Source organism: Eptesicus fuscus, chromosome 5 (genome assembly GCF_027574615.1).
Source record: "Eptesicus fuscus isolate TK198812 chromosome 5, DD_ASM_mEF_20220401, whole genome shotgun sequence".
Classification (NCBI taxonomy): domain Eukaryota; kingdom Metazoa; phylum Chordata; class Mammalia; order Chiroptera; family Vespertilionidae; genus Eptesicus; species Eptesicus fuscus.
The window spans coordinates 101,222,034-101,510,391 of NC_072477.1; the positions used below are offsets into that span (position 1 = coordinate 101,222,034).

The following is a 288,358-nucleotide window of genomic DNA, read 5'->3' on the forward strand; positions in this document are numbered from 1 at the left end:
TTATTCTGGGCATGCAAGGATGGTACAATATCCACAAATCAATAAATGTGATACATCACATAAACAAACTGAGAGATAAAAATCACATAATCATATCAATCAATGCAGAAAAAACATTTGACAAAATTCAACAACCTTTCTTGATAAAAACTCTCAGCAAAGTGGGAATAGAGGGATCATATCTCAACATAATAAAAGCCTTATATGACAAACCCACAGCCAACATCATACTCAATGGGCAAAAACTAAACTCATTTCCCCTAATTACAAGAACAAGACAGGGATGCCCACTATCACCACTCTTACTCCAGTACATTAGACAATGTAGCAGGATACAAAATCAACAGTCAGAAATCTATGGCCTTTTTATACATCAATAATGAACTCACAGAAAAAGAAACAACAAAAATAATCCCATTTACCATTGCACCAAAAAAATTAAGATACCTAGGAATAAACTTAACTAAGGACGTAAAAGACCTGTACTTGGAAAACTTCAGGACATTGATAAAAGAGATAGAGGAAGACATAAACAAATGGAAGAACATACCATGTTCATGGATTGGGAGAAACTACATCATTAAAATGTCCATACATACTACTCAAAGCAATCTACAGATTCAATGCAATCCCCATTAAAATACCAATGGCATATTTCAAAGATCTAGAACAAACTCTCCAAAAACTCATCTGGAATTAAAAAAGACCCCGAATAGCCACAGCAATCCTAAGAAAGAAGAACAAAGTCTTTATAGACACAGTTCATAGGGCAATGAAGACTAAGGAGAAAATAAACAAATGGGACTACATAAAAATGAAAAGCTTCTGCACAGCAAAAGAAACCATCAACAAAACAAGAAAGCCCACTTCATGGGAGAACGTATTTGCCAATGATATTTCTGATAAGGGTTTAATCTCCAAAATTTACAGAGAACTCATACAACTTAACAAAAGGAAGATTGATGATTCAATAAAAAATGGTCAAAGGATGTAAATAGATACTTTTTAAAAAAATATATATTTTATTGATTTTTTACAGAGAGGAAGAGAGAGAGAGAGAGAGTTAGAAACATCGATAAGAGAGAAACATCGATCAGCTGCCTCCTGCACATCCGCCACTGGGGACGTGCCCGCAACCAAGGTACATGCCCTTGACCGGAATCGAACCTGGGACCCTTCAGTCCGCAGGCCGACGCTCTATCCACTGAGCCAAACCGGTTTTGGCTAAATAGATACTTTTTGAAAGAGGACATACAGAAGGCCAAGAGATATATGAAAACATGCTCAAAGTCACTAATCATCGGAGAGATGCAAATCAAAACAACAATGAGATATCATCTCACACCTGTCAGAATGGCTATTATCAACAAATTAACAAAGGACAAGTGCTGGCAAGGATGTGTAGTAAAAGGAATCCTCGTGCACTGCTGGTGGGAATGCAGACTGGTGCAGCCACTGTGGAAGACAGTATGGAGTTTCCTCAAAAAGTTAAAAATGGAACTGCCATTTGACCCAGTAATCCCACTCCTAGGACTATATCCTAAGAAAGATAAATAGCACATGATCTCACTCATATGTGGGATATAATAATCAACATAATTTAATGAACAAGAATAGGTTGATCTAGAGACAAATGGTAGGGGACGGGGGGTTAGACAGTAACCAAAGGTCTTGTATGCATGCATATTAGCATAACCAATGGACAGAGACACTGGGGCGGTGGGGGCTTGCCTGGGGTGGGAATGGCTTGGGGGGGGGGTGTCAATTGGGAAAAAGGAGACATATGTAAAACTTTAGACAATAAAAAAAAAAAGAAAAAGAAAAAAAGAATTTTATGTAGAGTAGGTTCAATAACGTGCTGTCTGACTGGTTGAAGCACACATATCTGATGTCATAACTCTGTTTGCTTAGGGAACAGGGAAAAGACCTAACTGGAGCCACTCCCAGGATCTCTGCAACCACCCAAACTTAATAATAAACAGGTGAAACTAAATTGAAGGGATGACAGAAAGAGTATTACTCTTATAACTAGTAGGAATTTAGGTGACTTAAATACATATAAAATTAAGCAGTGACCCAAGAAAATATTTTAAGACTCCAAAATATAATGTCCTTTTAGATGGAAGGCTTGAATCAAAGCAGAAGAATTGCAAGAGATCTTACTAAAATAATTGAGTCTGTTTTAGATCATATATTCCAAGTTAAGAAGCAATTTCAACATTATTGAAAACTTTCAGAAGCTGGACAAAATTAGAGAAATGATAGCTCCAATAAACAAGAAACAGCTTCCCAACAGGGTTGCATCAACATGGCCAGTGCCACATTTCTGCAAGATAATGAGATTTTAGGTTGGCCATTTGGAGAAGAGTGCGGAATTAGCTTCTGTCAAAACTGATGGTACGTCTACACTGTGGTAAAAAAGAAGGAATTCTTACCATTTGCAACAGCATGGATGGAATTGGAGAGCATTATGCTAAATGAAATAAGCCAGTCAGAGAAAGATAAATATCACATGATCTCACTCATCTATGGCATATAATGAACAACATAAACTGATGAACAAAAACAGATCCAGAGACAGAGAAGCATTGATCAGATGCTCAAACCTCAGAGGGAAGTTAGGGGAGGGTGGGGGTAAGGGGGAGAGATCAACCAAAGGACTTGTATGCATGCATATAAGCCTAATCAATGGACACAGACAACAGGGGGTGAGGGCATGAGTGAGGGGGGTGGGGAAGCAATGGGGGGGATAAGGATACATATGTAATACCTTAATCAATAAAGAAATTTTTAAAAAAATGATGGAGTGGGGGAGATGTCCAAGTCATTGAAAGGAGCATCACAAGGGACCATGACCTGACAAGTCATCCCATTCAAGCTTTACATGGGCGAGACTCAGTCGCACCTTCACGGACAGCAGGCCCATTAATGCAGTCAGAGCAAGTGACTTTCTAACTCCATTAACAGGTTAGTGATAAAATTAGTTACTGGCTATGAATGTTAGACATTTATTGAACTCCTATATCATAAAAGGTACCATGCCATTCAGATGTGGAGACAATCTTTCTGTACAGAAAAAAACCCTCAGGAGTCCTATTGGAAAATAAAGCTCCATAATCTGACAGTTACTCACTTGTAAAAAGGACCCTCAGGAACAAGATTAGAGGTCATCCAAGGAGGATTAAATAGGGTTTGTGTAGCTTTGCCATCAGGATTTTAACCTTTTCACAAACTGGCCCTCCCCTTCTTTCCCTGACGGCCCTATGAAGTGTAACAGAGTATTTACTGTGCTTCTGTAACCTTTCAAAATTTTTATCCAGAGAAAATATTTCTTCAGCTCCATCTCTTCTCAGAAAAACCCACATTTAGACCCCTCCCAAGTGATCTGGCAGAATGGCCACAAAGTGCTTATGAGTGGGATTTCTAATTTACTAATTTTACTCTGTTTTCCAGGCTGCACTGTGCTCAGACGCTTCTGAAAATTACTTTGTGAAACCTGCAGGGATGTTTTCCAGTCTCTGAGTATCCCATAACCACCATTGGAAGCAAGGCAAACTTGCACAACTGATTCAGTGTAATTGCAGACTATGTAGGTGCTTCTCAAACCTAACTGGATGGGAATACAGATCACCTGGGGATATTGCTCAGCAGAGCTGCAGTTTGGCCCAAGACTACATTTCTAACAGGCATCCAGGTGCTGCTGCTGGTGGTTCTTGATTAGCAAGGCCCTATGTAAGCATCTCACAAGATAATGCAGGGCTGTGGAATGATAGGAGGGTTGGGGGGGGCATGAGATCAGATACATCCTGAACTCTTCACTCAACCTCTCTAAATTTTGGACTGCTCATTGATAAAGTAGGATAATTATAAAAGTTACCTCGCAGAGCTATTCTCGAATTAAAGAAGTTAATACTGCCACTCGAATTACTGCCATTACCATAGGAGAGTCCCATGAATTAGGTTTTTCTCTGAAATGATGGGATCAGTTCATAGGATCTTTATTGCTGACAAATAAATGACATGCGTGGGATAACATGGAGTTCTCATCTGTATCACTTTGCAATGTTTCTTTGTAATATTAAAAGTAAAAGTCAGTTATCCTCCTGGTCTCACATGCTTCTTGGTGCTCAGTTCTACTCAATTTGAGGCTCTCTTCACTCAGGTTTTTCAACCTCCAAGTCAAAAAAGCTGTTTAAGATCCCTTGGTGGACATAGTTTAGGAAGATAGAGCTAATTCTTGGCAAAGCTGCTTTTTAATTCAATACAATAGCTATAATTACAATTTGGAAGTAGAAACATTATGGAGTGTTACAAAATCCATTTGATTTGCAAAAAGATATAGCTCAATTCAGCACAAGTGGCAATTAATAAGCTAGCAGGGAAACAGGAGATGGAACAATAAATAATTTTCATGTTTTAAGTTAAATGCTTCAATCCTCATGACATTTAATTCCTGATTTTGGGAAGTACTGTACATTGATTTAGCTCATTAAACCCACTAAGAAAAGCCTACCTTAGCCACTAATTAGGCATAAGAAAGGTTTAACAAGCTCTATATTTTAGGTCTTCTCAAACAATGAAACAGATATAATATTAATCCACTAGAGGTCCGGAGCATGAAATTCATGCACAGGGTGGGGGGGTCCCTCAGCCTGGCCTGCACCCTCCCCAATCTGGGACATCCCTCTTGCAATCCAGGACCACTGGCTCCTAACCACTCGCCTGTCTGCCTGCCTGATTGTCCCTAACCACTCTGCCTGCTAGCCTGATGTCCCTAACTTCTCCCCTACCAGCCTGATCACCCCCAACTGCCTCTGCCTGCTGGTCTGATTGCCCCCTAACTGTCCTCCCCTGCTGGCCTGATCGCCACTAACCACCTCTGCCTTGGCCCCTGCCACCTTGGCTTTGTCCGGAAGGATGTCTGGTCTAATTAGCATATTACCCTCTCATTAGTATAGATGGCCCTAAGCATTTTTCAAAAAGTATATCTGGATTAATTTTGATAGACTCCTTGCAACTCATCATGTTTTCTGGAGAAACATCTATAAGTGTAAATACAATTTAAATTCCATCTCTGACTCTTCTCTAAGCAGAGAGACCTAAAATTCCATTCAATAGGGAAAATGCCCTATTCTTGTTAGGGGTAAAAGGTATAAACATCCAGAAAAAAGCAGAAATGTGGGTTCACTACCAAGAGCTGTGCAGAGCAGCCCATCTCTCATCGAGTTCCTATGCTCTCAGAAGTAAGTTTTCCTACAACCAGAGGAAGATAAAGAAAGAATTACTTGTCCCAGAATAATGAGGATTAGGGTATGCTAATATTGTAACAAGCTTTCTACAGGGTCCTACTCAGCAATAATTCTATTTTTTGGCTGCTATTATTAGTATTACTATTATTTTGTTCCTAAATGGAATAGAATTTTTCTGAAGAATTACCAAATAGCCAGTAGTAATGCCAGGCTCAACTTTGCCCTATACCACCTAAATTTAGCATGGTGCATGCATAAAGACCATCATATTTATTAGCTGTTTTCTACAAGAACAACACTTGCCAATAGGTATTTCATTGTGAATTTCATTGTAAAAAAAACCCTAAAAGTACTTTGCCAAATGGAACATAGACATTTGACACAAGATTTGGGGTTGAAAATTTTCCACTTATAAATTCACTATTCATTATCTTGATAAGTGTCCAGTTTAGATTGGTATACGACCTTCAGGAAATATCTTCTTAATCTTCTTTCCTTATTAGGATATTATTTTTAAAAGAGAACTTAAAAAAACCCCGCACACCTTGAAAGTTATTTGATGCTGGAATAATACCAATTTCCTTAACAATAGCAAAGCTAATATAATAAAAGCCATCAGGTTTGGGATATTTTATGAAAACGTTTAATTCAACTGTTTCTTTGGAATGTAGTAGTCATAGTTTGGAATTTAAGTTACAGTTCAGTTCTATGCAGTTTTTATACTACTCAGTGTCTGAGAATACAAATGTCAGTTAAAGTTAAGGCTTTGCTGTTCATTTTGAAACAACAATTTACAAGTGTCATACTGTCATAGAAAATAAAAATTTCTGTAAAAAAAACTTGCACAAAATTTTATGATGGTACAAAACACGAAGCAGTAATATACCAATAAAATGAAAACATTTTTCTACAGGAGGTTTTATAGATTTCAATAAAGAAAAAATATGTTATTTTACACCTTTAAAAATTACGAAACAATCTAAAACAATATAAACCGGACATTTCATAACACTGACTTTACAAATTAATAACTCTATAAACATATAATTTTTAAATATATTTATCAGTGCAAGATACTTTAAAATTTAAAGTCTCAGTATCATCTTTCCTTGGCTGAGGACAACTTTAAATTCATTGCCTTAAAAAAAATTTAAGTCTTAGTGCTTTTGTCCTGGTATGATTAAAACAACTGAATGAATGCCTCTGGGGACAAAAATCTATTCTTCTTTCATAGTGATCAATACTTTCCTGGAAACAAAATGCATTCTCAATCCAATTAAGCCAAGATGAATGGACTGTCTCCTCCATGATACAAATGTGATTCCCAGAAATATTTCTGAGTGAGCCCTGTAGCAATGCAGAAAGGGAGGAAGATCTCCAAGTTCTATGTACAATGAGCCATGACCACAAATAGAGTGAAAACAACCAAAGCTTCTTTGGATTAATTCATATGCTGCTTGATAAGATATTACTTCTTTGAGCTGTTAGAAGTATGCCTACCAGTCCCAAGGCAGGCTTTTTCTTTGTGAGCAATTGAAAGTTTCTAGAAGCATTCATTCAAGTCTTTGTTTTCTCTGAGTTACTGCTGAAGGGATTTTTAAAAACATTTGTTTTGACTTTATTCATTTTTATTCCCCTCTCTTCTCTGAAAATACTTCACCACCAGGCATCAGGATTTCTAGCCACTTTCTTAAATTAACTGTTCTTTTTTCACTTTCCTTGTCTTATCCAATACCCAAACAGGAAGGTTTTCATGGATCATTTTTGCATATTTGGATGTAAAAAACCTCAAGGTTTTGGATATTTGAAGAATTGTATCCAGTCCTTCCTTTGGGTCTCACTTGAAAGCCAATTAATATAATTTCTTCTCTCAATTTATCATTATTTCTACTAAATGCAAACATTTCTATCAAATATTATTTTGACTGGAATAGACATATAAATGGCTCAAGGAAAAAAGATACTGTCACTTTAACCAGTTAACAAGAAAACCAAAGTTAGACTTTGGAGGGCAGAATTAGGAATTTCCCTTATTTATTTATTTATGTATTTATTTACTTACTTACTTACTTATTTTTAAGCATAAAGTCCAGTAAAATTCTTTGCCATTACCAGCAGGTTAAAGCTGCAAGTTTCTTTTCTGGACAATGGCAAATGCTTAAATTTTAAGAGAGAAAAGACAAGAGAGATAGGAGAGAAAGAGTTTACATTTGAAAATACATTCCATATGAAAGAACAATAGGAGAGAATATTGCAGCTTTATACAAAAGGATCAAGAGACACGAAATTGAACTACAGAAAAAAACAGAAGAATTAAGCCACGTTGCCAAATCTTCCCAGCCCTTGCTTTACGGGGGTTGGGGGGAAGGGCTGACATCTTACACTAAAATATACTTTCTTTTTAGTCAGTGGGTCACCAGGGTTTGATTCAAGTTGGGCTTTCACCATCAAAGAACAGAGCAGGTCATTAACGGAACACAATGCGAACCAGTACAAACAAAAAGGCACTTGAGAGACATGGATTAGCCAGTGCCGTGGATTTCCCTTGTGGTTGTCGGCAGCACGCCAAATTGCCAGCAGTGTCTGGTGATGGCAGTTTTCTGTATGGAGTTCACAAGCACGAGGTTTAGTACAACACTGGAAACATCTAGGAAATTTGACGGTATTGCTTCATAAACAGAGCTGACACACTATACTGGTACTGAAGCCACAGTACTTTAAAGTAAAACCCTAATCCTTCTTTGCCTATGCACAATGTGGGCAATTACACACAGGTACAACTTCAGGAGTCCACTGAAATGCAGATACTCTAATATACTGTGGGCATGGGCTACAGGTAGCATGTCCGTCAAAAGGGCCCCAGGGAATACACGTGGCACCAGCATCTTGGATTTTGCACAGTTTCAGAAAAGTATCCATGAAAAGAAGAGGAGAGAGGGGGAGGGGGAATAAAAATGAATGATTAAGTCAATCATACTTGGTCTCAACACCAGCATTTGATGATTCAAATTAAACCAACAGAAAAAAGCTGACTATACATGATTCCAATTGTTAATACAGCTAACTTGTTCATGTCTGTCGGCCATACTCATTGAAACTCCTGAGAAAAGCCTGGCTCAGCGTCATCGACGCATTTCCCAGCCTGTACAGTGAAAGATCAACACACTCAAGTTATGTCCTTCACCTCAATTCTCTGTCTTTTCATCTGCCTGCCTTCATGCCTCTGAATAAGTATTCTGTGTGTTCAGTTTGTCTTTTTTCAACTTCATACCATCCACAAGTTCGAAGTTATAGTTCTCCAGGGCAGATAAGTTTCTTTCTGACATCCCATTATGCCAACAAGCACAGTACAGCACGACCCCACAGACAGCACCCAGGAGGACACCCAGGGCGCTCATGGCTATGATGGTGATGAGGATGGGGTCCAAGGTCTTCAGCACATTGCCCCGCTTCCTGGAGATGTTCTCGTCACCTTCTCCCAAGTCCTCATATCCTGGGGTGCTCCCTAGGGAGAAAAACAAAATTGGATCTATGAGCACTGCCAACATATCAGATGGAAGTAGGCAGAAAAATAGAGAAAAGGACAGTAAAAGGAGAAAAATCACATGTTTATTTTGCCTGTGCTCGCCCCAGAGCCTGTGGGAGTTCTCTGAAGTGGGGTTTGGCTCCCTCAATGCTGGGAAACAGCCAGGTTTGTGTTTGACTCATTGTTGGGAATGGAGGTGTGGAAGGCGAGGGAGCTGGGACTCAGTCAGCTAGCCTAGCACATGGAAACAACCAATTCTGAGTAAACAGTGGGGTTTACCTTCTAATGTAATTCAGTTTTCATGCAACCCACCATCTGTGCTAGATTGTAATCTGTGATTTTAGTCCTTGGCCAGATACAGTCATTAAGCTTTGCAAAATGCTTAGTCACACATTTGTCTGGCGGAGGATTTAACCTTTCCCTGTGTATTCGCCTGATCCCCACCCAGAAATGAGGAAACCTCCCAAGCTGCCCTTTCATGGGGTACTGTGTCCAGTGCCTGGAATGGTTTACACAAGTGTTTGTTCTCCCACATGAAGATCTTCAATTCAGGGAAGTTTCTCCCAAGTCTACAGTGATCGCTCTTAAGAAAAAGAGATCTTGCAGAAAAAGGGAATGCTTGCTGTTGACATTAAAAACAGGCCATGGCTCCTATCTAGAGACTGTGTCTGTGCTGTGCTGAATAGAAACCGTAATCAGCATCTTTGCAGCCCTGGGGGTTTCCCTAGAGACAGTCATACTGCCCTGAAGTTCAGTCCCTGGAGAAATGTTTTCTCTAGAGCAAAACATGAGAGATTATGAACATGGGAACTTTGAGCCTAATTACCTGGTACTAGAAATGAGACTAAAATGTTAATGTGCAACATGCAGGGTGTTTACTTAGTGGTGTTTGGATCAACAAAGATCCCAGTCATGTGAGATGCAAGTCCCTAAATAGGGGAAAACAACCCATGGTAAAACATTGGTTTGAAACAACCTTTAGTAATGTTTACATCTCAGAGCAGGCGATGTAGCTAAGCTAAATGAGCCATGTATCTCAGACAAGTTAAGTCTGGCTGTGGTAGGACCACATTGCTAATAGCAACAGATGCTGATGCTAATGGGCAGGGCTGGGACAAGTGTCCAATGACTCACAACTGCTGGCTGAGGTGTAGAAACTTATAGAAATAAAATAACATCAGGCAAGGCCTAACTCTGATCAAATGTCTTAAATTGGATCACCAACCAGTGTCCAAAGAAAACACATTTTCAAGTTAATCTGTCTCAAGTCAGAGGCAACCACCTAAATAGCAGTGCTACTTAAGGCAAGTCACTGCCCTGAATTTCAGTCTCCTCATCGGAAAAATGTACCTCAGAGGAAGAGGGTAGCTGTGAGGAGGAAAGAGATCATCTATGCAATAAGTAAAGTGCTTGGGACATTCTAGCTCCTCAATAAATCCTTGTCATCATCATCATCACAAAATTAGGGTTCCAGTAGATAAGGATTGGAGCATATGCACCAAACTCAACAAATTGTTGCAGACACTGGGCTCCAGCCCTTTAAAGACCATATCAGGATATCAACCAGACTCAAGTATTTGGGTTGGTTTCCAATTACAGTATGAAGATCACTGTAGGTCTTGGGTATATCACAGTCCTCACTAGTTTTCTATTTCCATTGTTATCAAATGAGACTGGTTCTCTAAGTCCTCTTCCAGCTCATAGAGAAAAGGCCATGGCTGGCATTCTTCCCCACAGCTCAACCACTTACACAAGCCAGACTGTCACAGATTTCAGGGCAGCTTAGATTGGATTGTGACAGAAAGTTTCCCTATAAATATAATGACAGTCATAGAAAACTATTTTAAAAATTGGTCAAAAAGACACATTTACCTGTTTCATCAATTTTATTTTCTGGGTTCTTTTTATCCAGATCTGCTTGTCCTGACAAGTCAAACAAAATTAAAAGAGATATTTGAATTGCCAACAAAATACAATCACACAAAGTGCATAAACCTTACACAAACATACACACTCACACACATGCACATACACACACATTCATGGTTCAAACTGGGTTTCTTTTGGATTTTTATTCACTGCTTTTTTTATTTCCCCCAATGTTTTCAACCGACCCTAGCAAATCATTGCCACTTTAGGCATTGTGTATATTCAATATATCATATAATGAAAACTTTGTCAATTGCTGAAGTGACCAAAATCCCAAAAGGCCTCTTTTGTCTTAAGTTCACCAAATAGGGTCATTCCATTTTGTTACAATTAACATCATATGTAATAATATATAACAAAAGTTTAAGTGTAGCAAATGGAGCTTAATACTAATTACTGTGCTGTTACATTACCATTAGTGATGCTATTTATAATTCTATATTAAGAACCAGGGCATATGAATTAGTTTTCTGTCAGATTTTTATCATATATCCTACCTAATAATAGACAAATATGCAAATTGACCGCACCTTCGCTATGCCCAAGCCACGCCCACCAGCCAAGCCATGCCCACCAGCCAATCAGGACGAGTATGCAAATTACCCCAGCCAGGATGGCAGTTAATTTGCATATCAAGACAGTGTATAAAGAAGCCAAGAGCTGCAGAAGGGAGCAAAGCTGCGGAGAAGCAAGCAAGCCGGGAGGAGGAGAAGGGAGGAGCGGAGGCAGGGCAGGGGGAGAAGGAAGGAGAGCAGGCGGGCTGTCGGAGAAGGCGGGGCGGGGTAGAGTGCAGCAGGAAACCCTATTGCAGGATTCTTCCTGCAACGGGAACGCTAATATATATATATATATATATATATATATATATATATATATATATATATATATATTTACCAGACCATAAAAACATAATATATATATTTACCAGACCATAAAAAACATAAACTCTGAAATACTAGGCAAAGTTTCTAAATATAATATATTCTTTTGAATCATTTCAAATATTTTAAGAGTCAGAAATATCTACTTATTTGTAATAAAACAAAGAATTATGGCTTCTCTGATTCATTAACAATGTAATTTTAAATTCACTGTGATCATCATTTTCAAAGGCCTGCTGTTTTGTTTATGCATCCAAATATTTAGAATTATCCAGGTGTCTACTTTTCACCAAAGTGTTTTGGCATGGCACATATATGGCCTGTAAATTGAGAATTTTTTTCTTTATTATTATCTTTGGAATCCACATCATTACATATATAGTTTTATAGTTACCAACCAGACATTCTAAAAACGAAGGGTAGGTAATAGGGTAGCTAAAGGAAAACTACCCTGATTTTTGCCCTGTTGCACTAGATTATTCATTTCACATGATATTCTCATAGCCCACAGTGAAATTCCAGGTCTAGATGAATAAGACAAAGACCATCTCATGCCAAGATCCTACCCTTGGTTTCTATAGAAGTTGTACTTACTTGCACAATCCTCTTGTGAAATGTGGTTGTTAATACTAATGTCATCCACTGCAATCCCACCAAGGTTTCCTTTGCCAATTTCACCCTCAAAAATCACCTAACAAAATGAGAAAATTTCCACAGTATTTAAATATTCAGCCTTAAACAGCAGTGTTTACAAATGCTTGTTCAGCTTAAGCTATAGCACATAAATAAAATTCATGAGATTTCCCATAAGCACATGCTTTGCTCATCAATCCATATTAACTGTCTGGTGATGGCATTAAACTCCTCACACTCTTTTTATAATACAAAACTTAAAACTGAAAAAGGCAGGAAATAAAAGGAATGTTCATTGTTACAGCCCCATTATAAAGTAACATTTTTGTTCCTTTATCAGATAATTGATTCTATTCCTGTAATGTAGGAGACTGAAATATGCTGCTGAGATTATCATCATTGCAGCAATATCTCAAGTTCAGGGAACCCCTGAAATAATTTTGAGAATGATTCCCACATCTCATTTGATAACCTTCAAAATATTAACCCCATGTCCCTAAGCAGCTGCCCTCCCCACCAGGGGAAGGAGTTTACCTGGTAAAGTTTCAGAGACTTGTGGAGCAGGACACGTCCTTCCTTCCAGTGGTCTCCTTGGTGTCCAACGGCCATCCAGACCAGCTGGTCATATTCTTCCGGTTTCTGGTAGCGCAGCTTGACCCTTAGTGTGCCCACATGGGAACCAGACATGTGATACCAGAAGGTCATACAATGGGCGGAGTTCTGGGAATAAACCACAGGGCTCACCAGACGAGCCACTTTGCCTTTCTGATTTTCATCAGCTTGGGAGTAGATGAAGTTGCCATCTCCTGCTATGACAGAAAATTGTGTTAGGGAGAGTGCCCAAATTTATGATTCTTTTGTCTCTTTTGCAACTTCCACCACTCACACCCTTCTCTCCTGAGCTGAGCACCAAGAACCCAAACCTGCTTTGCAGTGGAAAGGGGATGGAGTGCAGTTGTTGGGGACCCAAGGTTCAGCTCTGAGCTGCTAAAAATGGGCATACGATTGGGGGAAGGCTGCAAAGCAACATTTAGATGCTGCTCATTAGGGATGCATTGGCATAGGGACACAGACTGTGACTCAGGGCGCTTCTGCACCATTGCAAGCAGACTGAAAGCACAGGGCAGATCTAGTTTCGTGCAACTTTAAGATTGCTTCAGCAGCACCTGTGTGAACACAAACATTAAATGGAATAATTTAGATGTATTCTTATTTATCACTAGAGGCCCAGTGAACAAAATTCGTACATGGGTAGGGCTCCTAGCGGCTGCCGGCTGTGAGATGCAAGCTGGGGCCTCCCTTTCCCCAACTGCCTGCTGCTGCTGCCAGTAGGGGCTGGGCCAGCCAGGGGGAGGGGCCATGGGCAGTTAGCCGGCCAGCCCCGCTCCCTGGTTGAACTCCCAGTTGAACTCCAGGTTGAGGGGACAATTTGCATATTAGGCTTTTATTATATAGGACTCAAGCAGCAGGACTTCTGGTTGATGATACTTTGGTCACTATAACTGCTTGATAATAAGAAAACTGCATTTTTTTTCCCAAATAATCTAGTGACTTTTTCCCCAAATTCAGATTATTTTCCCCTAGTTTATTTTAATGGCTTATAAATTCCTGAAATAAACCCAAGAGCTTGGGTCTCAACTGTGATCCAGGCTCCTGTATAATGCGAACTTTTGGTTCAAGGAAAGGAAAGGTTGCATTATCGAGGCTTTATTAGAATGTGACATTTTGGCAACATAGACACTTGCGGAGCTGTGAGGACTTACTCTAGGCTTTGCTTTTAATTACCCTCAGTGGGAACATTTCCTTTTGCCACCATCTGGTCTAAACACACACGTCATGTTTCACTGTTTGCTCTGCAAATAGAAATCGCCTCTTTATGCCTCACCTGATGTATGTGTGAATCTGATGCTCGGGCCTCAGTGGGCGGCAGGGTGTTTTGTTTGCTGTCCCAGAGGCTTGTGCACTTGTGAGGTAATTTTCACTGTGCACACAGATTCTTATATCTGCTTGCCTGTGTCAACAGTGTCCGGGGAAGTGAGTAAGGGTAGCTTTCCTCCTTCACTTGGGGGCTTATCTGAGATAGCACTGGAAGGAGCATGTTAATGAAACCCATGGGTGGAATAATAAAAGGAGGGAGCAGATAAAAACCACAGCTCCAGGATTATGTTTATGCTCTCAGTGATTGTGAGGGTCCCCTGTGACCAGCTGACTAAGTCCCTCCTGGGGTTTCTCTTATTTGACTAAATTACCAAGTGGCAGTGGCCGTCTTGAAGACAGTGCCATTTCACTGAGAGGAATAGTGGATCAGTCCACCAAGATGGACAGCAAACAGGTAGACAGCACATCCATCTTGCCTCACCAACCCCGTTTCCCCCTCGGTCTTAGGGAAAAAACCCTGAAGTTGGAAATCTGCAGAGAGGAAAGACATTTATTGATTCCATGGAATTGATCTGGGCAATTCCTAGAATAGGCAGAAAACAGAAGGAGAAAATCTGTCAGGGGTAGAAGGAGGAAGGCTGAGCAATCTGCCTTGGTCTTGGTCTGGCTGCCATTGTAGACTTTGAAAATTTTGCTCATGTCACTTTTCGATTTAAAATGCCTCCCTGGCTCCTCATTGCCTTTAGCCCAGCCCCATATCTAACCGCTTCACGTGGGAATCTGTCCGAAGCACACCACTGGCAATCCACTGAAACAGACCCCACCCCTCCATATCTCTGTACATGTCATTCCTTATTCAAGCCAAGCTTACACCGTCTGTGGGGCAGGCCTGTTTTCTCTGACGCCTCCTGTCTTATCTTTCACCGTCATGATCTCCTTTGGCATAGGGCACCCTCATTCCTCTGCACTGTGATTGTGTCCACCCCTAGCCAGACTATGAGCTCTTCAAGGGCAGGGCCACCCTCCCTTAGATGTGTATTCCAAATGCTCAACACCGCATTTGCCATGTAACAACAGGTCTGTTCAAATTCCATGTGTTCAGTGAACCAGGTAAAGATGCTGGGCTTCAGGAATCCTCTCTGAGGAGGTGTATAGCTTCATTCTTAGAGGTCAGATGCAGAAAAACAAGTGGGATTCCTTTAACTAAATTCAAAAGCGAGCAGTAGGAGGAGACTGTACCTAGATAGTGTTGATTTAGAAACAATCTCCATGTCTGATTTGCAAAGACCCCCATCCTGTGTCATGGCAGTCTGTGTGCATGTGTGCTGTGCAGGGCTCCTTCATCTACATTTTCTCACATGGACAAGCTCCTGCCTTTCAGATGTTAGGCTCACCCATCACTCCCTGCAAATGATTGTTTCTAGTGCTGCGGAGGCTACACAGGACAGGCATGGCACCACAGCCGAGTAAATCTGGGTGTCTGAGAGACCAACAAGCACAGATTCTTCTGAAGAAACCACACTTCTCCGCTGTTAATCTAAGACAAGCCCTCCTGTTCTGATATTTTTCCATTCAGGGGTTTTATCACAGTTCTAGGTCAGGAACTCTGCCATCATTTTCTCAATTAGTGCTTTACTTCTGCAAGCCTTTTAGCTTTTGTCTCTGGCTAACATTGTTTTTAACCTTCGAATGTCAGATCCTACTGAGCCATTTTGCTCTACTTTGCATCAATTTTCCCACCATTACTGCCCTCATTCCAGCTAATTGCATTTGGTTAATTTGATGCCATTTATATGTACAGTCAAAGTATTTTAAGTTTTCTAAAACGGCTTGTCTTAAGATTCAATTGAAAGTATTTCAGAATTGAAGGAGTCCAATTTTATCCAATTTCCTTGTCATTCTCATTAGGCAAAGAGCCAGCTGTGGTGGAAGGAGGCCTATTCAACCTACTTAATCATTACATTCATTGGGGGTGGGGAGGGGTGGCGGGGAGTGAACAACAAAATGGGAAAGGCATGAAGTACCCTCTGCCCATCCATCAGCCCACTGACCTACGCGCCCAAAGCACCAGCTTGGGGGAAACTTTGCTTAATGAGATTCCTCAGCAATAGCAAATGCCCTTCTGGAGAATCTTTGGGAAGCCACTACTTGAGTAAGCAGGCCTATAAGCATTGGAGTAAGGTATATGCTTGTGGGTTGGGTGTTCCTGGTGAGTGTGTGTTTTGTAGGGCACTGCTGGCTCTTTATACCATACCTCCAGGTGGGTGATAAAATTAACACGAAGGAAACAGGTGGTGGTAGACAGAAAAGCTCACTGAGGCTGCTGTCAGTTCCCTTCCTCCTCCAACCAATTAATGTTAGAAGGAAAGTAAGACAGGAGGTGGGGTGGCTTGTGACCAGGGATTTGATGTGGTTTCTACCTCCTCAGATTTAAAATCTTCTCCAAAAGAATAAGAACCCCACCCCACTTAGATCCACTTCCATTTCAAGGATCCAGAGAGAGCAAGCATAAAGCTCACTTATTGTTTATTCAGCTGTGTAAATACACGAGAGGGCAAATATATGTCTGGACTTGTTTCAAAATAGTCCAGAGTCAGGGGTAATAGAGATAAAGTAAGATTCCTATGATTTGATAATTTTTGAAGTTGGATTGTGTACATTTAGAGTTTGTGTTACTATTTCTTTATACTTTTAAATATGTTGAAATTTTCCATCAAAAAGCCCCCAAAAAAGTATTAAAAAGGTACTAATTTACACGATTTTGCTCAGTTTGTTGTTTTTCAGGAGGTCAATCAGTTGCCAAATTTAATCAGCATTTTCTGCTACTAATTGTTTCTCTATTAGGGAAAGAGATCTTGTTAGTTCCAGGAAACAAAAGCATAAGTGAACGCTCTGCAGTATTTTCTGTGCCCCTAGATTAACAGACCCCAAAACTCTCCACAGTAACCCTTAATTCAAAGAAATGAGGCCACAGTGAACTCTCCAGTACCTGTGTGATCCTGGATCGGTCCCGTTTTGCTGGTCAGCACACTCCATTTGAGTTGCACGTGATTGTCGTGTTCCCAGTGACAGAATGTCTTATGAGAGCCCCAGCCAAATTCACAGTTAAAACCATATGTTGGAAACTCTTCAGCGGGTGGAAAGGAAAAATAGAGACAAGCATAGAAAGACAGATATAATCATTTAGATCAGAAAGGCCCTTAATTTGTTCATGGAAAGCACAATTTATACAACTTAACATCTGTTTGAAAACTCTGGGAAAGCCACAAAATCTAAAATTACCAGGAAACTCAAAAGATGCACAGAGATGTCAAAACATTTGCAAAATAACGTTTAGTAACTTTTTAAATCCAGCTTTAAAAAAATGATGGGCTGTCTGTCAAGTTGGCTTTACATGAAATTTCTGGGAAGGTTACTTTCCAAAGCATGTATGTTATATCTGTAGGTAGCATTCTCCCTATTTCTGCAATATTTAATATAAAAGTTTCTTTGTTCTTGAGGATGGATTATATAAATGGATACCCACTAATTAAAAGAATCTTAGATATTGGTCCAGGAACCTCAAGTCTAGAAATGTGGCAGGTGAATGCCTCATCCTGGAGGCTATTTGTATTCTCACCACAGCAGCTAATGCTTCTGGTCTTTAGTGTCCGATCTCTGAAGCACATATTAAGATTTTTTTTTCTTCTGTGCTTTATATCAGGTCAATTAATTTTAAGTGCAGTTTCTGCTTTTTCAGTGAATTTTAAAATTTGCATATAAATTGTTCATCCACTTAAAAACCTCAATAAAAGGTCATGTAAAACCAACGCACATTTAAATAACTACCAGTTTTTTTTTATTTTCTTTAATCCTCACCTGAGAATATGCTTTTTATTTTTTATTAATTTTAGAAAGAGAGGGAGAGAAAAACATCTATCAGTTGCTTCCTCTACCTGCCCCAAGCTGCCCCTACTAGGGATTGAACCTACAACTTGGGCAAGTGACCTGACTGGGAATTGAACCCGCAACCTTTTTGGTGTATGGGATGACACTCTAACCAACTGAACCACATTAGCCAGGAAAGTTTCTAATATTTTGAATCTTCCAAATGCTTCCTTTGGGATCTGAAATTAGAGTATGGGTGGATTCTCAGGAATTATTTCTCTTGTGTGTTCTACAAGGTGCTATAGTGTTTTCTTAAATCTTTTTTTTTTTTTTTACTCCATCCTCCTTTTGAAAGTAACTTGAGTTTTAAGTATGGAAAATAATAAAATCATTGATGCTTAGAATTATTTTGGTAAAACGAATCCTAAAGATAAGATGCTCGTGCTTCTGTCAGTTCCAGGCCTCCCTGTTAAAATGAAAGAAACACAAAGCCGCCTGTTTTCCCTGAGGGTGGGGGCAGGGCTCCTCACTGAGATTAGGCAGTCCACAAGATGGCAGCATTGAAACAGAGAGAAACACGCGAGGGCGACTTGCCCACTGAACTTAAAAATGTCTCAAAACCATCCCTGTGTGCACTAAGGGAAGTGTGGTATTATCCGCTGTTTTAGGGGACAACACATAACAGACTGAGAACATATCTTTCTTGTTTTGCTCTTTTCTTTAATTTTACCGAAGTATTTAATACAAAACATTTTTCTTCTTTGAGCTTGGCTCCATGGCTCCTCCGTAATTTTAACAATGGGAAGAGGAATTTTAATGGAAAGATTTCTTGAATAGATAAGGATGATTTTCGTTGCACTTTTAGTTTCCAAGGAACTTTTTCCAAATGCTAATGTACATTTTTGGAAAACATTCACTATATGAATTGTTAAAACTGAGAAGGATGGAATCACGTTTTCAATGACAATGTGACCTCCCAAAGCTTGCATAGATAGAGCCAGTGTGAAACAGTAAACTAGTAAGTGATGTGCATAACATGAACACTTTCAGTTAGTGCAAAAGGGCTACACTTCACAGCCACAGTGTTATTGGAGAGCTGTATTTCATGTCTAATCTATCAAAACCATGAAATAGGACTTCTAAGAGCATGAGAAACCCTTCCCAAAATGTACCACACTTGTGCAGCAAGGTCAAATCATGCAGATGAAGTAAAGTGAACTGAACAATGACTGAATGAACAATCTTGGATGTCAACCACCACAACCCAGGAATGTATTGTTACATAATCTCATGTTAGAAAATGTTAATATTGGAAAATGTTAATGCGTATATGGATTTGGGTTTTCTCCTTAAATGTAATTTATAAGACAAGAATATATAGGAGGGCAGCAAGCTACTATGGAACACACATTTCTTGTTATATTTACCTGGTTAATACATTAAATTTATTGTATAATACAGAAAACCACATTATTCATTATTTTGGCTCTCAATATTCTGGTGATATCATAAATATATGAACTTGGGTGTTTTTGCAATCACCAGGACACGGGACAGCTTTGCCTGAAAGGATGGTTTAGGCATTTCTCCTGCTGCAGTGAATGGCAGTTCACCTTGATCTTCCAATGTTCTTTCTAGTTCTATGAATCTAACATGATGAATTGCTCTAACATTTTGATTTTACTACTCTTTTATGTTCTTGTCCTGATTATATAGCTTACTTTTGTTAATCTTGATTATTTAAAATAAAGTTTTTGAAAATCTATGCATTTTGTGGGGAAAGGTATAGAGTGAGAGTAGCTCAGCGTTGAAAATTCAAGCCTGGATAGAAAGGCTATTAAACACACAAAATACACATAAACACTTATAGAAATGAAAAAGAAAAAAAAAAAAACAGAGAAAGAAAGACAGAAGAGGAGGAGAAAAGAACTGAGGAAGAGGGAAAAGCAACAGATGAATGAAATAAATGTATAGGACTATTGACCTTTAAATCTTCAAAATATTACCCATTTCTTATTAAATTCATTGGGAATAATCTGGATAAATTCTTTCTTGACTCTTAAAAAAAGCAGGAAACAGTATTCTGAACTTAAAACAAATTTATAGTCACTGTGAGCACGCACCAGTGAATCGACCACAGTGGAATCATTAGCACCATATATGCACAAGGATTTAACTTTTAAAACTAAATTTCTAGTGAGTGTTTTAACTTGCTTACTTATAGACCGGATGTTTGGTACAAACAAGTGGAGAAGCTAAGCCCATGTAATCAGAAGTTATGAATATACTCTGAGCTGCTTTAGAGATGTTTGAAGATCCTCAGAAGGTAAAAGGTTTCACAAGGGGGAGCTGGATTTAAAATGCAGAATTTTCATCAATTCCTGGCAGAGAATTAATAGACTTTTATGCATCTGGTTATAACCCAGACAGCATATAAATATTATATGCCCACTGAGTTTATTATATTGATAAGAATCCTCAAAATGAAATCTTGAGACTCTGTATATTGGCCTCATCAAATTCACATTATAATGAGAGTTTAGGGGTCTGATTTTCTACTGCTTGTAAAGACACCTGAAGAATCTGAAGCCTGCAGAACAATGTGGACCTGACCCCTGGGGACACCTCAGAGTTAGACCTGGCCTCCGACAAACACTCTCAGGTCCTTGTGGAGCATTCTGAACATGCACAGAACTCCTCAAAAACATCAGATATCCATTACCCACAACCAAAGACTTGCAGATTTTTGATTTAGGTAATAGAAAAACAGGAAACCAGGGTGATTTGTAAAGGACTCTGGGCAGACCCTGGAATTCACAACTGGACCCTATCAGTAAACTCTGTGGCTTGACATGAACTTCTAATAATGGTCTACCTGGCTCATCATTTGCACATCTCCTTTCTGACTACAGTAGATCCTGTGATGTGACTGTCTGGCCCTGGAGCTCCTCTGTGAAGCCTTCACACCAATGTCCTTGAGCTCATGCACAAATCAAGTGTGTTCACAAAGTCATTCCTGTTCTGACAATATAAACCTTCCACATTTAGGGAGAATGATCCAATTTGGGGATCTGATATATCTTTCTGTTTTCTTTGCAGTTGTCATTCTCTTTCATTTCGTTAATGATCTCTAGCTCTTTTGATAGGCAAGAGGAGAGATAAAACAGTTAATTGGCAATTTCATAGTGGTTTTAATTCATTCTCTGGCAAGAGAAGAAACTAAAACAACAGTTAAAGTATTTGCTTCATCATTAGAACTTCATTTTTTCACCTCACCCCTCTTCTCTACTATTGAGTCAAAAAGAGCCAACTGGTGGTTGTTCCACAGAAAACCACCTGAAGGGCTAAAGGCTCTCAGGAAAGGAAGGGAGCAAGCAAGAGGCCATGCTTCACTCATGAGGCAGTTTCAGCCATCACAGGTTGCTGCACAACCCATTAAGGCCACATTTTATAACATGAAAAGATGTGGGTAGGACTACAGCTTTTTTCTGGAATTTTTTGGTGAACATATTCTTCTTCTCTTTCATCTTTTGGTATTTGGGTTGTTTGAGCTGCGTGGTAGAAGACTTTTGGCAACCTGAGTACACTACAGGAAACTTGGTGCTAAGTCTAACTGAAGAGAAGTTTATTTTGCAGTTTAATCAGGTCAACAGTGATAGGGACCTTTAGGGAAGCATACTAATTGGAACAATTCTTTATACTCTCTGCCTAGCTGGGTAGTGTCATAGTGCTGAGGAAACATTGATATACACCACATGCCCCATTAATAAATGACTGGAGGCGAAGCCTGAGTGAGCTTCTATAAAGGAAATGGGAGAAACTGGAAAGCTGACCTGCTCACCTTACTCTAATGATTAACTTTAAAGTATTTAAAACCTCTGATTGCTTTATACTGACTGTTTTCCTCTGTGTGGGTCTGTAGGGAAGAATTCTACAGAATACTAACACAATACAAAGGAGAGTGAGAGGAGGCCACCATTTAACTGTGGTTGGCCTTGATAAACAGTAAACTAAGGGCCTTAAAAGTCATTGTGCTTTTCTATTAATAAAAGGATGAGGAGGTGCCGTTCAGAAGGGTGGTCCTCTCCCCACATACAATTGGAACCCTGGCTTCCTGTGCCCCATTTCATGGCACACCCACTGGAAACGCTGTTGTAAAACTGCCAACTCTGTGTCAGGCAAAACTGACAAACTTTGCCTGTCTTGATTTTGTAGAATGGTGATGAAAATAAATAGTCAGGCTACTGCTTGTACGAATTCCTTCTTCTGTAGTTTGCAAACACATTCCATGTCCTAGATGTGCTGTGGTTAAACAAAGTATGTTAGCCCATTTCTTCAGTTGAGAGCTGGGTTGCCACCATTTGGCAATTACTGATAGAGCAGGAAATCTCACTCCCTGTCGCATATACATGTGGATGGAAGGGAGGCAATATTTATGGCTCATATTTAGAGACCAGATGCTGCATGGCATCTCTTTTCTAGGGCTTTAAAAGAAGCTGAACCCAGAAGTACAGCAATGCTCTATTTTAGAAGGGGGTGGGGAGGGAAGACAGGCATATGGGAAATCAACCACATTTTCTATTTTATTTGATACCTGATTGTATGGTGCTGTCTATTATGGTTGGCTTTTCTGTGGTCAGCACAGTGGTACCACCTGAAAAACAAAAGAGTAACATACAAAAGTGAGAAAAATGAAGCATTGTAGAGAATATGCAGTATAGAAATGTTGTATGGTTACATACATTAGATAGAGGCAAACATTTTCCACAGAAAATCCTTCTCTTAATCTCAGCTGTAGTCATTATTTTGTTTAAATTTTGCTCATCACAATGTCAAGTTCAAATAAACTATTATTTTTTACCCAGCACATTTAGTCATAAGACATCCAGGTAGGTGGTAGAGAGAGTTTGATCCTTCATTCCCTGATTCCTAGACTGAACATGGCATGCCATTGAACAGTGAAAACAAGGCCTCCAAGTGTCCTCAACAACTGGGGCATTGAACCTGGCCAAGACCTCTAAGCTCCGAAGAGTTTCCCAAGGTTTCAGATGTGTGCCTTCAGGGGAGTTGCAAGGCTGGTCCTACAATCTCTTTTAAAAACTGAAGGTTTAAACTGGGTGGCAGTCGTTCCTCCCTTTTTTTTTCTACAATAATAGTGGTTTATTTTTCCCCAAGGACAGATATTCTGCCCAGTATGTAGTTTGGAAAAGCTGCAGGAAAATGAGAAGAGGAGAAACATTTCCTCACAGTTCCAAGGAACTGGAGATTGCACAAATAACACCCTGAGCAATGTGAACTTTCAGTCAGTTTGGGTTGACTTTGACATTGCTGGTGAGGGGACCATGTGGACAGTTAGCTGTGTCCTTTTTTTTCTCTCTCAGCTCTCCCACTGTCCACTCTTTATCATTATATTTTTGTCCTAACCTTGCCCAACCAGAAGAATCACCTGAATGTTTGTTGAGATTGCAGTTCCCAATCCATTTACCCTCCTCAGATCTCACTGAAAACCAGACTCTCTGGGGGTCAGCCCTTGAAATATGTAATTCTGAAAACTTCTCAGGTGAGTCTCATACTCAAGTAAGCTTAGGAAACAGTGTTTTGCCATTTATTGCCTATGTGCTTGTTTAGGCATTTCTCCTTAAGAGTGTCTGCACTGCAGACCATGGTCAGAGACTATCTATTTGCTCTCTCAAGAGATAAAGTCCTGGGCAGACTCAGTAAGGAAGGCATGGGGTAGACCCATGACTGTCATGAAGCGTTTTGGAGGTGATTATAGGGTGCCATTGTAGACCTTCCAATAGTATCATTCAATAAAGATCTGTGATCATCTCTATTGTACCCAGCCCTAGTCCTATCCTGCAGCTCCCAAAGATTAAAAATCATCCAGATCATGAATCAGAGCTATGGAATCATGCTCTTGGAATGGTCTGAAGATTTCTGAGCTAACTGGCTGCAGCACCAAGTCATGTTAGCCCTGCTCTCCCAATAAATGTTCCAGCTAAGTGGTCACACATGTTTGTGGCTTCAATGAGGTAGGCACCAGGAAGAAGGAATTATATATATTATGGGTTAGGAAGGTGAATCTATAATGGCAGAATTGGAGGGAGGCCAGAATACATTAGCATTCTCTTCCCAGTGTTCTTATAGGAGAAAAACTCACTTTATAAAGCCAATATGCATTATCCATTTTGTTATAGGTTGAAAGCCAAATTCCACTCTTGGGTACACACAAGTCCAATGTGAAATCTGGCCTCTGAGTGCCTTTGAAGGCAATCTTATTATGTAATGAGTTCAAAGCCATTTGCAAATGAATAACTTGGAGGTGAATTTTCACCTTGGCAAGCAAATACGGGGGAGCAAAACTGCTCATTCCCATGCACTTGGTACATTTCACCTGGAATTCAGTGTTGTTTGTAAGTAATGAGCATTTTACTATAATACTTATCTCTCTCTGTATACAAACAGGTCACCCCAGGAGGAGAAATTAAAGCAACATCTGCTTTAAGGGACTGAACCCTGTTCAAAAGAGCCTTGATCCTAGTCTCCCCCACCTATCAGGGTTAAAGTGAGAAAGCTTTTAATTTGTTTTTCTTGTACTGAACATTCAAGACATTCTGTGCCAGAGTGAGCAAAGAGAATGCAGAGTTGTATGTGAACCTAGGACGTGACTTGTTCACATGTGAAAAGGCACCTGACTTAGGTGATGGTTTGCAAACATTTATATATGAGCGCACCCTTTTTCAGGAAAGGATACCAAATAGCTTCACTAAGCAAACTTGGTTATAATGCAATAAATACATATGAAGCATGAAATGCCTTCTAAAATCCCCTCTTGATGAGGGCGTGAATTGTACATTATGAGCACCCCAGAAGTTCTTAGTATTATGCATATATTTATAGAATTATTGAGACAAATGTGATGGCCTGAGAAAATAACTTTTTTTTGCCATGGTAATATGAACAGGAATGAAATTTTTTTCTATGTACACAAAATATGATTATAAAAGCTGTAGATAAGCCATAACCTTATAGTTTTAAAGTATTGCCAGTTTTCCACTATAAATGACTCATTTTCTGTGGTTAATAATTGTTGCCATACACAATTTTTTCCAGGCTAACATACTTGCTCTATTTCATTCAAAGGTTTTAGTTTCAATTGATTCAGTAATGAACTGATGTAAAAATGAGAAAGTTGGTTGTTCTGATGTGAGGAGTAAATTTGAGGCTTTGTTCTAATCTATATTAACTGACCACTTTAGGGTATATAAAGAAAAGAACCCTCTCCACAAGAGGCTAATTGAAAAGGGTATACTTCAATGATTGCAGCCAATCCTTTTTATGAGGAATTTCACTACGGATGTGTGAAATGGTCTACAAAAAGCCTGAGGTTTGGGGCAGTGCTTACAGGCAACCCTGGGAAGGTTCCATGGGACCTGGTTCATAGAATGGTACTCTGTTTTTAACCTCAGCTGTAGGCTTTTCAGCTTGAACTTGACATCTTGCAAAGAAATCAACTCTGTATTAATTAGAGTAATTTTTGTGGCTTATGGCTACATATATAAGCTTTATTTTCAAATGCACAAAGCAATGTAGCATTTATTGGCCACATGAATGCATTATCCAATAACATTATGCACTGTTATGAAATTACATGATAGTGCCTTCAGTTTCACACATGGAAATTAATTATGTGGGCTCTCTGAGTCCTTTCTAAGTAAAACTACAGACCTACATCCAAGGGTTCAATCTAAAGTGAGAGTCAGATGCTATATGAAACTGCATTTTGACCAGGATAAAGGTCCCATAGTACCTTTTGCAACAATAGGGTGGAAATTGCCTTGGCCAATTTCAAATTGGTGCAATCCCATTTCCCCACTTGCTTAACATTTGCTCTGCCATTCCAATTGGAAGAGAAGGTCACTTGCTAGCTCTGAGGGTTTTAGAATATTATGGAGTAATACTCTAAATTAATTAGTGAGACATTTGGCACACACCAGCCCTGATATACTTGCTAGTCGGTGGTAATGTGTAATGACAATTGATTCTGTTATTGAAACTTTTAATGCAAAATGATTTACCAAATCCAACTTAAAAGTTGCATTTCAAATACAAGCCTAATTTCATCAATTAGTTGGATAAAGGACCCACTCACAAAAAAGTATCCCACTAGAAAAGAAAAATAAACATTCTAAAGTGTGTAGTTATGTACTAGTAATTAATGTGTTAATGGGGTGGAGGATTGAAGATGGGGATCTGTTTAGCACTTTTAGCCATGGAGAAATACTTATTCAATTAAAATAATCCTAGCATCAGCTCTAAAAATGGTTAAAATTATAATTTCAAGTGGCCGTGACTACTAAGAACAAGTTCTTTACATGAAGGAAATAAAGATGCATGTATTCTGGCAAGGCTGCCTTTGTTGAGACAGCTCTGCCACCACCCTCATGACCACCACCACGAGGAGCTACACAAACACAAACAGGCATTAATTAGCTGGTCTCAATGGAAGCATGAACTGAAATGGCATAGCAATGAGATGGAGATGGTTTCTGCACCTGTGAGCTGGAAGTCATCACCTGTTCCACTGTGGCAGTTGGCCTGGTCATCATCACATTCATCCACCAGGTTCCCATTGGGAGTGGTCGGTCCAGCTGTAGGTGCTGAAACAAGATCCAAGGATTAGTACCTCACCTCTGAAATGTATTCTCAAACCTCTGGCTGTTGAATCTACTAACACTTTTGCAGGAAACTCAAATCTGTGGCAAGGAGGCCAGGAGCATGGTTTATCTCTTTCAGGAGCTAAATAGACTTGAATTTTGCAGAATCCACTGGGGACTGCTTTGTTTTGGTATTTGATCCATATCTACAGAATGGAGTTAGATGCCTTAGCATTTTCTATATTGTTAGCTACATAAACATCCTTTTACTGAAAGTTCTTGAATTCTCACTAGTTATTTATTCATGATCCTGGAGTTGAGAACTTTGATTTTACACGTATTGCATGAACTGTTTTTCCTTTCATGTTCAAGGTGCTGGAGAATTCCCTTGCCATGAATTCTTTTATATTCTTAGTACTTACTAAGTTTGCTAAGTCCATATTGTATTTTTTCCCCCAAAGAGATTCCCAACACATTCAGTTTTAGTACAATATTGTTCTTTTTTGTGTTCTTTAAAGAGTAACTCTGTTTCCATCAACTTATGGTCCCTCTCCAGATCAGGTGTCTGGGAGGACTTTTCTGATATATCCTGGGGTCATTTTACCTTAACTCCCAGAGGACTTCATTCCACTGCTGGCAGGTATTCCCATACCTTTGAGTTTGTAGATGAAAGGTATCCAACATTAATCAAAGACCACTTTTAAAGTTCTTTAAATTTAGTTCGATCTACTTTTTTCAGCTTGTTATTCAGTTTTGCAATGTTTACTATTTTACAGTTTTGGGCATACATTTCACTTTATGAGGCTGGAGATAATGTACAGTTCTCTTGATGTTTGAGAAAGACAAGAGAGGGGGCCTATTCTCTAATAGCTTCTAGCCAGTAGGAATGTGCTGCTTTCTCAATAAAAATTTGACATTGTTATCGTGCTTAAATACTGAACAGAGTTATGACCAATATAGAAATGTAGCTAGTTTCAACTTCCTCAACTGTCCAAAAGCACACAGTAACGAGGAAATCAGCATGTACAGATATTGTGCATGCTGTTTAGGCATACAGTCTACACGTTTTAAAAACATTTTTTAAAGTTTTTTAAAAAAATATAATTTATTGATTTTTTACAGAGAGGAAGGGAGAGGGATAGAGAGTTAGAAACATCGATGAGAGAGAAACATTGATCAGCTGCATCCTGCACACTCCCCACTGGGGATGTGCCTGCAACCAAGGTACATGCCCTTGACTGGAATCGAACCTGGGACCCTTGAGTCCACAGGCTGATGCTCTATCCACTGAGCCAAACCGGTTAGGGCTACAGTCTACACTTTGTAAAATGCATACACAAATATTCCAGGCTCTACTTATTTTTTAAATTTTATTTTTAATATATATTTTAATTATAGTCCACATGCAATATTATATGAGTTTCAGGTGTACAGTATAGTGGTTAGATATTTATATAACTTATGAAGTGAGCACCATGATAGTCTAGTGTCCATCTGGAACCACATAGTTATTACAATATTATTTACTAGAGGCCCGGTGCCTGAAAATTCATGCACTGGAGTGGGGGGTCCTTCAGCCCGGCCTGCCCCCTCTCACAGTCTGGGAGCCCTCAGGGGTGGGAGGCAACCTGGTGATCAGGGGAAGGCAACGCCCCATCACACCTCTGCTGCTGCCACTGCCAGCAGTGCAAGTCTCGGCTGGCTCTGGTTACCTGAGCCTTGAGTGGCCCTGGGCGGCTGGGCAGCCACCATCCTAGGCTTGCCTGCACCTTGGGCCAGCCTTTGGTGGCTGGGGGCCTGAGGGGACTGGGGGATTCTGGAGGCAGGTGCACAGCAAGGTTGGGGCCGCAGGTGGGGCTGAGGGAACTGGGTGCCACCATCTTGTGGCTGTGGGTGCCACCATCTTTGAGGGCGTGGCAGTCAATTAGCATATTCCCTGTTTATTAGATAGGATTATATTTCCTATGCTGTATTTACATCCCTGTGACTATTTTGTAACTGCCAATTTGTAAGTTTTAATCCCTTCACCTTTTTCATCCAACCCTTAATGCCCACTCTCACCTGATAACCATCAGTTTGTTCTCTGTATCTCTTTCAGTTTTGTTTGTTCATTTATTTTGTTTTTTAGATTCCATGTATAAGTGAACTCATACGGTATTTGTCTTTCTCTACCTGACTTATTTTACTTAGCAAAATACACTCGCGGTATATCCTTGTGGTTGCAAATAGTTATATTTCATTCCTTTTTATAAATGAGTGATATTCCATTGTATGTATGTACCACATCTTCTTTATCCATTCATCTGATGGACATTTAGGTTGCTTCTATACTTGGCTATTGTAAATAACACTGCAGTGAACAAAGAGATGCATATGTATTTTTGAATTAGTGTTATAATTTCTTCAAATAAATACCCAGAAGTGGAATTGTTGGGTTATAAGGTAGTTTCATTTTTAATTTTTTAAAGGAATATACATACTATTTTAAACAGTGGCTGTACCAATTTGCAATTCTTCTGACAGTGCATGGGGGTTCTGTTTTCTACACATTGTTGCCAGCACTTGTTGTTTGTTGATTTATTGATAATAATCATTCAGATAGGTATGAGGTAATATGTTATTGTGGTTTTGATTTACATTTCTCTGACAATTAGTGACATTGAGCATCATTTCATAAGTCTATTGGCAATCTGTATGTCCTCTTTGGAGAAACATCTGTCAGATCCTCTGTCCATTATTTTTTAATAAATAAAGCCTATTTACTCTTTCAAGTGATAATGATAAAAAAAATTTAACACAGCCATTGCATTTTAAAAAAATTAAATTACCCCATTTTTAAATTGGATTACTTGGTTCTTTTGGTGTTAAGTAGTGTAATTTCTTGATAAATTTTGGATATTAAGACCTAATATAACTTATCTTGGCAAATATCTTGTCCCATTCAGTACGTTGTCTTTCCATTTTGTTGATGGTTTCCTTTGCTGTGCAAAAATATTCAAGTCTGGTGTAGTCCCATTTGTTTATTTTTTTCTTTTGTTTCCCTTGCCTAAGGAGATATATCAAAAAATGTTACAAAGAGCAATATGAAAGAGTTGACTGCCTAAGTTTTATTCTAAGATTCTTATGGTTTTGGGACTTATACTTAATTTTTAAATTCTTTATTGTTTAAAATATTATATATAGTATTACATATGTCTCTTTTTCTCCCATTGGCCTCTCTCCAGGCACCCCCAAGCCCCAGCTCATGCCCTCAACCTGCTAGTGTCTGTGTCCATTGGTTATGCTTATATGTATGCATACAAATCCTTTGGTTTATCTCTTACCTTCCCTGCCTTTCCTCTGAAGTTTGATGGTCTGTTAAAAGCTTCTCTGTCTCTGGATCAATTTTTGTTCATCAGTTTACATTGTTCATTATATTCCACAAGTGAGTGTGATCATGTGATATTTATCATTCTCTGACTGATTTATATATATATTTTTTTAGTTTTTAAATTTTTTATTTTATTTTTTTTTTTTCCATTTTTTATTAAGGTATTACATGTGTACATACCTTACCATTGCCCTCCCCACCCCACTCCCATACATGCCCTGACCCCCCCAAGTTTTGCATCCATTGGTTATGCTTATATGCATGCATACAAGTCCTTTGGTTGATCTCTTATCTCCCCCACCTCTCCCTAACCTTCCTGCTATAATTTGACAGTCTGATTGATGCTTTACTGTCTCTGTGTCTATCTTTTTGTTCATCAGTTTATAATGTTCTTTATTATCCATAAATGAGTGAGATCATGTGGTATTTTTCTTTCATTGACTGGCTTATTTCACTTAGCATAATGTTCTCCAATTCCACCCAGGTTGCTGCAAATGGTAAGAATTCCTTCTCTTTTATGGCAGCATAGTATTCCATTGTGTAGATGTACCATAGTTTTCTGATCCAGTCATCTGCTGATGGTCACCTAGGCTGTTTCCAAATCTTAGCTATTGTAAATTGTGCTGCTATGAACATAGGGGTGCATATATCCTTTCTGATTGGTGTTTCTAGTTTCTTAGGGTATATTCCTAGGATGGGATTACTGGGTCAAATGGGAGTTCCATTTTCAGTTTTTTGAGGAAACTCCATACTGTTCTCCACAGTGGCTGCACCAGTCTACATTCCCACCAGCAGTGCATGAGTGTTCCTTTTTCTCCGCATCCTTGCCAACACTTGTCGTTTGTTGATTTGTTGATGATAGCCATTCTGACAGATGTGAGATGGTACCTCATTGTTGTTTTGATTTGCATCTCTCGGATAATTAGTGACTTTGAGCATGTTTTCATGTGTCTCTTGTCCTTACTTCTGTCTTCTTTTGAAAAGATTCTATTTACGTCTATTGCCCATTTTTTTATTGGGTCATTTATCTTCCTTTTATTAAGTTGTATAAGCTGCCTGTAGATGTTGGAGATTAAACCTTTATCAGTGATAACATTTGCAAATATGTTCTCCCATACAGTGGGCTTTCTTGTTGTTTTGTTGATGGTTTCTTTTGCTGGAAAAAAGCTTTTTATTTTGATGTAGTCCCATTTGTTTATTTTCTCTTTAACTTCCATTGTCCTAGGGGCAGTATCAGTGAAGAAGTTCTTTCTGCCTATGTCTGAGATTTTGCTGCCTATGGATTCCTCTAGTATTTTTATGGTTTCCCGTCTTATGTTTAAGTCCTGTATCCATTTTGAGTTTATTTTTGTGTATGGTGTAAGTTGTTGACCTAGTTTCATTTTTTTGCATGTATCCATCCAATTTTCCCAACACCATTTATTGAAGAGACTGTCTTGACTCCATTGTATGTTCATGCCTCCTTTGTCAAATATTAATTGAGCATAGTGGTTTGGGTCGATATCTGGATTCTCTATTCTGTTCCATTGTCTATATGTCTGTTCTTGTGCCAGTACCATGCTGTTTTGAGAACAGTGGTTTTGTAATACAGCTTGAGGTCTGGTATTGAGATCCCTCCTACTTTATTCTTCTTTCTCAGGATTGCTGTGGCTATTCGGGGTCTTTTTTTATTCCAGATGAATTTTTGGAGAGTTCTTTCTAGGTCTGTGAAATATGCTGTTGGTATTTTAATGGGGAGTGCATTGAATCAATAGATTGCTTTGGGTAGTATGGACATTTTAATGATGTTGATTCTACTAATCCATGAACATGGAATGTTCTTCCATCTGTTTACATCTTCCTCTATCTCTTTTTTCAGTGTCCTATAGTTTTCTGCGTATAGGTCTTTTACCTCCTTAGTTAAGTTTATTCCTAGGTACCTTAATTTTTTTGGTGTGATGGTAAATGGGATTGCTTTTTCAGTCTCTCTTTCTGTAAGTTCACTATTGGTGTATAGAAAGGCCATAGATTTCTTGGCGTTAATTTTGTATCCTGCTACATTGCCGAATTCATTTATTAAGTGTATTAGTTTTTTGATGGAGTCTTTCGGGTTTTTTATGTACAATATCATGTCTTCTGCAAATAAGGACAGCTTTACTTCTTCTTTTCCAATTTGGATGCCTTTTATTTCTTCTTCTTGTCTAATTGCAATGGCTAATACTTCCAGTACTATGTCAAACAGGAGTGGTAAGAGTGGGCATCCCTGTCTTGTTCCTGTTCTTAGGGGAAATGGTTTTAGTTTTTGCCCATTGAGTATGATGTTTGCTGTGGGTTTATCGTATATAGCTTTTATTATGTTGAGGTATGATCCTTCTATTCCCACCTTGTTGAGAGCGTTTATCAGGAAAGGGTGTTGGGTTTTGTCAAATGCTTCTTCTGCATCAATTGATATGACTATGTGATTTTTATCCCTCAATTTGTTTATGTGATGTATCACATTTATTGATTTGAGGATATTGTACCAGCCTTGCATCCCCGGGATAAATCCTACTTGGTCATGGTGTATGATCATTCTGATGTACTGCTGGAGCCAATTTGCTAGAATTTTGTTGAGGATTTTGGCATCTATGTTCATGAGGGATATTGGCCTGTATTTCTCTTTCATTGTGTTGTCTTTATCTTGTTTTGGTATTAGGGTGATGCTGGCTTCATAGAAGAAGCTTGGAAGTGTTCCTTCCTCTTGAATTTTTTGGAATAGTCTGAGGAGGATAGGTTTTAGTTCTTCCTTGAATGTTTGGTAAAACTCTCCTGTGAAGCCGTCTGGCACCGGGATTTTGTTTGCCAGAAGCTTTTCGATGACTGTTTCAATTTCTTCCATAGTTACTGGCCTATTGAGCTGTTTAGATTCTTCCTGATTGAGTTTTGGAAGATTATATTTTTCTAGGAATATGTCCATTTCCTCCAGGTTGTCCAGTTTTTTGGAATAGAGTTGTTCATAGTATTTTTTAACAATCCTTTGTATTTCAGCGGGGTCTGTTGTTATTTCACCTCTTTCATTTCTGATTTTATTTGGGTCCTCTCTCTTTGCTTCTTGGTGAGCCTGGTAGAGGTTCATCAATCTTGTTTATCCTTTCAAAGAACCAGCTCTTGGTTTTGTTGATCTTTTGTATTGTTTCTTTGGTTTCTATGTCATTTATCTCCGCTCTGATCTTTATTATTTCCTTCCTTCTGCTTACACTGGGCTTTTCTTGTTGCTCTCTCTTCTAACTCTTTGAGTTGTAGGGTTAGGTAATTTATTACCATTATTTTTTTTTTTTTGCAGTAGGCTTGTAGAGCTATGAACTTCCCTCTCAAGACTGCTTTCGCTGTGTCCAATAGATTTTGGATTGTTGTGTTTTCATTGTCATTTGTTGCCATGATGTTTTTTATTTCTTCTTTGATCTCTCTGGTAACCCAGTCATTATTTAACAGCATGCTGTTTAGTCTCCATGTGTTTGATTTCTTTGGATTGTTTTTATTGTAGCTGATTTCCAGTTTTATGCCACTGTGATCTGAGAAGATGCTTGATATGATTTCTATCTTCTTGAATTTGAAGAAACTTTGCCTATGTCCCAACATATGGTCTATCTTTGAAAACGACCCATGTGCACTTGAGAAGAATGTATATTCTGTGGATTTGGGGTGAAATGTTCTGAAGATGTCGATGAATTCCATCTGTTCTAGTGAGTCATTTAGGATTGATGTTTCTTTGCTGATTTTTTTTTAGAGGATTTGTCCAATGGTGATAATGGGGTATTAAAGTCTCCTACTATGATTGTATTGTTAATCTCTCCCTTTATATCCTCCAGAAGTTTTTTTTATGTATTTGGGTGCTCCTGAATTGGGTGCGTATATGTTTACCAGAGTTATTTATTCTTGTTGGATTGCTCCCTTTAGTATTATGAAGTGGCCTTCCTTACCTTTTGTTACGGCATTTTCTTTGAGATCTAATTTGTCAGATATAAGTATTGCTACCCCAGCTTTTTTTTCATTTCCATTCGCCTGGAAAACCTTTTCCATCCCTTCACCCTCAGTCTGTGTGCGTCTTTTTTTCTGAGGTGGGTTTCTTGTAGACAGCAGATATATGGGTCTTGTTTTCTTATCCAGACCATTACCCTATGTCTTTTGGTTGGGGCATTTAATCCATTTAACCTTTTGCACTCAGATGTCAAGTGTGACTCGATATGGTTAGCATTAGAATAAAGGAATCGAGAAAAAAGCAAGCGAGTGCAAAGGGTTAAAGTTATTATTGATAGGTACTTATTTGTTGCCATTTTTATTCTATACCCCTGTGTTCCTTCTTCGCTTCCTATTTCTTTTTTTTTTACAGCAGACCCTTTAGCATTTCTTGCATTGCTGGTTTGGTGGTGATAAATTCCCTTAGTCCTTTTTTGTCTGTGAAGCTCCTGATTTCACCTTCAATTTTGATTGGGTAGCCTTGCTGGGTACAGTATTCTTGGATTCAGACCCTTCCTTTGCATGACTTTGTATATTTAATTCCATTCCCTTCTGGCCTGATGAGTTTCTGTTGAGAAATCAGTTGCTAGTGTGATGGGGGGTCCTTTGTATGTAACTTTCTGTCTCTCTCTGGCTGCTTTTAAGATTCTTACTTTGTCATTGGTGTTTGCCAATTTAAGTATAATGTGCCTTGGCGTCAGTCTTTTGGGGTTCATTTTGCTTGGGACTCTGTGAGCTTCTTGGATTTGTGTGGGTTTTTTCTCCCCTATATTGGGGAAGTGTTCTGTCATTATTTCTTCAAACAGGTTTTCTATTCCTTGTTCAGTTTCCTTTCCTTCTGGAACCCCTATTATGCGGATATTGTTTTGTTTTGTGTTGTCCCAAAGTTCCCTTAGGCTCTCCTCCTGCTTTTTAATTTTTTTTCTAGAAGCTGCTCTACTTGGGTATTTTTCTCCATCTTGTCTTCTAGCTCATTGATGCAGTCCTCTGCTTCTTCTAGTCTACTCTTGATGCTTTCTATTGAGTTCTTTACAGCAGCGATGTCATTTTTCATTTCTTCTTGGTTCTTCTTCATTTCCTCTTGGTTCTTACTCATATTGTCGAATGTGTCTTCCATTCTTTTCAGCCATCTTATGACCATTTCTCTGAATTCTTTCTTTGATAGGTTGCTTGCCTCTAATTCATTTACTTCTTTTTCTGGTTATGCATGCTTTTCTTTCATATGCGGGCTGTTTCTTTGTCTCCCCATGGTCTCTCTTCTCAGGATGTCTGGTTATGTAGTTCTCTCTCTCCTGCGTTGATTTAAAGGCACAAAATACAACACAACCAGGTACAACACACAAGGCACTGAACAGAAATGTATTCACGATATTAATAACCTCCAATAAAGGTGACCACCAGAGAAAGGCAAATTAGGGGATAGGAGAGAAAGAAGAGTAAAAAGAAAGAAAAAAAAAAGAGTGTAAAAATGAAATTGGGAAAAGGAAAAAAAAAGTAAGAGAGACAAGAATGACACTAAGAGAGAAGAGGGGAACAAACTATATATTTGGGGAGAAAACTCCAATAGAACAACCACTAATCCCAGCAAATGCCAGCAACAAGTATCTGGATATTAATACAAACTACACCAACTAATATCAAGCGAGACAAGGAAAAACAGAAGTAAAAAACAAACAAAAACAAAGCAAACAAACAAACAAACAAACAAACAAAAAAGAATAAGCAAAACAGTCTCACAAAAAAAAGCATAAAAATTTGATATAATCAACATTCAAGCAAACAACAACAAAAAGACAGAGAGAAAAACAATTTTTTTTTTGATAGTTAAGACAGCAGAGAGAGAGAGGTGTGTATGGATTTGGAGCAGGGGATTGGAAATTAGATATATAAGTAGGGTGAAATTTTAGCAGGGGGTAAACAGAAAGAATAGGGAAAATCTAAAGCAGGAAAGGGTTAAGATAAATAGGACACTAAAAGGGGAAATGTTAGGATGAGAGTGATGACATAAAGGTAGAGTTGAGATAGGGTAAAATGATGCTAAAGAAAGATGAAAATAGAATGTAGAGCACTAATCCCAAAGTAAAATAAAGAGAAAATAAAGTGACACTTTAAAAAAAAAAGGTAAAATAGTAGTAGTAATAATGTTGATTGAAAATAAAAATGTAATAATTAAAAAGGTAAAATCAAGTGAGGGAAAAAGAAAAAAATTAGTTTCTTAAGTAAAAGATGCAAAAAATGAAAATAAAAAAAATTAAAATAAAAAAATTAAAAAAAAAATGTGCAGTAGTGAAGGTCATTCACTTCCTCTATTGTTCTGTTTGGCACGCCTGTTTCACAGTCTGGACAGCATTGCAGTTCCCTGCGTTCCAGTGCTCCTCAGTGTTGTAAGCCAGTCCTGATTTTTAAGCAGGCGGTGTCATAATTTCTCTTATTCCTTTATTTTTGATTACACAAGAGTCAATTTGTGATTCAGCCCCTGGGTGGCAGCGTTTCTGGATTGACTTCCAGTTCTCTATGGCCTCTCTAGCCTTCTTTCCCTGTGGCACTCAATACCGGTTTGTGGAGATGGGCTGCCCCAGAGCTGGCTCTCCGATGGTCGCTCCCCGCTCCGATCCCCAGGTTCCAGAAAAACAACTTCCCCCTGCAGTCTCCCAGGGCGTCCCCAACTGGGTGATCCTTGCTTAGTAATCAGAAGCAAGGAAATGAAGAGGAAAAAGCCCAAATGCACAAGCAATGGGTCCACGTGCAAGTCTAAGCAGCCTGGACACCTTTGAAACTCCTTGGCTATCCCTTCGCGCCAGATCAAAATGGGCTGCTTTTTAGAGATCCCTTCTGTTAGCAGCTCTGAGGACCCCCTTCCACATTCAAGGATCACGCCAGCCCCAACAGCCACGGACTTTCTAGGCACAGACTTCCCCCGCTCCTCCAGCTCCCGCAGTGCACGCATTTCTCTCTCCCGCCGGGACCAGAGACCTCACCTTATCCCTGGCGAAATCTGACCTTTCTGTGGTGGAGTGAAGAGCTCCTTTTCTAACTGACTTAATTTGCTTAGCATAATGCTCTCCAGGTCCATCCATTCTGTTGTGAATGGTAAGAGTTCTTTCTTTTTCACAGCAGCATAGTATTTCATTGTGTAGATGTACCACCATTTTTTAATTCACTCATCTGCTGATGGGCACTTAGGCTGTTTCCAAATATTAGCTATTGTAAATTATGCTGCTATGATCATAGGGGTGCATATATCCTTTCTGATGGGTGTTTCTAGTTTCTTGGGATATATTACTAGAAATGGGATTACTGGGTCAAATGAGAGTTCCATTTTTAATTTTTTGAGGAAACTCCATACTGTTTTCCATAGTGACTGCACCAGTTTGCATTCCTACCAGCAGTGCACAAGGGTTCCCTTTTCTCTACATCCTCGCCATCACTTGTCATTTGTTGATTTGTTGATGAGAGCCATTCTGTTAGGTATGAGATGGTACCTCGTTGTTTTGATTTGCATCTCTGGGATGATTAGTGACTTTGAGCATATTTTCATATGTCTCTTGGCCTTCTGTATGCCCACTTTCGAAAAGTGTCTATTTAGGTCCTTTGCTCATTTGTTAATTGGATTGTTTATCTTCCCTTTGTTAAGATGTATGCATTCCCTATAAATTTTTGAGATTAGGTCCTTATCTGATATAACATTGGCAAATATGTTCTCCCATGCAGAAGACTTTCTTGTTATTTTGTTGATGGTTTCTTTTGCTGTGCAGAAGATTTTTATTTTGATGTAGTCCCATTTGTTTATTTTCTCCTTAGTTTCCATTGCCCTAGGAGCTGTATCGGTAAATATATTGCTTTGGTATCATATGTCTGATATTTTGCTGCCTATGGATTCTTCTAGGATTTTGATGGTTTCCCATCTTACATTTATGTCCTTTATCCATTTTGAGTTTATTTTTCTGTATGGTGTAAGTTGGTGATCTAGTTTAATTTTTTTGCATGTATCTATCCAATTTTTCCAACACCATTTATTGAAGAGACTGTCTTGATTCCCATGGTATGGTCTTGCCTCCTTTGTCAAATATTAATTGAGCAAAGTAGCTTGGGTTGGTTGCTGGGTTCTCTGTTTGGTTCCATTGGTCTATATGTCTGTTCTTGTGCCAGTACCAGGCAGTTTTCAGAACAGTGGCTTTGTAATATAGCTTGATATCTGGTATTGTGATCCCTCCAACTTTATTCTTCTTTCTCAAGGTTGCTGTGGTTATTCGTGGTCTTTTTTTATTCCAGATGAATTTTTGGAGAGTTTATTCTAGGTCTGTGAAATATACCGTTGGTATTTTAATGGAGATTGCATTAAATCTATAGATTGCTTTGGGTAGTATGGATATTTTAATGATGTTGATTCTACCAATCCATGAACACAGGATGTTCTTCCATTTGTTTATGTTTTCCTCTATCTCTTCTTTCAATGTCCTATGGTTCTCTGAGTACAGGTCTTTTACCTCCTTAGTTAAGTTTATTCCTTGGTATCTTAATTTTTTTGGTGTGATGGTAAATGGGATTGTTTTTGTTGTTTCTCTTTCTGTGAGTTCATTATTGGCGTATAAAAAAAGCCATAGATTTCTGGGTGTTAATTTTGTATCCTGCTACATTGCCAAATTCATTTATTAAATCTAGTAGTTTTTTGATGGGGTCTTTAGGGTTTTCTATGTATAGTATCATGTCATCTGTGAATAATGACAGTTTTACTTCTTTTCTAATTTGGATGCCTTTTATTTCTTCTTCTTGTCTAATTGCTATGGCTAACACTCCCAGTAATATGTCTAACAAGATTGTTGTGGCTATTTGAGGTCTTTTGTAGTTCCATATAAATTTTAGAATTATTTGTTCTAATTCTGGAAAAAATTCCATTGGTATTTTGAAAGAGATTGCACTGAATCTATAGATTGCTTTAGGAGTATGGACATTTTAACAATATTGATTCTTCTTATCCATGACATGGTATATGCTGCCATTTATTTGTATCTCCTTCAATTTCTTTACAGTCTTCTGATTTTCCAAGTACAGGTCTTTTATTCCCCTGGTTAAATTTATTCCAAGGTTTTTGTTTTTGGATGCAATTTCACATGGAATTGTTTTCTTACTTTTTCTTTCTGATAGCTTGTTATTGGTGTGTAAAAATACAACCAAGCTCAGCTGGTGTAGCTCAGTGGTTGAGCATCAACTCGTGAACCAGGAGGTCATGGTTTGATTCCTGGTCTGGGTACATGCCTAGGTGTGGGCTCAATTCCCATTGGGGGGCATGCAGAAGGCAGCCAACTGATGTTTCTCTCACATCATTGATGTTTCTCTCTCTCCCTTTCCTTTCCTTTCTCTGCAATCAATTAAAGCATATTAAAAATAAAATAAAAAGCAACCAATTTCTGAATATTAATTTTGTATCTCACTACATTACTGAATTCATTTATCAGTTCTAATAGTTTTTTTGCAGAATTTTTAGGGTATCATGTCATCTGAAATTAGTGATAGTTTTACTTCTTTCTTTCCAATTTAGATAACTTTTATTTATATTTCTTGTCTGATTACTGTGGCTAGGACTTTCAATACCATGTTGAATAAAAGTGGCATTTTATTCAACATAGTGTCTTGTTCCTGATCTTAATGAAAACGTTTTTAGCTTTTCCTCATGGAGAATAAAGGTAGTTGGGGGTTTGTCATATATAGCTTTTATTAGTTGAGGTATGTTTGCTCTATTCCCACTTTTCTGAGACTTGTTCTTTTTTTTCATAAATGGATGCTGGATAATTGTCAAATGCTTTGTCTGCAGTTATTGATATGATGATATGCTTTTTACCTATTATTTTTAAGTGGTGTATCATATTAAATGACTTATGAATAATGAACCAAACTTGCATCCCTAGAATAAATTCCACTTGATCCATCTTTGTAATGTATTGGTGAATTAAGTTTGCTAATATTTTGTTGATGATTTTTGCATCTATATTTATCAGGGATATTGGCCTAAACATTTTCTTTTCTTGTAATGTGTTCATTGGGTTTTGGAACCAGAGTAATATTGGTTCCATAAATAGACTAAGATCTTTCACTCTTCTTAAAATTTTTTGAAATAATTTGAGAAGAATAGTGTTAATTAGTTTTTGAATGTTTGGTAAAATTCACCTGTGAAGCCATCAGTCCTGGACTGTAGTTTATTGGGGGAATTTTTAAATTACTGATTCGATGTTTGTAGTAACTGGTCTGTTCAAATTTTTTACTTCTTCTTGATTTTAATCTGTTTGTTTTTAGGAATTTACCCATTTCTTCCAGATTGTTCAATATGTTGGCATGTAATTGTTTGTAGTATTTTCTTACAATCTTTTGTATTTCTTTGGTATTAGTTTTAACTTCTCTTTCATTTCTGATTTTATTTGTGTTCTTTTTTTTTCTTGATGAGTCTGGTTAAAGGTTTATTAATTTTCTTTATCTTTTAAAAGAATCAGCTCTACGTTTCATTGATCTTTTGAATTGCTTTTTAGACTCCATGATGTTTATCTCTGCTCGGATCTTTATTATTTCCTTCCCTTTATTAACTTTGGGCTTTGTTTGTTATTCCTTTTCTAGTTCCTTTAGTTGTAATGTTAGATAGTTTATTTGAAATGTTTCTTATTTCTTGCAGTTGTCTGTAATACTATGAATTTTCCTCTTTGGCCTGCTTTCACTATCCCATACATTTTGGGTCATAGTGTTTTTATTTTCAATTGTCTCAAGGTATCTTTATATTTATTCCTTGACCTCAATGTCAATCCATCCAATATTTATTGTAAAAGCATATTTAGCTTCCATGTGATTGTGTGTTTTCCAGTTTTTTTCTTGTAACCGATTTCTAGTTTCACACCATTATGGTCAGAGAAGATGATTAATATAAATTCAGTGTTCTTAAATTTATTGAGACTTGTTTTGTGTCCTAACATGTGGTCTATCCTAGAATAAGTTCCATGTGCACTTCAGAAGAATGTATATTCTACTGCTTTGGGCTGAAATGCTCTGAAGAAATTAATTAAATTCCTTTGACCTAGTGTGTCATTTAAGGCTGCTGTTTCTTAGTTGACTTTCTGTCTGGAAGATCTATCCATTGATGTCAACAGGGTGTTAAAATACCCTATTATGACTGATTACTGTCAATCTTTCTCTTTATGTCCATCAAGATTGCTTTGTATATTTAGGTGTTTCTATGTTGGGTGCATAAATGTTCACAAGGGTTATATCCTCTTGTTAGAATGCTCCCTTTATCATTATGCAATGTTCTTCTTTGTCTCTTATTATAGCACTGGAGGCCTGGTGCACGAAATTCATGCACCTGGGGCGTGGGGGGGGGGTTTCCCCAGCCTGGCCTGTGCCCTCTCACAGTGTGGGAGCCCCAAGATTGATCTTCCCAAAGAGATAGGCCCTGCCTACCCCTCTGGGGCTCCTCAATGGATTGCCCCAAAAAGGTAGGCCGGAGCCGAGGGTCCCGCCCCTGGTATCGCCATATGGAGCTGTTGGGACATGCCCCCATGGCTCCATGTGGAGCTGCTGGGACCCACTGCGCATGCCCACCCACGTGCGCTTGTTGCGCACACAGCTTCCTGGTGATGGATTGTTATGGCGTGAGGGCATGAGGGCATCATGGCGTGAGGGCATCACAGTGTGAGGGCATGATGACCACATAGGCTTTTATTAGTATAGATTTCTTTGAAAGTCTATTTTGTCAGATATAAGTATTGGTACCCTAGTTTTTCAAAATTTCAGTTTTCATCCTTCTACTATTAGTCTATGTGTAGCTTTCATTCTGAGGTCTCTTGTAGACTGTAAATATATTGGTCTTATTTTCTTATTCATTCAGCTACCCAATGTCTTTTGATTGGAGCACTGAAGTTATTTACATTTCAAGTGATTATTGATAGGTACATATTTATTGCCATTTTATTCTTTATAACTATGTTTCTCTATTTTTCCCCTCCTCCTTTTTAAAGACCACCCTTTAACATTTGTTGTAATACTGGTTTGGTGGTAATGAACTCCTTTAGCTTTTTCTCATCTGGAAACACTTTATTTCTTCTTCAGTTTTAAATTATAGCCTTACTGGGTAGTGTAGTCTTGGTTATAGGTCTTTCATTTTCATCACTTTGAATATTTCATGCCAACCTTTTCTGGCCTGAAATGCTTTTGTTGATAAATCAGCTGATATTCATGTTGGAATTCCCTTGTAGGTAACTATCTTTCTTTTGCTGTTTTTAAGATTCTCTCTTTATCCTTAACCTTTGCCATTTTAATTATGATGTGTCTTTGTATGGGCCTCTTTGGGTCTTTTTCCTTCACCAGGTTAGGAAAGTTTTTATCCATTATTTCTTCAAATAGGTTCTCGATCTCTTAATCTTTGTTTTCCTTCTGGTAGCCTTATGAAGTGGTGTTGTTACATTTCATGTTATCTCAAAGGTCCTTTAAACTATCCTCATTTTTAAATAATTCCTTTTTCTTTTTGCTGCTCTGATTGGATGTTTTCTGCTACCTTGTCTTCCAAATCACTGATTTTATCCTCTGCTTCTGTTTATTCCTTTGTAGTATATTCTTCATTTGAGATATTATGCTCTTCATTTAGCTGTTCTTTTTCATGCTGTTGAAGTTCTTAATATGTTCCTTGAAGTTATTATTAAGTTCCTTGGACATTGTTAAAACCATTATTATTTTTTTTTGTGTTATTTTTTCCTTCTTTTTAATTGTTTAAAGTATTGCATATGTCTCTTTTTCCCAATTGACCCCTCTCCAGTCATTCCCAGCCCCCAGGACAAGCCCCTACCACCCCAGTGTCCGTGTCCATTGGTTATGCTAATATGCATGCATACAAGTCCTTTGTTTGATTTCTTATCCCTCTTTCCTCCACGGCCTTTTTGTTCATCAGTTTATGTTGTTCATTATATCTCCCATATGAGTGAGATCATGTGATATTTATCTTTCTATGACTGGCTTATTTCACTTAGCATAATGCTCTCCAGTTCCATCCATGTTGTTGCAAATGGTAAAAGTTCTTTCTTTTTTACAGCAGCATAGTATTCCATTGTGTAGATGTACCACAGTTTTTTAATCCACTCATCTGCTGATGGGCACTTGAGATGTTTCCAAATCTTAGCTATTGTAAATTGTGCTGCTATGAACATAGGGGAAAATAATTATTCTTGAACTCTATATCTGGTACATTGCTTTCCTCCTTTTTATTTAGCTCCTTTTTCTGGAGATTTCTCCTGTTCTTTCATTTGGGGTATGTTTCTTTTTCTCCCCATTTTGACTGCTTCTCTGTGTTTGTTTCTATGGATTAGATAGATTTGCTATGATTTCCAGTCTTGGTAGTGTGGACTTATGTAGTAGGTGTCCTCTGGGACCCAGTGCTGCAGTCTCCTTGATCATTTGAGCTGGGTGGATTATGTGGGATCTCCTGTTGTATTGGAGTTTTGATTCCTATTGGCCCATTTGTGTATGGGGTCAACCTTAAACTGGCTAACTGTGAGTATAGACCCTGACCATAGTGCATGAGGTGCTGTGCAGGTGTTGACCACATGAAGCAAAATTTGCCTCAGCAGGGTCTGGTGCCTACCAAGCTCTCCCTTTGGATATTCTACTTGTGAAGGTTATCAGATCCTGCTCTGATGTCTGAAGCTGGCCACCAGGTGTGTTGATTTTGGGGCCTCTTGGGGGGGACTTTGGTGGAGCTCAATGTCAGATGTTGCCAGTGACTTGCCCTGTGAAACCTGTTTGAAGCTACAAAGCATTCCGCAGTTTATAACTGCCTCTGTTGGCTTGGTATGCATTGGAAGGATCAAGCTGTGCAACAAGGATGGCTTCCAACAACACTGATCCCAGGGGCAGTTCAGTAGAAGACCCAAGGCATCACAAGATCTGCCTCTGCCTGCTTCTGCCTATTGGCTGCCTCTTAGGCTCAGTCACTGAAATAGCCTCTGGTGGTAATTCAAGTTGCATGAAGTAGGTTCTCAGTGAGTCACCAGGTAGGAGCAAGTGGAGTTCATTAGATTGATTCAGGTTCAAACTAGGTGCCCGTGTTGGGTCTGAGGCCACTCAGCAAAAGCCCCAGGGTATACCAAGTCTAGCTATTCCCCACTGAGTGCCTGCAATTCTCTGTGGTGGGGTAGGGGTCTCAGGAACTCATCAGGGCAAAGCCAAGCAGAGTTTATCAGGCCCAAATAGACCAAGATTTTGACGTGTGAAGGAAAAGCTCTGCATTGGTCTGGTATGTGAGAGAAAAAAATGGACTCTTTCCTAGAGCCACACAACTCAGTCTGTCTCGGATTCTATCTAGATCACCTAGCATGTATGTGTTTGGCAGGGTGGGGCCACCAGGAGTCAGGAGGCTGGGCCTGCTGTCTGGTGGAAGCTCAGAGGGTGAGACTAGCAAATACTCTATGAGGCAGAGCCACCAGTCTTTAAAAGTAAATAAATAAATAAAAATAGGGGGAACGGCTCCCATCCCAAAGCAACACAACTGAGTCTGCCCAGACCTCTACACTCCAGCCTAGGAAGCTGACTCCTCAGCAAGGCATGAGCTGTGCATTGTGGGGCAACAAAGAGTTCAGAAGGTGGGGCTATTGCATTCCTCAGGCTGATGCTGTAAAGGGGAGAGTGCTCCACCCAAGAAAAATGACGTATGCAGCATGGGAGAGGGACTCAGCAGCAGTTATTCTGGCAGCTGTCCCTTTGGCTCTCTTCCCAGAGCCCAAAGCCCCAGTCTCTCCTTTCAGGCTCTATTCCACTCCACTCTTCCTCTGCAGAAGCCCAGGGTGAGTTGGCTGTGATGAGATTTTGTGCATTGGCCCTTTAAGACCTGTGTTTCTAGAAGACTCCTGTCTCTCCCTGGAAGACAGAATCCCAACTGATTTTTACAGCCATATGCTATGTGGCTGCCTTTTCTCAACTATGGTGCTCATGGCTGGGGAGCCTGGTGTGGGGTTGAAACCTCATATTCTTGAGGGAACCTTTGCAGTTGAAATGACCCTCCATATTCTAAGCTGGGGCATGTAGGAACATCTCTGAACTTTCTACCAGTCTGGATGTGCTTCTTCTGTAAATCCTTGTTTATAAGACTTTTGTTCAGATGGTCTCAGTTGGTTATTCAGGTTGATTATTCTGTATTTTAGTTGTAATTCCAATTTGATCTTGGGAGGAGGTTAGTGTACCTTTCACCTACTCTGCTTTCCTCTCTCCTTCAACTTTAAATGATAGTCTTGGTTGTAGGTCCTTGTTTTTCATTATTTTGAATATTTTGTGTCAATATCTGTAGCATGCAAAGTTTCTGTTGAAAAATCAGTCTTATGAAAATTCCCTTGTAGGTAACTAACTGTCTTTCTCTTGCTGCTTTTAGGATTCTGTTTGTCTTTAAATTTTGCCATTTTAAGTATGATGTGTCTTGGTTTGGGCTCTTTGGGTTCATCTTGTTTGAGATTCTCTGCACTTTTTTGACTTGTATGTCCATTTTCTTTGCCAGGTTAGGGAAGTTTTCAGTCATTCTTTCTTCAAACAGGTTTTTAATCTTTTTTTCTCTCTCTCTTCTCCTTCTGGTACCCCATGATGTATTGTTATGGTAAGTGTGGTTCAAGAGTCCCTTAAAATATCCTCTTTTTAAAAACTTTTTTTTTTTTGCTTGTTCAAATTGGATGTTTTCTGCTACCCTGTCTTCCAAATTACTGATTTAATCTTCTGCTTCATCTAATCTGCTGTTGATTCCTTGCAGTGTAGTCTTCATTTCAGCATTGTTTTTTTATTTCTTACTGGTTACTTTTTATCTTTTATATATATCCTTTTTTTATGCTTACTATTTCTTTGTGTGGCATTCTCACTGTGTTCCTCTATTCTTCCCTTGAGTTCCTTGAGCATCCTTATAAGCATTGTTTTGAACTCTGTACCTGGTAGATTGCTTGCCTCCATTTAGTTTCATTCTTTTTCTAGGGTTTCTCCTATTTTTTTGAGACATGTTTCATTGTCTCCTCTCTGTGTCTGCTTATATATGTTAGGTAGATCTTCTATGTCTCCCAGTGTTGGCTGGGTGGCTTTATGTTGTAGGTGTCTTCTGGGACCAGTAGCACAGTCTCCCTGATCCCCTGAGCTGGGTGTTCCAGGAATGTACCTTGTATCAATTGTGTGTGCAACCTAGATTGCTATTGACATGTTGGTGAGTTGGGTTAACCCTCAGACAGACTAGTTATAAGGATTGGCCTTGACCACAGAATACAAGCTGCTGTGTTAGGGTCACTCCATGGAGCAGGATTTGCCACAGTGAGGCTCTGTTGCCCACTGAGACCACCTATTTGGTTTGCCATTTGTAGAGCTAATTGGGTGGTACTCTCTTGTGATCTGATGCCAGATACTAGGTGTGTTGGTTCTGGGGCTTCTTAGGAGAGACTAGTTCAGACCAATGTCAGACTCTGCTTATGACTGACCTGAGGGGACCTGGAATAAACTACAAAGCTACCTTTCATTGTTAGATACCTGTGCTATATTGGAGGTGTGTAGAAGAGGCCATGCTGCAAACCAAACTGAGGCTGGCTGCCCCCAGTAAATTACCTGGGGCCACTCAGCAATAGACACAGCTTATCCCAAGAATATCTGCAGCCTCCCAGATGCCCGTCATGCACAGCTGCTGAAAGATCCTCATGCAATTAGTGAGATGGATGGGGTGAGTGGTATTCACCAGGTTAATGCAGATTCATATTGGTGCCAGTGTAGAGTCTGGGGCCACTCATCAAGAGGTATAGGGCACTACAGCCCAGCTGCCACCTGCTTTAGGCCTCACATTTGAGAATTTTTAAGAAATACTAAAGTACAAGCCAGCTGCCTGCCACTGAAAGAGTCCCTGGTGGTGTAGGGAGTTGGGTGCGGTCTGAGGAAATCATCAGAGTGGAGTGAGGGGCATTCACCAGTTAATGCAGATTCAGATTTTGAGCCAGTATCAAGCCTTGGTCCACTCATCAAAAGGCACAGTGCACATGGAGGCCAGCATACCTCGTTCCTGTGGCCTGCATACCTTTGAGGGTTTTTAAGAATGACTGGAGTATAGGCCAAGGCTGGCTGCCTGTGGCTGAAAGAGCTCCTGCTAATGCTCTGGCTGAGTCCAGCTGCCAGCTCCTGAAAGCACTGTGGCAGCGTAAGAGTTGTGTGGGACAGGGTCTCAGGGAATCACCATGGTGGGGTGAGTGGTGTTCACTAGGTTAATTTGGATTCAGATTTAGTGCCCACCTTTGCCCACAGGCCGTGTGGGGGGAGGGCTCAACACAGGATAGATAGTACTGGCTGGTTTACTGTGTGAGAGGGGCAATTGTGGCTGTCTCTTCATCTCTCTCCCCAAAGCCACACAATTCAGCCTCTACCCATACATCTCTTTTGCACCTCCCACCACTCTCCCTTTGCTGGACCTCAGAGTGAGTGCCTATGAGTGAGGGAGTCTGTACATGACCCCTTTAAGAGGACACCTGTGTTTCCAGAAGCTTTCTGTCTCACCCAGACAGATGAAATTATCCCTGATTTTCACAGCCAGATGTTATGAGGGCTCCTTCTCCTGGCACTAGTGTTCTGGGCTCAGGAGTCCAGTGTGGGACTGGGACTCTTTACTCCTCAGAGGGAATCTCTGCAGCAAATAAATCCCTCTTGATTCTTAACTGCCACACATGGGTGTAGAACCAGCGTATTTTGTGTCTCCACCTCTCCTACTGGTGTCAATGTGACTTCTTCTTTACATCCCTCGTTATAGGACTTCTGTTCAGTTAGTCTTTAAGTGGCTCTCCAGGTTGATTGTTCTATAATTTAGTTGTAATTTTGATGTGGTCATGGGAGGAGGTAAGCACAGCACCTCCTTACTCCACCATCTGGACCTGAGGCCCCCAGGGTCTACTTATTATTCTCACTGAATTAATAGCATCCTTTCTGGCAATCCAGATGCTTGTCTTTGCTAAGATCTCCTTGCCTTTGATAATGTGCTACTTTTAAGTATTCAAAACTGTTTTTTATTTTTCAGTTTTCTGTTTTTTTGTTTTTTTTGTTTTTGTGTGTGTGTGTGTGTGTGTGTGTGTGTGTGTGTGTGTGTGTTTTGCATTCCTTACAGTTTTTACAAAGGAGGTATTCTACATTGGTGGTGGCCCAGAATAGTACCAAGATTAAATTGAAAAAAAAAAAAAAAAAGCAGAAAGCAAATGATCTCCATGTCCTAATTTGAATACTTTAAAATATTTTATCTTTGTGGTTCTCTAATTTTTCTCAAATGTGTTAGTCCAAATAGGGTGGATATTCACGGAAGGCTGAGATGTACCATATCCTCTTTCTGTATATCTCTAAATATCTCCAGTAGAACAAGGCACAAAGTAGATATTTAATAAAATATCTGTTAATCAATTTAAAGAAGAAAAAAAGCACTCCCTTTTACAAATCGTGTTTAAAGCTTTGACGTTACTTTCCCTAACATTGGTTTCTCACATGGCTAGGGGCAACTTCCACACTTCTGTGAGAGCTTGGAAATATCTGCAGCAAATTCCTTCAGTAACTTCTACCTCACTACAGAGTTGACACTGGCAAACTGCCACTAGGTTCAGTCTTTTTAACCATCCATTCATTCTACCTCCTAAATCAGTGTGATTCCCTGGATCAGAATCCAGGCTAAAGATCTGTCTGAAAGCAGCAGACTCCCTTTTTTAGATGACCACATTTTCTCAGTAAATTGAATGAATGAGTCTGCAGTTCGCTCAATGTGCCCATCCTTCTTTTTCTTGGCATGTTTGCTAGAGACCTGGCACATGGTCTTTTTTGGGCTGTGTTATAGTGACTGGATAATTCAGAGGTCTGGGACATGATTACAGATGTGGAAACATCTACACAATAAAGAATGAGAGATAATAGCTTGTTTTAAAATAAACACATAGAAAAGTAGCTATGAATTATTCACTAGTATAGTGATTCATAGCTTAAGATCTGTAGTGCATTAGAAAATTTTTATGATATTTAATGTGCTCAGAAATGTAATTACATTTGGGTAGCTGAAAACACACATTATTTTGAAACTACAGAAGGTAATAGTAAGAATTCTTCAAAACAACTGTGAGCACATGCTGTATTGATTAAGATCTGTGTATCAGCAACAGTCATTCTTTGAGCTAACCTAGAGAAAGGCCTCTACAGAGATGAAAAAGTTGGTATAAGATTACTCATTGATGCCTAAATGTAAGGCAGTGGAAATTATAATGTACAAAATAAAAATCATTAAGTGGTATAATAAGCAACTATCATATCAAATTTTCAAACATTGATTTCATATATTATGTGATAAAAATGCAGAGGAGAGAACTGTTCTGAGGTCCATGTGGGGACTGAATTTGTCCTTGATCTGTCCTTCAAATGATAACATAAGTTTATGCAGTAACAACCTTAAATAGACCTCACTGTATATTCACATACATTACCTCATGTAAAGTTTTGTGTCCCTGCAGCAGCCTAAGAAATTCATGAAAGAGAATGTGTTGATGTTGCAGTCTACCAAATGCTGCTTCCTGCTGGTATGCAATGCTAGTCAACACCGCATACAGAAACCTAGATTAGTCAAAGACTTCTAAACAACACTAAAAGCATCAAAGGGATTGGTGGTTGCCAGGGGTTAGGGGAGATGAAAGCAAGGCAAACTGTTTAATGGATAAGGGGTTTTACTCTGGAGTGATGAAAATGTTTTGGAACTAGATGGAGATAGTAGTAGCACAAATAATTGTGAATGTACTAAATTGTTTATTTTTAAATGGTGTATTTTATGTTATGTAAATTTTACTTTAATAAATTATTTTTTTAAGAAGTCAAAAGAGACAACCCCACTGAATCTGAGGAAGTTGTGTAAGCAACCAAGACAAAAATAGGATTGTGGAGGCACTGATTTGCAGATTAGAATGTTCCAGAGAATGTGCTAAAATGTTGAGTTTAGCAGGCACAGAGAGGACCGCCTAGGGAAAAATACTGCAATTTGTAAGGGGAAAATACTACAATTTGTAAGTCTTTGGGGTATAAATGCATGAAAAAAGAAAATTTTTTAAAAACTGGGAAAGTTATAAATGGTAGGAGATCCTTTTTACAGCAGTGTAGTATTTCATTGTGTAGATGTACAACAGTTTTTTAATCCACTCATCTGCTGATGGGCATTTAGGCTGTTTCCAAATCTTAGCTATTGTAAATTGTGCTGCTATGAACATAGGGGTGCATATATCCTTTCTGATTGGTGTTTCTAGTTTCTTGGGATATATTCCTAGAAATGGGATTACTGGGTCAAATGGGAGTTCAATTTTTAGTTTTTTTTTTGAGGAAACTCCATACTATTCACCACAGTGGCTGACACCAATCTGCATTCCCACCAGCAATGCACAAAGGTTCCTTTTTCTCTGCATCTTTGCCAGCACTTGTTGTTTGTTGATTTGTTGATGATAGCCATTCTGACAGGTGTGAGATGGTACCTCATTGTTGTTTTGATTTGAATCTCTGGGATGATTAGTGACTTTGAGCATGTTTTCATATGTCTCTTGGAGCTGGAGAGCATTATGCTAAGTGAAATAAGTCAGTCAGAGAAATATAAATATCACATGATCTGACTCATTTGTGGATTATAATGAACAACATAAACTCATGAACAAAAACAGATTCAGAGACTGAGAAGCATTGAGCAGATGCTCAAACCTCAGAGGGAAGATAGGGGAGGGTGGAGGGAAGGGGGAGAGATCGACCAAAGGACTTGTATGCATGCATATAAGCATAAACCAATGGTCACAGACATTAGGGGGTGAGGGTATGAGTGCGGGGATGGGGGGCACTGGGAGGATAAGGACACATATGTAATACCTTAATCAATAATAAAAAAACTTGGAAAGTTAAAGGGACTTGGAAATTGTAATTACCTTCCACTTCACAGCCCAGCAGCTCCATTCTTAGCCCTAGTCCACCATGAGTCCCTCTCTCAGGGTAGATCCTGATGAATCGTGTGGAAAGAGGTTGAAAAGTTCGTAGCTCAGGTGTATCATAGTTGCTGTTGCCTTCAAAAGACTGTGAAGTATGAAAAATACCAGTTATTAATAAAACCTCCCATTCAGCAGAAGTCTCTTCTGCAGTCTTTTAATAGAACATAGAAATAGGGATCATTCTACCACTTTGTAAATGCCTGACATTCCTTTCATAAATGAGAAAGGAAAAAACAATTTGACTTCTTTAAGAAGTGATAGATGTCATTTCTCAGAAACTAGAGTATACCCTGAGGTTTTACCAGAAGCAGTCATGAGACATGTTTTTAAATGATATGTTGATGTGCCTCAGAGAAGCGACACTTTTACCACTTCCTTGAGGTGGAGGACTATGATCCAGGAAGAGAACTTGCCACTTTTCAGAGCTTATAATAATCACCACATTTTCAATAACTACTCTTGTTACATTCTCTTAAATGAGTGGGTCCTCTAGAAGAGGGATGAATTAATTTGCTGAAGAAAGAAATAGTAAATTTAATGCAGTGCAAATGCTGTTTACTCAAGAACTTGTGTTATTCCAATGCCTGAAAATTCTATTTACATAAGGTGTTCCAGCATTTAGGGGTATCTATATATATAAAAAGGCAGTGACCGTGACGACCAAAATGACTATTTGACTGGTCACCATGCAGGACTAGTATAGATGCAGAGACACAGGTAAAGTCTATGAGAGAACTAATAATGAACGAGACAAATGCTTGCCTTCATGGAGCTCGCACTATAAGAAGGTTAGGTCAGGGATGAGAATTCAAAATTGCCACCAGCACAGACCTGAGGTGTTGCTTCTCAGAGTGGCCAGAGATACACCCAGTAGCGGACTGGGGGCATGACTGAAGGGCTGGTGCTGATGTGAAGGCAGGGCCATTCTGGATTTCCCAGAGGAGCCAATGGCTGCCTAGGAGGCAGAGCTTTTGACACTGACTGGCATAGAAACTGACCAATCAGAACCAAATCTGGGTGAACTGCGAGGAGCCAATGGCTGGCTAAGAGGCGGAGCTTTTGACGCTGACTGGCATAGAAACCGACCAATCAGAACCAAATCTGGGTGAACTGCGAGGAGCCAATGGCTGCCTGGGTGGTGGAGCTTTTGATGCTGACTGCATAGAAACCGACCAATCAGAACCTAATCTGGGTAAACTGCAAAGGCAGAGCCTAAGATAGGGGTTGAGGAGGGGTTTTAAGGGCAACAGCTGTTTGATGTAAGGTGTAAGAAAGCAGTTCAATTTTTTAATAACCAGTTTGACAGTATAGTGCATATGGTTAGCTATCAGTCCAGATATAGGGCTTATGTACTTTTGTCTGACAAGAGCATCTCCTCCTGCTGAAAAAGGCTTTCCCCTCCCATTTAAGCAATCCTATCCTATATAATCTATCTATACTAATAAAAAGGGTAATATGCTAATTAGACTGAGTCAACCAGCCATCTTCCGGATGTCCAACTTCTTTCCGGACAAAGCCATGGTGGTGGGGGCCAAGGCAGAGGCAGTTAGGGGCGATCAGGCTGGCAGGGGAGCAGTTAGGGGCAAAATTAGGCTGTCAGGGGAGGGAAATTGGGGGCAATCAGACTGGCCAAGGAGGCAGTTGGGGGTGAACTGGCCTGCAGGGGAGGGCCATTGGGGGTGACAAGGTCAGCAGGGGAGGGCAGTTGAGGATATTAGGCAGGCAGGCAGGTGAGTGGTTAGGAGCCAGTGGTCCTGGCTTGTGAGAGGGATGTCTGACTGCCCCCGAGGGGTCCCTGATTGGAGAGTGTGCAGGCCAGGCTGAGGGACACCTGCCCCCATGCATGAATTTCATGCACTGGGCCTCTAGTTTGTAGATAAAAGACCTCCTTTTCTCAGGAAGGGAACAAGAGCCCTGTCTGTTAAGTGATGTTCTGATGCGTGGGTAGAATTGCACCTCTTTGTCAAGCGCATTTCTAACTTGAAGTCAGTGACATATTTTCAGGAGCTAGGTTATCCATTGCCAGTGCTACTGCTGAATTATTTTTTTTCCTTTTTTTACATTGACAGGAAGGTCAAAATCCTTGAGTGGAATCATAAGCAAATTGAGCAATAACTAGGCTTCTTTTCTTTTTTAGAAATGGATAAGCCTCACTTTATATCCTCTTCTTACACCATTTTTAATCCAGTCCAGAATGGGAGAAGGGGAGAGAGACAAGTTTAGAAAAATCAAATTACTTTATCATTAGGAGTGGCCTTTTATATATCAAACAACCTAAGATGTTTACTGGTGAAAGGTATTGTTTAAAGTGCTTAAAATATATTAATTCATTTAATCCTTAAGACAACTCCACAAAGTAGCTTCTATTATTACCCTTGTTTTACAGGTGAACCACAGAGAGGTTAAGCAACTTTCTCATGGCCATATGGTAAGTGATAGAGCTAAGATTCAAGCATGGGCAGTCTGAAGTGGGGCTCTTCACTCTCATACTGCTGTGATGCTTCTGCCCTTGGAAATAATCTAGTCAAATGTCATAATTTCAACAGATGAAAACATTGAGGATCAAGGAATTGAGTTCTTTGCCCAAGTCCACACACTTAGTTTCATTGTTTTCTTTAAATTATCTCATTCTAAGCTACTAAACCTGGTAGATCAGACTGAGTGCATGGCCAGCCCCAGGCCCTGTCAGCAGGAGTGGGAACCATACCTAAGAGTTGTCATAAAGCAGCCAAAGAAGCTATCTTTCAATGGTGGAAATGTCATGACAAAACAGGAGACACATGTAGGAGGAGACAGACAGATTGGGTAGGTTGTGACATAACCAGGGCTTTTCCGAGTTCTAGAAGTAAATTAATTGGTCCTTTCTGACTCAGAAAAACCTCCAGGAATGTCAAAGTACATTACTAACATAGACCCACTTCTATCAATTAAGGTTTCCTTCTATTATTTCCAAGAGTAAACTCCCCATTGGCTGGGGTTCTGCATTCTTGATAGAATTACAGTTGCTGTCAGTAATTGAGAATCTGACATATGTTATTGTTAGGCTCAATTAAGTATTATCAATTAAGAGTAATCTATAATAATAAAAGCATAATATGCTAATTAGACCGGACATACTTCCAGACGTCCTTCCGTCCTTCCGGATGAAGCCAGGGCTGCAAGGGAAGCCCGGGTCTCGGGTGCCTGCCTGGGTGCCTGCCAGCGGCTGGAGGGAGGGAAGCCTGGGTCCCGGGTGCCAGAGGGAAGCTGGTGCCAGCAGCTGAAGGAAGGAAGGCCTACTCTTGCACAAATTTCATGTATTGGGCCTCTAGTATACTAATAACATAGCTTCAACAATCATAGGAGAAAAGCACTCTTTTAACTTGTGGTTTCTAAAATATTTTCAGAGTTTTTATCATATGTGTGTAGATATTTTCTTTCTTGTGTCCCAGACTCTTCTCCTAATTTTCACTTGAGCAAAGAATTAACACAATGTAAATGTATTATAAAAGCTGTCAGTGATGAACTGGGAAGAATATTAGCAATGAAGAGCCATATAGAACAGTGCTAATTTTTAAAAAAATATACATGTTTTTATTGATTTTTAGAGAGATAGAAAGGGAGAGAGAGATAGACACATCAGTTGCCTCCTGCATGGCACCCATTGGGGATTGAGCCTGCAACCTGGGCATATGCCCTGACTAGGAATGGAACCAGTGACCTCCTGGTGCATGGGTCAACGTTCAACCACTGAGCACACTGGCTGGGCAGAACTGGGTTAAGTTCACTAAATGAGATCATTTATAAAAAATCTGTGTCCTTTTACTAATCATGTTTTAGAAGAGGGCTTTGTGTATTTAGATCTTCTATCTGCTCCTGAAAAGTCTAGTTAATACAAAGACAGATATATCTTGTCTATCATTTGAGAGTAGGAAGCAAGTAGAGGGCATAGAAGATTTTAAATCCATTAAAGTGCTGTTTCATTTCACAAAATAGTACTCATTTTACTGTTTACTGTACATGGCATCCTAAAGAGGTAACCTTCATTTGTAAGTTTAAATATAGTATGTTTTAAATATCTTTATATAATTTATAAATATGTACTACTTCTAAGTTGAAGGTTTTACCAGTTTCTTTTCTCATATAAATATTTTATTTCTTGGAAAGGGCATTTAGGGGTAACTTATTAAGCTCTATATAAACAACATAGAAGCTTTCATGGTTTTAAATACCATAGAAAAATGATAATAATTAATAATCATATTTTAGGGATAAAATTAAACACATTCAACCAATCTTGAATGGTTTGTGTTTGTTTTTTTTTTTTTTGTTAAAATTGAAAACTGTGTGTTGCCTTCTTGAGGAATTCTATATGCAATGTACTACAAGAGAGTGATAGCTTTAGACTTGATAGCAGACATGTGCATGGACAACACAGGGAAACATGGTGCATCCTTCCAGAGGTTACGGTAATTTGTTATCTTTCTGTCTTAGAACCCTAGTATTGAAGAACAAGTCACTACAGCACACACTGCCATGTGATAGCAGCTCCAGGAAGTTGTTGATTTCCAGCAACACTTTGTGATAGTCACAAGGCTCACTACTCCTCCAGAGATTGACTCTTAGGGAGAATTGCAGTTTTTTATTTTACTTTTTCTTTCACCAAAACAAGAGGGGCAGAGATAAAATGGAAAAGAAATGGACACAAGAAATAAAATATCTACGCACAGATGACAACAACTCTGACAAAGTTTTAGAAATCACAAGTTAATGAGAGTTGAGATGGGAGTGAAATTCTTTCACTTCTGACAGCATCATCCCTGTCACTGGCTAACCTGCAGCCAGTGAGGGAAAGGAAGTCTCTGCATAACCCCATGTCTGACAGAGTGGAGCTGACTGCACTGCCTGACTTTTGCTTTCCTGCCTTTAATGCCTTTGCTTGAGTCATATATTAAGCCACATTCCCACACTTGCTTAGAATGGGACCGAAGACAATATTCCCTCCAATTAGCTAGAATTTTCTTTTCACAAAAGGGCAAAGTGGGGTTGGGAAGGATGGAACCAAAAGACCAATTGTTTTGGGTGTGAGAAGTTTCATTAGCCGAATACAAATCCCTCACCACAGATAGCACCGAATATCTGTGGTTCGTTACTTAATTTAGTCTCAAACCAGATTCTGGGTCACCCAACACACTCCTTTCCTAGTTGGTATTGTGTGCTCAGGAAATTAAAATACATTTAATAATCACCCTAAAAGTAAAACATAATCACTAAAGAACATCTGTTTGGTTAAAAAAATATCACACCACATGTTCTGTTGAATATTGGAATGGATAATCTTGAAGACATTATGCTAAGTGACAAATACAGGGTGAGGCAAAAGTAGGTTTATAGTTGTTCATATGGAAAATAATACAATAATCAATGAATGATAGTACAAAAATAAACTGTGTTTTGCATACTCACAACTGTAAACCTGCTTTTGTCCTACCTTGTATTATATGATTGCACCTGTATGAAGCAGCTAGAATTGTCAAATCCATAGAGACTGAAAGTAGAAAGGTGGTTTCCAGGGACTGGGGGAGATGAGAAATGGGAGCTATTGCTTAATGGACACAAACTTTCAGTTTTGCAAGATGGGGAAATTCTGGAGATTGGTTGCTGAACAATATAAATATACTTAACATTACTGAACTGCACACCTACAAAGGTTAAGAAAGTAAATTTTGTGTTATGTATATTTTATCATAATTAAAAAAATTTTAAAAATACACTTAAAGGAAGGAAGAAGATCGAAAGGGAAGGGAAGGAATGAACTGATAAATTAGTCTGCTGAGAGATTTTAAGTTTCTGCCCAGTTGCTGGTGGCAACCGCCTGGTTCCCACTCTCATGGTTACCCTGTCTCCTGTCTGTGTCCAACTACCTGCCGACCCTAAGGGAGGGAAAGGTGGACAGCATTGCAGTTCTTTTCCATGTTGATCTCAGACATCACTTTCTATACCTCAGTCCTGTCTGTCCTAGAATTGGGGGTCACTGACCTCAGGAATGAAAGGAAATAGGAAGTCTTTCTTCCTCAGGAAAGGGCAAAGGTCCTTGAGCTAAGTCAAGGATGTGAGGAAGGACTTCCTCCTGGCAGTCCATTTGCTCCCTGTCCCTGGATCTTACCTTAGCCTTGCGCTTGCTGTCATCCATGATCATTTTCCAGTCGGAGCCATTGTTGCTGTATCCGATCTTGAACTTCCTCATGGAAACTTTGTTCTCCCGGTGCTTTCCCCCCTGAATGATGATGCCCCTCACAATCTTCTCCTCCCCTAAGTCCACTTGGAGCCACTCGTTTATGTACGGATGAGGTGCAGGTGGCAGTACCCAGCCAGAGCGACTAGTCACAAGGCGAATGTTTTCAGGCATCCAATTCCTGTCCCCTTGGTTTGAGGCTGTAATCTGGGAGTCAGAAATAAGTCCAGACACCATGCCCAACATTCCAGAGCAAGGATAATCTAGAGGGTGAAATGAAATAATGTAAAATGATTTTATGCTTAGAAAGACTATGACATATTGAGTAAAACATTTTCTGTACCCATGCCTATAAATGTTTAAGTCTCTGTATCATTTAAAATTAAACTTTCCTCCTTATACCACATTCCAATAAAGAAAAAATTCAATAAGAACATACATTTCCCTCCTTTCTGAGTTTTTCCAAGACAATTAATAACATCATAGATCTTTTTATATCTTCTATAGCAACCCATGTAGCTTTTGAGAATAATGAGAGTATCAATCATTCATTAATTGACTGGGAGCTTAAAAACAAAATGTTCAACATTTCAATTATTTTCCTTTCAAAATTATACATCTCAAACAAAGACATGCATAGGAATAATAACCTATTTTTCTTTGAAACAACTCAATTCTGCATAATATAATCAAAAGTTAGTCTCAAGATATAATCATCTTAGGAGGCATATATCTAACTAGTGACCCGGTGCATGAAATTCCTGCACATTAAAAGGGAATTAGAGGAAATATTTTAATATTGCTATTTGCCCTTTCTCTATAATAGAAGTGTCAGAGATGAAAGAAAATTAGTAAAATGTATATGAAAATCTTTCTCCTGTCAGAGTCTGGGGCATGCCGCAGGACCCAGAGTCAAGTCCCCATCCACCGGTGTTTGCCTCAAAATTGCACAAAACCGAGCCGGCCCCACCCCCATTGGGCAAGATCCAGACCTGGCTGGCCCCACCCCTGTCAAGCCCCGCCGGGCGGGGGGCGCAGCCTCAGGTCCCCTGGCCTGGTGGCAGGCAGGGGATGCAGCCTCCGGTCCCCCATCATGCCCCACCAGATGGGGGGCATAGCCTGAGGTCAACCATCAAGCCCTGCTGGGTGGGGGGGGGCACAGCCTGAGGTCCCCCAGCCTGGGGCAAAGGGCATGGCCTTAAGACCCCCTGCCCAGCACCAGCGCGGGGGGCACACCTTGAGGTCCCCTGTCAAGCCCTGCCGGGTTGGGGGGGGGGCACGGCCTGAGGTACCCTGTCAAGCCCTGCCAGGAGCGGGGCATGGCCTCAGGTCCCCTGCTAATTGTTCATTACAGAAACCCTGCCTCTGCTGTGGGCGCTGCCAACTTGTGACAGCATGAGGGTTAATTTGCATATTATCTCTTTATTATATAGGATACAATAAAACTATGTCCATGTTATCAGTTGAACCTTAAGAATTAACTACTGAGATACATTCCAGATCATGGACTGATTTACAGTATAGATCATGTCATTTTTTTTTTTACAGTTTGTGCCTACCCTCATAGCAATTATGCATACACTTTCTTTTTTTTTTTTTTCTTTATTGATTAAGGTATTATATATGTGTCCTTATCCCCCCCATGGCTCCCATCCTCCCACTCATGCCCTCACCCCCCTGGTGTCTGTCTCCATTGGTTAGGCTTACTAGTATATATGCATGCGTACAAGTCCTTTGGTTGATCTCTCCCCTTTACCCCCACTCTCCCCTACCTTCCCACTGAGGTTTGACAGTCTGATCGATGCTCCTCTGTCTCTGGATCTGTTTTTGTTAATCAGTTTATGCTGTTTGTTATATTCCACAAATGAGTGAGATCATGTGATATTTATGCATGCACTTTCAACCAAGGATGCCAGGCCTTCCATTGGATGTCCTTGCATAGCCGCTTCTCATTTACCCCTTACATAGAGGCAACTGAAATGAAGAACTTCTTCACCAGGGGTGTGGGGTACAGGGAGGCTTTCTCTCATTCTGTTCCTTCCATCTTGCCCTTCCCACTATCGGACCAGTTAAAATCTTGACCCATTTTCAAATGCCATGTCAGTTATTCTCATCTCTTCAACTGGGGGTGGTTTCCTTCTCTGGAGGTCTTCTCATATATCAACGGCCACATTCAGTTCCTTGGATGACTGCTATTTGCCTCCCCACATTTTAAGTTCTCTTGATAGAAGAACCAAGTCATATTTAAAATTTTTCTATGACTTCTTGTGCCTTGCTTTATAAATAGTATTTGCTCAACCAATATTCATTGAATGAATCAACTTATTAACACAATAAAAGGCAGCTGTCCATTTTCAAAGCACCTTTTCCTAGATGGGATCAGGAAACTATCAATAAATTCAATGGGGCGTATGAAAAGATTTACAAAAACTACTTTACTGGGGGGGCTATACAATTATAGCATTAAAAATAGAAGTCACATTTTTAGTCAGTGTGGTCACACCTGCTTGATTCAAAACCAACTTTTATAAAGAAAATGTTTAGCTGGTAATGAGGACCAGATGTTACCATTTGGAGAAAAACACAATTAACTTGAATATTGTAACAAGAGCAGAACCTTTACCAAAGTAATGTCCTTTCTCTAATGCAGAGCTGGATAGGGCGCAGTTTACAACCCACAAACCTAGCATGCCCAACCCCTATTGGGCCAACGAATACATTGGAGGACAGACTGCCATTCCTTCTGTCTGTCTGTCTCATCCAAAAACAACGAAGAACAGTAAAAGGGAACCTTGATTGGCCTTTGACCGAAAACTTTGAGAATCTTTCAGCAATGCTTGGGAGAAAAAAATAATTAACAATTCAAGGTGTAAATGAGATGGAGGGATTTAATTTCATTTTCCATAGTAGTAGGCTGGGTCAGATGTACTTCAGCCTGGCTGCATGTCAAATCCTTTGGAAATAATATTGCCAGATTTAGCAAATAAGCGATCAGATAAAAACAAAACAAACAAAGAAAAAACAAGAAACATGATGCCAAGCTAAATTAGAATTTCAGACAAATAAGGAATAATTTTTTAGTATAAGCATGTCCCAAATATGGCATGGAGCATACTTATACTAAAAAATTATCTGTCATTTATCTGCATAAGACTTAAATGGACATTTTATATTTTACCTGGTAACCCTGTTTGCAAAGCTTAAAACCAGTCCTAGATGAAGAGATGAGTCTGTGATGGTGAATTGAGGTGGTTGTTTTCACTAACATTATTTTATAATAAAATCTTTGTACTTGAATGGGAAAACTGAGATATACTGATAAGTCAAATACTCAGTTAACCAATCTTCAAAGAATGAGAAGGTAATAACTTCAGTTGATGGAAGAACCTGAGTGAGCATAATTAAATCTTCCCCTGATGACTCAGAAGGTATCTTTGGATGCTGTGGTGCCTGAGATTATCACTGAGAAGTTCTGATTAACATAGGAACATACTAATGTGTGCAGAAGCACTACTTAATACATGCCTGGGTAACAAATACAAGTTAATAGAGTTTGTAGTGTGTTCTCATACATTAAGCAGTTAACCTACAAGATTAATTTTACCAATTTCCATCTTTGCGAAAATGATAAAACCTGCTTTGTCAATCACTTATAAAGTAGAATGGTTTGTTATATTCTTGTTTGTATCTCTATAGGATGACACATCATTGTATACTCTGGATTATCCAAGATCAAAAATTTCAAAAAAGTATTTTTTGAATACTTTAAATCTACAAAAATTAGATTAAAATGGGGGTTCTTGAGAGTTTGGAAGTCAAGTGCTGCATTCACATGGTAACTTTTAATTCAATCGTTTTTAAAAATTCAGTTGAGTTAAGACCTGCCTCCTCAAGAGGATCTCAAATTTTGAGATCCATCACTTGTTTCTCAGAAGGCATCAATAAAACTGTAATTCATTCATTCACTCATTCATTCAAAAATCAGCATGTGGAACACATTATGTTCCAGGCATATAAGACACAACAAAAAAATCAGTCCGCCAGGGCCACTTCTTTCATCAGCCTCCACTATGAGGGGAACATGGCCTCTAAAAGAAAATTTTTTCACTAGAGTGTCTGCTTGCTGGGGCTTATTGTAGGGTCAATTTATTGTCTACTATGCACTGTCTAGTTACTGGGTACCATTTAGTAAGCACTTACTCTAAACGAGGTATGTTACGTATATTCTTTTGCTGAATCCTTATTATGGCTGAATTAAGTTTAATCTTTTTAAAAATATTTTTTATTGATTTCATAGAGGAAAGGAGGAGAGAGAAATAAATACCCTAAATATGTATATTACTATAACGTTAAAAGATAGTGCCTCCTGCACTCCCCCCACTGGAGATCAAGATTACAACCCAGGCATGTGCCCTGACCAAAATAGAACCATGACCTCCTGATTCAACCACTGAGGCACACTGGCCAGGCTGAAATAAGGTTAATCTTACTGACCAGGAAATGAAGGTCAGAGGGACTAAATGTCTTGCTCATGATCACACATTCACTAATGGATAGTTCAGAGGCAAGCCTGGATGTCTGTGTACCTTCTGTCCATGTGACCATCATTATAACATGCTAGCCTCTTTTAAAAAAGCCTGCCTTGATCAATTATTTGGAGATTGTAGCTGTCTTACTAGAGAGAAAATATCTAAAATAAAGTAAGGGTCACAAATAACAAACTAGCCCTATGAGCCTAAAGGCAGTATCTTATTTGGAAAAACAAAACAAAACCTCAGGCTATATGCTATAGTTGTAAAGTAGAATATGCTATTTCAGATATCTGGTTAAATAACTAAGTCATTTAATCATTTTAAAAAGTATGGATACATTATTTGCCTCTTTACATGAGAAGACTCACACATTCTTATAATTAACTCTCAGGAAACTCCTTATGAAAATGAAAACAAAGCATTCAGGGTTAAATAAGTATTTTATTTAACTAAAAGGAGAGCCTGGAAATTCAGAGTTCAGAGGAACACATTTGGAGTTTTTATAAAGTTTACCCCCCCTTTTTTTTTTTTTGGTACAGTGACATGAAATTAAGATGGAGTAATAAGCCATAAATTTCCACCTTGACTTAAAATGGCCTTGTCTCTGTAAATTTATGGGTATCTCTTAAATTTGTAATGCTCTGAAAATGACCTAGAACTTTCCCTTATATAACTTCTGAGAAAAAATAAAGCCAAGGTTATATCTTACTTTTCAATGTCCTTTCCTCCTCCAAACCCTCCCACCCAATTCCTGCCTCCAAGGCCTTGACCTTTCTAAGTCTTAGGTCCTAAAACAATAAACATGTCTGTCTCTATGATGGAAATAAATAACATTTTGGTAAGAAATCAGATGTCAGCTTTTACTTTCTAAAATGGGCTCTACTGTAAACAGTGTAGTTTTATTTTTCCCACTTAGTTTGTTCTTTTCTAAATTGCTTACAATTTCATGGAAAATTGCCTGGGTGACTTTTTTTTTTTTCCCTTCAAAAAAATCAGTATTTTCCTTATCTAAAAATAATTATACTAAAGAGGATAAAAATAAAAACAATAGAGTTGGCCTTCATGGAATGAGAAATTAAATACCCTAAATATGTATACTAATATAACATTAAAAGATAGTTCACAGACTGTTTACTTTTCATTACTTTTGGTGAATCAGTTATTGATTCTGTTTTGAATTTTTAAACTTACTCTAAAGGTTACATTGTACTGCTCTTTTAAAAATGAAAACATTGCATTATATTTATTTAAATGAAAGGGAACTCTGATGTGACTGCTATTTTCTTCAGAAAGCCCAGTGGACAAATCATAACAGTTCTGATAGCCATAGCAATACAGTGAGAATAACAGCAGGACCATTCTTTTCCTTCTAGCTCTGTCCTGACCTGGCCACTTTTTATTTTAGCTACTTAGTCTCTTAGAACTACACCTTCTTCATCTCTTAAATAACCCACCTACTTGTAGCAAATTTAACAGACTTTAAAGTCTTATTAATGCCAAAATAAGCAAATTAAAAAACTAGAAGTATTGCCCAATTTATTTCTAAAATTAGTATTTTATTCAACAAAAGATAGCTATTGAGACAACAGCTAAGAGAAAGTTGCCAAGGTAGTTAGCGAGTAAGAGGAGAAATTCTTGCAATTTAAACTCCTTAACTGTAGTTTATGAGGCCACCTCTAGAATTCAAAATTAAAAAGATAAAGCAGGAGGAGAACATTCCATGCAATATGCAAATAGACCAAATGGTGGAACAACCAAACAACCGGTCGCTATTACGTGCGCTGACCACCAGGGTGCACGCACGGAACATGGCAGGCGTCGGCAGCAGGCAGCAGAGCACGAAACATGGTGGGCATCGGCTGTGGCGGGATGGTGGAGCAGGTGAGCAGGGGCGCCAGACCAAGGTGGGGTGCTGGTCGCTGTCATCAGGGTAAGCCTCTGATGGTTACTGAAAATTCTTTGCTCCCGCACACTGGGGTGCTGCCGGGCACTCGCACCTGCTGTTGGCACCAGAGCCGCTGCAGGCACCCACTGCTGGTGCCTGGCACCAGTCCTGATCGCTTTGGCGCCATCTCTTTCAACTCCCCTGAGGGCTTCTCTACCTCCTCTTGCTCTTGAGGGGCGATTGGGGGCAGCAGCCATCGCTTGCACCCACTGACAGCACCGGCCCCGCTCACACCCGCTGCTGGTGCGGACCCCAATCGCTCCATGCCATCAGCGGGTGCAAGCGGGGCCAGCGTTGTCAACACATGGGAGCGGCGGCGGGAGCGGGGTTGTGGGCAGACAGGGGACTGGGGGCAATGGTGGGAGGGGCCAGACGGGAGCGTTGAGGATGGGCCAAGACCTGCCCCTGTGCCCACACAGCCTTGCTGCCCACAGTTTCTTTCAAGGTGCACACATTCGTGCACTGTGGCCCTAGTTTACTATAAATCTACTAAGTACTTGTCAGTGTGCCCAGCACTTAAGAGACAGAGATAAAAGGCATGGCACTTGCCTTCATGGAGCTTACGGTTTAGTGGAAAGGCACCAGTTCACAAATACAAACCACATGCCAGCTGTGTTAAGTGCTTTATATCCACGAGCTAATCCATTATCAGAAGAGCCCTGAATGGTGTATGTGAGTACGACTGTTTCCAGGTGAGAGAACTAAGGCTTTGAAAGGTACTAAATTGCCCAAAGAAATAAGCTAGTGAATACAACAAGTAGAACTGAAACTCAGGTTTGTCTAAATCCAAATGAAAATGACCAAATATATACAAAATGACTCTTCCTGAATTTAAAAGTTTATATAAATCATATCTAGGCAATCTTTAAGCTGGAGCTTACCTGTTATCTTGCAGCCATATACTTCAAACCTCATAGATATACCATTTTCCCAAGTCAGAGGTTTAATCCGGACAAATCGAGTTATCAGTGGTTTGGGGAAAACTCCAAACACAACATCTGTGGGGTTGGTGTTTCCCTGAAAGATCTATTTGAAAAAAGAAAGGGCCCTTTAATAATAGGCTTTTGGGATTGAAAACAAATCCAAAATAGGTTTTCACAAATGCTTGTAAAAATTATTTACAATTTCAACATTGTCTATCCAGGTTGAGGTGGTGTTAATAACTTATCATGTGTTGTGTTGTTGTTTTCTAATGATGGCAATCAGAAAGAATCATGTCTAATATAGAACTAGAGGCCTGGTGCATGAAAATTCATGCTCTGGAGTGGTGGGTCCCTCATCCTGGCCTGCCCCCTCTCACAGTCTGGGAGCCCTCAGGGGCAGGAGGTGACCTGGAAATCAGGAGAAGGTGACGCCCCATCACACCTCTGCTGCTGCCACTGCTGGCAGTGCAAGCCTCAGCCGGCCCTGGTTACCTGAGCCTCGGGCGGCCCTGGGTGGCTGTGCAGCTGCCATCCAAGGCTTGCTTGCACCTCGGGCCGGCCCTGGGCGGCTGGGGAGCTGAAGGGACTGGGAGCCACCATCTTGTGGCTGTGGGAGCTGCCATCTTTGAGGGTGTGGCATTCAATTAGCATAATCCCTCCTTATTGGCTGTGGGCACCACCATCTTTGAGGGTGTGGCAGTCAATTAACATATTCCCTCCTTATTGGCTGTGGGTGCCACCATCTTTGAGGGCAGGACAGCCAATTAGCATATTCCCTCCTTATTGGCTGTGGGTATCACCATCTTTGTGATGGTGTGAGGTCAATTAGCATATTCCCTCTTTATTAGATAGTTTTGTCCTAACCACCCATTCAATTTTCAGAGTGGCTAAAGCCTCCACAACACTGTTACAAGGGTAATATTTATTTAAAAATGCACACTATTAATTAAAAAGTGGGCAGTTATTAACTTTATCTTATGGACCTACAAAATGCTAAGGACATTTGATGGGAACTCTCCTTATTTTACTTTCCCAGGAACTCCCAGAAGGTCTGCTTTTTTAATTCAGTATAAGGCCTGGCATTTTGAAATTCTATGTTCCCTGCTATAGCACAAGGTCAAGTGGCTTTCTCTCTTTCACTCCCATTTCTTGATGGAAGATCTTTTCTCTGACATTCATTAATTACTTTAAACTTTCTTAGTTATTGGCAAAATTTTGTTTTAGTGGTCAAAATAAAAACTTAGTTATAAATAATGTATAATTAGAACTCAGGTTTTCCAGGGCTTCTGTCTAGTTTTAAAAGGAGTCATTTTATTCTAACCACAGGTGTAATGATTGCCTGTCACAAACCAATTTCCCACAAGTATTTGTCAGGGCCACAGTGCCAGGCCTGGTGCCACAGTCATATTCTCCAAGCAGTGGAGACTGTTTGCCTTTGTGGAACATTCTGGCAGTAGACCCACCTCAGGTGAAACCGAAAGCTTCCACTTTCCTGGATTTTACTTGGCCCTGGATTGGGGATGGCCTGTATGAAAGTGGCTGTCTCAGTTACATGCTGTGGGTGACAAGCACAGCCAGGCCAGACTCCTCTTCTCAGGTGGTGTAACTCAAGTTTACTGGGCTCATCAGAGGCATGAGTTTCCTCGCCACCTTCCCAAATAAGTTCATAGAGGAGAACCACAGTTTCCCAAGGTTTGCTCTTCTCCTGGGAGAAAGGGCTTGTAAAAGTCAAGATGGTGTTTTTACTTCATTTAGCTTAAGTGGCCTGCACAATTGAAGGGGGTCAATGCTTTCCAAAGTTGGCTGTTAGCCTGATCCCTCCCCAGAGAAAATTTAATATCATAATTTATCCTAGCCTGTGATGGACTTCAGATGCCTATCTTACTTCAGCATCTCTCTCTGGGAAACAATCTGTGTGGGAGCATTTTTGTGTGACAAAGAATAATGGGTAGCTGCCAGAAAGAGTAGAGTCCCAAACTATGGTGCTTAAAGTGTCAACAAGTCCACTTCAGGGAAGCCCAGCAGTCTCTTAGGAGCACTGCATGCGCCAATGCTCAGCTCACACTGAGGGATTTTTTTTTTTCTTTCTGAAAACAACCTAAGGACATGCATTCTATTCAACATGGAGAGGACTGCTGAGGTTGTGATGGTCCCAGGCCGCTCCTGCTGAGGTACAGCCAGCTCTCCCTGAGGAAAGTAGAAAAGAGGGTAGAGGGCAGTGGCTGAAAGGCCCCAATGTATGGAGAAAGGCAGGTAGCCAACAATAACTAGACTCTAGTGGAAGCTCAGATTTCATTAGGTTCAATAAAAGTGCTCAGACAGATGCCAGGTCTTTATCTTTGTTGAACCTTTCTATATTCTTTCTGCCTCCCACTCTGAAAGCTCTTATGTGTGCCAGGGTGTTCTGATAGTGGACATCTATTAAGAGCTGTGTGCATTGCCAGATATCCCCTGAGGACTTGTGTGTGCTTCCTGACACCCCTCTGAGCCCTGTGGACAGCCGATAGGCAATAGCTTCAGAGAAGGTCTTGGAGATGTAGCACTATTTTAATTTATTTTATTATATATATAAAACTAGTGGCCCGGTGCACGAAATTTGTGCACAGGGGTGTGTGTGTGTGTGTGTGTGTGTGTGTGTGTCCCTCAGCCTGGTCTGCACCCTCTCCAATCTGGGACCCCTTGGAGGATTTCTGTGTGATCGGGCCTGAACCGGCAGTCGGACATCCCTCTCGCAATCCGGGTCCACTGGCTCCTAACCGCTCACCTGCCTGCCTGCCTGATCACCCCTAACCACTATAACTGCTGGCCTGATTGCCCCCAACTGCACCCCACTTGCAGTCTGATCACCCCTAAATGCCCCCCCTTATGCCTGCTCACTCCCAACTGGCCCCCCTGCCAGCCTAATCACCCCCAACTGCCCCCCCCTGCAGGCCTGCTCACCCCAACTGCCCACCCTGCCAGCCTGATCACCCCCAACTGCCCTCCCTGCCAGCCTTCTCACCTCCAGCTGCCCTCCCCCACCAGCCTGATTGCCCCCAACTGTCCCCCACCGCCAGCCTGCTCACCCCAACTGCCCCCCCCCCCGCACTGACCTTCTCACCCCCAACTTCCCCACCTTTCTGACTTTCTCACCCCCCAACTGCCCCCCTTGCCGGCCTTATAGCCCCCAGCTGCCACCCCTGCCGGCCTGCTCACCTCCAACTGCCCCCTGCATTGGCCTTCTCACACCCAACTGTCCGCCCTGCCAGACTGCTCACCCCCAAGTGCCCCCCACATCAGCCTGCTCACCTCAACTGCCCCCCCTGCCAGCCTGCTCTCCTCCAACTGACCCCCTGCCAACCTGCTTGCCCCCAACTGCCCCCCCACCAGCCTGCTTGCCCCCAACTTCTCCCCCTGCTGGCCTGCTCACCTCCAACTGCCCCCCTGCCAGCCTGCTCGCCCCCAACTGCTCCCCCTGTCAGCTTGCTCACCCCCAACTGCCCCCCCCCATGCTGGCCTGCTCGCCTGCTGGCCCTCAACTGCTCCCCCTGCCAGCCTGCTCACCCCCAGCTGCCCCCCCCTTGCCAGCCTTATTGCCCCCAACTGCCCCCCCCTGCCAGCCTGCTCTTCCCCAACTGCCCCCTCTGTCAGCCTGATCATCCCCAACTGCCCTCCCCTCCTGGCCTGATCACCCTAACCGCCTCTGCCTCGGCCCTGCCACCATGTCTTTGTCTTGAAGGATGCCAGGAAGGTCTCCCAGTCTAATTAGCATATTACCCTTTTATTAGTATAGATATTATATTATATATATAATCAATATATATATATTATTGATTTCAGTGAGGAAGGGAGAGGGAGAGAGATATAGAAACATCACTGATGGGAGAGAATCATTGATCAGCTGCGTCTTGCATGCCCCCTACTGGGGATGGTGCCCACAACCCAAGTATGTGCCCTTGACCAGAATTGAACCTGGGACCCTTCAGTTTGCAGGCCGACACTCTATCCACTGAGCCAAACTAGCTAGGGCAGCACTCATTTTTTAAAGAAATGTCCTGAAGGTCAGAGGCCAGATCTCCCATGCTCTCTGTTTTTAAAATATGTTTTTATTAATTTCAGAGAGAGGAAGGGGAGAGAGAGAGAGAGAGAGAGAGAGAGAGAGAGAGAGATAAAAACATCAATGATGAGAGAGAATCATTGATCAATTGTCTCTGGCAAGCCCCCCACTAGGGATTGAGACAGCAACCCGGGCATGTGCCCTGACCAGGAATCAAATCTCAGACCTCCTGGTTCATGGGTCAACACTCAACCACTGAGTCATATTGGTAGGGCTCTCTGGATTCTCTTGCTTGTGGTGTGTCCTTGGCATTAGTGTGTCCCCCACCCCTCTACCCCCCCACCCCCAATCTATTTGTCTGAAATTAAAGCATGTCTGCCAAAAATTACTCCAAAACAAGAATAAGCCATGAAACTCAGGGTAGAATTTACTTGCTTAATTGCCACGAATGTTGACTATGACGGTTTTTCTTTCCCAGATGGAGGATTGATTTCGCGTCCTCACCAGCTAGACAGTGGCCTTGAACTTGCCTGACCACAGAGCAGCTGCATATCTATATCCCCTTCAATCTTGTCTCCCCTAAACAAGAGTGAGGGCTTTGCAGCTAATCAAAGGGAATTACTAGTTCTCTCACTTCACACTGGGAGGCCTTTCTCAGTGTAGGGCCAGGAGGAAGTCAAGGCCATGAATGCTCCAGAGAGAAACCAGGACATGGTAACTGACCTCTCCTCAAATCCAGAATTTCAAGGTACTGTACCTGGATCTTTGCTGCTATCATTATCAATTCCCTACATTTTACTCAGCCTCGGGCAAGCTTTCAATTTTGGAGAAACAGCAAGTGTGAGTTCTCAGAAATCTTTTGATTGTTAAATCAGAGCTAGCATAACTTCAAGTAAACAGGCAGGCTGAGGAAAAAAACACTTCAGTTCCAAATTATTTAGGGCAGAGCTCCCGGGGACAGGGGTTTTCCTCCTTGGTGAAAGCAGTGAGGAGGTGGCATGTATGTGATCTTAGGGAACATGATGGACTAACTTGGTTCTATTTACAGTGTATTCTCACAGAAGCAGCCAAACACACTTGCAAATTAGCTTGTGAGCCACAGAGGATAGATGAAAAGGACTTTTCTGAAACCAGCCTGTTACAGAGAGGAAGAAAGAATGAATCCATGAAAGAGAGTGGAGAAACACAGGGAAAACAAAACAAAACAATACAAAACAGCTCCTATGATTCTAAGAGGACAGTATTCATCTTATGCATAGTCCTTGTCCTTGTGGAATGTATAAAGTGACTCTTGAGTCTGACAATTTGGCTGGTATTGACTTTTCTTGGACACATCCGTATAATTTGCTTTTGGCTGCTGGATCTGGGAACATGACACCCCTTTGGTCAGCTTTAAACCTCGAATTGCTCTTTTCATTTTAAATCAATTAAAAAATGAACCAGACCAGACTGAAAGCTCCCAAACAAGTAAAATTGATTGTCCATTTCAAAGACTAAATTGGTTGAAGGGATGGCAGCCAAACTTACAACAGGCTTGTTTCCTTCTTTAATGGTGATCCAGTCGTCCCCATTGGAGCTAATGTCTATTTTGTAAGTGTTGACGTAGTATTTCTTCTTGGTTTCCTTTGAAATAGCTCCCTGTGTCCCAACAGCAGTGACAAAGCGCAGAAGGCCCAAGTCCACCTGCAAGACAATACACATGTGGTCAGCTGGCTGCCCATCCCTGCACTGCCATCACCTGGAGCATATTCCCCTGTGGGCTCCATAGTGTAGTTTCTACCAACCTGGGATCAATAGACCCTAATTCCTTCTGGCATCAACAACCCCCGAATTTCCCCTCCCATTCCTCTAACAAAAGGCACAAATAGGAGAAGACACCAATTGCCCTAGGTAGGCAATTGCCAGGAAAGACCTTTCTCATTGCTGCAACCATGGTTGTTTAATCCCTGGTACAAAAGAGAAAACGGGGCTCAATATGATGTTGCTATATTTTCTGAGAGTTTAAAAATCTTTTCCAAACAGCACGTCAATATATGCCATTTTATAAATAGAAAATCAAGGCAAACAAGATAATTTCACATATAGGAGACTTGAGAGGCCTGGATTAGAACTCAAGTCTAACATGGTCCTATTTTCCATCACTATTTAGCATTCTACCTCCTTCCAAATAGAATGCAGATCAGAACAATACTGACTTTGAAAGCACTGTGAGTGTTGTGGTTTGGGAAATGGGCCCTAGATGTGTAATCTGGAATGGAGTAGAGATGAAGAGTGCAGAGTAAGAATTTTTGTTTCTTAGATTTGAATTTCAGATAAACAACAAATATTTTTAGTATAAATGTGTCCCATGTAATATTTGGGACATACTACAACTAGGTCATGGCTTAGTTGAAATACAAATTTAACTGGGTGTTTTTATATGTTATCTGGGAACACTAAATCTAACTAAATTCCAGACAAATAATCAGGTGATTTTAAGTTGTTTTAAAAACTCTCTGATTTCCTAATGTTGCAATCTGAAAGTTAATGGGTACTCTGGACAATGGTTGCACTAAACAGCTTCAAATACTCTCAGAACACTTAATGTTTTACTCACTATCCATTGAGTCATATCCAATGCCACATCCACTTTCAAGCTGAAGGGCCCTTCAAATCTCGATGTCCAAGGGTGCATGAAGCAGAGCTATTTAAATAAACTCTTCCTGTCAAACTTACAAATGGCCCTTCAGTTTGGAAATGATTAAACTTCCAAGAGTGCATAGGTAGATTTGAAATAACTCTAGAACTTTATTCCCTGACTGCCTTATTCCTGCTTTTCAAATTTTGTTTCTAGGATACAATTTAGTTGCCAGGTAGAAAAGAAGTTAACTGGTGGTTAACTAGAAAAATCCTAAGTATTAATAATAGCTGACTTAAAGGAAGAAGCAATTGATTGGAATTTAGGTACCCAACACAGGAAGCATCCAAGGTCTCAGATAGAAAAGCCCCAGAGGCATATGCATGATCTGTCACAAAAAAAAGTTTTATTTTTTCAATGACAATGAAATACATTGGCAACCTCCCCATGTAATTGCATAAAATTTCCTGCTGTGCTATAACACTGCAGATTCTCTTATTTACCACACTGGGATACTTGACATTTCATTTAATTTTTCTTTCTAACATCACTGCCACTGGGTTTAGTATGGATGAGTGACAACCTCACAAAATGATTAAAGCTGGGACTCAATGAAATTAAAATCAGAAGGTACCCAGAACTCTAACAAAACATCCTCCCCAGCACTATGAGAACTCTCACTGCCAAAGTTGCAGAAGTTCTTTTAAGTACTATCTCCCTTAGTATCTATAGGGAATGCCCGAACAGAGACCCTCCCATACCTGATGATTGGAAGGAGATACATAGCCTTCTGTCTCAGAAGCATCACTGCTCAGTGTTGGTGTCTGTGTCCGGAGACTCAGAAGGACTTCGTGTCTGTATGTACACCTTTCTGACAGGTGAGGCCTGCTCAGTTAATAATGACATTGTCCTTGATCTATCTTTTTAGTCTCACCTGCTGTATCTATCTCCCAGACCCATTAAAATATTTGTTATTCTGAACACAAGTCTTTTTTACCTGCATGCCTCAATGTGTAAATTTCTCTTGACTTAATCATTTCCTTTGTTGTTGTTGTTGTTGTTTTTAAACTAGCGACTTTTATTTTACTTTAAGGCCTGGTAGGCAGAGTAAGTCACTTGTCACCCTAGAATATTAAGTGTGTAGTTAATGTCTCCACCGCTGAATCCATCCTGTTGTATTTTTGTTCTATCTCCATCCAGACTTTTATGATTTCTTTTTGGGAGTATCTATGTTTCTATATATAAAATAGATGCCTATTGAAAATTCATAAGATGCAGAAAAGGTTAGAGAAGAAAATAAAATCTCCATAAGACCACCATTAGGAAATAACTACTAATAGCTTCCCAGAGTTTTTTTTTTTTTTCTTATTCTAAATGAATGTGAATATGGTGTGCGTGTTTTGTTATTATAAAAATGTGGTCATATTACTTCTATGTTTGATGAGCTTCCTTTTGTTTAGTTCTACGGCTATATTTCCAAGTCAAGATATTTTTCTACCACATCATTTTCAGTGGCTTTATGATATTCCATGGTAAGGTTGTAGCATAATCTATTTAATCAGCATGCTACCTGTGAACACTGTTATTCAACCTGATTGACATTCATTCAGTGGATAATACTGCTCATCTGCCAAGTTCTGCATTAAGTGGTAAGGATATCAAGAGCAGTAAGAGTGTGGGAAGCACAAACACATGACTACAGAATGGGGCAATGTGCAGAAAGTGTGATGCAGCACAGAGGAAGGAATGAGCCCTTTACCAGAGAATTGGAGCTAGAGGTACTATAGACATTTCACAGATGGCTATGATGTCTATTATATGAAAAATACACAATAGAAGCATGCAAGTGGACACAAAGGGAAAATGTGTTCCAGGAAGAAGGAGGAGCAGGAAGTGCAGAGGCAAGGAGAAGGAAATGAATGAATGAAATGACAGACACTGAACAATCTACCATTGTGGTACGCAGTTAAACAGACATGAGCAGAGCAAGGACAATGAGCCAGGTACAGAAGGTCACCAGGTGCATAGCAAAAGACAATTGTAAGGTGGTACCTCACCCCCAGGGTGATCTTTCAACTCCTAGCATATCTATGGGCATGAAGTTTGGACCCCCTGACCTTTCCTCCCTAGAGATATATAGGCCTCAGTTACATTTCAGCTCCAGGCCCAGAAAAGCAACAAAATCAGATCAGTGACCCCAAGACTGACCTCAGGACCACTCCTGCCCTGTCACCAACCAATCAATCAGTGAGACTGCAATCTTGAAAGGACACACCTGGAAAGCTGCTGAATATTCTATTAAGATCTTCCCATGGGACTTCTCCTAAAATCTCCACCCTTAAACCCTTAGGGCAAGGATCCAGTGTGCTCTCCCTCCTAGAAGCATGTCGTAGCCTTTCGCTTCCCCTTCCCGAGACCCGACCCCCCACCCCCACCCCCCTCTGCATTACTATTACTTTCCTCACTCCCAAGCTCTCAGGGTCTTTCCTTTACCTCTATAACTTGTTTCCTAAGCCTATTTCTTCTATGAATTATTTCTTCCACCTCTATGACTTGATAAATAAATGTTCTCTTATGGTTGAAGTCTTGGCTCTGAATTCTTCCCTAGCCAGAACTCAAGTACTGAGGTTGCTGAACCCAGGTCCGGTCTGACCCAATGCATCTAACACCTGGTGCCATTCCTGCCCACCTACAACACCAGGTTTCCCTCACCACTATAGACATTTCTCAAGAAATATATTCATCTCTGGCCATCTTAAAGCCAAAATAATCAATTGTCATGAAAACCATTCAAGATCAGCCATGACCATCCTCTTGGTGATTTAGCTTTCTGAATTATATTGAACTCTTAGCAACCTCACATTCTAAGAGATAAGATTGATGACTCAAAAAAGGCAGCTGGAAAGACAAAGATACAATCCAGAGGAGTTCTAAATATAGCCACCCTCTGGGTTTGAGAGTTCATTGTCCTAACAATAATTCCTTTCTTTCCATAAAAATTCACAAACACAATAACCATAATTAAATAACCTGCTTTTCTTCAATTCAATCAGCTGTGGTCCAATCACTGTTTTCTTATTTTGAAAAATATCATTATTTCACAGCTGCCTTATTTTTAATTAGAAGATGGATGTGATTTCACATCTGAGTTTACTGTACTTCTGTTTAATATTAAGGGTGCTGGTGAGGGGATGTGAAGATGGGAGGGGGTATGTACACAGCTGAACATCAAGTGCATTTGCTGAAATTGTTGAATGTGTCACTCCTTGTGTGTGACAAACATAAACATCTGGCACTTATCTGATGGTATGTAAATTATTTTACAGAAATTCATCAAAATCCTTTTTAAAAAAATATATTTTTTATTGATTTCAGAGAGGAAGGGAGAGATAGAGATAGAAACATCAATGATGAGAGAGAGTCATCGATCAGCTGCATCCTGCACACCCCACACTGGAGATTGAGCCCACCACTTGGGCATATGCCCTGACAGGGAATTAAACCGTGACCTCTTGGTTCATAGGTCGATGTTCAACCACTGAGCCATGCTAGCTAGGCTCAAAATCCTTTTGAGTTCTAGTGACCACCCTTTGAATTAACTTATGTAGCATTATCATCAGAAGTGACTCAATCTGGCATCTTATTTCCAATCCTATATAATAAAAGCCTAATTTGCTAAGTGTCTGGTCATCCAGTCATTCGTTCAACCAATCAATGAGTAATATGCTAATGATATGCTAAGGCTGCTCAACTGCTTGCTATGACGTGCACTGACCACCAGGGGGCAGACAGTCGACTGGTCAACCAGTTGCTATGATGTGCACTGACCACCAGAAGGAAGATGCTCCAACCAGTAGGTTAGCTTGTTGCTGGGGTCCAGCCAATTGGGACTGAGCAAGATGGGCTGGACACGCTTTGGAGCCCTCCCATGGTCTTTCCCTGGCTGGCCAACCTCCCACTTCTCTCCCAGGCCCCGATAGTGCACCAGTGGGGTCCCTTGGCCTGGCCTGTGCCCTCTCACAATCTGGGACCCCTCGGGGGATTTCGGAGAGCTGGTTTTGGCCCGATTCCGCAGGCCAGGCCCAGGGACCCTACTGGTGCATGAATTCGTGCACTGGGCTGTAGTATAAATATAAAATTCTAATACTGCTCGTAGAATCTCTAACCACATCTTACTTTCACTGTGCTCCACACACAAAGAGAAGATATTGCTAGACAACAGATACAAAAGAGAAAGACTCAACTTTTATTTGGGGAGAGTGCACTAATAAAAGAAAACAGCTGTCCTCATTCACTTCTAGGGGCAGGAGATGGTGTCCTAGCAGCTTCTTGGAGTGAGGGGCCCCAAGGTGTGGGTTTTAACCACGTTTCTGACTAATTCTTTGTTGTAAAATGTCTACAGGTATAATCCACATGTGCTTTATGACCATGGTATTGTCTTAGTAATGACAGGAAACACATTCCCCAGATAAAGAGAAGCCAGAAGAGGCACACATTTTACTGGAAACCACTTGAGGACAAAGAATTAATTTCAGCATTATGTAGTAAATCACGTAGCAAACCTTTGCAAACTGTTAGTTAAATACCAGCATGCAGCCTTTGAGCCATGAAATGAATATCCTTGCTTCCTATAATAATGTATAACCAGCTATTGGTAATGTCACTATGTAGCCTAGTCTAATTTCTAAAATGAAAATCTGTCTTGCTCAATAAAATACTGCCCATTGATCTGGATTGGCAAGGGAGCATTTACCAGCTTTTAACATTCCCAAGGCAGGTCAATGAAAAAGCCTGAAAAAATAAAGAACAAAGAATTGAAGTCTGATTTAAAAACAGGAAGAGCACTTGTCGGTAGGGAGTGTGTGTCAGATTTTTTTTAGAGCATCTTTGATGACTCAAAGAGCTGTTTAATTAATCACTAGACTCTACAAGCTAAAGAAAATATTTTTGAGCTATTGCTCATTTCCTTAGATAACACATGTGTAGAGCCTGAGCATTTAAACATCAGTGCTATTATAGGGTCCGGGGGCTTAATTCACAGTACCTGATCATTATGTTACTTAGATGTTGAACTTCTTTTCTTCAATTTTATTTTTCACTTATAGTTTACATTCAATATTATTTTGTAGGCATTTTGATCTTGAACTTTTTATAGTTACCAATGAAAATATACTCACTTTATATTCAGTGACATAATTATCTTTTTATGTATTTTTTTCATCATTTCTGTATTACATAGAAAAATACTGATGGCTAAAACTACTCTTATTAGTAGAAAATTCATGAAGCAACACGTCTGTGTCAGGCATTTTATTAAGGGCTAAATTTACATACACTATCTCTTTCAATTCTCACAATAATCATACAGGGAAGGTTTTATGGATAAGAATTGAAGAAGAAAGTGATGTGTGTACCTCTCTTAGTCACAGAACTTATCAGGACTTACCCCAGATCAGATCTGTGGCCCACGCATGAGCCTCTACAACCCATGCTATTCCCCAATTCATATTGCAAAAACCATAATTATAGAAAAATAACTTAGGATTTCTTAGTAATTAACAATTAAATCTTATAGTTACCCTATGTGGAAATTAAATATTTTGCATAATTATACAGAATATGAAACCATTTATGATTACTTTGGCTATTTGTTTAAAGTTTACACTGGCTACTGGAAAGCAAAACTTTACAAATGATTCAGTTATGCTGTAGAAAAACAAGATGGTAGTGATAACACATTTTTAGCAAAAGACAGTGAGAAAACATTTACAATGCTGATAAATAATTAAAATATTCAAGTACAAGAAAAGCGCAATGTAGAAAGAACGTCACTCATTTTCTTTTCTAGTCTTAATTGCCTGGTTTAATATATTTTTCCATATTTCTATGAAAGAAAAGCATTTTCCTGGGTGGAAACAAACTCCTGGTTGCAACACAGCCTATGCTGATAGTAAAACAATCCCAAGTGAATGAACAGATGAATTTTCCTATCAGAAGATGTGAGCCAACCAGCCAGAATAACATCAGATAAGGCTGTAACAAATGCAGTCGAAAGGCTGGCTTCCCTGACTGCCACTGTACTCACAGCAAAAGAACCACAAGGAAAGGGGCAAGGAAAATGAAGTCCCCAAATGAGGGCTGACCTTTGTCTTTTTGGGTGGTAAATGGAGATGCTGTTTGTGTGGGCTTAGCTGTGTCTGGATGTATAGCACATTCTCTCACTCTCATGCTATTTTTTTTTTTTGCATAAATCAGAAGCAACTAATTAAAAAAGAAATATTTAATTCTGATATGTTCTTTGAACTGGAGTTCCGTCTGGTTCTGTTTGAAAAGCAAAATCTGCTGTAGTTGTTAAAATTGGTAAGTGGCATTGGCAGAAAGAAACAAAAGGGACTTCTATAGCGCAGGTTAATACTACAGCATTTCAACTAGAGACATTTCCAGAATCCAAGCTACTCAAATCACTCCAATATAGAAACCATAAAGATTGAAAGTGAAGGAGAACGCTGCTCTAGGGTGGAGACACCACCTCTGGCCTCCATTGGCTTGGTGTGACACACACAGAATTAGGCTTGAGAACAGTGCATGGAGCTGTGACATCCCCTGAAAATGTTCAGCTTAATTTATGAAATATATTTAAGACAAACATGAGCAGAGTGTCTTCACATATTCTATGCAAAACCCGAGGGTTTTTTCCTTCTATATTTTCTAGATCAGATATAATTGTGCTCAGAAAAATTAGATAAATATTCCATTTCAATTCCTCTCTTATAAGAAACTTGCACAATGTAGACCTCAAGACACACAATATTCTGATGACATAAGGGGAGAAAACGAAATCGTATTGGGATTCCTATAAACTCTGGGATACAGGAAATTAGTATCTCAGGCAATTTAAAAGTGCTATGTGGAGTTAAAGGGAAAGGCTGATTAAATCCCTGTGCTTTAGAAGATATTGTTTTACATCTTTAAGATATACACTTAACTGTGAACTCATTTCTTCTTCTTTTTTTAAATTTCTTTATTGATTAAGGTGTTACATATGTGCCCTTATTCCCCCATTACCCCCCTCCCCCCCCACTCACGCCCTCACCCCCCTGTTGTCTGTGTCCATTGGTTAGGCTTATATGCATGCATACAAGTCCTTTGGTTGATCTCTCCCTCTTACCCCCACCCGCCCCTACCTTCCCTCTGAGGCTTAATGGTCTGATCGATGTTTCTCTGTCTCTGGATCTGTTTTTGTTCATCAGTCCATGTTGTTCATTATATTCCGTAAATGAGTGAGATCATGTGATATTTATCTTTCTCTGACTGGCTTATTTCACTTAGCATAATGCTCTCCAGTTCCATCCATGCTGCTGCAAATGGTAAGAACTCCTTCTTTTTACTGCAGTGTAGTATTCCATTGTGTAGATGTACCACAGTTTTTTAATCCACTCATCTGCTGATGCTCATTTCTTCTTTAAAATAAAGTCTTTTGCTTCAATACCATATTAATGTGCAGATGGGTACCTCAGAACCTTTAATAGCTTGGTAGAAGATGACATTTAAATTGCCCCCTCTTCCAACTAGAATATTCAGGAGCTATTGCTGGGCAGTAAAAGACACAGGGCTTAAAACTTTTTTTTATTTTAATCCTCACTGGAGGATATTTTTTCCATTAAATTTTAGAGAGAGTGAAAGAAACAGGGAGAGGCAGAGAGAGAGAAACATCTATGTGAGAGAAATACATTGATTGGTTGCCTCCTGCACATGCCCTGACCGGGGCCAGGGATGGAGCCTACAACTGAGGTACATGCTTTGACCAGAATCAAACCTAAGACCCTTCAGTCTGTGGGCTGATGCTCTAACCACTGAACTGACCAACTAGGGCAGGGACTTAATACTTTTATTTAACACTAGAGGCCTGGTGCATGAAATTCATGCATGGGGGGGATGTCCCTCAGCCAGGCCTGCACCCTTTCCAATCTGGGACCCCTCAGGGGATGTTACCCTGCCAGTTTAAACTGGCAGTCAGACATCCCTTTCACAATCCGGGACTGCTGGCTTCTAACTGCTTGCCTGCCTGCTTACCTGATTGCCCCTAATTGCTTCTCCCTGCCAGCCTGATTGCCCCCTAACCATTCCCCTGCCAGCCTGATTGACGCCTAACTGCTCCCCTGCCAGCATGATCACCCCCAACTGATCTCCCCTGCAAGCCTGATCTTGCCCCAAACTGCCCTCCCCTGCTGGCCTGATGGCCCCCAACTGCCCTCCCCTGCTGGCCTGGTCACCCCTAACTGCCCTCCCCTGCAGGCCTGGTCCCCCCTAACTGCCCTCCTCTGCTGGCCTGATCTCACCTCAAATGCCCTCCCCAGCAGGCCTGGTTGCCCCCAACTGCCCTCCCCTGCCAGCCTGATCACCCACAACCGCCCTCTCCTGCAGGCCATCTTGTGCTGGCCATCTTGTGACTATGTCATGTGAGAGATGCCATCTAGGCTTTTATTATATAGGATTTTTTTAATTCTTATTTCTAAGTTGCATTACATTTAAAACCTGAGCCTAATTCTTTGATCTGGAAAGAGAACAAGTACTCAGAACAGACCAAACTTAATCCCTAGAAGCTTGGTTAAGAATTTAACTTAAAAACTCTGTAGTAAATATTGCTTAATTGGAAGTTCTTAAGAGAGAAAAATAAGTATGCTATAGTTTTAAAACAATTTGTAACCACTTCAAATATAATAGATCTCATCATCAAATGCCTCATAGGAGAGAGTTAGCATGTGCTTTTGTGAGATGGGTTTTCTCAGCAAAGAATTAGTGAGCTTCTCTTCCATGGAGGGTACAGGCTGGCACAGGATGGCCTTCCATAGCTCTTGCTTCCATCCACTACTTGTTTATGTGCAATACCTGTGAAAAGTAGAAAAGTGTTCTCCTAGTCTAGGACCTAAAGGTTAGGAATTGCATGGGGTCTGTGGGCATGTGCAAGTTGATCGGTAAAGTGATAGTGTCCCAGTTGACTGTAGGGATGTGATCCCAGACATCCCGTAAAAGCAAGCAGATGTGTATACAGATCTCTGGCTCCTGACTTTTGTCTCTGCCAAAACAAAGAGGGTCCAATAATAGAAGAATGGATAAAGGATGGTCTTGATTACAACCACTTTATACCTAATAGCAGAATGTATTATCTCTGCACATAATTTCAGTAGGACAGTAGTACATACATAAAGCATTTATTATTGTTGTTATTGTTATTAAAAACATTTGGGGGCAAACTGTAAACTAATATATTGAGTCAGGGTGCATTCTCACACTGATGTGTCTTAAAGTCCATATGTTGCTTCACAAATTGTAGGTGCTTAAACTGAGAGTGTGAAATTAAACTGGAGGATGATAAGTGTTTAGATAAAAAACATTTAATCCATTAAATTCAACACACATTTATTGGGAGCAAGTAGGCCTATGTGAAATAATGATATTATGAGACTGAAAGTAAAAAGTGCCACCATGCCAATAAGTGAGGCATTTTGGGATTCAGAAGAAGGAACAACTACTTGTGGAAAGGAAAGAAAAGGCTCTATGGAAAAAAGATCATTTGAATCATTCAAACTGGATGTCATAGGATAAGATAAGACTTTGCTGGGGAAGGGACCAGGGTTGATTAGCTAAAGGCAGATGGAACAGGGGGAAAAAACACCCAACACAACTGCCTACATTTCAAAATAAGTGATATGACAAACACTTTCCTTCTAATATCTGTTGGTAAAATTCCCTTAGAGAGTAAGGATAAGTGTCCTCTGTACCCCCACCTGCCTGAGGCTAAAGCCAACAGCAGTTAGCATATTAATGCAAAAAGAATCATTGGAAGGCCAATGGACTTTTCAGCAGGGCTGAAAATAAGCATAATATTGCCCTGCTATGGGTTCAATGGCTCAAGGCAATTCCTTAACCTGATAATCCTTTTACTGTTTACCAAACTTTACCTTGGATATGCCTGTATGCATTGCTAAAGGGAAAATGTGTATTACAGTAAATAAAAAGTGGACTGGCCAGAGGTCAGTGCGCTCTTCACAAAAGAGGCTCCACCTGGCCCCCGATGCCTTCTAAATTCATATTTCTTGTATAGCATTTTCATTTGTGCGGCAGCCCCCGCCCCACCCCCGCTTCAGATCCTGAACCCCAGCCTGCAGATTGAGGCACCCACACCAACACACATCATCCTTTATGTGGGCCTTCATGTGGTCCACAAGTCCAGTCCAGGAAGTGCTTGGTTAGTGACAGAGACAATGGAATCACACTGTTAATTAAACTTAAAGCTCATGACTCTGCACTGCACTACCGAGTAATTCTGCTGAAACGTGTACTTTTGCTGACTCTGGAATCAAGCTTTTCTGGGAATGAGACCTAAACCTCATTCTGCACGAGTCAGAGACTTCTCTATTGAGCCTAATGTCACACTCTGCAGTGCCATCCCATGTTTATATCCTCATTAAAAAAAAAAAATTCAGTGAAATGGCATAAAAACTGGGTGATGTTTTCTTTAGGGATTCACACTGCTATTGAAATCATACCATTTGCTCCTCAAACATTTAATGAGAGGTCAATGGGTTTAGAACATGAGCTTAGAATGGTGGGTATTTTTGTTTCTAATATCCGTTGCACTGTGAAGGGAAGTTGGTGACTGGCAATTATTCATTTATAACACAAAAAAGTGCCAGATACTTGGGTGAAAGAAAGCGAAGGTACCGGATCCCTGCCCTCAAATAAGTGAGGGAATAAGTCAAGTCAACAATAAATCTCAGTACAGACTTCTTAAAAATACTCTGTGAATTCTAGGACTACAGGGGGAAAAACTGGGGTGATGCAGGCTGCATTTGATGACAAAAAAAGCAAAATCCCCAGGACTACCTCTGAACCTTTGACATTAAAAAGTGACCTGGACAATGTTAAACAAGTTAATTTAGCCATTCTAAGCTTTAGGCTCCTCCACTCTCCAACAAAATACCAATGTTTAGCCGATTTGTTACTTCTCATGGTTATTATGACCATAATGAGGTATTTGTATACAAATTCACTATAAGAATGTGACCCTAATATTTTCTCCCTTAGTCATTTTGGGTAATTGGTGTGTGTGTGTGTGTGTGTGTGTGTGTGTGTGTGTGTGTATTTCTGTCTGTAGTTCCTAGATTACAACTCCTTTGGAAGAGAGACAGTCTTTTTTTAACTTTAAATTCACCTAGCCCCACATACTAGCCCATAATTCTTAGCAGATGCTCAATGTTTGTTGCATTTAAATTTAATGCTGGGTCAGTCCAGCATTGCTGGCAAGATCTGAAACTTCTTTCTTCCGAACAAAAGCCAAATACCCATCATTAAAGTCTATGTTAAAGTATTTGGACAAATAACATACTCTAATGCTAAGAATGTAATTATTCTTATCTTGGTGTTTATAACTGCAAATATTATAACTACTCATAAAATTTCCAATCCTTTGAAAAGTTCATTGCTTAGAGCTCGAGTCAGCAAAATGATGAGCTTCATTGGCTAAGTCTACGCCATGTGAAACACTTTTTTATTTATTTCTCAAATGACCTCTTATTAACTTAGTAAGTGTCCCTCCTCCCAGAAGTTACCCCAAAGGTGGCAGGGCTTAAATCATTTTCACTATATATCATGCTTTTAACCCTTTGCACTCGCTTGCTTTTTTCTTGATTCCTTTATTCTAATGCTAACCGTGTCAAGTCACACTCGACATCCGAGTGCAAAAGGTTAAATATCTCACTCAAACCTCTTTCAACCTTTTTATTTTAAAGCTAAATAATTTGCAAGTGTGATGTCCATCCTCAGGATGTTTATGTACTGGAGGTTTACATATCTGGTATCTTAGATTATTTCCATGCCCTTCCTGTACTTCTGAAAAAAAATTGCAATATCAAAATTTCACTGTATAGCTATAGATTTCTATGGTCTTACTTAATCCACATGTGATCTCTATTAGATGTTGGAATGATAGCTTTGTGTGGCTAGGAAATGAATGCAAATTTCAGTCCCTTTGCGATCTTTGTGTTTATCTCCTGGTCTCTGAGAAGCAGCCTCACAAGGAGCCCTGGAGCTAGCTCTGCACTGAGAGGCAGCGACCTCAGCTATGGACACACATATTTCCAATCTATCAGCAGTTTAAAGAGGTTTACAAACCGAAAAGACCAAGAACATATTAAAAAGCATTTCCAGTAAGGTATATTTCTGTTGCAAAATCTGTGGTTCTATGCAATCCCATAAAGTTTTACCTGTATTATTAGGGAGATTCATAAATGACTCAAAATAAACACACATGTGTACTCAAACAGGATTTGTCTATTCCAGCACAAAGGAAATGATTTGTTTATTATTAGCTTTGCAGTAAGTCATGCCTTTAATTTTCCTTCTTCTCCTAAAAACTTAGTTTCAAAAACAAACACAAGGATGAATTTCTGGAAACTGAAGAGTTGCAGATGGGGTGATGGTCTCAATCAGTCTCTTGGACTATAAACTCTGACAGCATCTTCACACCGATTTTCCATGTATATCTCAATGATCTAGGTGGGCCTCTTATGGTAATGAGAGTTTCATGTGCTAATGGAGAGTCTGGGAGTGCAGGTGTCCAATAAAACCCTTCTACTTAGGGCAAAAAAAGCCTGCAAGGAGCTGATGGGATTACTGAGATTATAAAGACTGCTTGCTGTCCAGGAGACAGAAAGAAGAGAAAAAACAGGCTACCTTGGTACAACTGCTCATCAGAAATTGTGTGTAAACAGTTAGTCTCTGAAGAAATGCCAATCATTGCTGAGAACAGATGAAATGAACTTAGAGATTTAATATTTGGTCAACGGTATTTTTCTTGTTAGAAGCTAACCTATTCAAACTGAAAGTGTATACTGATTCTTTTTAAAGGATCACTTACTTATATAGGAGGCAGGGACAGCCTTGAAATAAAGGATTTGCAAAATATTGCTTCCTAAGAGAAAGGAAATTGGTAATTTCACATTGGTAATTTCAATTCACAACTGATGTTATATAGTTTTGGACTGAGCAAAGGCCAGCCTGTGGCAGGAGAAAAGCTAGAAAGTTGGAAACTCCGTGGATGTGGATGAAACATGAAAATGAGGAAGGTAAAATATTCTACAATGATCAGTGACTCCCATGCTCCTTCGAGAAGAAAGCGACAAGGCTGGTGCTCTAAAGACATGTTGCTTTGCCATCCAAATGCAGTCAGTGGACAGAACTGCAAATTCTTTCCATGTCCTGAAAAAATAATCTAGCTACATTAATGTCATGCACTTCAGCCTGGGTTGCACAATGGGAAAAATAGATCTGCATGACCACTTTAAACTACAGCAGAACAAGCACAGATGTTACACTGAATACATAGCGTTTTCCCTCCCCAGCACTACCCAAAGTCCCTAACATAATGGAAGCTATGACTTGCATTTCTCCACATGGTTAGGCACATCTCTTTCAACCACATACTTGGAAGTGATAAGAGGTGAAATGTGTTCCTGTCTAACATGGCACGCCTGGATGTGTGGTGTTTTGGGGGTGGGGGTGCGGGGGAGGGAGTGAGGGAGGAGGTGAGATTATCCACAGAAAGAAATAGGGCTAAGGAACATATTTGGGAATGCTGACAGAAACATTCTTTTCAAACAACCAAAGCAGTAAGCTTTTCAGTTAGTAAGAATCCTAACACATTGTCACTGTAATTTTAGATGCAAAGTTAAGAATGAGAACACAGCATTTGGTATGGTTTCAATAAAACTGCAAGTATTTAAAAAGGAATGGGAGTGAATCGATTCTTAATTTTTTAAAATTACTTTCGATAAAAGATTTTAATTGAGATGAAATTTATGTGAAATCTACAAAATATTCTAAATGTAGATAAATAAATAGATGTTCACATAAACTCCTCTGGAGTTCTTGTTCTTCGACTAAGGCAGTGGTCGACAAACCGCAGCTCGCGAGCCACATGTGGCTCTTTGGCCCCTTGAGTGTGGCTCGGCGTTAGAACCACTTCTTCAAAATAGACTCGCCCAGGCTGAAAACTGACTTCTGCGCATGGGCCACGAAGTTTCAATTGCACTGTACGTGCACGCCCGCACGTGGTATTTTGTGGAAGAGCCACACTCAAGGGGCCAAAGAGCCACATGTGGCTTGCGAGCCACGGTTTGCCGACCACTGGACTAAGGGAACTCAATTACTGTATTATAGAAGCTGATAATCAGAGATAAATTTCAGCATATACAGGTTGAACTCCCAAATTACCTATTTCTATCTCTTTTCCTTTTTGTTCTACTCCCTCAAAGGTACAGGAATGTCCAGATAGTGATAATGTAAGATGCTTTCATTTGTCACAATAAATGAAATTCATTTACTTATTAATGGTTGATTTAGGGGAAGTGTCATGTTAAATGAACACATGCATTAACTGATATTTCTTTACATGGTAAATGGTTGCTAAAATAATGAATTCTTGCCATTTTGGTATTGGAGCTTTCTAAATAAACTAGAGGCCTGATGCATGAAAATTCATGCAAGAGTAGGCCTTCCTTCCCCCAGCTGCCTGCACCAGCTTCCCTCCGGCACCTGGGACCTGGGCTGATTCCCTCCTACAGCTGCCTGCAAGTACCTGGGACCTGGGCTGCTTCCTTATCGGGCCGCCCGCAGGCACCGGGGACCTGGGCTGGCTTCCCTCGGACCTCCCGCAGGCACCCAGGCGTCCCTCTGGCCCTGGCTTCATCAGGAAGGACGACCGGAATGATGTCTGGAAGATGTCAGGTCTAATTAGTATATTACCCTTTTATAATTATAGATAACAACATCCTTATAAATGAATCCAGTATTATTTAGAAACATAAGCTAAAGCTAAGGAAATAGTATAATGTATGTGCTATAGAATATTTTGATCGACAGTCACAATGACTAATCTGAATTTTTTAAATAATGTTTTTTTTTAAAGGCCAGTAAAATTCTGCATGTTATACTAGTATCTTCATTTTTTAAGATTGAGAACTTAAAGTTCTTTTCTCCATCTGTGCTCTGTGTACCTCTTGAAATATCAAAAACATTTTCTTCAGTGTTTTACATAATTTGCTAATGTCTTTTCTTTACTATGAGTATTTCCCTACAGAAAGTTTATACTTCATTTCCAGATCCTCAATCTGAAGGCTCTGTCCAATTTCTTGGACCTGTATAGCCATTAGCCTGTGCCACCACCTGGATTGTGATCTTGGTCTTTCTCTTCTGAAATGAGCTCTGGCTGTATCAGCTGTAGTCCTAAATAAACATACCAAGTCTTCGAGGTGAAAGACAACTGTGAGGACTTCCTTCATGCAGCTGGCTCCCTGGGGCTGCTTCGCCCCGCCCACTTTTTTGAATTAGTATATGGCCTACAACATGCTCAGAATTAACATGGTATTATTATTCCTAAAGAAAGAAAAACGAGCAGGTGTTGGCAGGATTTCAAGGTGGGAAGTCTGTAATGGTGGGTATGCCCATGCCTTACAGATATTTCCTTCAAAGACTGGAGAGACTTGAAAGATGAATGGTCTAGGCCTCACCTTATCTCCCTTCATGGACTGCACTTCCCAGTCACCAGGACAAAGGAACCAAGGGAAACAGGCTCACCAGTGAAGCTTCTGTGTGAAATTCTCAGACAAGCTTCATGGTGACCTAAACAATTACTTAATCTAAGAAAATCTTTTCAATTATTACTTTTTTTTGCTATATGCTGCCTCACATGATTATCAGTAGTATTTAAAATGAATTCCAGCTAGCCCTAGTCAGTTTGGCTCAGTGGATAGAGGGTCCCTGGTTCGATTCTGGTCAAATGTACATGCCCTGGTTGCAGGCTCGATCCCCAGTATGGGGCGTGCAGGAGGCAGCTGATCAATGATTCTCTCTCACCATTGATGTTTCTATCTCTCAGTTCCTCTCTCTTCCTCTCAGAAATCAATTAAAAAAATGAATTCCAGCTATACTCCATAAATTTATATTTTCATGTAGGCAAGCCCAAGGCACCAGCTGTAAGAGTAAATTCATTTTCAATAGAATCACAGAATCTTAAATGTTTGGAAAGACTTCACAACTATCTGGGCCAATCACCTGTCCCCTGAGGAATTCTCTCTATAGCCCTCTCAGGCTTGCTAAAAGAATGAGGGAGCTGATTTAATTCTTTACTAAACCAAGAAAATATAGTTAGAAGTTTAAAGCATTAGTTGTAAGAAAAAGACTTCATTTTTCCGAAAGAAGGCAATTAGAAGAATGCCATAAATGCACTTTTAACCGCTTGAGAGCTGAAAAATAAAACTGCACAAGTCACTTATACAAGTACATAAGTGATTATTCTGACTCATAATGTGTAATTAGTCTCAAGTGCTTACTCTGTTCAATAGTTGGAAATATAAAAGCATGATGCATTTTATTACTATTGGAATTTACAGAGCATTTTTTATTTAATCTACTTTCCTATATCTGAATAGAGAATGGAATGAAATTTGAAGGCTGGGGAGTGAGATGGAGAAAGGAAATGTGTGTGTGTGTGTGTGTGTGTGTGTGTGTGTGTGTGTGTGTGTGTGTGTTTCAGGTCAGCATCCAAAATTGCTATTTTGATGTAGATAAAAATTGTCATTTTGATGTGGAGCTTTCAAATGGTACATTAAGTGAGGAATATATAAGGGCATGGAATACCAAACATATCTTGCTTCAGAATTTCCAGGGGGCGCCTTTTTCACCTTTGGAGAGATTGCTGTGGATGCTAGAAAAGTTTCAAACTGTGGTGTTTGCCAATTCTGTAGAACAAGCATTTTTTGCTCTGGGGCTTTCAAATTATGATATGAAAGTTATTTAAAGCTTAGGAGTTTGTGTTACATTACATGCTGCATAAACATAGCCATTGCTCCTAAATGTGAACATTAATGCACTCTGTAAAGGTACAATTATAACCGCCCGGACAGAAATCAACAAACCTCACCAAAGGAATTTCTTAAAACTGCTATCATAAAATCTGTGCATGTTATGGATTTCATTAACATTTTACTTCCCGAGGATTCCCAATTGTACAATAACAGAAGTTCTTTAAATTTTAAATACCACAGACAGGAACTGCCTTTTACCCAAAGCAGATGTGAAATCATCAAACTTGCCCTTTTATTGGTCCATGGATATGAGACTGGTTGGTAATTGGTAGCCCTTAATGTGTTGTTTAGAAGTCAGAATTAGAAACTTAATAGTATTTTCCCATGAAAATATAAGTTAATAAGCAATAGACAGGCTTTTCAAACACAGTTCCTTACTCTTGACTATACTTGAAGTTAAAAAATTAAAATACAAACCACTTTGATTCGCATACTTTAAGAAAACTAAAATAGACAAAGGCCAGTGACACACAATGCCCAGGTGAAGGGGAGCTCTTTTCAGTCATATTTTTTCTAAATCTTGTCAATAATGACTTGTGATTTTTGTCCTTGTGTTTCCTTTTCTTAATCTGATCTTTATCAGTGCATTTTGAGACCTGAGTGTGCAGTATTCTAAAATAACATCTGTATTTATTTAGCTAAAAACAGTTCACTTTTAAAAGCTAAAAATATTGAACCATAAGATAAATAAGCAATGAGGTTATGAGGCTATTTTCCTGCATAAGATAAACAGATGAATCTGTATTTTTGGAAAACAAAAGACCTATGGTTCTGTTAAAAAAAAAAAAAAAAAAAAAAACAATGATAAGCAGTTGAAAAGGGAGAAAAAACAGCCAAACAACCAGTTACTTTTTCTTTCAAATTGCTGACTAAACTGACTATTTTTTAAAATGACTCGATTAGGATTTGGGGAATTTACACCCCTGGTTTTGATTAGGGGGTAATTTTACCCTCAATAGGACAACCAATTTTCCCCTCCATCATGACAACCAAAAATCTCTCCAGACTCTGAAGAAGTTTTTAGTTGTCATGATGGAAACGTGTGTGTGTGTGTGTGTGTGTGTGTGTGTGTGTGTGTGTGTGTGAAAGAGAGAGAGAGACTGGCTCCTAGTACAGGCCAGGACACTACTAAATATCCTACAATGCACAGGAAGACCCCCAACAAATAATTATAGTTCAAAGTGTCAGTTGTCAGTATTGTCCAGGCTGAGAAACCCTGCTTTAGGCATAGTCCAATCATTTGTTTAAATCTTCTGCAGTGACTGTTCAATTTAATAGACATCATTTACAATAAGCAACTAAATAGAACTGTGCTGGGTTTAGAAATGCTTGCTTGGTCTTCAGGGCATCATCTTCAAAAAGGATCCAAATTCATTTGCACATCTTGTTGCAATTAAGTGCCAGCAAAGAAGTAGAAGAAAGGACACTAAGATACTAATTCAGGTTCTGTCACTAACTCACTACGTGAACTTGTACATCACTTGACCTCTAACATATACAAAATAAGAAATTTGCACAAAATGACGTTTATATCTGCTTTTAGTCTTACACTTAAAGTTGATACATCTTAGAAAATATTATTCTAGAATATTACTATGAATGGTGGCTACAAATAGACACTGGCATAAAACATTAAGAAACTCAAACTATATGCAAAATGGAATGTACATGCTACGTAAATTAATTTATTTTTAAGTGTAATTCTTCCTAAAATGTGGTTATTTTAATATTGCTTTTTTCCAATAATGCTTCATTATAAAAATTTGAGAGGTTTCTTTAAATATTATACACTAGAGGCCTGGTGAACAAAATTCGTGCATGAGGGAGGGTGGGTCCCCTCAGCTCAGCCTGCACCCTCTCCAATCCAGGACCCCTCGGAAGATGTCTGAATGCCGGTTTAGGCCCGATCCCCTAAACTGGCAGTCCGACATCCCTCTCACAATCCGGGACCACTGGCTCCTAACTGCTCACCTGCCTGCCTGCCTGCCTGATCACCCCTAACTGCCCCCCCCTGCTGGCCTGTTCACCCCAACTGCCCCCCTGCCGGCCGAGTCACCCCCAACTTCCCTCCCCCCACCCCCGCTGGCCTGGTTGCCCCTAACTGCTCCCCCCTGCCAGCCTGGTCAACCCTTACTCCCCCCTCAGCCTGGTCACCCCAACTCCCTCCTCCCCCCCCCCCGCTGGCCTGGTTGCCCTTTACTGCCCCCTTGCTGGCCTGGTTGCCCCTTAATGATCCCCATGCCAGCTTGGTCGCTGCCAACTGCCTCCCCCCATCACCAGCCTGGTCACCCCTCACTGCCCCCCACCTCTGCCAGCCTGGTTGCCCCTCATTGCTCCCCTCGCTGGCCTGGTCAACCCCAACTGCCCCCCCCTGCAGGCCTGGTCACTCCATGCAGCCTGCTGCTCAGTCATTTGGTCACCCCTCACTAACCCCCTTGCTGGCCTAGTTGCCCCACACAGCCTGTTCGGTCATCCGTTCAGTTGCAATGGTTGCTTAGGCTTTTATTTATATAGATTTTCCTTATGGTGTACTGACATAAAATACTGATTAGCAAAATCACTTGACTGATTTACAAAACTGAGTTAAGTGGTCAAATTGACCAAAATATTTAAAATAATCTTGGTATTTTCTTGGTATGAGAAAATAACCAGTTATAAATATTTAAATAATTATGTGACATGCACATTGTTTTCCTGAAATAATATCCTCTTTTAAAAAAACTCCCTCTGAGTTTAATCTGTTCCTATATTTCTTATACATATATTTCCTTTGAATCACTTCCTATAATATGAAAAACCAAGGTACCAAAGAAAGCACTAGGAAAAGCTCTTCAGGAGGCAGTAATTTTGGGAACATGGACTTCCTGGTTGGAAAGCTAGCCATAGAAAAGAAACCTGTGATGCAGAAAGGGTAGGATGTAAAGCATTCACTGTATGCAGGAAACAGAAGTCAGTTCAGAATAAAGGCAAGAGAACCAAAGGCTTACCTGGAAGATATTTTTAAAGCAAATCATCTCTCTTCCAGATCAATGTTTTAGCTAAAATAGCATGTTAGTATTAGTTGCAATAAACACCCCTGTATGTGCATGTGTGCACGTGCACACACACACACACACACACACACACACACACAGAATACCTGGGTAAACATTCAATTGAATACCTGTATTGTCCCTAAGTCTGCCAACATTATATATTTTTACTAATTATATAGGTTTCAGGTATACAATTCTATAATACATCATCTGTATACTGTATTGTGTGCTCACCATCCCAAGTCAAGTCTCCTTCCTTCACCATTTATTTCCCCCTTTAGTGTCTTCTATCTCCCCCATCCCTTTTTCCTATGGTACTCATCAGGAAGTTGTCTGACTATTAGTTGTTGTTTTTTTCTTAATTCCTTTACCTTTTTCATCTAGCACCCCCCCAACTCCTCCCATCCAACATTATATTTTAGCACCCCCCCCAACTCCTCCCATCCAACATTATATTTTACACTCATCATTCCATATTTGGATAACCCAGTGCACTATTTTTGTCAGTTCTCTAGTCACACATTTATAAATTACCATTTTATTGCAATATCAGCAATTTACTAATGCCATGAATGAGATAATGCACACACTACAGTGACTAGCTTACAAGCATAGAGAGTTTACAATCAGGAAGACCTGGTTCAATACGTCTGGATTAGTCAATTTAACAGGAGGAACCAATTTTGAATACAGCACTACAGATTATAAACCTGCTAGAAAGTAGAAATTGTATGAAAAACCAAAAACCACTTTATAGGAGATAACTGTTTCACACCCAACACATTAACATAAGAGAATGAAAGATTTGTCCACAAGGTTTAGAAGAAAAGAAAATTATATATGAAACTTATTAAAATAAATGACATTCTAAAGCTTTAAGATAAATTACTTGTTTCTTCTTTCAATTTTAGACAACTTACTTTAAAGATAAAAACAAGTGTTTGAAATACATTCTTCTAATTGAATAAGCAGCACTCAGTTCTCCAACTAAAATTTGCTAAAAATGTGTATTGATACTCTGTCAGAGGGAATATTTCCATGAATTCATTAATTATTTCATTCCATTTGGCACTTAAAGGACATCCAGTTAGCCCTTTTTTAGTTCCTGAAATCAAACCAATGCCTTTAAATTATCTTTTGTCTTCGTTCTCAGCAGGTAACAACTGACAATTCATTTCTGAATCATGAAGAAGCCACTTAGAAGTTGTTGTTAGTAACAACTCACAGCCCTAGATGGATGCTGGGGGACCACCTGGACTAATGAAACGACCCTGCATTGGAGGTTAGGAATCTCGCTGTTTGGACAGTCTCCTCTGTGACCTGTGAGGCCCAAAGACCTCACCTGGCTTTGTCGCTTTTCTGTGTATAGTTGGCATGAGAATATCTACACAGTTTATTTCACATGATACAGCATGAGGTGAAAAAGCTCAATTTGAGTGGCCAAAGAGCTGTGCAAACTCCAGCTGCACCCTGGGCCTATGTCAGACTAACCACAGGGGTGATTCACCAGTTGCTGTCTGTCTTCAGGTCGCAGTGCCTACTGCCTCCCTTCCCAAGTCTGCGGAATGATGTCCACTTTAATTGTGTAAGACTGATCATTCCCACAAGTTTCACCTTTTCACCAAACTGGGATTCTGTGAACCATTTAACCTCTCTGGGTCTCATGAAGATGCAAATAAAAACCTCTCATCTACTTAATTTATATTCTAAAACTAAAATGGGAAGTATTTGCAAAGATGCTCTAAAAGGAAAAGTGCTATAAAAAATTAGGTTTTGTCATTAGAACATGTCTTACAATTAATTTGAAAATCCACCAAGCAACTAAAGGCCGCGGATTTGACCAGTTGTGCATGTTGAACTTTAATGAAGTCACCTACTCTCTTTGAAACTCCAGTGAACAGGACTAAGTGTGTGTGTATGTGTTGTTGTGGATGTGTTTTGTTCAGCTCAGCCTACCTCCTTATCACACTAGGCCTTTTGTTACTGGTGTCTGCTTTCAGAAGTCCTTCAGTTAGAAAATATAGAAATATTATGCAAGAGAAATACATCTGAGGCAAAAGGAAAACCTGGAAACAAGCTTCCTGACAAGGTTAGCACTAGTGCCTGTCTTCTGGAACCTTTCTTCTCCTCACACCTCAGAAGGAACATTTGCACGGGTGCCTTGCTTCAGGGGCTGATGGATGCTGATAGCTACCGACTGCCATCTTTGAGGGCTCCTCCTTCTGTGTGATTAATTCATAATGGGGCTGACTTCTCAAAGGAAGCAGGATTTAGCTTAGAAACCAACTTGCTGTCTGCTCTTCTGGAATAATTGAAGGCATAAATAATCTAATACCCAAATTTTCCCCACAAAATACAATGCCTTCAAATTTGTAGAAGAGTAGAGCCCAGCTTGAAGTGGTTTGTCAAGTAATTCTCTGTCTAAAGTCACTGGAGGATGTGGTAATTCATGAGTCCCTGGTGCCATTTTTATTTCTTTGGAATAACAAAGCTCATATCCCTTCCAGGCATGATCTCTCTTGCCTTTTTTTCTTCTTGTCTTCTGGCATTTTAACCATGGAAAAGTCACAGTTGTTTTGAGGAAAGCACTCCCAAGAGCTTTAATTAACGCTAGAAAAATAAATCTGTTTACAGTGTGGTGGACACTATCATTAATAAAACATTGAAATAATTAATGAATTAAATTCTGCTTTGTGTGAATGGCTATACTTAGGATCTATGAGAACATGTCTTCTGAACAAACAGGTTTGTTATGCACTTAGTTTGCAGAAATGAAGAAAAAGAACTGAGAATGCATTTCTCTGAGATTCATCCTATATAATAAAGATGTAATATGCAAATGTTCGTTACGCTGTGAAGCATAACGACTGGATCACGGATCAGCAGGAGGGTGGGGCAGTGAGGTACAAGCGGGCAGTGGAGAGCTACAGGAGGGGGGCAGGGCAGCAAGCTATGAGGGGGGTCGGGGTTTGGAGGGAGCTACAGGAGGGCGGCAGCGAGCTATTGGCGAGCAGGGCTACTGGTAGTATCATAAACTGCTAGAGCTTGAATGGAGAAGGTCACATAAATTACCTCAATTTTATAGGAAAAAGAACTCAGTTTCAGTAAGGTTAATGGCTTGGGCTCTAATGATGTACTTGTAAATTAAGGTGTGTTTTTTTTTTTTTTAAATAGCACCATTGATACCCTGAGTCTACACTTTGAATTTTTGATTGTTTAGCAAGAAACAAAAGCAAGAGAAGATTAAATTAATAATAAGATAAGCAGCTCTAGGACACAGAACAGAATGAAATACTTCAAAAAAAAAAAAAAAAGGAAAATTTCACGTTGTGACTTAACTCTGCCATTGACCATAAAGAGGTTTTAGTTGCTCAGAATATGAAGTGGCCCTTTGAGCAGGATATGACCATGTGCAGACTTCTGAGTTGAGACTTCCCTTCGTGCTCCTTCTCACTAAGCTGCCTCTTGTTTTTAAGCTTTCTGGCAGACAACAGATCTCACAGGAAGCACCATTGTGAACACTCATGTGGATGGTTAATGGTGCATTGTTGTTTTTTTTATGTCACTTAGTACTTTTCCAGAGAAAACAATGGGAACCGAAGAGTGTTCCTATCTTGAAGGAAAGTCAGTTTGCAATATTGTTTTATTAATTTAACACATGCAAGTGTTTGTCCTTGTTGCTACAGCAACATGTTTGTAGGGTATATTTGATGCGAAATGTGGAAAAGCTGAAAAAGAAAACAAATACCATCTGCATATTGATGTGATGGGGTAAGTGACTCTTGCCTCTCAGTCCAATTATGCTGTATTTGGGTAATTTGTAAAGCATTTAGCTAATAAAAACAAGGAGCTAACCACTTCCAGGTAGTTTCTGAAAAGCTGGAAATGGATGAGATTGCTCGTAATTAGGTGTTGGGTGGATGTTAGGCACTCCCACCATGTATACAGACACAACTAACGTGTAAATGAGCCCACTAAGCTCCCCAAGGAGAAAAAGCTCATTTTACCTCAAGGTGAGCAGACTCTAAGCTTCTCTGACATTCATCTTCTAGAGAGGCCTGGGGAGCAAAGGGCCCTGCATGCCAGGCTTAGAAGCAGTTAGCACCCAGGTCATCTTGGTGTGAGCCTTCTCAGTGGGAGGAAAGTCTAACGGGAGGTGAGTGATTGAATTTCTAGGGGTGGTAATGAATGATAAAGATGCAGCACACTGTGTAAAGAAGCAGGTGCTGGGGTCCCACAGACCCCGGTTGCCAAACTCAGTCACTAACTGTGACCTAAGGCATTTACAAATTTCTCTGAACCTCAGTGTTTTAAAATGAGGATAATTGTACCTCTTCCACAGGATTGCTCGGAGAATTAAAATAAAAATATGTCAGAGATTCAGTGAGGTCAGGCCCGCTTAGTAAGTACTCAATAAATGGTAACTATTTTATGAATGGCACAATTGTCAACTATTTCTAGCTCTCTTCCTGTTAGCACATTTTGAATTGCTGCCTCTCAGACGTTTAGTGTGGCTGTGGGATTTGCTTTGGCAAAAAAAAAAAAAAATGTGGGTGGAAGTGCTTGTTTTGAGGGAATTAAAGAGCCAGTATGCTCTGCCACACTCTCTTTCTCCCTCTACCTTGGTGACAGGCTGCGTTTCAGATGATGGCTGCTCCCCCTCCGTGTGGGCCCTGGTTGAGAAAATGTGGAGCAGCCGCTCAGTGACTCAGAGACGGAAAGTAGCACAAGAAAGAAATAAACCTTGTTTTGGTTACTTTGCTTCTCCTGACCATCCTTTCATAGAAAGAGTTGGAACATTTGAGATATTTTTTTCTTCTAGGGCAATCTCAAATTGTGTCTAACTCCTGAGAATGATGTAAATCCTGTCCTGTTGAAAATTACTTTTCGGGACCTATTTTGTTTCCATGTTTCTACTGACTTGCCTTACACAGAAGAATTGCTGCAGTTGCAATTTCAGACCTCTTGCAGGACCACTTCCCCTAAATTATTGAGCGCTTTCCACATTACCAAGAATGGGACTACATTACCATGCAAACACGCTTAGCACTGCAAAATGTAAGCTTTCCTCTAGAGGCACATCTGTCAATCACACACAATTGCTTGTTGGTTTGGGGATGTGGAAAAACAAGTTACCAAGAGCTTTTTTGATATAGGCAAATGCATTTCATTTCTGACTTAATATAGAACTGGATTCAGTAGTCTCAAGGTAGAAGTCTCATCTTTTCTCACCCTTTAGATATTTCTCAGCATTAGTTCAGTTTCCTGTAAGAGGTTAGCATGAATTCGTCTCCTGTAATAGGCCATTTCACATTGTGTATGTTAAACTAATATAGACCTTTCCAAAGTAAAACAAAATCTGATATTTTGTTCTCAAAAGACTGAAGCAGCATTGGATGTTGAAAATAGAGCGCTAATCACCTTGTTTTTTTTCTTACTTAGAAACTCTTTCTCTGGGAATTAGTCATTTTTATATATCTAGCAATGAATGCAAGGTTCTGCCTACTGTCCTCAAAAGGAAGCCTGGATCCTTCAGCAAATCACTTTGTATAATTTGCCCACAGGTTAGCCTACTCAGCCAGATATGTGTGTTTCATTTTACAGTGGGTGAAAAAGTCAAGAATGTGAGCATCAGGCTTTGTCTGGGAGTATCCAGATATCAAGGTTGGGCAAGTTGAGGACTGGATATGGTGTTAGGATCAAGACCAGAGATGAGTGAGGGGTGGGGATACTGCTGTGGGGAAGAGGGTCTGTGGGGAATATAAGGGTCATGGGAGAGAAGGGAATGCCAGAGCAAAGTGAGGAAAGCAGAAACAATTTCCCTAATGAGAATATGAATATATGCATTTCAAACATGGATGTGTAAACATGATCCACAGAGACCAGTGCCCTCAAATAAACCACCTGTGCTATATTACCCTACATGGAAAAGTGAACCTCAATCTGCTTCTTCCCTTTGTCTACCTGAACAAATAAATGAAAAACCCTATACTTGGAAACAAGTATTTCACTCAAGTCTACAAGTAGGTTTAACCTTTTGCACTCGGATGTCGAGTGTGACTCGACACGGTTAGCATCGGTAGCAGCTCTTTTTATACTCTTTGAATGCATCAATAATTTGAAATATAAAAAAATCCAAATAAATAAGTTTGTATGAAAAGAAACTCCAGTTTTTTATTCTACTGCCGCGCTTTGTAAAATCTGAGGTATTTAAAAACTTAAATCCTGAGTAGAATAAAGGAATCGAGAAAAAAGCAAGCGAGTGCAAAGGGTTAATATATTTCATCCAGGAAATAAACATCTGTTGAAATAGGAAGCATATGAATAAAAAATGTGTAGTTTTGGGGGAAAATCAGATCTTTCAGTGTTACCAAAGTGAGACATCTTTGCTCAAATTCTGTGAAGAGTCCTATGTAAGTATTTGAGAAGATGCATGGATTTTCAGAGATGCCATCTGGGCCTGCTTTTTTTTTTTTTGATGGTGTGCCATCATGACATAGTTCCACAGAATGCCCATTAGCCTTCTCTTCTCATCTGAACACACTTGTCAGGCACTGCTTATTTTCAACAACCTTTCTAAATGACTAAAATAATCTTCAACCCTAAATGTGCCAGGTCTTAAGCGACCTACCTGAATCCACTCTCTGTAGGAATCTTCTCCAGGAGTCCATCCATTCTCAGGGTAATTCAGGCGGGAGCGTTCTGAAGACCAGTTGGTGCTATACTGGGAAGAAGCTGTGATTTGGTCAGAATGAATTTCTCCCGATTCCATGCCCAGAGCTTCCATACATTTGAAATCTGAAAGGAGGAAAAAAAATGGCTCAAAGTCATCAAAACATAAGGCACCTATGTTTCTTCTTCTTTTTTGTTTAATCTGACATACTAAAATTTTCATATTGTGTTCAAAGTTTTACAAAAGGTGACAGTAAATAACTTATTGGAAAGTAGGACTCATACATGCATTTCGTGGCAATAATTTTTGTTTCTGTTTTGTTTGCCCATTTATTTTGTTTTATAGATTCTACATATAAGTGGAGTCATATGGTGTTTGTCTTTCTCTGTCTGACTTATTTCACTTAGTATAATACCTTCTAGGTCCATCCATTTTGTCACCAATGGTAAGATTTCATTCTTGTTATATATATATATAAAATCTCACATGTTCTCTTTGATTTATCTATTGATGGACACAGGTTCCTGGAAATAATTTTTTTTAATTCTCACCTGAGGATATATTCCTATTGATTTTTTTTTTTTTTTAGCGAGAGTAAGGGGGAAAGAGAGAGAGAGAGAGAGAGAGAGAGAGAGAGAGAGAGAGAGAGAGAGAGAGAGAGAGAGAATCGTCGATGTGAGAGAGAAGAGAGAAAAACATAGATTGGTTGCCTCCTATACGCACCACATCTGGGAATCAAAACCAAAATCTAGGTATGTGCCCTGACCCAGAATCGAACCCGTAATCTTTTGGTGTATGGGATGACAGTCCAACCAACTGAGCCACCCAGCCAGGCCATGGTAATAATCACTTAAAGCAAAGCTATGATGACCTCATAGTGATTAAGTATTTTTCCAACTGGACCTAGGTTAACAGGAATACTATTAGAAATTTGCTAGGAAATGATGGAAATTCTGATTTCTTTTCAAAGTTGAATGTATGTAAACCTGTCACATAGGCACATTCCAAAAATTTTACTATTGAATTATTTCTTACAGTATTTAATAAAGATGAAAATGACTCTATGTCCATTTACAATCCATAGTCAGTGGACACTAGACCTTAATTCTGTCTTTCAGAATCCTTGCAATTGGCACCCAAGCCACCGCTTCTGAGTCTTTTAGTTCTCATGCTGCCTGCTCCTGGCCTAGTCATGATTATTAACAAAACCAGTTTATTTTATTAAAACACAAAAGTATTTGTCAGGGGTAAAATGCAGTATCATATGATCCCAAAGAGCTCAACAGTTTAAGAGTTTTAGAGCATAAAATAATAATGCTAACAATGATGACCATGTGTTCCACTAGGTCTCATACACTCAGTGAAAAAATAAAATATGAAATTGATATGACACATGATATTTAGAAAATGAATAATACATTTTAGGAAAATGTGAATCTAAGGTACTAAAGTGAAAAAAGCTTTAAAAATGAACCATCCAGAAAATCTCAACTAACCAAAATTTTACATTTTTTGAATTTTCTATCACAATAGATAAGGTTTTAAGGCATTAAAGGTTTTCATTCACTGGTTTCATACTTTTAAGGTTAGGTTTGTTATTGGTAATATAAAAATATTTATAGCACAAAAATAAGTTTGTATGAAAAGAAACTCCAGTTTTTTATTCTACTGCCGTGGATTAATTAATCAAAATTAATTAAATTAATTAATCAAATACATTTTTTGGAGTTTAATTGGCCTTTTTATTTTCCAGTAAGATCTGGTAGAAAAGGTCTCCAAACACCCAGTCTTCTCCATATCCTACTTTACAACCTGAAAGCTAGAACTGATGGAACAATTTATTCATTGTCCTTCAGGGTTTGTTTTTTTTCCCATTGGGCCCTTAAAAGCTGAAGAACACATAAACTTTGAGGAAGGGCAGAGTTAGTTGAGTATTTTAATAATATATAAACAGATATTCCTTTTTCTTTCTTTTATGCAAAGTTGTAACAGAAATTACATGCTTCTTTTATATGAATATCTACTTTCATTCACATAAGAAAGAACAACATAAAGGTTTCCACAGACCAAATCATGGCACACCATCCATTCTATATGGCTGCCCTGTCAATGAACTCCACAGATTCGTCCATAATGCATGCTTGTCCTTTTAGGAATTTCAGCCCAATACATATTTGAAGGTGCCAGGTAGGTGGCTTGGCATATTTCATTGTTTCAAAGCACTGTTTTTCCATTTCCCACTTTCTCCCATAATTTCAGAGGCTTATAAGCAACCATCTCATGTATAATTTTATTAAGAAAGCACACCAGATAATTCTTCCTATTGATATTCAGAAAACCCACTTAAAAGAGAAAAATAAACACTTGGCAATCCAATTCACGAAACATTTCCTTAATGTTTTTTGCTACCCCTGGTGTGTGAGGAGGAATAACAAGGAGAATTTCCCACAGGCTTTGCAAGGTGAATGAACACTGACCTTCTGAGAGGCTGCTCTGCAGGACGCTGTAGTTTGCTGAGAAGCCTTCTTTTGCTATCGCACTGTCAGTATAAAAAACCATCGATAGAATGCCAGAGGAGGAACGAACTCGACCTGGTGTTTTCTGTCCGCAGTAACGTCCAATGTGAGGGCCAACTGGAAAGGGAGAAATGCAGAAAACACTAAAATATATTTTCTTCTAAAGCAGATGCAAGAAACCCTATTTGCAAACATGGGTTCCAGTGGAACCCAGTGTTTTCCTACACAAAGCATCTTCCCTGGCTAATTGCTTTGCATTGAATATACGATCAGGTTTGTGGAGAGAATTTCCAAGTGTACTCAGAAGGGCAGTAACAGATATCACCACATTCCCTGGGAAGCAAGTTGTATTCAGTAACAGAATCAAAATGCTTTCTTCACTTTCAAAGAATGAGATTCAGGCTGTTAAGTGGAACCTTGGAATTCATCTCCAGGACCAATTTGGTGCTGTGGTGAACAAGTCTCTTAGAGTTGCCTGTCCTCACTGCCCTTCCCTAGAAGGAGATCCTAGGGAAGGCCTATGTCCTGGGACCCTGTCTGGAACCAGGGCAATACCCAGGGTATGACCCAATACTGTGTAACCCTGATTTCCTTCCTCATTCCATATTTTAATCCTGGAGCCTTATTACGACAAATATCACTGACTTGGATAAAGGATCCTGTCCAACTCAGAACTGAATCTGAAGACTAATTTACAATTGTGACAATTTAAAAATTTAGAAACTGTAGATACCAATCATTTATACATGATAGTAAGTTGTAATCAAAATGAAAGAAAAATACATCTTTCTGACTTCTGTCCCAGTTTTTTCTCTCCTGAACCTGAGAGGGGTGACTGCATTGCACTGGTGTCCAGCGGCCAAGAGCTGGTTCCAGCAGCCATTTGACTGTGTACGCCAGGAAGAAAGTAATCCCTGAGGCAGTGAAAGTTTGGGAATGCTGACTGATTTGTGATAAAGTTAAATTGCTATTTGGCTTACACTGGCCACACCCTTGTTGAAGTGCTTTCAGACAAATCTTGGCAATTAATAATTATAAATTGCCTTATGGATGGTGCACAGCCATCTGGGTTTGGAGAATCTTTCCATTTCCCTGTCCAGATCAATAGCAAGACACACACACAAAGTCCCATTTTCTCTAGTTTTTTTCTTTGCACATATGGTAAAAACACACCAGATGGTTTGGACTTAGAAAGACAATCTGATGTGGACCATTTTACCCTTCAAGAAACCCATGGTTCTGTGCATTTCAACTAAAAGTTATTGCTTTGTTCAAGAAAACACAGTAGGTGGACCTATCCCTGGCAGGATGAGCCTTCAACAGGGAGGAGGTGTTCCTAGGCCTATATGTGCAGCTTGGATGCAGAAGGCTGTGGACGAGGGCTCAGAGAAACTCCAATGTGATTGAAAAAGTGAACCCCACAGAATTGATCAGCCTGGAGTCCCACATATCAGCTGAGTTATTAGGTTGGCAACTAATCTGAGAACCCTTCTTTTTAGAGTGTTCAGATTCTTGGCTAACAGGTTTTTAGTTCTTAGCCAATCCTCTTGAAAAGAGAACAAAAAACACAAAGAAAAACAAAAACAAAACCTAACCCCACGTAGTTTATATATCTGAGTTGGTACAAAACGGTTACTTTGAATATCTGAGAACTTCTTCATGCATTCAAAGCAATTGATTTGACAGAATTCCAAAGGAACAGACTAATAGCTGTCAGAGGGGAGAGGGTGGAGGGCTGGGTGAGAAGGGTGAAGGGATTAAACAAAGAGAAAAAAGAAAGACTCACGTGGACATAGACAACAGTATGATGATTTCCAGAGGGAAGGGGAGTGGAGGATGTAGAAGAGGGTAAAGAGGGTATAAATGGTGATGGAAGGAGACTTGACTTGGAGTGGTAAACACACAATATAATATACAGATGATGTATTGTAGAATTGTATGCCTGAAACCTGTATAATTTTATTAACCAATGTCACCCCAATAAGTTCAATGAAGAACACACCAAGAGTTTTCTGTCTACTGTAACCCCTCACTCTTCAGCAACCAAACGTTGTGTGTATGTTTATATTGCTTTCTTATGAAGGAAACAAGAAGGCTGACCCATTTAGGGGAATTGATAAAGATTATCTAGAGTGCATCACATGGTCATGGGCAGTGGCTTTGCATTATGGGAAGAACATTTTGTTACATTCCAAGTTGGCAGAAGAGAGCATCTCAGAAGATGAAACTTTTGCTGTTTTTGTTTGTTTGTTTTTTCCAGCTTTAATCCTGGCCTCGGATTCTTCTATAAGTGCTAGTACTTTGCCAGATTTTCCTCCTTCCGAATGTGGCCCTACCACAATCCAATACTTTTTTCCTTCAGTATGGAATGTAAAGTTGCCCATAACATATGCATGAAAATATCCAGCTAGAGTATAAACTCAAGTATTTTCTTTCCACAAAAAAAAATCCCATTTCTGGCCTTCAATCTTAATGGGAGGCTTAGAGTCCATTCATCCTCCCTCATTTAAATTCCATTATTGTGGTTTCATAACTTTCTTTTTCTTTAGTTTGTGGGCAAACTTTTACAGCCCTAATCGTTGGGGTCCTTCTCTGATCACCATGGCCACTGACCTTAGCAAGAATATAGGGCACAAGGGAAGTTGTAGTCACCCCCTTCAGCTCTGGTTGCTGATCCTCCCCCACCACTGTTATCCAGTTCCTCTGGAGGGAGTGGGGGCAGGGGGAGTCTTTTTGAAGGAGCAAACAGAAGAGAACTTGTCTAGTGCAGACTCATAATTTAGAGTCTCCATGACTCACTGGTTTATAATGTGTATGACATGCTGTGTAAATCTGCCTTCTGTCCTTCAGAACATTGCCCCAGACAGCAGCATGCAACTCTCTACAGGAGCCCTCAAGATATGAGAGTGAAAGGCTTTTTCGACTATAATACAAAGAAGTATTGAATTTTCCTGAACAACGGCGAGACCTTAGCCTAGCAAACTAATGCAATATTGATCTGAGGGAGAGTGGGTGAAGTACTCTTGTCAATCTCAAGTTTGTGCGCATTTGTGTATTTACATGAACACAGAGACTAGTTTTCCTTCTTCCATTCTTTTGGACCCAAGGCCAAGGAGAAGAAAATTGTCACAAAAATGGAAGTATCGTTCAAAAATGGAATTGTTGAAGAATTTAAGCAAGCAATATGGACTAAGCTATCTCTTGAGGGAGAGTAGGACTACATTGATATCTTCTCAGGTGTAAAACCAATGTAGTACTTGTGTGATTTAAAAGATATCCCTGGAACTGGGAATGGCAGTACCTCATTCTTTGTATTTTCCCATTAATCTCTCCAATAATTACCACCCTACTTCAGAGTCAGACACTTTGGCTTTCTTCCACCTTTTTACATGAAAAAAAGGGCAATGATCTAATCTTAAGAGGTCATTTTAAAATGAGGTATTTTTAATGAATGAATAAAAATAAATAAATAAATAAATAAATAAATAAATAAGGGAATCATTTCAGAAAGGTGCAAGATAGGCTATGTATATTAGTCTTACAATAATTAACCTTTTTGGTGGAGAATATCTGGACTTTGCAACTTTTCCCCAGAAAAACACTAGCATACTTATATCATTTATATTTTGGAATGTTTATATTTATGTGACTTATATTTTATATTTGTAGTTTAGAAGGTTAATTTTAATATAAAAGTAATTTTTTAAAAACAGAACTCTAGCTTTTATGAAAGGTATTTCTAACATCATCAATAATGCTTAGGATATAGGTAACTAGGGTAGTCCCAGCTTCTTCCCCCAGCCCAGAAGGGGGCTGACTTCATCTGCATCCATGTGGTGTGAGCTAAGCATTCATACTTGGCTCCATGATTCAGCACAAGCATTTGTGGCATCAACCAGACAGCATGCTTAGCTCATGACTCTCAAACTATATGTTTAAACTTCCTCAATTACTTCAGAGTTGCTACTTGTGAATCCACAGAGCTTCAGAGAGCACGATAGATGGAGATATGTGGTTCACAATATGCATGCCTCGGATTTCCAGTTTTGGAGTGAACTGTTTTTCTTCAAAGTCTATTTGAATCAATGGGTAGCTTTGAATTACTTAGTCATCTAATTTAATGTTTGTGATAAAATGCAACATAAAATCACTTGGTGGTTAAAAGCCTTCAGCGCCTTCTGGTTGTTGTTTTTGGAAAGAATATCAAAGCCTAAAAGCAATTTTGCTGGCAGAGAAACTGTATGTATTGAACTACTATGAAAACATGTTTCTAGTGCCACTGACAGCAACTCAGGAGCACGAGAGTGAGCTCCTACGTTGGCGCAGGATGGACAAGGCCAGGTAAACATTAACAAATATACAAACACATTTTTTTCCATTCCAAAGCCAGTTGTCTCTGGGATCAAGTCAAATTCACCATAGTTCAGAACATGGGTGAATTGCAAGGCTAACAATTGTTCTTCGCTTCAACTCAGTGATTTTCCAAAGCCAGAAAATTACTACTTTGAAAAACCCTTGACACTAATAACAATGTGCTTCTTTCTGAAAGTATTCTAAATAAGGTGGTTGATTGGATCTCTTTTTCAGATGTTAATTTAAATGTAAGTTCTAGAAAGGAAGGCTGCAAATTTGGGTTGTGAAAAAAACAAAAAACCTGTTATTAAATGTTCTATTATTACAGTACTATTATAATATTGTTTTCCTAATTATTGGATTAAATACTTGGAAATCAATCAGTACTCTGTTTGGCAAAATCTCATTACTTAATGAAGGAGTTTCCTTAAGATCATCATAACCCTTTTATACGGTAAAAGACTAAAGAATCAGCTAAACTAATGTTAACTTATCCATGTAGTCCAATGACAATATAAGCTTTCTTTAAACCCAGTTCTTCTCCTTTACTGTCTAGGAACAGGAATATATCTAAATTAAATTACTCTGATAATTTTAATGTCATTTCAAAGACAAAGGCAATTTCTTTTACATCATACTTGCCATCCATCTATAATTTATTTAAATACTGTTTCCTTCAAATTGATAATCTATACTAATAAAAGCTTAGGTGGCCCTCGCACCCTTGCGCCCTCATGTCATCACAAGATAGCTGCCACAAGATGGCCTGCAGGGGAGGGCAGTTGTGGGCGATCAGGCCAGCAGGGAATGGCAGTTGGGAGTGATCAAGCCTGCAGGGGAGGGCAGTTAGGGGAAACCAGGCCAGCAGGGGAGCAGTTAGACATCAATCAGGCTGGCAGGGGGTGATCGGGCTGGCAGGCAGAAGCGGTTAGGGACATCAGGTAGGCAGGCAGGTGAGTGGTTAGGAGCCAGCAGTCCCAGATTGTGAGTGGGATGTCCGACTGACAGTTTAGGGCCGATCCCGGGATTGGGCCTAAACCAGCTGTCGGACATCCCCCAAGGGGTCCCAGATTGGAGAGGGAGCAGGCTGGGCTGCGGGAAACCCCCTCCCCAGTGCATGAATTTCATGCACCAGGCCTCTAGTAATATCTAGTAATATCATAAAATAATATTTTATAGATGGTTATACATGTCTAACTGCATGATTTGTAAGAACTTCCAAATTGCCCTTTCTGATTTGTGTAGTGTATTCTCTAGAAAAATCTTAATATTAAACCAGATTAAACACAAGACAAGCTATGCAATGCAGCTGCAGAAAATTATTTGATATTCTCTCTCACTGTTCAGAATTGGGTGTGTATTTTTATCATTCTTCTTCTAATTCACAAGGATTGAAATAGAAAACTTTCCTTTAGGAGTCCACAGGGCTACCTCCCTGACTTCCCTCAAATCTTAGCTCAAATATCACTTTCTGTAGAAGGCCTAGCCTGACCATCCTATTTAAAATTTATCCCACACATCCCTCTCCCCTAATATGAGCACTTTTCATACCTTTATACTGCTCTACTTTTTCTTTCTTTCACTTTTTTCTTGTTTATAGAACTTCTCACCTTCTAACATTCCATACACATAATTAATTTATTTGTACTATGCTTTGTTTATTGTCTTATCCTCCCCGCCCCCCGACCCAAAATCTAAGTTCCACAAGGATAGTCATCTTTGATTGTTTTATTTACCAAGTGGCTAGAATAGTGCCTGGGACAGGGCAGGTGCTCAATCAATATTTTAAAAGTGTATAATGAATTTAGATGATAGGAACAATGAATATAAAGAATATATTGAGGTGATCAAGTTGCCAAAGATAAAAATTCACTAGAGAGTGGGCAAGGTCTGTCTAAATTAGAAATGTCCAAACATTCTCATTCCTCTTCTAAATTTTTCAGTAGCATAATGGATGCTTATTTCACCCCTAAACTTTTACTAGTACTTAACTTCTCTTAGGCTCAGCATTGGTAAAATTAGTGGTTTGATTTAATTTATCTCTTAAGATCTTCTCCTCTGACAGTCTATGAATTAATGACCAGTAGACAGGTCAATAAAATGAACAAAATACTTTAGTCAGGAAAACTATGTATTGTTTTTTAATTCTATCACAAAAAAAAAGGTATGAGGTCTTGCATGATCATTCAGGGTCTCAGTTTCCTTGTCTACAAAATGAAGGAGTTGAACTAATTACTAAGGCTGTTTCAGCTCAAGGCTGCTCTGCATAGAATTATTGATTTCTTTCCTCCTTCTGAGCTATTTTTAAAAAATGATGCATGTATCATGACATGTGTGAAAGGATCCCATTGGCCGTCCCTCAGGTCTTTCCCTTTTGGGGATTCTTCTTGCCCTTCTTACCATCAGGGAATCCATCCCAGATTTCTAGCCGGTCATAGCGACAGAACATGCCCCCAGGAGGATTTGAGTCAAGCTCTAGGTCAAAGCTTTCAAATTCCAGGATAATCTCTGACATCTTTGGTGCGAAGATAATATAAGTGCATTCAAGGCTGTTGGGATATTTTTCAGGGAATCCAGGGGATTTTATCACTCCACTAGGGCTTGTGTAGTTCTGGGAACATTCAGGACCTATGAACAAAAGAGAAAAAGGAGCAAAGTGAAAATCCCTTTAAATGACTTCATTAAGAAATAACCTGGGCAAATACCACATATCTTTCTAATAAAAGCTGATCATTGCAATCACTGTCCAAATCACTCAGCCTTCTCATAGTACTACTAGGTATGAAAAATCAAGTTCAGATTTATTGTGTTCACCTTAGTTTTCCATTTGTGTGGAGCAATTAAAAAACTTCTGCTGTTTAGAGAGAGAAAAATGACAAATATAAAATCATGTGGGAACAATGAATGAGTAAGCTACAGAAATCTCTTGACAGAGCCCTAGAGAAATAATTATAGCCCCTTCAAGCTTAAATCCTTAAATCTTGAGACTGACAGCCCTTTATTGGTGAAATGGAACATTTACAAAGGCGAGAGGGAGAATTCAATGGAGAGAGTTTGGGTTTCAGATTCCTACACCAGTGACTCAGTAACTTTGCCAGATGTGACCTCTACCTTTTTGACAAACTAAATGTGAAAGGTAATTCGTACATGTACCCAGGGTGAGTGACTCATTCCGAGCGGTGTTGACACAGGTGTGCTGGTAAAGTGTGGCTGCTAGTGAGGGCCTCATAACTGTGATTACAGGCCATGCTGTTAGAAGTCACCTGATATCAAGGTTGACATCTTAACCTTCCTCAAAGTATCAGAGACAGTACTGTCTGCCATTCTAAAATTATTTGTGTATGTGTGTGTGTGTATGTGTATATACTGTATGTGTGTGTGTGTGTATATATATATATATATATATATATATATATATATATACTGTGTGTGTGTATATATATATATATATATATATATATATATATACACACTGTATGTGTATGTGTGTGTGTGTGTGTATATATATATATATATATATATATACACTCTGTGTGTGTGTGTTTTAGAGTGTAATGTATATATTTGTAATGTGTGATTTTTAAGGACTATTCATTGATCAATAATACTTTACAAATTATGGTGATTTGTAATTTAAATTAACCAAGCATATTCAGACATATATTAAGCTGACCTTATGACTATACAAATGACACAATTTCAATTCATGACATCCAGCACTAAATAGGGTAGTCTCAAAAATGTATACACATACTTTGAATAATTATAAAGGCAGTGTTCACTAAAATGCATTTCATTTTCAAAATTGAGCTATCAGTTGTTAAAGTGTGTATACATTTTGGGAGACTATGATATTGGGAATCCTTTAGAATTTTATTTCCAAGATGTAGGAACAGTGACCCTGGAGACTTCCAATTTCCTCCCTGGGGCAAACAATATTTTGGCTAGTTCCTTGTAAGGCAAAGCAAAAGCAGGATTTGATGCCGGTACTGATATTTCCTCTGTCTTAGATAAAACTATCCAGGTGAGATTAAGATTAGTGAGAGAGAGAAAAAAATGACAGAAATAAGGGCATACAATTAAAATCAAATATATTTCAGTGCTTTCACTGTGTCCTTGTCCTGTCAGATACCTTTGGAAGCTAGCTCAGGTTTTCTAAAGTATTTGACAAAAGCTGGGAAAATTCCATGTGATGATGGAAGAGAACTTGATTAAGGACCAGAAGATCTGAGTTCCAGTCCTGCCTTTACCACAAACCTGCCTTATAGCCTCAGTGGTCTCCTAACCTTTCTGATCCTCAGAATCTGTGCATAGCAAATGGGAGGTAGACTTTGAGATTTGAAAAAATAAAATCCCTTTAAACTTAAAAGATTCTATAATTTCCTCCTTCCTCCATCATACATATTTGTTTTAATATTTTCCTTATTCACAATTGCATAAATTTGCCACAGTTGAGCAAGTACATCCCCAGAAAGGAGGTGGCAGGAGTGTGTTAAGGAATTCTGCGGTGAGTATACAAGCAAAGAACAGGAGGGAAGGCAAGCAGCCCCCTATGCCTAGGAGCAAATGAGCTGCTGATACAAGGTGCACGCCCAGCACTGGAGCCAGTGAACACCATGCTTCTGACATTATCTGTAAAACGGAGAGTACTCTGTGTAGCTCTAAGAGTGACCTTTCATTGTTAATGGCAATAAAAATGGATAATAATAATAGCTAAGATAATGTCTTTGGAATAATTATTAAATACTAGAGGCCCAGTGCACGAAAATCGTGCACGGGAGTGTGTGTCCTCAGCCCAGCCTGCACCCTCTCCAATTTGGGACCCCTCAAGGGATGTCCAACTGTCCGTTTAGGCCCGATCCAGTGGGACTGGGCCTAAACGGGCAGTCGAAAATACCTCTCACAATCCAGGACTGCTGGCTCCCAACGGCTTGCCTACCTGCCTGCCTGATTGCCCCTGCCAGCCTGATCACCCCCTAACCACTCCCCTGCCAGCCTGATCGATGCCTAACTGCTCCCCTGCCAGCCCGATTGCCCCTAACTACCCTACCCTGCCAGCCTGGTCACCCTTAACTGTCCTCCCATGCAGGCCTGGTCTCCCCCAGCTGCCCTCCCCTGCTGGCTCAGTCACCCCTAACTGCCTTCCCTTGCCAGCCTAGTCACCCCTAACTGCCCTCCCCTGTTTGCCTGGTCGCCCACAACTGCCCTCCTCTGCAGGCCTGGTCCCTCCCAACTGCCCTCCCCTGCAGGCCTGATCCCCCCCCCCAACTGCTCTCTCTTGTGGGCCTGGGTCCCCCCAACTGCCCTCCCCTGAAAACCTGTTCCCCCCAACTGCCCTCCCCTGCAGGCTTGGACCCCCCAACTGCCCACCCCTGCAGGCCATCTTGTGGTGGCCATCTTGTGTCCACATGGGAGCAGCCATCTTGTGTGTTGGAGTGATGGTCAATTTGCATACTACCTCTTTATTATATAGGATATAAACTTTTAATCAAATGACTTACACAGTGACCCATCCTCCTCTTAGTAAATGCACCCCTCTCCTGCACTGAGACCCATAGAAAACGACTACAGCTTTTTCCCTGCTTTGGGCCTGGGTGACCCAAGCCAAGGGAAGGAAGGGAAGAGTGATAGTGGGTTGGCTTGGGTTTCCCAGAGAAACTTCTTTAGGTGAATGGGAATAATTTTAGGGCTGGTGGCTGAAGGTTTCAGCACCTAGGAAGAGGTGTAGAAGGGAAATGTGGGGTGCCTAGGGAGAGAAATTGGGTTCCAGGATGGTTCTAGGAGGCATAGTGAGGGGACAATGTCTTCTTTGAATTTTTTAGCAATAACAATGTAGTTGGGAAATGAAACATGCATGCATTAAAAAATTTGAAAATATTCTTTTTAGAAATTTGAAAATATTAAGAAACATTGGTAAGTGAAACATATTTGTGTGTGTATGAATACATTATGTATATATGTGTATGTATTTATATGTAGGAGATAAGTTGGGTATATGTATAGGAAACAAAGTAGATTAATTAGGAAGAGCTTCCTGAGAAAAATTCATTTAGACAGAGTTAGCTGCTTATATAAGTTAAGGGACATAAACCGAAGAGAGCAAGGGCTATGAAACTTGAAGGCACCAGGTCAATCCATAATCATTGCAACAATGAGTTCTTACTGGCCACATCTTCAGTGCCAGGCAGTGGCTGCATGTTTTCCATTTCAACTGATCTTTATAATAAGCTTGTGCTAGATACTATTATCCAGTTTTCAGATGTGGAATTGGAGGCTCAGAACATTCACAGATAGTAAGCAGCAGAATTAAAATTCACAGTCAGGTCTGCTGGGCTTTACCCAGTGCACTATCCTGAGGCAGAAAGCCAGCTTGTGATCTGTGAGAGTAGGAGCTGGAAAAGGTCCCGAACAGGTGATGTTGAGCTTTGCACTTGACCCAACAGGACAATGAGGCTTGACTATGGCCAATGGGAACTGCCATAGTCACTTTGAAGACTATGGCTTGAGGACTGTTTGAGAAGCTGTATGTAGAATAAGAGAGGGTGGGGAGAACCACAGACTGGGCCTGTTTAGTTAATGGCAATGGGCATGGAAAGGAAGTGTGACTCTGACATCTTCGGGTAAAAATTCCAAAGAACTAGAAGCCATATAGGATGTAGGGAGGCAAGAAGAAAAAATCAAATAAGACTTCCAGTTTTAAGGACGGTGCTGGAGAGCAGGACAGGGAAATTATGGTACACCTGAGACCAAGAGAGTGAAGGGAATAGAATTATTTTGGAAGAAGATGAATAATTCTTAATGACATAGTAATAGATCTCTCTCTTTCCTCTTTCAACCATTTTCAGATCTTTGAGAAAGACTGAAATGGCTGTTCTCAGCCCCTTTGTTGGTACCATTTTTCTTTGATAGTGCCATGTGCAGTAGAGCAAATGTAGATATGTGTGTGTGCATATGTGTACAAAATGATTTAACACATCAAACAGCTTTCAACACAAGAAAATATGTACATATGTAATCATCTGTACATACTGATGTCATATTCATACTAAAGAGTTTCCAAGTATGTACTTAAATAAATGTCTGAAGTAAGTTCTCTTCATCTATCCACATTTCTATGGGGCAGTGTAGATTTCTTTGAAATTTTAAGAAGTTGTATCAATGTTCCCAGAAACTCCTAATGACTCCTTTTCACTATTCTCAGTTGTTGCTGACTCAGAAGACCTTAGGCATTTGCCATTGGTATGGCTAGATTTGTTCTATTTTAAAAAGTTCTTTTGCCTATATTCTAGGACAATATATTCAAATCTTGAGCCTCTGTCTCTAAATAGGTCCACCACACATTAATGTCAATGGAATAATTAAATATAATAAATATAAGTGAAGTATGAATTTAATGCATCAAAGGATTCTATAGGCTGTTGGAAAAAAACAGTGATATGTAGATAAAGCTATATTGTTTATAAATTCACTGATACATGTCTTTAATTCTTCAGGCTGGGAGACCTGATTTATCAGATTCTATCTCATCTCAATATATATCATTGTAATAGAAGATTAGTAAATAATTATATTGGAGGGGCGACTGACATGCAATCCCTAAGGGGAATGCCATTGAAAGTGTTACTGCTTTATTTTTTCCAAGAGGTCTTTCCCCAACAATCCCCCCATTAATAGAAATCCCCCAATAGCTTTAGACACTCTACAGATAGCAGACTGCTTTGCTTTTCCTGGGAACCACCAGGTTTAAATTTTAGGATAAAATAAAGGGAACAGGATATACATGACTTTACTAGTAAGACAATAGGACTGCATTTTTAATGGGGGGAAAATTAAACTTCAACAGCAGATAAAACATATTTTAAGAAGAAATGACCTTAAAAGAGTTTAATGGAGTATATGCCTTATAAATGGCGGTTAACACATTAGAATCATGCAATTTTGATTTCTGAAGCATTTAAAAAATTTTTAAATATACTTCCTCCATATAGTGGATACTTTTCCTTTGTTTACATTATTGCTAACATTTCTGTAATGAGAATACATGATTTTTTTCAAAAGGATAATAGCATTTACTCCTTGTCTTTCACTTTGTCTTTCATGAATCAAAAAATGTTAATAAGCATTTAATTGTATTTGTTTTACTCTAGGTTACTCACCTCTCTTGAAAATTTCATAACGTATGGAAAATCCTGCACCATGTGTCTCATAGTCAGAGACAAATTTGATGAAAAGAAATGGCCCTGAAGACACTATAGGAGAAGGCGCAATCTTTCCACAGAACTTTCCCCATAAACGTCCATTTTCGTTTTCTCCATCAATGACTTCCACATAGTCATACCTGACACAGAAACATAGAAGGAACCATTAGGTTAGCAAGAAATAACCCTTTTAATTTCAAAAATTTAGAAACCAGCATAGTCAGTCAGGGGAAAAAGTCCTATCTGCATTCACCACTGTATTACAGGGAGGGGAGAATCTAGCAAAATGAAATAATTAAAATGGACTACATGAGGTCTGTATACCTCATCTGGCAATAGAGAACTATTAAAAATAATGGTGTCCATTATACTTGCAGACAATGTAGTCAAAGTAACTAATTAACAAGAAAAAGAGAAATCTCATGAGCACTATTCTTTTTTATTAAATTGTGTTCCTTTGTCTCTGGTGGTGCGGTATCAATACATAATGCTATGCATTCTTTTCAAACTATGCAGTTCTTTTATGAATTCAAAATGTCTCCTTAGCTGGAGCTTTCCATGAACAATACTTTCTGTGAGCGACCCTCTAAACATATGGCCATAGAATAATAAACAGATTCTTTACTGTTTAACCCAATTCCACCAAATGCCAGACTTCTTAGGAAAACTCTGGTTCAAACACAGATCATCTTCTTCCAAAACTACACTTGAATTGCAGAATGTAATTTCTCCAAAGAAAAAATGTTTATTTAAAAATAGCAAGTAACTTTGTTTATACCCATAAGCCTGAATATTTAAAAGAATATTGTTGTTTAAAAAGGAAACATAACACATTTGGAAATACCAAAATGATGTGATGTTTAAAAATTCAGGCTTAATGATACACTAAGGAGACAAATGATAAAGGAAGTGGCAATAAAATATTATACTCTAAATATTGCACTAAGATAACAGATATACTTGGACATTCTTTCTCTCTAAAAGGTCTGAAAAACTATCTCCAATAAACAAGAGTCCCCAGGGAAACAGTAAGATTTTCATTTGTTTGGAATTTTATATTTCTTAGTGTCTTGCTCTTTCCTTTCTTATTATTTACCAAGTCACCTAGGAAAGAGATAATCTGATTTGTCTTCCTTTTTTTTTTTTTTTCTTCAAGAACTGACATGAAAACATTACAATCCTTTCATTTCAAACATTTATTTCTGTGTTTAACTTGGTTCAAAAGTCTTGGGATATATTAATTTCAGTAATGGCTAAAATATGGCAGTAGCATAAATTGTATTTGGAAATTTAAAAGAGATCAAAGTGGGGGAAATCTTCATGATGACCAATGCCATCTTTAACATCCCTTTCAAACTGTCTAGGACACATTACTTATGTTTATATAAAGTCTCAGGAGACAACTGCAAAGATAATATCACTAGTTACAGAGGACAGTTGAATGCTCTCTAAATTAAAAATGACACTACTCATCAGTTATAGATGTGTGCCAGTTTTGTGTTTGCTGAGGAGAAAATCAAGCTGACATTGATGGAACTAAACATTAGCATGTGAATTATTGCATTAACTGCATTTCCTCTACTGCATCCCATGTATCCAGTAGCCATTACTGGCCTGCCAGCATCACTGTGCCTTTGCAAAACTAGGAAAATACCCAGAGGAATTGTTCCTTTCTCAATACTTTGGGAGATGCTGTGCATTTTAAAAGAAGATGTAAAAGGGGAAGTAAAAGTGGAGAACGAAGAGGAGGATGAAGAAAGCTTTATGTTCAAAATCCTAACTAGCTTTATACAGTCAATGGGGGTAAGGATGGGGGTACAGCTGGAAAGAATGGCAACTCTGCATTCAGTGAAACCTCACAAGTTGGCATTTATGTAGCAATTCCTTTTATCTCCACTGTTTCATTGACTAGACAGGTCTGCATGTTTTGCCCACACTTGTGTATAATTGAACTGTGATTTGAACTGTTGATTGTGTTTGTCCTGGTGACTGTGCATCCAGCTCTGCAATATAGGCTTTTTACTTGAATCCTGACATGATGTGAATACTAAGTGGCTAAATCCTAGTGCATTTTGCCTTCCAGGCACAAATAAGAAAGGTGGGTCAGGCTCTTGGCAGAACTAAGGGGCCTTTCTGTGAGAACACCTTTCTGCCAGGTGTGAGAGGGCTTGCTAGCACCGTGCTAGGGAATTGAACAGGGAAAGAAGCTAGCGCTTTAATTGACATATGTATCTTCTAACAGGAAATAGGAGGCTCTCCTCTTGGCAACAGTAAAAAGCTATTTTTAAAAGGGAGAGAGGGACTACAAACTCTTCCCAGCAAGAGATGTCATTATTAAATGCCAATTTTAGGAAATTGAATTATTCATGGATACAATAGTTACATGTATAAACTGGACCGGTGCTCTCATTTTAGCACTTCCTTTCAATGTACCATCCAACAGGGCTCCTAAGAGCCGTATCACAAATAGCAGTTTATGTAACTATTCAGGAGGGTGTATTCGCACAAGTTGTAAAGGGTAGTGTTGCCAAAGAAGTTAGGAAAGCAGCTTGCCTCTCCCTCTGGAGTTGATACCAGTTCTATTCCCTAAGTTTCTTGCTGACAAACGTGGTGCCAGGAATGTGGCTAGCGTGCCAAGATCCCTCTGAGAGACTAAATGTGTCACCACAGCAACGCACTAAGTCTTCCTTGGCCTGAGGCCCATAATCCTGAGTTTGCAAATTTTACTCCTGCACCGAGGCCCGTCCCATCCCCCCTCCCCCCCACCTCCGTCCCCCAATCCCCCAGCACACCGCTCTATTACTGCTGTCCCTTGGCAACCACTGCGTTTCTTGGAATGTCAAGCTCCCCCTTCGCAAAGGCAGAGACCTACAAAGGTGAAAATGGAGACACTTTTCGGCCCTCCTTAGGAACCGATATGCTCCAGCAGTTGGAGTGGGAAGTGGAAACTATGTCTTGGGCATGTAATTCCTAAAAGCTAGAGGAGGGCTTGGAAAATTGACTTGTCTCTTCCTTTGGAGCTCTGCTCCTGAAGAAGAATGCTCTAGGTGGCAAGGAAATCGGGTCTGTCTCAAGCGCACTGCGCCGGCCCTCCCTGCTCTCAGTGTAAGCATGAGTCCCAGCTAGAAAAGCCCTTGGGCAAACCTCATCCTCCCCATTACTGGAATGCAAACATCATGTGGATTTTTAAAACATTCAGAGGCTCCTCTCCTCCTTTAGCCATCCTTCCATTTCTTTTCTTAAGCCTTCTACCTTAAAGCTTTTCCTTTCTGCACTAATAATGGTCAAGCAGCCAGTATTTACCAGGAAGTAATGAAAAGATCTCTCAGCCCTTTTACAATGAATAACCCTTTTACAATGAATTAAGCGCCACTTTTCCATGTTCTCTGTCTTGAGGTGTGGAACGCTGGTGGCTTATCTCTGAAGTATCCCTAGCTTTAGAATGGAAGCTCCTGAAGCTACAGGCCTTTTTGCTTACATGTCCCCCCACCCTCACCTTCCTTGAGGGTGATGAAAACACTGCATCCTAAGAGTAACCATGAGTTAGGTTTCCCATCCTATATAATAAAAGGGTAATATGCTAATTGACCATAACGGCGGAATGATCAGAACGACTGCTCAACCAGTCTCAGAGGTGCACTGACTATCTCTTGGTCCCTTTCCCCAGCTGGCAGGCTCAGATTGCCCAGTGGCGAATGGGGAACTGAGGGTGGGTCGCGGGGGATGTGGGTGGTGCCAGGCCAAGTCCCCTGCCCCACCAGTAACCCCCCACACACACGGCAACCCACAGCGGGAGCGGGGCCAGCTATAACGGCCAACCTTTCGGTTCCTCCCCCCCGGCCAGCAGGCTCTGATCACCTGATGGCGAATGGGGAACGGGGTGGGTGGTAGCGGGGGGCAGGGCCGGCTGTGGGCAGCCCAGGAAGATGGCCCTGATCGCAGGTCAGGCCTAGGGACTGTACCCATGCATGAATTTCGTGCACCAGGACTCTAGTAGGAATTATAAAGGAATAAAGATTTCCTTCTCAGAATTCTTGAAAGGATTATCCAGAGATTATGTTTTCTTTTGGAAAGTTTGAATATGGTATTAGGAAAATGGCCTGGTAGAGGGAAAAGTGATGGAAATTGAGAAATGTATTCAGTCACCAAAGAGTGGTTTCTGAGGCTCTCTAGGTAGGCAGTGCTGAACATACAAACATCACGCTTTACTGAAGTGGGAGTTTCTCTCCTGGGTGTCAGTGACCCCGAACTCTCCACAGTGAAGCCTGTTAACAGGAGGAAAGCTCGTGCTCTGCAAGGTGTTGTCTGTGCTGTGTGCCACTGTACCGGGCCCCTCACAGCTTCTGAGGGGCCTCAGATTATTAGGAAGGGGAATTTTAGGCGGTGGTGTATTTTTAATCTCCTTCCAAGAGACTCTATCCCCACGTGCATATATACATTAATAATGGAGAAATTAGATCCCTGACATCATAAACCAGAGTGAGAAATAATGTTGGCTAACATATCTTCACCTGCAAAAATGTGTTTCTTTGGATGTTTGGTTTATTCTGCACAAGGCATTAATAGCTATCCCAATTGAACAATCTGTAAGGATTACTATGCTGCTGTCTAAGAATCACCTTACATATTCCCCAGAGAAGAACAGGTTTTCTCTCAGACCTTTAGGAAAAGGATTTAGAAAGAAAATCACGACGACGGAGCTAGGAGGAGCCAATTAGTTTACATCTGTGTTTTAGAGTGATTTTATATCGGATTCACCCCTAACAGTTCTGTTTTGCTTGTGTTTTAAGCAAGATATATGAAAAGACTTACAAAGTTCATAGCCTCTTGTTCAGCAAAAGCATTTTTTTAGAAATATATTCTAAGGAAAAAATTCTAAGGAATAATGTCAAATATTTTTGCAAAAAACTATTGCTTAATGCTTTATTTAATAATGGGAGAAATAGAAATAAGGCAAACAGGAAGGAAACAAAGAAAATTTATGTAAATTCAAATCATGGAATATTATTCAGCCATTGAAAAGCATGCTCAATAAAAAATGTTTTATAACAGGAAAAATGCATATGCTATAAGTGAAAAATCAGAACATAAAATGCTATGTGCAGTACATTCTCAACTCATTCATATGTAGAGAAAGAACTGAAAGGGAAAAGGCTCAGCTTTTAGAAAGTGCTAATAAGCTTTTAATAATATCAGGGTAATGAAATTATGTTCATCAGATATTTCTGAGTTTTTCAAAATTTTTATAATGGACAAGTGCTCCTTTCTAATCAGATAAAAGTTATTTTGAAAAGCATTAACTACCTATATATAAAGTAGAAAATCAGCACCTATTGCCTAGCTAACAATTTTATATTTCTTGGTCAGAAAACACTATCTTTTATGATGTTTTATTTGGAAGTAAATAAAAGGCTTTGCCTTTTTTTTTTTCTGAGCAACTGAATCAAAGAGACTGTGTAATTTTTTTTTAAGTAATATAAAGTTAAAATAAATCAGATTTGATCTCATATTTTCTGAAATGCTGGCAATAATACTTGCCATTTGTTCAGTAATTTTCATGTTACAAAGTGCTCTCAGCTGTATTATCTGACAGTCTTTACAGCAAGCGTGTCAAACTCAAAGTCTAACATGGGCCAAATAAACAAGGTTTAAAGTTTATGTGGGCCGCAAAAAAACAAAAGCTTCAATTTTCATAGAAACATAGGTTTATTTCGATAGAGACATGCTGAATACAAAGGGCTGAAATAAATGAGTAATCGTTAACATAAAATAAAAGAACATTTTAATAAAAATTAATATTTTTTTCTTGAACATTAACTTATAAGACACTGAATAACTGCACAAATTAATAAGCATAACGCAAATAAACCTATTTTTCTTGTTCTCCCAAAGCGAAATATGTCCTGTTGGGCACACCAAACAAGTCAGTCCAAGACTAATGATGTGGCAATCGGCTGCTAAAATATTCGCTGCTAGTATTAGTGGAGAGAAATGGTACGCCTGCACGTAAGGCTTGTAAGGGAAATGAATGCAACACGATTATAGAAATCAGTCATTAGCAAACATTGTAGTTCGTTATTAACAATTATGTGTAACAGGATATTGTAAAAATTAACTTATAACATTTTTATTAAAATGTTTCTTATATACCTTTATATTGGCTGGGCCACAAAAATATTTGTTGTGGGCCACATGTGGCCCGCGGGCCGTAAGTTTCACACGTTTGCTTTACAGGGATCCAGGAAGGAAGTTATCAAGTGGTACCAGCCCAAAAGCCCAGACCTGGGGAAGCACTGGGTCAGAGACACACATGCAGGAAATAACTTGCATCCTTTCAACATTGCCTACTTTAGGCAAATTTGATTCCAATATTTGTTCTTGTTACTCCCTTCATACATATTTTTGGCAGATGAGGAATGGGTATGGCCTTATTATTTTACTAGTAACCCGTTTGCACGAAGATTCGTGCAATAGACCTTCATTCACCTGGCTGCCTACACCAGTTTTCTGCCAGCACCTGGGACCCAGGCCTTGGCTGTGGCCACCGCCTTCTGCCTTCTTTCAGGGTCCGGGCTTGGCCCTGGGCGGTGGCCTTGGGCTCGGCTGCACCCAGCGTCCCTGCGACCGATCGCAGGAGCCGACCCCCAGTGGTCTCCTGCGATCGGCGCTGGCGCCCAAGGCCGGGAAAGCCTCGGGCGGCTTTCCCAGCCTTGGGCTCCACCACACCCCAACGTCCCTGCAACGGTTTCCTGGTGGGCGTGGTTGATGGGCGTGGCTTGGTTGGTGGGCGTGGCTTGGGCGTAGCGAAGGTGCGGTCAATTTGCATATTTGTCTATTATAAGGTAAGATAACTATTCATTAACAACTCCTAATTAATTTTCAAACTGGTCATTGTTGCTAGAAAAATGGCATATCAACTAACATTTCATTCATTTTTCTTAACAGTGTGCTTACAGTTATATAAACAAACTTCTTAGGTGTGCAAAGGTATACTTGCATGTGTGTAAGAGAGAAAGAGGGAGAGGGCAGTGGGTGTGAGCGGTGGCTCTGGCACCAGCTGCAGTGCGAGTGGGGCTGGCGCTGGCAGTGGGTGCGAGACGCAGCTCCAGTGCTGGCAGTGGGTGTGAGCGGGGCTGTGGCCAGCAGCGGGTGCAAGAGGCCACTGCCAGCCCCGATTGCCCCTCAGGAGTAGGGGGAGGTAGAGAAGCCTTGAGGGGCGATCGGGGCCAGCAGCCACCACTTGCACCCTCTGATGATGCCGAGTGATTGAGGCCGGCACCAGGTGCTGGCAGTGGGTGTGAGTGCTGGGTGGGACTATGATGCACGGGAGCAAAGAATTTTCAGTAACCACCAGAGGCTTGCCCTGATGATAGTGACTGGTGCCCTGCTTTGGTCTGGCGTCCCCGCTAACCTGCGCCACCATCCCGCCATGCTGACACCCACCATGTTCCACGCTCTGCAGCCTACTGCCGATGCCCACCATGTTCCGCGCACACCCCCTGGTGGTTAGCACTCATCATAGCGACCAGTTGTTGGGTTGTTTGGTTCTTCCACCATTCGGTCTATTTGCATATTAGCTTTTTATTATATAGGATGGTTATAAGTGAAGTCTGACATGGCATGGCATGGCATGGCATGGCTGAGATTTTCTGCTCAGGGTATCCTAAGACTGAAGTCAAGGTATCAACAGGGCTCTCTTACAGTGAATTCTTCTCATGTTTTATAACTCTTTAAGAAAAGCTCAGTCCCTTTTAAGGGTTCACCTAATTAGGTCAGGCTCACCCAGGGCAATGTTTCTTTTTTGAGGTCAACTGACTTGGCAACTTAATTCTGCAAAATCCCAACCAAGATTAATGGTTGATTGAATAACTGGGAGAAGGTGTGTGTACACCAAGGACCATGGATCTTGGGGGCACTTCTCCGGATTCTGCCCACCACACAGATGAAGCTCTGGTAGAACACATGAAGCTTCGAAGCTGCAATAGAAACCGAAGGCAGGCGAGACCATCCACTTATATCACCTGATAGAGCAAAGACTAGTAGGATCCAGGGTAAAACTAAGGACAGGATTGGGTATGCAAAGCAATGGTTGAAATTATTTCAATGTTCTCATGTCATATTGGTTGTTGGTTTAGGAGCCCTGAGCCACAGGCAGTGCTTGCAGTGAAAGGGAAGGCAGGGTTCTGGAGTGAGCCACACTCTCCTGATTGAAGCAAAACAGAAATGTCAAGATTGTCCTACACATATGTCTTGAGACAGAAAAGTAGTAGTAGCTTAATTAAAAATTAATATATAAAAGAATTCAAGACATGGTGTAAAATAATGGTCAAATGTATAATTTTATTAGAAAATGTTTAGAGTTTGAATTTTTCATTTCTGAGGAATCTGACTCCATAATTAAGATTTATTGGCATGGGAGATTAAAAAATCCTTCAGAGGGGAAATATTTCTATGATTTAACTCAGATTATGAAATCCAAAGTGTCATTTTAAATTGAAAGAAAGAATGCCTCCCTTAAAAAAATAAGCTCCAGAAGTGATGGAGTCTTCCAGTGTCAAACTTGCAAAGTTCAGTATTTATAGAAAAATTCACATGCCTTTAATTACAATAACTTCAGTCCCTAAGCAAAACTATGCCATCTGGAAGATATTAACATCATTTACAACTTGTTTGCCTCCCTATTTCATAGAAAATTTTACTTCTTGCCAGCTTTCCACTGTTCTCAGGAAAAAAAATAATTACCTTTATGAATTGTTTTAAGATGGGTTTATATAGCAAGTAAAGACATCAAGAAGTGACAGTGGGAACATTTTAGACATATTTACTTTCTTATTTGCTTTAAATCCTTATATCTTTATTTTAAGATGCTTTTCCTTATATAGTATATTGTCTTCTCTCTGCTCCTCTCTTCTCAGCCTTCCAAAGAGAAATATATATATATATATATATATATATATATATATATATATATATATATATATATATCATCCTATCTAATAAAAGAGTAATATGCAAATTGACCATACCTCCGCTACACCCACAAGCCATGCCCACCAGCCAATCAGGAACGAGTATGCAAATTAAGCCAACCAAGATGGCTGCAGCCAAGGAGCGAGCAGGAGGCTTGGGTTTCCCCGGCAATGGAGGAAGCCAAGCTTCCTGCACACCCTGGCCGGCCTAGGCCTCCGCTCAAGGCTACAAAGTTTTAATTATAGAAGATAAATAAATCCCAACAAAAATGGCTGAGGCCACGGAGCAAGCAGGAGGCTTGGGTTTCCCCAGTGATGAAGGAAGCCAAGTTCCTGGCCTGCCCTGGCCTCCGCTCAAGGCTACAAAGTTTCAATTATAGAAGATAAATAAATCCCAGATACCAGGGCCTCCACTTGGGTCGCCAGGGGGCATGGCCGGCCTGCAAACCACCACACGCCCCTCGCCCAGGCACCCCATGCCCCAAGGGAACCCCCACCCTGATCCGGGACACCCTTCAGGGCAAACCAGCTGGCCCCCACCCGTGCACTAGGCCTCTATCCTATCTAATAAAAGAGTAATATGCAAATTGACCATCACTCCAACACACAAGATGGCTGCCCCCATGTGGACAAAATATGGCCACCACAAGATGGCCAGCAGGGCAGGGCAGTTGGGAGGGATCAGGCCAGCAGGAGAGGGCAGTTAGGAGGAACCAGGCCTGCAAGGGAGGGCAGTTGGGGGTGATCAAGCCTGTAGGGGAGGGCAGTTAGGAGTGACCAGGCTGGCAGAGGAGGGAAGTTGGGAGCGACCGGGCCTGCAGGGGAGGGCAGTAAGGGACAATCAGGCTGCAGGGGAGCAGTTAGGCATCAATCAGGCTGGCAAGGGATTGGTTAGGGGGTGACAAGGCTGGCAGGCAGAAGTGGTTAGGGGCAATCAGGAAGGCAGGCAGGTGAGCAGTTGGGAGCCAGAAGTCCTGGATTGTGATAGGGATGTCCGACTGCCCGTTAAGGCCTAATCCTACCGGGATTAGGCCTAAACGGGCAGTCGGACATCCCTCGAGGGGTCCCAGATTGGAGAGGATGCAGGCTGGGCTGAGGGACACACACCCCCTGTGCACGAATTTCGTGCACCGGGCCTCTTTAAGAAATTCGTGCACAGGGGGTGTGTGTCCCTCAGCCCAGCCTGCATCCTCTCCAATATATATATATGTATATATATATATATATATATATATATATATATATATATATATATGTATATTTAATGAACTGAGTCTCTTTTAACATGATCCTGTGGAGAAAGAGAGCTGGGGCAGGAAGTACTGGGTCCTCAGGAGCCACTCCTGCACCTTTGATCAAGAAGTGTCACCATCTTTGGCCTCCCATAAAGTGTCAAAGAGGACAGTAAGGCAAAGAGTTCACACCAGGCAAATTAGCCAAAATGGGACAACTGTGATTCGAGTCCTCACACTCTGCCACTGATCAGTGCCTTGGGTAGGTCACTAACTAACCTCTGTGAGCCTTAGTTGCTCACTTATAAAATGGACAAGATAATTAACTTATAGGATGACAGGAGCATTAGATGAAATAATTATGCAATGTTGAGGGGGCTTGAGGTCTCTTTCCAACTGAGATTGGAATGCAGAAGGAAAGAGACAATTACATAGAAAGCTGAATGGAGCAGTTGTGTTTGACAAAATGTATACAACTCAGTTCAAAGCAGACTGCAGTTAGTGCAGGACATTTAGCTATTGTTATCTCTCAGGGGTATTGATCAGTCAGAACATGACTAACTCAGAATATGACCATAATCAGATATTCTGAAAAATACTAGTTGCAATGACAGTAGGTCTTGCTCCAGTACTGCCAACAAAACTCAGTCAATTAAAGCCATTGTCCATAATGGAGTTAAAGAAGTCAATTTATATGTACCATAATGTGTGTGTGTGTGTGTGTGTATTTAATCACTAAATCCATTAAGTATTTTCATTGATGGCACAACTGATTTAATGATCTGCAGTTGGATTAATGCTACGAGCATGCAGTGCTGAATTTGCTCAGAAAGGCCCCTTAATTGGTATGGTGGGAGTACCAGGGTGCAACGTCCAGCTCTGGAAAGGCAGTGACTCTGGCTTACACCATCCTGAAATCTTGATCCTCAAGTTGTCTTTTTAATCTTTGGAAAAGGGAATAAAGCAATAATTCTGTTTTACACTATGGGATCTAATATGTTAATTTTAAGATAAAAAAAAATCCTCCTAATTTATTACTAACTAGAGGCCCGGTGCACAAAATTCGTGCACAGGAGGGGGGTGTCCTTCAGCCCAGCCTGCACCCTATCCAATCTTGGACCCCTCGGGGGATGTCCAACTGCGGGATTGGGCCTAAACTGGCAGTTGGACATCCCTCTCAGAATCTGGGACTGCTGGCTCGTAACCGCTTGCCTGCCTGCATGCCTGATCACGCCTAACTGCCACTGCCTGCCGGCCTGATCGCCCCCTAACTGCTCCCCTGCCAGCCTGATCGCCCCCAACTGCCCTCCCCTGCCTGCCTGAAAACCCCTAACCACCTCTGCCTGCCGGCCTGATCGCCCCCTAATTGCTCTCCCCTGCCAGCCTGATCACGCCCCTAACTGCTTGCTCCCCTGCTGCCTGATAGCCCCTACTTGCTCCCCCACGCCAGCCTGATCTCACCCCTAAATGCTTGCTCTCCCACGCCAGCCTGATCTCGCCCCTAACTGCTTGCTCCCCTGCTGGCCTGATAACCCCCAACTGCCCTCCCTGCTGGCCTCATTGCCCTCTAACTGCTTGCTCCCCCATGCCAGCTTGATCTTGCCCCTAACTGCTTGCTCCCCTGTCCCAGCCTGATCTCGCTTCCAACTGCTTGCTCCCCCACTGGCCTGATCGCCCCTAACTGCTTGCTCCCTGCGCCAGCCTGATCTCTCCCCTAACTGCTTGCTCCCCTGTGCTGGCCTGATCTTGCTCACCCCTAAATGATCACCCCTAACCACCTCTGCCTTGGCCCCTGCCACCATGGCTTTCTCCAGAAGGAAGTCAGATGTCTGGAAGATATCTGGTTGACCCAGTCTAATTAGCATATTACCCTTTTATTAGTATAGATTATTCAGTGGGGATCTAGGTAGTGGGCTAATCAGAGCTGCAGGATTTGGCAAATATTTCTTTCTTTTTTTTCTGTGCAGTAATTACAGTAGAGCTTTTCCAGCATCAGGTAGGTAAGATGGTTCCTTCTGGAGTGGGGAAGAAGTCTCTTACACTGAAATGACCACTTTTTTTTTTTTTTTTTTCCGGAAAAAGTGGAAAGCAAGAAATCCTAAAATAAAAGGGTCCAGTGATACAGATTAGGTGTCTCTTCTTTTAGTGACATCAGTAGAGAAAGAAAGGGTGAGCTGAATTTTAGCATTGGGCAGTGGGTACTGACCCAAGTCGAAATTGCACTCTTCTGTGCAGTTTACTTAAGGACAGACCACTAAATTAACCAAAGCCAAGAAACATTAATCTTTTAGGTACAAGCCTAATGCATTTATGATACTAGAATAAAATGCACATGAGAAAAATTGATCATGTCATAGAGATATTTTGTTTTCTTTATTCACTAATATTTATAGAAAGCAACAAACTATTTGCTACAAGTCATCTTTACAGTCTGATGCATTCATGCTTAGAATAGTCTTTTTAATTATTTAAAATTTTTCTATATCAAAAGGCAAGTGTATTAGCTGCAGATGACTGGGCTACTAGTAGTTTTACTAACCTGGCACCCAAAGTCAATCTGTAACACAGGGAATAATTTATATAATGAGAAATATATCTGTGGACACAAAATAACTGCAAATATCAACTAGGGGCTTTTCTATTTTACAACATGCAAAATGGTTATAAAAACCAACATATTCAGAGAATCATTGGTTATTGGCCTATACTTTAGTTGACATGAATTTTTTTTTCTTATATAGAACAAGACTTTAACTACCTCTGTATTAGAAACAAGCTCATGGAGAGAAGAGGGGGATTCATGAACTAGGCGGCGTCATGATTTATTCAGACCTTAAAGAGTAATTGTGTGTTTAGAAAAAGGGAGAGTAGTGACCATAAATATTGGCAGTAGCCTAAGAGCAGGAGCACCATCTTGCTAAGTTTAACTACCTGACCACAAAAGGGGTCACCTTGCCAACATGGCTCTGTGGTTGGAAATTGGATTTAACTCAATCAGGCAATCATATAACCCCAACCCTACCATCTAAAGTACTCCCCAACCCCAAGACATTGTAATGGGAAGTTTAACAGAAAGGAAAAGGAAATATGGTCAAGATAGATAAAATGAAATGTAGCATAAGGGAGCATTTCCAAATGCACTCTTCTCTAAGCAGAACACAAGCTAGAGAAAGGTATAAAAAGTTCCCCTTGATAATACTAAAGTTTCAGCTGTAATAACAAGACAGTTAGGCAAAAGGAGGGAAAAGGTTATGCTATACCTTCATTACTTTAATTATTCCATAAGGAGAGACAATTTTCCCCCACTAAAATCCAGAATTTATAAAATGATTTAACATTTCATTACATTTAAACAATCTAATTTCCTTGAATGCTCTTAATGTAGAGAGTAAAGTTTATTGCACTTTATTAATAAAAGTTTATTTAGAGAATTGATAGTGTAAAGGCACAGGGAAAGATAGGAACAAAGCAGTTTTTCAGAATTTTAGTTCTTGAATTATTAGAGGGCGAATAAATGCTTACTTACAAATGCACAATAAAACAAGCCCTTTGAGAATCCTTTTGGGGGAAACATTTAAAATATTGCAGGTCCTCGAAATTGTTGCATTACTTTTAAAGTACTCCATATTTCAGGTATTTAATTAATTCTGATTGCTTTTTCCTCTAGTAATGGCACATTACCTAGATGATATTATTATTTTTTCATCACTTTCCAATCTGTTGTGTTTAATCCCTTTTTTTTTTTTTTTTTAAGTAGGAAGCAGAAATGGGAGAGACTGGTCCTAAAAGGTGTTCCCCAGAAATGCTTCAAGAGAAAATATGTTTTCTTCCCTCTGCCCCCAACTCATTGGGGAATGCTTGAGATAATGTTCCATTATAAATATTCACCATTTATGTCAGTATATTACAGGCTCTGAGAAGTTCCAGGGGTATGAAACCTTGATTTAACTTGGTTTAACCCAACATATATAAATCTCATTGATCATAGACCCATCCTATCTAATAAAGGGGGAATATGCAAATTGACCATCACACCATCACAAAGATGGTGGCACCCAGTCCCCTCAGCCCCGCCGAAGTCCCCAGTCCTTTTGGTGTATGGGACAATGCTCCAACCAACTGAGCCACCCCACCAGGGCTATCCCCCAGTCCTTTCAACCCTGCTGGGGGAGGGGTGGCGGCAGGCTCATGGTGCAGCCGGACCCACCCTCAGCCCCCAAGCCACCCAGGGCCAACCTGAGGTGCAGGCAAGCCTCAGATGTCAGCTGCCCAGTTGCCCAGGGCTGGCCCGAGGCACAGGCAAGCCTCGGATGGTGGCTGCCCAGCCACCCAGGGCCACCCAAGGCTCAGGTAACCAGGGCTGACCAAGGCTTGTGCTGCCAGCAGTGGCAGCAGCAGAGGTGTGATGGGGACGTCGCCTTCCCCTGATTGTCGGGTCGCCTCCCGCCCCTGAGGGTTCCCAGGCTGTGAGAGGGGGCAGGCCAGGCTGAGGGACCCCCGCTCCAGTGCATGAATTTTCATGTACCGGGCCTCTAGTCTATAATAATAAAAGCATAATATGCAAATTGACTGAATGATCAAACAGCAGAACGACTGTCCGGATGACCTTCTGGACGACCATGCTATGACATACACTAGCACCAGGCCAGCCAAGGCAGGTGTGATGTGATTGGTTGGAGGGCCTCGCCATCACCCCACAATTGCCCCAAAGAGGGAGGCACAGGCTACCTGGTCGGTGGCACTGCAGCAGATAGACAATGCTTCCCTCTGCATGGCAATCAATCATGGAGCCCTGGCTGGGTGGGGCCTCCCTAGGCTGGGTGATCGATAGCAGAGCCCCGCAATCAATTGCCCCAAACAGGGAGGCCCAGGCTACCTCGCCAGCAGTGCTTCAGTGGGTAGGTGGGGCCTCCCGGCTGGTGGCACTGCAATGGGTGGGCAGGGCCTCCCTCTGCAGGGCAATTGATCTGGGGGCCTCATGATCAATTGCCCCACCGAGGGAGGCCCAGGCCACTGGCCAACAATGCTATGATGGGTGTGTGCGGCTGGCAAGCAATCGCCCTGCAGAGGGAGGCCCAGGCCAGCCAAGCAATCACACCCCATGCCTGTCACCCACAGAGGGAGGTGACTGGTGGCGGGGGGTGGGGGAACAGCGCTGCACAGATGGCAAGCAGTGGCAGTGGTGGGGGCGGGGCCAGCTGCTGGCAGCCCGGGGAAGGAAAGCCCTGATAGGCCCTGATCACCAGCCAGGCCTAGGAACCCTGCCTGAGGAGTCCTGAATTGTGAGAGGATGCAGGCCAGGCTGAAGGACAACTCCCCATGCATGAATTTTGTGCACCGGGCTTCTAGTCCTATGTACTAAAACCCTAATATGAAAATCAACCAAACAGAGGAATGACGGGTCACTATGATGCACACTGACCACCAGAGGGCAGACACTCAATGCAGGAGCTGCCCCCTTGTGGTCAGTGCGCTCCCATAGGGGGAGCGCAGCTCAGCCAGAAGCTGAGCTTGCAGCGGCAGTGGCGGGAGCCTCTCCCACCTCTGCAGCAGCGTTAAGGACCCCTCAGGGGATGTCTGCCTGCCAGGTTAGGCCTGGTCCCGCTTAAGCCAGCAGGCAGACATCCCCTGAGGGGTCCTGGACTGCACGTGGGCACAGGCCGGGCTGAGGGACACCCCCCCACACACACACACAGTGCACAAATGTCGTGCACCAGGCCTCTGGTTTATTATATAATACCTGTGGAACCAGTGTTCATCACAAAGTATTTCTTATGTGCTATTTTGTAAAGTCACATTATTTATATTAGTCCCAGTTCAGAAATAATAAAAATATTCCAGGAGGGACAACTTTGTAAATGATGACACAAATTTGAGATGAAGATACATTGGGCAACCTTCTAGTCTGCCTTAATAAATGTTAGGAATTTAATTTTAATCAGAGATTGGTAAGGCTGTTTTAGTAACTGTCTTGGGCTAAGAAAGTAGGATGCTACTACCTAAGCCTGTGCCCATACTTGGTCAAAGAGGCTTCAACCTAAGTTAACAAATGCATTTGGCATGGATAATTCTAGTTTGTCTCTCTGAGAGCAGGAATCAGGAATGCTCTGGATTTACTAACTAGTTAACATAAAGGTGGTCACCATGAATAGAACTGGCAAAGTTTTACAGTGGGGAAAGAAAGATCTAAGCGAAAAGAGACGATATTGCATTTTATAAATTATAAGACCAAAGCCCAGAACACTTAAGGGACTGTAATAATATTTCAAATCTAGTTAGTAGAAGAGCTAGAACTGTCCACTGCATTATGATGAAAAACAAACTGTTCATTATATCTTGTTTTTTGGGTGATAAAGAAAAGGGTCTTTATAATCATCATTTAACTTCTAACTTAAAATTCCTACCAAGGGATTGCTGCGCCTTGCTCAGAAACCTATAGGAAAAAGAAAGGGACCACACAGGGAGCTCATCCCATCTCTGACTCCTTAGGGACTATCTCCTCACCCTTGTTTTGCCCCGTAATTGTTCTCTCAACAAATATTCTCCATTATTTAATAGAGTTTCCATTCATTGATCCTAAGAACACATCTATTTTTTATTTTATTTTACTTTTTATTGAATTTATTGGGATGACATTGGTTAATAAAATTTTATAGGTTTCAGGTGTACAATTCTATAATAGATCATCTCTATATTGTATTGTGTGTTCACCATCCCAAGTTAAGTCTCCTTCCATCTCTATTTATCCCCTCTTTTACCCTTCCACCCCCCTTTTCCTTCTGGTAATCACCATATTATTGTCTATGTCTATGAGTTGTGTTTTTTTGTTTAATTTCTTCACCTTTTTCACCCAGCCCCGCAACATGCCTCCCCTCTGACAGCTATCAGTTTGTTCTTTGTATTTATGAGTCTGTTTCTACTTTGTTTGTTAGTTTATATTCATAGATTCCACATATGAGTTAAATTATATGGTATTTGTCTTTCTCTGACTGACTTATTTCACTTAGCATAGTGCTCTCCAGGTCCATCCATGCTGTCGCAAAAGATAAGAATGCCTTCTTTTTTATGACAGAGTAGTATTCCATTGTGTAAATGTACCAAAGCTTTTTATCCACTCATCTACTGATGGACACTTGGGTTGCTTCCAAATTCTGGCTATTGTAAATAATGCTGCAATGAATATAGGGATACATATAGTCTTTCAAATTAGTGTTTTGGGTTTCTTCAGATAAATTCCCAAAAGTGGGATCACTGGGTCATAGCAGTTCCATTTTTAAGTTTTTGAGGTAACTCCATCCTGTTTTCCACAGTGGCTGCATAGTCTGCATTCCCACCAGCAGCGTATTAGGGTTCCCTTCTCTGCATATCCTTGCCAACACTTGTTTGTTGATTTATTGATGGTAATCATTCTGACAAGTGTGAAGTAATATGTCATTGTGTTTTTAATTTGTGTCTCTCTGGTGGTTTATGAGATTGAGCATTTTTTCATCTGTCTATTGGCCATCTGTATGTCCTCTTTGGAGGAATGTATAATCAGGTCCCTTGGCCTATTTTTTTTATTGTTTATTTTTTTAGTGTTGAGTTGTATAAGTTCTTCATAAATTTTAAATATTAATCCCTTATCAGATGTATCATTAGCAAATATGTTCTCCTATTCAGTGGATTGTCTTTTCATTTTGTTGATGGTTTCCTTTTCTGTGCAAAAGCTTTTAGTTTGATGTAATCACATTATTTTTTTCTTTTGTGTTCCTTGCCCAAGGTGATATATCAGAAAAAATATTGCTACAAGAAATGTCTGAGATTCTACTGCCTATGTTTTCTTCTATGATTTTTATGGTTTCAAGTTAAGATCACATTCAATCCCCTTTCATAAAAGAGCTCTTTAGGTAACCATAGAAAGGGAAACTTTATGCCCCTAAAGTTTCTAACTTTTTTTGGTATTATAAGAAGAGATAATTTAAAGAAATCATTTATTAGACTGACTAAAAGAAATGCAAGTAGAGAAATCACTTCTCTTCTTGCTCAAAAGTTATGGAGATATGATTATTTTAGCAATTACAGAGAGGGTGAGCACTTTGAAGAGACTGCATGCATTTCAAAGGCTCTCTCACTGTGTTTTGGGCACCTGAGACTGTGTCTGTGCCGCAAAGGCAGGATGGGTGACTAGGCTTCTGTTATCCACTCTTCTAAACCTCTGTGCATTCCTCCTCCCTCCATTCCCACAGGCCCAGCCTCTGCCCTTCTTATGGATTCAGGAGTAGGCAATCTAGAGCTAGGGTCTTATCATGGAAATAAAAAATTGGCTCTGTAGAGCTGGATCCAGGAAATGGAGAGAGGGCAAGGCAGGGGAAGCATGGGTCCAGGTCTGCCCTGAGATGGAGCCAGAGAGCAAACGAAATGTCTGGGTGACAATTTAACACAAACATTTTTCACATCTACTTTGAAGGTTGGCTTTCTGATGCCAAAGAAATACTTTAATTTATTCTGCTTATTTTTCTTTTATAAACCACCCATGCCAGCCAAAAACTCCAAATTTTAGATAGAGAACATTCCTATTTTTGAAACTGTTAAATTTTTATGTTGAATTTGATCTTATATTCCCTCCCTCCTCACTACTATGTAATTTCATGCCAACTGATATTTCCTTTAATATTTTTGTATAATATAGTAAGATAATTGCTGCACTATAAAAGTACCATTGACTAAGATTACTTTTCTTAATGACTCAGATTGTAATAATTTTCCTTCCCAGATATAGGCAAAATACCAATTTTCACTAATTAAACTCACACATAGGCCTTATAATTTTTTAACCTTAAAATAGGCTTTTGTAAATTTAGAAGTCAAATGGCATTTATATCAATTAGTACTGAATTCCTTCCTATTTATTCACTCAGGAACACAGGTTAGCAGTTCAAATACTTCTGAGACAGAAATAATGTTGGATTCGGCAGTCATTAAAAACAATGACTTCAACTTGATGTTCTGTAATTTTTCTTATTTAAAGTCCAATGTCTTAAAAATACTTTCCCATTAATGTGTGACAGACATATTAAACACAGTCTGTGCAAATGTTTGAACAGTAATAATATCGATCTCTTCAATGGCAATTTTCTGTACAAATGGTAGAGGACTATTAGCAAAAGCTTTAAAATTTTTGGTGAAAAAAGTGGTACTGGCTTTAATTTATTTATGTGGCACTCTTTTCTGAAAAGCTGAGAAAGGAGAGAGGGAACAGTGGTATATTTTACAGGCTTGAAAGGAGAGTGAACAAGTGGTATATCCTGTGACATGTGAGGATGTCTTTACTGCAGCTGTGTGCACCTCACTACTAGAGCAGCTAGTCAATTTTGATAAACCACTAGTTTCCTTGTTGGTTCTTTACTGAATCAACTGAATTATGTCCTGGATTGTTCAACCCGGGTTGTACAGAAGTGCCTGACTGGAGTCAAGAGTATGAGCAGTAGTACAGACAGAGCTGACTCCTCAGACTTGGGTCTGGATCTTGAAGTCAGTGAGTAGGAAGTGAACCGCCAGCATGTGTGCTAGAGAGAAGAGAAAAGAAACAGAAGCTGTGCCAGTCGAAGATCATGCGAGAGCGTTTCTATAGCAGCACGTTTGCCACAGCCTCCTTCTTCCTTCCCCTCCCCCAGCGTGTCTGCTCATTCACAAGTTCAGAAATGTCTCAAGACAGGGATGTAAGTTTGTAGTCCTATAATGTCTCTGGGACTACAAACAACATGGTGCATTTCATTCTTTCTCTAACCCAGACTTTTTAAAATCAGTGTTTAAATCTGGTTGAAATGAATTTTGGTCAGGGCCTTAAAAAAGAAAAAAGATCAATCCTAGGAGATAAATGACAAGTTAAAAAGAAAACGAGAAATGGTGATTTGGAGGTCAAATGCATGTCCAGGAATTAGCTGCAGAGTTTTCATTTTAAGGCAAACACTTGAATAGAACCATCCCTTGACTAGTCCTGTGGCCTCTGCTCCAAGTCTCCGCCCAGGTACCACCCATGGAATAGCATTAGCTCTTCTGAAGGTCAGGGACAACCGCCCAATGTCCCTTATCTGAGGATAACTGCACAGAATTGCTTTGACATCTCTTTCCTAGAAGTTTCTCTTTTCTTATGTTTGAGTATCCAATTCCATTTTTACAAAGCCCAATTCAAGCTTGATTTGTTCTGTGAAGCTTTTCTTATATTCAATCACCTGTAAATGTTTCCTTCTTAGCCAGTATGAACCAAGCAATCATAAATTTGCCCATTGTTGCATTGGAATTATTTTTTTAGGTATCAGTATGCCTTATTTCCTTGATAAGATTATACTTTTTTTTAGGTAGAAAAACATTTATCTTGGATTTTTCTGAGAAACAGAAACAAAACTATTTCCTTGGAAATAAGTTCATGTTTATTGAGAACATGAATAAGCAAGAAAAACTAGAACAAACATCACATAACCCAGGTAGTCCAACTATTTTATATTCATATCTTAACAACGTTTGAATTGAAACTTCTAAATTGCTTAGTAAATAGTTCTGAAAGAAAACATTTTACACTTTCAGAAGATTTTTTCTAAATATCACTTACATCACTTCTGGGAAAAGTCGAGCCACTGGGTGTTCTGCCTTTGTTCCAGTTACATTAAACCTGATTAAAATAGCCACCATGACAACAACGTCTCTTCAGAAGAACACTTAGGGGCATAGTCTCATCTAGACACCCTGGGATTTAGGTACCAGCTCCTATTAGTGATAATAAGTATTACGTCTATAAATCCCAAGGCCCTTATGTCAATCTGATCTCTTTCGGTTTCCACAGGTGGATGTCTTAATTTAGAAAAATAAAATGTTTAGATCTCTACTTTTCTGCCATCACTGGTGGTGTTATGGAGAAGGGTGACATTTAGGCTTTTTGAATTGTATGTTGAAGAGCTTGAATTCATTATTTTTTAAAGAAATTTGCTCTGCATAAAGTCTCAATCCAAATGACATCAGTGTGTGTTAGAAACACACATGGTAAGTTTTGCTTAATGAAGCTGTTAATTATTTTCTCCCTGTATGTCCCCTCCCTGCACCATCACGCTCCTCCACTTCCTTCAACTAGAGGACAAGCATCAAAAGGTTTCATAGGCTTTATCTCATCACCAATCTGCGGAGTGCACTACACACAATTCATTCTCTCTTGTTCAGTGTTTGAACAAAAAAAGTCAGCGCCATTTGTGCTTATGGTCAGTGTGTGTGGAAGCCAACATTTTAGACTCTTTTTTTCATCATTTGAATTGTAAATTCTTATCTTCAAATGCTTTAAATCCAGAACTGAGAACAGCATACCCTCCTCCAATAATCTTTATCTGTTGTATAGCTTAGATTTGTAAGTTAAAGATTCTGTTCTTTTATATTTTCTTTTTAGTATTTAACTTGCATTAAAATAGAATATGAGTCCAGTAGGCACTTTGCAAGTGAGGATGTATGTAATGCCTTTATGGGATATGTTGATATGTACTTACATTCACGTAAGTGTGAGCACAAATACAAAATATTACATCTTATCTGTCTAAGGAGGACTAATTTACAAAATAAGAAGATTCTCAATCTGTACCAGTTTACACAAAATGTTGAATTGGAAGTTGATTTTGTGCACTTCTTTACCAGGGAGAGGAGGGCTGACCTGGTTAACCCAAACCACAGCACTGACAAATGATTAACTCCGGTCACCAGATGATTAGCTCTAGTCCTTGGGTCACAACCTTGCCTGTCAGTAACTTGCACCCAAATTCCTTCAGGGAAGGTAAGGAAACTTGAACAAACCTTTTTGTGTTTTTTTTTTTTTTTTAAGTCAAACTTGGTTCAATTGCAGCAGACCTGCATTCTGTGCACGCCTTCTCAGAGGAGTCCAATTTCCAGTTTTTGTTAAATTAGTTTCATATCAGTCAATACTTGTTTAAAAACTTGTCACAAGTCTCTGTGACCTCTGCATGCTTCAATTACCTCTGATTATTACATCAAGATTCACAAATGAGATACCGATACTGAAAAATGCTATTGAAACTAACTGAAATTCAATTTCAGAACAGTTTCAATAACCCATCAAAACAGAGCAAGTGGAGAGGAAGCTGGGCCTTGAGGTATGCTGGGCCATTCATTGTTAAATGCAAGACAGCATCGCACCTAATAATTTAAACATGGTCTTGTAGCCTGACACTTTTAATGCTTTCTTGATCTCTTTCTTCTGGCCCTGTGCGCTTTGCCACTGTAGGGTGCATTGCATAGCAGGTTATAGATTAAATACCAAGCCCTCTTCTGCCAATAGCACTTTCCGGAGCTGGATATTTGTATAAACAGTCATGCTGTAGGTGTCCACAGAAAGCAACATTTATTCAGGGCTTTTAAAAGCTGCCAGCTTTTTAGATACAAAACAATCCATAAAACTGCTAAGTTCATTCAGTTATTTTCTGGGCAATAAGAATCAGGTAGCTTGGTAGGCTGGTTTGACATTTTTGTTGGCACAAATTAAGATCTGAGGCTTAACTAATGCAATCTGCTTCTAAAAATTAATTTAACTCACACAATCCCCCTGATACGCAGCCCATGGTTCACATTTACTCTGTGATTTATTGAATTTGGATTAAAGGAGAGGGTTAAGAATGTTATGCTTGAGGCAGCTCTGACTCTCAAGAACAGAAACATACACATATTTCTTCCATCATGTGTTACTTCAGGGCAAGAAAAAAGAAAGCCACTGTAATTTGGAGATAAGACTTCGCCAGACATCTATGAACAACAGCCACAGCGTGTCACCAAACAGACCTGTGTTGTGGAAAGCCAGAGTGCAGTAAAAAATTAGTGGGAGGTCATAATATAGATACAAATATATAATTTTCTAAAGAGAAAATGTTGGCATGAATCCTACAAAAAGTCAAAGACCTTAAAAAATCATTTATAATAAACATTTAAAACACGGGTTAGAAAGTGTTTCTGGAAGCAGAGAATCAATTAAATGAGGACAAAATTTAGAAGAATTATATATTACAATTATCTGTTATTATAGGGAGTCCCAAAATGTATACATGCACTGAATAATTATAAAGGCAGTGTTTATTAAAATACATTTCATTTTCAAAATTGAGCTATCAGCTGTTAAAGTGTGTATACATTTTTTTGGGACAGCCTGCATATACACAACAATTTATATATATAAATAGATAGAGAAGTATCTTCCACTATATCAGTTAAGAAAGCAAACGTTTTTATAAATTTACTTCTTTCCTGATTTTTCTGGAAGAACAGAAATCTACAATTGCAGGCCCTCATATTTCTAGCATATTTTTGAACTCTAAGCAAAATTATTTTTAAAATCCTCACTTAAAAAATATGCATTTTCATGTATTCTGATGGGCTCAGTCAATGCCTCATTACAAATAAAAGTAGAGCGGAAGGTAAGTTTTCTGTGTGCCCTTCTTCTGACTTTGATACTGATCTTCAAGCGGCGTCTCAGCATTTTAGTGGGAATCATGACATCAAAGGACTTGACCAGGGTCTTTGAGTTGATTAGTGCAACCTAATCCAGGTCAGCCAATGAGTAGAGGTGTATATGTCCTGCTTTTCAAACCTACCAAAGAGAGAAATTCCACAGCTTCCGGAGTAACTTGTTCCTGTATTCCATAACCACTACTTTAAAGAAAATTTTAGAAGATGTGCCAAAATCTGCCTTATTTCAATTTCAGACCATTCCTTCTATTTTCTCCAATTTATTTAAATGTACACATGCACATATACTTAAATAACAATCTATTTTTATCCCAGAATATGCAAATTCTCCATTTCTTTTCAGACAAGAAAAGAAACATTTATAAAATCTTAACTTTAACACAGTAATCTGGACAGGGACTTTTCCCAGGCTTTTTCTTCCTTGAAATATTTTTGGCCCAATAAGCTTTACTTCTAACATCTTTAGCAGCTATCTTGGCACCAAGTGCAGAGGAAAATAGAAACAGGCTGCTTCCTTAGAATTTCATAACCTGCTTGGACCATCACATCTTTATAATGGTGATAGTGTATTTAATCACATGCAATTCATTTCATTGTGCTAGAAACAAGGAAAACCACCATTAACCAGGATTGCAGAAGGGAATTTGGAGGGTATCTTCTCTGACCCCTAAATGTTGCCGGTAAGGAAACAGAGCCTCTAGTAAGTGAGGTGGACTGCCACAGGTCACACCACCAACAGTCTGCAGCACAGTCAATATTGGACTCTCGATTCCCTCTTCCAAATTCAGTGCTTCTTTTATTAAATCACTAGGGGCCCAGTGCATGAATTCATGCACCGTGAAAGGAACTTTGGCCTGCAAGGCTGTGGTGGGCACTGGGGTGGGTCTCGACCCATCCTCCGACCCATCCTCCGTGCCTCCGCCCGGCCCTTCCTGCCATTGCCTTTGGCCCCTCTCTGCCAAAAGTCCCGCCCCCACTGCCACTGCTCCCACATACTGACAGCGCTGGCCCCGCTCACACCTGCTGATGGTAGGGAGCAATTGGGGCTGGCGCCAGCAGCTGGTGCAAGCAGTAGCTCCGGAGCTGGCTGCGGGTGTGAGAGGCAGCTGCAGCCCCTGATCACCTGTCAGGAGCAGGTGGTCAGGAGCAGGTGGTGGAGAAGCCCTGAGGGGCGCCGGGCGCTGGCAGTGGGTGTGAGCACCGGGTGCAACTGCAGCTTACGTGAGCTAAGCATTTTTAGTAACCACCAGAGGCTCATCCCTATGACAGCGACAGGTACCACACCTTGGTCTGGCACCCCTGCTCACCTGCTCCACCATCTCGCCACAACCAACACCTGCCATGTTCCGCGCATGCCCCCTGGTGGTTAGTGCACATCATAGCGACTGGTTGTTTAGTTGTTCTGTTGTTCTGCCTTTCGGTCTATTTGCATATTAGGATTTTATATATATAGATACTCAGCATCCACAAAGTGGAGGGGACAGAAAACATTTTACTATCTTTGAAGGAAGAATGCTTGACACTGCTCACATCACACACACACTCAAAATCTACAAAAGTCCCTTAAAACAGCTGGGAATGTGATACTATTATCACATATACTGTGGACCTATCAAGTTTTGCATACCTATGTAAATGAATCCATTTCACTCAGCCATATGCAATGTGCATTCTTTTATCCATCATAGTCACAGCATGAATAATGTTCTTTCTTCAAATAACCCAAAGAAGTTGCTAAAGTTAATTAAATATAATCTTTATTCTATGTTACCATTGAACAATACTATGTATGAGCAAATTCTACCAAGTAGAACTTGTTTATATAAAATAAGAGTGGGTTTTGCAAACTCAAGTTAAAATCAATGTATTTTTATCAGTGAGCACTTACTGATTTGTACGTATGCACGTAGTTTTATATAGTGGTGAGATTTCTACATATTTCAAATGCTTTGGTGAGTGTTGGGATTTGGGAGTAAGCCCCTGGAATGTAGCAAAAGTTTAACGCATCTGACTTCCTACTAATGTGTAATCACTCCTTTTCCTGAGACTTGGGTTTCTTACAGAATAATGCTTCAGCAAAAGCCATTTCTAGTAACTGAGCTGGGAGATAGAAGGAGCCAGAGGAGGAAGTGTTTGAAAGTTAATGAGGAAGGAAAGAAGTACTATGCCAATCTTGTGAAATCCTGAAGGGCTCACCCTATATGCATGAAGCTGTGAGAGAGCCAATCTCCAATATGTATCTGAGCAATAATAACTTGAAACAACTGAGTGCCATAGCTACCAATCTGCTACGCTACTAGAGCGAACCACCCAGATGAAGCAGGCAGCTGGCACAAGGACAGCCATGGCTAAGAAACCAGGAGGGCCGAGTTCTAAATCGGACTCTGCTGCTCAACAGTTAGTTGGATAAGGCTGGGCAAGTCACTTACCTCTCTGGGCCTTTGTCTGCAACCAAGGAGGATTGCCCAAAATCTCTAAGACCCATTCCATTAACAGCACATCTGGTGCAAAAACAGTCAAGTTGTCCTCTGCTTTCATCATAGCCTCTCATCATAGCCCAGAGCCTCTGACTGGCCCTGATACCACTCTAATACGTTAGATGTGGGTGGTGCATCTCAAGCTGGTCATTATTCAAGTGTCAAACAGTTATAAAAATTTTAAATTTTTAGGTTTTCGTTTTTAAGATTAGCCTTTAAAAAATGCAATGCAGGCATATCCTGTGTCACCTAGATAGCCACCATATGAGGAACACTGCCATGTCTTTTTGTAACCACAAATGTATTTGTGTTTCTGATTAAGTGAGTGCCAAGAGCAGACCACCTGAAAGCATGGCTCCCTGTGTGAACAAATGCTTCCCAGTCATTCAAACAGACACAAGTAATGAGAGAGGTGGAATTACCTGAGAACATGCAGTAACATAGAATTGAACTCTAAGGAACTGGCATCCTGGCAGTTGGCACTATGGTCTAGTCATTGGGAAACTAAAGGAGGCGTTCACTTAGTAGCAACTCTAGACATAAGTAAACAGTGAAGAACTTTGCATTAAAAGGATTTTTTCAACATAATATTTTGGGATACAACATTAAATTAATTTAAGCCATCAGTGGCTAAAACCAATTAAATAATTTTAAAAAGTAAGCCAGTAAAGATTGTGATAATGTCTAAAAGAGTTTTCCATCATGCTGAAACTCAAGGAAATTAAGTTAATATCAATAAAAGCATACAATTGCAAACATATCCTGCTATTATGTTACCTGATAACAGGAATTTTGTTTCTACCAAATGCCATCATTCATCACATCAAATTGATGCTGTTACTGGAGTGTTTTGGTTTTGTAGTTATGCTGGCACTGATGTGTGCACTTGCATTGATTGATTTATTCTATGGGAACAATAAGCATCAATAAGGTATGAATGATTTTTGGTACCTATGGAATAAATAAAATTATAATAGGAATAAATTTTGAACACTAAAGGTCCATGGGAATAATTTTCTTTAAAAAAAGAGTATATTCATTAGGCTTGAGAAACATTTTTCTTTTCTTTCAGCCCCATCCTCAGGCCTTTCAGAGAGGACAGGACCCACAGCAAGACAGGAGGATCTGCTTGAAGGCAGGCTGCCTCCAGATTCACTGACCTGTCTAGTAAGTCTGATTGTTCTGGAACTCTTTAGTGTCCTTTTAGTTGCTTTAAGTGGAGTTGTGAAAAAGGACTCTTTTTATCTTAATACTGCTTCCTATGCCCAAGCCAGCTTGAAATATCTGAAAATGATACTTCTGGTCCCTCCAGGTTGGCCTAGACGCTAACAGGAGAGCTATGCAGAGTTGATCTGGAGCAATAACTGCCCCGAGATTGGCACAAGGGCCAGTTCTTACTCTAGAGCTGGAAGTGTGGGAAGCGAACAGATGACTTGGCAGCTGAGTGTCTCAGGGCTGACACAAGGGTTTAGGCAAGTCACTGAATTCCCTGGAAGGCACCAGGCCACCAGAGCCCAGCTAGGATTACCATTTTAGTCCTAATAATTCAATTTAAACAGAAAATCTTTCATTCAGTACAACTTCAAATACTGTACAAATTGATTATAAAACACAAATTGGAAGTTCACACAATTTGTAATACCAATAAAACAACAAAGCCAGTGATGGACATAATTTATGGCAAATCTAGTCCGTGTCTTATTAAAAGGAGCAGAACATGTTCAAGGGGTAAGTATTTCATTTGTAAACTATGAGTTAACAGGTTTTTTTTAAGAATGTTCCTAGAGGTCACTTACTATGAATTTCTCAGTTTACTTAGATCTAATTGGAATATAAATAAGGATTCTGGATTATTGCTGGGGCCTCTGCAAATTTTACTTCCTATCTTATATCCCATGTGGTCCAAGTACATCTTTTTCCAAGGAACCTACTTTTTCTTTAAACATTTTGGGGTTTAAAAGTAGGATTAACTCTCCTAAATGATGCAGGCCTTGAGGGCACAGGGAGGGGAAGGAAAAACAAAATTGGGATTTCTGGTGATTTCCTGGGATCCTACAGTTAGATAGCATATGGCCTCTTGGCCATAGAAAATCAGACTCTTGAATGCTACTCTAAAAAGGAATTCCTAGGAATTCCATTATGCTCAGAAAAGGAGCACCACATTTTCCTGTTAATAATTTACTTATCAACTTCAGTTCACAGGTGAAATTAAGTTATCCTGTTAACCTTGATCATTTTGGCAAACATTAAAATACACATTTTTATGAAGTCAAGCAGGCTTTCAAGATCTTGGGATCCCCTAATATTTTTTCAGTTGGAGAAAGAGAACTTGCCAGAGAGCAGCATGTGAGAGTCACGGGTCCCAGGAACAGCATGTGAGAGTCACGTTAGCTTACTAGTATGTCTACTCTGGGTGAACAGGGACGCATCGGCTCGGTAGTGAGAGGTGCAGGCAGGCCTCTGCTTCACTGGACCTGAGAGAGCTGCCCGCACACAGCCAGCTCTCACTCTTCTGAGCAGACCTGGTCATTTCTTCACAGGTCCTCATTACCCTGAGAAATGATTCATGAGTTTTCCACCTCAACATTGAAGGGCCCATTTAATGCCCTCGTCTACATAGTGCAGGCGTCCTCAAACTACGGCCCACGGGCCACATGCAGGTGTTTTTGCCGTTTTGTTTTTTTTACTTCAAAATAAGATATGTGCAGTGTGCATAGGAATTTGTTCATAGTTTTTTTTAAACTATAGTCTGGCCCTCTAATGGTCTGAGGGACAGTGAACTGGCCCCCTGTTTAAAAGTTTGAGGACCCCTGCCCTGATTCTGCAAAATCCCAAGTGCTTTTCATTTACTGCCCAGGAAATAACCACAATAGTATAGTACCAATTATGCAGACAGGAACTCTGGGATCTCCATTTCCCTGACCAGGGACACAAGGTCCCATAGTTGAGTATCTGCTGGGCATCATTGGGACTGTGTCGTAGCTTTGGCATCAGAAGGAACTGGCTTCAAACCCGTTTTATCTCTTCAAGTTCTGTGTTCCTAGGGAGACTTTTTCACCTTGTTATACTTATTTTCCTCTTTTGTAAAGTGGGGATAATAATATTTTGCAATGTACTTGTGAGGATTAAAGATTATATATACACATACACCACCAGCACACAGCAGACACCATATGAATTGTTGCTGTTATTATCATAGGCCTAAGCTGGAATGTTTCCTGAACTTAAATTCCATATTCTACCCACTAATCAAAGTGCTACCACCACCACCATTGCTATTATTACTTCACTAGAGGCCCAGTGCATGAATTCGTGCATGGGGGGAGGGGAAGGACCATGGGAGGTTGGTTGGAAGGCCCCGATCTAGTTGTGTAGATGTGCTAAAGTAACAGCAAGCAAAGACAGAGCGCCCCAAAACGGCCTGAACACCAGCTTCACTGTGAGGTGGAAATACAGCTCTACTTCACTGCCCACACTTGGGCCACCTCACTCTCCCCAGGGCAAAGTTGCTGACAGACAGACAGGTTGTCTCTACTACCTCAGCTGCACATTTTCTCAGGGCTCCTCCCCCAAGCATGATAGGTAGCTGACTTCGGCCAATGGTGGCACACCGCTGTAGGAGCGTTAGCCAATCAGTGGTTGGGAGCCCGGAAAGGCACAGGGCCAAGCTAAAAGTGGCTGATGGGGGCAGAAGAGCAAGTGGCACAGGGCGGTGGCAGAGGTAAGATGGCAGTGGTGCTTACTTTATGTCTTTGGAATTAGGCTGCTGCCTTGCCCTTTCTGGCCCTCTGAGATGCTACTCTGTCTTGATCAGTGTTGAGGTTGCTCTCCTCCTACAGGCTTCCCAGACCAAGATTCTTCAGTGCCATGGAACCTTAGCCAGAGGGAGAGACCAGCTGGGGGAGAAGTGCCACGGGAGGTTGGCTGTGGGAGCACACTGACCACCAGGGGGGCAGCTCCTGTGTTGAGTGTCTGCTCCCTGGTGGTCAGTACGCATCATAGCAATCAGGCATTCCGGTCATCGGTTGTAATGGTTGTTAGGCTTTTATATATACCAGAGGCCCGGTGCACAAAATTCGTGCATGGTGGGTGTGTGTCCCTCAGCTCATCCTGCACCCTCTCCAATCTGGGACCCCTCAAGGGATGTCCGACTGCCCCCTTAGGCCCGATAAATGGGCAGTTGGACATCCCTCTCACAATCCAGGACTGCTGGCTCCCAACTGCTCGCTTGCCTGCCTGCCTGCCTGATTGCCCCTAACCACTCTGCCTGCTGGCCTGATCACCCCCTAACCATTCCCCTGCAAGCCTGATCGATGCCTAACTGCTCCCCTGCCAGCCTGATTGCCCCCAACTTCCCTCCACTGCAGGCCTGGTCACCCCAAACTGCCCTCTCCTGCTGACCTGGTCACCCCTAATTACCATCCTTTGCCATCTTGGTAGCCCCTAACTGCCCTCCCCTGCCAGCCTGGTCGCCTCTAATTGTCCTCCCCTGCAGGCCTTATCACCCCCAACTGCCCTCCCCTGCTGGCCCAGTCACCCCTAAATGCCTTTCCTTACCAGCCTAACTGCCTTCCCCTGCTGGCCCGATTGCCCCTAACTGCCCTCTCCTGCCGACCTGGTCACCCCTAACTGTCCTTCCCTGTAGGCCTGGTCCCCCACAATTGCTCTCCCCTGCTGGCCAGGTCACCACCCACTGCCCCACCCACCAGCCTGGACACCCCAAATACCCTCCCCTGCATGCCTGGTCCCTCCCAACTGCCCTCCCCTGCAGGCCTGGGTCCCCTGCAACTGTCCTCCCCTGTAGGCCTGGTTGCCCCCAGCTGCCCTCCTATGCCGGCCCAGTCACCCCTAACTGCCCTTCCCAGCTTGCCTGATCACCCACAACTGCCCTCCCCTGCTGGCCATCTTGTGTCCACATGGGGGCAGCCATCTTGTGTATTGGAGTGATGGTCAATTTGCATATTACCTCTTTATTATATAGGAGGATGAGCATTTACCTATGCCGTGGAATTTACTAGGCACTTTCTCTGCATAATCCCAATTTGTACTGTAATAACCCACAAAGTACTATTTTTAGGTCCACTTTGTATTTGGGAGAAATGAAGCTTAATGATGTTTTATTGCCCAAGGACACAGTATAAGTGGCTGGCCCTGGATTTGCCTGACTCTGCTATACTTTTTCTAAAGGATGAGACATGCACTCCTGCTCCCCCAAATTAGAGCTGTGCCCCCAATCGGAACCACACTTCCTCCTGCCCATTAGCTTCTGAGCAGGGGTACATCAGCCTGCAGCCCTGGCTTAGGACACTAACCTAGGGGTCAGAGGCATGGGTGCTAAGACAGGGCTCTCCGTCCATTCTGTTCACCAGAATTGGCTCTGCTCCTTGTCTGAGCACCATTCCTAGGGTCTTAATTCAGGCAGTAATAGTGTGGGGTTTATTATTATTATTATTATTATTATTACTAGGGGCCCGGTGCATGAAATTTGTGCACTGTGGGGGTGGGGGGGTGTCTCCTCAGCCCAGCCTGCCCCCTCTCACATACTGGGAGCCCTCAGGGATGTCCTACTGATGGCTTAGGCCCGCTCCCCATAAGCCGCAGTCTGGCTTCCCTTTGTGAGAGACAACCAGGCTGATCAGGGAAAGGCACCAGCCCCATCACCCTGCTGCTGGAGCCACTGCAAGTCACCGCAGCCACCAAGGTGTTTTCATCAACATGGACTCCAGTCCCTTCACCAAGAAAAAATGACAACTTTCTTTAGGCATTTTCAAGATGTGTCTTTCATAGAATATGACATTTCTTTCTTTCTTTTTTTTTTTTATCCTCACCTGAGTATATGTTTCCATTGACTTTTAGAGAATGTGAAAGAGAAAGGGAAAGACAGAGAGAAACATCAAAGTGAGAGGAATACTTAGATTGCTTGCCTCCTTCATGAGCCCTGACCTGGGCCCCAGCCAGGGAGGAGCCTGCAACTTAGGTACATGCCCTTGATCAGAATCTAACCTGGACTCTGTGGTTGGCAAACCTAGGCATTATCCACTGAGCCAAACCGTGTAGGGCAGGTTATGACATTTCTTAGCCCTCCAGCAGCGGACCTTCGTTTTTTTCTCCAGAAGTGTGGCGGAAAAGCCCTAGATCACCTTTTTGGATTCTTATACCCAAGTTACTAAGAATATTACCAGTGGCATACAGGGAGCTTAGCCAATGAGTGGTCAGAAAAGGTATTTCCTCTATAGTTCACAGCTATCTCCTGTGATCTCCGGCTCCAAACCTGCCAAGGCCTAAATCCTCCAGCCCTTGGCAGGGGAACCCCAGCTGGCTTGATCGCCAGGCTCTGCCCCTGGCCAAGGCCGCAAGCCTCTGTTTGAGGCTTGGGCCCTGGGTAGGGACCCCCAGCTGGCTCTATCGCCCAGCTCCATCCAAGGCTAAGGCCGCAAGCCTCTGGCCGAGGCTTGGTCTCTGGGCAGGGACCCCCAGCTGGCTCTATCGCCCAGCTCCATCCAAGGCTAAGGCCGCAAGCCTCTGGCCGAGGCTTGGGCTCTGGGCAGGGACCCCCAGCTGTCTCCCATCGCGGGGCTCCACCCCCAGCCAAGGCTGCAAGCCTCTGGCTGAGGCTTGGGCCCTGGTCAGGGACCCCCAGCTGGCTCCAATCATGGCAGGGGACCCCAGCTGGTTCCAATGGCACAGCTCCGCCCCCAGCCAATGCCGCAAGCCTCTGGCTGAGGCTTGGGCTCTGGGCAGGGACCCCCAGCTGGCTCTGATCACCTGCAGGGGACCCCAGCTGGCTCTGATCACCTGTGGGGGACCCCCGCTGGCTCTGATCTTCCCCTCTGATCTTCGGCTCCAATATCCCAGTTCCAACAACCGCCGCTCTCAGAGGCTGCAGACATCTTGGTTAGGTGTATTTGCATATTCGCTTTCTAATTGGCTGGTGGGCGTGGCTGGTGGGCGTGGCTTGTGAGTGTAGTGGAGTGATGATTTGCATATTACTGTTTTATTAGATAGGATTATTGCTGCAGGCAATTGATTTTGAGTGGTGTGTTTGGTTGAGAACCACTTAGAGACCTTGGTTGCCTTGAGAGCATTTGTGGACATTTAGGGGACTCACTGGGCCTGATAGTTTTCCACATATAAACCCTGCGTCATTAAATGCTCTCTACTGACCTAAAGAGAATTGGTGAAAGGGGAAAAGGTCACCCATATAACTTGAAAAAAATCACTTAAAAAAGTTTATTCTGATGTCTCCTATTTCCTACCAAATCAACATGAAAGCCTTTGCTTAACTTTCAAGACATCTAGAACCTTAACAGTCCTCTGGGTTCCTGTGCAGCCTGCCCCTGTCCTTTCTTCAGTGCTGTGGAGACATCCTGTGTCCATTTTAGCCTGGATTTCCTTCAAACCTGTGGTTTTGAAATGCTTTTAATGACCAAATCATGTCACTTCTTTAAAATAACTTTCAAAAGGACAAGAAAACATCTTCCTCCTGACTTCATTGTCCGAACAGTGATTCCTACATGCTTCGCATGTCCATGTGGAAGGAGGATCATAAAGTCAAGTACGTTGATGTCCAGAACAAAGTGCCTCTGTCGGGAAGAACTACTCTCAGGTTCAAGACTGTCACTGCCTCAGGTGGGAACTCTGATGCTCCACTTTGGATGAGTCCAGGAGAGGATTTCAGAAGTGCTCCTCCCTGGTGGTCTGGGCCAGCTCAGTCCAGAGCATCCCACAGTGGTGTGTGCCCATAGCCTGACCCCTGTTCTCTCTTCAGGTGAGCTGAATAAAATCCAAAGCAGGCAGACATTTCCATATAAAAGAACATGAATGATGCCTCATTCGAACAGGAAAGAGATGCTACCCCTTTCTCGTTTGGGTAACCCTAAAGTTGGGATAAGTTGAGCAGCATGTCAAGGAAACATGGCATTTGATGGGTTTGTTTAGCTACTCTGTCCTGAGATTGGATTCAGGAGTTTTCCTTCTGCCTAAAATTAGGGAGGTAGGCAGAACAAGGCTGACTTTTGGAGTAGGGTTTTCATAAAATAAATAAACTTGATGACAGTGCATAAAAGTTACAAACCTCTTTAGAAGCCCATATGTGAGCAACTTGTGAACAGTCCATAAATATCACCTGTTGGGGCCGGTCATGGGGCTGATGCAGAATTCTGTCCTAGTACATTTTCTGTAACACAGAGCCATCTGGTAATGACAATGTATTCTCTAGTTGGTACAGGACTGTAATTATAGAACATGCTCACTACTGACTACTGACTTCTGTCTGGAAAGATGATCATGCTCACCCAGCAGGGTGGATGTAGTGGGTGGGTGTGGCTCAGCAGTCACATGCAGGCTTGGCAGTCCCAGCAGAGGGATTGAGGAATTAGAGGGGCTTTGTTGAGATTCCCCATTCCACTAGTGAGATTTTTAGCCACCACCACTCACAAAGTTTTGAAGAAAAATTCTTCCTTTCATAGAAATGCCTAATTTTTCAGCCACTTTTAAAAAGATTCACAAACATCGGAGTCTTTCTTGGAGAATAGAGTATAAAAAGCATAGTGAATAGCAACTTCACCCTTTATATATGGCTCCTATTTCTAATCTCCTAATTATTATCTCTAGGATAACTAATTCTACTAAGGATAACCAGGTCTTTCCCAGGTTTTCTTTCACATAGAGAATCCTATATAATAAAAGCCTAATATGCTAAGTGTCCAGTCAGCCTGTCGGCCAATCAATCAATCAATCAAAGGGACTGCTAATGATATGCTAAGGCCGCTCAACAGCTGCTTATGATGTGCACTGACCACCAGGGAGCAGACACTCCAACTGGTAGGTTAGCTTGCTGCTGGGGTACAGCGGATCGGGACTGAGAGAAATGGGCCAGACACATCCTGGAGCCCTCCTTTGGTCCCTCCCCAGCTGGCCAATCTTCCTCCTCCCTCCCTGACCCCCATTGTGCACTGGTGGGGTTCCTTGGCCTGGCCTGCACCTTCTTGCAAACCGGGACCCCTCGGGGGATGTTGGAGGGCTGGTTTCAGCTTGATCCCTCAGGCCAGGCCAAGGGACCCCACTGGTGCATGACTTCATGCACCGGGCCTCTAGTGATAATAATAAAAGAATGAAGTTTACCTTTTCTACCAAATAGACTTAGCGCAGCGTCTTTTGTATAGAAAAAATATTCCAGATTTCTCTAAAGTGAAAAATAACACTACAGGAAAACATAACTGAAGAAAAGGCCAGCTAATAGCTTTAGTGTTACAAATCTATACTAATAATAGACAAATATGTAAATTGACCGTACCTCCGTTGCGCCCACAACCAATCAGGAGTGAGTATGCAAATTAACCTGACAAAGATGGCGGGCCTGTGGGCAGTGCACACATGTGCAGGTGCCAAGTGGTCAGGAGCGTCCCTGCCCCTGGCCACTCGGGGCCTATGCGCACAGGTGCCAAGAGGCCTGGGGCAGGGTGGGCGTCCCCAGGACCCCACCCACTTTGAGCCTGTGAGCAGCATGCACGCATGCCGGCGCCGAGTGGCCAGGGTCCCGGGGATGCCACTGGAGTGTCCGGTCCTGTCATCCCAGCCTGGGGGCGGCTGGAGTTTGCAGTCCTTTTCGTTTCTGCAGCCCCTGGACCAGAAGCAGAAACCAAGAGCGTGGGAAGCACCAGGAATTCTGGGAATCATAGTTCTGGTGGCAGACACATTGCGGGATCTCTTAGACACTAGAGCAAAGTGAGCCTGGAGCAAGTTACTGTTGCGGGTTGGGGATGGAGGGAAAGCAAAGATGAGAGACATAAGTAAAGTCACAGTGTTGAGGAAAAATTAAAGGGAAGATATCCTGCAACTTCTAGAAAATCTCCACCAATGGAGCAAAGAAAAAAAAAAGACCTCTGTTATTCTGTGAGCACCAAACCAAACTGGGTTGGGGTCTCAGACAATTCATTCATATGATTGCAAAGACAGACAGAAATTCCCTCATTGGAGAGGGTTCCCCTGAGGGCTCACAGATTGGAGAGGGTGCAGGTCAGACTGAGGGACCCACCCTCTCCCCTGTGCACGAATCTTCGTGCACCAGGACCCTAGTATATAAATAAAAACTATGTATGTTTTAATAATATTATTCCCTATCCACCCTGCACAAACTTTTCCAGTTATACTTTTAATCAAGAATTCTTTCTTGTATTGTTACTTCCTGCCCTCTGAGTTCCTATGATATGCAGTTTCCATCCTGGCCTCATCCTGTTTGGCCCTTTTTTAAATACTAAGGATCCTGGCCCACAGAGCCTGCCAAGGCTTTTCAAAGCCCCAGAAGTCCGTAAACAGGAAAGGTTTCCTCTGAGGCGAAGGACCCCTTCTTGATCAAAAGATGGCTCTTGTATAAGGATTTCCCCTAAATTGGCATCCATTGGCACTTTCCAGATCAGACGCTCTCTTGGAGGGCACATTGCTAGCCATCCATGACACAGGTGGTAGGCCTCTTGCCAAAAGTCCAAGGGCCACACAGAATTGGCAGGAAGAATAAATCCCAGCTGCCCTTCTATTGACAACAAGAAACATAAGGATACCTTCTGAGCAATAGCCCAGGCTTGGAGCCCCTTCTGGTTAACAGCCAGGGAGGGCAAGTTGATCAGGCTCGAGGTCAGAGAATGAAGTGGGACAGGAGAGCTGTGTAAGGGACTCTGCAACCTTGGGGACCCCAAAGTTGGGAAAAAAGAATAACAAGTCTAAACAAGATTGCTTTTATTTCCTTGGTTAGTAAGTACCCTGAGTCTACTTCAAAACTGTTTTTCAGAAATGGGAGTATACTTGACGACTTATTAATTGGAGACATAATTTCATATAAAAGTTCTGGTTATGGTTGTTTTTAGAGTAAACTTTAGTACTTTACAGTCACAGCTCATATTTTCAAAGTTGAGTACATCTTTGCCCAAGTCAGCTAATCTTTCCCATGTAATTTCATTATAACCTATTAAATTTGGTCCAAATCTCCCTCAGCAGTCACAGTTAACTAGAAAGTTAATCACAGCTGTGAGCTTCAGTGTGTAAGAGTGAAGTGAGAGAGCAATCAAGGTTACCCAGTTGTCTTTTTTGTCAGTTGGGCAAATAGATCAAAATATATCAAAACAAACAAATGTTTTAAAAAGACCTTCTTTCTGCCCTAGCTGGTTTGGCTCAGTGGATAGAGTGTTGGCCTGCAGACTGAAAGGTCCCTGGTTCAATTCTGGTCAAGGGCACATGTCTGGGTTGTGGGCTCCATCCCCAGTAAGGGGCATGCAGGAGGCAGCTGGTCAGTGATTCTCTCATTGATGTTTCTATCTCTCCCTCTCCCTTCATCTCTGAAATCAATAAAAATATATTTAATAAAAATAAATAAAAAGACTTTCTTTCTTGTATTGGTCTTACCTACAGAACTCATTCTTCTTTTCAATTACCTGAGCCTCCCCCTCCCAAAAAAAAGTGCTTTAAATTCTTATCACACATTTCTCTGTAGCATTCAGCAGGACCACCTTGTTTCATTTGCTACCTCTTATCAGATAAACTTCATCTTCAGAAAGAGATTAGAAACTTTTAAATCCAGGGCATCCTATATAATAAAAGCCTAATATGCTAAGTGTCCGGTTGACTGGTCGGCCATCCAGCCAATCTAAGAGTAATATGCTAATGATATGCTAAGGTCCCTCAACTGCTCACTATGATGTGCACTGACCACCAGGGGGCAGTCGCTCTGACTGGTAGGTTAGCTTGCTGCTGGGGTCCAGCCGATTGGCATTGAGCAAGATGGACCAGACACATCCTGGAACCCTCGCGCAGTCCCTCTCCAGCTGGCCAACTTCCTGCGTCCCTCCCCAGCCCTGATTATGCACCAATGGGGTCCTTCAGCCTGACCTGCACCCTCTCGCAATCCGGGAACCCTTGGGGGATGTTGGAGAGCTGGTTTTGGCCCGATCCCACAGGCCAGGCTGAGGGACCCTGGCTTGTAAACAGAGATCTTAGGTTTGAGATGGTAAATGCTTTAGCACTCAGGAACACCAGAACTCTAGCACACAATGATTGTCCCTTAGCAACCATTCCAATGCCACTATCCAATTCAAACTTAGCTTTGAGATGAGCTGTGCCATTCATTTATGTTCTCCAGGGAATGAAATGAAAGTGACTTTTAAAACAGTGGTCATGTGGTGGGCACTCAATCTATTCATCTCCATTTATTTGTGGACCCAATTCAGTCTAGGTCTGAATTTTTACAGAAATGCAGGACACTCCTCAGAGATGTCATCAGGCACTGATTGAAAGCTTCTGGGAGAAAGGAGCTTCCAGAATAGAGAATAGAAATCCATATGCCTTGAATCTAAACAGTGAAATCCCCAAAAAGCAAAAGCATCCATACAGCCAGATTTATTTAAAGTAATGTAAATAATTAAATCAATTATTTGTAATTAAACAGTGATTTGCCATGGAACAATGTGCACCATGATGGTGTGTTCCACCAGGCTACCTATAAGCATAGTAATGTTACAATTTCCCAATCCACAACATAGGTAGAGTAGTGGGAATTGATGGTTTTAGATGACTTCACTAGTAACATCATTCTGAAGATCGGCTGTCATATATTTAGATGGATAACAACTACTATAATGTGTTGAATTGCATTTGTACAAACACATATAATGTACTAAAACCAATCAGAAAGAATATATGCACCCTTATGTTCATAGTAGCACAATTTACAATAGATAAGATCTGGAAACAGCCCAAGTGCCCATCAGTAGATGAGTGGATATAAAAAGCTGTGGTACATTTACACCATGGAATACTATGCAGCTATAGAAAAGAAGGATCTCTTACTCTTTGAGACAGCATAGAGGAACCTGGAGAGTATTATGCTAAGCAAGATAAACCAGTCAATGAAAAAACAAGTGTCACGTGATCTCACTCATATTTGGGATCTAAAGAACACGATAAACTGATGAACAAAGTAGATCCAGAGACACAGAAACATGTAACAGACTATTGAATCTCAGAGGGAAGGCAGCTGGGAAGAGATTAACCAAAGAACTTACATGCACATATGCATAATTTATGGACACAGACAATAGTGTGGTGAAGACCTAGGGCAGGAGGCAGGTGCAGGCTAGATAGGGTCAATGGTGGGAAAAAGGGAACACTGTATTACTTTCAACAATAAAGGTATAATTTTTTAAATAGCTCAAGATTGAACCTGAAAATGCCCGGAAAATCATATTTTATGAACGTTAGAAGGATTGTTATGGTGTGTTAGGATAATTTCTACCCATTGGTCCTTATTCTACCCTTCAAGATGAAACAGAGTGAGTTCTGAACCCCTGATGGACTAGCTACAAAAGGGGTATATGTACCCCAAAGCACTGTGTCCTGAATACGTACCACCTGGAACAGATAAGAAATATGAAAGACAGATTGCTGAAGAGGAGCTATGAATAGGTGATCAGGTCATTGTCCTGGAAGCCAGGAGAACCAAGTTTACACCATAGACCCACTGACTGGGCCAGTCATTGTCAAAACTCTAGTTTCTTTATTCATCAAATAGAAGGGTCAGAATATGAAATCTGATTGTCTTCTCAGCTAGCTGCCACACAATATATGTGTGTTTATAACATTCTATACAGTTTTTTAAATATATATTTTTATTGATTTAAGAGAGGAAGGGAGAAAGATAAAATGTCAATGATGAGAGAGAATCATTTATCAGATGCTTCCTGCATGCCCCACACTGGGCATGTGCCCTGAATGGAACTTTGACCTCCTGGTTGAAGCTCAACCACTAAGCTATGCCGGTTGGGCTGCATATATTTTAAAATATTTGTATTATGCCTAAAAGCTTATGATGGGAATACAACTTGGGGCCTTTAAGTAAAAATGCATTTTGAACCAAAATTTTAATTGCAGCTGCTCCACGTGTGTGTGTGTGTGTGTGTGTGTGTGTGTGTGTGTGTGTGTGTGTGTGTAGCAAAGTTATTGCTTGTATTAATTTGTTAAGGTCAAATCCATTTTCCCCTCAACTCTTTGTTTCTTGCTTGGGCTTGCCAGCAAACACACTTCTATTATTGGCAGAGAGCTATGGACGTTTCGTTCCCATTGTTTCTCAAGCATAAATAAAAGAGACAGAAACAATGAGTAGCAAACCACTGCTGGACTCAGAAATGTGTTTATCAAGGCAGCTACTTTTGTTTTTTTGAGGGTCAGAAGGCTGTGTGTGTGTGTGTGTGTGTGTGTGTGTGTGTGTGTTTGTGTTTGTGTTTGTGTGTACGTACATGCACAAGAGGACACCTATGTAAGATCCCACAGTCACTGAAAGCAACCTCCTTCATCCTCTACCATAAAGACCCTGAATTCAAAGACCTTTGACAGGGAGTTAGACAACCACTAAAATAATATGATAAAACATATTTTATTTCTGTGATCAGTTTACAAACTTCCTTGACAGATAATTGCAAATTATCTATGACATAGTAGCATTATTTAGGAGATTACACTTGGTTTATTCTCTTTGTGTTTTATATATTTTTAAAAGATAATCAGTGATGTGTTTTAACTACTCTAAATAGGGTCACCTGAGGAAAAGCAATTGCATGCTTAACATCTGGGAAAAATATTCTCTGTTGGGTAGGTTTCATGAGAACAAAGCTATTTCTCAGAAGAGTATTTTCCCTTCCAGCTTCAGCTTTGTTTTCTCAGGAATTGTGTAGTAATGCTGAAATTAATGAGTGACAGAGCTCCTGATTGAATCAATATTGAGTGAAAATAGTTTGTATACATAGATGTGATCACTTTTGTGAGAGTCAGAGTGAATTTCCCAAGAAAGCACACTGAGAAAAGATATAGGGCAGAGGTCCAGCTGCCCGACTGAGGCAAACAGAAGTTTGACTTTACAGACTTCTCCATACATATGTTGAAACAACAGGTTGATTCATAGCTTCCTTGCTTAGTTCCAAATTGTTTTGCCACAAAAGCAGATTTACTCCCTTCTTTATCCTATGTCTGGTATTCACGAGCCTGCAAGCTCCAGTCTTCATAAAGGAAACCCTGCAAAGCATAGCTCCCAATTCTTGATAACCACAAATTCACAGAACAGCAGAATTTTCAAATAAGACAGGGGTTGGAAAACTATGGCTTGCAGACCAAATATGTTTAACTGCCTGTTTTAGTAAATAAAGTTTTATTGAAACACAGACATGCTCATCCATTTACCTACTGTCTCTGGATGCTTTCACACTATAATAGAAGAATTAAGCAGTTAAGATTGAGAATGTCTTGCCAAGGAGGCCTGATATTTACCATCTGGTCCTTTTTAGAAAATGTGCCAATTCATGATTTAAAATATTGATTTATGTCATAAAAATATCAATTTCTTTGTTGTGGTTTTAAAGTAAATGTCATCAACCTTCCTATCCCCAAGAATTGCCCTCTCAAGCAAGCTGGCAATTTGTATAGAGTTTAAATATGTTACTTATTATTCATTTCAGGAACCACATTTCTAGAAGTCTCTTCTAAAGAAACTCTCATAGATACATAAAGGCATGCATACAGATTTTTATTTCAGCATTATTTATAATTACTTATAATTTTGAATATTTGAAAACAATTTCAATATCCCAAGCAGTTTGTATAAAATTATTATTTTGAAAGATAACATGATTTGTAAAAATCATCTTTTAAAAACTATTTAAGGGCCTAAATAATGCTTTAAATGTAATTTTAAGAGAAAATGGTATGATAGTGTCTATAGAAATCATCTAAATTTTTAAAGATATTTATATTTCTAAATGTTAAGAACAAAGGCTGTAAAAAGATATATGTAAATATAGATGGTATTATCTGTGATAGGATTATGGGTTACTTATTTTCTTGTTTTTTTTTTTTTCAAATATTTATTTAAGGGAAAACTATGTACCATGGTTCCATCGTACCCATGCAACTTCAGTGTGTACGTCTCCACAAAAGGCCTATTGTGCAAAACAGAATATGGAATTGGCCAAACCACAGAAGAAAGTTTTATTTAAAACTATAAAAATGATAATACTTTTTAGAAATCTGCAAACATTGGATTTCTTAAAAGTGACTATAGAATACATACATAAGACTTTACTTAATACAAAGAAATTACTTTAAAAATTGTTATTGGACTTACATAACAATTAGGTCTTAAATTTTACTTCTGATAACTGTGCTCAAGAAAAATAAATATGCCTGCTTTTGAATTTAATTAACAAAAATGTTTGTTCTAAATAAAACTCTTCTCTACACTTCTATGGTTAGCCTATTTCCAAAAGAGGCTGCACATGCTTATGGGTTAAAGATGGCAGATTTGTAGCCCTTGTGCCACCACTTATTTCTGAAGTCCATGGCAGGCGTCGCAGTCTATGACATCACCCCTCCCCAAGCAGTTTTCTCAAGTGCACTACAGAAGGCACTACTAATCTATCAGAGGTATCAGGTGATATCTACCATATTTGCCATCCTTGACATGGCTACAAAACAGGTTTGACAAGTTAACTCTAGTTTTCTCCTTCCCTTAAGACTAAGTGGTCAAACCCATTTTTATAGCATTGAACTTGATCATCTTACTTCAAAAGCAACAGAATGTTGTGTGTATATTTCAAAAGCATCTCAAGATGTCTGAAATGGAACCTACTGATTTTTTTTTTTTACTATTTATATTACTGATACTACTGTTTTTTTCACACCTGAAGATAGAGGCTGTTTATTAATAATTAACATGCCAGTCTCCATCTCCCCTCAAATCCTAGCACTGGTCAAGTTCTGTCCATGTCTCCTTAAGGATGTCTCTTTTTTTCTGCTTCGAGTACCATAGTCACGTTCAGGAAGTGCATAGGGTCCTTTTATGGAAAGAGATGAGGATGAAATGGTAACGTTTATTTAGTAATAAATATTTTTATTGAAGAGCTATTATTTTTATACCCTGGCTAGGAATATGAGGTAGAAAAGATTTCTACAGTTTCTTTCTATCCTTTCTTTCTGTTTAATTTGCATCACTTGAAGAGCCAGTACGATGGCTGCTGGGATAATAAAAACAACTCCAAAAAGACATGGCAGAGTGTGCTTAGTTTTAGTTCCCCATGGAGAGATCTGCATATATGAATCACCCAGAGACTATCCACAGCTATCCTGCTGAGCTGGCTTCTGGCAAACATATACTTTAAAGCAACCCCAGCCCATCCTGGGATGCTTCACAAGCCACATATTCCCTCTGTCGATGCCTACTGTTTCCTGAAGCCAATCACTCATGACCTGTTGCAGAGTGAAAGGAGGTTGACCTATAATAATAGGCCAAAAGACAATACCTAAAGTCAGAACAAGATGGTGAGTACCAGCTGTGCAGAATAACACACACTAGTAAAGTATTCAGGGCTGGAGATTGAGTGACATAGGGAAACAAGAGTAGCTCAGCTGAGGGCTGAATCATAGAGTCTGGAACCCCAACAGAGGGTTATAAGCAGAGAGCAGTGGCAACCAGGAACAGACTTGATGCTCAGCCAACAATCACCTCAGCCAGACTATTTTTATATGCATCTTGTCTAAAGCAAGAGAACCTGCCTTAGAACCTGGAGGTGAAGGTAATAAGGATGGGCAAGCTGGAAGGCACAGAGAGAGCACAAAAATCATTCCAGATGTAGCAGATCTCTCATGTTTATCACTATCTTTCTAGGATATAAGTACCATGTGGGCAGGGCATGATGTCTATTTTGTTTACTGCTTATCACTAAATAGTAATTGGCATATTCTGGGTGGTCAATAAATACTTGTTAAGTGAATAAATGAACAAACAAATGAAGGAATGAATGAATGAGGTGGAAGGCAACAGCTAATGTATTCAGAGGAAAAACTGTTGTGTCCAAATAAACAATATTTTGGAAAGGTGCCTGAATTTACTCCAAGTTCCAAGTTGTGAGTTCTGAATTTATCACCATGTATATTTTTTTCTAAGTTTATGTTGTAATGAATGTTTAACAGTGAATTTATGCTCATCATTAATCTCAGGGCCTATATAATCAATATATAAACCAAACCTTAAATCATTGATAAGAAACATGAATAGTTTAAACCTCAAGGTCAAGATGTAATGACAACAATAATGGGGGGTTGACAGCTCAAGTTCTTTTTTACTGTTGTGTTTAGAAATACTAGAAATTTCTCAATTAATACTGGGAATAAGCTAAATAACTTTAGATATTAGTCCACCCATTGATCATTTGCTTTAACAAAACAACAACAAAAACAACCCATAGCTCTGGAGGACAAAACAGGAAAAAAATACAATTAATATGATCATTTATTTCAAGTCCTGTTTATATTTGAATCTTGAATGACTTATACTTGTTTTTGAAACCAAGTTTTCTGTCTGTAATAGAATCATTAATAGAGCTCTTTAATCTTTATTGGTAACACATCAGATGTTCGAAGGAAAAGACATGTATAGATGAACGCCAAGTGTTAATCACATCTCTGTCCCTGCTTAACCTTTGTCAAGTTGGTTTATCTTTATACATTTTGGTGATTTCATTCTAAAATGGGTCAGGTACAGATAAATAATTTCCCAAAGATTTGTGAATTAACCAGTGGTTATAAAGAGCTTAGAAATGATGACATGCTATCAATGCTAAGTCAAACTATGAAACTGCACCTTTGCAAAAATGCTATTGTGGGAATAAATGAATCTCAACATTGTATTTACAGTGTGATTTTCTTTTGAAATAGAATATTCATAATGGGCCTCAGCAGGTGACAACAAAGTACCATCTTATCTCCTGTCGATAGACCACAATTTCAGAAAATTATTTTTACAATGGCATCTGAATAAGCGTCTTAATTTAAGACTGTTTTACAAACAGATTTATAGCTAATTACATAGTTTACACTGCCTTTGAGACATAAAGAGTGGGATTTATATACAAAATCACTGTTGTCATTCCTTTGTATTTTTTCCAATGTAATTTCTATTCTTTACAATCTAATTTTAACAATCTATGTTGAACAAAGAGATGAGGTAAAAGCTACTTTTATGTTATTGATCAAATCTGAGTTTAGGTTAAGACCCAGGTTATCAACTGCTGTTAAATTACACCTTGAACTAAGCTTGTGACTCTTCAAGTTTCAAGAAAAAACAACTCATTCCTACACAGAATTTCCACTGCCTGCAAGTCTTATTCTCAAAAACAGCAGAACAATAAAGTATTTCTGAGGACCACATTCCCAGTTCTTCTAAATTACTAATTAGATAAAACATATGTATCAGTAGGTAAGATTAAGGTCTAGGTGAAAAAGTGAATAACTCCTTAGAATAAGTGCTGCCAAACTAGAGTCTAAAATGTCATATAATTTAAGGGTGTACCAGTAAAACTGACATAACATATGTTTCTTGAAGAAAAAAATAGTAGAAAGAGAGGAGGGCTGTGTTACAAAAGGCAGGAGAGTCTGGGCTAAGCTGAAGTAACTTAGATTCAGGAAAGAAGAAAATAGGGGCTGGGTAGTTGTCTTGTCAAAGCCAGAGAAAGGTCCTGAATCAGGGTCAGGCTGAATGATCAGAAAAGGTATCTTTGGAAATTCCTTTTATGGCAACAGGATTCCCCTGCACAAATAGAATCCTGTTATATTGAAGGCAAAGATATTTAAAGTGCAGAGCCACCCCTCTCATTTCACAGATGAGGAAATGAAGGCCCAAAGAGACTCAGCTACTTAGAGGCTGAGTTGCTTCTAGAACTCAGGATAAGGATGGGTTCCTGGAGGCATCACCTGTGAAGGCAAGTCTCCTGGGGAAACTATGGTCAACACAGGCTTAGCAAAAAGTAGAATAAATTGAGGGCTTGAACAGTAGCACTTTTGCCTCTACCAAGCAAGGCTTTTACCCACCGGAAACACAAGAGTTGATCAAGTAAGTTGCTTGTGCTCTCTGGTTGCAAACAAACTATAGAGATGTGAGAATGAATGAGTGCTATGGGATTCTAGATTAAAAAGATAAAAGAAACACTTAGAAATATTCCAGATAACTCCATACAAAGGAGTGACACTAGGGACTAGTGAGAAATATAAAAACTCGGGGCAGCCGCTCCCCTGCTACTACTTTGTCTCTTCCTCTTGCGTTGATACTAGCTCTTGTGACACAGAGTTTTAAGATATGCTTAGAAAACGTTGCTATGGTGACAAAGATGTGAGCCAAGGGAGCAGCTGAAGCCCCTGATTATCCATTTCAGAAAATGCCCCACCGCAGCGACCCTGGGCTGGCTCATCTAGCACCTCTCTGAGGTAATGTGTTAATGTGGTTGAACTGAGACCCAGGGCCTGATATTTACCGAGTGATACGGACTAACATATTTATACCCTTCTTCAGGGCTACATCCCATGTTAACTTCTCTAATGAAGAAGTTCCTTTTATCCAATTTCCCCAACAAGCCTGCTGTGACGTTCACATGTGCATTTAATCGGGTTGCCAGCTCGAACAGAAAAAGACTCTAAATGATTTCTGTTAAACTTATTTAATGGTGGTTTGGATATAAGCCTAGACATGAACATACAATAGGTAAAGTTTACAGAGTTGTGACACAAACTCTTAAGAGTTGAGGGGATGTCAGAAAATACTCAGCAATCAGAACATATGCCTACAATGTTAATACATTTTATGCCTCTAACTCCAATGCATAATGTGAAGAGGAATGTAAAACAGAAAGCAAAGCTTTGAGTAAAGTAGCACCTCTGCATATTTTTTAAGATTTAGCTGAAATTACTTACATGTAGGAATCTAGGTTTTAAAGGGAGAGATTTTTAGAAGAAAAAAATGTAAGTTTTACTCCATTACTCAGGAAAATGAAGGGTATACCATGTAAATGAGAAGTTTATGTGTGCATTGTTGTTGTCTGATTAAGTTACAACTTTTCCTAAAAAGCTGATTTGATACTTCTGTGCTAGATGAACACGCTGGAGAAGACCTGTTAAATATCAGTGGGTCAGTTCAAATTAGCAAATATTAATTAAGCACCTACTTTGGGCAAAGCACTTTGATCAGCTCTGCAAGTGTTAGCAAACCATATCAGTCTCTGTTCTTAAGAACTTGAGGAACTAGTAGGGTGAGCACCAATGATTACAACGTAATTCAGAATATTATAAGGAGCATGAATGATGCATAGACACAGTTCTTGAGGGTGTCAGAAGACAGAGAACAAGAGACCACATTAATTGGTAGTTGGTTGTCAGGAATGGCTTTATGAAGGAAGCACAACTTCAGAAAAAAACACACAAGGATGATGTGCAATGTTTTGACAGGGAAACACCCTTCAACTAGGCATGAAGTAGGAGAGCAAGGATGAGTCTGAGGAACCACAAGGTGAGCATTTTGGTAGAATATATAGGGGATAAGGCAGAGAACAGGTGGGAACTACATGGAGGAAGGTTGAGAAGAACAGGGAGAAGCAAGTAAAAAAGGGGGAACTTTCAATGTTTTTAAGCAGAGAGGAGAAATGAGGGAAGGTAGTTGAGGCTAATGCAATTGCACCAAGGATAGGTTACAAAGTCAGAATTTGAGTGGTAGCAATAGAAATCTAACAGAAAAGATAGATGTAAGGGACATTACAGATATGTAATTTAGAGACCGTTAAGCCAACAAGATTTGGAGGACAGAAAGGAATCAGGAGCCCTGCCAGCATAGCTCGGTGATTGAGCATAGATCTATGAACCAAGAGGTCATGGTTTGATTCCCGGTCAGGGCACATGCCTGGATTGTAGGCTCCATGCCTAGTGTGGGTGTGCAGGAGGCAGCCAGTCAATGATTATCTCTCATCATTGATGTTTCTATCTCTCTCTCCCCCTCCCTACCTCTCTGAAATCAACATATGTATATATATATATATATTCATATATATATGAATCAGGAGGTGATCCAGAATTTCAAGTTTAAATAAATAGAAAAGGAAGCAATCAACAATAAAAATAATAAATGCAGAAGTCATTTTAAAGGGAGGAATGCAATTTGATTTTTCATTCATGACAATGGTTTATTACCCAGGAAGTCAACATCATTCAGAAAGAATTTAGAAGTTTGAGTCCAATGCTTAGGTCAAATCTAGGGCTGGACAGAATTGTGGGTTAAGCTAACTGGCTAAGATCTAAAATTTAATTCAGGGAGAAGACACTTAGGGTAAAGCAAAACATTATCAAATGCCTGTGTTTGAGGGTAGGAGGAGAAAGAGAAACTAGCCAAAAACACAAGTAGTCAGAGAACTGGGGAGGATATCAAGATGGCACAAGATGATAAGATGCAGGAAAGAGTAAAGCTCCCATGAGTGGAGAGTAGCCAATTGTGTATGACTTGTATAAAGGCTGAAGAAGTTAGGGCCAATGGTTTGGGAGCTTAGAAGGGTGATTGGAGTATAACACTGGAGCAAGCAGTTTCAGTCAACTGGAGGAGGCAAAAAGTTGTGCTGAAAAGAGGTTAGCAAGAAAGTTCTAGAATGTAGACACCATGTTCAATACCCTTGATAGAAAAGAGAAAGAGAGAGAGAGATGAAAACTTTTTGATGGATAACAATGTCCAAGGAGGAATTCTTACACTTTCCCATGAGTGGGAAAGTCCTGCAGAGCCTATTTGATCCCGAGAGGTCCACCATGGTCCCACAAGAAGGAAAAGCTAACCCCTTCTTCAGGAGCTCCCAGCCACACACACCTAAAGACATTTAAAATGAAAATAGAGCTGAGAGTACTTTGAGAGGCTGCAGATACAACTGTATCATAAAGGTGAGGTTGGAGAAGGGATTAAAAAAGTAGCCTCTTCTTTGTTTAATTAGAGGGGCAATAAATGCTGTAGCCCAAGACTGAGGAATCTGCTATAAAATCATTTTTGCATATTAATAAACTTCCATGGATTTAAGTAGAAGTTAAAAAAAAAAAAAGTAATCTCTTCTCTGCCACTGTCCTGAGGGCCTTCCTGTGGACAAGCTCTTTGCAGCCACTGAGAATCCCCTCACTAGCAGGAAATCTGTCACAAACAGAAAGGAGGGAAGGAGACACAAGGGTTAAAAGACCCAGGGCAACTAGAGACAGAAGAAAAGGGATAAGATTGGGATGGAACATCAATTTAAAAACATTTATTTTCGCAGCTGCTTTTCTCTATGAATTTATACTACAAAATCCACATAATTTCCTCTTTCTTGAACATTAATATAATGGAACTATTTGGCTTAAATTATTGGGAAGGACTGACATCCTTGCTGTATTAACTACCATGGTATTGGTTTTAGCCTTAAAGTACTGGCTGGTTTAGTGTCTGAATGTACTGAATATATTTATAAGTTCTCAAGCACACTTAGGAAAATAATGATTTTTTTGAAGCCATCAATGCTATTATCAAGTTTGTGAGACTGAGACAGCCTCTTTCCTGGGATTTTCCAGAAACTCCATCATATAGATTTTTACAAGACTGCAATTATAACATACTTAACCAGGCAACTAACTATATAAGACATTTAGAAATTCTTGTTGGTTGAATACATGCTGAGCATTAAATACCATCTCTGTCCTGGATATGTGCTGTGCTTTGAGGTATTTATCAGTGGCTTCTCTTAAGGATGCAGATATTATTGTTTACTGTCCGAACTTATTTTAAGGAACAAAACCTGCTGATGCACTTCCTGTTATAGTGATACGTAGGCTTTATTTAACATGTTGCTCTTGTAGTCATAAGATGCTTCCCTACATTATTTCATCAACACTGTCATTGAGATAGGTAGAGGAAAGAAAGCTTTTATTTTTTCTTCAGAAAGAGAAGCATAAAAGATGAATTAAAGCTGTATTTAGGTCATATTCCTCCATCAGACCCTTATGTTGTTACATCTTAATGAGACGCACTGGTTAACATGGTCAAAACCATGGTGTTAATGGTGCCATAATCAAGCCATTCATAGATTGCAACCCAACCCATACAACCTGTGTCTCATCTCAAAAATGTGAATGAATGGCCGAAATGCAATTATAACCCATGTCCCTAATTCTCACCAGAACGCTTTTTCACATGGAGCTTCTAGCACAGTCTCCAGACAATCAGAAATCCCCAGCTCCCGTTAATGAAGTCAAACACACATCAGGTATGATGCTACAAGAGCCAAAGAGGAAAATGAGGATGTGTCTTAAAGGACTAAACCAATATATCCTAACCATTATTCAGTAGTGTCCCTATCCAGGGACAAAGAAATTGGCACTGGAATAAAGAATAAGGGAAATGCAAAACATTATCACTCGGGGGAAAAAAAGAGAAATTCTAATTAGTGCTAAATTCCAAATTCCCTTCATCTAGTGCCAACAACCTTCATTGAAAAATAAAACTATGTGCTACCTCTCATAAAGTGAAGAAGTTGCTAGGACAGTTTTGGTTCCAATAAAGGCCAGGCTGAAATCCGTTCCAAACATGCACAGTGGAGGGAGGACAGGCGATTTGTGTGGCAGAGCCTACTCCCCCTGCTCTGTCACTCACCAGCCGATCTATGATCCTTGCCTGTGCCCCTGATAATCAGAGACTCCAAAATTCCAGTTCTGATGCCTCTGACCAGGTGACTGGGGACTGGGGAATGTCCATATCCAGGCTGTCAGAAGTCCCTGCTGAAAGGACTTGAGTAGTTATCTAAATTGCCCCATTCACTGTCCCTTCACCTAATTTTGCTATGCATTCTCCAGGTTGCTGACTCTGAACCATAGACCTTACTCAGGGAAATACTATTCCCCCACTTCTATTCTTCATCATCAGATTTCAAGTTCAATAAAATTGTCAGCTGTGCAGTTCAATTAAACTGGTGTCTATTATATTTAAAGCATTCTTTTGAATTGTGGATGGTAGACATTTGTAAGATATGGTTTCTATCTTCCTAGAGTTTGCCACCCAATGGGGAGACAAACCCTTACTATACCATTAGAAGGAAGAATCTAAACACACGGGTATTAAAACAGAGGTGCAAATAGCGTCAATTAATGAAGATTTGTTATTTGTATTGGCTCCCATTTTTTCAAAAAAGTGGATTGATCCAGAAATTAAAAATGAAATCTTATTTTCCATGTCCAAATTTGTTAACAAATAATGTCCACTTTCTCAAGTTATTAAGAATGAACTGATAAGTATTCACCAAGATAAAAGGTCAAAAAGTGGCCTAATTGAGCCAGGTGTCACTACATCTAAAAAATAACATAATCAATCCTAAATCAGACAAAATCAACCTGTACTACCAAGTATGTGGGGCTTTGTGTCCTTTATTTTCTTTGAGTCAAAGTGTGTTCTCCTTTTCTTTAATTTGGGAATTTTGTGTTTTTAATTTTGTTAAAGTCATATCTATGACTCAGATTTGGACCACATCTTACTTTTTCCCATACCATTTCATTAATACCTTACATCTTATACAATAGCTGCCCTGCTAGAAGCATCCATTGGTTGGGGAGTCTAATAAGGAGTTGGAATCGTGACCATACTGATTGGCATTTGCCACTTCTGCCTATTCTAGAGAAATTTAAGAACTTGAAAAAGGAGACATTTTAGATCCTATTTCATCCCAGGACTGGCTGATCTCTCTATGACATGCCAGACATCACAGAAGCAACAAGCCATTACATCCAACTTAGCTGACTGATTATACAAGAATGTGACCAGATAAAAACAAAATACTCTGAAGCATCTGTTTCTTCTCAAAAAACACTCTTCTATTTCTCACAGGAACCCAGTGCCTGAGCAAACATTTTCTCTTTAACCCTTACTTACTGAGTCACCAGTGGCAAATACAAGGGCTGTATCAACATGTTCCAAATAGGGGAACTGGGGAAGAGAGCAACTTTGGGGCTATTTGCCTGAGCATGACCTAGAAGAGACTAGTTCCAGGCCAGTGAGGAAGCACTGGATGCAGCTGGGATCTCACATATCCCTTGGATTGTATGAGTCCAGCCCTTATGCTGCCTCGTTATTGTATTTATATGTGCTTTGTGCTTTCATACTCCACCGACAAAAAGGACCAGAATTCAGGTATTTTCCCCTAGGATGCCATTTCTAAATTAAGGCAAATTTCGACAGAGTGGAAACCACCCATTCTTTGGGAGTTTCCATGCACAATTTTTACCAGAGCTTACTTAATTTGAACTGAGCACTTAAAAATTAAATCCTTACTCAGAATTAGTTGGTGTATATTTAAAGTTTTGTGTGAGATTTTTGATAGAAGAAAATGGCTGCCTGAATAAAAAGTTAGTTGACAGTATTTCATAAAAATTTTCTCATTCAAAAGACATAACCCAAGCCCTTTCAGTCACAAAAGTGGAAAGATATTTGGTGCAGCAGCTGAGCATTTGGGCTCAGTTAATAGACTCTTTCTAAGCCTCAATGCTGCCATCTGTAAGATGGGGATGATAGGAAGAATAAGTAAGACCATGTACTAGTACATAGTGCTTAGCCAATGACGTGGTAACAAATAGTGAGGACCTGACAGAACCAGCTGCAATCACTCTGTTCTAAACTTTCCCTAGATTATTTAAGTTAAAGGAGATAAAACATGCTGACCAAGAAAATATAAGATATGTGCACAATAGACCTGGGCTTGATGAGGAGAAAAACCACATTACAAAGCAACTGAGTGGACAGTAGCCAAATATGTTTTTCTCTCCCTGCTCTTCTGCAGAATTTAGCAGAGTTCTGAATGAATGTAGTTCACTTCCTAAGCTCTCTGCAAAGACTAAATGATGCGAACAAAAGTAGGCATGTGTGTGGCATGCTTCACAGTCAGCCTGAGAGTAATACCATCATGCCATTCCTAAATGACATAGATACAGTTCAGTCAATCAGAGACTAGTAGGAAAATCTTCTTTTGAGGTGCTATGTTATACCAAGTCACTGACTACTGCAATCAGGATTGATTACAAACACCCAATTATGAGGCATTTGGAACCTGATCTGAACACTAATCTTGTGTCTTGTTCTTCTTCAGGCTTAATCATCAGCCTTGATGAATACTACAACGGCAATTAGTTAAGTTTATTTTGTAGCCTCTTTTACACACACGCACATATGTCAGCATGCAGGCAACTATCACATTTTATGCTGGAAAGAAAGGAGCTGAGAATATGCATGCTGGCTGAAGCATATGTCTCACTTGGATCAAATTTTAAGTGCCTACTCCCCCAAAAAAATCTGGAAATGCCATGCACATGTTGATTCAATCTGATAAGATTTGAACTAACCTTCCTTTTAGCTTCTCATAAAGGTTGCTTTTTGTCTTTTGAATGATAGGAACGCTGAACACAAAAACAACCTTACAATACTCATTTCATTATGATCAAATGTGATTGCCTATAGTAAAAAATAATAAAAAATAGTAATTTTATTAAACACATGGGGTTCTGTCCAAATAAAATCAGTGCTAATGGGGGAAAATTAAAAGGAAAAAAGTAGATAATTACCTGCCTGAGTAGTAACTAAGGATGCTGCAGGCGGGTCAGCAGTTGTTCTGAGAAGGGTTCAATCTTACCCATTCAATAGTTTTATAATTGAATTGAGCTTGGTGGTGGTAGTGCCGCTCACATTGCCCATATTGGGAAGTTACTTGAAATCAAAACCAGCAAGAAAGAGATGAGAAAAAATAAAGCAAAAAATATTTTTCAGAATTTGCCTTGCGTATAAAGTAGGCTCCAGACTGAAAATTTTGTCTTCATTTTTACAAACCATAATATATGCAACAAATACAAAATATTTCTACAGTAGTCACTGAAAAAATTGGAAAATGCTCAGTAGGACTCTGGTTGTTGTTTTATTATTATTATTATTAGGTAGGGAACAGTGCACATTTTTAATCTGAATTCCACAGAATTTCACTATAGTGAAAGAGTAGTATATATAGACTGTTTTGTCTGATTTTGAAATTTATAAAAATGGAATTGTACAAGTCAGGAGAGCAGATGCCCTTGAGGCCAAAGGTTAGTGACTTGAAAGTGAACATAGGGGCTTTTTCTAGCAAATTGGGAATTTTTACTCTGGATTGGTTATATGAATATGGTAGCACTGAAAATTTTACCAAATTTTATACTTATTTTGTATATTTTTCTAGATATAGATTATACTGTAATTAAAAGTACATATACTTCTATGTTACATATAGAAAATGGAGAGGTATTTTTAGCATAAAATATCACTCTTTTCCATAAAACAAGGTCTTTGTTTTGGTCTAAGTGATGCTCCAAAACACAAGACTGGGACTAGAGTGAGGCACTTGCCTTAGATACAAAAAGCCAAAGAACTCACAAATCAAGTTAAATAATATTTTAATGAATCTTTTAAAAACCAAAACTATTGTAACAATCCATGCTAAACAAAGTGAATAAAGCCAAAACAGAAAATATTACTTAGGGAAGCCATAAATAGAACCTATATTTCCCAAATTGCCAACAAATGAATAATATGCCATTATATAATGAAATTTGTAGAAATAATCAGATTCAAGAAATAAAGGGCAGATTGATTTTTATTCAGTGAGTTTATAGTCTATTATAATAAATGAAATGAGCAGTGTTTCAAAGTTTATAATAATGTAGGTACTTTTAAAAGTATCATTAAAGAAACAATTAATGATATAAACAATTCCTAAACTTGAAATTCATCTATTTAATTATAAGTTTATTATAATTAAACTTTATATGAATTTACTAGAGTGAAATCTTCCTTTGGTTGTATTAAGTTAGAAAAAAGACACATATTATAGGTTATACAAAGAAGAGATTTAAATTCTAGACAGAACTCAGCAAATTGTTTATCTATGCATGCTAGCCTTGTGTCCTAGTGAAAATCCCACAAAACAGCACTGACAGTCACTAAAGTCAGGAACTTGTGAGTAAGAAGACCACTAACGGGCTGTCTCCCCCAGCACTGTCACCTTTTAGACTCTTTTCTGGAGCGTCACATTAATTTTCTTAATGTTTTTAACCCAATGCCTGTGAAATTTTTATTGCTCCCCAGATGACGACATTGGATCTGAATGTAACCACACACCTCTTTACTCAGCAGTATTTGTCACAACCATTATAAATTATCATGCTGATAGGTTGCCTTGCTGGGAAACTGGAAAAGTTCCATAAATTCTATCGTATCAATGACATTCTTGTTTATTATGCAGATATAAAGTTTTATGAGATTCAAGATGTCTGTGGTACCACACTTCACAACATGGAGCATTCTCTGGTGCCAAAAAGAGAACTCATCGTTCCTTCCATTTCTTTAACACCTTCTCCTCTCAAAACATTCTCTAGCCCACTCAACATCAACATAACAATAAAAGCAGGCGGTATATCTAGCCAGAACTCCTAGCACAAAGTTAGCCTTGCAGGCATATGTTCTACTTCCGCTCTGCTGAATGATTGATCAATACCCCTTGTTCAATAAAAGAATTCAGCAAGTTATAATACTGTATTCTGTGTTTTTACTGCTTATTTGTAATGAAAACTGATTCAGTGGTGGCATAAACATAGACTGTTGCATTTTAAAACTAATAAGCACAACTTGCACACTAATTTTCCCTAAGGAAACAGAATTCCCCTTACCCTCCCCCGCCCTAATATGCACTTTTGTATTGGGTCAGTCTTGGTGTTATACACATGAAAAGTTGTGATAAATAAATCATACATTATATTGTTAAAATTATGAAGTAGTTTATTTAAATACAAATAAAACAGTAAAATTTAAATGAAAATTTGGTTTACCATAACTAATCTGTTTTATTACTTATCCACCTCTATACCTTACAGAAAAATAATTGTTTACTTGGCTCTCAAGGATGTTTCTCAATAAGCAAATGCGCTCAGGAATTTATTTCTTGAGCTTTCTTTCGCATGGTGAAAGTTGACTATACAAATACTGACAGTATCAAGAGAAAATGTGGCGTGTATTACATGATCATCCCATTACTGGATCAATATACTCAGTTAGACATATGCTTAATTTTATATTTCCAAATGTTCTAACAATCACCAAGTTGTAAAGATATTGTAAAAAATGGTAATGTCTTCCCTTGCTGGTTTGGCTCAGTGGATAGAGGGTCAGCCTGTAGAATAAAGGGTCCCTGGTTCAATTCTGGTCAAGGGCACATGCCTGGGTTTTGGGCTTGATCTGCAGTGGGGAGTGGGGAACGCAGGAGGCAGCCGATCAATGATTCTCTCTCATCATTGATGTTTCTATATATCTCTCCCTCTCCCTTCCTCTCTGAAATCAATAAAAAAAATATTTTTAAATGATAACTTCTTTTGAGGGGAGCTTTTAACTTTTCAAAGGGCTCTCATATCTACTATCTCATTATCCACTATAGTAACCTTATGACAGTGGTACAAGCACATTTAGTATAGCTGAGAAAGGGAATGATTAAATATCTCAAGACAACAGTTTTCTCTTACCAAGAATATTGACCAAAAGACCTCTGAATGTGATTTATTATAACTAGTTTTATACCATTTCAAATACAATTTTGGAAGTAGCCTAATATAAATTTAAAAAAACAAAAACAAAACCCACCAGAACCAAAAGCTATGTTTTTGTGCATCTAATATAAACTTTTGAAGTCTATGAATTTGTTGTTCTAAGAGTTTCTGGTAGTTTCCACGTTTTGTAGGAAATTCTACTGCCTTCCCCTCCCCCCCACAAAATTTAAAGCTGTTGATTCTTCTCATAGCCTTTTCAAAAGGAGGTAAGAATTCTGCCTCATTTGTAGAATTTCAACTATGACCTTCAACAATAACTAGTAATCATGTGGAGCAACCTGGAGACATAGTAACTACAATGTCTTAAGTTGGTCTTTCAATATTGTTTTTTGATTTTTCACTGATAAAATGATCAGATAACAATACTTCAGAACACAGCACAAAGATACTTTCCATGCCACAATGTTCACTGACTTCATCAGGCTAAAAATAGACTTTCAAGACTGGCTAAGAGATGGCACCTTCACGAAGAACAAACTTTCAGTTATTATAATTAAGAAATAACCTTACTCTAGCATTAAAAAATATCACCATCATAATTACAGAAACAATATTCTTGGCTACATCAGTTCATTGAACTACCTTACTAACATCACTAAAATTGTCTCTCCCTAGAAAATACAATTACCCATTTTCCTCTCATCTTAAAAAAAGAAAACTAAAATCCCACCATATCCTACCCCATACCATGTTATGGCAAATATTTATTTAAGGCTTACTGTGTACCAGACACTGCTGTAAGCACTTTATGTATATTAACACACTCAACTGGCTTCCCTTTCTTACATTTCCACTCCAGTTGTGTCCTGGAGCTGGCTTGCACCAGCTCACAAGAACCAACTATACATCTCTTTGCAGCTCTGTGCAGAGTGACATCATAAGGGTAGTTTAAAATTGGCCATGGAGGGAGTATTTATACTACAGAAATTGTCAAACATTTAACAGCACACCACTGCTAATAACCACTGACTATTCTGAATTCTTTAACTACTATATTACACGTATACATGGTCATGATTTTCAGATTAGGAATTAGTAAATGTGAGTTTATTAAAATTTAATAGCACCTTATTTTGGGGAATAATTTCATTTCTTGAATATGTTTTATCAGAGTTTCTTAAAAACATGTCCTATAGCAGTTTAAGTATTGTCAAAAAACAAAAATAAAATAGAAACAAGTCTCTAGGCTATCTAGGTGACTGACAATGTAAAACCCACCATACATAATACTGACTCCCTCCCAAAACACAATAGACTCTGTTTCTGAGCAGTCACTGTAATACTCTACTAATGACAACTTTCACACAAGATTTAAAAAATCAATTTAATATCCTGAAGCACTTCTGAATCACAGGACAAAGATTAAATTAGAATCAGTATAATTCTATTGTACTGTAGTGTATGCTGATTACTTGGAAATTGATCAACAGTATATGAATTGCTAATTCTGTATGCTAGAATATTGAGTTAACACTCTAGTTAAGCAGATGAAGTCGATACCCTGTCCATGAAAAATTAGTTTACCCCACCAACTTAACATGCTGTTGAGGACTTACTACAGGGGGGAATATTTTAATATTATTTTGTTCTTTCCTAAAAGGGTTATGTGTTTTCAGATAGAATAGTTTTAATAATGAGAATGCCTACATAATAATGTTGATATCCAGTGAAAGAAGTAATCTATATACATTGTACACAATGATATCAAACTGACCCATTTTAAAACTTGGGAAACATATCTCTGAGAGACACTTTAGAATTCAGATTTAACTAGATTGTTTTCCTTTGTTCAAACTATTTATATGTCTAAACTTCATTAAAAATTGATATTCAGGTTCAAATCTCTGGAGAATACGCCATGAGCAGTAGGGCAGAGTGGGATGATGTGGACAAAACAGAGACGGGGGTCTGTTGGCTGTCCAGAGAGAAGAGCAAATCTGGATCTTTGCGGACTGCTGCCTGCAATGTCAATACTTCCCTTCCATACTGTGGAAAACTGAACTCCAGCTTGTTCACATAAAGTGGGGAAATATAATTTAGACTCTCTCCATAGTGTGGATGTTTTCATAATAATGAAATCTGGCATAATAACTTAACAATGCTTAGTAACTTAATAATAATAGAAGGAGATAGCAAAACTAAAGCAGATGGATGAAATACTGACTCATATTTGAGTCTCCTTTTACTCATTGTGCATTAATAATTATTTTACTCATCTTCAATAAGAGACTTGCAATCGTTTATCTACCATAAAAATTCCCTTATCCAACTTACCCTATATTCCTTTTATTTTCAATGACAATTTTCTTTTGTCATGCCAATAAGATAGAGTTCTTAAATTACAAAATGTGCTACAGATTTGTTACAAAAATATCCAATATTACTGTCTTTCAAGGCCACAAATGTTAGTAACTCCCAATATTTAATAAAAACTCAAATGAAAGTTTGGGTTTCTAGTTCTCCTTTTCGAGTGGGGATTGAGGGAAGACACATGTATATACATTTCTTAAAAGCGTTTCAAAACCAAAAGTGTTAACAGGAAAAATAATACGAGTGATTGCACATTTAAATATAATCTTCCTAGTTTGGGGAACTCAGAAATCACTTAACATAATTTAATTTCCATACCCACTGACATGTCATCTGGCCTAGACTGGAATGCCCCCTGGATCCATTTATATCCCAGATTGTACACACAGACTGCCCCCGTTAGACATCGCGACCACTAGATGGTGCTGTGGTGCCCTGTTCAAATAACGTTCTCACTTACTTGCAGTCTCGGTCCTCCAAATCAAAGTGAGGGTTGAAGTTGATCATAATTCTCTGGTATGGTTCTGGAGCCTGAATCAACCATTCACATTTTTCACTTGGGTGATAAGAATGAGGATAGCCAGGAGATGTAAGGTACCCGGGGTTTTCAATTTTTATAGTATTGCCACATTTATCTGTAATGAAAATAACATTTTAGTAGATCTTTCCCTGACAACCAGGTTAGGTATTCTAGCATTGTATGTAAATTACCAGCTATTGAGCATCCCATAACCTTGTATGGAGAACTCTGACAGGTCCCTGCAGGTCCTTCAGGTGGCGCATATACAGATAGTAACATCCCATCAAGGAATGCTCTTTGATCCCAAGGAAGGTTGGATCAGGAAGAAAGTGAACTGAGATCTAAAATGACTGGATGCCCATCCCCCACAAACTTCTGTCCCAAGAAAAAAGTCTTGTAGCATTAAAAAAAAAAATGAAGTCCCCTCAATGGATGTTAACAGGGTCCCCAGGGAGCTTCTGCTAGACTTAATTACCCCCAAGAAGTGTAATCGAATTAAGTAGCAAGTTCTAAGTGGAAGGTGACTACATAATGCTGTTGGGACCCTTGTGTAGCTTTTGATGATAAGCTTGGTCTGTGTCATTGGTCAGTGGGGATTGGCTTCCAAGACAAACCTTTTCTGTTGTTCTATCTGCCCATAAATCTAAGTGATTGTGTGTTATCTCTGCTCCATTCAGATTAACACAGAACAAAGTCTATTTGGTGAAGCAGAAATAATTCTACTCTATTTCTCCAAGTAAAGTTGCTGGGGCTGGGAGACCAGATCAAAATAATAGGGCAGAAGAAAAACAATTCCAATTATCTACATGTTGAAAAAATCCACCACACTAAGATCTGTCTGATAATACATATGGTAAGCCCCATTCTCACATTCTGGGAAAGGTGAGCTAACTCTTTTTGAGACTTCCTTGCAAAAAAACAAAAACAAAAACAAAAACAAAAAAACCCAAATGCTGAAGTGATTCATTAATTAAATAAACCAGTCTCCAGGCTGATTTCTTGTTCAGCATAGATTCTCATTGTCACTTTTTATGATGGATTTCATATTCAGCCTGAAATGCAGCCGCATTTATTGATGCTTAATTTTGAGCAATAAAAATTCAGTGAAAGAGGAACAGGTATGAAAGCAGTGAAACATATAAGCCTATCAATCACAAATTTTCAATAATGGTATATATAGATTTTAATATTGCATCTAATAGATTGTTTCCCTGTGGAAAGAGAATAGCATTCTTTGCTCTCAGCATGAATTTACAAGTCTACAGAATTTTATTACAGGAAAACCAGGTCAAATGGAAATGAAAGATGAAGTGCACATCAAAAATGCATAAAGCTACATGCATTACAGAAATTATTTCCCATAAATTAAAAAGAAGACAATATAAATTATATTGTTTTTCTCAATTGCTAGATGTTTCTATGTTTCTTAGACTAGGAATGGCACACTGGTTTCCTCTGCCTTAGCTTTTAAAAGCTTAAGATTTGCCCAGAAGAAATGATGTTGCAACTGGAGTTCAGAATCTCAGCTAATGATCATATTGGACGTTGTTGTGTGATTCTACTCGGTCTCTTGCTTTATTTTAAATGTGCAAAAAAAAAAAACTTGGAAAGTGACCCCATCTCATTAGTGTCCTCCAGCTCTGTGTGGATATCATGGCACAGTCTGGTATCTGTTACAGGAATGAAATAAAACAGCACTGCTTCTAGTCACTCGACAGAGTCACTGCAGAAGACACTTAGGTGGCCTCAGTACCACAGCAGAGCTCTTTAATCTGTGACTTCTGAGAAAGTGACAGTGTAATAAGATAATGTGGACTGCTAGACTCCCTGGCTCTGTTCAATCTCTCTAGCAGTTGATTAAGAAAGAGCAATTTCTAATGACTCTGGACCATTAGTCCTAAATAAGGTTAATGAATTAATTTAGCAGACACTGGGACTCACAGGAGGTGGACATGGCTTTAAGAGGTCTGCTGAGCTACTGAAGTTGTGGTCACTACAAGCACAGCAACATGGCATTAATTTATCAAGCTCACCAACTCAAGCTCAGGTTCTTAACATCCCCCAGATTTCTGCTAAGAAAAAAAGTGTATATATATATATATATATATACACACACACACACACACACACACACACACACACACATACACACACACACACATTTATAACATATATAGGGTATCCCAAAATGTATGCACAGATTTTGAATAATTATGAAGGCAGTGCTTATTAAAATACATTTCATTTTCAAAATTGAACTATCAGCTGTTAAAGTGTGTGTACATTTGGGGGGACACCCTGGAGAGAGAGAGAGAGAGGTCACAACCTCAAGTCTGAAAGCTATTTGCATTAGGTTTCAAATCCATCCTGTGAACATCACTACTGATTTAATCTCAGGAGTTGGGAAGGGTGAGTTTCTGTAATTTCTAAAGTCTAACCACCTGAGCTCCTTCAATTGGAGGAGAATGTTATTTCATCCCCTACCAAATTATAAAAATATGCCACGACCCCAGGTTCAGTACTAAACTGAACTCTGCACTTGCAGTTGTGTGTGTGTGCATGTTTTGTTTCCAAGCCTATCTTTCAGAACACTGCTTAGCTGTGGGGATGGAATTTATAGCTTCAATCACAAAACCTCCAAAAAGCATATTAGAAAGATTAACTTGCATCATAAAGATGGGATTTAAATCCCTCCTGGTCTGAACACCCTCCACTTGTGGTCTCTTATTAAAACAATATACCACAGTAAGTAATGGATGGGCTTTTCTTCTAATTACTTTGATTGAAATCTAAACCAAACACGAGTAAATATATATATTTTTATAAATCTTTATTGTTGAAAGTATTACATATGTTCCTTTTTTCCCCCCATTGCCCTCTTCCCCTCCCCCCTCTCCAAGCCTTCACCACCCAAGGAGTAAATATTTAATAATTAGTTAATAATAATTGCTGAAGACTCACTGTAAAGATAATTTCATATCTTTAACTTCACAGGGTAAATGAAACATGCCTACAACTAGTTCATAAATTAAAACACATTATTTAGGTTACAGGATACCGTTTATAACGCAGCACAGCGTTCCATTCACTGAACAGTGAGTCCTTGTGAAGCTCAGTGGAAGCTGCAGCGAGGTTAGGGATTTTCAGATATCCCGGTGCCTTACACTGTACACGTCAGATTCCTGTATTGACACTGTAACTTTTATTCATGCTCCAGACGGATTAGGGACGATTTACAAAGGCGGGAGAAGGAGTTCCATCAACCAACCAACCGCTATCTCTCAGAGGCACCCACCAGAGGAAACAGTCTAGGGGAGCTGAAGAGAACTAGGGAGTGCTGGTAAAGCCTTCATTCACTTTCAACAGCCATTAGATTTTTGAAAGCGTGTCTCATCTAATTGCCTCTGGGAGGAAACATTATTAAGGTAATTGGTGTGTTGATCTGGGAAGGTAGGCAGAGCTGCCTTGTAGCGGAGAGAGGGAAACCCCCGTAGCCAGACCACAAACTTCAGGAGGGAGCCAGAGGGCTGAAAATATGCCTGCCCTAAACCGACCGATCTGATTTCTCTATTTCTCAGCCTGGATAAAAGTTTCCTTCGCCCAGGAGGTGGCTACCCCGGGTTCATTCCAACAGCGAGCGCCGCAGGAATCGTAGCTGGGCGGGAAAGCGAGCCGGGCCGGGGCGGGCGGCCCTGAGCCCGGGGCGGGCGCGGTCTCCGGCGCCTCCGCCTGTCACTTACCGTTGCGAAAAGCGCTGGCCGGGGCGAGGGCGAGGGTGAGCGCGGCGCCGAGGAGCAGCAGCCCCCGCTCCATTCTCCCTGAGCCGGATCCCCAGGCAGGTTCGGGAGAACAAGGACGGGCGGGGAACACAGAGCAAAAGGGGGAATCTCAACAATCCAAAGCTCTCAAATCCGCCTGGAGCTGTAAAATCCTCAGTCCCTCCCGGAGAAAGGAAAGCAGGGAGGCAGCGACTTCTTCCGAGAGCAACGCTTCTCTTCTTGTGTCTCAAGTCTCCTGCATCCTGTCATTTAGCTTCGGTTTCCTCTCTCTTTTCCCACACTTGTTCCTCTTCCAGGAGCCACTGCCCGGGCCATGTCTCAGAAGGGGGAGGAGCGGGGGGGGGGGGGGGGTGCGTGGGAGGGAAGCACACACCGAGGCCAATTTCCAGAAAGGAAAAATAAATCCGGCTTGTCTCTGGACCCGTTGGAGCCCCGGAGCTGGCGCCCAGGGGAGGTCCGGGTGTCTGCGTGAAGGAGAGGAGCAAGCAATGGGAAGAACGGAGGCAGCGGAGTTTCACCAACTGCAGCCTCCTCCCTTCCCCCTCCCCTCCCCTCCCCTCCACTTCCTCCCCTCCCTTCCCCGAGCCCTTCCCCCACTCCCTCCCGCCCCCTCCCCGCACAGGCTGGCCAGTCTGTATCTGCGGGGAGACGGGAGGAACAAGTTTCCTCGCGAGTGCGTTCCTCGTCCTTCGGTCAGTCCCGGAGGCCCTGCAGGGATCTCCAAGGTGGGGGAGGCGCTAGGTCTGCACTCAGGGCCTGTGTGTTTGGGGAGGGGGGGCATCAAGGTGGGCCGGCGATGGGGTCGGGCCTGCGGATCTCGGCGCACTCGCTCGCGACCCCCGGGGATACAGCGAGCAGCTCTCGAAGGACCTACGGGATCCCGCCGCCTGGAGCGCGGAGCGCCAGGGAGGCGGCGGCTGCCTCTCACAACTCGGAACCCCGCACGGCGTCTGCGGGGCGAGGAGCGGGGAGCCAGTCCCTGCCACTCCCCGTGGTGCCACCCGGAGACCTGTGGCCGGGAGCTGAAGGGCGACCCTAGACGCCCCGGGCCAGGGCTGCAGGGACCGGGAGAGAGCGAAGCTGAAGTCACCCGAGCGCCGGGCGGGGGTCCAGCCGCGCCAGACCGCCGCCTCCCTGCCCCGCTGCTGGTGCGCACTGGTGCCGGTCGCACCTGGCTGCCCGGAGATTTGGGGTCCTCCCCCCTGGGTCAGCGGGAGTGCCGGAGGCCGGGCGGTGCTGCTCGCTGGGGGGGCGGGGGGAGCTGTCTCCCGCCCGCGCCCACCCTCACGTCTCGGAGCCCAGGCGCTCGGGGATTGGAAAGAAGAGGTCCGGCGGCCCCGGTTTCGGTGCATCCTCCCGCGGGAGGGGAAGCAGTGGCAGCGGGGAAGGGTTTGCTCTTGTCGGGGTCCTAACGGCGCCCTTTCCAGGACTCGGGCCTTGGTTACCCCGCGTGGCCCGCTAGCTCCCGCCCACTCTCACTGCCCCTGGCCGCCTCTCGTTCCCTCACCGAGGCTTTCCCAGAATCGCAGCAGAAGGCCTCTGAGGGTATGAATGGCAAGGATATTTCAGGGAATAAACTGGCTTTGGCCACCGATTAGGCCCTTGAGTGGGGTAAATGCCCGCGGACCCCTCCGAAGGAGCTCCTGGGGAAGGTGTAGCGGTCACTCATCTTAGGGGAACTGGCGTTTATGGACCCGCGCGAAGGCAGAGCCTTATTCCTAACCTGGGGCAACGAGCTGGCAAAGGTGATTTAGGAATGTTGGCAAGCAGACTCTGGCCAAGGTTTTGGAGGAAGGACTAGGGCCGGGACAGGAGAAAGGGAGCCCCAGACTCGTGGGCCTCGGGCTGGGACTTGGCGCTCCGGAGAGTCCAGGCTGGGCGGGGTGACGCGTGTCCCCAGGGGTGCACCCGACTCTCTCTCTCTCTCTCTCTCTCTCTCTCTCTCTCTCTCTCTCTGTCTCTTCCTCCCCATCCTATCCCAGGGTCTAGCTTTCCTTCCTTATCCCCTAGGCCTGCCTGCCAGCTCCTCCAGTTCACCGGGTTCCTCCTTCTCAGCCCTTGGACCCTGGCGCGGGGAGAAGGTGGCAGTAGGAGGCTGGGAGTCCAATGCCTGGGCGGAGCGGAGCGTCAGACGCCGGGTGCAGACCCGCCTCCGGCCCCGGAGTGCGGAGGGCGGAGGGCGGGCGGGAGGTGAGGAGGGGGCGCCAGCCGCGCCCAGCGCAGTCCCCCGGGAGGAAGTGCTGCAGAGGGAACCCTGGTGCCTGTCCTTAAACCTCTACGGCGGAGTGCACCCCACCAGTACCAGTCCTCAGCTGTGCCAGGCGAGTGGCACAAGCATATTTGAGGTGCCTCCGATCTGCTCAGCCCAAGGCCGGGAGGCAGGGGCACCAATCAAAAACTGGTAGGTTGGTAGAGTGGAGGAACCAGGCGGTGCAGCGGCCAGGGCGTCCTGGAGTCACAGGACTCGGTGGCCCGCTTGTTCCAGGAGCACCGTGCCTCGGCGGGGTGAGCGAGGGGACACAAGCCCAAGACTTGAGCTGTGTTGTGTTAGAAAACTACCGCAACCAAAGGAGTTGTATGCACACATATTAGCATAACCAATGGACACAAACATTGGGGCGGGGCGGTGGGGGCTTGCCCGGGGTGGGAATGGTTGCGGGCGAGGGGGGGGGGTCAATCGGGGGAAAAAGGGAGACATATGTAAAACTTTAGACAATTAGAAAGAAAGGAAGAAAGGAAGGAAGGAAGGAAGGAAGGAAGGAAGGAAGGAAGGAAGGAAGGAAGGAAGGAAGGAAGGAAGGAAGAGAGAGAGAGAGAGAGAGAGAGAGAAAGAAAGAAAGAAAGACAGAAAGAAAGAAAGAAAGAAAGAAAGAAAGAAAGAAAGAAAGAAAGAAAGAAAGAAAGAAAGAAAGAAAAAAGAAAACTACCGTTAATCTTTCTTCCCCTTTCCCTACTGAGTGTGCATTTCCCAGACTGGACCCAATAGGTTAACAAATAAAGCCAACAGGTCCTGCATTCAAACAGGGCCTGTCCCCACTCCGAAACCGATCCTCCGGCTCCCTCCCACCTGCCTCTTGAAAGGCGCCTCCAGCGGGTCCCTGGGCAGAAAATATCTGTCTTCTTTCTTGCTCACCAGCTGAACACTTTACCAGGCTTTCTCCAACCAATAAAACATGCACTATGTTCTCTGGGGGAAATATTATATTTAAGTTCTGCCTCAGATTTTTCTGGTCTTGGCTGATCTGAGGCGTTTCTAGAGTCCTTAGTTTCCACACAGCACTGGGTAATGGAGCCCTACCGCACTGATTGTTAATTGCCAGCTAGTGGGTTGGTAGAGGGCAAATTGTCCTTGCTAACAACCTCTTTCCTCTGCTAGTGGACTGCAATAATTGCTGAAAGGGTCAGTGTTGTAGTTCTGCAATTCTTCAGCAAGGGAGACAGACCAACCTTTATAGGAGAGTAAGTGACAGAGGAAAATTTTGTCAGTGTTTTGAAGAAAATTAGTAAAAGTAATTTTAAAAATATAAAATAAAGATAAAAAACACAGTTAAGAATTGTATAATGTATCCTAAGAGAATTTTATTTTGTTTTGTATTTTTATTAGATGACTGACTGCTACATGGAGAATGGGTTATTATCTGCAAGGGAAGAAGTGAAAAGACTAGTTACAAAGTAACTGTAGGAGAATCTAAATAAGAGTGTGAAAAGGATCATAGCAGTAGAGATTGGGGAAAAAATGTATCCCACCTGCATTTAGAAGATATGATTAACAGGAGAGATGTAGAAATATGCCAGTGAAGAAGAAGGTGTTGTCAAGGATGACCCTTAAGATTCTAGTTTAGTTTCCGTAACTGTATGGGTGGTATGACAGCGAGTCAAGGAAGACTAGAAGACTAGTGTGGAAGGAAGACCAGGAGTGTGATCTGGTGTAGGTTTAATTTTTTGTCCCTTTGAGACATCAAATGAGTTAGGAATACAGAGGAGTGGTTTTGGGTTAGAGATATAAATGTGTGTAGTGATATAGTAATATAGTAGGTATAATAATATTATAATTGAGGTGAAAGGAATGGATGAAATTGCCGGGAATTTGGAAAGTTGCTGGGATTGGAAAAGGAGGCCAAGACAGAACACTGAGGAACATTTTAAAGCTGGATTGTCAGCATAAGACAACAAAAGACCTAGAGAATGAGCAGCTGGAGAGAGAGGAGGAAACCGGGGAGATTGTGTTGTCATAAAAGTCAAATCGAAGGAAGATTTCTAAAGGGGAAATTCCAGGGAATGAATGGAAGGTAAAGGAAGTAGGGACAAGGAGCAAAGGTAAACCTTGAGAGGATTACTGAAGAAGAGGAAACAATAGCTGTGGAAGGAAGAGGTATGGAGGGAGTTTGCTTTTTTCCCCTTTTTTCTTTGTTTTTCAGATGGGGTACTCTTGAACATTCTTAACCATTCACTGATGGTTAACATATTAGAGATGTTAAGAAAAAAAAAAAAAAGAACAGAAAAGATCATCAGAGTGTACATTGCCTAAGAAGGCAGGAGAGGATACAATCCAGAGCCCAGAAGGACAAACTTAACCTAGATTGTTAAAGCTGTGTAGGAAAAGAGGAGCTGATGGGGGTAATTGCAGGTAAGTTTGTCATTCTGGTAGGGGGCGGTTTCCCTCTGCTCCTACTTTCTCCTGTCAGAGAGGGAGAGGAACTAAAAGTATAGGGAGAGGAGTGCAATTTGAGTGAAGACCAGGCAGTAGATCACAGAAGCTGCTGTAGTTGTTGCTGTTGTTTTGTTAATTTCCTAGGTTGAACATTTGGCCTGGGAGCACATTTTCCTAGAAAAATTGGCGAGTCTTTCATAAGACTCACAAAAATCTGCTTAACTGCTACTGAAGTAATAATAGAATTTTAATGATATTATTTCAGTTTTAGCGACTCAAAGTAGGCGCTCAGTTAATTTAAAAAGGGGGAATTTTTCTAACTTTTTTTTTTTTTTTTTTTACAACAAACTAATGATTATTTCTATTGATGTACAGGAAAGTATCACTCTAAATGACTCTTTGCAATAATGTCTTCCCCGTAACTATTTTCCTCTTTGTTCTTTATTCTCCTAGAGATGGCCAAAAAGGAATTTTAGATGTTTATTTCCACCTGTACCAGATGTCCACAGACTGGCTTATTTGAATAATTTATGTAAAACACAATCAACATGTTTCTTTAGTTTTGTAAAGTCAAGACCAACCACAATATTACACACATTTTTTACAGATATTTATGTGATTTTTTTTTTTTTTTTTTTTGCTTGCTTTTAGTTATACAATTTTCTGTTTCAATAGTTCAGTCAAATATATTGGGTGGGCTATGTCAGAGCAAGCAGCAGCACTGCTCAGCACTGCTGCTCTAAGTTGTTCTGAGTTCATATATTCTTCTAAATTCTCCCATTTGACTATGCCAAGCACAGGGCAAGTTCCTTCTCAAATCCTTCCCACTGTACTAACTGTTGGGAACTTAGTCCAAGTTCCTCCTTTATCCTCTGCTCACTAGACAGCAGGTCACTTCTCTGTGGCGGGGCAGACAGAGAAGCCATGAGAGGTTATGGATTTATAAGAATGAGTCTTTATTTAAGAAGCCAGTGGCCACATAGCCATCAGACAAGAACAGTCCTCACAGCAAAGTCCATACAGGCAGACAGTTGGACACCAGCTGATGAATACATATCCTATCTAATAAAAGAGAAACATGCAAATTGACCGTACCTCCGCTACACCCACCAGCCAATCAGGAGTGAGTATGCAAATTAACTCAACAAATATGGCAGCGGCCACAGAACTGGAGAGAGCAGGAGGCTTGGGTTGCCCCTGGCGATGGAGGAAGCCAAGCTTTCTGCCCGCCCTGGCCTGCCCTGGCCTCCGCTCAAGGCTACAAAGTTTCAATTATAGAAGATAAATAAATCCCAGATACCAGGGCCTCTGCTTGGGTCGCTGGGGGGAGTGGCCAGCCTGAAAACCACCATAGGCTCCTTGCCCAGGCCACCCCACGCCCCAAGGGAATCCCCACCCTGATCCGGGACACCCTTCAGGGTAAACCAGCCGGCCCCCACCCGTGCACCAGGCCTCTATCCTATCTAATAAAAGAGTAATATGAAAATTGACCTCATTCCAACACACAAGATGGCTGCTCCCATGTGGACACAAAATGGCTGCCACAGGGGAGGGCAGTTGGGGGTGACCAGGCCTGCAAGGGAGGGCAGTTGGGGGTGATCAAGCCTGCAGGGGAGGGCAGTTAGGGGTGACCAGGCCAGCAGAGAAGGGAAGTTGGGGGTGACTGGGCCTGCAGGGAAGGGCAGCTGGGGGGGACCCAGGCCTGCAGGGGAGGGCAGTTAGGGGTGACTAGGCCTGCAGGGAAGGGCAGTTAGGATGACCAGGCCTGCAGAGGAGGGCAGATAGGGGCAATCAGGCTGGCAGGGGAGCAGTTAGGCATCAATCAGGCTGGCAGGGGAGTTGTTAGGGGGTGATCAGTCTGGCAGGCAGAAGTGGTTAGGGGCAATCAGGAAGGCAGGCAGGTGAGCAGTTGGGAGCCAGCAATCCTGGATTGTGAGAGGGATGTCCGACTGCCCATTTAGGCCCGATCCTACCAGGATCGGGCCTAAATGGGCAGTCGGACATCCCTCGAGGGGTCTCAGATTGGAGAGGGTGCAGGCTGAGCTGAGGGACACACACCCCCATGCACGAATTTCATGCACCGGGCCTCTAGTCTTTTCTATAAAGCAGCATCAGTCTCTGTACCCACAGTATCATTTGAGCAGCCGCACACTTCCCCTTAGGCTTAATGCCTCATATCATAGCTAAGCTCTCTGGCTCAGTAGCTTCTCCTATATCCCCTGCCCAGCTGATCTGGCTGGTTAACATGATAGCTATATCTGAGCTTTCCCTGAGCTCTTAGCCTTATATTGTAGCAGTATCAGCTCTCAGCTCCATCTGAGCTCCCCTTTCTCCTACACACATAGGAGCTACATTCTCTGTGCCTATCACTTCTGCTTCTCTGAGCTCTCTCTAGCTCTGCTTTGTTCAGCTGCTCTTTCTAGTGGACTTCTTCACCCACTCCAGCCAACTAGCTGGTCCTTCCTTCTAGGTTGTGATCACAGAGAAAGGATTCAAAGGTAGGGTGCTTTCCTCCCCAGGGTAGCTAATTATCTTTAATAAACTCCAGATTGGCTCCACTTGGATTATTTGCCTACTCCTGGTCCAATCAGTTGTCAAAGGAGATGAGTGGCTCCTGTTAGCCAGCCTGGGACACTTGCCCACCCTCACTGTAAGCATGACGGCACATGATGGCCAGAAGACAGAGAGGCAATTTCCAAGAGAAAGGGAGGCCCTCTGTATTCTATGAAGAAAGGGGAAAGAATGCCAGGTTATCAGAAGCCACACGTGTCCACTATTCAGCAGACCACTCTGCTTATTGTTTGTTGGTTTCAAGTGAGAGTGATGAAACTTTCAGTTCTTCATTTTGCACTACTGTAGAGGTGTTGTATTTGCTTTGCTTTTAGGTTTTTATCTAAATATACACCTGTGGCAGATAGCATGAATCCATAGTTTTTATTTCATACTCTGAGGCTAGTACTTCATTAAGGATTTGCTGTCAGTAAAACTATAAAGCAGGAGAAGAAGTTTAACTCCATCTCCTTTTCATGGAATGCCCTGCATTTTTAAAAAAAATATGTTTTTGTTGATTTCAGAGAGGAGGAGAGATGGAGAGAGAAATAGAAACATCGATGATGAGAGAGAATCATTAATTGGCTTCTTCCTGCACACCCCCTACTGCCAATGGAGCCCGAAACCCAGGCTTGTGCCCTGACCGGGTCCTGGTTCATAGGTTGACACTCAACCACTGAGCCACACCAGCTGGGCTATGTCCAATATTTTATTTTCTTCTCTGTGCCCCCTCACAAAAACCTTTAAAGAAATATTTCACTTTATATAATAGCATCATACTTAATTCCTAAAAGGTGAGATTTCAGGGCCATGTTATCCAAGTGGGAAAGGTTTTAGAGGCAAGGAACCTTCAGGATTTCCTTATAAGAATACTGAATAAGTTATCTATGCACACTGGTATCAGAATACACCACTGGGTTGCAGAAATTTTGAACTGCCTTTGAAAGGGGAATAAAGACATATTTAATCTGGAAGATTTCCATGAAGACACAGCCTAAGAATCACTTATAAAATAATTCATTCTTTTCAATAAATGCAAAGGGTTTTGGGGTGACATGATTGGTGGACTCCAGGTATGAACAGCATCCCATCATAAAAGGAGCTCAGAACAGTATGTTTTCCTGCAAATCTTGTGAGGTATGTTTTCCTGATGCATGCTAAATCTCATGGAACATAAGAATTACTTGACTATATTGAGATGTTTTTGAAATAGACACATACACATCTGATCTGTAGTGCCAGTTTGTTTATTTTTACACAATGTTACCCTTTAAAAATTTTAAAGTACATGCTTAAATAGAGATGAAACAATGTCAGGAAGAGTCTGACTTATGAAAGTATATAACAGAAAGCACAACAGATTCTGAATACTGTGCTGAGAGTCAAGTCCCTCTAGCACCACTCTGCAATTCAGAACATAATGCTTCATCCTGAGAGGCTGCCAGTGTTTTCATTTGTAAAAGACAGGTATTGAATTGAGTCATCTTTTAGGACCTTATCAGTTGTATAATTTAATGATTGTACTGTTTTGTGAGCAGTCTTTTGTTTTTAATAAATTTTTGTTTCTTCTTTAAAGATTTTTAAATAGGTTTTTAGAGAGAGAGAAAGGAAAAGGGAAACCTCAAGATGAAACATCCATGTGCTGCCCCCTGCATGTCCCCCACCTGGAACTGCAACCCAGCATGCTCTGGGACCTGGAATCCAACCTACAACCCTTTGGTGCTCAGACCACGCCCAACCAACTGAGCCACACTGGCCAGGGCTTGTGAGAAGTTTTTGAAAACTTTAGAGTGGGTGTGTCATCATCCAATATTATGTGAGGCTTTGAATGTATGGAGTGCTGTACCCAGATGTCACATGCCTCACTCTGACTGACTCCTTTGTACTTCTGATATTTGAAACCTTCTCAGTATATTTCCTTTCTGAATTGTGTTACTATCATGGACCATCAAGCTCTGAAGTGGACATAAAGACCCCTAATGTACTATCAGAGCAATGACAGAGAATGACCAAAGCCAGAAGAGAAAGTCAAACAAAAAAACCACAAAACTCAGAGACAGATACCTCTCACCAAATCTCTTCTCTGCCTGATCTCTCTTGCATATGGAGTCAGTAGTTCTATTCAGCTTGGAACAAAAGTACTTATTTTATAAAGGACTTGTGAGTTAAATAAATCAAAACTTTAAGGAAAAGATTTCTTGAGAAAATATGGGTTAAAGCCTGTCTGTTCTTCTTTATGATTCTCTGATCATGTGCTCTTGTGCTCCTGCAAATGGTCTGCCTTTCTAGATAAACCCATCAATGGAAGCAGAATGTAAGCTGGGTTTCTGCTCCTCTATCCCACTTCCAATCAGGAGAGCAATAACAGAGCATCGCTGGTGTTAGGTCAAGTTGAAGACAAATAAGGACAAATTGGGTTGTGGCTCTAGCTTTATATTGTCTCTAGCTTCTATGCCAGGGTATATTATATTTTGGAGTATTTTTTAGTTGAATCATGCTTAAGTGCAGACTTGCTCATGAGGTTGGGCACTCTACTGAGAACCATGCTTTTGACAGATAAGTTTTCTGAAGCAATTTTTGATTCTTTTTAGAAATAGTCAGTTTATACTGATTCAGCTATGGCTGAGTGCAGCATATATTCTCAATATCATGGAGTCTGGGAAGTAGGTTTTGTTGCTAACATAAAACTATCCCTCCGTGTTATGCTGGCCCAAAGCGTGAGAGGGTCAGAGGAGCTTCTTCATCCAACAAACAGAGCATACCTTTGCTGCGATTTTGACGACCACATTTCTTAGTAAAAACTGTCCTTAAAAAATAGCATAAATAAAATGAAGTTTGACAAAGACTTCCAAAACATTTCACCTTTTCTCCTGAGGCTATAATGTCTCCTGATTTTAAAATCCATTTTCTTGTTCCTCCTGAGTTTTCCCATTTCATGCTCCCTGTAAGTTTCTCTATAAAATAAGCCTGTATAAAATGGGTAATGAGGAAAGCATTGCCTTAATTGAAGGTCATATCTACAAAGACCCAGGTAGGTGTACTCTGGCTGATGGAAAAATCCCTCAGAGTGGCATCCTGCTGCACTAAAAGAGTGGCTTCATTGTGATTTGTCAGAACCATGTTGGCCCTGCTTGGCATCTAACACATTGTTTTTCTTAATCTCACAACCAGGTAATTTCCATTACTAAGGACTCCCCACACTTAAAGGGGAAAAGGAAGGGTCCCCACAGGCTTCCATTATTAAGCACAAACACTTTTACAGTATTAAGTGCAAGTTCTCAAATCTCTTGGTGTTGAGCTCATGCACTCTACACAATGGTGACCTTTAGTTTGTCCCTACCAGGTCCTTGTTATTTTTCCCCCTAGTCTTTTAATTTATGTTTATTTGTTATTTTAAATTGATTTTTAGAGAGGAAGGAAGAGGGAGAGAGAGAGAGAGAGAGAGAGAGAGAGAGAGAGAGAGAGAGAGAGAAACATCAATGTGAGCAAAACATTGATCAGCTGCCTCCTGCATCCTGCACACCCCCTACCAGGGATTGAGCCAGAAACCTGGGCATGTGCCTTGACTGGGATTGGACCAGCAACCGTTTGTGCATGGTACACCACCCAACCAACTGAGCCAGACTGGCCAGGGCCCTAGTGTTTTTATTTTAAAAGAATAACAGAATGATTTTTTTGTTTATTTATTTGTTTTCTTTTCTTTTTGGTTATTTTTAATGTCTTTGATGTTAACACACTTTTTGTCTAAAGCAGAAAGAACATTCTAATGCCATAGATACTATGCTTTTAATAACTTGATTTCCTGAACCGCTGGAGGTTTCTGGAGTTTGTTAGACTGCAGTGGAAGCATTTTATAGGGGCTCCCATGACAGCTTTATTAGCTAGTAGTTTCACCTAAAAAAGCGTTCTTAATTTGCTGCCTTTTTTTGTGTGTGTGCCAATTTACTGTTTGTTTCTATAGCTACAACTATTAAATATAAATTCCCAATATCTTAGTTCCTCTTCTTTCCCTAGTGGAATATTTTCAATTGTGTAATTTCAGCGCCTGCTGTGTATTTTGGATGATTATTATTATGTGTGGTTCCTAGTCTAGGAATGGATTATATTCTAGATATCTGTTTCAAAATTAGTTGGTTAAAATCCTGCGTGGTTCCCCACAGAAACAATGTCATAAAAGATAGGCCACAGGCCAGTCCACCAAGACATTTTAAACTCACACATTGCTGAATTTTCATTATTGATAACCCTGAGCTGTGAGACCATTATGACACTAGACCTGGTTATTTTTAAGAGGGGTAAGGATACTAAGTCAACAGGGTACAAATGAAGAAGGCTCACAAAAGATAGCTGGGTTTCTATCCTGAAATTGCAAGGGGATTTCCTAAAGCAATGCTTGGTTGGGATCCTAACAGTACTTATATTTCTGGAAGTAAGAGCTCTAACAACTGAGAACATCAATGTGAAGACGAGAGTCAGAAGGAACAGATATCATCAGTGAGGGGAGCCGGATGTCTTTGTGGTCTAGAGCAGTGGTTCTCAGCCTTTCTAATGCCGCGACCTTTAATACAGTTCCTCATGTTGTGGTGACCCCCAACCATAAAATTATTTTCGTTGCTACTTCATAACTGTAATTTTGCTACTGTTATGAATCGTAATGTAAATATCTGTGTTTTCCAATGGTCTTAGGCTCTACAGCAGCTGTTCTCAACCTGTGGGTCGTGACCCACAGGTTGAGAACTGCCAGCAGGGTCAATTTGTATATTACCCTTTTATTATATGGGATAGAGGCCTGGTGCACAGGTGGGGGCCGACTGGCCTGCCCTGAAGGGGGCCCCAGATCAGGGTGGCGAGTCCCTGCTGGGGGCAGGGCTGGCCTGGGCTTGGGGCCACCGGGGGTTTGCAGGCCGGCCACACTCCCAGCTTTGTCAGAAGGATGTCCAGAATGACATCCAGAAGACATTTGGTCTACCGGTTTAATTAGCATATTACCCTTTTGTTAGTACAGATGACTTATTTGGGAGTTAGGAGCATAGTCAATGTAGGTACAATTATAATTTTAAAAGTAACCATATTTCATGATTATAGGATCATTTGAAACTTTCATAGATTTGAGATCACTTTTCAAAGACTGTGATTACTTTTCTCTAAATCCAAAGACATTTAGTTCTCTTTCCACAAATCATGTCTTTATGTTTTTGCTATTGGATGAAAATGGTTATGTACAATGTACTCTTTCTAAATTTTCAATAGTAGATTTGGAGGATTATTATCATTATCCTAAACTCTTCCTTTCATGACTCAGTGATAGTTTTTGCAGTTTTATTTAGCCTTTTAAAAGTAGAATAATGTATCTAAGTATAAAGTTAATTGCAAAGTGACCCCAGTAGCTTTTGCTTCATAATTACTATATTATGCTATTTATAACACCAATTGCTGTTGTTGGGGGCCAAATGATCATTTCAAAATGATTCCAATAATCCAGAGAGACATTTAAGAAACATTATCCCTGCCGAAACCAGTTTAGCTCAGTGGATAGAGCGTGGGCCTGCGGACTCAAGGGTCCCAGGTTCGATTCCGGTCAAGGGCATGTACCTTGGTTGCGGGCACATCCCCAGTAGGGGGTGTACAGGAGGCAGCTGATCGATGTTTCTAACTCTCTATCTCTCTCCCTTCCTCTCTGTAAAAAAATCAATAAAATACATTTTTAAAAAAAGAAACATTATCCCATCTTGTTATAATTTTTCAGATGTGTTCTTTTTCTGACAATAGTTTTGTAAAATCTTTATGATTGCTCCTTTTGTCTTGAATGTTATAGTGTAGACATATTTAGACAGTTTGCTTTGATGTCTGATATATCCTTTAGGTCATCAGAAAGGCTAGCTCCTCTCCCTAACACCCGTTTTCTGTCTCATATGTCTAAGGTGGAGTTTAGAAGACCTGAGAGATGTGATCAATAAGCCATTTTGAGAATTGCTCAGAACTCCATTTTATTTTATTTTTATAAAAACAACCTTTAAAATCAGAAACCCTGGCATAGCACTCTCCAACTGTGTCACAGAAGGACAGAAGTATGTTGGTGCTTTTTTCTGTCTATTTTTGTCTCCTACCAAATCCTAGCCCTGGAAGGGAGCTTTAGAAGTCATCAATCTGTTCATTTTCAACATCATAGAGAAGATACAATCAACTCTGTTCTAAAAGGCTAGTCACCAGAAAGTATTTCAAAATTAAACAACAAATATTTGCGCTTACTATGTATATAGAACAGCATGGAGACAAACACCAAAAAATATAATACACCCCAAGAAGTTTTCATTTTGTTTGGAGGGGATAGGTACATATGTGTACATTAAACAGCCTTTAGAATCTCCTGAATTTGGAGTAGATATATCTTCTTGGTCATTGCAAATATGTCCTCTTGAAACCACTGCCTTTGATCCTGTCAGTTCATCACTGGGGAATTACAATTACTAATAAATTTTACCCATTTCTAAATTCTAAGGGCTTTAACATATGATAATTAAGTCTATAGAGAATAAATGACTATTCTAAAAATAGCCTGAATATACATTTTGGCTTTATTAATTATTAACAGTGTGACCTTGGAAAAATTACTTTATGTTTTTCCTTTTAATAGCACATTTACAAAACAGGAAAAAAATAAACACTACCTCATAGGATTAGGAGAGTTGCATGTTTAATTTTCAGAATAGTACCTGATATAGGGTAAGAGACCATCATATTAAATGGTGTTTGCATGACAGTCATTTAAATATTTGACTATACCTTAAATGAAACCTCTCCATTTGTATGATTAATAATATAACTTTATTCAATTGTTGATCATAGAATGCAAATTAATAACTGAATGAGTATTCCATGTTGGTTATTGATGTCACTTTTACTCCCAATATGGTATAAATAGAAAGAGTAAGTCAATTATGATGTTCTAAATAATATATTCTTAACATTTTATACTAAGTTTGCAAAAGTGTTTTAGCAAAAAATGGTAAACAAAACAAAATTTCTTTCCTTAAGGATTTTAATGTCTTAATGTCTAGTAAGAATGGCAGGCAAAGAAACAATGTGCTTGTTTCCTCTTTCTTTTTTGTTGCTGTTTATTCTCACCAAAGGATATTTTCCATTGATTTTTAGAGAGAATGTAAGGGAGGGAGAGAGATACAGAGATATAAACTTGGATGTAGGAGAGACACATTGATTGGTTGCCTTTTGCATGTGCCCCGATGGGGCCTTGGGATCAAGCCTGCTAGTAAGATACAAACCCTTGACCAGAATTGAATCCGAGACCTTTCAGTCTGAGGACTGATGCTCTAACCACTGAGAAAAACCATCTAGGACTTATTTCCTCATTCTTTAATGTGAAGGGCCAACCATGATCACCAAGCATCTGAGAAAAGCCTGCAGCTTGAAAGTGAAACACCAGAAAAGAAAAACAACCCCAAAGGAAAGAGAGAGATTTCAGGGAGAAAAAAAGATAACCGGAAACTATGACTAGTATGCTCAGAAAGACTTGGGAAGATATTGCACCTCAGGATGAGGCAAGGAACATGTGAGAGGAACACAAGATGAGTATCAAGAGGTCACTGAAATCAGATAACAGGGGCCTTAAATTCATTTTATTGATAGTGTTTTTTAAAAGCTTAAGTTTGTTCTGGACTTTCGCTTCCATTTTTGTGAAATGCTTGAATTGGTCTGTGACCAAGTTACCATTGTTCCAATCCCATGTATATAGTCTTTCCCAAACCAAGTTCATTGGTGAAGGCCTAGTGTTAGCACATTAATTTCTTTGGAAGATATCCAGTTTCATTCCTTGATGGATAATTATTCATGTATATATATTTGTGTGTATGCCCAGCATTATGGTTTTGTTTTCTGCTCTGTTTTAGACACTCCTATCTTTTTAGCTGTATATATACTGCAGCATGTAGGATCAAATGATTTTAGGGCTTGAGAACTTAAATATTTCCTCATTTTGCAAATGAGGAAACTGAGTTTCCAAACTGAAACTCAGAGATGTTTCCATAGGTCACACAGTAATTTAGGGGCCCAGTTCAGTTCTATTGGTCTCTGATCTGATAAATATTAAATAAAAACTATAGAAGGTGTAGAAAGGCAGAATGGACTTTAGTGGGAAAGGGACTTGAGCTGATCCTTAAAGGATGTATAGGAATGACATAACAGTTTCTTTTCATGTCTAAGTGTAGGCTAGAGAGAATTAGATAACTATAGAAAAACTGTTAGAGGCATAAATGTGTAAGATTTGTTTGATGACAGTGAGTAAACGAGAGAGAAGGTTCATGTAATAAAGAGAACATGAGGTTGTAGCTTGCATATGAAGGATTGCTAATGCCAAAGAAAAGGATTTTATACTTTATCCTGTAAGCAATTAAAAGTAATTAAAAGTTCACTGAATAGAAAAGTAGCATGTTTAGTAGAGTCTCAGGAAAATGTATCTGTGTCATTAAACAGGATTGATTATATTACACAAAGAGTGGACACTAAATGGCGTCATGGAGATCATCTAAGAATAAGGAAAACTAATATTCTCTTCAGAAAAAATTTTCTATTTGGAGCCATTACATAATAAGACATGGAGAGGGAAAAAAACACAGATAAGCACTTCACCTTGTTTTCTAAATGGCTTTTAAGATGTATAGACATACATATGGAAAATATATACTAAATTATAGATATAGATCTTAAGGAAGAAAAAAGTATATATGGAAAAAATATACACTTTAATGCCTAATTTTTTTTGAGGTTTCTGCTTAAAGTACAATTGCACAGTTGATCTTTTCTGGCTTTCTCCATTGACTTTCTAGACATTCTTTTTCCCCTTGTTCTTTTCCATCTGTACTATAGATATCACTCATTTCTTTTTTTTCTTACTACATTTCACACTGTGATCCCTGTAAATCCACTCTTAGACCTCTCTTCTTCACACTTCAAATATTTCTGGTTCAATTCAGTAATATTTCTGGCTTTAGCTCTCACCTATAATCTATGATTCCTTAAATCCATCATGATTTCTCTACTGAACTTAAACCTGTATTTTCATCTGCTCAGCCCACTGCCAATTCAAATCCAAGGGGTCCCAAATAATTTTATCTCAATCCACTTCTCCAAATGTTTCCACTTTTGGACTCCTCCTCTTGGTTATAGTTTCCATCAAGATATCAAAACTGGGAACTAGGAGCTCTCTGAGGATCTTGGAGCCCTGCTCTGGTTCTCCAATCCAACTTATTGTACCACTGTTTAAAAGATCACATCTGCTTGAACAGTTTTTGTGGTTCCTCCTCATGTATAGGATAAAATTCACACTCACAGTAGGATAGATGTGTTCCTTAACTAGTCTCATACTCCACCCTATTCACCATCTTGCTTTAGCAACTCCCACTTTTATGCCTCTGAAATTTGCTCACACATTTACCTCCTCATTCTTCAAAGCTTAATTATAATACCAGCTCTCCTGATATTTGCCCAGGTCACTAACTAGGATTAGTTCCCACTCTGTGCCCCTGTTATTTTGTTAGCTCTTCTTACTTGATGTTCTGGTTGCCAATGTGGTTTCTGCCTCATTTAATAAGTTACAGAAACCTTGAGAAGAGGAGACTTACTTTATTCATTTTTGTGTCTTAGGGCCTAAGAAGTTACCATATAATATTCTGTTAAATTGTATAAAGAAAAGGTTTATATGGGGGATATTTTCTTTCTGATGTTATCATTCTAATTATTAGAAGACATGGAAGGCCTAGGAGGAAAACTGACATATAATGAGCATCTATTTGGTGCCATATACTACAAAATGTGGTTTATATATTCTTTCATCTGATCTTCACAGGGACTTGTTAAAATTAGTGTTAATATCCCAGTTACATATAAGCAAAATGAACTGCAGAGTTTGTGTCACTGTCAGACTCTAATTTGTAAATTCCAGGTCTTGGAACCCAGTGAAAACTAGGACAAGGACTCAAATGTTACCTTGATGTTACCCCAAATCCATAGACATATTAAATGACTCAGAAAAACATAAAGTGGTTTGAGTTCTATAGAAAAAAGCTACATAAATATGATAACGCCATTTTATTATTCAAAAACCTTTCAATTGCATTGTTTTTGCAGACAAATTAAATTCCAATTCTTCAGGCTAGCATTTAAGAACCTCAAAACTAGATTGTGACATTTATTTCTGCTCTTCACTCCCATTAATTCCACATAAACGCTCTGTCCTGCTGGAATAAACATCCTGGACATATGCATCTTACTACCTTTCTACCTTTGCTCAGTCTTTCTCCAACCTGGAATGGACTTTGTCAGGAATATACTTGCAATATTAATTATCTTCCTTGGTCTTATTATAATTAAATATATGGTTTCTTTAAACTTTTGGAAAAATAAAATTATTAATGATTCTTTCTCCTTGCAAACTGTGGTGGTTCAGGAATGTCAGGCTAGAAAAATTATCCTAAAGAAAAACACATTCACCTCAATAAATTAAAAAGGAAAAAAAGAAGGTTGATACTTTCATCAACATGATAAAACATTGATAAATGTTGTAATAGAAACATTGTTTGTAACATGGAGAGATTATAAAAATTTAAGGATATATAAAGTTTTTAAACAACCAACCTAAGAAATCATTCTGAATAAACTTGACATACTCATAAACTTATTAATTTAAATTTTCATCACTATTTTTTCACTCTATCCCAGGTCAGTTATCTATAGCCCTGGCCTTGGCAAAATATTAGGATTGTCCCATTCAACTGTCTGCTGGATTTGGTTCAGGATTAGCCACAACTCTGTACAACTGTCCATTTTTAGTCTATCTCTGGGCCAGCATGTATAGTACAGTAATTACACAGTTACACAATAGAGCATAATATATATTTCCCAGCACATTCAACTCTGTTTTTTTCTATTACAATTCACTAACAGAATAGGGGGTGAGACTGAGCATTTCTAAGGATGATTGAAGCACAGCTGTTGAGTGAATCCTTCTTACAAATGTAAATGGGAGGATAGGAGCTGACTTCAGAGCCACTCCAGAGCTGGCACACTCTGGGATCATTCCCCCACTCCTCCTTGTCCCCAGAAGCACATCTACTTTTGTTCAAATAAATTTTTAAAAAATATGTTTTTGTTGATTTTGGAGAGAGAGAGGAAGGGAGAGGGAGAGAGAGAAACATTGATGGGCTGCATCCTGCACGCCTCCTACTGGGGATTGAGCTCTGCAACCCATGCCATGTGCCCTGACCTGGAATCAAACTTGCACCCTCTCAGTGCATGGGATGATGTTCAACCAGCTGAGCCACATCAGCCAGGCCACATTTTTTATAAGTTAAGTTACTCATGGGTTGTATGTGAAACCGTTTTTCTAGTTAAGCAATGGCAAATGTGTGATATCAGAGAAATAGCACTTTAAATTATGCCTGTTTGAGCATCATGACTGTCTTCCTCAGGGGGTATATAAAGTCTCTTGGAGAAAAAGAGAAAAGAAAAGAAAAGAAAAAATCAAATGACTTTGGGCACAGAGGGTTATTGTAGTCATAATCTGTTATCTGAATTCCAAACTCAAATAGCTCTGAAACCTTTTAAAAAATTTATTGGCTACTCATTTGAGGCCAAATCTGACCAGATCTGAACTGACTTGGCAAGATGACCTAATCTGATTTGTTTTTAGGCTATTAATAGTCCTTATTTATCCCACTTCATATGAAGGATAATAGTTTTGCTACAGAAATATTAATGTTTTTGATTAAAGAATGCCACCTCTATCCCATTGGGATATGACATGTATACCATATTTTCTACAATTTGAAAAATTCTGAATAGTGAATATATTTGGCTATCAGAACTTTCAATAAAGCCAAATAACCTATAATAAAAGAAAAATTATCTTGATTTTAAACATTTCTCTTTTGACACAGCACAATGATCCCTCTAACTTACATGCTCTTGGGTCTCACACCAGTGATTCTTAAATGTTAGCAAGATCTCAAATCTATGGATCTCCCTTCATTCCTTCCTTCCTCACACAACCTAATATCCATAGCCCATCATTACAATCACTTCCTTCCTTTTTTCTGCCCCTCATTCCCTTAATTGAACTTGTGAGGCATATCTTCATTCTTGTTTCAACCAAATGCCCAACTACTCTGTCCTTTACCAAAATAGCTGAACATTGGGAAAAAACTACATGATAGTACTGACTGGTCAAACTTAAGTTGATAAACACAATCTCTATCAGACACTGTTGGACAGGTCTGCTTTACTTCCTTGGTAGTTTTTCTTGTCTGCTTGTATATATGACTATGTCATACCTTCTTATCTCCTTGTAAAATATTTACATTTAATTATCCATGCCAGTCAGCTGATTACTTTAACTCATATTTCATTGAAAAGTATAAGCAGAAAACAAAAATTATTTGATCTTTCCTCCAACAATCTACCAACCTAAATACTATCTGTACCTGTCTAACCTAACCTAACCTAACCTAACCTAACCTAACCTAACCTAACCTAACCTAACCACCCTAACCCATACCTATGTAATATTCCTTATTTCCTACTTTAATAGAAGAACTATCCCTGTTTCCATCTAAAGCCATCTCCTCCATCTACTTCTCTGACTTTCTCAAGGACTTTGGTCCTGCTCGCTTGCTCCCTCCTCTCCCTGCATCATCAATTTATTCACTGACTTTTTATCACTTGTACTCAAATAAGCCATAGTATTTCCTATATCCCCTCCACTCCATTACTCTGGTTTTCATCACAAGACAATTTAAGACAGAAGTCATTGACATCATCCCTCTGCTTTCTCCCCTCACCACAATTCCACATAGCTATCCCTGCCACCATACTGTTGACATCACTCTTGTCAGGGTCACAATGACCTGCAGGTGGCCATATGCAGTGGTCACTTCTCTATCCTTACCCTAATCTTTTATTTGTCCCACATTTTACCTTTCTTTTTTAGAACTGCTATCTTCTTTCAGCTTCTACTAACAACACAATCTTCTAATTTTTCTTTCTTTCTTTCTCTTTCTCTTTCTCTTTCTCTCTCTCTCTCTCTCTCTCTCTCTCTCTCTCTCTCTCTCTCTCTCTTTCTCTCTCTCTCTCTCTCTCTCTCTCTCTCTCTTTGTAATTTCTTCCATATCCTTTGATGCCTGCCCAACCTCTACAAGTTGAAATGTCTCAGAACTCAGTATAGTGCTCCTTTCTCTTTCTTATTTCACTTAATGATCTTATACACTCCCATGGCTTTTGTGGGAACCATGCCAGAGTCCCCAGATAGTCAAGGTTAATTAGAGTGTGGAGGCCTTGTTGATAGTATGCTGGACAGCCAAGGCCACTCTGAACATGGGAATCTTAATCAAATGTTCAAAGCTAAGATACCATAAGCAGCTGTAAGGCCACAGTGATCTCATGGTACGCTGTGCAATTCTATAACCCAAATAATTGATGTCACTGTTGGCAACTAGCCTCTTTTGTGTAAGTAATATTAAAAATATATTAAAAATGCTAGAGAGCTCTGATGAAGCTGAGAATTGGTACTGCTACGATATAACTCTAAGAGCTCATAGAGAGCTCAGATATAGCTACCATGTTAACCAGCTAGTTTGCTGGAATATGTGAAGAAGTGTGCTGAAGTGTACTACACAGAGGTCTAAGGCTACAGAGACCAGTCAGTGTGCTGGGCAGAGGAGTGTGCTGGAGAGAGGGGAGAGGCCAGGGAGGCTGGGAGAAGCTGCTAAGGCAGAGTGCTCAGATACCGCTACGATGTGAGGCAGTGAGTCTAGAGGCAGCTTGTGGCTGCTCAGAAGCCTCTGTAGGCAGAGAGGCTAATACTGCTGATGTGTATCTGTTTATTAGCAGGTGTGTGGCTACTTGTAAAAGACTTTGCTGTAAGGAACTGTTTTGTCTAACGGCTTATGGTCACTGACTCCTGCAATAAAGACTCGTTCTTATATACCAACAACTTCTCATGGCTTCTCCATCTAAGACCTGATGTCCCAGGAGGTCCAGCCCCAGGCAGAGGGGCTCAGATCCAACAGTTAGTACAGTAGGGAGGGTAGGAGAAGGAACCTACCCTGTGCTTGGCGTAGTCAAATGGGAGAATTTAGAAGAATATATGGACTCAATGCAACTCAGAGCAGCAGTGCTGAGCAGTGCTCTTGCTGTCTCTGTCAGCTTTACTTAAGGCCCCACACTTGACACCCCAAGTAGCCCTGGTCCTGAGCCTTGCTTTGATCCACATATCTAATTGTCAGTGTAACTCTCCACTGGGAAGTCTATTGGGCACCTTAAACAACACTCAATCACAGAATCCTTCCCACCTGAGCGGTAATTTCCCAGTATCCCCCCCATTGGAACCATTCATCTGCTGTTCAAGCCAAAATCTAAATCCCTCATTTTCTTAACTGCTAAATACAATCCATTCGCAAGTCCTACCATATTCACACCTAAAATGTGTCTCGATTCCATTCTCTCCTCTCCATTTTCCTACTTTAAACTCCAATATATCACACCTAAACTTTTATAGTAACCTTTGTATGTCTTCCTAGTGTACTCTCACTTCTTTATAATCAATTATGTACATAGTAGCTAAAACAATTTCTAAACATATACATGCATATATCTGTCCTGTCTCAAACTCTCCATTTCACTCAGAATAATTCTGAATTCTTAGCCTTGACCCACAAGGCTGTGATGTCTTGGGAGGGCCCTGTATCCCAGGCCCCTTTTCTGCCTTTCTCCACAGTCTATCTCTCTCACTGACCCGAGCTGTGCTGCCTTCTCCCTCTTCTCCACACACATCAAGCTTTCCCCCACATCACTTGCTCTTGCCGCTGCCTGCAATTTTGCCTCCATTATCTCTACCTTTCTGGTTATTTTTCTTATCACTCAGCTTTCATTTAAAAGTCACCCTCCTATCACTCTGTAACATCCCTCTGCATGACAGAAATCAGAGTCCTTGCTGAAACTTCTCCCTTAACCCTCATTGATTCAGCTAACCAATGATTTTATTTTATTTATTTTTATATATTTTTATTGATTTCAGAGAGGAAAGGAGAGGGAGAGAGAGATAGAAACATCAATGATGAGAGAGATCATTGATTGGTTGCCTCCTGCACACACCCTACTGGGGATCGAGCCCGCAACCTGGGCATGTGCCCTTGAATGGAATTGAACCTGGGACCCTTTAGTCCAGAGGCTGACGCTCTACCCACTGAGCCAAACCAGCTAAGGCTGATTTTTATTTTATTTCTTCAATCTTAATAAAGTCAATTCATTTTGTTCTCTTTCCACTGCCAAAATCCCAATATAAGCAACATTTCTCTCTTGTCTGTACTATCGCAGTAGCCTACCAGTCACCACACACATTTGTACTTGTATCCTTCTAATCTGTGTATATCAATCACACAGTTGCCTTACATAGACAACTTCAGTTGGCTTCCCATTGCTCTTAGGATGGATTTCAGAATTCTCCCTAGGATCTCTTAGTCTTTGATCTTGACCCAGCATTTCTCTTCAGCTGTACCTTTTCATACATAAGCATTCTTTCTGTTCTTTAAATATTTCACACCCACTTCCAACTAAGCGCATGTCTTTTCCTTGACTTGTAACACCACTTTACCCTTTCCCTTTGCTTTTTTTAAAAATATATTTTATTGATTTTTTACAGAGAGGAAGAGAGAGGGATAGAGAGTTAGAAACATCGACGAGAGAGAAACATTGATCAGCTGCCTCCTGCACACCCCCTACTGGGGATGTGCCCCCAACCAAGGTACATGCCCTTGACCGGAATCGAACCTGGGACCCTCGAGTCCACAGGCCGACGCTCTATCCACTGAGCCAAACTGGTTTCGGCTCCCTTTGCTTTTTTAATTCCTGCTCATCCTTCAAGTCTTAGCTTAGAAATCCTTTTCACAAAAAAGCCTTCCCTGAGCACCCTCCAAAAACTAGATTTGCTCTTCCTGTCATATAGTATCAGAGCATCCTACACTTCTCATTCATAGTACAGGTGAGGTTGTATTTAATTCATTCCTCTTTACTGTCCACCTCTTTTTCTAGAATATGTTTCATCACCTATAGAAGCATGGTAAATGGCCTGAGCTCTGGGGCTACCTTGCCAGGGCTCTAAATTCGGGTTTATCTTCTTTCTAGCTTTGTCACCTGCAGCGGATTACTTAGACTTTCTTGATAAAAAATTAAGGTAATTACAGTACCTCCCATATAAACTTGTTTGAGGTTTAAAAGAGTTAACAAATGTAAAACACTAATTAAATCATCATGATTGTCATTATCATGAGGGCTGGATTAGGTCTGCATCATTCATCATGGCACATCCAATGAGTATTTATCAAATGCAAATTGACCGCACCTTCGCTACACCCAAGCCACGCCCACCAACCAAGCCACGCCCACCAGGAAACCGTTGCAGGGAAGCTGGGGTGTGGCGGAGCCCAAGGCCGGGGAAAGCCGCCCTAGGGCGCCAGCGGGGTGCCTGCTCTGATCGCAGGAGCAAGCCGACATGGGGGGTTGGCTCGCTCCTGAGATCGGGTCGCTGGGACGCTGGGGTGCAGCCGAGCCCAAGGCCGGGGAAAGCCGCCCTAGGCTTTCCCAGCCTTGATCGGGTAGCAGGGACGCTGGGTGCAGCCAAGCCCAAGGCCACCGCCCAGGGCCAAGCCCCGACCCTGAAAGAAGGCAGAAGGCGGTGGCCACAGCCAAGGCCTGGGTCCCTGGTGCCGGTAGAAAACTGGTGCAGGCAGCCAGGTGAATGGAGGTCTATTGCACGAATCTTCATGCAAACGGGCTGCTAGTATATATTTTTCATGAGTCAATGAAGATCAGAAGTAACTTTATTGAATGTGTAAATATGTGCTAGGCAATTTTGGGGATATAGAGGTTGAGAGTCAAGGAGTTTTTACAATCAATGAGTTTTAAACTCAGTCAATGAGAATGAGACACAAAAACGAGGTGTCCTCCATGGAAGGGCTGCTGCTGACACATCTTTATATTCTAGGCATTTTTCCTAGAGACTAGCTCATAGGTTGCACTCAGTGTTTGCACCCTGAGCAAGCATCCACCCTGCTGTCCCACAGAGTCTCAACATGGGGAAAACAGAGGCTTCTCAGAGAAATTAGCAGGAATTTTGCCTTGAAGGACAGGTAGGGTTTTGATAAGTATAGCTCAGAGGATAGAGTGGGGAGTGGCAGGAGGTGAAGGGCATCACAGGAGAAGAAAAACAAAGGCATGGACCTGAGAAAGGGAATGCAGAACGCAATAGTCTGGATGTGGAGCAGGGGTTCTTCAGTGGTCCTGGAACCAGCACTATCAACATCATCTAAGAATTTGTTGAGACACAAATTGTTGGACCTCCCTACATTTACTGAGTCAGAGAATTCTGGGGGTGGGAACCAACAATCTGTATTTTAACAATTCTTCCATTTGATTCTGACACTCACTAAAGTTTGAGAACCTCAAAATTTAAGACCAATGGGTGTAAACCAATGGTTCTAACTGGTAGCATGTGAACACCCAGAGTTTGCAAAGGTGTAAGTTGTAGCGATAGCAGCATAATTTAAAGCCCCCATACATAACCTAATAGGCACATAGGTTAGTACATAGATGTGACTTGTTCAAACATCACTGGTTTCAACCATCATATCATTTAAAAAATATTTTTAAACCACATTTTGGGGATGAAAAAGGGGACTGTAGCTTAAGAAATAAAGTAAGAAATGCTGATGTTAGAGTATAATTTATTAAGAAGAACATAATATTTATGTAGATTTGCCTCAAGATTATCTTTACCAGATCCAGAAGTCATATATAAAAATCCTTGTAAAGCTCATCAAAATGTTTGAAATACGTAATAAATAAACAAAAAAGAGGAAAAACATATCTAGTTATCATATCTAGTTTGGTTTTTATCTAATATAAAATGTGTCATTTGGAAAGTGCTTGCAAATAACAGCCTAAAAACTCCTTTCAGATCATCATTACAACTTAACAATTATATAATGAACCAGTTGATTTTTAAATTATGAAATGCAGGAGTTCTAAACAGCTGCGAAAGTCAATTCCTGATGGTGTAGCAAGTAATTAAATTTTAATTTACATTTTAATCTGCATCAGTCCCCAAACCACATACAGTGCCATTTTATTTTATTTATTTATTTAAAAATTTAAATTAATTTCAGAGAGGAATGGAGAGGGAGAGAGAGAAAAACATCAATGATGAGAATCATTAAGTAGCTGCTTCCTGCACACCCCACACTGAGAATCGAGCCTGCAACCCAGGCATTGGGAATCAAACCATGACCTCCTGGTTCCCAGGTCAACACTCACTCATTAAGCCACGCCGGCCAAGCCCATACAGTACCATTTTAAAATGTTACTAACCCATCCCTTTTTCTTACATAATTAAAGTAAAACAAACAGTATGTGCCACATTACAAATAAAAAAAAGTTAAAAAAAATTATACATAGTATTAATATTATGAAGACTATACTAAATAAAATTTATAGTATAAATTTTAATAGAAATGGATCTAAAAAAATAACTTAAAATTAATTTATTTTATACCAGGAAAAAATTTAAGAGAGATGATTTGTAAGATTGTGATAAGAGTTTCTGAGTCACAAGAGGCTGGGAAATTTGGAAGGAGGACACAGGGTAGGTGGATTGTCTGGGTGCTGGTGGAGGGAAAGGCAGGGCCAGGAGGTAATGAAGTCTACAAATCTAAGAGCTCTTCAGGTTGTGAGGGCTTTTCAAATTCTAAGCACAAGTAGAAGGCTTAGTTTTAGAATACAGATAATTTCTTCTTCTGAGATAAAGGGGAAAGGGTACATTTAAAAAAATATTGTGCCTATTGAAGGTCAAAATGCTCATTAAATTATCTAAGTCCTGTCTAATGATTCTGGAACCATTGGTCTGTCACCTGTGTTCTGTGATCTGTGCTCTGGATTCCATCACCTTTAGTGTCCTCTGGGACCTTGTTCAGTTAGTTACTACACCTCTCCGGGACAGCCATCTTTTCCTTTTGATTCACCTTTCATTAGCATAGGGAAACATGGTTTAAACCTCTATTGGTCCACTTGGGCTATCAAAACAAAATACCATAGGCTGGGTAGCTTAAGCAACAGGAATTTATTTTCTCACAGTTCTGGAGGCTAGAAGTCCAAGATCAAGGTGCTGTTGGGGTTGGTTTCTGGTGAAGCCTCTCTTCCTGACTTGTGGACTATAGGCTTCTAAGTACTAGCAGCAAGATGTCTGGTGTCTTCCTCTTCAGCATCACTAGAATATCATCACTATTGGAATAGGGCCCACTCTTAGGACCTTATTTAACTAACCTTAATTACCTCCCTACAGGCCCTATCTCCAAATATAGTCACCTTGGGAGTTAGGCCCTCAACATACAAATTTTGGGAAAATAGAATTTAGTCCATAACAAAATCCTTTCATTTGTATATATTTTCACCTTCTGTTTTTCTTCCATAATCCTGACATGGCTGCATTCAGAGTGGGGCAAGAGTAGATTTATCGTGGTGAATAAGCAAAATCCAGAGTTTATTCTTATAATATTACTTATTAATTATTGTATTAGTTTCCTTACAAACAACTGTAAACCTACTTAAAAACAACTGTAAACCTGTATTCTTAAAGTGTTGTTAAAGCATACTATATCTGGTTTTGATACTATTTTTTGATAGATTTTTTTGTACACATGTGACACCGGTCGCCACCTTCTCCTTAAACCGTGTGAAGACCAGAGATCAAGATAAGACTTGTTTCAAAGAGAATTGTGATAAATCTGTCTTTTACTTGTTTCATCTTATATAGATTAAACTCTCAAGCTATTATTGAGAGTAATTATATTTTAAATACACCCAATTTTTAGTCACTAAAGAAGTTGAATTTGATATCCAAACCCCATTCTATTTCCCACCTTTATTACTTTTCTCAGGTTCTTTATAGAATTGGAAGGTCAGATGGTCCACATCTGCATATTGATATGAAGGTGGACCTGTTGCTCAGTGTATAAAAGAAAGGGAAGGGGGCAAGTTAGATAATTAGTCTCCAATCCTCATTTTTGTTCTGGGGACTCAGGCACCAAATAACATAGTTCTTCACATTAGGCAAATATAGATATACTGGATTGAATTTATTTTTCTATATGCATTACGATTATTCAAACACTTCTGTATCAGTTAGTGCACAGAAAATAAACATTACTCATTTGTACAACAAGAGAAGGAACCTTTTTCAGGGCTTTAAAGATTCTTGATAAGGGAGATTTTAAATGTAAAATGTTACACTTCATTGAAAATTAAGATTTTTGCAAAGGAAACATTTGTGTATGTATGTATGTATTACACTTTATATTTTAGGTTAGATAGTAACAATATATTTAAATCTGTTCATATTATTTTTCATTTTAAATACTCAGTATACTATTTAAATATCTTTCTAAAATTTTCATATAAAGGCAAACTAGCCTGATGAAACTAAGGTAGAACTTTTGTTTTTAACTTAATAGGTATCGGTATCAATCTTTTTCAAATTATTTTAATAATAAGGTGCATAGTTTCATAAAGGAAAACAGAAGAGAGAATGGGAGAAAAGAGAGAGAAAGGGAAGAGAGAGAGAAAGCAGCCAACAGTGCCAGTATGTCTGTATATTTCATACTTTAACTTGACAAAGTAGGCTGATTATAGAAGGTCATTGGTAAAGGTGGGATTTATTCCAGAGATGCAAGGATGGTACAATATCGGCAAATCAATAAATGTGATACATCACATAAACAAATTGAGAGATAAAAATCACATAATAATATCAATTGATGCAGAAAAGGCATTTGACAAAATCTAACACCCTTTTTTGATAAAAACTCTCAGCGAAGTGGGAATAGAGGGATCATACTTCAACATAATAAAAGCCTTATATGACAGACCTACAACCAACATCATACTCAATGGGCAAAAACTAAAACCATTTCTCCTAAGAACAGGAATAAGACAGGGATGCCCACTCTCACCACTCCTGTTCAACATAGTACTGGAAGTGCTAGCCATAGCCATCAGACAAGAAGAAGAAATAAAAGGCATCTAAATTGGAAAAGAAGTAAAACTGTCCTTATTCTCAGATGACATGATATTGTACATAGAAAACCCTAAAGACTCCATTAAAAATTACCAGATTTAATAAATGAATTTGGCAATGTGGCATGATACAAAATTAACATCCAGAAATCTATGGCTTTTTTATACACCAACAATGAGCTCACAGAAAGAGAAACTAAACAAATAAACAAAACAAAACAATCCCATTTATCATTGCAACAAAAAAAAATTAAGATACCTAGGAATAAATTTAACTAAGGAGGTAAAAGACTTGTACTCAGAAAACTACAGGACATTGAAAAAAGATATAGAGGAAGACATAAACAAATGGAATAATATACTGTGTTCATGGATTTGTAGAATCAATATCATTAAAATGTCCATACTACCCAAAGCAATCTATAGATTTAATGCAATCCCCATTGAAATACCAACAGCATATTTCACAGACATAGAATGAACTCTCCAAAAATTCATCTGGAATAAAAAAAGACCCCAACTAACCACAGCAATCCTGTGAAAAAAGAACAAAGTCAGAGGGATCACAATACCAGATATCAAGCTGTATTACAAAGCCACTGTTCTCAAAACTGCCTGGTACTGGCATAAGAACAGACATATAGACCAATGGAACAGAACAGAGAACCCAGAAATTGACCCAAGCCATTATGCTAAATTTGATATTTGACAAAGGAGGCAAGAGCATACAATGGAGTCAAGATAGTTTCTTCAATAAGTGGTGTTAGGAAAATTGGACAGATACATGAAAAAAAAAATGAAACTAGACCACCAACTTACAGCACACACAAAAATAAACTCAAAATGGATAAAGGACTTAAATGTAAGATGGGAAACCATAAAAATCTTAGAGGAATCCACAGGCAGCAAAATATCAGACATATGTCATAACAATATCTTTACTGATACAGCTCCTAGGGCAATGGAAACTAAAGAGAAAATGAACAAATGGGACTACATCAAAATAAAAAGCTTCTGCACAGCAAAAGAAACCATAAGCAAAACAAGAAAACCCACTGCATGGGAGAACATATTTGCCAGTATTATATCCGATAAGGGCCTAATCTCCTAAATTTATAGGGAACTCATACTTCTTAACAAAAGAAAGATAAACAATCCAATCAAATAATGGGCAAAGGACTTAAATAGACACTTTTCGAAAGTGGACATACAGAAGGCCAAGATACATATGAAAACATGCTCAAAGTCACTAATCATCCCAGAGATGCAAATCAAAACAAAAATGAAATACTATCTCACACCTATCAGAATGGCAATCATCAACAAATCGACAAATGACAAATGCTGGCGAGGTTGTGGAGAAAAAGGAACCCTCATGCACTGCTTGTGGGAATGCAGACTGGTGCAGCTGTTGTGGAAAATTGATGGAGTTGCCTCAAAATATTAAAAATGGAACTCCCATTTGACCCAGTAATCTCACTTCTAGGAATATATCCCAAGAAATCAGAAATACCAATCAGAAAGGACATATGCACCCCTATGTTCATAACAGCACAATTTACAATAGCTACTAGTAAGAACTGGAAACAGCCTAAGTGCCCATCAGCAGATGAGTGGATTAAAAAATGGTGGTAAATCTACACAATGGAATACTATGCTGGTGTAAAAAAGGAAGAACTTTTACCATTTGCAACAGCATGGATGGACCTGGAGAGCATTATACTAAACGAAATAAGCCAGTCAGAGAAAGATAAATATCACATGATCTTACTTATTTGTGGAATATAATGAACAACATAAACTAATGAACAAAAATAGAGCCAGAGACATAGAACCATGGAATTTCAGAGGGAAGGCAGGGGAGGTTGGGGTGCGGGGTAAGAGATCAACCAAATGAGTTATATGCATGCATATAAGCATAACCCATAGACACAGACACTAGGGGCGTGAGGTCATATGCTGAGGGGTGGGGGTGGCCGGGGAGAGGTCAATGGGGAAAAAAGAAGACATATGTAATACTTTAACCCTTTGTACTCACTTGCTTTTTTCTCGATTCCTTTATTCTAATGCTAACCGTGTCGAGTCACACTCAACATCCACGTGCAAAAGGTTAAACAATAAAAAATAAAGAAGGTCATTGGTAAAATGAAATAAATGACTTGAAAAAAATGCTCTTAAGGGAAAATTGTTTTGAACAATTAAATCTTCATAATAATAATTTAAACCACTTTGCAACTAGTCTTTTTATGAATATCTACAACTCCAGAATGATTTTTACAAAAATAAGTCTTGGCAACCAACTGATGCTTGATCTAATCTAATTTATTTGATTTTATTGAGGACAGAGAAAGCTGAAGAAGATTCCTGGAAATTATAGCCTTTTAATATATTCACACACAATAATATTTTTCATAATAATATTTTTGGAAAAGCATATTAATAAATGTTTACTATAAATATTATTTCTTTTCTTCTGAATTCTTCCTTCTCATCTGAATACATTACACTAACTTTGAAGTCGTATGCTTTTTATGCCACCTGGTAAATCTGTATAACACAGACACATGCTACACACACTGAGGCTTATAATTTTTTCCTTTTTAATATATTTTTACTGATTTCAGAGAGAAAGAGAAAGGGAGAGATAGAAACATCAATGAGAATTGTTGATTGGCTGCCTCCTATGGGCCCCCTACTGGGGACCAAGCCAGACACTCAGGCATGTACCCTGATTAGGAATCAAACCGTGACCTCCTGGTTCATTTGTCAGTGCTCAACCATTGAGCCACACCAGCCAGGTTTCATTTATTTAAAAAGAACAATTTTTAGTAATTATTGCTAACTTTATTTATAAAAAATGTGACACCAACTGCATTCTAATGATTACATTTATAACAGACTTATTGTTACATTAAATACAAAAGCATCCTCTTATTCAAATATACACTTAAATATATTTTTGTAAGCATAGCAATAAGAATGAAGTTGTAATAAAAGTGGCTATTAGTAATATTTGCTCAGCCAAATCTTCCTCTCTCTTTCTTTCTTCCTCTAATGACTATAAAGCTAAGAAATAAAATTTCATGTGTCATTTAGGAAATGTCTTATTACATGGAGATAACTGGCTTTTGTGAGCTTATACAACTATATGTGACATTTTATATTTTAATTTTACTTTTTATAAAATATATTACACATAAATATATACCGTATATCCTATATAATAAAGAGGTAATATGCAAATTAACCCTCACACCCTCACAAGATGGCTGCCTACAACCAGGCCAGCAGGGGGGTTAGTGAGGGACAATCAAATGACTAAACAGTAGGCTGCGTGGGGCGACCAGGCTGGTGGGAGGGCATGAGGGGCGACAAGGCTGGCGGGGGGCAGTTGGGGGCAACCAGGTCAGCAGGGGGGCAGTTGGGGATGACTAGGCCAGCAGGGGGCGCAGTTGGGGGCAATTAGGCTGGCAGGGGGGCAGTGAGGGATGACTAGGCCAGTGGGGGAGGAAATTGGGGGTGACCAGACTGGCAGGGGGGTCAGTTAGAGGCGACCAGGCCAGCAGGGAGGGAGCAGTTGGGGATGACCTGGCCAGCAGTGGGGGACAGTTAGGGGTGACCAGGCCAGCAGGGGGGGAAGTGAGGGGTGATCAGGCAGGCAGGCAGGTGAGTGATTAGGAGACAGCGGTCCAGGATCACGAGAGGGATGTCCGGCAATCAAACATCCCATGAGGGATCCTGGATTAGAGGGGGTACAGGCTGGGCTGAGGGGACACCCTGGCCCCATGCATGAATTTTGTGCACTGGGCCTCTAGAGTGTGTGTGTGTGTGTGTGTGTGTGTGTGTGTATAGCATGTGTGTGTGTGTGTGTGCATGTGTGTGTGTGTGTGTGTGTGTATATTGTATATTATTGACTTTAAAGGGAGAGGGATAGAGGGAAACATTGATGAGCGAGAACCATTGATCAGCTGCCTCCTGCACACCTTCTACTGGGGATCCAGTCTGCAACCTGAGCATCTGCCTTGACCAGAAATCAAACCCACCACTTTTTGCTATATGGGACAGCACTTCAACCAACTGAGCCACACTGGCCAGGACTCTTTTATATTTGTTAATAAAGATCCTTGTTATGATTCATTAAAAACAAGATGATAATTTAAATCAAAATATACACCCTTGTTATTTATTTTACTTAACACTTTTGAGAAAGATGACAGTAATAAAACAAATTAATGGGTAACTCAATATGTAATTAAAATACTCAACAATTGTAATTTATTATTAAAATGGTATCTGTGACCAAGAGCTTAGTAATAGAGTTTTATGGACATGACAATGTCCCTAAAGGAGGCAGAGTACCAAATACTCAAAATTGCATTGCCCAAGACTTTCAAGGGCTTGTGATTAGAAACAAAATAAAAACAAAAGCGAATCAAACAAGAAGGTCTTATGGATACATTTGCAAAACATAGAAAACAACTGAAAGGTTTGCTAATTTTTTCAGCTCTCTTCATCTTCTCACTTCATTTGTTGGGAGGCAGAGTAAGAAAATTAAAGTGGGAAAATCAAGAAAAGGAAGGAGCAAGAAGAGGAAAGGGAAATCAGAGAAACTGGGCAAAATTAAAATAGAGGGGCTATTTTAGCTGACATTCCACATGCTCTTTGGAAAAAAGACACAGCCTCTTTTTTCTGCTTTTCCCTTGCTGCCACTCTGCCCACCCTCCTGTGGCACCAGGCCACCACCAACGTCTTCTTGTAGAGGTTTGTGCAGAATAGAATGACAGAGGAACACTTTCATATAGTATTGCCCCAGGAGCCTGCGTAAAACTCCTTCAGTTGTTTGCGATATTGGGGAAGCACATGAGCCTCTGTTTTCTCTTTGCTAAAATGGAAAAAACTGCCTATTTTGAAAAGCGTTTTGGAGGAACAACAAAAATAACACACATATCCATCCGTGCATACATTTTCCCTTCACCTGAGCTCGGCCTTACAGAATCTAAGAGATGATAGATAGGTGATGATAGATAGATAGATAGATAGATAGATAGATAGATAGATAGATAGATAGATAGATGATGATGATAGATAGATAGATAGATAGATAGATAGATAGGTAGATCCCACATCCCCAAATCATAGATGCTCTTGATTACCCAAGTGAAGATAGACACTCTGTAAAAATTTAAATAGTAGGTAACTTAAAATAGTTACCTCATAGTTTTTGGTATATTCTTTCAGAGTTTTTCTTCAATGATTATACATACATATAATTTTATTCCAAAACACATTTTACATATTATTCCTCAACTTGCTTCTTGAGTGTGGAAGCACAATTTAGAAATCTTTTCATGTCAATACGCACAGATTAATCTTGCGTATTAATCTTTTATATGGCAATTTATATTAATTTGGCATATAAAATTATGCCAATTTTTTGGCAATTATGGCCAAATTATGGCGATAAGTTATGGCAATTTATATTAAATTAATTAATTTATTTATAATTAATTATATTAATACACACAGATTAATCTTGTGTATTGTCATTTATATGGCAATATTATACTTTATCATAATGAATCCTCTTGAAGATTTGAGTAGATTTCCTTTTTTGACTAATGCAAGCAAGGTTAATGTCTTTGTATATGTGTATGTGTGTGTGTGTGTGTGTTTGTGTGTGTGTGTGTCTGTGTGTATAGTAGTGTCCATTTTTCTATAGTGTTAATTTCTAGAGTAGAATATTTGTGAGAGAAGTAAGCTCCACTTTAAATTTTTATAGATAACATCTAGTTGCCCTCCTAAACAGTTATATCTTATTTTCAATAATAGATTTGCAACTTTAAGTCAGACAACTTATAACAAAACCAATTTTACCGCAAGCTAATTTATATAAACAATAATAAACTTCCTATGACATCTCATCAACATTACAGCAAAAGGGCATTGAACTAAATGACATTATTCGAGGACTTGCTGTATTTTTAATTCCAGTTTTCTGAGCTGGAAACCTCAGGGTCATCACCACATTTCTTCCTTCATTTTCTAGCCTCCTTCCAAACTGTCTCCACATTCTGTGATTATAGCTCATTTCAGAAATGTCCCCTAATCCCATTCCCCCATCTTTATCCTCTTTGATGCTTTCTCAACTCATGCCTTATAGTAGAAACTTCCAGTAGTTCTCCAAAATCTATTCTGTCTTCTTGGGTACTTCCAGGAATTGATGGTTTTTCCAGGCTCCATGTCTGGCTATGCCCTTGGAAAGAGATCAGAAATGGCATGTGCCCTGCTAGCTTGTCACTAAGAACCTGCTGATGATGATTTTACATTCTCCTTTATTTTCTGCAGTTGAATGGCCTGGGGCAGGAGTGGCATGGGAGTAGAGCCATAGATGGCAGAGCCTGGGCCTCTGAAGAACTGTGTGGAGGGAATATTCTTGTCTGATCTGCTATCTGGAGCAATGCCTCCTATGGACTGTGGCATGTTTGGGTCTCTTGTACAACAGTGAGTCTATGAGCAGATGAAGATAGGTGTCCTCATTGGTAACTCACACTGTTGTGGCAGCCTTCTTGCTGGCCTCCTTGCCACTTGCTTCTTCCCCCTTCAGTAGCCCTGACACTAGGATGGTCCTCCTCTGTACCACACTGATCAGTAACTCCCGACTTTAAAGCATTCAAGAAATCAAGATCCTTTTATAATGGTAGTAGCCTTCTGAAGGGGGCTGTCTACTGTGCCGACCCAGCTCCAGTTCTGCAATTTCCCACATGCAGTGCATAGATGCAGAATGAACCAATGCATAATGTTTGTTTTAGAAACAAATAGCAACATTTAAGAGGCAATTTCATAAAAATCTACTTGTTTCATAAGACTATTATTTGTGCTTAATAATTGGTAAAAAAAATAGTGATTTCAGCCTTTACCTCTTAAGATGCAGTCAAATGGGATATTTCTGGTATTACTGATTTAAACCCATAACTTCTAAGCTTGAAAGGGCCTTAGAACTTAGTAAAATTTCCTTATCTTGTGGGAAAAGCCCTGCAATTGATACAGCAGAATGAAGTTGATTCAGGGCATGTAGCCAGTGGAATAGGCTGTAAGGCAACTTCCAGGCAGGTCAATCCCCAGGTCATAGGTCTGCCTTTTCTGACACCAGGCTTTCTCTAAGGATAGGAAACACAGAAATCAAGTGTTATCTGCTGGCTACCATATGCTCAGATTCAACACTCTCCTGAGCTAAAATACAGGCTTGCTTTATTTATTTATTTATTTATTGATTTATTTATTTATTTATTTATTTATTGTATTATTAATTTTTTAATCTTCATTGTTGAAAGTATTACATAAGTCCCTATTTATCCACATTAACCTCTTCCAGCCTGATTCTAAGGCCCACCCCAACCCCTCACTTCCCATTGTATCCATGAGTTATGCATATATGCATATAAGTTCATTGGTTCATCTCTTCAGACCCACCCTCCCATGCCTTCCCTCTGAGGTTCGACAGTTTGTTCCATGATTTTATATCTCTGGGTCTATTTTTTGTCATCAGTTCATGTTCTACTTTCTCTGACTGGCTTATTTCACTTAGCATAATACTCTCCAGTTCCAAATGGTAAGAATTCTTTCTTTTTCACAGCCACATAGTATTCCATTGTGTAGATGTACTACAGTTTTTTTTTGTCCACTCATCTGCTGATGGGCACTTAGGCTGTTTCCAAATCTTAGCTATTGTAAATCACACTGCTATGAACATAGGGGTGCATATGTTCTTCCTGATTAGTGTTTCTGGTTTCTTAGGCTATATTCCTAGAAGAGGGATCACTGGCTTTGATGGCAGTTCCATACTTAAGTTTTTGAGGAAACTCCATACTGTTTTCCATAATAGCTACACCAGTGTGCATTCCCACCAGCAATGTACGAGGGTTCCTGTTTCTCCACATCCTGCCAACAATTGGCCTTTGTTGATTTGTTGATGATAGCCATTTTGAGAGCTGTGAAGTGATACCTCATTGTCATTTTGATTTGAATTTCTCAGATGACTAGCGATTTTGAGCATTTTTAAATATGCCTCTTGGCGTTCTGTATGTCTACTTAGGAGAAATGTCTATTTAAGTCCTTTGCCCCTTTTTTAATTGGATTGTTTATCTTCCTTTTGTTATGTTGTATGAGTTCCCTATACATTTTGGAGATTAGGCCCTTATGGGATGTATCATTGTCGAATATGTTCTCCCATGCAGTGGGCTCTCTTGTTATTTTGTTGATGGTTTCCTTTGCTGTGCAGAAGCTTTTTATTTTTATGTAGTCCCATTTGTTTATTTTCTCATTAGTTTCCATTGCCCTAGGAGTTGTATCAGTAAAGATATTGCTATGACATATGTCTGATATTTTGTTGCCTATGGATTCTTCTAAGATTTTTATGGTTTCCCATCTTACATTTAAGTCCTTTATTTATTTTGTGTTTATTTTTGTGTGTGGTTTAAGTTGGTGGTCTAGTTTCATTTTTTTTGCATGTATCTGTCCAATTTTCCTACCACTTATTGAAGAAACTGTCTTGACTCCATTGTATGCTCTTGTCTCCTTTGTCAAATATCAAATTGATCATAATGACTTGGGTCAATTTCTGGGTTCTCTGTTCTGTTCCATTGGTCTATATGCCTGTTCTTGTGCCAATAGCAGGCATTTTTGAGTATAGTAGCTTTGTAGTATAAGTTGACGTCTGGTATTGTGATTCCTCCAACTTTGTTCTTCTTTCTAAAGACTGTTGTGGCTAGGCGGGGTCTTTTTTGGTTCCATATAAATTTTTGGAGTGTTTGTTCTAGGGCTGTGAAATATGCTGTTGGTATTTTAATAAGGATTGCATTGAATCTGTAGATTGCTTTGGGTAGTATGAACATTATAATGATGTTGATACTACCAATCTATGAACATAGTATATTTTTCCACTTGTTTATATATTCTTCTATCTCTTTTTCCAACAACCTGTAGTTTTTTGAGTATGGGTCTTTTACCTCCTTGGTTAAGTTTATTCCTAGGTATCTTAACTTTTTTGTTGCAATGGTTAATGGGATTTTTTTAAATTTCTCTTTCTGAGATTGTTTTATATATATTATAAAAGGTCAGGGGCCATCATGACCTAAACAACCACACGGGCGACCAGTCATGAGGAAGTGCATGGAGCACCTCTAGGCCCCTCCCCCATGGCCCACAGGCTCCTATCACAGAAAGGCTGGTAGCCAGCTAGTAGGTGGGGCAGTGGGGGAGTAAGCGGGGCACAGTGAGGTTGTTAGCCTCTGGCCCTGGGCCAGGTCGGAAACCTAAAGACCTTGCCACTGCAGCGGCAGCTGCAGATCAGGCCCGGAGGCAGGACCTGATCAGCAGTGACCATGGCTGCTGGCAAAGGCCTGGAGAGAGAGAGAGGGAGGACTTGATCAGCAGCTGCCACAGAGGCTGCGGATCAGGCCCAGAGATAGGACCAGAGATAGGCCTGGAGACACTGACTGGCATAGAAACTGACAAATCAGAACCAAATCTGGGTGAACTGTGAGGAGCCAATGGCTGCCTAGGAGGCAGAGCTTTTGATGCTGACTGGTATAGAAACTGACCAATCAGTACCTAATCTGGGTGAACTTCGAAGGCAGAACCTAAGGTGGGGGCTGAGGAGGGGTTTTAAGGACAAGAGCTTTTTGCTGTAAGGTATAAGAAAGTTGTTCAATTTTTTAATAACTGGTTTGGCAATATAGTGCATATGGCTGGCTATCAGTCCAGCTATAGGGATTATTTTTGTCTGCCAAAAGCATCTCCTCCTGCTGAAAAAGGCTTTTCCCTCCCATTTAAGCAATCCTATCCTATATAATCTATTCTATACTAATAAAAGGGTAATATGCTAATTAGACTGGGTCAACCAGCCATCTCCTGGACGTCTGACTTCCTTCCGGACAAAGCCATGGTGGTGGGGGCCAAGTCAGAGGCAGTTAGGGGTGGGTGATCAGGTCAGCAAGAGAGGGCAGTTGTGGGCAAGATCAGGCTGGCAGGGGAGGGCAGTTGGGGGATGGGATCAGGCTGGCAGGGGAGGGCAGTTGGGGGGTGAGATCAGGCCTGCAGGGGAGCAGTTAGGGGTGATCAGGCAGGAAGGCAGAGGGATTAGGGGCAATCAGGCAGGCAGGCAGGCAGAGGGTTAGGGGTGATCAGGCAGGAAGGCAGAGAGGTTAGGGGCAATCAGGCAGGCAGGCAGGTGAGCAGTTAGGAGCCAGCGGTCCCATATTGCAAGAAGGATATCTGACTGCCCTGTGGGATTGGGTCTAAACCAGCAGTCAGACATCCCCCAAGGGGTCCCTCATTGGAAATGGTGCAGGCTGGGCTGAGGGAACCCCCCTCCCGTGCGCGAATTTTGTGCACCAGCCCTCTAGTTGGTGTATAAAAATACCATTCATTACTGGGTGTTAATTTTGTATCTTGCTATGTTGCCAAATTTGTTTATTAAATCTAGTAGTTTGTGTGCGTGTGTGTTTTTTAATGGAATCTTTAGGGTTTTCTATGTACAATATCATGTCATCTAGGAATGAGAGTTTTACTCCCTCCTTTCCAATTTTAATGCTTTTCATTTCTTCCTCTTGTCTGATTGCTATGGCTAGAACTTCCAGTACTATTTTGAACATGAGTGGTGAAAGAGGGCATCCCTGTCTTGTTCCTGTTCTTACAGGAAATGGTTTTAGTTTTGCCCATTGAGTATGATATTCCCTGTAGGTTTGTCATTTAAGGCTTTTATTATGTTGAGGTATGATCTCTCTATTACCACTTTTCTGAGAGCTTTTATTTTAAAAAAGGGTATTGGACTTTATTGAGTGTTTTTTTCTGCATCAATTGATATGATCATGTGATTTTTGTCTTGCAATCTGTTTATGTGCTGTGTCACATTTATTGATATAAGAATATTGTATCAGCCTTGCATCCCTGGAATAAATCCCACTTTGTCATGGTGTATGATCTTTGTAATATATTTTTGGGTCTAATTTGCTAATTTTTGTTGAGGATTTTAGCATCTATGTTCATCCAAAATATTGGCCTGTAATTCTTTTACTTTTAGTGTCTTTATCTGGTTTTTGAATTAGGATAATGCTGGCCTCATAAAAAGAGCTTGGAAGTGTTACTTCCTCTTGACATTTTTAGAGTATTTGTGTTAGTTCTTCTTTGAATGTTTGGTAAAGCTGCCCTGTGAAGCCATCCGGACCACGGTTTTTGTTTGCTGTAAGTTTTTTTATTTTATTTTTTATTAGTGCTTCAATTTCACCAGTAGTTATTGGCCTATTCAGGTTTTCTGATTCTTCCTGATTTCATTTTGGAAGGTTTTTTTTTTTTTTTTTTTTGTAAGAATGTGTTTATTTCTACCAGGTTGTCCAGTTTGTTGGAATAAAGTCATTGATAGTATTGTTTATGAGGCTTTGTATTTCTGTGGGGTGAGTTGTTACTTAACCTCTTTCATTTCTGATTTGTTTATTTGGGTCCTCTCTGTTTCCCAGCAAGTCTGGCTAGAGGTTCATCAATCTTGTTTATTCTTTCAAAGACCCACCTCTTGGTTTATTGATGTGTTTTATTTTTTTGTTTTTGTATGTTTGTTCAACTTTTTGTATCTATGTCATTTATTTCCACTCTGATCTTTATTATTTCCTTATTTCCACTTACTCTGGGTTTTTCTTGTGGTTCTCTTTCTAATTCTTTAAGTTGTAAGGTTAGATAAGTTACAAATTTTTCTTATTTTTTGAGGTAGGCTTGTAGAGCTATGAATTTTCCTCTCAGGACTGCTTTCACTTGTCCCATAGATTTTGGATTACTGTGTGTTAATTTTCATTTGTTTACAGGATGTCTTTTATTTCTATTTTGAGCTCTTTGATAACCCATTCATTGTTTAATAACATGCTATTTAGCCTCTCTGTGATTGTTTTGGGGTGTTTTTATTGTAGCTGATTTCTAATTTCATGCTATTGTGAGCTGAGAAGATCCTTGATGTGATTTCAATTTTCTTGAATTTGTAGAGACTTAGCTTGTATCCTAACATGTGGTCTATCTTTGCAAATGTTCCATTTGCACTTGAAAAGGATGTATATTCCATAGCTTTGGGATGAAATGTTCTGAAGATGTCTATTAGTGCCATCTGATCTAGTGTGACATTTAGGATTGCTGTTTCCTTGTTGATTTTTAAAAATATATATTGATTTTTTATAGAGAGGAGAGCAATGGAGAGTTAGAAACATTTATGAGAGAGGAACATTGATCAGCTGCCTCCTGCACACCCCTTAATGTGGATGTGCCCACAACCAAGGTACATGCTCTTGACTGGAATCAAACCTGGGACCCTTCAGTCTGCAGGCTGATGCTCTATCCACTTAGCCAAAATGGTCAGGGTATCCTTGCTGATTTTTTTTGTCTAGAAGATTTACCCAGTGATGTCAATGGGGTATTAAAGTCTCCTACAATAATTGTATTGCTGTCAATCTCTTCCTTGATATCGTCCAGAAGTTTCTTTATATATTTAGATGCTCCTTTATGAGTGCATATATGTTTACCAGAGCTATATCCTCTGGTTGTATCAATCCCTTCAGTACTAAGAAGAGATCTTCATTATCTTTTGTGATGGACTTCACTTTGAGGTCTATTTTATCAGATATAAGTATTGCTACCCCAACATTTTTTCTTTTCCATTTGCCTGAAAAAATTTTTTCATCCCCTTCACTTTCAGTTTGTGTGAGTCCTTTGTTCGAAGGTGGGTCTCCTGTAAATAGCATATATATGGGTCATGTTTTCTTATCCATTCAGCTACCTTATGTTTTTTGATTGGAGCATTCAATCCATTTACATTTAAGGTTATTATTAATAGGTACTAGTTTGTTGCCATTTTTATTCTTTATACTTGTGTTCCTCCCTCCCTTTCTACTTTTTTTTTCAATTAAAAAATTGTTTTACAACAGTCCCTTTAGCATTTCTTGCATTGCTGGTTTGCTGGTAATAAACTCCTTAAGTCTTTTTTTTTTTTGGTCTGGGAAGCTCCTGATTTCACCTTTAATTTTGAATGATAGCCTTGTTGGATAGAATATTCTTGGTTTCAGTCCCTTGCTTTGCATCACTTTGTATATTTCATGCCACTCTCTTCTGGCCTGATGTGTTTCTATTGAGAAAACAGTTGATAGTCTAATGGGAGATCCCTTGTAGGTATATTTCTGTCTCTTTCTTGCAGCCTTTAAGATTCTTTCTTTGTCTTTTATGTTTGCCATTTTAATTATGATGTGTCTCGGTGTGGGTCTTTTTAGGTTCATCTTGATTGGGACTCTCTGTGCTTCCTGTATTTGTGTGACTTCTTTCTTCCCCACGTCAGGGTAGTTTTCTGGCATTATTTTGTCAAACAGGTTTTCTATTCCTTCCTCAGGTTCTTCCCCTTTTGGTACCCCTATTATGCAGATATTGTTTCATTTCATGTTATCCCAAAGCTCCCTTAAACTCTCCAGCTTTTTTTTCTTCCAGTTGCTGCTCTGCTTGGGTTTTTTTTTTTTTCTACCTTATTTTCTAGCTCATAAGTTTGGTCCTTAGCTTCTAGTCTACTGTTGAAATCTACTAGGGTGTTCTTTATTGCAACTATGTCATTCTTCATTTCCTCTTGATTCTCATTAATATTTGTGAATTTCTCTTTCAGCTCTTTACAATTCTCATTGACTTGCTTTTAATTCTCAATCAGATGTTTGAGCATCCACATAAACATTACTTTGAATTCTTTATCTGACAAATTACTTGCCTCCATTTCCTTTAGTTCTTTATCTGGCTATTTCTCCATTTCTTTCATTTGGGGTTGCTTCTTTGTCTCCCCATTTTTGTTGTCTTTTTGTATTTGTTTCTATATATTAGATAAAACTGCTATGTCACCCAGATCTTTTGGGTTGCTCTTAGGTAATAGGTGTTCTGTGGGACCTAGTGGTCTCTCAGATCTCCTGGGCAGTGTGTTCTAGAAAGGCCCTCCACTTGAGTTATTTGGGTTCACCTGTTGTAGTTGGGTCTTGAATGTTATTGTCCCATTCATGGATGGAGTCTTCTCTCAGGATGTCTGATTATGTGGCTCACCACCAACCACATTGTGCAAGCTGTTGTGGAGGTGCTGACTGAACAGAACAAAATACAACAAGACAAAACATGTCACGGAAGAAATAAAACAAGAACATACACAAGATCCCTATAGCCCCAACAAAAGTGACTACCAGAAAAGACAATTAGGAAAGAGAAAAGAGAGCAAGAATGATAGAAAAAAAGAAAGAAAAATATGTGGAGAAAACATAACAGAACAAACAAACAAATAAACAAAAAAGCACAAACAAAAAACACCAAGAAAAGGGGGTGGCAGAAGCTGTAGATGCAGAGTTTAAATAAAGAAAATAAGAATAAAAATTACCCCGCCCCAGTGTCCCAGAGCAAAGATCTTCTCATGACTTCATAGTGACATCTTGGGTTCCCTTAGATCACTTCTGCATAGTATTAAGATTTCTTTAAAATGTTGTTTTTTTTCCTTGTTGCTATTCTGGTTGAGAATCCAAAGGTGGTGTGAATCTATTCTATGTTCATAGAAGATTAGTCTGAAAGAAAGATTATAAAATATTATGCTATTATTTTGAAAAGGAAATACATAAAGATGGTAGTTGCTCATAAAACACTCTCTTATTTTCCTACAGGTGAGATTAATTTAGTAATAGATGTCAACTGGTATATAAATTTTGAATAAGATATTTGAATACTTTCACTCTTATTCCTTTTTGCTTTAGTGTATGGAGGATCAGATTCGATGGAAAAAATAAGACTAGGCCAGTGGGCACTACCAGTAGGTGTCAGAGGAAGAGTTGCTACTTTGAATACATAGCCTTAGGGACCATAGCTTGTTTGAAGTAATTTCACTTTTCTGCAATGAACTGAGATAAATGGAAGGTCTGTGAGCAGAGCCTAATGAGCCTTCAACACAATTTAGTTGTTCTTCATATTTTTAGCTTTTTAGGTTTCTTTTTGAAGCTTGAAACCATTCTTTCTTTATATTTGACAGAAATTAAGCTAATTTCTATGCAGTCTGCTGAAGGAGTTTTTGTATTGATTTTATTTACCTCTGTCTTTATTGAGTGCACAGCTGGTATTTTTTATTTAATGGATATTCAAAGTTTAGTGTTCAGGGAAGTAGAGGAAGCAAAGGGTCTTAGAGCAAAGAGCCAGGGTAAAAGGGGTTGTGTCCAAGGGTGGAGGAGGCTTACTGATAGAGGAATCCCCTCAACGAAATAGGCCTCTCTCCTTATCACCCTGAGATCATTGAGGGCAGAAACCTATGACAGTGTTCTTTATTACATATTTACTATATGGCAGGTTTGAAGTGCTTTATAAGCATTATAAAGCATTATATCCTAAGGTAATATCATACCCTGAGTTTCATGGTTCTATGAGATTCTTTTCTAAGTGCCTCATGGGTTTTTAGGAGAGTGTTTTGTCATAGATTCTATTCAAATTTGCCAATTCATGGAAAAGTTTTGATCTACATTTTTTAAAGGTTTACTTGCGTTGTATTTTTATATTTTAAATAGCTAGACAATATCTAGTGCTAAAGTTTACATGTTACACTAAGATATAGTCTTAAAGTCCAAGTTTAGGATTTCAATTTCTCACTTATCTCATCTCCGATGTACTTGTTATTTTATTTATATTTTGCATAGGGAAACAGTGCAGGATGACAGTCATTAAAGGTCTAAATTGGTTGTTGGGTTACCGTTGATGGTGACATGGTGACATGGTCCTTTCAGTGGCCTAGCTTTCCTCTTTTTATGATGAGAGGGAAGACTAGCACTGCTGAGCTCTGCTCAAGGTGAGCTGTGGAGGTGGGGAGGCAAGATGGGTGTGTATCCTGTAATTTTTGCATCTGAGATTAAGTCTCCCATCTTTGAACCTCTTTTGGGGGGCAGGAGTTATCACTTATTATAGCCAGACAGCAGTACCAGTTCCTTATTGATAAAAACCCAACACTGAGCACAGATAAGGTTCTAGCTTTGTCCAGATAAAGAGATCATTTCCACAGATTGCTCTCAGTTTGGATCATCTGTCCAAGCCACAGTTAATCTTGGCCCAGAAATCAGAATTGGTTCCCTTCTATGTTGAACTTGTCTCTACAAATGTCAATCTTTTTTAACATCTTCCTCTTTCTACACAATCCAACCCAGATATTGCCTGGTTCTTTTGTCTTCCTAATTCTTCCATTTAGACCTATTTATTCTTGCTTTGGGAGGACAGAGATATCTCCTTTTTTTTTTTTAATTTAAAACTTAGTTAACAAAATGATTACAAGATTGTAAACTTCTTGAGGACAGGGATTATAGATTATTTATCATTGTGACTTTCTTAGTGCTTAAACACTGAGCAAATATTTGTCTTTTAAATAAGATATATGCAACCAAAGAAGATCAAAGAAAATTCAACATATATTATGTTTTAAAAAAGAAACTGGATTTCCTGATGTTTCCAGTATAATAATTGTGTCTTTCTGTCCTTTTCATCCTCTTTTGAAATAACTCCAAGCAAACTTCTAGATTATATACCTATTAATGTCAAAGACTGTGATTTATATACATATATTTCCATGTCTCCCATGGTGCTAAACACAATGCTTGACATACCCAAGGCACCCAGTATAAATTCCTTAAGTGAATGAATAGGATTCTTTAATCCAAGTTAGTTTTTTATTTTTCAGAAGAATAGAGTTTTAGTGAATTAAGATTTTATGATTTATGCTAATCCTTTATACAGATCAGTTGAGAAAACAACTATAATTTATGCTTCACAGACCTTCTGTCTACATTTGAAAATTTATGTTCAGTGCCTGCACCAATTTGAATGAAATAATCACCACCCCCAAACTAGAGTTGAATATTTTTTGAGATTTAGAACTGTAATAATTATATTTCTTTCTTTATTTCCTGTTTCTCCTCCTAAATTAAAATGCAAGATTAACAGTTTGGTGAATTATAAGGATATTTTGTACTAGTTTTAGACTATCAGAGTAATTACTGGAAATTCTAAATGAAAATTATCTAAAAACATCAGGTTCAAGTTACGTTGAACAGAAGCTTAGTTATTTCATTTTTACTAATAATTTATCAAATGTAACTGGCTGTTGTGAATTATATTGAAAAATCATCCTGCTTTGAAAGATTGAGATCAAGAAGGGAACCTTAGAAGATTCGGATTTTCTGGCTGTAGTGGAGCAGTGCTGTACTAGTATGTAGAAGTTTTGAGCTCTCTGTCCTGGGTTTGATACTTGTGCCAGCCTTCCTGGAAGTAAAGTCACTGAACCCCATGGATCCCTAGGAGTGTGCACCGAAGCTCTTCCCCAAAGCCTTGCCTCTATGTCTCTGAGATTCTCTTCTCTGAATAAATGTCTCTGAGATCCCATAGGAAACTATGGAAAGAAAAGAGAGGAAGAGAGAGAACTGAAAGCTTCTTCATTGGGCCTGATTAATTATTTTAAAAAGAACTTGCAAAAGAAAAGAAACGAAGAGGCAAATAAATATAAGTCAATGCCTGCTTTCTTTCACCCCTCATATCACTATCCATATTGATTATGAGGACAAGAAATGACATTTTCAGTGTTTGATCATATGAGAATCAAATAGCTTCCTGAGGAGGAAAACACTATATTTTTACACAGCCCATGGGTCAGTAATGTGATCAGATGACCATACACTAATACATAGGCCGGTTTTTAATGCTTCATCCAAAATCTATGTGAGAGACAGCTGGATTTTGGGTCAGGACACTGAAATTGTCACTGACTAAATGACCTTGGGCAAGTCATTTTATCTCAGTAATGTAGGCAGCATCAGTGACCACCCACCTGTCATGACTGATGGATTTTGAACTGGTAGAATAAAAAGCAGGTACACAAGTTTGACACCAAAATCAGTGACTAAGCATGTGAATATTATGGGGTCTTATCTGTACTATAAGAGGTATTAGTCTGAACACTTTGGAAAGCAAAGATCAAGTTTATTAGGATAAGTTTGAGAGTGCCTAGAAGCCAAACATAGCAATGTGTCAATTTATCACCAAAAGTGGAAAAGAATGAACACAAACCAAGAAAATAACCCATAGAGTCTACTCATGCCAAAAGCAGTTGTGCTTGGCTACTGGTGAATTCCATTGTTTGGTTTTTGCTTCCCTCTGACATTTCACAAGCAGTCCAAACTCATGAGAGGCTTTTACCCTGTAACCCCCAACACTGCCCGTGTCTCAGGATGGTTCCCAGGATCAAACCAGATTGACTCCTAGCTCTTCAGAGATATTAGTCAGGGCTGTCATGGAGGACATTCTTAGTTGTCTTATTTTAAACATATTTTTCAAAAGTCAGTTTTTTTTCAGGTAGCCTTTCAAGTTCAGCTTGAGACAGGATTAAAATATCATGGATTTTTGAGTAAGAAAGTCCTCCAATTAGAATAATTTTTCTGTTATTTATGATTTGCTGAGTTGAGGTACTTACTTTTCTAAGCCTCTATTTCCTCATCTTTAAGTAAAACTATTATAACTATCACTAAAAAGTGCTGCAAAGTAGTAATAAAAATAGCAAAAACAATAATAATAGTCACCTAAATGTGAATAATTCCACTATTACTTTATGGCAAAGATTTATTATTGGCAAACACTTTGATCTATATTACTTCCTTTGATCGTCATAGAGCATTGGGAAAGATCCTACTCCTTTGAACAGCCTGTGCCACCGTGAAAGCCAGCCTGATAGAAAGGTGGTATGAAAGAAACAAGGTGTTCAGTTTCCTGCATTCATGAAGACTGCAACTAATAAGTGTCTGAGAGCCTTTGGGATGATTTCATCCCAAGGTTTTTAAAGTCAGCTTCTAAGAAACCAGTGAATGCAGCAAAGACAAGAAGATGGTCATTCTAGTCCTCCACAACATCCATCATGCATTTTTTCTGTGTTACTGATTGGGTTTTCACATAAGATTTCAATTGAAGAAAGTTTCTAACCAAACACTTTCATTTTACTAATGGCCCACAAACCTCTGGGGATTTAAAAAAAGACAGAGAGGGAAACTCAAAATTAAAATAAAAAAATCATTCATTATTTCAAACTACTGAAACAGTTTCTTTATTAAACAATATTTTTGAAAGTTTACTATATACAAATCACTGTCTAGGCACAATCAAAGATACCATAAAAATATGAGTCCATACACTGAGTATTTCACATTGAATAGATGGCCTAAACTTATGAGAAAGTATTTTTATAATGCCAAATAAGTGTGACCAACTTAAAGGAGAAATTACTAAAAAATGTAAGGGAAATTGTTTTTTGTTTTGTTTTGTTTTTTAATAGAAGTTGGGTTTTAACTGGTCCATGACAAATGGATAACATTGAAACAGAGGACAAAAGACAATACATTCTAAGTGTGGAATATCTTTAGTAAAGTCATACATCTTGGAAATGTCAAACCTCCTGCAGGGGGGATGATAGCAAAATCAGTTTGCCTGGAGCTAAAGGTTTATGACAGGAAGTTAGTAAGAATAGTCTTGAGTTGCTAAGCATTAACTAGTGGATCACCTGATGACAGCTGAGGCTACTCTTCATATTATAGAAGAGGGATAGATGTTCCAGTAGCCAACTCTATGGTCTAATTCTGGTATAAGAACAGTCCTTCATTCCCTGTCCTCTCATGCCATCTCCCTTATCCAACTCTTCCCTCACTCTATTAAACTCAGAGATTAAGATTTAAGAAATCATTTCTAACAACTCTCCCTTGCCACGACTATGCACCAAGTTTTCAATAAATTGGAAAATAAATTATATAGAAAGCAGGAAATAATAGAAAAGTTTGGACAGGAGCATAATGTCTTTGAAAGATAAATTTAATGTCTTTGAAAGATAAATTTGGTAGTGGGCAAGTTTAAACTGGAAGAACCCATTGGCAATTTGCAGGCAGGGATAGTGTGTAAAAATCCATTTATATGAATATTTCTTAAGTTACTATGAGATATGTGTTATATATAGATTTTCTAATTTAATTTTATGTAGTTGATAATAATATTCCAATTTTATAAATAGGGAAACTGAGGTACAAATACATTTAAGTAATTTTCCCAGTATTAATCCACCAACAAATAGAAACTCAAACCTTGATAATGTTAAAGTTTACCCCATTTCTTATTCTTCATTTTGAAGTAAAATCAGATGGTTCAGTTAACCATTCTCCTCAGATCAAGGCACATTATCATCTTTTGATCTGTACAAGGCCTCTTTCTAATTTTATTTACTTATTTTTATTCTTTTCAAAAATACCTATATCCTGTTTCCATAACTCTTTCTCCACAGTCAAACATTTCAGTGTTTGATGTGTGCTCAGTGTGTTTTTCTGTATGTATTCTTTAGAATGAGTATTATTATTTTGTATGCACATATTTTAATTCATGTAAATTATATATCTTCTTTTCCTTATTTTTTTTATTAAAGACTATATTTTAAAGATTCATCCATATTCCTATGGATGCTTCTAATTCATTGATTCTAACTGTGGAACTTCTTCCCTCTTAATTACATTAAAATAATTCTCTAAAGCAAAGGCAGACTTGGGAGCAACATTCATAAATATTAACTAATCAATTAGCATATTAAAAGCAATTCAGTAAACAAAACATTCGTTGAGTACTTACTACCAGACATTGTGTTCAATGTTGGGAATACTGAGATGAATAAAATCCAAAACTTATCCTTAAGAGATCAGGGACCCAATCATGCAAATAAATAATTACAGTTTAGTGACTTATGTGCAGTTATAGATAAGAACTAAAGAAAGATTAACAGCACAAATCAGGATGTAATTGTTTATGCCCAAGACTCTGAGCAAAATGAGCAAAATGTGGAACAAAAGAGTGACCCTTTCTGGGTTTCAAAGAATAAGTAGGAGGAGTGTTCTGAGTGGATTGGTGGGGAAAGTGTATTCTAGGAAACAGCACTTTTGACAAGAATTGTTTCATTGTCTGTCTTCCCCTTGGCCCCTTCTAAAAACCTGCAATACCCACAGTCTCTCAGAACAATAGCAGTATTTACCCCTCCCACATCCAGAGCAGGCTGATTGTCTAAGGGTGGGCACCTGGGACCAGATACAAATGCCTCCTACCAGTCATCCAGCAACCAAACACATGTGTTGTCATGGTTAAGCTGCTCCTTGAAATTTGAATGAAGAGGCTACAGGTGGTGAAAGAAAGTGGAACTTGTAGGTCATGATGCCTGGTGGTCATTTGGTCATTTGCGTGTGGATGAATAAACAAAGAGAGTTTTGACCTTTAAGCAAAGCAAGGGAATGAAGCACCTCTTGGGTAAAGAGAAATGCTGCTTCAGTTTCGGCACCTTTTCTGTCCTCAGCTCGAGTCTGTGGACTGGATTTTGCTTCCTCCCTGGAATTCTATAAAGTTTCTCTAAATCTTTACAATCAATATCCCTTTATTGAGAACTATTTTGAGTTTATATTGTTAATTACCTAATGAAAAAAAGCACATACTTCAAGGCATGTAGACCAGAGAGACTGTGGTCTGTTTACAGAGCTATAGTTTGTTTTCTATTGCCACATATAAAATATGGGAGTAGGTTTGAGGGAAAATCTGAGGGAAGATCCAAAAGGGCTTGATGATTGATTGGCTATGGGACATAAGGATAACAAGTTCTGAATTTCCAAGCTTGGAAGTCCCTGGAAGAATGGTGATAACATTCATATTAAGCTAAGAAAATAAAGGAAAATGGGAGAATAATTCAATTTTAGATATGTGAGGAGACTTTGAGAAGCATATATATATATATATATATATATATATATATATATATATATATATGCTGAGGGGCCTATAGTATAATATTAGACAAAGAAAGGAAGTATTCAGTGAAGAGGGGTCATGAATGGGACCAAGAATAGTCCAAGATGAGAGTTATGTAAACCAAAGGAGAAAAAATTTAAAGGCACATAAAATAGTAACAGTAAAAGTAATTACCAATAATAGTAGTGATAATAATTAATAGTATAATGGTAATACTATAGAAAACACAGCTAAGACATATAAATGAGGATTAGAGAAAAGCAAACTACAAGTGCAATGGCCCAATAAATCCTCCCACTTCAGACAAATTTCCAGTGCCCTTAATATCCTTCCACAGATCTGGCTTAACACAAATGTTATTTTGGATAGTAAAATCTGAGTTCATGGAACCTATTCTGTTGAAAGTTGCTTTATTTGATACTCAATACAATGTCATATGTACTTATCATTTTTTTATTAATAAGATGAATAAGGTTTCTGTGTTAAAGTTATTCTAATAGTCTTAAAATGAGAGAGCAGTGATCTTGGCATCCATGGCTGTGGGAAGGGACATTGAAGCTGCCATGTTTAGGAATGACCTATAATGAAGACTGATCTCCGTGCATCCTTCAAGAAGTAAAGGCTAATTTGGATCTGAAGTTTTAAGGGAATTTAAATTTGGGGATTTCCTGTGTGAAGCAGTGTTTGCAATCACGTACTCAGCTAAAATGCTCCTTTTCTAGGAACACTCATACCAGTGACACGCTGTTGGAAAGAGAATGAAGGATAAATGTAGCCATTCTCCCTGTTCTGCCGACTTAACCAATTAATTAAATCCACTTTGCTTTCTGGGCTTATGGTGACTTCCTGTAATTCAGACTGAAATCTTGTCACATCCAGAAGATCTGTCTTTGTCCAGGTTACCATGGCAGCTAATTTCTTCCCTTTTTGTAAAATTATCCCAGCCCTTGGCTTCAGTTAATCGCATAAGCTGGTGTATTATTAGCTTAATGAAGGGACCCTTTCTGCAGGCTTCTCCCAGCGCTGTCAGGTAGCTGTCCAACTAGTGCAATGTTGCTAAGCTCAGCATCCATCTGGAGCTCTCTCACACAGCCAGTAGGTTGTATGCCAGAGAACATCCTGCTGCTTCTGAAGAAAATTCATCTCCTTCCTCCTTAAATGTGACCCATGACATCACATGACACCCCCCCCAACCCCATTCTGATCTTCATACTATGAGGGGAGGCCTTGTCACCATCTAAGCATTCATAGCTATTATCTGTGCAAAGATTTATTTTTCCCATCTAAAGCTATAATGCAACATACTCTGGGATCAGTTTCAAACTCTAATGATTAACACATGTTTATTCATTCCAAATGGAGCTGTGGCTGCAGTCCCTGCTGCACACATATTATTGGGTTTGGGTTTTTGTTGTTGTTGTTGTTGTTATTATTTTTCCTCCCTTGTTTGATACTTCACATGGATCAGAAGAAGCAACCAACAATTAGCTCTGGAAATCTTTGTCCTCTGCCTTGGAAATACCTTTCTGCGCTTATCACTTGCACACAGGTATGTACCCAGGTCACTTTCTGGCCACGTGCAATAGTCATTAAAGTTCAGCTTTGTGCCTGGAATTAAGCTTCATCCCGTATGTATGTTCCCACAGCATAATGACAGCCAACTAAAGGCAAATTTACCCCACAGTCGAGTCAATAATGCACAACAGAGAAATACAGATGGGGAAAATCAGTCTTTGATTAAATATATAATATGGTAGGTGAACATTTAATGACCCAATGCAGTTAGAAAAATTAGGGACATCTTTTTTGTTAACTAAGAGAAGTCAAACATAGGGTTGCCATTCAGCTGCAATGGTGCTCTAACTTCCCTGGGAGGTGTCCTAGTGAGGTACGGTCAAGTTTGGGGGCAGAGATTGAAAAATACTCACCATCACCCTCAGAATGACAGCACTGTCAGTTCTACTCAGTGACCACAAGAGCTGCATTAACCAATATGCAAAAGCACAGATAATTTGTAGCAAATTGTGATTCATTGAGGAGTTACTTTTGGTTAAGATGATTTTTCCTCTTCTCTAAACTCCATCGCAAGCCAGCTCTCTGATCTAACTTGAAGTTTCTTCAAATGCATACTACTAGTATAAGTTAAAGAGCCACTGTGAAATTTATTTCAGCCCTGAATTTACAACTTTGTTAAGCAAAACTATATAAAAACCATAAAATGAAAGAGACTAAAAATAAAAAGGGGAACCAATAACAAACAAGTTGTTCCAGCCAACTATTTTCTTGCTCAAAATGAAATGATGAAAGTAAGCGTGACACATAATAACCATTTGCTAACTTTAACATTTTGTAAAGGATAACAGAGAAGGGATATGTGGATTTCCTTTTTTTCCTGACCTAAACATTTCTCTCTTGACATTCACCTTTTCTGAACCTGAGGTCTCTCTGATAGGACAGTTTTAAATCTTGAAAGAGAGTTAAACAATGATTGTAATTTTAAAAATAGTACCTAACACACAAGGAATGTGGAGTAAATGCCAAGCTGTAATCATTTAAATGTCCTCTTTTACTTATTCTGTTTCTTACGTTCTGTGTTGGATTGAAGACTCCAGGAACTTGTTGTTTTCACAGGACATATCTAATCACCTGATGCCAGGTGGTCCCAGCCTGAGGACAAGCATTGCCATCTGCAGGTTTTCTGCCACTGGAATCATCCTCTCCATGCGTTTCTGATCGTCTCTAAATAGCATCACTTGTGAGGACTGTTGAAATACTTTATTGCTACAATTATAATGACATTTCTAGCATGTTATAATCATATAAAACTGTAAAAATAGAATGATGCTATTTTGGAGTTTGGGTTATTTTTCCAATTCAGTTTGTGTTTCATGGAAGGGAAGAAGAGATTAGGAATGCTAGCTGTATAGAGAAGGAGTCAAGCCGATAATAAAAGAGAAAACAATGTATGGAAATCAAGAGCAATTCCTTAAAAAGAAAGGTAGCTAGATACTTTGAAATTGACTTGGTTTTATTAAAAATATATATTCAAAGTACAATTCCATACATAAAAGTGAAGTGAAGACATGTGATGACATTATTCCAGCTGAGGGCCTTAGCCAAACCAAGTGACTAAATTTTTCATAGGCTTTTACATTTTTTATGACAACATCTTAGTAGAAGAGTCACAGATGCTTGAAAAAGAAATATTTAAGATAGTTGTACTAAAAATTTCTTTGAAAAAGACAGTATTTTGAGTTGATAAAATATTCCTATTGTTTTCAAATGTTCAGTCACCATCAGTTAAAAAAATAAAGATCTATTGAGGAAATGCTATTTGTGGGTGGGTGAACAATCACATGTCTGGCCACTGGGCCACATTTATGGGTGTTCTTAAACTATGACCCATTATTCTAAAATGTTGTGTGTTATCCACATAAGCAATATTGATTGATTGTGAATAAGTGCCAAATATTTTTATTTTATTTGTTTATTTATTTATTGAGCTTTATTGAGGTATAATTGACAAATCCTATATAACAAAGATGTAATATGCAAATTGACCCTCATGTCCTCGTACAAGATGGCCGCCCCCATGTGGTCAAAGATGGCCACCACAAGATGACCAGCAGAGGAGGGCAGTTAGGGGTGACCAGGCTGGCAGAGGAAGGCAGTTAGGGGCAACCAGGCCGACAGGGGAAGGCAGTTGGGGGGGGACCAGGCCTGCAGGGGAGGGCAGTTGGGGGGGACCAGGTCAGCAGGGGAAGGCAGTTAGGGGTGACCAGGCCAGCAGAGGAGGGCAGTTAGGGGCAACCAGGCTGGCAGGGGAGGGCAGTTGGGGGTTACCAGGCCAGCAGGGGAGGGCAGTTGGGGGTGACCAGGCCGGCAGGGGAAGGCAGTTAGGGGTGACCAGGTCAGCAGGGGAGGGCAGTTAGGGGCAATCAGGCTGTCAGGGGAGGGCAGTTGGGGGTTACCAGGCCAGCAGAGGAGGGCAGTTGGGGGCAATTGGGCCAGCATGGGAGCAGTTAGGCATTGTTCAGGCTGGCAGAGGAGTGGTTAGGAGGTGATCAGGCTGGCAGGCAGGCGAGCAGTTGGGAGCCAGAAGTCCCAGATTGTGAGAGGGTGTGGGCTGGGCTGGGCTGAGGGACACCTGCACAAATTTTGTGCACCGGGCCTCTAGTAAATTATAATACATTTAAAATATTACAATGTGGAGTGGAAGTTGGCTGCCAACGGGAAGGCAGACTGCAAGATAGTGTGTGAGTGACAGAACGAAAGGAGAGTGTGTGAGTTGAGGGACAGCTATACTCCAAGGGACTGTTGGGGATTGCCACTGGGTTCCCCTCACCAGGCAGCCCCCACTGCTGCTGAAATCCCTCCTGGAGCAACCAGCTCTGACGCGGAGACTGTGCCATCTTGAAGGGGAGAGTGGATGTTATCGGAAGCCTGAAAATCCTGGGGATCTACAACAACAACACCCAGCGAACAGCTGCGAACCCAGGAACACCGCCGGTCCCCAAGCAGCGCAAACACGTGGATTCGGAGGAGCTCTGCACCTACTCATAGAAAGGTCAGAATACGCTCAGGATAAGATGAGGTCTGTGATCCAGGCAGGAGAGAGAAATGCACACAAGGGGAGCTAGAGGATCCAGGGAAGTCTGCGCCCAAAAAAGTCCACAGCCATTGGGGCTAGTGTGATCCACGAATGGGGAAGGGGATCTGCAGGGCTGCTAACAGAAGGGAACTTTATAAAGCAACCCATAGCTGAACTGGGTGCAGAAGGGCAGCCTAAAAATTTTAACATTGTGCCTGCTGATTAGAGCCAAGGGGAATAAAGACTGCACAGACTTGCGCGCAGTGCTGAAGTTCGCGCACTTACTCTGGCTCTTTTTTTTTTTTTTTTTCTTCTTTTCTTTTCTTTTTTTTTTTCTCTTTAAATCCTTGCTTTTGATTACTAAGCCCAATACATAAGATCACCCAATTGGGGACACTCTAAGAGACTGCAGGGGAAAATTGTTTTTGTGGAACCTGGGGATCAGAAAATGGAATAACGATCAGAGAACCAGCTCTGGGGCAGCCCATTCTCCAAAACTAGTATTAAGTGCCACAGGGAAAACAAAATCTAAGCACTAGCTAGAGAGGACCTATAGACCCAGAGGTCAATCCAGAAACACTGCCACCCAGGGGTTGAATCACAAATTGACTCTTGTGAAAACACAAATAAAGGAGTATAAGAAACAAAGAAGTACTGCCTGCTTGAAAATCAGGACTGTGGCTTACAACACTGAGGAGCAGTGGAACGCAGGGAACTTCAATACTGTCCTGACTAGGAAACAGGCGTGCCAAACAGAACAGTAGAGGAAGTGAATGACCTTCACTATTGCACTTTTTTTTTTTCATCTTTAACTTAAGAAACTAAATTTGTTTTCTTTTTTCCTCACTTCATTTTACCTTTTTAATTATTATATTTTTATTTTTAATCAGCATTATTACTACTACTATTTTACCTTTTTTTTAAAAGTGTCATTTTATTTTCTCTTTATTTTATTTTGGGATTAGTGTTCTACATTCTATTTTCATCTTTTCTTTAGCATCATTTTACTCTATCTCAACTTTACCTTTATGCCAATACTCTCTTCCTCACTTTTCCCCTTTTGTTGACCTGTTTCTCTTACCCTATTCTGGCTTTAGATTTTCCCTAAAAAAACATCATGGCAACAAACGAGAATGAAAACACAACAATCCAATATCTATGGGACACAGCGAAAGCAGTCTTGAGAGGGAAGTTCATAGCTCTACAGCCTACTGCAAAAAAACAAGAAACAATGGTAATAAATTACCTAACACTACAACTCAAAGAGTTAGAAAGAGAGCAACAATAAAAGCCCAGTGTAAGCAGAAGGAAGGAAATAGTAAAGATCAGAGCAGAGATAAACGACATAGAGACCAAAAAAAACAATACAAAAGAGCAACAAAACCAAGAGCTGGTTCTTTGAAAGGATTAACAAGATTGATGAACCTCTAGCCAGGCTCACCAAGAAGCAAAGAGAGAGGACCCAAATAAACAAAATCAGAAGTGAAAGAGGAGAAATAACAACAGACCCCACAGAAATACAAAGGATTATTAAAAAAAAAATACTATTAACAACTCTATTCCAACAAACTGGACAACCTGGAGGAAATGGACATATTCCTAGAAAAATACAACCTTCCAAAACTCAAACAGGAAGAATCTAAACATCTCAATAGGCCAACAACTATGGAAGAAATTGAAGCAGTCATCCAAAAGCTTCCAGCAAAAAAAAGCCCAGGGCCAGATGACTTCACAGGGGAGTTTTACCAAACATTCAAGAAAGAACTAAAACCTATCCTCCTCAGACTATTCCAAAAAATTCAAGAGGAAGGAACACTTCCAAGCTCCTTCTATGAAGTCAGCATCACCCTAATACCAAAACCAGATAAAGACAACACAATGAAAGAGAATTACAGGCCAATATCCCTCATGAACATAGATGCCAAAATCCTCAATAAAATTCTAGCAAATTGGATCCAGCAGTACGTCAGAAAGATCATACACCATGACCAAGTAGGATTTATCCTAGGGATGCAAGGATGGTACAATATCTGCAAATCAACAAACATGATACATCACATAAACAAATTGAGAGATACAAACTTCATAGTCATATCAATTGATGCAGAAAAAGCATTTGACAAAACCCAACACCCTTTCTTGATAAAAACTCTCAGCAAAGTGGGAATAGAAGGATCATACCTCAACATAATAAAAGCCATATATGACAAACCCACAGCCAACATCATACTCAGTGGGCAAAAACTAAAACCATTTCCCCTAAGAACAGGAACAAGACAGGGATGCCCATTCTCACCACTCCTGTTCGACATAGTACTGGAAGTATTAGCCATTGCGATTAGACAAGAAGAAGAAATAAAAGGCATCCAAATTGGAAAAGAGGAAATAAAACCATCCTTATTCACAGATGACATGATGTTGTACATAAAAAACCCTAAAGACTCCATCAAAAAACTAATAGACTTAATAAATGAATTCAGCAATGTAGCAGGGTACAAAATTAATGCCAAGAAATCTATGGCATTTCTATACACCAATAGTGAACTTACAGAAAGAAAGACTAAAAAAGCAATCCCATTTACCATCGTACCAAAAATATTAAGATACCTAGGAATAAACTTAACTAAGAAGGTAAAAGACATATACGCAGAAAACTACAGCACACTGAAAAAAGATATAGAGGAAGACATAAACAGATGGAAGAACATACCATGTTCATGGATTGGTAGAATCAACATCATTAAAATGTCCATACTACCCAAAGCAATCTATACATTCAATGCACTCCCCATTAAAATACCAATGGCATATTTCACAGACCTAGAAAGAACTCTCCAAAAATTCATCTGGAATAAAAAAAAAAGACCCCGAATAGCTGCAGCAAACCTGAGAAAGAAGAACAAAGTAGGAGGGATCTCAATACCAGATATCAAGCTGTATTACAAAGCCACTGTTCTCAAAATAGCCTGGTACTGGCACAAGAACAGACATATAGACCAATGGAATAGAATAGAGAACCCTGAAATTGACCCAAACCACTATGCTCAATTAATATTAGACAAAGGAGGCATGAACATACAATGGAGTCAAGACAGTCTCTGCAATAAATGGTGTTGGGAAAATTGAACAGATACATGCAAAAAAAAAAAAATGAAACTGGACCACCAACTTACACCATATACAAAAATAAACTCAAAATGGATAAAGGACTTAAACATAAGACAGGTAAACCATAAAAATACTAGATGAATCCACAGGCAGAGAAATCTCAGACATATGCCGAAGCAATTTCTTCATCGATACTGCTCCTAGGGCAATGGAAACTAAAGAGAAAATAAACAAATGGAACTACATCAAAATAAAAAGCTTTTGCACAGCAAAAGAAACCACCAACAAAACAACAAGAAAGCCCACTCTATGGTAGAACATATTTGCCAATGTTATCACCGATAAAGGTTTAATCTTCAACATTTACAGGGAACTCATACAACTTAAGAAAAGGAAGATAAATGATCCAATAAAAAAAAATGGGCAACGGACCTAAATAGATACTTTTCAAAAGAAGACAGAAGGAAGGCCAAGAGACATATGAAAACATGCTCAAAGTCACTAATTATCTGAGAGATGCAAATCAAAAGGACAATGCGGTACCATCTCACACCTGTCAGAATGGCTATCATCAACAAATCAACAAATGACAAGTGCTGGCAAGGTTGGGGAGAAAAAGGAACCCTTGTGCACTGCTGGTGGGAATGCAGACTGGTGCAGTCACTGTAGAGAACAGTATGGAGTTTTCTCAAAAAACTAAAAATGGAACTCCCATTTGACCCAGTAATCTCACTTCTAGAAATATATCCCAAGAAACTAGAAACACCAATCAAAAAGGATATATGCACCCCTATGTTCATAGCAGCACAATTCACCATAGCTAAGATTTGGAAACAGCCTAAATGCCCATCAGCAGATGAGTGGATTAGAAAACTATGGTATATCTACCCAATGGAATACTAAGCTGCTATAAAAAAGAAGGAATTCTTACCATTTGCAGCAGCATGGATGGAACTGGAGAGCAATATGCTAAGTGAAATAAGCCAGGAAATGAATGAAAAAAAAAACACACATGATCTCACTCATTTATGGAAAATAAAGAACAATATAACCTGATGAACAAAAAGATAGATACAGAGGCAGAGAAGCATTCAACAGACAAAATTACAATGGGAAGGCTGGAGAGTGTTGGGGACAGGGGAAAGAGATCAACCAAAGGACTTGTATGCATGCATATAAGCACAACCAATGGACACAGGACACTGGGGGTGGGGTGGGATGAGGGCATGCAACAGAGGTTAGGGGAGGCTGGGGGACGGTCAATGGGGAAAAAAAAGGAGACATATGTACTACTATTTGTAATACTTTAAACAATACAATAAAATTTAAAAAATAATATATTATAATGTGATGATTTGATATGTGTATACATTGTAAAAGGATTCAAACAATTGAGTTAACATATTCATAACATAACATAATATAACATCACCTCACATATTTACTTTTAGGGGGTGAGTGAGAACCCTTAAATTCTAGTTTCTTAGCAAATTTCAATTACACAATGCAATGTTATCAACTATTGTTACCACGTTGTACATTAGATCCTCATACCTTATCTTCTTAAAACCTGAAGTTTGTGCCCTTTCACTAACCTCTCCCTTATTCCTTACTGTTAGCCCCTGGCAACCACTATTCTACTTTCTGTTTCTATGAATAAGGTTGTTTTCTTAGATTCCACATATAAATGATACCATGCAATATTTGTCTTCTCCTGTCTGACTTTTTTCACTCAGCATAATGTTCTCCAGATTCATCTAAAGGCTGAATGATATTTCATTGTATACATACCACATCTTCTTTATCCATCCATCCATTGACAGACACTTAGGTTGTTTCTGTACTATGGCTACTGTGAATAATGCTGCAGTGAATATGGGAGCACAGTTATCTTTTCAAGATAACGATTTCATCTCCTTTGGATATAGACCCAGAAGTAGAATTGCCAGATCATATGGTAGTTCTAGTTTTAATTTCTTAAGGAAACTTCATACCGTTTTTTATGGTGGCTACACCAATTTACCTTCCCACCAGCAGTGCACTAGGGCTCCCTTTTCTTCATATTTTCACCAACATTTGTTATCTCTTGTCTTTTTCATGATAGCCATTCTAACAGATGTGAGGTGCTACCTCATTGTGGTTTTGATTTGCATTTCCTTAATGATTAGTGATGTTAAGCACCTTTTCTTGTACCTGTTGACCATTTGCATGTCTTCTTTGGAAAAATGCCCATTCAGTGTTTTTTCCCCCCATTTTAAAATTGGATTGTTTGTTAACTATTGAGTTGTATGAGTTTGTTGTATATTTTGAATATTATCCCATTAATATGTGATTTGCAAATATTGCCACCCATTTCATAGGTTGCCTTTTCATTTTGTTATTGATTTCTTTTCTGTGTAAAGTTTTTTTTTTTTTTATGTAGTCCTATTTTTAATTTTTGCTTTTCATCATCACTAAGAACAGTGTCAAGGAGTTTATCTGCCATGTTTTCTTCTAAGGGTTTTATAGTTGCAGGTCTTATGTTCAAGGCTTTTATCTGTTTTGAGTTGATTTTTGTCAATGGTATAATATAGGAGTCCAGTTTCACTCTTTTGTATGTTGATATTCAATTTCTCAACACCCTTTTTTGAAGAGATTGTCTTTTGCACATTGGGTATTCTTGGTGTCCTTGTCAAAAAATTAAATGACCACATCTTCATTGGTCTATTTCTAAATTCTGTGTTCCATTCCATTGATCTATGTGTCTGTTTTTATGTCATATCATTCCATTTTGATTAATATAGTTTTGATACCATTGTACTTAGCTAGTCTATAATAATAAAAGCATAATATATTAATTAGACTGGACAGCCAAAAGACCTTCCGGACATCCTTCTGAAAAACCTTCCAGATGAAGCTGGAGCTGCGAGGGCCAAGGCAAGCTGCCGTGGCTGTGAGGGCTGAGCTACTAGCAAGAATTTCATGCATCGGGCCTCTAGTTATTAATAATAGGAAAGGAGCAAAGGGAAGGCCAGATATTATAGGCATGTTCCCTGCAAAACACTGGGGGAAGAAACCGCATAGGGAAGATAGAAAGATGCCCAGTAAAGTTGAGATGACAAAGGGAAGATACTTGCCTGTCAGTGACACTGGGGGACAGAGATGGTTGGCCAGAATGGGCACAGCCACTGCAAGCTCCAGGAAATTTGGGATATATAATCCCCTGAACAAAGAAGTTCACTCTCTTGATTCCTTTTGGCATGCTTGGCTCATGGCTCATACTTGGCTTCCTGGCATTCTCCCGTGTGTCCCAGGGCCCTAGGGACCCCCACACATAATGGACTCATGGACTGTAGCTAGCCTAATGCTGAACTGAACCCTGATGGAACATAGAACGGAAACTCTCTACTATGCCTCTGATTATAGCCCTACTGAAATCCCAGCTACACTTCTTCTATGACTGGTCTAAGGCAGTGGTTGGCAAACTCATTAGTCAACAGAGTCAAATATCAACAGTACAACGATTGAAATTTCTTTTGAGAGCCAAATTTTTTAAACTTAAACTTCTTCTAATGCCACTTCTTCAAAATAGACTCGCCCAGACCGTGGTATTTTATGGAAGAGCCACACTCAAGGGGCCAAAGAGCCGCATGTGGCTCGCGAGCCGCAGTTTGCCGACCATGGATCTAAGGGAAAGGGCACTTTGGAAACCCAAGGATGTAAAGCTTTCTACTATATCACATCCTCCAGTATGAGCCTTAGGAAATTCCTTTTCTTGAGATATCACAAGGACCCCACTCCCAATAGCAACAGAAGATGAAACACGTTTTTCTCTGGTAACAGTTTGAGATGAGGAAATGTGGTACCTCCAGCTTTGTTCTTTCTCAAGATTGCTTTGGCTATTTTGGGTCTTTTGTGGTTCTATACAGATTAGGATTATTTTTTCTATTTCTGTGAAAATGATATTGACATTTTGGTAGGGATTTCTTTGAATCTGTAGATCATTTTGAATAGTATGGACATTTAATGATATTCACTTTTCTGATCCATGAACATGGACAATCTATTTTTGTCTTCCTCAATTTCTTTCAATCATGTTTTATAGTTTTCAGTGTACAAATCTTTAATATTCTTTGTTAAACTTATTCCTAGTTATTTTATTATTTTGATGCAATTGTAAATGGGACTGATTTCTTTATTTTTGTTTGGCATTTGCTTGAGCGCAGGGGGTATAGCTGTAGGGAGTGTTCATGCACCCATTTGAAAACTGCATTTTTGTTTAATGTGGTCATATAAATGCTGAGGCCCATTGGTTACAAAAGCTAAATAATCTGAGGGCTCATCTCTTTGGATGGAAGCCACAAATTTTGGGTGGTAGATGTGTGGACAAGCTACATCCAGGGATAACATGGAGACTTTGGTTTTACTGTTGGAGAAAGCCAGAGGTAGAATGCAGGGGAAGCGTACACCAGGTGTTTTGGGCTCCTGGTAGGATTCCAGTTAGCATCTAGATGCAGGCTGATTAAAAGCTGGTCTCTCCAGCAGCAGCTGGAAAAGCATACAGTCAAAACCCTTCCAAACCACACACGCAGCACCACAGGGACAAGCTGGGAGTTGAGGGTTCCTCTCAATTGTATGTCACTGTGCCCAGGTGGGTTTATGGCAAGAGTGTGTCTCAATCTTTCCTACCCATTTTAATGTGTGGAAGTCACTTAACTACTTCCGGATTTCTCTGAGGGAATTTTTCCATGGGCAGCTGTACATTTGGTATATCTGTGGCAGGAGGGAAAATCAGGAGCCTCCTATGTCATCATCTTGGTGATGTCACTCCTGTCAACGTTTCTCTAAATTTATTTTTTAATTATAACCTGAGCATTTTATTTTTTATATTAGAGAAAGAAGAAGGGAGAGGGAGAAACATCGATAAAGAGAGAAACATCAATCAGTTGCCTCCTGCATGCACCAACAACTGGGAATCAAACTGCAACTTGGGTATATGCCCTGACCAGGAATCAAACCTGCAACCTTTTTGCCTCTTGGTCAACATTCCAACCACCTGCGCCTCCTGGCCAGGGCCTGTCAATGTTTATTTTAGATGCAATTCCTCTTCTGAGTGCCAATACTGGAACCTACTCTTTTGTCCTAGCAAATTACACCAAACAACAAAATGGGAATTGGCACGGTCTCACTTAGCACTGAGCAAGGTTATCATTTTATTTATTTGTGTTATCTTTCCCTTACATGTTTGTACACCTCAGGAAGGTGAAGATCCTGTCTGGTTTGCAAAACAGTCTGATTACCAGTCCTTGGCCAAGGGCCTGCCATACTGTAACCTGACAGGCTGTAGGTCAATATGAGCTCGATAAATGAATGAGAAGACAGACTTCAGATTAATTCCCGCTCTGCAATTTGTAAGTGAAAATTTGGGCAAGCATTTCACTTCTTGGAGCTTCAGATTCTTTATTTATGAAATAGATGGCTTGGCCTGAAAGTTCTCTAAGGTCCCAAATCTTAAATTCCATAAATGAATATGTTAGACACCCCAGGGTCCTACCACCACCTCTTTTCCTGGGAACCATTTACCCAGGCTCCAGCTCCATCTCACACTGCAACACCACTTCCTCTGGATACAGCCCCTTATATATAATTCTGGACTCTGGAATCTAGCTGAAATGAGCACATTCTCTTTTGTTTAGGTACTTGGCATTAAGCCTGAGAACCTGCCAAACAGAATATGTTTTGGCTGTGCGGTGACCTGTGAGTTTGGGAACTTTAGGGTGGCCACTTCCTGCCCAGAATGGATAGTCAGACAGTAGTCAGAATGCAGAGAGAGAAGAATGAAGCCATCTTCAGAGCAGAGATGTGGCAAGTACAGAATTCTGGCAATTCCCAGTCTCTAGCAGAAGACTATCACTTTCCTGACCTTGAGTTTGGTATGGTAGTGTGTATACTGATAGTAAAAATCCCCCCTCATCATATTTTGGATGAAAAGTAACTCTAATTAGTTTTGTTGTTTGTATTAGAAGCCCAGCTATATATACATACATTCTTCTCAAGAATTAAAACTAGTTTAATTGATTATTCAAATGAAGTCTATTAGATTTTTCAAATCCTCTGTCATAGAAGACATTATCCAGTATTTGCCATGACCAGTATTTATCAAGGCCTGTGAAGCAGTGCCTCTCTCTGGGGCAGTCTGTTGTGTTTCTACCCAGCAGAAATCCCATAAAATTGGGGAGACGAAGAGCCTGTAACCTGAGATAAGTGAATAATCTATTTCTCAACAATATTTCTGAACAGGTCGGTCTCGTCCTCTTTGTTGACCTTTGTGGTCATCCCCTGCATATCTACCTGTAATTCTCAGCCATGTCTGCATAACCCTGAAGACTTCTCAGACCCTGGCAGAAGTTGCCTCCCTGATACATATCTGCACAAACCCACGTTCACCCTTGGTCTCCTCTGAACTGCCCTATTTGCTGTCACACACACAATGACTTCATATTGCCCTTTTTGATCTTACTGAGAAATGAAATTGGGTTATGGGTTATTCAATTCCATTAGCTTTATTTCTCAGATATTTGAGTGTGGAGAAGTAGCTCCTCATAATGGAAGAACTCAGAAGACTTCGGTTCTACCAGTAATTGTGTGATCTTGAACAAATATATTTTCTTATTTACAAGATTAGTCAATTGCAGGATTTCTGGGATACTCTCACCCCCACTCCAGGGTATATTTCAACCTCGCTCCACCCAGCACTAGTATCAGTTTCTATCCTCCTACCCATCACTCATTGGCATCCCCCAAGACTTTGAGAGGGTCTAGATGTAAGTAGACCTCTTTCACCATTGGTATCTCAGTTTCATTGTCTTTGTTTACAAGATTTAATTAAATGAGCTTTTTTAAAGAAAGTAGCTCCCAACAAACAGAGAAAAGGGGGGATGGGAGGAGCACTGCTCTTTGACTTGGGAGGTCCTGGAGCACTCTAGTTATTCTATAGAAGCTGGTAATGTTTGCCCACATCACCCCCCATCCTCACTCCCTACTCTCGCACCCCCTCCCTTGATCAGCGCCATCAATAGCCCTGTTTTTTGTGTTTTCTTTTTCTCATTTTTTGTTTTTTTTTTTTTTTGTTTTTTGTTTTTTGCCTAAACTTGGTGTTAAGCTTTCACTGTTTCTTCTCAATCAGGATGTCTTTGTCTGATATATAATAATATTTGTCCTTTTGCTTGCTTCATGTTCAAATCTTACAAGGGATTGGAGCTCTTGAAATGTTTTTAATAATTTTCTCTTATCATTGCCATCACCAGCCCAGACCTTGTTCTGTGAATGAAAGCCCCTGAGCAGTAGCAGTGATATAAGACTCTAGAGTGGCTGGTCTTAGGACTCCAAGGTTAATATTAGGAGACTAAAGGGTATGTCTCATAATCTTCATTGCTGTCTTAATGAGAACCAGTTTAGCAACTTTGGCCCAAACCTCCCTCTCCATATGAACAGCTCAGTCATCACACATTAGTCAGATAACAATAGTTCATCTTCCTACGTATAGCAGTCCTACAGTGCTGGGGACCAGAGATTGTCTAATAAAATGTTCAACATTTTGGAATTCTTCTACTAGCATCATATTGGGGCAGATTTTGAATAATAATGATGTTTAAGATATCTAACCAACTTTTCGTAGACTTACCAGGGCTTTTCATGCCTCTATCTGCCAACCATAGTCCCTTGCCCTAATCTCCTATGAGTTTCTCAACTCCTTTTCCTCTGAGATCATACCAAGGGAGAGACAAAATAAAGTAACTCACTAAGTGGAAAAGAGAAAATTTTCTTATGCCTATTAGTTTGAAAAAAAATCAGAGATAATATAGGTTCATGTAATATCATAGCTAATGATAACAGTCTAGATAACAACCAAGAAAAGGCAACTTTCTTGCAAATAAAGCCAAAAATAATAGTTTATCAAGTTTCCACTATATTCATAATGGAACATTTTATGATCTTCTAAGAAGAAGTTTGATGAAATACAAGACTTACTATTTGGATAAAAATGTCAATTTTTGTTAAAATTCTTAAATTTATTTATTTGTCACACTTTCTTTCTAAATTCCAAACTAATTTCTTTGGGGCTAATATCGCTACTAATTTGTTTGTTTCTTTTATAACAGAAAACCATGAAATTTACCCTTAAAGTGACCACTGGTTTCCACTGGGTGTTCTTGGCCTCTTATTTTCTACAAATTTTTACTATGGTTTTGGGGAGTGAAGCATTTAATCTTGGCAGTTACTAATATTCCTGTCCCTTGCCGCTATAGAGATGCCTCAAGTTGGCAAGATGGAAAGGGAAATCTTTATGCTGTTGAATACTCAATCTGGCCTCCAGTGCAGTGCTAAAGGAATGCTCTTTGGAATACTATTGGAAACATCCAGAAGAACTTCTGACATTGATGGAGAAAACTTCCCATGGAGTCATGTGTGGTCAGGCAGGCAGATAGGCAGGAAGGGCAGGTAATTTTGAATGAGAAGAAATGTTATATATATTGTTCAGCTTAGGAAATACATTTTGGAAGACAACTGAAGTAAAAAGGAAAACCTGATATATGACCAATGCCTACATGTTTGCCTGCTAATCCAGGTAGCCTTTGATGGAAGAATTGGTATTAGAAAGATTATCCTTTGACTTACTTCAAATGTTGGGCTAGAGTCAGACAGAAGGGGACGTTCATGTGGCCATTAACTGAGATAAAAAGCACTACCTCTGCATGATCCTTGCAAACACCCATGCACCAAATAGCCTTCCACTATTATTGTCTACAACTAAAAGCTCCTGACACACTTGACAAAGTGTCTCTTTCCAGAGTCACAAGTACAGTTAGCATACTATGGAATTTGGGTGTACATGCAGAGTGGCCACCAATAGCATGTTTCAAGCTTTCTTCAGGGAAGGAATTGAGAGAGATTCCTGAAACAATAGATAGGGCTAATAGATGGCAGGAAAATAAAGACTTAAGAGAGGTTAAAGAAAATCAGAAGTATATGCGGACTCTGGTAGGAAAGAGCAGAGAGAAAGGGAAAGCCATTGTTAGGGCATATTTGGAATCATGGCTTGAGTCATCTGCATCTGTCCCTCCACCACTGTTCTGAGCCCATGCCCCAATGCTTTGGGCTCTTCTACTCCATTCTGGTGGCTTGGTTTGACTATAACCTGGATGAATCAGGGTACGTGGAAAAGAGTAGTAAGGAGGGTATACTAGTAGAACCTGGTGACAGGGCTGGCATTTGCATTCTTTTGGGAGAAACATAAAACCAAATAGAAAGATTAACTTCGAGTCTTTAATTGTCTGAACAAGCTGACTTGCTGTAGAGTAAATCTACAGATATTCCCAGTTTCCCCATTATAAACAGATGGGGAAATTTCACAAAGCATGAGACCAAGGAGCAGTAACAGTGCCTGTATGTGTGTGTGTTCATGTGTGTGTGTAAAGAAGACGTGAAAAATACCCATGGTGTTACAAGCTCTCCTCTCAGAAAATGGTAGTCATGTTTACGTTGCCAATTAACCTAAGCAAGTGGATAAGATAGGGGAAAAATGAAAAATATATAGTTAATTTGATCCTCTTACTGTTTACTTTCTACAGAAGAGATCATTGAAGGAGAAAGGAGGTAAAAAGGCACGAAGATGGGTAAGAACTGCTCTGTCACACCCTCAGGTCAACCAAAAGGGTTTGTTGTGATTTCTAACCCCAGCTATTTTTGAAATTTAGTGAGAAAAAGAAAGCACAAAACTTTATTCCTAGCATGTTAAATAATGATAATATATGCTTTGAAAACTCATTATAACAATTAATATAAATAATTAGTGGTTTAGAATTTGCATTAAATCGCTAGGCTGCTATATCTGTGCTCTTTTGGTATTTGGATATAATTATTTGAAAATTAAGCTGAGAGGCAAGAATCAGTACTGGGAATAAATAGCAGGAATAAATGGAATGGGAAAATGAGAATTTTAGAGAAAATGTCAGTGTATGAATGAATGAATAAAGGTTAAGGTATTTCACATCTTAATTCCAGGAAGATCTCAGGAAAGATATTAATTGAAGTTTTTAAGAAGAACATGAGAGAATAATAGATGACTTAAAGAAACAGTTTTGCTTTGGTTTGTTTTATGGTCTCTAGAATTAAAGAAAGAATTAATTAAAAAGGCAAAAATTATATTTTGATTATTTAGTTACCTTCATTTAGACAAAATCTGATGCCTACTACTTTCTTGGAATAAAGAAATTGCCTAGGACCTATTTAAATATTATTTCAAAGAGCAAGTACTTACATATTAAATGGAGATAATCCCTACACCATCCTTATTTCCCAGCACACAAATCCTTAGTAGTTTATACTGTACCTAGAAAAAATGCAATTTATCATCAAACCTAAGTAAATCAGTAGTTATTTGCTTCACTGTAAAGGTAACCTTGGATTTGGCAGTGTACATATCTTTTTTTAGGGAAAAATCCTTTCAATTACATTTTTTGTAGTATAAATGCATTTCTATGATTTAAGTGAAGCCCTGAAGGCTGGTTTTCATGTCCTTTCATTAAGGATTCCATTGATGTGTAAGTCTGGGGTACTTTTGCTTGTAAGTAGTGTCTGTTGAGATGTTAGTGAAATATCTAGCAAGGTGAACAAAATAGCCAACTCACAAACAGTATTCTGAAGGTCTCACAAAAATAAAATAATCAAAAAGAAACTTTGAAATGCAATGTGGAACAAAATGCAGGAGGCATTTTCAAAGGCTTTGCTCCCTTTGGATTCACAAAACACCAAAAGTTTAGCAAGATTCTGATGTACAGGAACATGAGGAAGTTTCTGGGCTTTTTTATCCCTAGACTAAAAAGCCAACAAAAGTTCAAACCATCCAACCATTTTATAATATTAAAAAGAATCCAGTCCATGCATGTTTTAAATTTTCATAAATAAGCTTTGTAGGCCAGTATGATGTTTCATAATTTTGTCGATCCATGCGTCATACAAATGAGACAAGAGCTGTGACCAAGAACAATTTTAAGGAAATTGTCGATCCTCTACCCTTTCTTGCACACTGAGCTCAGATCATCTCTGTCTGACTGGAATCACAAAGAGGAAACTGAATATTTGACCACAAATATCATTGTAAATTAGTGACAGAAAGGCCCTTTCCAAGAGACGGGACTTGTGGTGGGCAAACATGGGCAGGAGCGGGGAAAGCCAGTTTCTCTTTCAGTCTTGTCTGAGTCAGAACAGGCAGTTGCCAGGACCCAGACTTTGATGCCTTGGGCTGGATTGGCAAATCACATCTCATATGAGCAGTGAGACACAATTAGGGAGATCAATGCATGAAAACAGCACCTGGGGCCACTGGAGTGGGAATGCAGACATGTGCTGAAGATTTAGAAACTGTTCTGACATGGCTGTTAGATCCGGTGAAATGTGACTTTTTTAAAATGCTGCCACGGCTTTACTAGAACCCTCTTGTCAAAAAGCCACCTCTTTCCCTGCTGCCTCCTTCTCTCCCTTATACTCATCCCACCTACAGGCCTTTGCAGATGCTGCTTGCCCCCGTGAATTGCCTGTTTCTGGTGCCTTTGCAAGAGGCCTGACATTTCAGTGTGTACTGCTGTGTGCAAGCACTCCACTGGGAATTTATAGAATTCAAAGATCTTTAAGAAGCAGGCACTTCCCTCAACGGGTTGAAAATTTCCCCAGAATGAAAAACAACACCCCCCCCCAAAAAAAAAACCAAAAAAACACAACCCACCAAAACAAAAACAAATGTATAACAGATAACTAAAAACATAAGGCAGTAGGGCTGCTTCCAAATCTTGGCTATTATAAATAACACTGCAGTAAACATAGGGCTGCAAATATTCTTCTGAATCAGTGTTTCAAATTTCTTCAGATATATTCCCAGAAGTGGAATTACTGGGTCAAAAGGCAGTTCCATTTTTAATTTTTGAGATAAGTCTATACTGCTTTCTATGGTGGCTGCCTTCCCACCAACAGTGCACAAGGATTTTCTTTTACCCTTATCCTCACCAGCACTTGTTTTGTTGATTTATTGATGACAACCATTCTGACAGGTGTGAGGTAAGTGTCCATCAGTAGATGAGTGGATAAAAAGGCTGTGGTACATTTTCACAATGGAAAACTACTCAGCCATAAAAAAGAAGGAAATCTTATCTTTTGCAATAGCATGGAGGGACCTGGAAAGTTTTATGCTAAGTAAAATAAGCCAGTCAGATATAGAACAATGGAATAGAATAGAGAACCCAGCAATCGACCCAAACCACTATGCTCAATTGCGGGGGCCTGATGCGGTAGGGGCCAGACATGGCGGGGATCTCCCTTTTCCGTGTCCCCCACAGAAAGAGAGATGAACGAACCGGTTCTAAAAGGAGGCGGCCAGGGATTGAGAAATATTAGAAATAAAGAAAACAAGACGCAGAAATAGTTTCATGAAGCTGGGAGCTAGGTGGATCTTTCTGTGCCTGGCTGAGGCCACAGAACAGATCCAGACTGCAAAGCTGAGGCTTTATTAATAATCAGGGACAAACAAGGCAATTAACAATGTTCTTGTAAGTTTCACTTGTTTTGGCAGCACTTGCTGCGCCTCCCACAGTCCACTAGCTACCCAGGAAAGATCTAGGGATCAGTTATAGGATCAGGCTTAATTATGCTGGGAGGGGTCTGCCCTCCAAATGAACTTGTTTGTGACCCTGCCACAGGTCAGTCCGAGGCTTAACCCTATAACCGCTTCCTACACTCAATTAATATATGACAAAGGAGGCAAGAACATACAATGGACTCAAGACAGTCTCTTCAATAAATGATGCTGGGAAATTTTGTCAGACACATGCAAAAAAATGAAACTAGTCACAAACTTACACCATACACAAAAATATCCTCAAAATGAATAAAGGACTTAAACGTAAGATGGGAAACCATAAAAATATTAGAGGAATCCACAGGCAACAAAATCTCAGATATATGCCAAAGCAATATCTTTACTGATACAGATCCTAGGGCAATGGAAACTAAAGAGAGAATAAACAAATGGGATTACATAAAAAAAAAAAAAGCTTCTACACAGCAAAAGAAACCATCAACAAAACCCACTGCATGGGAGAACATATTTGCCAATGATATTTCCGATAAGGGTTTAATCTCCAACATTTACAGGGAACTCATACAACTTAACAAAAGGAAGACAAACAACCCAATCAAAAATGGGCAACGGACCTAAAGAGATAGTTTTCAAAAGAAGACATAAGCAAGGCCAAGAGACATATGAAAACATGCTCATAGTCACTAATCATCCAAGAGATGCAAATCAAAATGACAATGAGGTACCATCTCACACCTGTCAGAATGATTATCATCAGCAAATCAACCAAGGACAAGTGCTGGTGAGGATGTGGAGAAAAAGGAACCCTCGTGCACTGCTGGTGGGAATGCAGACTGGTGCAGCCACTGTGAAGAACAGTATGGGGGTCCTCAAAAAACTAAAAATGGAACTTCCATTTGACTCAGTAATCCCACTTCTAGGAATATATCCAAAGAAACTAGAAACACCAATAAAAAAGGATATATGCACCCCTATGTTTATAGCAGCACAATTTACAATAGCCAAGATTTGGAATTAACCCAAGTGCCCATTAGCAGATGAGTGGATTAAAAAACTTTGGTACATCTACACAATGTATTACTATGCTACTGTAAAAAGGAAGGAACTCCTACCATTTGCAAGAGCATGGATGGAGCTGGAGAGCATTATGCTAAGTGAAATAAGTCAGTCAGAGAAAGGTAATTATCACATGATCTCACTCATTTGTGGAACATAATGAACAACATAAACCGATGAACAAAACCTGATCCAGAGACAGAGAAGCATCGATCAGATGCTCAAACCTCAGAGGGAATTTAGGGGAGGGTGGTGGTAAGGGGGAGAGATCAACCAAAGGACTTGTATGCATGCATATAAGCATAAGCAATGGACACAGACCACAGGGGGTGAGGGTGAGGGCAGAATTGGGGGGGGTGGGGTGGGAAGACAATGGGCGGTTAAGGACACACTTGTAATATCTTAATTAATAAAGGAAAAAAAAAATAATCCAGTCAGAAAAGACAAGCACCATATGATTTCACTTATATGTGGAATCTAATGAACAAAATTAAATTAACAATGTGGAGACAGACGCATGGGTACGTAGAACAGATTGACAGTTGTTTGGGGGATGGGTAAAAGGATGAAGGGGTTAAGAAAATAATCCTATATAATAAAGAGGTGTTATGCAAATTGACCATCACTCCAACATACAAGATGGCCACCCCCATGTGGACACAAGATGGCCACCGCAAGATGGTCAGCAGGGGAGGGCAGTTAGGGGTGACCAGGCCTGCAAGGGAGGGCATTTGGGGGCAACCAGGCTTGCAGGGGAGGGCAATTAGGGGTGACCATGCCAACAGGGGAGGGTAGTTAGGGGCGACCAGGCTGGCAAGGGAGGGGAGGGAAATTAGGGGTGACTAGGCCAGCAGGGGAGGGCAGTTGGGGGCAACCAGGCTGGCAGGGGAGGGCAGTTAGGGGTGACCAGGCTGGCAGGGGAGGGAAGTTAGGGGCAATCGGGTTGGCAGGGGAGCAATTAGGTGTTGATCAGGCTGACAGGGGAGTGTTTAGGGGCAATCAGGCAGAGGCAGGCGAGTGGTTGGGAGCCACCTGTCCTGGATTGTAAGAGGGATGTCCGACTGCCCATTTAGGCCCAATCCCACTGGTCCCAGATTGGAGAGGGTGCAGGCTGGGCTTAGGGACACACACACCCCTTGCACGAATTTCGTGCACCAGGCCTCTAGTAAATAAATAAAGACTCATGGACACAGACAACAGCTCGGTGATTGCCAGGGTTGGAGAGAAGTAGAAGAAGCTAAAAGGGGGATAAATGGTGATGGACAGAGACTTTGGGTGGTAAACACACAATGCAACATATAGATGCCGTATTGTAGAATTATATACCTGAAACCTATATAATTTTATTAATGAATATCATCCTAGTGAATTCCCAGAAGTGGAATTGCTGGGTCAAAAGGCAGTTCCCATTGATTTGAAAGAATATTTTCATCCCCACATGTTTTTCCATGGTCTACCTTGCTCTCCACCTATCATGGGTTCTTTGTTTGCTACTTTCTATCATGCTTCTATGGTCATAGGATACTCTCAGGGAAAGTGCAGTGCTCCATGGATGCCGGGGACCCCATCCCACAACTTCTCAGCAAGGGCCCATCCTCCAGCTGCTGGGTTCTCCCTCTCTACAGCTGCTGGAGCCAATGTGCTTCTCCATGGCTGGTGGTGAGGAAACTCAGCCCAGCATCTTCATTCTCACTGCCCACTGACACAACCCGTGGCAGACGGGTGACCTCATGGCATTGCTCCTGGATGTACTAGTTTCCTGGATCCGGTTTGGTGAGAGTCTCTCCTCTGTCAGGTTGCTCAGTGAATTCTCTGTGGCAATGCTAGCCTAGGTCAGAGAGGCCTGCAGCATGGACCTCCTAAGGTCCTGCACATATGCCCAACCCTAACTTTTCTTGAGCCTGGGCACAGTCCCTGCTGGGAGTGGAGGGCACAGCAATTGCTGGATGAAAGTCAGGGGAAGGAGACCAAGTAGGACCCATGGAGCCAGGGAGCAGGCTTGGGAACCCATGAGGGAGACAAAAAGCTGCAGAGAAATAGGGCCCAAGTCCCAGGACACACTGGTTTCACACTGTGAGGCAAGACCTGGAGGCAGAGGCCTAGGAGAGGTCAGTGCCCTGGGACAGGTAGCAGGGGTCTGACACAGGGATAACAATAGTGTGAGAAAGAAAGAAACCGTGAAAGGGAGTAGAAGGTCCTGTGGACTAAAGAGAAAAATAAACAAGAGACAACTATTGATTTTAGAGTTTAGGTGATACAGAAAATAATGACACCCTGATATAAAAAGGAAAGTGAGCAGAAGTCAGTTAAATTTAAATTTTCATTTTGAGGTATGCTTGGAGGAAGGGCAAAGGTAAGACATTTTCTTTCATGTTGGACATGACAAGTTTCGGCTGACAACAGAGCTACAGTAGGATGTGTCCACAGGCAGATACCAGGAGAACTTGAGAGAAAGTGAGGGCTGAGATGAAGACTCTGAGGGATGGGCCCAGAGGGCAGCTCCCAAAGGAGAGTTTTTCTTGAGGTCTTTGAGAGAGAGGACTAGATGGGGCAAGCAGATGTCAGAGAATGTTTTTGTGGGAAACCCGTCTTTAAAGGAGAGAGAAAGTCTCCCAAGGACAGAGTAGAATCAGCAGAGGAAACCACAGCAGAGAGCTAAGAGAGGGTTAATTTTCAGAAGAAGTCCAATGGGGTCAATCCAGAAAATATTGGAGAACAAGGTCAAAAAAGTAGTTCTTATTCATAATTCCCAACAGCCTAGTTTCAGTGGTATAACTGAGTGGCTTACTGACTGCATGGGAGGGCTGTCTGTCAATCACACTTTTTGTGGCTGAGCTAGTCTTGGATGGAGGCAAACAGTCCAGGTTCAAATCTCAATTCAAACACTTTCTAGTTGCATGATCTTGGATAAGTTGGCTAATCTCTCGAAGTGTCAGCTTCCTCGTTTCTGAAATGAGTATAACAATATGACGTTCTATATGTGAGATGAATGAATGAAGAGTTCTAGCACACTGGCTGGCATACTATTATTATCAGAATTGTATTGAAAGCTTATCAGTAAGAGTGATGACTGAAATAACTCCATGATCTTAGGGAGCCCTGAAGTCTAGTGGCTGAGACAAGTACACACATAAATGGCTGTAACATGAGGCAATGTAAATGCTTCAGTAGAAGCAAAAGCAACTTGGTGAGGGCGCAAGAGAGAGAAGAATAGCACGTAGCACAGCAGACCCAGCATGGGCTTTAGAGGCAGGCCATCATTTAGTAAAATCTGATTCCATCACTCTGTAGCTCTGTGACCTGGACATGACACAGACTGAAGTCCCCAATACCTATTCTTTCATTCTCACCCCCCCACACACACACACAAAACATTTTAAAACGAGGTACATGGCTGCTCTGCTAAAGATTACAATTCCTAGCCTCCCTTGTTGCTAGATGTGGGCATGTGACAAAGTTCTGGCCTATGGGACATGAAAAAAAAAAAAAAAAAAAGGACTATGAGCAAGTTAGAACGAGAGGTCATGTCCTTAAAAGGAAGAAATATGATTTCTTTATTTGTCCTTCATTTTTTCCCCTTCTTGATGTTGGGAATCCAGATGTAATGGCTAGAACTGATGCACCTATCTTAGGGCATATGTCACAAGTTGTGTGTTGAGGATAATGTAGTAAAAAATACAGAAATTGTCTGGATTTGTTACCTTGTATGGCTTTCAATCTTTCATGAACATATTTGGACTGTGAAACAAGAAAGAAATTTTGTTATTATTTTTAAAATTTTATTAAATTATTAGGGTGATATCCTATATAATAAAGAGATAATATGCAAATTGACCATCATGATGGCTGCCTACGACCAGACTGGCAGAGGGGTTAGTGAGGGATGACCAAACAACTGAACAAGCAGGCTGTGTGGGGCAACCAGGCCGGCAGGGGAGGGCAGTTAGGGGTGACCAGGCTGGCAAGGGTGGGAAATTAGGGGTGACCGGGCCAGCAGGGGAGGGCTATTGGGGGCGACCAGGCCTGCAGGGGAGGGCAGTTGGGGGCAACCAGGCCAGCAGGGGAGGGCAGTTAGGGGCAACCAAGCTGGCAAGGGAGGGAAGTTAGGGGTGACTGGGCCAGCAGGGTAGGGCTGTTGGGGGCAACCACACCTGCAGGGGAGGACAGTTACAGGTGACCAGGCCTGCAGGGGAGGACAGTTAGGGGCGACCAGGTTGGCAGGGGAGGGCTGTTTGGGGTGACCAGGCCAGCAGGGGAGGACAGTTATGGGCTATCCAGTTGGCAGGGGAGCAGTTAGGCGTTGATCAGGCCTGCAGAGAGGTTGTTAGTGGGTGATCAGGCTGGCAGGCAGGCAAGCAGTTGGGAGCCAGCAGTCCTGGATTGTGAGAGGGATGTCCGACTGCCCGATTAGGCCTGATCCTGGGCAGTCGGACATCCCTCAAGGGGTCTCAGATTGGAGAGGGTGTAGGCTGGCCTAAGGGACACCCCTCCATCCCCGCTCATGAATTTCATGCACCGGGCCTCTAGTAGTTTGTAAAACTGTGAGAACTGAGCCCTCCCTAAAGCATAACAAAGCACCAAAGCCAGTAGCTAGCATATCATATATACTCAATCAATGTTTGCTGAATCCGTGAATATTATGATCAGAGTATACTACTTATGGAGACTTGTATACATGGGAGGATGGGTAGAGGAATTTACATTATAAGCTACCTGCAGGTAGATGTTAAAGGATTTAAAACTTAATCTTCAGGTAGTGGTTCCTTATACTTAGTAACATGTAGAAATCAAGAATATTCTTATGTATTTTGATACAAATGTAAATTTTAATATTTACTGAGTCCCTACTTGATGCTGAATATTGGAAAAACAAGAATAATAAATCAATGTATTTGTTCTCAAGTTGCTTGCTCAATGCAGCCATTATACTGTATAGCTTACTGCTTAAAAGCTTGAATTCTAGTTCTAGACTGCCTGAATTTGAATCCTGGTTCCACTACTTACTAGTTGGTGAATTTGGCAAATTATTTCACTCCTTTTAAACTGAGTTTCATTTCCTGTAAAACAAAGATAGTAATAGCATCTAATTCAGGGCTATTGGAAGGAATAAATGAGCTATTATCTGCAAAGTGCATGAACAATGCCTAACATTGAGTAAGTGCTCAATTTACATCAGCTATTGTATCAGTTAACTATTGATACTTAATAAACCACCTCAAACTTGGTAGCTTAACAGAGCAAACAATTACATTAGGCGCTCGATATCTATGAATTACACATGCAAAAAGTCAACCAACCACAGATAGAAAAATACATATTTTTGATGTGGAACTAATGGATATGGAGGACCAATTAAGGGGCTTAAGCAAAACAGATTTTGGTATCCATAGGATGGGGTGATCAGTCCTGGAACCAGTCCCTTGTGGATACCAAGGGATGATTATATTTAGCTCACAGTTCTTCAGGCTGGAAATTTACACTGGGCTTAGCTATGTGGTTCATCTTGTCTTGGGTATGCTCCCTTATGTATCTGCAGTCAGCTGCAGATTGGCCAGGTTGGTTAATATCTAGTCATTGAGCAATTGAGTAGGCTCATCAAGCTTATTCTCATGACAGAAGCAGGATTCTAAGACAAAATGGAAGTATGAAATATTTCAAGATCTAGACCCATAGTATTACTCTCACCATAATCTACTGGTCAAAGCAAATAGCAAGTTCATACAGATCCAGGGGGAATGCCTAACAAATTTCTTGATGGAAGAAGCAGCAAACTTACCTTTCAAAGAGTGTAGATACAGAGTTATCATTTATTGCGGTCATCAGTGCAATCAATTTATATACTGTCCTCCTGTCTCAATTGTTTATATCCCTCCTACATGCAAAATATAGTCATGCCCTTCAAAGACCTACACAATCTCATACCAGCATGCATCAAACTCAATATTAGTTCTGCATGTGGCTCTTTGGGTGTGATTCCTCTTATCTGGAGGCCTATAAAATATAGAGACAAGTTACTTGCCCTCAGAGACCAACATATAATGACACTAGGGCAGGAAAACTGCAATAAATACTTCTGTTGAAAAAGAGAAAGCATTAAAGACACTAGCAGCAACTAGTCTATAGCAATTCCAAAATCTAACTAGGTATACGTTGCTAGGTCCCCCAGCTCTAGGAGTGGGGAGTGCTCCTTGATTAGACCTTGTTTCTTGTCCTTATGAATGGTTCCTTGATCCAATTTTCTAAAACATTTTTTCTCTATCTCTGGGCTCCTATTTTTGTCCTCTGAGATGTTTTGCTTTTTTTGTCCCATTACCCTCCTTGGCTACATCTAAGGAAATAGCTCATGTGGCAGATGACTGGCTTTCTTAACCTCTTTCTGCCTATAGAAAGCAGGACACCCAGGGCCCTTTGTACAGTTTGAACAATCTCAGTTCCCTTTAGTCCAGAATGGCAACCTTTTGCCTATACAGCATCCTTAAAAATGCAGTGGCCATCGTATTTTATTCACCTCATTGGACAAAGCCAATACCCACAATTGTTTTATAGATATGGGTAGATTTACTTATGCTACTTTGGGATTAGTTTTTGTGAGATTATTAATTTTCTAGAAGTCCTTTGGTCTAGACAAGATGGTCTAGCTTAATTACAACCATATCCTTCATTGCATCTGTGCCCTAAGGCAGTATTTTACCTTGAGCATCATTTGCAGTCTAAAGAGACTGAAAATGAGTAACTGGTTTGTTTTTCATCCAACAAGTCATTCTGCTTATAAATTGGCCAATTCTTTCTCTACTTCATCTCTTTTTTTATGTACCTTGCCATATGCAGCTAGAGGCAACCAGCTAATGCTTTCAATATTCTGCTTTAGGAATCCACTAAGCATTTGTTAAGAATATATATGTATTTTTAATAAACATATTAAATATTTGTATAGTGTATATTCTTAATATATAAATGTATATTCTTAATTTATATTTTGCTGTATGTAACAGTTTTTTTTTTAGGGACAGAATTATTGAGAAATGATTCATATATTCTAAAATTAATTCTTTTAAATGGTACAATTCAGTGGTTGTGCCACCATTAGCATAAATCTATTTTTAGAACATTTTTGTCATTCCAAAAAGAAACCCTGTACCCATAAATGGTCACTCCTCATTACTCCCTTCTCCCAGCCCCGGGCAAACATTAATCTAATTTTTATTTCTACTGATTGGCTGGTTCTGGCCATTTCATATAAGTGGAATTACAAAATAATATGTGACTCTTGTGACTGGCTTTTTTCACTTAACATAATGTGTAGGAGTAACAATTTTACAAGCAGTTTTGCTACTATATAACACAGATCATTCTTTTTAGGCTCTGAAAACAATTTTCTCACAATTTCTCCAGCCTTTGCTAACATCCCTTACTCATTCATTGGTTCTAAAATCAATGTTACATATTTCAGATTTTGCTTACATCAGCATTCCATTTCCACATCATTAATTATTACCAAAATAATGGTGTATCTGAAATAATAAAAAATGTCAGTGGTATATAATAATAACAATTTAGTTTTATTCATGTATCTATGGGTCACTCTGGTCTCTAATGGTGCATTTATGTATAAGGTGTCAACTGTGGGTAATATAGAAAGTCTTGTTGCCTGTTTTGGGGCTGACTCATTCTAGGCTTGTCTGGCTATGGCAATGAGGCTTTTGTTTATGGTCTCTTGTTCACCAGCAGGCCAGCCTGCCTCATTCACATGGTGACTGAGGAGGTTTTCAAGAGAAGAAGAATCACATGAGGTATTTCAAGGCCTAGACTCAGAAATGGTGCACTGACACTTCTGTTATGTTCTATTTGCAAAAGCAATTACAAAACCAATTCAGAATCAAGGGGTAGGCAAATAGACTCCACTTTTGTTGGGAGGAGCTGCAAAGTGCCACTCTAATGGGAGGCCATTAATTGGGTCATCAGTGCAATCAATCACAGCTCTTATTCTTATTATCGATACTAAATAACATAGTCAATTCAATCAGATTTCTGGGGTTCCATAGTTTTCCTCAACTCAATTCAGCAAATATTTATTAAGTGTCTATTGTTTGATATACACTGTATGTGGTCCTGAGGAGATAAGCAAAAAAGGACAGATGGAACCTGTCCTCATGGAGTTCATAGTCTAAAAAGGAAAATAGAGATGTAAACCAACAAACACAAGCCAATGTTACAAATTCAACAGTATGTTCAAGACAGAAAATGAAGTGGTAAATTCTACTGGAGGTTTCAAGGGGGTGTCACAGAGCAGATGATATCTAACTTGGGTCTTTGTGGGACAACAGGAGGTTGCCTAAAAGATAAGAGGGTGCAGTCGACCATTTAGAGGAGAGATGACAATGTGGACAAAGGTATGGAAGGATAAGTACTTGGGGTATGAATAGGAATTCCAAGTAATTCAGATTCCTTGAAGTGTCAAGCTCTGGGAGGGAGAAAGCAAAAGATAGGAAATGGAGGTACATCATGAGGCAATGGTGCGAACCATGCGGGGGTTTCTCTCTAATGCTTATGACTTATTTATTGTCCTGGAAGTCAGTGAAGTAGATGAATGGCAAATTTTCTTTTAAGAGAGATGACTAGCCTATTGCACTTTTGATAATGGACTGCAAAGAAAGAAGAGAACAAAGACACATGCACTGGTCAAGAAGCTATTGGAATTGTTCATCTAAATAATGATGGTTACTGGTACTGGACAATGGTGGTGGCAACAAAGGAGGATATAAGATTTAAGGAATATACAGGAAATAGGATGTGATGAGTTAGTCGAAGAGGATGGAAAAATGGAAAAAGTAAAGATGATGTATAGGTCTGTTATCCATTGTCATAATATCCCAGCCATTTTTCAAAAGAACACATTTATCAACCTAAAACCTCAATCCTATTAATCCAAGCTTGCCAAACTCAAAGGCTAACATAGGCCAAATAAACAAGGTTTAAGTTTATGTGGGCCACAAAAAAAAACAAAAGCTTTAATTTTTATGGAAACGTAGGTTTATTTCGATAGAGACATGCTGAATACAAAGGGCTGAAATGAGTAATCATTAACATGAAGTAATAGAACATTTTAATAAAAATTAATATTTTTTCTTGAACATTAACTTACCAGACACTGAACAACTGCACAGATTAATAAGCGTAATGCAAATAAACCTACTTTTTTTTGTTATCCAAGAGCAAAATATTTCCTGTTGCGCACACCAAACAAGTTACTCCAAGACTAATGATGTGGCAATTGGCTGTTAAAATATTCGCTGCTAGTATTAGTGGAGAGAAATGGTGCACCTACGTGTTAAGCTTATAAGGGAAATGAATACACCATGATTATAGTAATCAGTCATTAGCAAATGTGCAAGTTCATTATTAATAACTAGAGGCACAATGCACGAAATTTGTGCACTTGGGGGCGGGGTGCCTCAGCCTGGCCTGTGCCCTCTTGCAGTCTGGGAGTCCTCAGGGGATGTCCAACTGATGGCTCATATGGGGAGTGGGCCTAAGCCTGCAGTCAGACATCCTTAGTGCAGCCACAGAGGCAGGAGAAGCTCCCGCCACTGCCGCTGCACTCACCAGCTGTGAGCCAGGTTTCTGGCTGAGCGGCACTCCTCCTGTGGGAGTGCACTGACCAGCAGGGTACAGCTCCTGCGTTGAGCGTCTGCTCCCTGGTGGTCAGTGCATGTCATAGTGAGCAGTTGGGCAGCCTTAGCATATCATTAGCATATTATGCTTTGATTGGTTGAATGGCCAACTGGATGACTGGACACTTAGCAAATTAAGCTTTTATTATATAGGACTAGCTTTCCCGTTGCAGGAAAAATCCTGCAATAGGATTTCCTGCTGCACTCTACCCCGCCTCCGTTCCTCCCTTGTTCGCCCGCCTCACCTTCTCCTCCAGCCCGCCCGCGTTTCCCTTCGCCCCCGGCCCCGCCTCCGCTCCGCCTTTATCACCCGCCTCACCTTCTCCTCCAGCCCGCCCGCGTTTCGCTTCGCCCCCGCCCCACCTCCGCTCCACCCTTGCCGCCCGCCCTGCCTTCTCCTCCAGCACGCCCGCGTTTTGCTTTGCCCAACCCCCGGCCCCGCCTCTGCCCCGCCCTTGTCACCCTCCCTGCCTTCTCCTCCAGCCCGCCCGCGTTTCGCTTCACCCCCGGCCCCGCCTCCGCCCCGCCCTTGCCACCAGCCTCGCCTTCTCCTCCCCCCCTCCCTTCTCCTCCCCCCCCCCCCCCCTGCTTGCTTGCTTCTTTGAAGCTTTACTCCCTTCTGCAGCTGTTGGCTTCTTTGGACGCTGTCTTGATATGCAAATTAGCCGCCATCTTTTTTGGGGCAATAATCATCCTGATTGGTTGGTGGGCGTGGCTTGGATGGTGGGCATGGCTTAGGTGTAGCGAAGGTGCGGTCAATTTGCATATTTGTCTATTATTAGATTAGATTATGTATAACAGGATATTGTAAAAATTAAGTTATTAAATTTTTATTAAAACGTTTCTTACATACCATTATATTGGCTGGGCTGCAAAAATATTTGTTATGGGCCACATGTGGCCCATGGGCCGCAAGTTTGACATACTTGTATTAATCAATAGCCCAAAAGTATTGTAATAACATTAAAAACTTGAAAAAAAACTTTTTACCTATAATAATAAAAGCATAATATGCTAATTAGACTGGACATCCTTCCAGATGTCCTTCTGGGAAGCCCGGGTCCCAGGTGCAAGAGGGAAGCCGGTGCTGGCAGCCTGGGGAAGGAAGGCCTACTCTTACACGAATTTCGATAGTTTTAAGATAATTAAGAAATAACAGGCTGTGTACTTTTCATCCAGTTTCCCTTTTATGGCAATTATACTACAACTAGAGGCCTGATGCATGAAATTCGTGCAAGGGGCTTGGCCCTTACAGCCCCGCGGCCCTGTGACCCTTTCCACTGGTTGTTCTGGAAGGTTGTTCCAGAAGGTTGTTCTGCCATTTGGTCTAATTAGCATATTAGGTCTTTATTATATAGGATATTACAACCAAGAAATCAGCATTGACCCACTCTAGCAATTGTACCCAGATTTCATCAATTTTATATACACTTATTTATGTGTATGTACTTAGTTCTATGCAATTTCTCCCATATGTAGATTTCTGTGTCCACCACCATAGTCAAGATACAGAACAATGGCATTACTAGGATACCTTGGTCTATCCTTTATAGCCACAGCTACTTACTTCTCTTTCCTGTTCCCTAGCCCCTAGCAACTACTAATATGTTCTTCATTTCTATGATTTGATTGTTTTTAAAAATGTTATATAAATGAAATAATACAGTATATAATCTTTTCATATTGGTTTTTAAATTTTTGTATAATGCCCTTGAGACCTACACAAGTTGTTGCATGTGCCAATAGCTCAAAGTTCCTTTTTATTGTTGAGTAGTATTCCATAGTATAGATATACCAGTTTGTTTAACCATTTTGAAGAAAATTTAGTTTTCAGATTTTGGCTATGAGAAATAAAATTTCCACAAACATATATGTACAAATTTTTTGTATGAACGTAAGTTTAGATTTCTCTAGAATAAACATCTAATGATACAATTTCTGGGTCCTATGGTAAGCATATTTTTTTTTTTTTTAATTTTTATTTTTTTAATATATTTTATTGATTTTTTACAGAGAGGAAGAGAGAGGGATAGAGAGTTAGAAACATCGATGAGAGAGAAACATCGATCAGCTGCCTCTTGCACACCCCCTACTGGGGATGTGCCCGCAACCAAGGTACATGCCCTTGACCGGAATCGAACCTGGGACTCTTGAGTCCGAAGGCCAACGCTCTATCCACTGAGCCAAACCGGTTTCGGCCATATTTTTATTTTTATAAGACACAGATATACTCTTGACTGGAGTGACTGTATCATTTTATATTCCCACCAGCAATGCATGAGGGATCCAGTTTCTCAGCATCCTACAAGCACTTGGTACTTTTAATTTTATACATTTTAATACGTATATAGTGATATTGCATTATGGTTTTAATTTTCATTTCCCTAATGGCTACTGATGGGGCATATCTTTCCATGTGCTTATTTGCCATCTGTATAAACAGCCTCTTCAGTCTGTTTATGCCTTTTGCCTGTGTTATAATTTGATTGTTATATTCTAGTATTTTTTTTACTCACAACTTCTTGTACATTCACCTAATCATAAAATAGTCTAAATCTTATCTATGTTTTCACTAAAAATATTTTTTCATGGAATATAATAAAAGTTTTATTAAACTTTAACCATTAAATTTAGATGGCTTACTTATACTATTCATACTAATAAGTCATTTTATCATAGAAACAAATGGGACTGGTCTTGCACACTAGTGTTTTCTCAAAGGTATTGGTTGTTTCCTAGTCTCTTGTGATATGCACAGGTGCTGAAGAGCAACTAATTGCTTAGGCTGGTACTATAAGACTTGTGCTTAAGAAAAAAGTGTGATTTTAGGCCCAACTAAAGCTTACTATTTGTGCATCTCTAAAGGAGACTGTTGGTCAAGCACTTAGGTGACGTGGCTGTCAGGGAGCAGAGCATAGTTGTATAGTTGTCTATGTTTGATTGGACACTGGCAATGCCTTCATACTCAGAAAAGATCAACTTTCAGCATCTGATGCTCCTCACCTCTTTTTGGTGTTTCCTGTGAAACGTGTCAAAGATTTACTATTTGTGTTTTTTATCCAATGAGTTTAAGAGATAGACATAACTTTCATCTCTTTTTAATAAGCCATAACTGATGAATCTACATTTATACAAACTGCTAAACCAAAATAAGATCAATCCTTAGTAATTAGTTAATTTAGGAGAGTAGGGGGAATTACTGAAGACCCTGTTACAGAAAGTATAACAGAAAATTTTCTCTATTCTCTCCACACAAACTTACAGTGGTATCCTTTCATACAGAATTTCTCCTCAGCATAGGAGATAATCCCCAAGTTATATAAGACCTTGCAATTTAATATTTAAAACATAAATAATGCACAAATATTCATTGAAAAATTAATAACAATTTTATGGACAAATAAACATATTTTAAATGCCATCAGAAGAACACACAGAACAATACGTTAAGTAGCTTACAATAAATATCGTATCCAAAAATCAGCTTGTGTCAAAAATAAATGATCGAAGAGATCTAACATGCATTGAAATATAAACTAGCCTAGAGAGTGCTTGAAGAAGGGAATCAAAGCAATAAATAAATAATCATTTATATAATTTTTCCTATTTTGTAGATGATTAATTGATTAATGGGGAGACGGGGTTAAGTAATTCAAGCACCCAATATCAGTCAGAGACCTGATCCCAGCTTATGAAGTGCCAACTGGTTTAGAGAGCTCAAAGGACTGTTCCAGGTTGTTTTTTCTAGGTAAATCATTTCCATTTTTGAAAGTTCTATTTGAGCATTTGATCAATGGAGAAACTGTCCTGGAAGAGACCCAGACATCTGGAGCAGGTTGGTGGTATAACATGCCATGTGGATGGATGTGTGGCAAGCCCTATTGGTGGCATAATGACAGATAACAAGATCGAGAGAGCTTGGGTAAAGGCATACATATAGTGCCAGAGAACTCAGGAGCATTTATCTTTGTATTCAGTTGTATTCACTGAGCTTCTTCCATAGCCTACCTCTGTGCTAAGTATCTGCAATACATGAAATAAAAATATCTGTCCTCAAAATGTTGAAAAACTCATGTGGGAGAGAGACAACTGAGCATAAAATACAACAGCTTAGATAATTTTTAGTTATCTATACTAATAAAAGGGTAATATGCTAATTAGACTGGGTCAACTGGCCATCTTCCGGATGTCCGACTTCCTTCTGGACAAAGCCATGGTGGTGGGGGCTGAGACAGAGGCAGTTAGGGGTGATCAGGCCGGCAGGGGAGGGCAGTTGGGGGCAAGATCAGGCTGGCAGGGGAGGGAAATTAAGGGCAATCAGGAAGGCAGAGGCAGTTAGGGATAATCAGGCTGGCAGGGGAGGGCAGTTAGGGGTGATCAGGCAGGCAGGCAGTGCGGTTAGGAGCCAGTGGTCCCAGATTGCGAGAAGGATCGGGCCTAAGCCGGCAGTCAGACATCCCCCAAGGGGTCCCCAATTGGAGAGGGTGCAGGCTGGGCTGAGGGAATCACCCCCCGCCCCCATGCACCAGGCGACTAGTATATGTATAAAGAACTAGTGAGATGACTATATCCTCAAAATTTAAAAATTATCATACGCTACCCTGACCAGCATGTCTCAGTGGTTAGAGCATGGGCCAGCAGACCGAAGGGTCATGGGTACCAATCTCTCTCTCTCTCTCTCTCTCTCTCTCTCTCTCTCTCTCTCTCTCTCTCTCTCTCTCAACTAATCAATGAAAAAATATCCTCGGATGAGGACTAACAAAAAAATTATCATATGTCAATAAAACTATTACATTATAATTTTAGGCCTTGAAAATGAATAATTTAAAAGCTATGAGGAAAGTTTTCACTTTAATAAGTACATAAGGTGTCAAACTTTGCAATTTATTATAGATTCTCGAGCTAATTTACTATAATTAATGTGAATAAAACATATTTCCTTGTCTAAATATTCTGTTTATATATTCCTCTCTAATGATGAAACAAAAGGACTAATTTGTTAAAGATGTTCTTTAATTGATTCCAAAGGGAATACTTAGAATATAATATGCTAACCGGTTTTGCGCAATTGCTGATTTTTACCACTCAATGATATCCATAATTTTATAATGGCAAAATATTATAATCATATAGTAAAGTGACTCCCAAGCACCAGAGTGCCCAGCTAATTTTCATTATCAATTGTGTGGTTTAACATAAAGAACACTGGAATTAAGACATGTGTTCTCTAGGTCTTCTTCAGCTATTAATTAGTTGTACAATCTTGTTTTTTTAGTTTGGTTAAAAACACATTTTTTATTTTGTAAGGTGGACACAAAAACAGTTTTTTTCTGGAAAAGTAGGACCTTTCCACCAAGAATACAGACAGAGAAATAGGTAGGCAGACAGATAGATGATAGCTCGGTAGATAGATTGATTGGTTATGGTTAAGGTGTATAGCCATTTACTGCCAAATGCTTGCCCAGTTGGGAAAAAGGAAGGTCCCCTACTTCAAGGGAAAGTAGGCTTACACATCTCTTTACTCAATACTTAGAGTGATATATGCATTAAGGCGGGGGTGAGGAAGGTCCGGCCTGAGGGCCGTATAAGGCCCCAAAATCATTTGGTCTGGCCCTGCCAAGGCAACCACAGGGGGGACTCAAAATTCTATAAACCTAGGAGTTTTTTTCATACATACATTTTTATTAAGTGAATTATATTCAGTGAATGATGTTATAAATAGCCAAATGGCCCTTGGCAAGAAAAAAGATTCCCCACCCCTGCATTAAAGGAACAGAACTCCACCATCTATGAGGGAGGTGGTGGCTTTGTCTGGTCAGGGAAAAAGACAGTAATTTTTCCAGGTGCCTTCTTTTGTGGTGCTACCTGAGTATTGTCGAGGCCCTTTTGGCAGTGGCTGTATTGCACATGCACAAAACAACTCACCCACCCTCTCAATCACAATCTAATATCCGATGTAGGCAGTTGGGCCTAAAGTTTAGCTACTATACTAGAACTAAATTTCATTTTATTAATGACTTAGGTCTTATATGCTCCAGAAGGATCTGGAGGCAGAACATTTATTTGAAGAGGCAGGTTGCATAAGGGTTTATTTAGTTTAGATTAGATTTTAAGGAGTCCACCATTTATAGTTTACTTCTATAAAGAAATTGCCATAGCTAAAGATTATTTTGCTCAATGGCAAAACAATGATAAAATTAGGAACTTCCCAAAATCTCAGGCAGAATGCTTGTAAGACCCTCTAAGATAATGAATATGAAGTTTCTTAGGTAAGTTCATAAAACATTACCAGTAGAAGACAGCTCTAAAACTGCCTCATTTTCAGTGTTCAAATATTACAATTCTAATCACATTGGATATTTGTTACAATATATATTTGTTACCCTTTGAAGGGTACTAACTCTTAAATTCCATGACCTTGAAGAAAAGTTTAGTTATCTGTTCATAGAGCCAAACTTCTCTTAACTTTGGAAGTCATGATGGGCAGAACAAATGTCGAACATGGTTCTGATATTAGGAAGTAAACATCATATGATGTCATGTGCATGGAATATGAAATGTGTCATTCTTTAACCTACCTATCATGTGTCAGGCCCTTTATTAACATGCTCTGTCAAGATGGGGTTTATGCTACTAAATACACATAGAAAATTTGAACTAAATTCAGAGGAGAATATGATAATTACTAGAGGCCCGGTGCACGAAATTTGTGCACGGGGGAGGGGTGTCCCTCAGCCCAGGCTGCACCCTCTCCAATCTGGGACCCCTCAAGGGATGTCTGACTGCCTGTTTAGGCCCGATCCCTCTCACAATCCAGGACTGCTGGCTCCCAACTGCTCGCCTGCCTGCCTTCCTGATTGCCCCTAACCACTTTTGCCTGCCAGCCTGATCACCCCCTAACCACACCCATGCCAGCCTGATTGATGTCTAATTGCTCCCCTGCCAGCCTGTTTGCCCCCAACATCCCTCCTCTGCCGGCCTGGTCACCCCCAACTGCCCTCCCCTGCAGGCCTGGTCCCTCTCAACTGCCCTCCCTTGCAGGCCTGGTGCCTCCCAACTGCCCTCCCCTGCTGGCCATCTTGTGGTGGCCACCTTGTGTTCACATGGGGGCAGGATCTTTGACCACATGGGGGCAGCCATCTTGTGTGTTGGAGTGATGGTCAATCTGCATATTACTATTTTATTAGATAGGATAAAGGCCTGGTGAATGGGTGGGGGCCGGCTGGTTTTCCCTGAAGAGTGTCCCGGATCAGGGCGGGGTTCCCTTGGGGCATGGGGCGGCCTGGACTAGGGGCCTGTGGTGGTTTGCAGGCCAGCCACACCCCCCGGTGACCCAAGCAGAGGCCCTGGTATCAGGAATTTACTTATCTTCTGCAATTGAAACTTTGTAGCCTTGAGCAGAGCCAAGCTTCCTGCTCGCTCCATGGTGGCAGCCATTTCTGTTGGAATTTATGTATTTTCTATAATTGAAACTTTGTAGCCTGGTGTGAAGGCCTGAGCCAGCCAGGGCTGCAGGAGCTTGGCTTCCACCATAACCCGGGGCAACCCTAGCCTCCTGCTCTTCCAGCTCCGTGGCTGCCGTCATTTCTGTTGGAATTTATTTACCTTCTATAATTGAAACTTTGTACCCTTGAGTGGAAGCCTGGGCCCACCAGGGTGTGTGGAAAGCTTGGCTTCCTCCATTGCCGGGGAAACTCAAACCTCCCTCCTGCTCTCTGTGGCTGCAGCCATCTTGGTTGGGGTTAAGTTGCATACTCACTCTGATTGGCTGTTGGGTGTGGCTTGTGGGTGTAGCTGAGTGATGGTTAATTTGCATATTATTCTTTTATTAGATAGGATTAATGACTTAGTAAAAGGACCTATGAAGAAAGGTCAAAGAAACTCAGAATTTTTCATAGAAGACTTAAGTATTTTCACAATTTTTAAAAAAATATATATTTTATTGATTTTTTACAGAGAGGAAGAGAAAGGGATAGAGAGTTAGAAACATCGATGAGAGAGAAACATCGATCAGCTGCCTCTTGCACACCCCCTACTGGGGATGTGCCCGCAACCAAGGTACATGCCCTTTTCCGGAATCGAACCTGGGACCCTTGAGTCCGCAGGCCGACGCCCTATCCACTGAGCCAAACCAGTTTTGGCAGTATCTTCACAATTTGAGAGTGGGTAATTACCCATTAGAAAACACAAAATCAAGAAGAATAGTCTGGCTGTTAAAGTTGTTAGGCAATAGAAGACAGTTTCCAAGGGACAATGTGGAATCTTATCTAGAGGTTATTAGGATAAGGGACCTTATCCAAATTACAAAGAAAAGAATGTACAGGAGCCTATAAAATCAATTATTGCAGAAAATGTTCCGCGAGAAATATTGTTTATTCCATGCACGGCACTATGAGGAGTAGGAGAATGAATAATTTCTCTTATTCTCAAAGAACTTTATCGTTATTAAGAATTTGAGATTCTTTGCTTGGATGGTTTCAATCTAATGTTATCTCAAGTCATGGGCTTAAACTCCTGGACCTCTTGAGGTCATTTATAAAAATGGTAGTCAAACTTATCTGAAAGGACATGTGTATTCCCCCTGTGTCAGACATAGAGCTGGAACAACAGGATAGAAATTGAGACTCAACATTTTCCTTCATATTGTCATTCCATTGATATAATTTGTTGAAATAAAAATTTACCCAGTACATACAAAAATCATTTGAATGTTCCATTTCTGTTTCCCTTCTTGGAGATTTGATGTCCCACACATAATTGCTGAACACACTCTGAATTTACTCCGTACTAACTTATAGTCTTATAGTATAAACCTTTACTTATGTTCTCCTCTCCCCTAGGAATGCCTTTGTTCACCCTTTCCATCTGTTAAAATACTACTATTTTACTCCCTATTCCTTAAGGCCAATTCAATTGGCATTTCCTCCAAGTAAACTTCCTTAGTTCTCTCCTTCCACTCTGTTGGAACTAATTTCTCCCATATGCACATATGGAAGTATAGCTTCTCTAGAAATTTGTACCTTTATTTTAACTCTGCTTTTGGAAATAGATGCTCAATTATATATTTGCCTTCTCTTCTAGTGATAAAGTTCTTTGAGAATAAGAAAAAATTATTCATTCTCCTACTCCTCATAGTGCCGTGCATGGAATAAATAATATTTCTCGGGGAACATTTTCTGCAATAATTGATTTTATAGGCTCCTGTACATTCTTTTCTTTGTAATTTGGATAAGGTCCCTTATCCTAAGAAAAGTAATCTGTTTTTCTCCTTTAAAACTATGCATAGAACTTATATCCTCAGTGGCAATTTTAAAATCTAATTTCTCTAAGACATTGGTTCACATTATTCCAGGCTCTAGACACAAATCTGTATGAGTTACCCATTGCTGCATAATAAATTACTCCCAAAACTTAGTGGCTTAACATTTACTTTTTTAAAAAGCCTCACAGTTTCTGTGGGTCAGAAATTGGGGTGTGGCCTCTCTGGTCTTCTGCTTCATGATCTCATAGGTTGCAATCAAGGTGTCAGTGCAGAGTCTGCAGCTTGATCTGGAGCATCCACTGGGGAAGGATCCCCCATGTGGTTGTTGCTGTTGGCTTGAGGTTCCTTGCTGGCTATGGAGAGAAGCTGCTCTCAGTGTCTTGCTACAGGGGCCTTTTTAATATGGCAGTTTGCTTCATCAAAGCTGGTAAGAGAGAGAATCTCTGGAATCTAGAGCTTTTGCCAGCCTATTCCCATCCTATTTACTGATTCTCAAGCTGCCTTAGATTACATAAGCTATTCAAGATGGAAAAAATGAATCTTTTTCATCTGTAATTCCTGATGATGTATCACAGGGCACAAAGAATGTCTCCTGACAAAAGTCAAGTAAGTTTGAGAATGAAACAAAATAAAATAACACTTGAGAAGAATCACTAAACAAATAAAAAATATTAAAAGTTCTGTAATATATATATATATATATATATATATATATATGTATATATATATGACTTTTGAGCAAGGTTGGGTTTAAAACTGCATGGATCTAGTTATACAAAATTAAAAAAAATAAATACAGTATCCATGGATTTTGCACCTAGGGATTCAACCAACCACAGATCGAAAACTGTATTTTCTCACTCCTAACTATTTTCCTAACTATGGCAGGAAAAATACTGTTTTCATCCATGGTTGATTAAATCTGTGGATACAAAGGGCAGATTGTAGAGTCAAAAGTTATACATAGATTTTTCAACTGTGGGGGAGGGTGTTTTCAACCCCCATATTGTTTAAGGATCAACTGCATCAAATTTCCATGTAAATAAAACTGTTTAACTTTTATTTTTTTCAGGATTTCACAAATTTCTTTAGAAGAGATTTCTTTAACAACTTATAAAATTAGTTCTCTGCAGAATGTACTTGTGTAAATAAGGTATTATTAATATAATGAGAAATAATCACTTCTGCTAGTGTACTCAAACACAGAGAAACTGAAAGCATTTGAGAAGCATTTTATTTCATGTAAGCTACCTAGGCTTTGGGGGCAGAAGACTGAGTGGTACAGTGTGCAGCAGGCACCTTTGTGCAAATTTCATGAAGAAGTTTGATAAGCAATGACTTGGATGAGCACAGCACACAGGTGTGTAGAGGCAGGTACAAATCCAGCCAAGAAGCCAAATTATGGGGCTTTTTTTGTGAAACTTACTTGAAATAGGCAAATTATTTACTTAACTCTTACAAACATGGGACATATCCTCACCACTCTAGCTTCTCTTCTCCTATGTTTTTATTCTTAAGAAGGTCCGTGGGTATTGAGGGAGGGGACAGAAAAGAGGTAGAAGTCAGCTCACAGTTACATTACTATTGCCTGGGCCATCGGTTATAGAGAATTGAATATCAGGACTGTGTTTATCTCACACAAACAATGCCAAGATAAAGTGGGGGTGCAGTGGGGAGAAACAACGTGGAAAGGCACTTCTAGTAGAGGACTGAAATTGTTTCAGACAACTATGAAATCTGCAGAGCCATGACCAACTGCCCAATGGGCTCTGATTTTATCCTCTAGTGAGACTTCATCCCCTCTTCCTCCAAAGCACAGTATAAATAAATTGTTCTGGAAAACATCAAAGTTATTTGAAAAGGTCCATTATGGCATATTATATCTTTATGCAAAATGGCTGTTTAACAAGATTACCTCCTTGAACTTTTCACATGAATAGGAAAGCCAATCTCATTTGCTAATGGAAGCTTTACAGCAGATCCTTTCATTGCCCTTGTCTCTTTTTACCATTATTTTATAGATAATAATTTACAATTTGTGTAAGCTATGGGCAAATACCCTAGAGCATAGGGTGATATTCTCAGTGCTGCCATATGGTGTGAACATCCCAAAGGTACATTTTAAGGAACACAGTCCTTGGTTTATTGGCAGCTTGAAGGGAAATGCAGAAAGGCAGGTGATACTTGCCACTGAGATGAGACCAGGACTAACTTCATAAGCTCCCAGCCTTTGCTCAGAAGTTTTAGTCATAAGACACTTATGCATCAGTTATCATTAAGAAGGTCGTGCATTCATGAGGAAGGAATTGCAACCCTCTTACCTGTGATTGGAACATGGAGATGATGATGTAGTAATTAGTTTTCCACTGTTGCTAGTGATTATTCAAGTAAATAAGGGAATAGACAAGAGTGAAAAGACCAGTAGAAATATCTTAGCAAGAAGAAAATGTACTGGACAGGAAGCTTACACAGCACTCAGATCTCTTAGTAACCACCTGCATGAGTTTGGGCTCTAGTCAAGAACTGGCTACTACTTCTTGTCATCTGTAGGAATCACTCCCTTGACATCATAAGAAGTGTTTTATGTTCTTTATTTGGGAAATTCTTGGGCAATTTTATGTTAAGTGAATGAATCTCCTCTGAGAAGCAAGCAAAGATGGTTTCAATTATTTTTCAGAAGGAGAAAGAAAGGAGGTTACAGTGGGAAAACCAGGTTCCTTGGATAAGAGGAGGGAGAAAAAAGAGAGAACTGAATTAACTACAAAGGGCATAATAAGATGGAAAGAATAAAAAAGGAAGCCAAGGAGCTTTGGAATTTAATTTTTTCATATGTGACATTATAAACATTTAAATGATACTTAGGAGACCATTTTGGGGAAAGTGTACAATACAAAATTTAGGTAATTTAGATTTTACTTTGGTTTGGGTTCTTTTAGTCACAAGTACAGAGTAACTAAACTTTAAGAAAGAGGGAGGGGTTGCAAAACTACTAATACATTAAGATTTTCATTAGGATAAGAAAGAATGTTTACTTCTATTGTAAAACTTACTTTTATTCATGGATGAGTAGTAAATACCTGAAAAACAATTTTAAGCCTATTAACTCTCACTTTGCCCCTATTGGGACAATTGTTATTCAACCTCTCTGGTTGCCAGTTTCTTTGACTATATGTGAAATATAGAATCCTTGTCAACAAAAGTCATCTTAATAATGTTAGGAATCGCAGGACTTCTGAGACTTGAACCTTGAGAAAAAGCCAAAGAGAAGGGAGATGTTTCTTTGCTGCAATTTATTTTGGAAAACTTGATATTTTTTTCAAGTTAGCATGATGTAAGAATACCAAATTAAAAAATCGGAAAGTAAAATATGCCTTTTCTCCTTCAATGAACCTTCATCCCGTGTTGAAGCACTTGAATTAAGAGTTAAAATTGAAAATGGGCAGCCTTGAGAAACTTTTGGTGTGTGTGTGTGTGTGTGTGTGTGTGTGTGTGTGTGTGTGTGTGTGTGTTAGCTGAAAAGCCCTTTCTTGCAGACAGGAAAAATGGGATTAGGAAATTTATCCTCTGAGAACTAGAGATAAAGAAGGCCCAGTACCTAATAATGGTGATGCCAAAACCCATCACAATGCCTATAGATAGCAGGTACCACCAAGTGGATAATCAGGATGAGTGTATATCTGCAAAAATCCTACCCATAATGGGATTAATCAGGTAGATAACTATTTACTGTGATTTACTCAGGAAAACAATAAAATTACCAGGCCATCGTATGACTTTTTGCCTGTATTTACCTGCTATTATAATAAAATAGTACCAATCACCCATCATATCAGTAAATATGATAGTCCAAGTTAATTCAAATATTCATTGAGTACCTCCTATGTACAAGGCTTTGTACTAACCACTGTGGAGAATGCAAAAAAAGGAAATTAGATATAAATCCTACTTCTACTTACTTACAATATCTGGATACTTCTATCAGATGAGAACTTCAAAGTATTATCCCCATGGTAGGAGTACCTTGAGTTAAGTTATACCATAACCCTAAAAAGTTTGGATGTCAATGGTCACAAAAGGATTACGTTTTTAATATATATATATATATCTTTATTGGTTTCAGAGAGGAAGGGAGAGGGAGAGAGATAGAAACATCAATGATGAGAGAGAATCATTGATTGGCTGCCTCTTGCATACCCCTTACTGAAGATTGAGTCCACAACCCAGGCATGTGCCCTTGACCAGAATTGAACCCCCGAACCTTCAGTCTGCAGGCTGACACTCTATCCACTGAGCAAAACTGGCTAGGGCTAGGATTACATTTTAAATGCTTAAGGAAAGTTTACTCATTTAAGAAAATCATAAGTTGTCTTAAATAAGGCAAATAAAAGGAATCCAGGGGGAAAAAAGAAAACAAAAAGAAAGACTTTCATGAATTCTGATAATCTACAATACTTATAATGCCTTAATCTTATATTTACTTAAAAGAGGGCACATACCAGGTGTGTTATCTTATAATAAAATTCCATTTTTTTAAACAAACAGTATAATATATCCAACCTTTTTTAAAAAATGTGTAACATAAACATTGTCTTTTCACAAGTGGCAAAAAATAATGCATCCATACAGTGTTTACCACAGACACCTCATAAAGAGCAAAAATGGTTTATTTCACATGAAAGATAACATGTACTGCATAGGGTTGTAAAGAAAATTTCCACTATTTTGCCCATTTAAATAAAATGTCTTTTGTTTGTTTCACTGGACAGTATTTTTATCCTGTATAGTTAAAAAAGAAATAAAAGCATCAAAATATACATTTACATTCCTATCTTAAGAAAAGAGGTATGTTTAAAATATTGTATTTTTTCTTTCTTAACTGGATGTGGAAACATTAAAAATGTAATTTAAATGACCTTTCTTTTCAGTAATCTAATGCATTTTCTGGCATAATGCTAATTTATTCAACTACTGGCTTAAAAAACACACACACACACAAAGAAAACATTTGTTGGTTTTAATATATATATATATATATATATATATATATATATATATATATATATATGCAGACATGAAGGCTCATGTAAAATATTTAATGTGAAAAATATTAGAATGCTTTCTTTTCATTTATTCTGATGTGCTGTGAAGGTCAAAAAGAGATAAATCCACACAGGCCAATAAAGTTAGGAGTAATTTAATTAGGATTGTCTAGATCTGAAATATCATCTAATTCACTTATTGCTAGTGGGGAAATATGTGTATCTATGTTTGTCAAAAGTGATTATGTACTTTTAAAACCTGCAAAGACTTATACCATAAACCCCATGAAGAAGATAGCCCTATAAAAAGAAAAAATTAAACTGGAAATGTTTAATGTGATGCTATTTGTAAAAACAAGATACATCTTTCCCTTACTATATGAAAATTATGCATATAACAACCACAAAAGATCAGATAAGAAGTGTTCATGCACAGTCCCTTGGCACCTAAAGGAAGCTGACTTGTCTCACTCACTAGAATGACATGGCATGGTTTTGGGGTCTCTCCCAGTGGGTTATATTTCAATGTCATGTTACTTGTTCATGTCAAAGAAACCCCATGTTGGAGAGAGGCCAACATTATCCATCATCATCAATCATCCTGCCCAAGGCAGTTCCAGAGACAGGACTTTCAGATGAAACGTGATATTCAGGCTGCAAGGTGGAACACAGTACTTGGGACTTAAGAGAAACTTTCTGGGGTGCTGGGCTCTTATTTGTTGTTTCCATGAACCAAACATGAGGGGCAGCTCCAAAGGACTGTCATTTTCCTGTTGTCCTGCCCGGGAAGTGCTGTTCAAATATGGTGAACATAATGTATCTGCTTTGTTACTTTGTCTAAGATTCCTGAATGCTAGTGTTATAAACTGGTGGGATGATTGCTTTATAGACACTTATAATTTTTCCCTCAGTCTTTCTTTGTAGACACCAAATCCACAGAGAAAATGATAAGAGAAATTATAATTAACAATTAATAAATAAGACTCTGCAGCAAGGAACATTTCTTATTCCCAAAGGCATCTAGATGCATTTAGTGACTGATTGCATAAGCAATTCTGTCACCTGTGACCCTGCAGTGAGACCTCTCATTATAAAGAAGGTTTCACAAAGTTATCCAACCTTTTACAGGAAAATGGAGTAGATGTAAAATTTTAATCCTGCTTGTAAGAGTTTTCCAAGTGCAGATATATATTGCCTAGAGTCCAGCTTCAAAGAGGTTTGAGGTTTTTATTAATTTTTCCCCATTGAGCATTTTCCTAAGTCTTGCAAACCTCTAAGTAAATATAATTTTAGCCTTGCCTTATTCACAGGCCAATGTGGGGCAGCAAGGGAAGAGGGGGTGGGAAGGTGGTTAACGGTTTACTGGGTCACAGCCTTCTGAATGGACCTCACTGCGGAGACATTGGTCCCTGACAGGATGCTACAACGGTATTCAGACTGCATTTCTTCTGCTGTCCTGAGATCTAAACAACTAAAGTTGGTAAAAGTTTAGAACTTTTTTTATGAACCAAGAAGACAACATTTAAATGGCAACAAAGAAGGGAAGCTGTTAAGCCATTTCCACGATTGACTTCCAATGGAGGAACCAGAGCGGAACAGAACTTGGGGTTTCATGTTGAGTTCCAGATTGCCATATGGATTAGGATGAAAGTTAAAGTCACTGAGTTGGCTACTTTTCAAATCAGATACTTGAAAATGTGGTGGGAACACAGGGGTGGGTTTAAAAATACAGTTTAATTAAAGATCACAACATGTTTCTCACAGCTTTCCTGTGTTTAGGATTGGCAAGCCCAAGATAGTCCACACCAATGACCATGGACAGAAAGAAAAATACTTGAGTCTCATGTTTTTATCGCAGTGTTTACAGACTTTTCTTACAGCGCTTATAATTTCACAGTAGAAGATTTTGAGATGTGGCACCAAACAAACTCAGTTTTGCATCCCAGGCCTGTCCCTTACTGTGTAATGTTGGCCAAATTGTTGTAACCTTGGTGTTTCTCTAGTGTTCCGGATTCTACCAAGGCATAGCAAACCACCCCCAAACTTAGGGATAAGACAACATTATTTTACTATGCTCATGGATTCTATAGATGGTATGGAAATGAATTGTCTCTGCTCCACAATATCTGAGCCTCAGCTAGAAAGATAGAACTACAGGTTGTTAGAATCACTTGGAAGTTTTACTGCTCACATATCTGGCACCTGGGTTGGAATGAATCAAAAGCTGGCTCAGCTATCACTGTCACCTGGAGTACCTAGACAAGCCCTGGGCCTCCTCACAGTGCAGCAGCCTCAGGTGTCCAACTTCTCACACGGCAGTTCTGCGCTAGAAGAGCAAATGTCCCAGTGACCCAGACAGAAGATACATAGCCTTTTTAAGACACCTTCGAAGTCATAAGGGTAACTGATGGTGTACTATACTCATCAAAGCAGTGCCAAGACTACCCAGATTCAAAGGGAGAAGGTATAGATCCTCTTCTCAAAAACAGTATCAAAGGATGTGTGGCCATGTTTCAAAACCACCAATATGACAACCTTACAGGAATGCTGTGAAGATTAAATGAGAAAATATACATAAAACACTATCATACAACCAGGAAATTAACAGTTGCTCAATAATTAGAGTACTATTTAGAATACTATGGTAATTATTAAGGTACACATCTGACCTTTTCAGCTGTGAGCTCTCACAAGACACGGTCAGGTGGAATTTATACAGGATCAGCCTGCACTCATGCTGAGCCCTGGGCTGCGTGTACTTAGCTATGCATTTACTGGTCTGTTGTTTGTTACAGGCCTATGATTATTATTTAATTAGTGGACTTTTTTTGGAATCTTGTAGGAGGCAATGATAGCTAATATAGTTTATTAAGGAATATTGTTCACTAGAGGCCCGATGCATGAATTTGTACACCAATGGGGTCCCTCCGCCTGGCTTGCAGGATTGGGCTGAAACCGGCTCTCTGACATCCCCCAAGGGGTTCTGGATTGCAAGAGGGTGCAGGCCAGGCTGAGGGATCCCACCAGTGCACAATCAGGGCCAGGGAGGGACACGGGAGGTTGGCCAGCTGGGGAGGGACCAGGGGAAGGCTCCAGGGTGTGTCCTGCCCTGTCTTGCTCTGTAACAATCTGCAGGACCCCAGCAGCAAGCTAACCTCCAGTCTCCCCCCCCTGGTGGTCAGTGCATGTCATAGCAACTGGTCAACCAGTCGACTGTCTGCCCCCTGGTGGTCAGTGCATGTAATAGGGAGTGGTTGAGCAGCCTTAGCATATCATTAGCATATTATGATTTGATTGGTTGAACAGACGATCGGACAACCGGACACTTAACAATTAGGCTTTTATTATATTTAAAAAAGGTGCTTTGGAATTAATGACAAATTATACATTGGACATTGATATTAATAAGTGTATCAAAGAAGATTTAATGTCATGAATATGTAACTGTATAAATCTTTTTGAAAGTGCTAGGATCCTTATTGTCACTTATCAATGACATTAACTTAGTCTTAAGAGCACAACTTTTTCTTTAGCTTTTATTTTTTTAATCCACACTGCCTGAGATTTCTCAAATCAACAAAAGAAGAGGTTAGACAGGAGAATTTTGTGGGCCCAAATGAGTTTGCACAGCTGTAAGCAATAAAATACAGCAGCCATGGCAACCCTCTCCAGTGTCCCAATAACATATCTGAAATGAGGTTATTAGAATTATTAATTCACATTAGTGGCTATTAAAATTACTACCTGCAGATTTGCTGCCTGAACATCCTTTTTGTGTATGTCAGAAGGCCTTGCTTTAAAAAGAATCTAGATACATAAATAGATGCAATTTATTATGTGAGGCATTAGAGGAGCACCAGCAAATAACAAATCTAGCAGCAAGATTGGGATAACTGCCTTGTGGGAAAGGAAAGCAGAGCTAACACTTTGTTCTTCTGATGATGGCAAAAAGCCAACCAGCCTCTGATTGTGGGAGTGATAACTGGATGTTCCTGAATTCCCTGGAAGGTACAACTTAAAATCCAACCCAGTGTGCACTGTTTCATGAAATTTTGAGAGACATCTATACTAATAAAAGCCTAAGTGACCCACGCACCCTCATGTGATGCCCTTATATCATCACAAGATGTCCGCCCCATATCGTCACAAGATGGCCACCACAAGATGACTGGCTGGGGAGGCCACTTGTGGGCGATCAGGCCGGCAGGGGAGATTAGTTGGGGGTGATCGGGTTGGCAGGCAGAAGTGGTTAGGGGCAATCAGGCAGGCAGGCAAGTGGTTAGGAGCCAGCAGTCCCAGATTGTGAGAGGGATGTCTGACTGCTGGTTTAGGCCCAATCCCTGCAGCAGTCGGACATCCCCTGAGGGGTCCCAGATTGGGGAGGGTGCAGGCTGGGCTGAGGGACACCCCCCTCCAGTGCACAAACTTCGTGCACTGGGCCTCTAGTATGAAATATTCTACTTTGGTGAGACATAAACAAAGTCAAAAGAAATCAGCTAAAAATGTCAGCTGTTTGTAAGAGAGTTATGGGGTTCTTGGAGAGCCCATGGAGACTTGGCTAGTTCCCTTCCATCCCCCATTAACAACTCAGAAAACAGATGACTGCTGTTTTAAGCAAAATAAGAAACATCATTATATGGAGGCCATGGTAGGAATTCATTAGGGGATGCATCTACACAGCTGAGCAAGAACATTTTATTTAGATAAATGAGCAGAAAAAAATACACACACACACACACACACACACACACACACACACACATGCACGCACGCGCGCACGCACACACACACAAGAAAAAGAAACATAAAGATATAAGAGTATCTACCTGAGGTCAGCAGTGCATGCAATCCCTTGAGCAGGAAGGAACTGGTCAGTCACACAAAAGGTCAAAGATATGTGAGGAGCTCAGTTTTCAAATTGGGTTCACATGAGTAAAAAGAGGATCCTGCCTTTTTGAGCCAAGCCTCTGAGTTCTTCACCCTCTCAAGGCTGTCTGCTGCTGGCCCAGGCATACAGGTCACCAGCCAGGAGTGCTTCTCCACACTGTCTGCCCAAGGAAGGAGTGTTATGACCTCTGCACAAAGCACCAGGACAAACTATAAGCATTCTATCTAACCATGTTCTGAGTCTGGAGAAAGCAGGTGAAGGAGTCAGGAGACAAAGGTGGACTAATTACTCATGCTTAACTTCACCTGGCGTATTCTCCAACCACATCTTCAAATACACCATCCACAGAAGACTTGGGTGTTACTTCCCAAGTCTCCGAGAAGCTAAGTCATATATAGTTCAGAAATCAGAAATGTGGAATTACTGGGACATTCCATGGTTTGTGGGATGATTTGATAATATGTTTGAAAATGAGTCTGGCCTGAAAAACCAGGAGCTATGTTTGTTCAAAGAGATCACACACAGAGATAGCCCTTCCTGCATGGGAATTTGTCACGGAGACTGGCCTCAAGGAACCATTGACTCTGAACAAAAGATAAGAGCTTGCATGAGATTTTCTAGTAATAGAGACCAGATCTACTTCTGTGTAGAGTATGTACCTGCAGCATGCAACTCTTCACAATTACTCTATGTAATAAGTATCTGTTGAGTATTTTAAAAATAGACGGTAATTGTTCTTAGTATTGTGAAATCACATCGCCATAAAGTGCTGACCTATTGGCAAAAATGCCACACCTCTCGTGGAATTACATGAAAAAGATTTTTTAAAGGGTTAACTGTTTTCATATTTGAGAATTGGGATGGCTTAATCCTCCATTTGACTTGATTTTTAAGTTAGGTGGCTTCCTTAGTGACAATAATAAATGAATTTTTTTCTGATTACAAAGTAACTCAAATTTCAGTCTCTTTAATAAGTGGCACTGAGAAAATTGAACTGGTACATGCAAAAAATAAAACTAGACCACCAACTTACACCATATACAAGAATAAACTCAAAATGGATTAAAGACTTAAATGTAAATTAAGACCAAAACAAGCAAACAAACAAAATAAAAAAAAAAAACAGGTCACAAATAAAATAAATGGAAACAAGCAAACTACTGGGTACAGAGTTCAAAACAATGATTATAAGGTTGCTCAAGGATCTTAATGAGAGCTTCAAGGGACTTAGTGAGATTTATAAGAACCTTAGTGAGAATTTCAAGGACCAGTCAGAAATTAAGCATATACTAACTGAAATAAAGAATAATTTACAGAGATTCAACAGTAGAATAGAGGATTCCAAGAATCAAATTAAAGTTTTAAAATACGAGGAAGCAGAAAACACCTAATCAGAAGAGCAAAAAGAAAAGAGAATCCAAAAAAATATGAAGATATTGTAAGGAGCCTCTGAGACAACTTCAAGCATACCAACATTCACATTATGGGGGTGCCAGAAGAAGAGAGAGAACAAGATAGTGAAAACATATTTGAAGAAATAATGACAGAAAACTTCCTCTACCTGGTGAAAGAAATAGACTTAAAGTCCTGAAAGTGCAGAGAGTCCCAAACAAGAGGAGCCCAAAGAAGCCCACACCAAGACACATCATAATTAAAATGCTAAGGGTTAAAGACAAAGAGAGAATCTTAAAAGCAGCAAGAGCAGTTAGTTACCTACAAGGGAGTGCCCATACAACTCTCAGTTGATTTGTCAAGAGAAACTTTGCAGGCCAGAAGGGAGTGGCAAGAAATATTCTAAGTGATGAATAGCAAGGACCTACAACCAAAATTGCTCTATCCAGCAAAGCTATCATTTAGAATTGAAGGTCAGATAAAGAGCTTCACAGACAAGAAAAAGCTAAAGGAGTTCATCACCGCCAAACCAGTATTACATGAAATGATGAAGGGTATTCTTTAAGAAGAGGAAGAAGAAGAAGGAAAAAAAGATAATATGAACAAGAAAATGGCAATAAAGACATGACTGATGAATCTCAGAGGGAAGTGGGGTGAGGGGGTTGGAGGCTTGGTGGTGATGGCCAGAAGGAGGGGGAGAGGAGGCGTGGTGGAGGTTGGCAAAGAGAAGAAAACGAGGACATCTGTAATAATGTCAACAATAAAAATAAAGTTAAAAAATAAATTAAATCAGTTATGCATTTCAATGAACAGTATTACCAAAAAATTTAAAAAGGCTCAGAGAAAACTTGCCATTTATAAAAACAATAAATAAAAAAATGAATAAGATTAAAATAAACAAAAAGCAGTTAATGTGTCAATAAGAATAGATTTCAAAAAGCATAATACTGAGTGCAAAAAGCAAATAGTAAAAATATATTTCTGTATGCATTATGCAAATTACATGCAACATTTTATAGAATTTTAAAGCACAAAAAGACAAAGTGATTCAAATTTAACATAATACAAAAGCCCCAAAATAGAAAGTGAATAATACTAAAAAAAAAAAAATCACCACCCACAGGTAACTAACTACCTTCCAGCCTTTTTTCTTTTATGTGTGTGTTTCTATTGTATGTGTCTATATGTGTGTGTGTGTTTTGTGTTCTTGATAACTTGCTTCTGTCTCTTTTTTTAAAAACTAAAAACATTTTAAAAATGGTTTTATTGATTTTAGAGAGAGAAGGGAGAGGGAGAGTAAAATAGAAAATCCATGAAAGAGAAACATCAACACTGATTGGCTGCCTCCTGCATGCCCCTGCTGGGGATGGAGCTCCAAACCCAGGCATGTGCCCTGACTGGGAATGGAACTGATGACCTCTTGGTGCATGGGTCAATGCTCAATCACTGAGCCACACCCAGCTAAGCAAAACTTGCTTCTCTGTCTCTTGATCAGTGTTCATACCATTTACTTAGATTCCAGACCCAAACCATGAGTCCCATATGGTTCTTTTATTCAATCTGAAAAATTTTGGATGCAGCCTCAGCAACAAGGAGCTGCAATTTCTGCATCAATTCTAGGTTATTGATCACTTTATTCATTGATACCCTGCTCATCTTAGCCTATAACTGTTAGAAACTTCTCTTCATGTGCCATCTTCACATGCTGATTCTTCCTTTAACTGTTGAGAAGAATGGGGTGGAGATTAACTTTGTTTGAGAGATGGCCCTGGCCCGCTGGGTCATTTGTCTAAAATATTTGCCTCTGATTCCCTAGACATTTCCCCCCCATTTCTTCACAAACACTTATCCTTTCTTCTGTCCCTTACCACCACTCTCCTTCCATTTCTTCACATCCTGTCCTCTGTCACACTGTTTTTGCCATTTCCTTTGTACTTTCAAAATCAGTGTGTTGTTTGTCTTGTCAAAATCTTAACTGCTTCCTATTCTGTCTTCCTCCTAGTTATTTATAAAGTTTCATTCACTTTGACACACAAAAATTCTTACTTAGCCAAAACCTTTCCCCATATATTCCCATCCTCACTGTACCAAAATCATCAGATTCATTCTTTCAATCTACAAAAAGCAGATTCTGCAAGTTTTGTGACTCAGACAAATGCACTGAAAGGTACATAGATGTAGATGCACAGAAAACAAGAAAATCTAAAAAACAACAACACCAAAGCCATCTCACAAACTATCAGGCAATCATACTCATGTCCTTCATGTTTTCACCTCTTGGTAAATTCAGCCCATAATATGTTTCTTCTTCATTTGTGGAGTAAGTGGAGTCATCCCTTGGGTATAGCCATCGCCTCTGCCCTCTATTTCCTAAACACATCCTCCCTCAAGTTTTGACTTTTAAATGTTTCTCCTCATACATTAAATGACCAACCTAAAAATGAACCCTGTTTGTTTCCTTTTTAAGACACCTTCTTTCCCTTCTTGACTGTCAATAACACCCCCCTGCTTCCCAAACTCAGGGGCTTGTATTCATCTATTATTTCTCCATTTCCTCCTTGAGCTACATTCATTCCCATGGGACCTTTGCTCCACTTCCTGAACAGAAATCTTACAAACAGAGTGCTTTCTTTCTCACTTCCACTCTGACTTTAGTTTGGGCTGAAATAATTTCCTGCTCAACCTGCATACAACCCTGATTTCCTACCCTCCTAAGGCTCCTGCTTATCTCTTCTCATTCCCTAGGAATCTAACATTTTACTACCAAATATTTTATTTTCTCAGCTTCTCCCCCATAGTCCCTAACCCTTCAGATGCACTTCATTCATCTGTATTTTTCCTCTTAGATTTCCAGGCTGATTTTTCATTTTCAATATAAAAGTATTTCATGCCATTTGCTTGACCCTATTTTTTCTTTCATCTTCTGCCACTCACTAACTTTCATTCCTGCCTTGTCATTAGCTACTGGCTTTTATAGACACCCAATTACAGCCTCCTTTACCTTCCAGGTTTATTTCATTTAGCACAGTGGACTTAGAGCTTGAGCACTGTGTTATACATAGCCCATGTACTGTATTCCCTTCCAGAACAGTTTGGTTACACAAGGATGTATTATATTTTGTTATCAGATCACAAATGATTTCTAAACACTTTTTGGTTTGAAACCCAACAAGCATGCACATGGTATCACTGTTACTATTTCTTTAAGAACACTTAATGACCTTGCACAGGAAATGAGAAGTAGGACAATCCTGGAATAGCCGTGAGGAAATGTTGTGTTGTAGAAACTGCTGTGAGGATAACATGAGACATTTTCTAAGACCCAGGTAAAAGCAGAAGCAAGAGAAAGGCTGTTTTAGCTGCTTCCAAAGGAGTTTTCATGCACTGAAAACTGTGAGAGTATCCCCATGGCTCACTTTGGAGAAGTTACTTGAGACCTAGGGACCTATTTGTTTAATTTTGGTGGAGTTAGATTGGTGCCTAACATAAGCACAAGGACAGTGGACCCAGCATTCTGTTCTCTGAAATCTTTCCCTTGGTCCTGGATGCCTCCTCTGTGGTGTTTGCAATAATTCTTTAGCTATGAAGACCCTTATCTCCTCCAGTCTAACTTAAACTTATTCATCCATAATATTCAATATGGTGCATTAACATTCTCCCTTTGTTTTCAACTCTTAAATATCACCATTGGAGGTTTTCAGTACCAAAGAAGTCTTAAAATGGCAGATGCTGTACAACTGTCATGACTTAATGTACTCAACTTAAATGTCACTTGCTGGAAGAGTAATTTATCATCTTAATGTTGCCCCAAATTGGCCCCTCAGATCACTCCTGGGGATTGTCACAATTGCTCACACTATTTCACCTCTTAGATTTTAATATGTATTAGCAAAATATAAATGAGATTTCCCATTGAGGTAATTTTAATTTCTTCCAAAAGATAAGAAGGAAGAGCATGACACTTTGCTAGCTACAGCTTTAGCACTTTGATGGAAGAAGGCAAGCTCACTCTTTATCACTTTACAAATCAAAAAGATCTGAACTAATTAGTAGTTATTAGGAAGCCAATTAGAAATACATTTTATTTCTCCACGTGGTATAAGTGAAATATATCAAGGTTGATTGTGGACTGAGTTGTTCTCTACAGCACTAACACAGAAGTGCAGTTCAGGGCCTGGAGAGCACTATCTAGAGAGGGGGTGTTTTCACCCAATAGGTCTGGGAGCATGGCTTTCTCTTTTTTTGGATGCTATCTAGACCCAATGCCATGCAAATGCCAAGTCTACTTCAGTTATCTACATGCTTTGGACAATGAATATCCTTTCCTAAGTTTGAACTAACATCCCTAGTATTCCAACAGGTCCCTCTTCTACAGTATTGTCTCTTTATTTTCATTTTCTTCATTTTCAACCTTGTACATCATGGATTTTTTTTAATTGACTTTAGACACCAATAGTTATACATCTATGTCATCTATTTTTGAGAACCTCTGCCTTTTTTGACAATTCTCTTATTCTGATATATTTCCCCACTCCTTTAACGACTCTATCTTGTACTGACCTTAAGTGTGCTCCTGGTTTCTTTCCCTAAGGGATCCTTTGCCAATTAGCTGATGAATGCAAAATATTAAGATCCATATTCAGATCCATATTGCTCTACAGATTTCCCATTCAATCAGTTATTAGAATGTTAATGACTTTAAAAATTTATTACATATCATGTGCATGTAGATATCTATCTGTCCATTCATTCAGCCATCCATCCATATCTATCTTTCACTATCTGCTTATCTATCTATCTGTCTGCTTACCCATCTGTCTTGTTCAAACTGTACATATATATCTATATGTACAAACTTCAATAGCAGCCTGTATACTTATATGGCTTAAGAGGTTGGGAAGGAGATGGCTTTTCCTATCACATGCCTTCTTTTGATCAATACATAAGTAAGCCATTTCTGGCTCTGCACTCATAACCTGGATCTCTATGCACTTATGTTAGACTAAATGCTTCTTGCTAGCCAGCACTATGTCCATTTTGAAATGGCTATCATAAGCTCAGGAACCTCCATGTGGACAAAAGATATTTGCAAATTATCAAAAATACTTACTCAGGAACTCATTTCTGTCCTACGGTTACTGCTGAGCTGACAAAGCCATCTGCTAGCCTTTCTTTTATTGTACAGTTTGGAATCTCCCGTGTGTCATTCTGGAAGCTGCCACTGCTACTCCCTAAATTGCTTTCTGCTGCTCATATTCTTTATTGCCTTTGTTTTATTTTAGACTCTTACATTGTTCTCATTCTTCATCTGCCTTTGAGCTTAAAGAAAATTGGCCCAGTTGTATGGGTCACCTTTTATGGTTATTCAAAATTAAATAAAAGCTTTAGCACAGAAAGGTATATAAAGACATTTCTTATTTTATCCTGTAATAGTAATGCATTTTTTTGGGGGGGTAGGAACAGAATTTCAAGGTTTGTGACTTTAAACAACAATGCTAAAGAAGTTCTATTACCAGTAAAGTACAAAATAAACAGACATGCACAGAAAGGGCACATTTCTTTCGCCCCCAATATTGCCTTCAATGTGCAGGCTATCTGGTTGACATTTACGCTGGTATTTTCTTCTTTTTCCCCCATAAGATTGGCTTCCTCCTCTCTTATGCCTATCTCTCAGTATCATTTTGTTGTAAGTAGAAATCCATCATGTATTTCTTCTTATATCAGGTGCCAAGTAATATCCAGGGCCACACCTGTCCCTAAAATCAACACTTCCTTTTCATTCCAGGATATTGAGATATGCTTTTATCTCCCTTTTCATAGATCGTCATTGCAGATAATCAAGATTTTGTATCCATCTTATGTTGATTAATGAGCCTTTGATTTTTGAAGTAAAATGTTGGGACTAGATTTTTTAGTCATTCCTGATCCAGGGATATTTCCAGTATTCCCTTATTCTCAAAACCCATTTTAATGTGAACACCGAAATGTTCGATGAGAAAGTCCCCAATTTTACATCATTCTTCCATATTATGCATCCTTTTTTATTTTATTCCCAGCCAAGTTCTTGCTGTTATATGGTTCACTGATGCTCCATTCTCCATACATATCTCCAGGTCCATCCTCAGCTCTGCCTAACTCCTGGAGGCCTGTTCTATTCTCTCCAATGCAAAAATGATTGACTGCTCAAGGCTTCAAGAAATATATGTAAGTGTGATGCCAGTTCTCTCCCCACTTTCCTGGGTATGGTGATTGGAAGGCTGTTCCAGGTGTTGTTCACCAGCTGCTCTTGGATGCTGTTGGATCACTCAGATCCAAGTTGCTTTTGCTATGGGGATCAGCATTAGCTCCTGGCATTTGCATTTACAGTTTTTTTTTTTCTGAAAGCACAGGTGGATTGTCAAAGGCCACGTGATCCCCTGGGAACTAGGACCACTGGTGTACTATCATTTTCTAAGTAACTAAAATACATTTCTGACAAAATGTATAGTTCATGATTTAAACTCCCCCAGTTATAGTTTTAATATATATAAATCATTTGCCACAACCTTCACGGTGGGTTCAGGATGACTTGCAGGAGGGCTGACGACAATGAGTACACTATACAAGAAATATGAATTTTGAAGGCATTGGGGGGCCAGGTGGAAACCTCTTTCTTGAAGAGGAACATTGAGACTGGTCCTGTCTGCTTTTATATACTTTAAATACACATTTTTCCCTTTAGCAATGCATACATGCAGATCAAAGGTAAAGTTTGGTATACAATGTAAAGATTATCATGTCAGGAAATCACCTGGAGCCATCACAATCACAGCAGGAGCAAACTTGTGCTGATATTCCTTGGTGCTGAATATCAAAATCCATTGACCTTCCAATGTCTCTTTTGAACTTCCATGCAAATGTTTGTTATGCTTTGGCCTCCAGCAATCATTCATATATGTTAATATATTTTTACAATATTTGATGGATGATGCACACTTTTTAGAATTTGTCAATCCTGAGAAAGCGAGGTTATGTCTCAGAGAGATCCGTTTTAGTTGTTCCTCCTTTCTCTAGTTCCTCTCTCAAATGCTGTTCTTTTCTGACTCTGGTCAACAGAAGTAAACACAGATTTCCTTGCCACATGAGGTCATAAAACACCAGTTCCCTATGGGTGCCATTGGGCCTGGGGCTCACACTTGGAATATGTGGATCTAAGCAAATTATTAATAATAAAATATTATCTGAACACACACAGTTTTGGTATGCAGCTATGCAATCTACTTGTAGATATTTTCCCCTGCCTTCCCAGAAAATGATTTTAGAACAAACATTTAGTCCAGCTTCTCTTTGTCACACATACCCACAATTTTACCCCCATATCAGTAATCTGCAACAAAGCCTTGCTTCTGTCCAACCAACTGTGTCACCTCTCACAAATACAATCACTCAATAACTTGCTAACAGCTTTCAGTGTTGGCTTACTTATCAGCATTGCGCCAAGTCAAAACTCATCTTACCCTCCAGAGTAACTAAAAAACTGTTCCATTGATAAAGTTTACTCTATACACTCTCAATTCTACAATCTGAATCACAACTAAAATGTTTGTGATTCATGGCCAGAGTCTTAATAATGAAAGTTCCTGAGACTGATGCACCAGTCTGGGCAATCAATGACTTCTTGGAATCTCAATCTGAGGATGAATCTGCTTTCAACTGTTTTGTGGTTTGCCCTCTTCCTTCTCATTGACTCCTCACAGGTCTGCTTTTTCTTCAGTCAGCCAGTTTCTCCATATGAAACTTTAGAGTAATTAACTGATAAATTCTACCCATGCCAGAAGCTTCTAAATGTTTTCCCATCCTTGATAGTTCTCCTTCTTTATCCTTCAAGCAGCAATTCTCTCATGAGGTCATACATCTCTTGCCTGGCTTAACTAGCTAATTCACCCATTCTATTGGTCAGTTGTCTTTCCTGATATTCCTTACAAACCCTGATTTTATCTGTGGTTCTCACAACCTCCTTACCTTCCACCCCCATCACTCTATGTAGAGGTGTCTCTCTCCCTCCCTCTTCCTTATAGAGAGTGGCTATCTAGGCTTACCTCATGCATCTTTCAGATTGTTAGCAACTTGCACAGAATCTCAATTTCATGACAAAATTTTTTTGGGGGGGAGATATTTCTCATTGATAAAAAATCTCTTCTAGAGTAGACAAACTAAAAAATAGTAAATTTGGGTGAAAAATATTCAGAACAAAACAGCAAAAATCCTGTAATCATGACTTCAAATTACAATGGAGAATGCATCTGTGAACTGAAAGCTACTAATCATCTTAACTTTAAGTGGATAGGCCAACAAGCACTCTAGCCATGTTCCCACCTTCACCCTCACAGATGCTAGAATCTTCTGGGTAGAAAGCACTGGGCTATTGGAATTTCTTCTTTAACTCTACTTCTCTCCTTACCAATCTTTACATTCTTTAAGTGAGAGTGGGAAATAATTTATGCCTCTCTAGAACATTAGGGGCATCTTATATATAAGAGGAGAAAGCAACAAAGTATCAATCAGACCACCTCTCTAAGTCTCCAATGTTTCCCATGTCAAATGAATGATAATTTCATGGAGATTAATCAAAACTCAATAAATTAAACTCTATATAAATTCTCCCCAAAAGCTGCCTTACTTTCTCATTATCCTACTTCTTCCCCCATATGGTACTTCCAGTCTTATTTGCTAAGAACTTTGCATTAGTCATCCCTGATATCCAGTCTGTCACTGCTTTTTAGAGTCTCTCCTCTTTAAAACACACACACAAAAACAAAACAAAAACAAACAAAACAAAAAAACTATTTCATCCTTTGTCATCTTACTCTGAATTTGCCACACTCACCTGATAAAGGGGAACACTGCACCTAGTGTTTCGTTCCTCCTGCATGTATTGCTTGGATCATCAGATTAAACACCCATTCCTGCTCTCATAACACCCTCTCTTGCTCAAGGATGCATTGTACCTTCATTTTACCTATTATACCAAAATCAAACACTCTTTCTGAATTCAAAGGTGTACACTAGTTGGTCCCACCTGGCCTGATTTCCATCAGTCTTTGCTTTCTGTTTTTCAAGGTTATTTTGTTAATACATATATCAAGGTGTGTGATTATTCTGCCACCCAATAATATTTCTATCTTCAATTCTAATTTGTCTGATTAATATTACCAAACTTAATATTTTTTGGTATTTGTATTGCATATCTTTTCACTTCTCTTCATTTTTAATCTTGTAAGCAACATATACTGTGTTATTCTCAGTCTCTTAATAGGCCTCAGAAACTCCACACTGAGGGGTAAGGCTTTTTCTAATAGGGTGGGTCAACTGTCTTCCCCCCAGGCAAAGCTGCCTGTATAGCAAATGTTTGCCTGAGAAACACGATCTCCACAGCATGAAGGCATGACTCAACAAAGGAAACCGGGATGTCTGCCTTCTGAGCTCTAATCCCAGAGCCCTCGATCCTGGCTTCTGCTCACACAGCTCCATTCCACTCTGCCCTGCCTCTGCCAGAGTACAAGCTAAGTGGCTCCACACAGAATTTTGTTTATTAGCCCTTTAAGAGGGTGCCTAAATTTCCAGCTGTGTCCCTGACCAACAGCAACCCTGTTGCTTTTCACAGTCAGATGGTATGTGGGTACCCTTCTCAGTTCTGGTGCTCTCTGATAGGGGGATTAGATCCCAGAGTTTTTAGTGGCAATTCCCCACAATCGAGATATCGCTCCAGAAATTCAGCTGCTTTCTGTGGGAGTTAGGCCAGCCATTTCGTGCCTCTGCCTCTCCTTCCAGTCTCTGTGTCATCTCCTTTTTCTGTCCTTGGTTACCAGGGTTCTCCCCAGTGAGCCTTTCTTGAATTATTCAGGAATTTTTTTCTGTATTTTAGTTGTAATTCCAGTTTGGTCCTGGGAACATGTCTGTGCAGCACCCACTTACTCCACTGCCATTTTTAATCCCCCCTCAACTCCAAACTTTTAGAATTGGTTCTTTTCCATACCCATATATTGTACTTTTATTTCTACCTTTTTTTTTTTTGTAAATTCTATTTTATGTCGTATGCCTTCATTTATTTCCTTAAGTACCCTAAATAGAAGGATTTGTCTATGCTCATTTTTTTTTCTGATTGCTTTTCTATCTACTCCCTTTCTTAGCATTAATTTTCTCCATGTGATTTCAAATTTTGTTTTGCTAGTTCATTTTGTTTCATTGATTTTCCCCCCTCTTTTTCTCTCTTGTTTTTCCTCACATCCTCACCCTTTCTGGTTCAACAATTTTG

At 39.9% G+C, this 288,358-nt stretch overlaps 1 protein-coding gene across 4 annotated transcripts; it reads right to left on the reverse strand.

Annotated features, from left to right (window-relative positions):
* Positions 1 to 5,876: 5,876 nt before the first annotated feature.
* Positions 5,877 to 176,543, reverse strand: NRP1 (neuropilin 1). 4 transcript variants are annotated; one of them, XM_008156279.3, is made up of 17 exons: positions 176,185 to 176,543; positions 172,385 to 172,559; positions 112,891 to 113,072; positions 107,135 to 107,362; positions 100,343 to 100,498; positions 97,824 to 97,990; positions 70,143 to 70,298; positions 64,538 to 64,682; positions 57,111 to 57,442; positions 50,906 to 51,050; positions 26,540 to 26,623; positions 22,558 to 22,617; positions 17,086 to 17,223; positions 12,753 to 13,024; positions 12,180 to 12,276; positions 10,648 to 10,698; positions 5,877 to 8,754 (listed from the first exon to the last, which is right to left on the reverse strand). In XM_008156279.3, exons 1-17 carry the CDS (start codon positions 176,255 to 176,257, stop codon positions 8,465 to 8,467), a joined length of 2,751 nt encoding a protein of 916 aa, XP_008154501.2. In that variant the 5' UTR covers positions 176,258 to 176,543; the 3' UTR covers positions 5,877 to 8,464. The 4 variants fall into 4 exon arrangements, with proteins under 4 accessions (XP_008154501.2, XP_008154500.2, XP_008154499.2 ...); XM_008156278.3 differs by having other exon boundaries at positions 12,753 to 13,027; XM_008156277.2 differs by having other exon boundaries at positions 26,519 to 26,623.
* Positions 176,544 to 288,358: the final 111,815 nt, after the last annotated feature.

Excerpts from the sequence above, each read along its gene's own strand:
- NRP1 (XM_028132306.2), bottom strand. The coding sequence starts at position 176,257 with ATGGAGCGGGGGCTGCTGCTCCTCGGCGCCGCGCTCACCCTCGCCCTC. Across the intron at positions 113,073-172,384 it reads TTGGAGGACCGAGACTGCAA|GTATGACTATGTGGAAGTCA; the intron begins GTAAGTGAGAAC and ends TTTCTGTGTCAG. Across the intron at positions 70,299-97,823 it reads CCTACAGAGAGTGGATTCAG|GTGGACTTGGGCCTTCTGCG; the intron begins GTAGGTCGCTTA and ends ATTGTCTTGCAG.